At 43.9% G+C, this 214,515-nt stretch overlaps 2 protein-coding genes across 2 annotated transcripts; one reads left to right on the top strand and one right to left on the bottom strand.

Annotated features, from left to right (window-relative positions):
* Positions 1–18,775: 18,775 nt before the first annotated feature.
* On the top strand, positions 18,776–48,171 carry LOC127029288 (zinc finger protein 462-like; the record flags this gene model as incomplete). Its single annotated transcript, XM_050914855.1, has 6 exons — positions 18,776–19,037; positions 22,069–22,205; positions 29,719–29,942; positions 33,628–33,754; positions 46,854–46,968; positions 47,925–48,171. Coding segments are annotated over 6 exons (1,070 nt in total), but the record flags the coding sequence as incomplete, so codon positions are not given.
* Positions 48,172–83,342: 35,171 nt separating this feature from the next.
* On the bottom strand, positions 83,343–207,624 carry LOC127029287 (transmembrane protein 161B-like; the record flags this gene model as incomplete). The annotated part of the gene is made up of 14 exons (XM_050914854.1): positions 83,343–83,552; positions 94,430–94,444; positions 129,670–129,693; positions 160,549–160,670; positions 161,891–161,987; positions 164,210–164,384; positions 166,593–166,706; positions 169,497–169,637; positions 170,959–171,019; positions 171,609–171,760; positions 183,280–183,436; positions 186,364–186,461; positions 201,993–202,073; positions 207,521–207,624. Coding segments are annotated over 14 exons (1,551 nt in total), but the record flags the coding sequence as incomplete, so codon positions are not given.
* Positions 207,625–214,515: the final 6,891 nt, after the last annotated feature.

Raw genomic sequence — 214,515 nt, 5'->3', positions numbered from 1 at the left:
TGTCTAAATACTACTTAATATTTTTATTTAAAAAAAATAAGGCAGCAATTAAGAAAAATCCAAAGTTGCATGAAAAGCAAGAATATAGGTGGTGTTCTAGTACTTGAACTGCAGTCGAATCTCACCAGTTTATTCTTTACCAACTTATAGTGCCAATGGTTGGCCTTTGGAATAAGTCAAGCTGACCTTACTTTTCAGCAAAGATTTACAACATAGGAAATTTTCAGTGGCAGAGCTCCCATTAAAAGTCAGTGGGAAAGAGAGCATCTAATTCCATTTGCATTTCTGAAAAACACCCCTTTATCTTGTTAGCAGAGCAGTTTAGTGAAGCCACTAAAGATTAAGCGTAAAAAGTAGAGGGAATAGCTAGGCAACTTTCTATTTTATGCTTTTTATGGAAATGGTTGTGTACACAGATCCTGATGTTTGAAATATGGACAGATGGCTTATTTTCAAGTTTTGCCTTGTATTTAGGCTACAGAGTTTTATTGCTTGTGCAACAAAAGATGAGAATACAGGATTGAAACTTGACCAATAGAAACTGGTCATCCAGTTACATGCATGGCAGCAGACACTTAGCATGCAATGTTCTTACTTTAAATGGATGACAGTGAATAGAGATATTGCAAATGCCAGGAGAAGGGGAATATACTGCACTCCACATGGATCATCTGTGTTGTCAGGAAAAGCAGCAGTGGACAAAGCAGGCTGTATGAAAGAATGCCATACTGGCCTGGAGTTGCTGTTACAAAGGAAGCAAATGGCAGAACAGCTGTGACTTTGAAAAAGAGTACTATGCTCAGCATAAAACTAACTATATTTGGGGCAAATTAGCTGAAGAATTGTAGGAAAATGTATTGGGATTACGTGGCAAGGTTTTGCTAGAGGGGTGCTGCAGGGGTGGCTTCTGTGAGAAGAAACCAGCGGCTGACCCTGTGCCAGACAGAGCCAGTTCCAGCTGGCTCCAAAACGGACCCAAAGCTGAGCCCATCAGAGACGCTGGCAGTGCCTCTGTGATAACATATTTAAGAAAGGGTAAAAAACACTGCGTAGCAGCTGTGAGAGAGAGAAGTGTGAAAAATGTGAGAGAAACAACTCCGCAGACACCAAGGTCAGTGAAGAAGGAGGGGGAGGAGGTGCTCCAGGCGCCGGAGCAGAGAGATTCCCCTGCAGCCCGTGGTGAAGACCATGGTGAGGCAGGCTGTCCCCCTGCAGCCCATGGAGGTCCAAGGTGGAGCAGATATCCAACGTGCAGCCCATGGAGAGGACTACACCGCAGCAGGTGGATATGCCCTAAAGGAAGCCAACTGAAGTGCATCTACACCAACGCACGCAGCATGGGCAACAAACAGGAGAAGTTAGAAGCCATTGTGCAGCAGGAAAACTATGATATAGTCGCAATCACGGAAACATGGTGGGGTGACTTGCACTACTGGAGTGCTGCAATGGATGGCTATAAACTCTTCAGAAGGGATAGGCAAGGAAGGAGAGGTGGTGGGGTAGCCCTGTATGTTAGGGAGTGTTTTGACTGTCTAGAGCTTGATGATGGTGATGAAAGGGTCGAGCATCTATGTGTAATAATTAGGGGAAAGGCCAACAGGGCAGATATCATGGTGGGAGTCTGTTACAGACCACCCAACCAGGATGAAGAGACAGGTGAAATATTCTATAAGCAGCTGGGAGAAGTCTCAGGATCGCTAGCCCTTGTTCTCATGGGGGACTTCAACTTACCAGATGTCTGCTGGAAATACAATACAGCGGAGAGGAAACAGTCTAGGAGGTTCCTGGAGTGTGTGGAAGATAGATAACTTCCTGACACAGTTGGTGAGTGAGCCAACTAGGGAAGGCGCCCTGCTGGACCTGTTGTTTGTGAACAGAGAAGGACTTGCGGGTGATGTGATGGCTGGAGGCCGACTTGGGCACAGCGATCGTGAAATGATAGAGTGTTTGATTCTCGGAGAAGTAAGGAATGTGGTTAGCAGAACTGCTACCTTGGACTTCTGGAGGGCAGACTTTGGGCTGGTTGACAGAGTCCCTTGGGAGGCAGTCCTGAAGGGCAAAGGAGTCCAGGAAGGCTGGACATTCTTCAAGAAGGAAATCTTAAAATGTGCAGGAGCAGGCTGTGCCCATGTGAAGAAAGACGAGCCGGCAGGGAAGAAAACCAATCATTCAATCATTTATCAGCAGTCCTGGCTAACTGGGAAGGTCCCAGCTGACTGGAGGTTAGCAAATGTGACACCCATCTACAAGAAGGGCCGGAAGGAAGATCCGAGGGAACTAGAGGCCTGTCAGTGTGACCTCGGTGCCAGGGAAGGTTATGGAGCAGCTCATCTTGAGTGCCATCACATGTCACGTACAGGACAACCAGGTGATCAGGCCCACTCAGCATGGGTTTAGGAAAGGCAGGTCCTGCTTGACTAACCTGATCTCCTTCTCTGACAAGGTGACCTGCTTAGTGGATGAGGGAAAGGCTGTGGATGTTGTTTACCTGGACTTTAGTAAAGCCTTTGACAGCATTTCCCACAGCATTCTCCTGGAGAAAGTGGCTGCTCATGGCTTGGATGAGTGTACTCTTTGCTGGGTAAAAAACTGGCTGGATGGCCGGGCCCAAAGAGTGGTGGTGAATGGAGTTGAATCCAGTTGGCGGCCAGTCACAAGTGGTGTTCCCCAGGGCTCAGTATTGGGGCCAGTTCTGTTTAATATCTTTATCAATGATCTGGACAAGGGAATCGAGTGCACCCTCAGTAAGTTTGCAGATGACACCAAGTTGGGCTGGAGTGTTCATGGAATCATAGTATCATAGAATGGTTTCGGTTGGAAGGGATCTTAAAGATCATCTAGTTCCAAACCCCCTGCCATGGGCAGGGACACCTTTCACTAGATCAGGTTGCTCAAAGCCCCATCCAACCTGGCCTTGAACACTTCCAGGGAGGGGGCATCCACAACCTCTCTGGGCAACCTGTTCCAGTGCCTCACCACCCTCACAGTGAAGAACTTCTTCCTTACATCTCATCTAAATCTACCCTCTTTCAGTTTAAAACAGTTACCCCTTGTCCTATCACTACATGCCCTTGTAAAAAGTCCCTCTCCGGCTTTCTTGTAGGCCCCATTTAGGTACTGGAAGGCTGCTATAAGGTGTCCCCAGAGCCTTCTCTTCTCCAGGCTGAACAACCCCAACTCTCTCAGCCTGTCTTCATAGGAGAGGTGCTCCAGCCCTCTGATCATCTTTGTGGCCCTCCTCTGGACTCGCTCCAACAGGTCCATGTCCTTCTTATGTTTGGGGCCCCAGAGCTGAACGCAGTACTCCACGTGGGGTCTCATGAGAGTGGAATAGAGGGGGAGAATCCCCTCCCTCGACCTACTGGTCATGCTTCTTTTGATGCAGCCTAGGATATGGTTGGCTTTCTGGGCAGCAAGCACACATTGCTGGGTCATGTTGAGCTTCTCGTCAACCAACACCCCCAAGTCCTTCTCCTCAGGGCTGCTCTCAATCTACTCATCGCCCAGCCTGTATTTGTGCTTGGGATTGCCCCGACCCATGTGCAGGACCTTGCACTTGGCCTTGTTGAACTTCATGAGGTTCGCACAGGCCCACCTCTCAAGCCTGTCAAGGTCCCTCTGGATGGCATCCCTTCCCTCCAGCGTGTCAACCGCACCACACAGCTTGGTGTCATCAGCAAACTTGCTGAGGGCGCACTCAATCCCACTGTCCATGTCCCGACAAAGATGTTAAACAGCGCCGGTTCCAATACTGACCCCTGAGGAACGCCACTCGTCACTTGTCTCCACTTGGACATCGAGCCGTTGACCGCAACTCTTTGAGTGCAACCATCCAGCCAATTCCTTATCCACCGAGTGGTCCATCCATCAAATCCATGTCTCTCCAATGTAGAGACAAGGATGTCATGCGGGACAGTGTCAAATGCTTTGCACAAGTCCAGGTAGATGACATCCATTGCTCTTCCCTTATCCACCAATGCTGTAACCCTGTCGTAGAAGGCCACCAAATTTGTCAGGCACGATTTGCCCTTAGTGAAGCCATGTTGGTTGTCACCAATCACCTCCTTATTTTCCATGTGCCTTAGCAGAGTTTCCAGGAGGACCTGCTCCATGATCTTGCTGGGCACAGAGGTGAGACTGACTGGCCTGTAGTTCCCCGGGTCTTCCTTTTTTCCCTTTTTAAAAATGGGGGTTATGTTTCCCCTTTTCCAGTGAGCGGGAACTTCCCCGGACTGCCATGACTTCTCAAATATGATGGATAGTGGCTTAGCCACTTCATCCGCCAGTTCCCTCAGGACCCACGGATGCATCTCATCAGGTCCCATGGACTTGTGCACCTTCAGGTTCCTTAGATGGTCTTGAACCTGATCTTCTCCTACAGTGGGCGCTTCTTCATTCTCCCAGTCCCTGCCTTTGCCTTCTGCGACTTGGTCGGTGTGGCTGGAGCACTTGCCAGTGAAGACTGAGGCAAAAAAGTCATTGAGTACCTCAGCCTTCTCCATATCCTGGGTAACCAGGTCTCCCGTTTCCTTCCAGAGAGGGTCCACATTTTCCCTAGTCTTCCTTTTATCACCAACATACCTATAGAAGCTTTTCTTGCTGCCCTTGATGTCCCTGGCCAGATTTAATTCTTTCAGGGCTTTAGCTTTCCTAACCTGATCCCTGGCTGCTCGGACCATTTCTCTGTATTCCTCCCAGGCTACCTGTCCTTGCTTCCACCCTCTGTAGGCTTCCTTTTTGTGTTTGAGTTTGTCCAGGAGCTCCTTGTTCATCCATGCAGGTCTCCTGGCGTTTTTGGCTGTCTTCCTCTTTGTTGGGATGCATCACTCCTGAGCTTGGAGGAGGTGATCCTTGAATATTAACCAGCTTTCTTGGGCCCCTCTTCCCTCCAGGGCTTTATCCCATGGTACTCTACCAAGCAGATCCCTAAAGAGGCCAAAGTCTGCTCTCTTGAAGTCCAGGGTAGGATCTTGAACTCCACCATTTCATGGTCACTGCAGCCAAGGCTGCCCTTGAGCTTCACATTCCCCACCAGCCCCTCCTTGTTGGTGAGAACAAGGTCCAGCATAGCACCTCTCCTCGTTGGCTCCTCTATCACTTGGAGAAGGAAGTTATCATCAACGCATTCCAGGAACCTCCTGGATCACTTATGCCCTGCTGCGTTGTCCCTCCAACAGATATCGGGGTGGTTGAAGTCCCCCATGAGGACCGGGGCTTGTGAACGTGAGGCTGCTCCTATCTGTCTATAGAGGGCCTCATCCGCTCAGTCTTCCTGGTTGGGTGGCCTGTAGCAGACCCCCACTATAATGTCACCTGTCCCTGCCCTCCCTTTAATCCTGACCCATAAGCTCTCGGTCAGCTCCTCATCCATCCCCAGGCAGAGCTCCATGCACTCCAGCTGGTCATTGACATAGAGGGTGACACCCCCTCCTCATCTCCCCTGCCTGTCCTTCCTAAAGAGCCTGTATCCTTCCATTCCAACACTCCAGTCATAGGAGCCATCCCACCACGTCTCTGTGATGCCAATAAGATCATAGCCCTGCAGGCGTGCGCACGTCTCTAACTCCTCTTGTTTATTCCCCATGCTACATGCATTTGCATAGAGACATTTAAGTTGGACCCCCGATGAAGCTGACTTACTGGCTGGAGCGGCCGGAATTCCTTTGTGCTGCTCTTCAGGTGCTCTCCTTCTGACCTGTGATCCCTCTCCAGGCTCTGGGCATCTACTGCTGGCACTGGCATCAAACTGGTAGGAGTGGGATGGATTGAGGTTCCCCTCCTCTGGCAACTTTAGTTTAAAGCCCTCTTCACCAGCTTGGCAAGCCTATGACCGAAGATGCTCTTCCCCTTCTCTGACAGATGGACCCCATCAGCCCCCAGTAGACCAGGTTTCTCAAAGTGAGTCCCATGGTCTAAGTAGCCGAACCCCTGGCTGTGGCAGCAGTCCCGTAACCATTTGTTGATTTGCCAGATTCGACTGGCCCTTTCAAACCCCTTCCCTTTGACCGGGAGGACTGATGAAAAAACTGCCTGTGCTCCAGAGTCCCTTACCGCCACTCTCAGGGCTCTGTAATCCTTCTTGATATTCCTCAGACTGCTCCTGGCTGTATCACTGGTGCCCACATGAAACAACAGCAGCGGATTATAGTCAGTGGACTGTACAAGGCTTGGTAGTCTCTCGGTGAGAGATTGATACGAGTCCCTGGTAAGCAGCACACCTCTCTAGAGAGTGCGTCAGTGTTGATCTGCTTGAGGGTAGAAAGGCTTTACAGAGGGATCTGGACAGGCTGGCTCGATGGGCCGAGGCCAACTGTATGAGATTCAACAAGACTAGGTGCCGGGTCCTGCACTTGGGTCACAACAACCCCATGCAATGCTACAGGCTTGGGGAAGAGTGGCTGGAAAGCTGCCTGGCGGAAAAGGGCCTGGGGGTGTTGGTCGACAGCTGGCTGAATATGAGCCAGCAGTGTGCCCGTTCACTAAAATAGAATCATTTAGTTTGGAAAAGACCTTTAAGATCATCAAGTCCAACTGTTAACCTAACACTGCCAAGTCCACCACTAAACCATGTCCCTAAGTGCCACGTCTACGTGTCTTTTAAATACCTTCAGGGATAGTGACTCAACCACTTCCCTGGGCAGCCTGTTCCAATGCTTGATAACCCTTTCAGTGAAGAAATTTTTCCTAATATCCAGTCTAAACCTCCTCTGGCACAACTTGAGGTCGTTTCCTCTTGTCCTATCACTTGGTACTTGGGAGAAGAGACCAACACCCACCTCACTACAACCTCCTTTCAGGTAGTTGTAGAGAGCGATAAGGTCTCCCCTCAGCCTCCTTTTCTCCAGGCTAAACAACCCCAGTTCCCTCAGCCACTCCTCATAAGACTTGTTCTCTAGACCCTTCACCAGCTTCATTGCTCTTCTTTGGATGCCCTCCAGCACCTCAATGTCTTTCTTGTAGTGAGGGGCCCAAAACTGCACACAGTATTCGAGGTGCGGCCTCACCAGTGCTGAGTACAGGGGGACAATCACTTCCCTAGTCCTGCTGGCCACACTATTTCTGATACAAGCCAGGATGCTCTTGGCCTTCTTGGCCACCTGGGCACACTGCCGGCCTGTAGTTCCTCAGATCCTCCTTCCGAAAACTGAAAACACAATACAAACATAAGTTACACTTAGCAAAATATAGCAATTGCAGTACACAGTTCAATCACAATACCAATGTGATTCCCATTACCGGTCTCTATAATATGACCACCATCATGACAATGGGCATCCCCAGTCGCCAGGAAGGAATATGTGGGTTGAAGCCAGCTCAAGCCAGTTGCTCTCTTTGACATTCTTTTGCTAGTTGTTTAATTTTTATATTTTATGTTGGGATGAGCCACGTATTCAACTCCCCCCATGCCAGTCTGGCTAACTAAGGGAGACATTCACACCCCTTTAATGAACTGGGGCGAACCATTTACACCACCAGTTGATCCACTCAACTGACATAGCTGTTTATCTAAAACAAAGGCCACCCTCCTGTCCCCTTTATATTGAGATAAAGTCAACTTCTTTGCATTATTCTCTGAGCTTCATGGGCACATCACCCTTGCCCATCTCCTCTGAGCCTTCTTCCATTGTAGAGGTTTATTGGTCAGTCACACACACACTTCAAGCATATTCCAAGGTGATCCTCAAGGCCATTACCTCTGTAAACTGGAGTGTCCAGTCTCTTTGCAAGTTGCAACTTCTCCTGTGGAGGGGTTCCAGGAAGTGGCTTGTCATCTCCTATTTCCTGCTGTGATGTTACAGGATCTGTCAGTAAATGAACTCCATCATTTATTTTTTGCACTTAATTCATCATATGCTGGGGCATCAACTGTCCAAGGAGTTCAGTGTTCCTTCTACTGTTGGTTTGCTGGCCACTGACAAGCTGAACGAATCCTGGTCTGGAGCCTGAACCAGTATGTGCCTACTGAATAAGAGCCATTACCCATTTTTGCCGCATAACAGTGGTTGCTCTTCCCCCAGTGGGTTTTGAATCCTTGAACATAAAATTCAGGACCAGCAGTCTGGGGCATAACCACAGTGCCTGCTCTGTGCCTAATACTTCAGTGGCACTCAGAACACCTCCATATGCAACCAGGACTTCTTGTTCCGGAGGGATATAATTATTTTCTACCCCTTTGTAACTCTGGGTCCAGAATCCCAATGGCCACCCTCCCATCTCGAGGGACTCCTCATTGCCACAAGCTCCATATGATGCTGTTTTTTCCTGCACTGGTATATAACAAATGTTTTACATCACTACCTTCCCAGATAAGTCCTAATGCTGTCGCATGGGCTATTTCCTGGTTGATCTGCTGAAAAGCCTGCTGCTGTTCCTCTGCCTGTTCAAACTGACTCTTTCCAGGTTACCTGATATAAAGATTTGGTCAATTGGCTATAACCAGGGATGTGCATACATCAAAACTCAGGGTTTTTTGCATGATGGGGCAGTGTGTGCTAGGGCATAATACTGTTGAGGTACCCAGATAGTCCAATAGATTCAGTTGTCCTTATTTGCTGCCAGGCCAGTGGTGAGGCCCCTATAATGCAGTAAATTCAATTCAGCTACCCAAACAGTATGTGGCCTGGAAGTCAGAGCAGGAGGTTTAAGTGAGCTCTGACCTTTGCCTTGCACTTGCAATTCCTTGACTCACAGTGCTAGATATCTAATGTTTTTTTTTCATCCCACTCAGTCATATTCTCCCCCTTTTCCTTCAGGACCATTCATAAGTCCTAGTGTATAGGGCAGGAGCATGGAGAATTCCCATATCTTCCTGATGTTTTTTTCCGAGGTCAACCAGACCACTGGACTTTAGACATTACCAACAATGCTCTTCCTAGTACAGTACATATAGGTCACTCATTGATCAACAGGGCATCCCACCAAGCTGTCAGGTGATACCAGAAGGGCATTAATAACTCTGTCTAACCATCAGAGCTATTGGGCCATGGCATCAGTGGCCACAGCCTTATTGGGGTCCCTCCTCCCTTGCCTGTGAACACATTCCATCAACTCAAGCAACTGTAGTCAATTACCTCCTTCTTCCCAGTCCCTCCACGGGGATATCTTATTTTTGGGATCAGCAAGATCAGACCATTTCTTAACATATCCCTCCATCAGCTGATCCTCAAATCCACCCCCATTACATAGGGCAGTGTTTACAAGTGGCATAGGACCCAAACCCCCAAGAGCTTTGCTCTGCTGAGCCATCAGCTGTATCCCACCTCCTCTGGTTTCCCAGCACCTCCATAGCCACTGCAAGGCAGTTTCCTGAGGATATTGGCTGTAAGTTTCCCACACAACCTTAATCTTGCTCTGAGTAAGGACTTGTTGAGTGATCATGTTCTGGGGAACAATGCCCCTGTTTGCATAGGTCTACTTAATTACAGTAACTAGGGGCTGCCTGATAGGCTTCTATTATTAATTTGTCATTAGAGTCCCAAATATCATCATCCTAGGTTTCAGGATCCCAGTCCAGTCAATGGCAGTCACACCAGATATTTTGTGCTCACTGACTGTTCCTGTAGTGGCTCAGTGCATAGTCTTTAATCTGGCTAATTAGCACCACTAGCTACTAAAGTCTGATTAAGGCTCTCCCTTTTGCACTGAGCATTTATTACTGCTTCATTTAGCAAACTCTGGGAGAGAATGTCATCTTGATTTGCAGCCTCTGTTGCAAATATTTTTGGAGCTCTGCTTGAAGCCTACATATATGCCATACAACATATGCTGGCATACCTTCACAGAAAGCAGCACATCTCTCTCCTAGTGTTTTATATGTATCCTCTTCTCTCTGGAAGGCCCAGGCTAATTTTCTTGGAGTCTGGGAGGTGGTCCAGGTTCCAGGCAACTAGAACAAGGGCTTGAAGCAAGCACCATCCCATCTCCTCCCAATCATCTTCCCATCCCAGTACCATTTTCATGGGTCCCTTTGGACCCTTCTTTTCCCAACTATTCAGTGTTCACACTGGCCCCCATACACATAACGGGCCCACCACTCACACCACAGTACACCACAAATTCCCAATAGCAGAATCAAGGCTCCTTCTGGAGACTCAAAATCATTCCGATTATTCCAGATCCAGCCCATGACAGTTCCTGGTGTTGCCCACATTCTCTGCTAATTACTGTCGTGGGCAAAACAGTTTAAAGTTGGGGAATTTTGCTTGTATTAATTTATTGCCAACCAACACAAACCTCCCATCACTGATTTGGGCATTGAGAAAAAAAGATGACAATTAGACAAACACATAAACACCTATCCTCTCCCCTCCCCAGTCTCATTTTCCCTTATTTTCACAAGTTACACTCAGTCTGTCAAAATTCCTCTAATAAGGAAATGGGTGGTGTAGAAGGTTGAGGTGATATGTGTAACGGTTTCTGTCTTGTGTGCCTGCTCCAGCATGGGTTGCCCACAGGCTGCATTCCCTTCAGAGGTGTATGTATCACCCCCCCACACAAAGTGCCGCTCCAGCCACCACTGGCTGCCTGTGTATTTCTTAAATATGTTTGAGCAGGAGTGCCGTGTACTTCTTTTATTGGATAAAATTTTGGTGTGAAGTGTGGTTTTTTTCTTTCCCACAGTTGCTTTCATTTGCCTCATGGCAGGCTGGAAGCAGCTGTGAGTGACTCAGGGCATTAAGATTTGAATGGGTAGAACTCATTGTGAGCAAACCTGCTGTAGAAGTAATGAGAACAAAGAGGATAAATATATTGTGATCCAGTTTCTGCCCATGTGACTCAGATAGAAGAAACAAAAAAAACTTGAAACATTTTACCAGAAGCTTTCATGTCTCTGCTGTACACCTGATGATGAAAGCTGGAAAGCTGGAGACATTTTCCTCCCTATGTTTTGTTTTTGTTTGGTACTTTTTGTTGTTGATGTTGGTTTGTTTTTCATTTCTAAAGCATATATAACTATCTCTATGGCAGTGAGAAAAGAAAGCAACCATTTTACTCTCTTGAAGACAGATGAAGTCCACACACTGAGTGCTGTACAGGCCTGTCTGCCTTTTGTTTCTCTTTACTGATTGGTTAGAATGGATGGTATTAATTTCCAACAAGTATGTGTTTTAGAGAATTCATACATATAAGGGAATTATACTTTGGAAATGAAGCACCCATCAAAACAGGAGGTGTCTGGTACAATTTGTATTCTGACTTTTTTTTTTTAATCATCTTTTGTTTTGCTTCTCAAAAGCTTAAGAAAAGAGCCTTTTGTTATCTTTTCAGGAATATCACTGAAATTCATCTGTGCTTTATCTGCTTTCAATTGTACCATTCATGGGCAGTTGTGGATTATATAGGACAAAGTAGCTGAATTCCTAACTTCTACATTCAAATCAATGTATTGGGAAACTTCCAAGACTCCCCTACCTTTTTTTTAATAAAGTATTCTAGTTTTCAGTTTGTGTGCTGAAACATATCTAGTCTGTTTTTTTAAATATTGTTAAAATGGTGTTACAGCCTTCTGTTGGGTTGTATAAGGGGGAGGGAAATATTGTATCCATTTCATTTTTCTTTCTGTCTTTAATAGATTACTCTCATATATTTATCCCCCCCCAGATCAGATTTAAAAAGCCTAATCTCAACTGACCACCTTTTACATTTGTCCTGGTTTTGGCTAGGATAGAGTTAATTCTCTTCCTAGTAGCTGGTACACCACTGTGTTTTGGATTTAGTGTGAGAATACTGTTGATAACACTCTGATGTTTTAGTTGTTGCTAAGGAGCGCTTATCTTAAGCCAAGGACTTTTCAGTTTCCCATGCTCTGCCAGCAAGCAGGTGTACAAGAAGCTGGGAGGGAGCATGGCCAGGGCAGCTGACCTGAACTAGCCAAAGGGGTATTCCATACCATGGAATGTCATGCCCAGTATATAAAGAGGGGGGAGTTGGCCGGGAGGGGCAGATCGCTGCTCTGGCATCGGTCAGCGGGTGGTGAGCAATTGCATTGTGCATCACTTGTCTTTTCTTGGGTTTTATTTCTCTCTCTTTCTGTTCTATTCCTTTTCAATACTATTATTATTATATTTTATTATTGTTATTATTATATTTTATTTTATTTTAGTTATTAAACCGTTCTTACCTCAACCCACAAGTTTTACTTCTTTTTTTGATTCTCCTCCCCACCCACTGGGAGCAGGGTGGAGTGAGCGAGCAGCTGCGTGATGCTTAGCTGCTGACTGGGGTTAAACCATGACAGTTTGTTTTGGCACCCAACGTGAGGCCCAAAGGGTTGAGATAACAACAGATCTCACCACAGCGTGTTAAACTGAACTTGTTATAAGCATTCATTATATTAGTTTAATAGTTGCTGGTCACAATGTTGATCCATTGGCTCTTAGAGTTGTGGCATTCGTTCTTAGAGTTGTGTTATGTAACACCTTACTTGCTGTATATAGTGCCTGTGCTGCTGCTTGTCACCCATAAGGTGAGGTGGATTAAGGTTTTTGCTTTGCTGTACTACGTAACATTGGCTTATATACGATAAAATTATTGGTTGTGGGACTAATCCAGTATTTGTACTCAGCATTGCCGTCACCTCTGTACTTCAGGCGCCATCTATCGGAAACTATTAATAATTACACCCTTTACCTTTTCTCCTCGGAGAGCCAATCTATGGGGGAGACACCTTCCTTCACCTTCCCCTCCTCCTCCAGGCTAATTACAGTAGTGTTTGAGAATTTTGAGAATTTTGAATATCCTTGGAATGTTGAAACTAACATGGTCCTATTGCTAGGAACTAGCTTGTTCCTGAATGTGGTTCAGGTCTTGTTCAGGGTTAAACAACTACTTAAGAGGATCACCCAGAGATCTGCCCCAAGGCTGGAGAGTTATGAGTGGCAGGGTGTGTGGGGTAGCATGGGCAAATGCCTAGGATGGTGGGCACCTCCAGTGTTTTGGAACTTCACCCTTGAACAAGTGCAGAATCCTGAAAACTAGTAGAACATTTGGAAAAAGTATGCTGTCACCCCGACAGTTCCAGGGAGACACAATCACTGCAATGTGCTGGGGCCTGGCCCCTGCCTACCGAGCCCTGTTCAACACTATTCAGTACCCTCAAGGGGAAGCAAAGGTCTCTGGATCTGACAACAAAATGACAGGCACTGCAGCCACTCCAACTCCAGTGACAGGCACTACAGTTACTCCAACCCCCGTGACAGGCACTGCAGCTGAACCAGAGAACCAACCCATGCTGATATCAGTCGCTCATATACAGAAGAAGAAATACTCAAAAAAATCAGCTCGCTTAGCAAAGGATGAAGATGAACCAGGGTCATCACGAGAACAGGAGGAAGAGGCAGAACCAGAGATAATCACTCGATCCCTATCCCTGAGTGAGCTGCGGGATATGCGAAAAGACTTCAGCCGTTGTCCAGGCGAGCACATTATCACCTGGCTCCTCTGATGCTGGGATAACGGGCCGGTAGCTTGGAATTAGAGGGTAAGGAAGCCAAGCAGCTGGGATCCCTTTCTAGGGAAGGTGGCATTGACAAAGTGTCGTGGAGAGAGTTAACTCTGTCCCAGTCAAAACCAGGACACAAAGCGATTAGAAAAGGGACACAAGCCCTCAGCCTCTGGAGGTGACTTCTGTCTGGTGTGAGGGCAAGATATCCCTTCAAGGAAGATGTATGTCATCCAAGCAAGTGGACCACTATGGAGAGAGGTATCCAGTACCTGAGGGAATTAGCCGTGCAGGAGATGGTTTATTATGACCCAGACGATGCACAGTTACCCACAGATCCAGACGAAGTCCACTGCACACGAACCATGTGGCGGAAGTTTGTACAGAGCACGCCATTGTCGCATGCTAATGCATTGGCAGTAATGGACTGGAAAGACGAAGAGGGACCAACAGTGGATGAATTGGCTCGCTGACTCCAGCAATACAAAGAAAGTCTCTCTTCCTCCCTCATCTCAGCTGTGGAGAAACTGCCAGACCTACTAGATGAGAAACTGTCCTGAGAGTTCCAGCAATTCAAAGAGGATATGTCTTACTCCCCACCTGTACGGAACGGCATCTCAGCTATTATTAGGAGTAAGTGATCCCCTACTCCAGAGAGAGAATATAGAAAGTACACACCACGGGGTACCCTGTGGTTTTACCTGTGTGACCACAGAGAGGACATGGGAATTGGGCTGGAAAACCTACTTGGATCCTAGATGCACGAGTATGTGAATTGAAAGGAAAAACAACCACAAAAGGGGATTCTTCCAGGAAAGATGCCGCTTCTGTTTCCAGAGTAGAAGGGCTGATCTTACTTCTGATCCTCTTGAAGGGACTTCTAAGTCATTTTTACAAGAAGCGAGTAACAAATACTCAGACCAGGACTAGAGGGGCCCTGCCTCCAGGCAGGTGGAGGAAGGGGACAACCGGGTTTACTGGACTGTGTGGATCCGATGGCCTGGCACCTCAGACCCACAGGAGTACAAGGCTCTAGTAGACACTGGTGCACAGTGTACCCTAATGCCATCAAGTTATAAAGGGGCAGAACCCATCTGTATTTCTGGAGTGACAGGGGGATCCCAACAGCTAACTACTGGAAGCCGAAGTGAGTTTTACGGGGAATGAGTGGCAAAAGCACATCATTGTGACTGGCCCAGAGGCCCCATGCATCCTTGGCATAGACTATCTCAGGAGAGGGTATTTCAAGGACCCAAAGGGGTATCGGTGGGCTTTTGGTATAGCTGCCTTGGAGACAGAGGCAATTGAACAGCTGTCCACCTTGCCTGATCTCTCGGAGGACCCTTCGGTTGTGGGGTTGCTGAGGGTGGAAGAACAACAGGTGCCAATCACTACCACAACGGTGCACCGTTGGCAATATTGCACCAACTGAGACTCCCTGATTCCCATCCATAAGTTGATTCGTCGACTGGAGAGCCAAGGAGTGATCATCATCAGGACTTGGTCTCCCTTTAATAGCCCCATATGGCCAGTGCGAAAGTCTAATGGAGAGTGGAGACTAACAGTAGGCTATCGTGGCCTGAATGAAGTCACGCCGCCGCTGAGTGCGGCCGTGCCAGACATGCTAGAACTTCAATACGAACTGGAGTCAAAAGCAGCCAAGTGGTATGCCACAAGTGATATCGCTAATGCATTTTTCTCAATCCCTTTGGCAGCAGAGTGCCGGCCACACTTTGCTTTCACTTGGAGGGGTGTCCAGTACACCTGGAATCGACTGCCCCAGGGGTGGAAACACAGCCCCACCATTTGCCATGGACTGATCCAGACTGCACTGGAACAGGGTGAAGCTCCGGAACACCTGCAGTACATTGATGACATCATCGTATGGGGCAGCACAGCAGAAGAAGTTTTTGAGAAAGGGGAGAAAATAATCCAAATCCTTCTGAAAGCCGGTTTTGCCATAAAACAGAGTAAGGTGAAGGGACCTGCACAGGAGATCCAGTTTTTAGGAATAAAATGGCAAGATGGACATCGTCACATCCCAATGGATGTGATCAACAAAATAGCAGCTATGTCTCCACCGACTAGTAAACAGGAAACGCAAGCTTTCTTAGGCATTGTGGGTTTTTGGAGAATGCATATTCCAAATTATAGTCTGATTGTAAGCCCTCTCTATCAAGTGACTCGGAAGAAGAATGATTTCAAATGGGGCCCTGAGCAACAACAAGCCTTTGAACAGATTAAACGGGAGATAGTTCATGCAGTAGCCCTTGGGCCAGTCCGGGCAGGACCAGATGTTAAAAATGTGCTCTATACTGCAGCCGGGGAGAATGGCCCTACCTGGAGTCTCTTGCAGAAAGCACCAGGGGAGACCCGAGGCCGACCCTTAGGGTTTTGGAGTCGGGGATATCGAGGATCTGAGGCCTGCTATACTCCAACTGAAAAGGAGATATTAGCAGCACATGAAGGAGTTTGAGCTGCTTCAGAAGTGGTTGGTACTGAAACACAGCTCCTTCTGGCACCCTGACTGCCAGTGCTGGGCTGGATGTTCAAAGGGAAGGTCCCTTCTACACATCATGCAACTGATGCCACGTGGGTTGCACTGATCACACAATGGGCTCGATTCGGAAACCCCAGGCGCCCAGGAATCCTGGAAGTGATTACGAACTGGCCAGAAGGCAAAGATTTTGGAATATCGCCAGAGGAGGAGGTGACGCGTGCTGAAGAGGCCCCACTGTATAATGAACTGCCAGAAAATGAGAGGCAATATGCCCTGTTCACTGATGGGTCCTGTCGCATTGTGGGAAAGCATCGGAGGTGGAAGGCTGCTGTATGGAGTCCATTACAAGAAGTTGCAGAAACTGCAGAAGGAGAAGGTGAATCGAGTCAGTTTGCAGAGGTGAAAGCCATCCAGCTGGCTTTAGACATTGCTGATCGAGAAAAGTGGCCAGTGCTCTATCTCTATACTGACTCATGGATGGTGGCAAATGCTCTGTGGGGGTGGTTGCAGCAATGGAAGCAGAGTAATTGGCAACGCAGAGGTAAATCCATCTGGGCTGCCACACTGTGGCAAGATATTGCGTCCCGGCTAGATAATCTGGTTGTAAAAGAATGTCACATAGGTGCCCATGTACCCAAGAGTCAGGCCACTGAAGAACATCAAAACAACCAGCAGGTGGATCAGGCTGCTAGGATTGAAGTAGCTCAGGTGGATCTGGATTGGCAGCATAAGGGTGAATTATTCATGGCTCGGTGGGCCCATGACACCTCAGGCCATCAGGGAAGAGATGCAACATATAGATGGGCTCGTGATCCAGGGGTGGACCTGACCATGGACACTATCGCACAGGTTATCCATGAATGTGAAACATGCGCTGCAATTAAGCAAGCCAAGCAGTTAAAGCCTCTGTGGTATGGAGGACAATTGGTGAAATACAACTATGGGGAGGCCTGGCAGATGATTGACTATATCACACTCCCACAAACCCGTCAAGGTAAGCGCCATGTGCTTACAATGGTGGAAGCAACCACTGGCTGGCTGGAAACATATCCCATGCCTCATGCCGCTGCCCGGAACACTATCCTGGGCCTTGAGAAGCAAGTCTTGGCAAAGACATGGCAACCCAGGAAGAACTGTGTCAGACAACGGGACTCATTTCCAAAACAACGTCATAGACACTTGGGCCAAAGAGCATGGCATTCAGTGGGTATATCACATCCCCTGTCATGCCCCAGCCTCCAGGAAAATCGAGCGATACAATGGATTGTTAAAGACTACATTGAGAGCAATGGGGGGTGGGACTTTCAAACATTGGGATACACATTTAGCAAAAGCCACCTGGTTAGTCAATACTAGAGGATCTGTCAATCGGGCTGGCCCTGCCCAATCAGAACTTTTATGTACTGTAGAAGGGGATAAAGTCCCTGTAGTGCACATAAAAAATATGCTAGGGAAGACAGTCTGGGTTACTCCTGCCTCAGGCAAAGGCAAACCCATTCGTGGGATCGCTTTTGCTCAAGGACCTGGGTGCACTTGGTGGGTGATGCGGAAGGATGGGGAAGTCCGATGTGTGCCTCAAGGGGATTTGATTTTAGGTGAGAATAGGCAGTGAATTAAATTGTATGATATTAATTGCTATATAATCCTGCCACTGTATGTCATCATTATTGTGATTGTTATATACTATATTAATGGTATTACAATAAGAATCACTTAGATTATTGAAGAATGAACTTTGATAAAACCGACCAAAGCGCAGTATTGATGGAACCAGGACTGACTGCAGCATGCAACAATCCAACACTGCACACCATCCTCCTGCTGCGCCCAATGTCACCCGCCCACCACACCACAGCGAAGCCCGATCCTGTTCTGCCGACTGAGCAGACTTCGTACCATCCCTCCTGCCCAGACAAACTGTTATGACAGATGGAGCCCAAAGTCATGGACTGAATGAACTCAACAGACATTTTATAGGGATGGCCCATAGACTGCGGGAATGATATCTGTGTGTATATATTAAAAGACAGGAAAAGTGGTGGTGATTAATTGGAAATGTATCAGAAAGTGTGGGATCTGGGCATGACGTAAATGGTATAGAATAAGGGGTGGATACTGTCCTGGTTTCAGCTGGGATAGAGTTAATTATTTTCTTCCTAGTAGCTGGTACAGTGCTGTGTTTTGGATTTAGTGTGAGAATGATGTTGATAACACTCTGATGTTTTAGTTGTTGCTAAGTAGTGCTTATCCTAAGTTAAGGATTTATCAGTTTCCTATGCTCTGCCAGCAAGCAGGTGTGCAAGAAGCTGGGAGGGAGCATGGCCAGGGCAGCTGATCTGAACTAGCCAAAGGGATACCATAGAACGTCATGCCCAGTATATAAACGGGGGGGAGTTGGTCGGGGGAGGCAGATCACTGCTCGGGCATCGGTCAGCGGGTGGTGAGCAATTGCATTGTGCATCACTTGTCTTGGGTTTTATTTCTATCTCTTTCTGTTCTATTCCTTTTCATTACAATTATTATTATTATATTTTATTTTATTTTATTTTATTTTAGTTATTAAACCGTTCTTAGCTCAACCCACAAGTTTTACTCTTTTTTTTGATTCTCCTCCCCATCCTACTGGGAGCAGGGAGGAGTGAGGGAGCTGCTGCATGGTGCTTAGTTGCTGGCTGGGGTTAAACCACGACAACATTGTAGAATACAAATCAGGTTAGATGAAGAAATGTTAATCCACTTATGTCTTCAGAAGGCTGCTGGCTGGAGCAGGCCTGGAATCTTTAAATTTCATTGACCCACCTGGAATGACAACTTCTTTCTCTCTTTCTTTTTAGACTCTTCATACTCGGAACCTCCTGATGTTCAGCAACAGTTGAACCACTACCAGTCTGCAGCTCTGGCCAGGAACAATAACGTCAGCCGAATCCCACTTTCGGGGAGTGCTGCAGGAGTGGAAAAAACAGAAGCTATCCTTAGCTGTGAATTTTGTGAATTCTCCTCGGGTTACATACAGAGCATTCGACGTCATTACCGTGACAAGCATGGAGGGAAGAAACTCTTCAAGTGCAAAGATTGTGCCTTTTATACAGGCTTTAAGTAAGTATTGTGCAAAACAAATAAACTGAACTTCTAATGGGATTTTTTTAGCACTTCAAAAGACTTCTGAAATCTTTGTGAGAACTGGCTGTAGCTGAGACACATGACCAGTGGTGACCAGGGAGAGAAACTTAGGAAATGCCATACCAGATCACAGCAGCATCCATATAATTATTTTTCTTCATTCCTACAACAGCCTGTACCATCTGCTGAAGAGAAAATCATGAGAAACACTTGCAGTAGGCTGTACTCACTACAGTAAATAGTACAAGGAGTGGGGTTTTTTTCCTCCTCACAATTTGTAATTAGATGTTGGTCCTCACCATCAAGTATGAGGAGTTTCTCTCCAAAAATAAGGCATATTTTTGGAGCAATTAGCATGAAGCATGGGGCAGTCAAATGTTCTAGGTAGATTATAGAATTTCTATTCCCTCTATGAAGAAAGCTCTCATAATCCCTACCCCAACACACCCCACACCCCCCCGCAATTTATCTGGCTGAAATATAAAGCATACTCCGAAGTGCCTGATAGCATATAGAAACATTTCAGCAAATCCAATTAAACATTGCAAAATTTAAAGTTTCAGGTGTGTGTGTTTAGCCATGTTCCCTAAGGAAAAAAGGTTTATGCAGTCCAACTCCTGACTCCACACAGGGCAACCTAAAAGTTAAACCATATATCTAAGAGCGTTGTCCAAACGCTTCTTGAACACCAACAGGCTTGGGGCCGTGACCACGTCCCTGGGGAGCTTGTTCCAGTGCTTGACCACCCTCTCAGTGAAGAACTTTTTCCTAATATCCAATCTGAACTTCCCCTGACTCAGCTTTAAGCCATTCCCTCGTGTCCTATCACCGGACACCAGCGAGAAGAGATCAGCACCTCCCTCTCTGCTCCCCCTCATGAGGAAGTTGTAGACAGCAATGAGGTCACCCCTCAGTCTCCTCTTCTTTAAGCTGAACAAACCTAGTATCCTCAGCCTCTCCTCATAAGTCATGCCCTCTAGTCCTTTCACCATCTTTGTTGCCCTCCTTTGGACACATTCTAATATTTTTATATTATTCTTATATTGTGGACCCCAAAACTGCACACAGTACTCGAGGTGAGGCTGCACCAATGCTGAGTATAGTGGGACAATCACTTCTTTTGACTGGTTAGCTATACTGTGCTCAATGCACCCCAGGATACAGTTGGCCCTTTTGGCTGCCAGGGCATGTTGTTGACTCATATTGAGCTTACCATCAACCAAAACCCCCAGATCCCTTTCTGCAGGGCTGCACTCCAGCCTCTTGTCCCCCAATCTATACATACATGCAGGATTACACCGTCCCAGGTGCAGAATCCGGCATTTGTCCTTGTTAAATTTCATACGATTGGTGATTGCCCAGGGCTCTAATCTATCAAGATCTCTCTGTAAGGTCTCCCTACCCTCGAGGGAATCAACAGCTGCTCCTAATTTAGTATCATTGGCAAACTTAGTGTGCACTCAACTCCCGTGTCCAGGTCATTGATAAAAACACTGAGGAGAACTGGCCCTAAAATTGAGCCCTGGGGAACTCCACTAGTGACTGGCCACCAGCCAGATGTTACCCCATTTACTACAACTCTTTGAGCCTGACCCTTCAGCCAATTGTTCACCCATTGTATTGTGTACATGTCTAGCTGTATGCTGGACATTAGACATGAGAGACCTCATACAAGAGCAGCCTCAAGTTATACATCCATAAGGGATCAGGCTTTGTTGCTTCAGCTCCTTGCCAGTTACATGGCATAACTTGCTGTTTAATTCCAGATTACTATTACTATTGCTGCTCCAGATTATTATTTGTTTTAAGCATTTCCAACTCTTGACAGGTCCAATGTATCTTTTCACATTTTCCTATTGCCCTTTTCTCCTACCAGGATTAAACAAAATTGCCTTAAATCAAGCTGTAATTACATATGTTCATAGTTACATAGAGTTGTGTTCATTATTGTGATGTCTCAAACTTTCTGGGATTAAGTCTTTCCTCTTTAAATGTACAACATACACACGTGAGCTCTCTTTAAAAAAACAACTTCCAGTCACCATAGAGAATTAAACACACAAAAGCATCCACTGAAGTTGATAAAAACTCACCTATTGGCTTCAATGACCATTGGATCAGGCCCAAAGCCAGTTGTGTTAGCAAGTTGTTTTGTGTTCAAGCTAACAAACTTGGAGAACTTTCAAAGGGGCTTTAAATTCTGTAATTTAATGCAGCCAGCAGCTTCGCTCTTGCAAGCTTTAGCACTACCCCAGGAAAAAAAATGACCTAATTCCCCCAAGTTTACAAACATCTCTCATTTTAGTACTTACCTTGTGGCTTGATAGGTGCATAGTTAATTTCCTCTGCACGTATGTCTCTTGTATCTTTTAAGTATGCAGCTAATGGTATGAGATTTGTTGTGCAAAAGTACTGTTCATTTGTGGAGTATTCTCAGTCTTGCATTTTCAGATCCTCATAATTGAGGCTTTCAAACTTATCAACTTGGTGTCAAACTTACTGTAGGTGCAAGTCTATTTCATATGTCGAATCTGAACATTTCAGCTGTTGTGAGGCTAGTCCTACAAAGAGAGAGGTTGTTGAGGATTTTTTTTTTTTCGATCAGAAATAAGTTTTTTTTCACCCTTCAAAGTCTAGGACAGTTGAAAGGATTTTACTCAACTTGCTAAAATGTCTCTCTTTGCCAAAGGCAAGCAAATAATGAGCACAAAAGTTGGAAATACTTTTGCCATCTTAACTATAGCAATGTGAAAATAGAGCAATCACTGCAAAAGAATATCTTGTGCAGAATGTGTGTTCAGTTACTTAGGGATATGAGCCTTCAAATACCTATGCTCATGTGATATCCATGTGAGTAGTCCTGCTGAAATGCCATGTGGCTTTATGAAGAGAAGGCTGAGTGGTATCTGTACCATTTTATACAACACTTCTGTAACAGAGCTGTGACACTTCAGCGTTCCATACACACCTCTTCTGACTGCTTCCATGTCTCCCTCCCATTTCACAGATCTGCTTTTACTATGCACATGGAAGCTGGACATTCGGCAGTTCCTGAGGAAGGACCCAAAGACCTTCGTTGTCCTCTTTGCCTATATCACACCAAATACAAATGTAACATGATTGATCATATAGTTCTGCACAGAGGTAAAGATGTCCCTGTATATATCTATATCTGACAAAGAGAATGCTGAACAGAACACCACTCTTTCAGATTGATCCACTAAGTTTTTTCTCTGTATGTGAGCTCAGATATGTTGAATAGATCAGGCCTAAGTACATCTTACTTCTTTTCTGTGAAATATAAAGTTTACCAATGTAGAAGTGGGACAGATTTAAAATTCTTTTTAAGCTTTTCCTCTAGAGAGGTCAACAGTTGTCAAGTACCTATTTAGCAAGAATTTAATTTACTACTCTACCTAGGCCAAGGTTGTTTCCTATTTGTGTTTCTAAAGTGCTCGCTATCATAAACACTGTGGTAGGATGTATCAATTAACTCTAGAGGCTTAAAAATATCCCTTGACTGCTTGCTTGAAATTTCTCTCTTCATAACATCTTCCTCACCCATTCTTAGGAACAAGACAAAAATTAGAATGTTTATTTTTTTCTCCCCCCCCCCCCTTTTTTTTCTTTTAATTCAGCTAAAAGCAGGATTAGGGATTCTATTAACTACAGGCAAGCTCAGAAGAGACATCTTTTGTGGCACTCTGGGCTGAGATTCCTGCTGTTGTGGGTTAACCCCAGTGGGCAGCTAAGTCCCACACAGCCGCTTGCTCACTCCCCCTCCAGTGGGATTGGGGAGAGAATTGGAAGGGTAAAAGTGAGAAAACTCGTGGGTTGAGATACAGTTTAATAGGGAAAGCAAAAGCTGCACGTGCAAGCAAAGCAAAACAAGGAATTCATTCACTACTTCCCATCGGCAGGCTGATGTTTACAGCCATCTACAGGAAAGCAGGGCTTCATCTTGCATAATGGATACTTGGGAAGACAAATGCCATAACTCCGAATGTCCCCCCCTTCCTTCTTCTTCCCAAACCTTTTATTGCTGAGCGTGACATCATATGGTATGGAATATCCCTATGGTCAGTTGGGGTCAGCTGTTCTGGCTGTGTCCCCTCCCAGCTTCTTGTGCACCCCCAGCCTGCTCGCTGGCGAGAGGCAGTGTGAGGAGCAGAAAAGGCCTTGACTCTGTGTAAGCACTGCTCAGCAATGGCTAAAACATCCCTGTATTATCAACACTGTTTTCAGCACCAATCCAAAACATAGCTCCATACTAGTTACTATGAAGAAAATTAACTCCATCCCAGCCAGACCCAGTACACCTACACAGCTATCACACTTAATGCTTGTAGGTCTGTTGGCTGCCAAAATTCAAACCTGTGTGTTGGGATAGTACTCTGCCTGCTTGCAGGTTGGGCAGAGTTTTTGAGTATTGTATTGCTGGTGAGCAAACACGTTTCACATGCCATCTTTTCCTTGGAGGAGCTTCTGGTGTTGCAACCACTGTCATAATCCCTTGTAGCAAACCACTTTTCAGTGCTGCTTATTTAGAGTCCTTCCTGTACCAAAGCAGTGAAGTAGATGTATATCATTCAAATTTCTTTCTGCTGTAAAGGCTATTTTGAAGGAGCATTTGAGAAAAAGGCTAAGGACTGTTCAAGGACCCAAAAGGCATATAACAAAGCTGTCTTAGTAAGTGTAAGGGTTCAAGAGTTGCTTTTACTTAGGTGCAAGCTTGTCCTTGAAGGTATCATAGTGTTGTATTTTGTCCAGCTCTAGGACATGCTCCAGGATTACTCCTCTGGAGAAAAGGTGGGTTGGGGGGGAGGGGGGGGCAGGGAACACAAACCCTGGGGCTCTAAATACTGGCTTAGGCACATCTTGTGAGATAGTGTTCTCTGGTTTGTGGTTGTGCCCAAGATCAAGTGGAGAAGGTCTGACAGTTCAAATGCAAATAAACAGAGAGGAAGATCTTGCTGGGCCTAGTTAGGCAAACTTCCAGCAAAAGTAGACAATGCTAAGAATGTTGAGATGCAACAGTGGAGTAGCACTTCATGGGTTCAAGCAGTTGTGCTGGCTTTACAGAGCTGTTTCTGACCAAATGCTAGGAAGCAGGGGTGGTTACCCCCTGAATATGTGACACCGGATCTGTTCTTTTGTATAGCTGTAGCTTCAGTTGCACAAAGCACCCTTGAGTCCTTGTGCTGCTGAATCAAAACTGTAGTAGGAAGGGATGTGATTATACACTCACTGGAGTGTTGGGGGAGGTAAAACAGAATAAAGGCTTTAATGCAAATAAAAAATTAGCCTTTTAAAGAGTTTTATAGGCCCCTGAGGGAAGGGCAAGGATTTTTCTCAGGCATGCAGCACCCAGACTGTAAAGGAATTAAGGTCCTTTCTTAAAATTTTTCTTTCTGGTGTATATATCCAGATTAAAACCTATTGTCGTGTCTAATTGGGGCAGCTAAAGCAGAGGATTTTGATGGGGTTTAATGTGCACAGAAAGAAGGTGCTGCTGTGGAGACAGGACTGAGGGATGTTGCACAGTCTCAGATAGCCTTCCTTACTTGTAGCCATTTGGATTGATAAAACAAAGTCTCAAGCTGTGATCTAAGTACATTTGTTCTCCAGGTAGAGGAAGCAGTACATTGTATAAAGTCAGAAGATTGAAGGTTTTGATCCATTTTCTGTATTATCTTCTCTCCTATGCAAAAATACCTCCAGCAAAGCAAGAAAACAGTTATAGATCTCTAACTTACATTATAGCTTTCAAAATGGTGGCATCCCAAGTCCCTGATTTGGCAGCATGCAGTTGAAATGAAGACTATTTGCCTCTTAGTGAATAGCTACAGAAGTTGATTCTTACCGAGCTACAACATTATTAAGTGTTATGGCCAGCAGGATGTTGCCAGTTTGCCACAGAGCCTTCTGTCATGTGTCACCTACTCTGCTCAATCAGCTCCTCAGAGTGATTTAACTTTGATTCATAGAATCATAGAAAAGTCTACATTGGAAGGGACTTCTGGAGATCATCTGGTCCAACCATCTGTTGGAAGCATGACCTTAGATTAGGTTATCCAGGGCCCTGTCAAGCCAAGTCTTGAATATTTCTAGCAAGGGAGATTCCATTTCTTCTCTGGATAACCTATTCCAATGTTTAATTGTTTTCATAGTGAAGAATTTTCTTATATTCAGATGGAATTGCCCCTGAAGCAACTTGTGCCCATTGCCTCTTGTCCTGTCACCACACATCCTTATGAAGGGAGTACCTCCATCTTCCCTATAACTACCTTTTAAGGATTGGTTTGCCTTCATTGTTACCAGGGCACACTGCTGTCTCATATTCAGCTTGCTGCCCACCAGAATCCCCAAGTACTTTACAGCAGTTCCACCCCAACCAGTTAGACCCCAGCCTGTACTGCTGCTTGGGATTATTCTGTTCCAGGTGCAGGACTTGACATTTATCTTTGTTAAACCTCAATCAATTCTTGTTGGCCCAGTCTTCCAGCCAGTTGAGGTCTGTGTAAGGTTGCTCTTCCTTCTGGTGTATCTACCTCTCCCCCCCAGTTTGGTGTCATCTGCAAGCTTGGTGAGGGTGTATTCAATACTGTCATACAGATCATTTATAAAGATATTGAATAGTACCAGACCCAGAATCAACCTCTGAGGAACTCCACTCATGACTAGCTGCCAGTCTGACTTTTCTTACCTCAAAAGGTGGTAGTTAATGGCTCAGTTTAGCCATTTTTCTACACATCTTGTGGTCCATCTTTCCAGTCCAAATCTTGCCAGCTTGTCAACAAGGGTGTTGTTGGAGACCATGTCAAAGATCGTGCTAAAAATCAAGGTAGGTGATGTCCACAGTTCTCCTCTCATCCACTGAGCAAGTTATTTCGTCATAGAAGGCAGTCCGATTGGTCAAGCACAATTCATCCTTTGTGGGCTGAAGCAGGGAGTGAGTATGGAAATTACAAAGTCAGTAGCTACTTTACAGGTAAACAATGAGAAGAGATTTGACTCTTGAGTTCCTCTTGGCCTTCATAACAGGCAAATCTTGTGAGCTCTTGAAAGTTCCATAATGGAGACTGAACTCCTGCTCCATGCCCAGCAGAGCTGTTGGCCTTTCATTTAGTCCAGGCAGTGCAATTAGTTTTTATTATCCTTTCCAGCAAATTTTCCCATCATGAAATGCCTTGATATTTTTCCAGCATTGAACGCAACCCACCAAGATCAATAGTAGAGCTCCTTGTTTATAATCCTCAAGGCATTTGTTTTTTAGTAATTATTTTACTTTTTTTTTCTTCGTATAAATAATTGTTTTGACCTTCCATTTCATAGAACTGTCATCTGTTTCTCTGGAATAGTAAACTTTCATATATAAGGGCTTTAGAGTGTTAACGCTTTTTTTTTTCCATGTTGTGAGCAAAACATATGCCTGCTTTGACTTTACATACTATAAATATTTAGTGCATTAATTGCTTTTCTATTTAATCTCAGATCTGTATTACAAATAGCCCAAATGTTTCAGTCTAAAGCAGTGATTAAATTTCTTCAGAGATTATGGGGGGGGGGGGGGGGCAGAGGTCCCCTTAGTCCTTTTGCTAAACTGTTCCACAGCATGTCATCTTTTTACAGTGCATACATGGTAGCCTTTGTGGGCACTGCTGAACTTTAATAAAATTTGTGTACAGAAGCCAAAGCTAAGTTTCATGATTTCTGGATAGGACTCACCATTTGTTGCAATTTTGCCAGTTGCTCAGATACAATAAGTGTATAAATGAGTAGCCAAATATAGAGAAGGGGGGGGAAGGTGATGAGAGACGGCTATTAAAGTGGTCACGTTACCAAAGACTTAGACAATTTGATGAAGGGCCCCTTTGTGTAAACTTTGTACAGCTAGAGCAAGCAGGCTTGCATACCAGAGATGAGCAAGTCTGCGTACCAAGGACAAGTAGGCCTACATACCAAAGTTTAGCAAGTAACAATATGTGATAAAAGGGCAAGATGTTCCTCAGTATCGGTATTGTACCCCCTGGCTCTGCTGACTGAATTACAAAATGAGCCAAACCCGGAGAAGTCCTTTGTAACTAGGGGAAAGGTAAAAGCGGCAGGGGGAAGCACGACCACCGACTCAATTCAAGACCGAAGAAACTTGCCCCCCCACACCCGTAAGGAGCATGCATGCTAATGAGTGAAATGTTTATCACTAGCCAATAAGTATAAACTTATGCGTGTTTTTACTAATTGTTACAAATTAGATAACTGGATATAAACCCTGTAATTTTTGTATGCGGCATGCACGTTAGGTGGAGTGATCCCCCGTGCATCCAGTGCTGTAATAAAGAGAATGCCTGCTTCTTAATGCTACATTGGTGTTAAGAGGTTTATTCCCAATTTTGGTGACAGTCAGAGATTATTGGAGCATCACCTTGCTAAATATGATGTTTTAAATTCAAATCACTTTGCAATTTTTAAGTTATTTGTTAGGATAAAGCTCACTGACATGAATACATGCACTTTTAAGTTTTAAGTCATTACTGTCATGGAGCAGCAAGGGCCAGCTGCTCCCCAAGGTCCAGGGAGTAGAGGAGGATAACATGGACAGTAGGGGTGGAGCGTTGCTGGCCAGGGCCCAGCCCCACAATACCGGAGCAAGGCAAGCAGGGCAGACCCAGAGATGATGGCCAGGTTCTACCAAGAGTCCAGATCATCAGGCAAATTTGCAGTGATGATACAGATCCAAGATCAAGCCAGAAAGTGAAACCACAGGTGAGAACCAGATCCAGTGATTGCCAAGCAGGTCCATGGTGATAAGGCAAGTCCAAGATCAGGCTGGGAAGTCAGTCTATGTTGTGTTGTTGCCTGTGATTTGGCAGGTGTGGGGGGGGTGATTGTCAGTGAGATGATGGGTTTTACTGATATGAATTAGGATGGTGCATTGCTCCAAAGTGGTGGATAAAACCTTTTATACCATCCGCTACTTTAGTGTTTTTTAAAATATGTTTCATGTGCTAGAGAAAAATCTAATTTTCAAATGCTTTTCTCTTTTAAAAACTTTTTGTTGAAACTTTTTGCTTTTAAAAACAAGTTACCTTATTTCAGTGAATTCAATTGCACAGAGCTGTAAATACCTTTTAAAATATTCTTTTTATGCATTCAAAATCACAGCTTTAACTCCTGTTATCTCTTAGAGCATGTGCACCCCCGTCCCTTTTCCCACTTGACCCTGAATGGACACAACTTAGCATTTTTTTGCAACAACTTCTTTAGCTGGAGAGGAACCACAGGTTTTCAGGGTCTCACTCAGATATAGCTTTGGGGAAAACTTCCACTTTTTAAAGTGCACAAAGAGAAAGTTCTGAGGTAGGAAAACTTCCATGTTCAAAAAAAGGGGAGGATAGGGAGGAGAACAAACTGAGGAGGGTAGAATATTTAGATGGGCTGTGGAAAATTAGGCTCATGAGCAGTGGGGGTTATGCATTGGCCAAAGACAAATGGATGAATTCTGTAGCTCTTGCCTCCCTATAGAAATTATAAGAGATGTGTCAATGCACACAAGTCCCCTACCCTTCATGTTTACCCTCTAAGAATCAGGCCTGGGATTATTTTTGTTTGTTTGTTTGTTTGTTTGTTTGTTTTAAGATATCATTAATGATGACCTTCATGAGGAAGATCAAACTCTTCCTTTAATTTGCAGTCCATAAGGAATAATAGTACTACATTTCAGTGTTCTACTTCAAAAGGACAGTTGAGTAACAAAAGCTGTAGTGAAGATCTTCTGGTGACCCTCTGCTGAAAGGTCAAATTTGGGATTTCCCCTGCATGCACAGCTCAGAGAACCACAGTGGATGAATGTTGCACACATCAGGATTCTGGCTCTATAGAAAGACTGAAATTAATTGTGCTGCCCTATTAAAAGTTTGTGTTTTGCATGAGAGGAAGGAAGTAGAGAGTTTAATAACTCAGTGAGAGCATTTTCAATACATGCTTGTAGCATAATCAGAATTGTGGGAAGCATGAAATTAAGTATGTGTGGATTTTGAATCTTAACTATTAAAAAGCTGAGGGTGTATTGAAATTTTATGCCCCTGGCTGATCTCTGCACAACCACCTTCAGGAGAAGACACTGCTGCACACGACCTCTCACTCCCACAGTGAGTAGCATTAAATGTGATGGTGAGAATACCAGCTCTGATCATCAGAAGCTGGGAGGGTGATGTATTGGGAATCACCCTACATGCTCCCTGTTTATTACAGTTCTAGCACCTTTTACTGGCTTCTGTCATGTATTGAACCAGAATGGAACTTGGTCTGACTGATTTATGTCTGCTTTTATATTCCTAGGCTCTGCTACTCTGTCTCACAAATCTGCCCCAACATTCTTATCTGCCCCAAATCTCTTCTTCCCATCCTGTTCACCTAATGAGTGGTTACATTTGTAAGGACATCTGCATTTGTAGTCATGGAGGATTAACTCTGTCTGTATAGAAAGGGAATTTTCTTGTATTTCTTTGTTGGTCCAGTTTTAGCTCGGTAGGTGGATTGCATACACAAATAGCAGATCCTGTTTCTTGCGTGGGTGGTATGTTAAAAGCTGTTGACACATTGCCTGATGGGTTTTTTTTCTTAAAACTTAATAAACATTCCCCTCTCCCCACAGAAGAGCGGGTTGTTCCCATTGAAGTTTGCCGTTCCAAACTGTCAAAATACTTGCAGGGAGTTGTTTTCCGCTGTGATAAGTGTACCTTTACCTGCTCCAGTGATGAGAGTTTGCAGCAACACATAGAGAAGCACAATGAACTTAAACCTTACAAATGTCAACTCTGCTACTATGAGACCAAACACACAGAGGAGCTGGACACTCATCTTCGAGATGAGCACAAGGTAACATCCAAAGGGATTTAATTTGTAACAATATCTACTTCTTGCAAATGCTATATCTAGTTTATTTGCATGTCCACTCTGAATAGCCAACCCGCATTTTTTTTCCAAAATTTGGAGAAGGCTCCTGTGCTGGACTTCAATTTCTCTCAAGTTCTGTATTTTTTCAGAAATTCAAGATTGTGGGTTTCTAAAGCTGTTGAGATTGACCAGAATTCACTGACTATTGAATGTAGAGTATGATTATCTGGAAAAAGCATTTGTATGTATTGTGAGATTTTTTTTTTTTTTAAGTTATGAAACAACATTAAGGCTGTGTGATTCGGACACTAAGACACAGGAGCTTCCAAAGCGTAAGATTGCTCTGGCAACTTGGGCAAAGTGACATGCCATGCATATTTTAATAACACAAGTCAGTACATTCCAGTTTACATTTAACAAGGGAAAAATAGAAGCTTGTTATACTTACTGCTTAAGTTAAGGCTGCTTTGGTGTTTGTGTGGAACCTTCTGAGTGCAGACCTGATCCATACTTGGAGAAGTCACTAGAAAGCTTTCCACAGACTTCTGTCTGCTTTGGATTTCTGTAGTTCTCAGCTGTGTTGCTGTGAGAGTAGCAAAATTCTATAACTGAAGCATGTTTACAGAGTATTTTTTTTGTCATTTTGTGGGGAGGGAACTCATTGAATCCAACTATCAGGAGCTGAGCTGCCTGATTCTCACTAAAAACTTGTTCACACTTTGTTGACTGAACAACATTTCGCGCCCCCCCCCCCCAAAAATTTGACAAAATGAGTGTCAAAAGTACCAGCAAAACTGACTGCATTTTAAAAATGAACACTGTGAACATGTTGGCTTGGTATGCTCCTTTATTGCTCCTTATTGCTACTTGAGAATGTTTCCACAGTTTAACTGGGATCTGAGATGTTGCACATTTCCCAGTGACCACAGCAAGGGTCCTAGGAGATCCAAGAAGCACTATTCCCCACCCCTCTGACTGAGTGCATCAAGCTGGGAAGATTTTCCCTCTACTTGGGTCTCCCTTCTCTCCAATAAAAACCTGAAGTGGTTACTCCCAGTAGTAAGGGTTATTTTCCCCCTATCTTTCTTTAATCATTTCTAAACCTTATCTGGCTAATTTGTGCCCACTCTCTGGGCTTAAGTGCACGATTGGCTTACTGCATCTTAAAGAGTTTCTGTGCATGAGCTGAGTCACAGTAAGTACCATGCATGTGGCCTTTGCTTAAATCTAATAGGTAACTTGTTAAGTCAGAGCACCTCAACACAGCTGTCAGTTCTAGGAACATGATACTAACACACTGCTGTATTTAGGGTAGCTTGCTATTTGCTGATATGCCACCGTGTGGTGGGTTGATCTTGGCTGGCAGGGAGAGGCCCACCCAGTCACTCTCTCACTCCCCCTCCTCAAACAGGACAGGGGGAGTGTTGTGGGTTAACCCCAGTGGGCAGCTAAACCCCACACAGCCGCTCGCTCACTCCCCCTCCAGTGGGATGGGGGAGAGAATTGGAAGGGTAAAATTAAGAAAACTCGTGGGTTGAGATAAAGACAGTTTAATAGGGAAAGCAAAAGCCACACGCACAAGCAAAGCAAAATAAGGCATTCATTCACTACTTCCCATCGGCAGGCTGATGTTTACAGCCATCTCCAGGAAAGCAGGGCTTCATCTTGCATAATGGATACTTGGGAAGACAAACACCATCACTCCGAACGTCCCCCCCTTCCTTCTTCTTCCCCCCAGCTTTATATGCTGAGCATGACATCATATGGTATGGAATATCCCTATGGTCAGTTGGGGTCAGCTGTCCCGGCTGTGTCCCCTCCCAGCTTCTTGTGCACCCCCAGCCTGCTTGCTGGCGGGGCAGCATGAGAAGCAAAAAAGGCCTTGATGCTGTGTAAGCATTGCTCAGCAATAATTAAAACATCCCTGTATTATCAACACTGTTTTCAGCACCAATCCAAAACATAGCCCCATACTAGTTACTATGAAGAAAATTAACTCTATCCCAGCCAAAACCAGTACAGGGAGAAAATATGATGAAAAAGCTCATGGGTCAAGATAAAGACAGGGAGATCACTTACCAGTTACTGTCAGGGTCAAACCAGATTTGACTTGGGGAAAATTAAGTTAATTTATTGACAATTAAAATAGAGTTGGATGGTGAGAAACAAATACAAAAAAACCTTAAACACCTTCCCCTCCCACCCCAGCCTATTTTTCCCAAGCTCAACTTCACTCCTTCCTTCCCAACTCCTCTACCTTCTCCCCCCACCCCGAGTGGCACAGGGGATATGGGGAATGGGGGTTGCAGTCATTTCATAACAGTTCCTCTCTGCCGCTCCTTCCTCCTCACACTTTTCCTCAGCTCCAGTGTAGGGTCCCTCCCACAGGGCACACAGTCCTTCACAAACTACTCCAGCATGGGTCCTCTCCACAGGTTGCAGTTCCTGTCAGGAGAACCTGCTTCTGCGTGGGCTCTCCATGGGCCGCAGTTCCTTCAGGGAATATCCACCTGCTCCAGTGTGGTCCTCGCCATGGGCTGCAGGGGAATCTCTGCTCTGGTGCCTGGAGCACCTCCTCCTCCTCCTTCTTCTCTGGCCTTGGTCTCTGCAGGGTTGTTTCTCACACTTTTTTTTCCTCACTCCTCACACTGCCATGCAGTGTTTTACCCTTTCTTAAATATGTTATCATAGAGGCACCACTGGCTTTGCTGATTGGCTCAGCTTTAGCCAGCCATGGGTCCGTTGTGGAGCTGGCTAGAATTGGCTCTGTCTGGCACAGGGCAGCTCCTGATCTCTTCTCACAATATGTACTGTCTTAAGTTATATGCTTGTATTGGGTGGATGTGGCAAGGTTTTTGTAGTGGGGGGGGCTGCAAGGGTGGCCTCTGTGGAAGGAGTTCAGGGGCTGCCCTGTGCCGGACAGAGATGGTTCCAGCCAGCTCAGTAATGGACCCACTGCTGACCAAAGCTGAGCCCATGAGTGAAGCTGGTGGCACCTCTGTGAGAACATATTTAAAAGGGCAGAAAATGACGGAGCGAGTAGGTGGGAATGCAGAGAGAATGAGGAAACTGAGAGGAGGAGGGAATCAGGGGAAACAACAGAGTAGGAGGTGCTCCATGGTGGAGCAGATACTCTCAAAGGGACTCCAGTCCATGGAGAACCCACACCAGGGCAACTATTCCCCCATTCCATGCCCCCCACCCCCAAATGTCCATAAGAACAGTTGATGGCTTGGGCTCTGTCTGTCAAAGTGGTCACTCAGGTCCCATCTTTTCACACATGAAGCTGAATAAAGCATTCACAAAGGATTTTTCTGCAGTGATGGTGTGCAATAGTGATGCTTGATCCTATCAGTTTTACACTCCCATGAAAGGGGGGATACAACAGAGTGCTTAGCATTGCTTGGATTTTTTACTTTCAATACGTCAAAATGAGGGAAGCTTCTCAAATAATAGGATCATTTTGAGAAGCAAAATGGAGAAATTTAGTATAAAAAAGGAAAGAAGAATCATTAACAGTGAATGTAATTGTGCTTGAAGGGAAATGAGTATTAATTTGACTAGGTGCCTGATAAATTTCCCATTTCAGCCTATAGCTTTGTTGGTGGGTTGTTGTTTTCAATAGTTGATGATGGTGTTTATTGTTGACAAAACCATTTCTTTTAAGGTGAGTCGTAATTTTGAGCTGGTTGGACGGGTTAACTTGGATCAGCTGGAACAAATGAAGGGAAAAACAGAGAGCTCCAGCAGCGACGAGGAAGAAAAGGAGTTAAGTCACAAGACTGAAGAGAGAGGTCAGTATAGTTGCTTTTTCTTTTATGCTGGATACTGTAATGGACCCTGCCAGTTCCATCAAGCAAGATCAACTGTTGACTCAACAGCAGATTCCTTAAGTCGTGGAAGCTTGTCAGTATGGGCAAAATAGAGCTTTTGCCAAGACACTTCCTGGAGGAATTTTGTGTTTCTAATGCTTATGACAAGATTTCTGTTTAAGAAACCAAATCATGCTCCAAAAAAAAAAAATGTTATGAGAAAATACTGGTAATATCTTTGACTGTGCAGATAACTATGAGGGCTTAGGAAAATACATAAGTGGAATATTTTAGTGGGCTGTCAGATTATTCTGTGTTGGTAACCCATGTTCAGCTTTGCTGCTCCACATTATACCAGTGAGGGATATAGTTCAGTGGCCAAGCTTATTTTGGGGCTATTGTCTGCCCACTGTCTGCCCAGTGCTTATAAAGCATTCCTTCCCTCCTTTTTGTGAGAGTGACCCTTTTGCCATCACTTTGGTCGGCAACTCTGAAGACAGGGTAGTTCCATTCCTTACCTCTAAACCATCGTTCCAACTCTGTACTTTACATTTCTGCCTAAATTCACATCTATGAATAATCCCACTGAGTTCAGTAAGTCTTATTCATGTGTTTATTGTTCAGATGGTTAGCTGAGTAGGGATAAAGAAAGGTAGTTCTTGGTGAATTGGACTGTGAGGGGGGGTTGTGTGTTTTTGTGTTTGGGGTTATTTTGCATTTAATGTTAAAATCATTTTAGTGCAAATATCTGGTTGTCCTGGTTTTGGCTGGGATAGAGTTAATTTTCTTCTCAGTAGCTGGTACAGTGCTGTGTTTTGGATTTACTGTGAGAATAATGTTGATAACACACTGATGTTTTAGTTGTTGCTAAGTAGCACTTATCCTAAGTTAAGGACTTTCCAGTTTCCCATGCTCTGCCAGCAAGCAGGTGTACAAGAAGCTGGGAGGGAGCATAGCCAGGACAGCTGACCTGAACTAGCCAAAGGGATATTCCATACCATGGAACCTCATGCCCAGTATATAAACAGGGGGGAGTTGGCTGGGAGGGGCGGATTGCTGCTTGGGCATCGGTCAGCGGGTGGTGAGCAATTGCATTGTGCATCACTTGTCTTTTCTTGGGTTTTATTTCTCTCTTTCTTTTTGTTATCTCCCTTTTCATTACTATTATTATTATTATATTTCATTACTATTATTACTGTTAGTATTATATTTTAATTTAGTTATTAAACCATTCTTATCTCAACCCATGAGTTTTACCTTCTTTCACTATCCTCCTCCCAATCCCACTGGGAGCGGGGGGAGTGAGGAAGCAGCTGTGTGGTGCTTAGCTGCTGACTGGGGTTAAACCATGACAGTCTGTTTTGGCACCCAATGTGAGGCCCGAAGGGTTGAGATAACAACAGATCTCACCACAGCGTGTTAAACTGAACTTGTTATAAGCATTCATTATATTAGTTTAATAGTTGCTGGTCACAATGTTGATCCATTGGCTCTTAGAGTTGTGGCATTCGTTCTTAGAGTTGTGCTATGTATCACCTCACTTGCTGTATATAGTCCCTGTGCTGCTGCTTGTCACCCATAAGGTGAGGTGGATTAAGGTTTTTGCTTTGCTGTACTATATGTAACACTCGCTTATGTATGATGAAATTATTGGTTGTGGGACTAATCCAGTATTTGTACTCAGCATTGCCGTCACCTCTGTACTTCAGGCGCCATCTATCGGAAACTATTAATAATTACACCCTTTACCTTTTCTCCTCGGAGAGCCAATCTATGGGGGAGACACCTTCCTTCACCTTCCCCTCCTCCTCCAGGCTAATTACAGTAGTGTTTGAGAATTTTGAGAATTTTGCATATCCTTGGAATTTTGAAACTAACATGGTCCTATTGCTAGGAACTAGCTTGTTCCTGAATGTGGTTCAGGTCTTGTTCAGGGTTAAACAACTACTTAAGAGGATCACCCAGAGATATGCCCCAAGGCTGGAGAGTTATGAGTGGCAGGGTGTGTGGGGTAGCATGGGCAAATGCCTAGGATGGTGGGCACCTCCAGTGTTTTGGAACTTCACCCTTGAACAAGTGCAGAATCCTGAAAAACTAGTAGAACATTTGGGAAAAGTATGCTGTCACCCCGACAGTTCCAGGGAGACACAAATCACTGCAATGTGCTGGGGCCTGGCCCCTGCCTACCGAGCCCTGTTCAACACTATTCAGTACCCTCAAGGGGAAGCAAAGGTCTCTGGATCTGACAACAAAATGACAGGCACTGCTACTCCAACCCCGGCGACAGCCACTCCAGCCACTCCAGCCCCAACGACAGGCACTATGGTTACTCCAACCCCCATGACAGGCACTGCAGCCACTCCAACGCCCGTCACAGGTACCGCAGCCACTCCAGCCCCAACGACAGGCACTATGGTTACTCCAACCCCCATGACAGGCACTGCAGCCACTCCAACGCCCGTCACAGGTACCGCAGCCGCTCCAACTCCAGTGACAGGCACTACAGTTACTCCAACCCCCGTGACAGGCATTGCAGCTGAACCAGAGAACCAACCCATGCCAGTATGTCACCCTTGTACAGAAGAAGAAATATACAAAAAACCCAGCTCGCTTAGCAAAGGATGAAGGTGAACCAGGGTCATCACGAGAACAGGAGGAAGAGGCAGAACCAGAGATAATCATCCGATCCCTATCCTTGAGTGAGCTGCGGGATATGCGAAAAGACTTCAGCCATCGTCCAGGCGAGCACATTATCACCTGGCTCCTCTGATGCTGGGATAACGGAGCCAGTAGCTTGGAATTAGAGGGTAAGGAAGCCAAGCAGCTGGGATCCCTTTCTAGGGAAGGGGGCATTGATAAAGCGATTGGAAAAAAGACCCAAGCCCTCAGCCTCATGAGGCGAGTTCTGTCAGGCGTGAGGGCAAGGTATCCCTTCAAGGAAGATGTCATATGTCATCCAAGCAAGTGGACCAACATGGAGAGAGGTATCCAGTACCTTAGGGAATTAGCCGTGCAGGAGATGGTTTATTATGACCCAGACAATGTGCAGTTACCAACAGATCCAGACGAAGTCCACTGCACACGACCCATGTGGTGGAAGTTTACACAGAGTGCACCATCATCCTATGCCAACTCATTGACAGTAATGGACTGGAAAGACGAAGAGGGACCAACAGTGGATGAATTGGCTGGCTGACTCCAGCAATACAAAGAAAGTGTCTCTTCCTCCCTCACCTCAGCAGTGGAGAAACTGCCAGACCTACTAGCCGAGAAACTGTCCCGAGAGTTCCAGCAATTTGAGGATAAGTTCTGCCTCCCACCTGTATGGACCAATATCTCAGCTATTAGGAATAAGCTTCCCTCTGCTCAAGAGAGAGGAGATGATAGAAAGTACACATCACGGGGTACCCTGTGGACCTACCTGCGTGACCATGGAGAGGATATGATGAAGTGGGATGCAAAACCTACCTCGGTCCTAGATGCATGGGTACGTGAATTGCAAGGAAAAAAACAATCACAAATGAGGGTTCTTCCAGGAAAACTGCTGCTCCAATCGCCGGTGGGCTGTCTGAGCAGTGTGGCAGACAGAGTGGAAGGGCTGATCTTACTCCTGATCCTATGAGAAGGAATTCTAATCCGTTTTTACCAAAAGTGAGTGGAGAATCCTACGACCAGGACTAGAGGGGCCCTGCCTCCAGCCAGGCGGAGGAAAGGGACAACCAGGTTTATTGGACTGTGCGGATCCAATGGCCTGGCACATCGGACCCACAGGAGTATAAGGCTCTAGTGGACACCGGGGCACAGTGTACCTCAATGCCATCAAGTTATAATGGGGTAGAACCCATTTGTATTTCTAGTGTGACAGGGGGAATCCCAGCAGCTAACTGTATTGGAGGCTGAAATAAGCCTAACTGGGAATGAGTGGCAAAAGCACACCATTGTGACTGGCCCAGAGGCCCCATGCATCCTTGGCATAGACTATCTCAGGAGAGGGTATTTCAAGGACCCAAAGGGGTATCGGTGGGCCTTTGGTATAGCTGCCTTGGAGACAGAGGGAATTGTCCTCTGGACAAAACAGTTGTCCACCTTGCCCGGTCTCTCAGAGGACCCTTCGGTTGTGGGGTTGCTGAGGGTGGAAGAACAGGTGACAATCGCTACCACAGCAGTGCACCGGCGGCAATATCGCACCAACCGAGACTCCCTGATTCCCATCCATATCCTGATACGTCAACTGGAGAGCCAATGAGTGATGAGCAGGACTCTCTCGACCTTTAATAGCCCCATATGGCCAGTGCGAAAGTCTAATGGAGAGCGGAGACTAACAGTAGGCTATCGTAGCCTGAATGAAGTCACGCTGCCACTGAGTGCTGCTGTGCCAGACATGCTAGAACTTCAATATGAACTGGAGTCAAAGGCAGCCAAGTGGTACGCCACAAGTGATATCGCTAATGCATTTTTCTCAATCCCTTTGGCAGCCGAGTGCCGGCCACACTTTGCTTTCACTTGGAGGGGCGTCCAGTACACCTGGAATCGACTGCCCCAGGGGTGGAAACACAGCCCCACCATTTGCCATGGAGTGATCCAGAATGCACTGGAACAGGGTGAAGCTCCAGAACACCTGCAGTACATTGATGACATCATCGTATGGGGCAACACAGCAGAAGAAGTTTTTGAGAAAGGGAAGAAAATAATCCAAATCCTTCTGAAAGCCGGTTTTGCCATAAAACAGAGTAAGGTGAAGGGACCCGCACAGGAGATCCAGTTTTTAGGAATAAAATGGCAAGATGGACGTCATCACATCCCAATGGATGTGATCAACAAAATAGCAGCTATGTCTCCACTGACTAGTAAACAGGAAACGCAAGCTTTCTTAGGCATTGTGGGTTTTTGGAGAATGCATATTCCAAATTATAGTCTGATTGTAAACCCTCTCTATCAAGTGACCTGGAAGAAGAATGATTTTAAATGGGACCCTGAGCAACAACAGGCCTTGGGCCAGCCCAGGCAGGACCAGATGTTAAAAAGGTGCTCTATACTGCAGCCGGGGAGAATGGCCCTACCTGGAGTCTCTGGCAGAAAGCACCAGGGGAGACCCGAGGCCGACCCTTAGGGTTTTGGAGTCGGGGATATCGAGGATCTGAGGCCTGCTATACTCCAACTGAAAAGGAGATATTAGCAGCACATGAAGGAGTTTGAGCTGCCTCGGAAGTGGTTAGTACTGAAACACAGCTCCTATTAGCACCCTGACTGCCAGTGCTGGGCTGGATGTTCAAAGGGAAGGTCCCTTCTACACATCATGCAACTGATGCTACATGGAGTAAGTGGGTTGCACTGATCACACAATGAAGTCGAATAGGAAACCCCAGGTGCCCAGGAATCCTGGAAGTGATCACAGACTGGCCAGAAGGCAAAGATTTTGGAATATCGCCAGAGGAGGAGGTGACGCATGCTGAAGAGGCCCCACTGTATAATAAACTGCCAAAAAATGAGAAGCAATATGCCCTGTTCACTGATGGGTCCTGTCGCATTGTGGGAAAATATTGGAGGTGGAAGGCGGCTGTATGGAGTCCTATAGGACAAGTTGCAGAAACTGCAGAAGGAGAAGGTGAATTGAGTCAGTTTGCAGAGGTGAAAGCCATCCAGCTGGCTTTAGACATTGCTGAACGAAAAAAGTGGCCAATGCTTTATCTCTATACTGACTTGTGGATGGTGGCAAATACTCTGTGGGGGTGGTTGCAGCAATGGAAGCGGAGTAACTGGCAATGCAGAGGTAAACCCATCTGGGCTGCTGCATTGTGGCAAGATATTGCTGCCCGGCTAGAGAACTTGGTTGTGAAAGTACGTCACGTAGATGCCCACGTACCCAAGAGCCGGGCCACTGAAGAACATCAAAACAATCAACAGGTAGACAAGGCTGCTAGGGTTGAAGTAGCTCAGGTAGATCTGGATTGGCAACATAAGGGTGAATTATTTCTGGCTTGGTGGGCCCATGACACCTCAGGCCATCAAGGAAGAGATGCAACATATAGATGGGCTCGTGATGAACAGGTGGACCTGACCATGGACACTATTGCACAGCTTATCCATGAATGTGAAACATGTGCTGCAATCAAGCAAGACAAGCGGTTAAAGACATGGCAACCCAGGAAGAATTGAGTCAGACAATGGGACTCATTTCCGAAACAATCTCATAGACACCTGGGCCAAAGAGCATGCACCAGCCTCTGGGAAAATCGAGCGATACAATGGGTTGTTAAAGACTACATTGGGAGCAATGGGGGGTGGGACTTTCAAACATTGGGATACACATTTAGCAAAAGCCACCTGGTTAGTCAATACTAGAGGATCTGTCAATCGAGCTGGCCCTGCCCAATCAGAACTTTTATGTACTGTAGAAGGGGATAAAGTTCCTGTAGTGCACATAAAAAATATGCTAGGGAAGACAGTCTGGGTTACTCCTGCCTCAGGCAAAGGCAAACCCATTCGTGGGATCGCTTTTGCTCAAGGACCTGGGTGCACTTGGTGGGTGATGCGGAAGGATGGGGAAGTCCGATGTGTGCCTCAAGGGGATTTGATTTTAGGTGAGAATAGGCAGTGAATTAAATTGTATGATGTTGATTGCTAAATAACCCTGCCACTGTATGTCATCATTATTGTGATTGTTATATACTATATTAATGGTATTACAATAAGAATCACTTAGATTATTGAAGAATGAACTTTGATAAAACCGACCAAAGCGCAGTATTGATGGAACCAGGACTGACTGCAGCATGCAACAATCCAACACTGCACACCATCCTCCTGCTGCGCCCAATGTCACCCGCCCACCACACCACAGCGAAGCCCGATCCTGTTCTGCCGACTGAGCGGACTTCGTACCATCCCTCCTGCCCAGACAAACTGTTATGACAGATGGAGCCCAAAGTCATGGACTGAATGAACTCAACAGACATTTTATAGGGATGGCCCATAGACTGCGGGAATGATATCTGTGTGTATATATTAAAAGACAGGAAAAGTGGTGGTGATTAATTGGAAATGTATCAGAAAGTGTGGGATCTGGGCATGACGTAAATGGTATAGAATAAGGGGTGGATACTGTCCTGGTTTCAGCTGGGATAGAGTTAATTATTTTCTTCCTAGTAGCTGGTACAGTGCTGGGTTTTGGATTTAGGGTGAGAATGATGTTGATAACACTCTGAGGTTTTAGTTGTTGCTAAGTAGTGCTTATCTTAAGCCAAGGACTTTCCAGTTTCCTATGCTCTGCCAGCAAGCAGGTGTGCAAGAAGCTGGGAGGGAGCATGGCCAGGGCAGCTGACCCCAACTAGCCAAAAGGGTATTCCATACCATGGAACATCATGCCCAGTATATAAACAGGGGGGAGTTGGCCAGGAGGGGCGGATCGCTGCTCTGGCATCGGTCAGCAGGTGGTGAGCAATTGTATTGTGCATCACTGGGGTTTTTTTCTTTGTTTTCCCCTCTTTTTTTTTTTTTTGTTATATTCCTTTTCATTACTATTATTATTATTATATTTCATTATTATTATTGTTAGTATTATATTTTACTTTAGTTATTAAACCGTTAACCCACAAGTTCTACCTTCTTTCCCGATTCTCCTCCCCATCCCACTGGGCGTGGGGTGGAGTGAGGGAGCGGCTGCGTGGTGCTTAGTTGCTGACTGGGGTTAAACCACGACACTGGTCCTGACTGGAATACTCCATGTATTCTCAAAGTCTGCTCTATAGTGCATGACTTCATCAACTGAATGCAATATGTTTGCAATTCTTGTTCAACAGTAAAAGGAGCTTGATTTGAACTAATAACTGCAGTGAGCCTTTGTCATGCCTAATCAATCACCAGGTTCCAGGGGTCATCTAACCTCCTGATGCTGACTGCAGGGTGCCAAGTTTCTGTGTACTTATAACTAAAAGCATGCTGCCATGTTTACCTTTTTCCTTTTGAAATTTCAGTTTTCAATTTAAAGCTCATTTCAAGTTCATTCAAGAGTTGTTCACAAAAGAAACCATGTCTCCCCAGGTATTTTCAAACCTGTAAAAGTTAAGATTGCTAGATTCACAAGCAGTTTACAGAACATGAAGGGGCCATTAACGCAACATTTAATGGCCAGTGTGACTGGTGATATCTTTATTTAATGAGGAAGAAAGTGAGTTAGATAGGAAACAACTTTTATTGAAAAACATCCTCCATGAGATCTTTGTTAGCAGCCCTAAAAGAAATCAGGAGACGAGCAGGAGGGATGTTGGTTTCACACGTTCCAAAGTTTGACATTATTAACTCTGCACTCTCATGTGGAAGTTTGTTCAAGTGTGTGTTCAGTGGGGGATGTGACCCTAAGAGCTTCAGAGCTGAAAGAATGAGTCTAATTTGACTAAAGGACCAGCTTCCCCTAACTTGCAGCTGTAGCAGACATTAATGTTTTGTGTAGACCAGCAGCTAGAAAGGGATGAAGAGTCATGCTGTCTTTGTGAGGATTACATCAGCACTACACACAAGCACAGGTGCTGAAATGACCCTGGAAACAATGGTATCCAGACAGAGAAAAAGAAGGTACTATCAGCTGAGCCTCATAAATCCCTATAAACTCTACCATGGGAGAAAAAAAAAATAAAATTAAGATCATCATTTAAATTGGCTTCAGGATGCTGGAGATTCTTGACAATTAGTATGAAAATGTAAGAATACCACTTTCTAGGTTGGAGATTTAAATTTGCAGGGAGAAACAGACATAACTGTGCTTTGTGTGATCAGTAACTAAGCTAGGTATAATGTTTTAGCAATTTTGTTTATATTTTATTTTTTTACCTGCAGTCTCCTTTAATATCTGTGATTGGCTGAAAAATCTGTATTTGACTGTTCAAATGAGTGATCTAAAAATCATGCTTATTTCCCAAATTTTATTTCACTGCTGTTCTTTCCCAGCTTCCCTTTAGAAGTGACAGTTGTTAATTTTTCTCCTTTTCAGGTAATATCAGTTCTAATTTTTAATTTTTTTTTATTAGAGTGGATAAAAATATGGAAAGTCCTTATGCCATCTACCTTTATAAAAGTCCAAGTTCTATTGACTTTATCTTTTGTGAAATGGTATCTTGCACCTTATAGTGGTGGTCTTCAAGTGTCCAATTGACACAGGTGCTGAAGACATGGTGTCCTGGTTTCAGCTGGGACAGAGTTAACTCTCTTCTTAGTAGCTGGTACAGTGCTGTGTTTTGGATTTAGTGTGAGAATGATGTTGATAACACTCTGATGTTTTAGTTGTTGCTAAGGAGCGCTTATCTTAAGCCAAGGACTTTTCAGTTTCCCATGCTCTGCCAGCAAGCAGCTGTGCAAGAAGCTGGGAGGGAGCATAGCTGGGGCAGCTGACCCCAACTAGCCAAAGGGCTATTCCATGCCATGGAACCTCATGCCCAGTATATAAACAGGGGGGAGTTGGCCAGGAGGCACGGATCGTGGCTCGGGAACTAACTGAGCATCGGTCAGCGGGTGGTGAGCAATTGCATTGTGCATCAGTGGTTTTTTTTTTTTTTCCTTCCCCCATTCCTTTTTTTGTTATATTCCTTTTCATTACTATTATTATTATTGTATTTCATTATTACTATTGTTAGTATTATATTTTACTTTAGTTATTAAACTGTTCTTATCTCAACCCACGAGTTTTACTTTTTTTTTTCCCCTTTCCTCCTCCCCACCCCACTGGGAGGGGGAAGGGGGAAGCGGCTGCGTGGTGCTGAGTTGCTGACTGGGGTTAAACCATGACACATGGCTACATGGCTTGGGTGCAGTGTCACATGTTAACATCATGTTCTAGTTGATATTCAGAAACTGCTTCCAATTCAAAAAAAATTTTCACCCTATTAGGATAGGACTATACCTGTGCTCGTAAATATTGCCTGTAACAGTAGCTAATGTTGTCACAGCTTTCAAACTGCACCAAACTGTAATGTCTTATACCACTTGGATGCTTTTGCTGATTTTAGTCTTCATGGTGTTACCAGGAGGTGGGATTTGCCTAGAGTGTATCTTCAGTCTCTGAGTATCTGGGAGGAAATGCTGGCTCAACACTCTGAAGTCCATGACTTCAGCAGAGCCAGGATTTCTTCCTGTGAGTCAAGCTGTGGCCTAGATTGACAGCTTAAGACTAATGTCTGCTATACTGAGTCGTTGCAAAGAATGAGCTGTTGGGACATTGGACCAAAGAATCATTATTCCTTCTTGGAGAAGGAGGAGTTGGGCATGCCATCTTAGCAGAGCTCAACTGCTGTGTCAGTTGGGAAGGTGTTGTGGGTTAACCCCAGTGGGCATTTAAACCCCACACAGCCGCTTGCTTGTTCCCTCTGCAGTGGGATGGGGGAGAGAATCGGAAGGGTAAAAGTGAGAAAAATTGTGGGTTGAGATAAAGACAGTTTAATAGGGAAAGCAAAAGCCACACGCACAAGCAAAGCAAAATAAGGAATTCATTCACTAATTCCCATCAGCAGACAGATGTTCAGCCATCTCCAGGAAAGCAGGGCTCCATCACGCATAACGGTAACTTGGGAAGACAAAACACCATAACTCCAAACGTCCCCCCCTTCCTTCTTCTTCCCAAACCTTTTATTGCTGAGCATGATGTCATGTGGTGTGGGATATCACTATGGTCAGTTGGGGTCAGCTGTCCCAGCTGTGTCCCCTCCCAACTTCTTGTGCACCCCCAGCCTCCTCGCTGGCAGGGCAATGTGAGAAGCAGAGAAGGCCTTGACTCTGTGTAAGCACTGCTCAGCAATAACTAAAACATCCCTGTGTTATCATCAACACTGTTTTGGTCACAAATCCAAAACACAGCACCATATAGGCTACTATGAAGAAAACTTTATTCCAGCCAAAACCAGTACAGAAAGGAAAGGAATCGTTGGTTGCTGGTAAAGGACAAAAGAAAATATTTGGACCTGGAAGGAAGAAGATGAGCGTGGAAAAGGATTAAGTTATTCATCTGAGATACTCTAGGGAAAGAATAGCTGTTCTTGCCAGAAGTTGCATCCCAGAGGGACTGTCTGTCTCTACTGACCTTTATATCTTACTTTTAAAAGAAATCTGAATCTTTTTCTCTGTTTTTTTTTCTTCAGTAGATAAAAATAAGTGTGCATGTGTATTTGTGTGTGTAATGCGGGAAAATCAAATGCAAGTCAGGTGTCTATGCAATATGTTACCCCTATTTTGTAGACCCCAGGTAAGTGCATGGCCTGATTACTCTTTCTGGGAGGCAGTCTGAATTCACAGTCCAAGAAACCAAACTAATCAGGGACTCATGGGGAAGTAGGTGGGAACATATAATGTATTCAGAAGGGACAGCAGAATTATTAGGGTAGTGCTTGTTAATGGGAATTATAAGTATAAATTCTCCCTATTCATTTGAGCAAAATAGGCTCTATTATGTCTGCACAGTCCTAAAATAAATGTCCTATTGTCTACTGTACTCTGGATTTGTTCTTGTACAGAAGAGCAGCTGTCACCTTCAAAACTTCTACCCTCCGTAGGTGTTGGATTAGTCATGGTACAGGGGCAATGTGTTTCAGTGGTATTTATAAATTTGGACCATGTATATGGTATTAACTGTAGGAGTCAGATCCAGATGTGAATGGAGCCCATGGCACTGACTTTCTTTCTGTTGCTCATATCAGGAGGGGACCTTGCTTTGTTGTTGTTTAACCACATAGTAAATCACTGATGCTAAGAAATATGAAATAAGTTTTTTTCTTCTAGATGGAAGGGATTTAAAAAAAAAAGTGTAAAGAACCATTCCATCTAGAATTTTAATAAAGGGCAACCAGTGGGAAACATGTAGCAAAAATACCTTTCCAAAATTTAACATATAGAGAAGAAAAGTGAGCACATGGGCGGTTCTGAGTTTATAGGTTGATCTCTAATGGAGTAAATTTGAGAGTGAAGAAACCAAATGAGCAGATATAAGAACTGAAATGAAGCAAAATCCCTTTTCTTTCATTATGTAATTTGGGAGGAGTCAGAAAGACATTCTGTTGATTTCTTACTTAAGATAATTCCTGCTAAGAAATTAATGCTCTGAGTATATGCTGTCTCATTTCCAGTGAAAAGAATGAAGCGAGATGGTCCATGCAATTATTTTTAAAGGCTTATGTGGTGATCTTAATTTATTAGAAAATTTTTCATCTTTTGTTAAAGCTGGCTCTTTTCACATGGGGATTGGCTTTCAGAAATGCTGTCCCCTCAGCTGCCAGTGACTTTGGATGTAAAGCTAGGTGCTTGACACTTCTGCAAATGAGGCCCTAAATGTTTTGTATAAATTATTAGGTTCAGATGAAACACCTGTGCAGTTAAGATACCATCCTTTCAGTGATATTCTCTTATTCATGAGACTTCATGTTGAGGGAATGACAATTTCTTATGAGTATCAGATGCCAAGTATACCAAGTCTCCATTTCCTAAGATTTGCACCACTGATTTGAAAATTACATATTGACTCAAGTTTTCTCTTTTGGTTTTGCTTTCAAGCTATTTCCACACTAAACTCTCAGTGCTGGTTTTGACATAAAACCCCACAATCTCTTCACTTGTTCAAATACAGGGAGCAATAAAACATCTCTGCAAATAGATATAACAAACTTAAATGGAGGATGGGATTTTTCAGCTGCAATGTGTGTTGTGACTTTTCAGGATGGCTCTGTAGCTTCTTGAAATCCTGGTCACTTCAGAGAACCTCAGTTCACTTTTAGGTATTAATACAAAATCTTGGCTGTTCATGTAGGTGTCTAAGTGGGAAGCACTCCATTATTTTGAAAGTGTGTGTGTGTGTGTGTGTGTCCCATTTCCATATTGTAGTTAATTGACCTTTTCTCATAGTGGTGGTTATAGAATTTTCACACCTTGCATTTTTAGGATAGGGAGGACAATTTCAGAAATGCCTACTTTTTTAAAGGAAAATCTTTTGCTTCTTTGGGATATTTTTTCTTCCCTGAAGGGCAGCAGGGAAGATCAGAGTAGAATCATAAAGGTCCCTTCTTGCCCTGATGCTCATGAATGTGCAGATAATTTCATTCTCTCCCAGAGTCCATGATGTATCCTGACAGTGGAGCTCCAGAGAAGCGCTTTCCATGTGAGTTCTGTGGCCGATCATTTACAGAGGGCTCTGATTGGGAACGACATGTGCTGAGGCATGGCATGTAAGTTGGTTTGCAGACTCCTTTGCATAACAGCCAAATGTAACAGTTGATCTTTGTACATCTCCCCACCCATTCCTCCCTTCCCCCCAAAAAAACCTGTAATGAAAGCAAACACAGGGATATGACAGATTATTCTAACAAGAGAAGAATTCTGTCTAACAAACACATTGTTGGATGCAATTATCAGATGTATTTACTCAACTAGATGCTTCTGTCCATCCTGTTTGACCCAGGAACCCAGAAATCCAAGGTAACTGTTGTTTTTAAACCTGTACCTGAATATCTCCATATGTCCAAACATCCTTCCAGTTTCAGGTCTAGATCAGACCTCAAACTGAAAGAAACTTTTATCTACAGATGGCCAAGGGTTTCCAGAATACAGATCGTTCCAGAAATTCCCTCTGTTTGGGAGCTAAAATCTAGTGTTATCAAATCCAAATTGCAACTAAACTTGGAGTTCCAGTGCAAAGAATTATGTACAGAGAAGTGTTAAGGGCTTCAAGTGAAGGAAAATCTCAATAAGTGTGCTCTCTCCCCAAAAAGCACATGATGAAGTTAATAACAAATATCTTTTCCTTTCATGCTCATAAATATCAGTCCATGCTGTGAAATAATAGGCATCTCTGGAACATTAATTTTCCTTCTCTTGACAAAGTTCTGTTCAGTAGAACAGATGTCTTTGATGACTAGAGTTTCTTCAAAGAGGAGATCTCAGCCAGGATTACTGGCATGTGGAAGACATTTGAATGTAATATTGTAGCTAGGCTGTGGAGGGATAAAGGGTAAGAGAAAGTATTATTTATTGTCTGTTTAAATAAAAGTACTTGAAATGTTGCAAGTTTTAATAAGATTTATTGGTTTGTTAACTGTTTGGGAGAAGTACTCTCCTTATTTCCTTGTATCCAAAGCATGTTTGGATTGTAAAGGTTTCCATTTTCTGCTGCTTGGATTTTCAGGGCTCTGAATGAAAGTAAGCAAGGGACCAGAGAGGACAGAAAACTGAAGGAGAACACAGAAAAGACTGTTAATACACTGACAGTAGAAGAAAAGGAAAGCACTGAGAAAATGGTGCTGGACTTGTCCCACAACAGTGAAACTACAGTCAGTGTTGTAGCTGCTGACAAACCTCTCCAAGAGACCTCAGAGGCCAAAAATGAATAAAAATTTGATGTGATTTTAATGAACTTACTTGAACAGTGGTGAATGGGAAGGGATGGGCAGGTGGGGTGGGCAGAAGGAAGAAACAAAGCTGCTTTTAGGAATGAATGATCTATTTTCAAAGCACTGGTACCTATGTGAGTGTGTGTATATTAAAGTTAATTAAATGATGGAATAAGTGGTTCCATTATATCACTGCATCTTTTCTTCTGGATCTTGACAATGGGAAGTTACATTCATGTTGGACTAATGAAACAACTCCCTGTGTCTCTACATTACACAATGTGCTTTGCAGTGGAGACTTGTATTGTTTGCAAACAGAAGCATAATGAGCATGGTTGGGGGGTGATGTAACTTTTCAACACACAAATTTTGGTGCGTTTTTCTAATTTCAATACATTATGATTTTCCAGATTGAATGTAACTGCTTTAGAAAAGAAAACAAAAACAAGACAGAAACTGCTTTGCTTAAAACAGCCACCTGTTTCCTAATACCTCAAAATTAACAAAGGGACATCTCTGCATTTGTTAGTACTGCCTGTTGTCATTATGATTAAAGTAGAGAGACTGCTGGGCAAGGTGGTGAAAGGAGGAAGAAATAAAGTTTTAAAGAAAGGAAAACAAATTGTGCTTAAAATCCCACTGTGGATTTTATTTCTTAAAATACTGTGATTTTTTTTTTAATTATTTTAGTAAATAAAAAAAATTTAAAAAGAGAGAGACAGTCTTTAATTTCTAGATAATGGTTTGTGAATTGCCATCCTTTATTCCAGGTAAGCTGTTTGTTAGTATTCAACCATAATTTTAGTATTTGATAGATTTCATGTGACTGATTGTGTGGTTTTGTTTGCCATATGTTTATTTCCTATCAGCTTGAACTGTTGCAAAAATGACACAATGAACTTTCTCATGCAAAATGAGTGGTGGTGTTATTTTTTTCCAAAGGGGAAGGGGACAGGGAAAAGAATTCCTGTGAATATAAAACTTGTTATTTCTGTGTTTAGCATTTTAAAAATTTAAAATTTTTTTAACTAAAGAACCAAACTAACAGCACAGCTATGCAGCTTATGGGCCAAACACATCGGTCCTCATAATTATTCTGTCAATTTTCAAATGAGCATCTAGTCATCTCGCACCAGTACTTTCTGTCAAGATTGGTGTCATCATCTCTTCCCCCCTCCCCCCGCCCCAGTCTGTGGGGTGGGTGGGTGTGCTTTTTTTGTTTTGGTATAGTGGGAGAGAACGATGTCAGTTCTTGCATCTTTTTGCAAGCAGAAGTGAAATAGTTACATACTACATTGAGTCTGGAGAGCTGATGGGAGTTGCTAATTTTTCCCCCTACTCCTTAGCTTTTAGCATGAGGGGAGCAGTATAGAATGAATAAGAATCTACATACCTTGTGGCTGATCCTGCACTTTTTCTTTGGTGGAAATCCTACTCAACTCAACAGCAATTTTGCCTGAATAAGGAATACAGGATCTGGTACCCATGGTATGTTCTGATTTTGAACAAAGAATTTCTTTCCAAAAAGTAGGAAATACTTGACTAAAACCTAGTTTTAGAAATGCATGTGTCTTAGTCTTGGGGGGGGGTTTTGTTTGTTGGGGAGGGGATAAAGAAGCTCCTGAGGAAATGTTACCCTAGACAGCTTCAAATAAAATTGATGGCAAAAATTGCATTTGTTGAATTAGTGCTATTTGAGAAGCATGGTGTTTTGCTCTTAAAGATTCGTCAGTTGTGGGTTTGCAGGATTTTTTGGTTTTGTTTGAGGGGGTTTGCTTTTTTTGGAGGAGGGAGGGAGCATCATGTAGAAAACGCACTGGAGGGAAAAGTATAAATTTTGTGCCTGTATTTGTTTTTTCATTGGCCTCATTTCAAATGTCTTTAAAAAGTTTCATACCTGGATTGAGTGTTTGTAATAGTTACCAAAAATGAAAAAAAAATTAAACAATTGTGACATGCTTTTATCACTACTTTATTTTTCAAATAACATGTAAATATTGTAATCCATTGGATTTTGTTTTGCTAACCTGTTAATAAAAATATGGGACCATTATCCTTTTAACAAGCCTAGAAAGCCTTTTTTTTTTCCTTTTCCTAAAAATGTATACCTGATATATTGTGGACACACATTTTAGATGCATTGTTATGTTGACTGTAATGATATAGAATTGAAAATAACATTTTTTTCATTGTTTAATTTATAAAAAAGGAATTTTTCAGAGCTTGGTAGAAGGAAATAAATAACAAAATGCTAACCCATTGGCTTCAGCACTTGGTATTTGCTGACTTTTAAATTACTGATTTCTGATGGGGAACAGGAGGGGAATGCTGAAGTGTTGTGCTGAAAGGTTTGGTTTTTTTAAAAAAAAGGAAATTAATAAAAACTGTAAGGGTATGTGGAAGGAGAGAGCATCTGCTCCATTAGGAGTATCTGGTCAAGGACCTTTTCAATGCAAAAAGGAATAATAAGACAAAGAGAAAGCCATAAACAAGAACATACAGGGACACAAACCTGACTGACATGATAAGGAGGCAATGGCGAGAACGAAACATGGTCAGTCACACTAAGTGATAAGCCTAATTCCCTTAGCATCAACTCATAGGGCAAGTGCTCCACCTCCCTGACCAGCTTGGGCACATCCACTGAACTTGCTCCAATTTAGCAACATCTTCCTTGTATTGGGGGGGCCCAAAACTGGATGCAGTCTAACAAGTGCTGAGTAGAGGGGGATAATCACTTCCCTCAGTCTATTGGCTACACTCCTCTTGAGGATACTGTTAGCCTTCATCACTGCCAGGGCATGATGGCTCACATTTGTGTGCAGGCACTGGAAGTTGCTCCCCCATCACCCTGTTTTATCCTTCCTGAGGGCTCCCTTGCTCACATCACCCTGCCCCATATACTTTCCATCCCATCTTCCATTTCCTCACTTAAGTACAGGCTGTGATCTCCAACCCCCCTGACATACCTAATTTAAAGCCCTCCTCACTAGGTTAGCAAGCTTGTGTCTAAACCCAGTTACTGGAGGGAATCCATAGTGTGTGGGGGGGAGAGAGAGAGAGAGACAGCGAGTACCAACAACTGGAGTGAGGTGGCAGGCCTTGGGGGCTTATATGTCCAGATGCCAGCAACTTGGGAGACCAAGGGATCTAGGGGCCAGCTACTGGAGGGATTCATATTATATATGTGTATATATGTGTATATTTTACACTAATGGGCTTTCATCCTGATCAACTAGAGAGGGGAACAGGATCAGGCCGTTTGTGTTCTTTGTGTTTGTGTGGGTGCTGTGTTTTCTGTCTGTGTTGATCTGTTTGGCCGGCCGTGTACTTACATACACACACACACATATATATAGTGTGTATGTGTGCATGTGTGCCTATTGGGAATACAGGTTCAGCTTCACTACTGGCTAGACCTGGGAAGATGGAGCTGCAGCAGCCTTGCCTCTATCAGGCTACTGGTTTTGTCAATTCCTAACATAGACCCTGACCTGTGGACTGACTTCCTGGCCTGACCTCGGACCTGCCTTGTCACTATGGCTTTGCCTGGCCTTCACTGGACTGTGGCTGACCCTAGTCACTGTCACCAGACCTGCTCTGCTCTCCTTGTTTGGGTACTATGGGACTGGGCCCTGTCAGTGAGGTCACTGCCCCCCTGCATGCTTTGCTGTCACCCTCGGCTCCCTGCTCACCTGCTGCTGTGGAACAGCTGGCCCTTGCTGCTCCCAGATAACAAGATCCTGATTCTCTGAGCACAAGAAGGATGCTTCTGGATTTAGGCTTCTATTATTACCTTCTCTCTGAGCTACCTGGTCTTTCTGTTGTTTCTCTTGCAAACATAGAGACAAACACTTGTATCAGTCAGTGCCCCAGTGCTTGCTATGTCGGTCTATTCAAGCTCTGCAATAACTTGCAATAAATATCCATGCCTTGTGTTTGGATGGTCACATTATTTCAGGTACCTGTATACTATTATGGCTGTTAATCATTATTAGTGCTATCATAAATTCTAGAAGTTCTATCCAGAGACTAGAACCAGTGATAGATACAGAATATAAAGGTGGTTCTTGCTCCCTCAGAACCAACAACCTAAGGATACAAGAAATGAAATAAAAAAAAGAAAGTGATTTTTAGAATTATAAGCGCATATGGAAGGACAGTGTCTGTTCCTTTAAGGGTATTTGGTCAAGGGCCTTTTCAATGCAAAAAGGGATAATAAGAAAAGGAGGAAGCCATAAACAAGAACATCCAGGGACACAAACCTGGCTGACAAATGATAATTACTCCTCTACCTCGCCCTCCCTGCCCTGAGCGGGGCAGGGGGAGGGGGTGGTGAATGGGAGTTGTGGTCATTTCATAACATTGGGGGTGGTCTTTTTTGAAAGTAGCCATCTTTTGAAAGAGCAGAAGTTTCTTAGGAAGGGGCCAAGCGTCCCCTGTATCACACTGGGAAGCACAAAAGCCTCAGCAGTCCAGCTACTGTTGGATCTACTTCAAAAGCTTTTGGGGTAAGCTGATGTATTTATAACTTCCAGCTTGGAAGTTTGGTCTATATGATTTTGTATAGACTGTCCTCACACTTTTCCCCTGCTCCAGCATGGGTCCTGTCCATGGGCTGCAGTCCTTTAGGAAAAAGTCTTCTCCAGCATGGACTTTCCCCAGGCTGCAATCCTTCAAGAACTGCTCCAGCATGAGTCCTCCATGGGTGGCAGTTCCTGTCAGGAAAACCTGCTCCTGTGTGAGCTTGTCTCTATGGGCTGTAGTTCCTTCAGGGAATATCCACCTGGGAATAACCCAATGCACATTTCCATTAGTGAATTCTGAAGAAACTGCCAGACAGTTACTATGCAAAGATGCAGATGATGGCTGCAGGACACAGCAAGCTACAAGTGATAATGGCTACAGAATGGCCCTTATCTCTTCCTGTCCATTGTATCCTGCATGTTTTTCTTGCTTTAACCTAATGGCACTGCTCCCAGCATACATCAGGCCTTAGCATGAGCTGTGTGTTAGGCCAATACCTGAGCAGGAGTTGAGTGAACAGTCACACACACCAACTGCATTTACTCCACAAACTCACAGGGCTGCCTTAGGGTGCTTAACAGCATTAAATGCACCTCTTTTTGAACATGTTTTGGAGTGGGAGAATGTTGCCAGAACCCTACAGTTATCAAAGGTGCCGTATTTTCTAACTGTTATCAGGGGATCCAATTTTCACCTAAATGCCATGCAAAATGTACCCAGCTATGCCAACAGAAGACTATGCAAATACCCAAGTGCAAACATTCAGCTGAGGTTGTTCCCCATATAGAGCAGGTAAAGAAAGATGAACAAAAACTTTGGATCTTAAATTTAAGCAAGTGGATGCTTTTCTGAAGCATGTTCCTTATCAACATGATCATTCAAAAACCCTTCATTTCCCTGCTCCTTCTTAGTTTCTCTCCTATATAACAAGGAACTGCTCCCTATAAATATTGTTCATTATAATTCTCCCTCTTCCAGTCCTCTGGTCCTGTCACCAAATGAGACGGAAAGAACTTATCAACACCAATGAGATGCAGATAAGCAGGCGCTCCTTTAATTCAGTGCTGGGAACATGGGGGATAGCTCCGCCAAACCGTGTTCACCTTCACATCAAAATCCATCACCTTTTATACACAAGATGTTAACATATTTAATCATTCAATACATATTCATTGTTATTCTATTAAATGATTGGTTAAAATTCCCTCGCCTACTATGTAAATTACTACGCATGCCCACTACGATTTTTGAGACCTTTACTTCCTTAACTTTTGGGTCGGTGGGTTTCTTGAGTTGGTGGTCTATGAGTCGGTGGTCATGATCTCCCCCTGCCGGAATTACCTTTCCCTTAAGTTCACTTAAACTTGGCAACACTAAGCGGTCCTTCATGGATCGTTAACAAAGCAGACTATCATTCACTTTGGTTTCTACTCCGAGACAGCTTCACAATGCCATATGTTGGTAGGGTCACTGATGCTTCAAGTCTCGCATTGTTCCTACCTTAATAGCCCCATTGTTTCTAGTATTCCATTGTTTTAGGCACTTCACAACCCCTTCTCTGATACTTACAAATCAATGTTAAAACTTTTACATAAAAAAAAATGCATAATATGCTCACTATTAAATTTAACTTTTACTATGATTAGTTTTATTAGTTATATATCTTATCAATATTCTTACCCTAAAACAATCATTGGTCAATTTCATTTAACTCTACTGATTGGAATCCTTGATATTTAAATCAAGATGGGAAGGGTAAGGGGATTTCCAAGCAGCATAACTGGTCTCCATGACAATCTCCTTAGTTTCTTAAAATAAAACAAAAAGCCATTAATTTCTAGCGAAGTTTCTATAGTTAATTGTTTCAATCTTAACAAACCTATGCTTTATAACTCTTCTATATATGTAGAATCAAATTTTGATTATTTTATCATTATTTTATCAGATTAATTCGCAGCAGTCCTACGCCTGTCTTCAGGAAACTCTCTGAAGAGAGCCTTCTTGTCTTTTACTACTTTATTGCAAAGTCGGAGATACCATTTTTCCAAGCCTAGGGCTTTCATTAATTTCCTTAATTTTGATGCTGCTTTATTTGCTCAGATGCAGCAGTGAATCTTGTCTAAATATCACATTCTTCCACAATAGGAAACTCATTCTCTGGGATGTTACCATTAATTTCTTTAACCATGAGAGCAAAGAAATTATTTAAACCTTGAAGAATAGAAGCCTTTTCACTCCCATTCTTCACAAGGAGGATCAAAAAGACTGTTGGGCTTTGAAAACAAGACTGCACAGTGGCAATATAAGATTTTGAACCCTTGATGCTATCTGAATCACGAAGGAAGTAGCAAGGATATCTTGTTTAAAAATAGAAATCTGTGCTTTATCTACTTACTGATGAATTCCAAAGCTAAGAGATTTAACTTCTTGAGACCAGATTCTTGGTACCTCGCCAAAGTATTTGTGAGCAACTGAAATGGCAGGTCCAAAGAAAAGATATGCACATTCAGTACTCAGCATCTGAACTTGTTCCCACCCTATAAAACACAAATATTGAATGAAGCTGAGATAAAATGGGAGAGAAATAACACAGGTCTCCATTCAGTGCAAGAAAGACAGTGTAATATAACACAGCAAATGCAAACTAGATAAATAAATAATAATAAAAAACAAAAACAAAAGAAAGAAACCTCCCAGCTCACCTAGTATTCTCCTGGGAGTCATCCCATACATTCTAACACAATGCTGTTAATTAGGCAATCAGATTGAATAGTATGTAGGTTTAAACTGAGGTTGTGGGGAGAACAATAGATTTCAAGCTTGATGTGCTGGGAAGTAGGTCAGGTTGTACCTTGTTTTCATATATACACAGTGTGAATTTAGCAGTATCGTTGGTTCTGCTCTTCCAGGTGAGTGGGAAGGGGCAATTCCACCCATCCAGTGCTGTGCGTTCATGTAACAACAAATGTCCAGATCTGCCTGTCTATTAGGGGAAATTTTTTTTTTTTAAGCATTTCCTCTTATCTTGAACTTTCAGCGAAGCTTCAATTTTGTCCATATCACCCCAAGAGGATATTGGCATTTTCCAGACTCCTGCCTAGGAAATGAGAGCAAGCTCGACAAAGGTTTTGTACTAACCTGCTTGCCCACTGTGCTGGTTTTGGCTGGGATAGAGTTAATTTTCTTCATAGTAGCTAGTATGGGGCTATGTTTTGGATTTGTGCTGAAAACAGTGTTGATAACACAGGGATGTTTTTGTTATTGCTGAGCAGTGCTTACACAGAGTCAAGGCCTTTTCTGTTTCTCACACCACCCCACCAGCGAGTAGGCACAAGAAGCTGGGAGGGGACACAGCCAGAACAGCTGACCCCAACTGACCAAAGGGATATTCCATACCATAGGACATAGCGCTCAGCAATAAAACTGGGGAGGGGGAATTTTTCCAAAGTACCATTGCTTGGGGACTGGCTTGGCATTGGGCTTATGGTGGGAGGTGGTGAGTGATTGCCTTTGCAGCACTTGTGTTGTTTGGGTTTTTTTTTTCCCTTCACTTATTAGACTGCCTTTATCTCAGCCCATGAGTTTTCTCACTTTTTCCCTTTGAATTCTCTCCCTCATCTTGGTGGTGGAGGGACTGAGAGAGCGACTGGGTGAGGGCTTACCTGCTAGCCAGGGTTAACCCATCACACACCTTCAAATGTCTGAAAAGCAGTGCCATGTTAAGGGGTGGGCAAACCGCTGCTATATACAGCTCAATAACAGCCTGGGAGTGCCAAGATCATCCCTCCTGAAAAAATATTTTACCTGTAAGATCTCATCACTAAAACCAAGAATTCAGTAAAATTCAAAACGGAATTGGTAGCAATAATACTGTAACTTAAGAGCTATGTTAATATAATGTGTGAAAGAGATAGGACCACTTATGCTTCTGAGTTTAAGGCAATCTTCAAAAGGAATTAAGATGAGACTTTCATAAGGGACAGATAATTCCCTTCCTACTTACCACAGGGTTTCTTGTTTCTTCCTTTAAGAGTCAAGACACTTAACTAGACAGAGAACAGGTCTGATCTGATCAACTCCAAATCAAAATTTGTGACCTGGTCAGTCACACTAATTGATGAGGGTATGTGGAAATGTGGGAATGGTCATTTCAGTAAGATTATCTGATCAAGAACCTTGTCAAATGGAATACTAGGGAAAAGGAGGAAGCCATAAACAAAACATACAGACACAAATCTGACATGCAAACATAATGGAGACAAAGACAACAAAAAAACCTCTCCAGTCACACTAACTGATGGGCTCTCAAGAAACTACAGGCAAAACCAGACTTTGGAACTGATAAGGATGCAAACCTGAGGGTCCAGGATGTTGGGAGGTTGGTGGAACTGTGCCAGCTCATGAGGCAATGTGCAGGGGAAGGGAATTGGGGAGAAACAATGGAGGAATAGACAGAAAGGGCTATAAAAGGGGCCAGGCGCATGTAAAACGGGGCTGGTCAGTATGCTTGTCTGACCGAGCCCAGTGCCTGATCACTGCAGTCTGTCCTATCTTCTTATTAAATCTTTTCTTAACTATCTCTCTGCATAAGCTCACTCTCTATCCCTTGTGCATATCTGTGTGTGTACACTGCAAGAACTAGGTGCCAGCTACTGGTGAGACTGGTATTTGTACTCAGCATTGACATCATCTCCGTACTTTGGGAGCCATCTATCAGAAACTATTAATAATTACACCTTGTACCTTTTCTCATCGGAGAGCCAAGCCATGGGGGAGACACATTTCTTCAGCTTCCCCTTCTCCTCCAGGCAAATTACAGTAGCTCTTGAGAATTTTGAATATCCTTGGGATGTTCGAACCAGCATGTTCCTATTGTTATGTCTCCTGAATGTGTTCCAGGTCTTGTTTAAGGTTAAACAACTGTTTAAGAATACCACTCGGAGATCTGCCCCAAGGCTGGATAGTCATGGGTGGCATGGCATGTGGGAGAATATGGGCAGGTATCTAGAGAACTTCTCACCTCCAATGGTTTGGAACTTCACTCCCGAACAACTACAGGACCCTGATAAAGTGATAGACTATCTGAAAGGAAAATGCTGTGGCTATTCCAAAGAGGCACAACTTATCGCACTGTGCTGGGCCCTGGCCAGTATCTACCAAACACTGCTCGATATTATGCAGCATCCTCAGGGGGAAGGGAGGGAAAACAGACCAACAGATACTGCGGCTACTCCAACCCCTGCGACAGGCACAGTGGCTACTCCAACCCCCACGACAGGCACTGCAGCTGAACCAGAGAACCAACCTGTGCCGGTATCAGTCGCCCCTATACAGAAGAAGAAATACACAAAACAATCAGTTCGCTTAGTGAGGGATGAAGATGAACCAGGGTCATCACGAGAACAGGAGGAAGAGGCAGAACCAGAGGTAATCACCCGATCCCTATCCCTGAGTGAGCTGTGAGATATGCGAAAAGGCTTCAGCCGTCGTCCAGGCAAGCACATTATCACCTGGCTGCTCCGATGCTGGGACAATGGGGCCAGTAGCTTGGAATTAGAGGGTAGGGAAGCCAAGCAGCTGGGATCACTTGCTAGGGAAGGTGGCATTGACAAGGCAATTGGAAAAGGGACACAAGCCCTCAGCCTCTGGAGGCGACTCCTGTCAGGTGTGAAGGAAAGGTACCCCTTCAAGGAAGACATTATATGTCAACCAGGCAAGTGGACCACCATGGAGAGAGGTATCCAGTACCTGAGGGAATTAGCCGTGCTAGAGATGATTTATTATGACCCAGACAATGCACAATTACCCAGAGATCCAGACGAAGTCCACTGCACACGACCCATGTGGCAGAAGTTTGTACGGAGCGCACCATCATTGTATGCCAACCCATTGGCAGTACTAACCTGGAAAGAGAAGAGGCACCGAAGGTGGATGAAATGGCTCGCCAACTCCGGCAATATGAAGAAAATCTCTCTTCATCCCTACGAGCCTGTGTTTCGGTTGTGGAAAAACTGCCTGAAAAGTCTGAAAAGCTGATCGAACTGATCGAAAACTCCTACTCCCCACCTGTACAGAGCAATATCTCAGCTATTAGGAGTGAGCATTCCCCTGATCAAGAGAGAGAATACAGAAGGTACACACCACGGGGTACCCTGTGGTTTTACCTGCGTGACCACGGAGAGGACATGAGGAAGTGGGATGGAAAACCTATCTCGACCCTAGATGCATGGGTACGTGAATTGAAAGGAAAAACAACCACAAAAGGGGATTCTTCCAGGAAAAAATGCCAGTCGAGTTTCCAGCAGGCAATTTCCCAGATAGAGTAGAAGGGCTTCTGACCCTCTTGAAGGGACCTCTAAGTCATTTTTACAAGAAGCGAGTAACAAATACTCTGACCAGGATTAGAGGGGCTCCAGCCAGGTGGAGGAAAGGGACAACCAGGTTTACTGGACTGTGTGGATTTGATGGCCTGGCACATCAGATCCACAGGAGTATAAGGCTCTAGTGGACACCGGTGCACAGTGTACTCTAATGCCATCAAGTTATAATGGGGTACAACCCATTTGTATTTCTGGAGTGACAGGGGGATCCCAACAGCTCACTGTATTGGAGGCCAAAGTGAGCCTAACTGGGAATGAGTGGCAAAAGCACACCATTGTGACTGGCCCAGAAGCCCCATGCATCCTTGGCATAGACTATCTCAGAAAAGGGAATTTAAGGACCCAAAGGGGTATCGGTGGGCTTTTGGTACAGCTGCCTTGGAGACGGAGGAAGTTAAACAGCTGTCTACCTTGCCTGATCTCTCGGAGGACCCTTCGGTTGTGGGGTTGCTGAGGGTCGAAGAACAACAGGTGCCAATCGCGCACCGGCGGCAATATCGCACCAACCGCGACTCCCTGATTCCCATCCATACACTGATTCGTCGACTGGAGAGCCAAGGGGTGATCAGCAGGACTCTCTCGACCTTTAACAGCCCCATATGGCGAGTGCGAAAGTCTAATGGAGAGCGGAGACTAACAGTAGGCTATCGTGGCCTGGATGAAGTCACGCCGCCGCTGAGTGCTGCTGCGCCAGACATGCTGGAACTTCAATATGAACTGAAGTCAAAGGCAGCCAAGTGGTATGCCACAAGTGATATCGCTAATGCATTTTTTTCAATCCCTTTAGCAGCAGAGTGCCGGCCAGTTTGCTTTCACTTGGAGGGGTGTCCAGTACACCTGGAATCGACTGCCCCAGGGGTGGAAACACAGCCCCACCATTTGCCATGGAGTGATCCAGAATGCACTGGAACAGGGTGAAGCTCCGGAACACCTGCGATACAGGTCATCCCAATGGATGTGATCAACAAAATAGCAGCTATGTCTGCACCGACTAGTAAACAGGAAACGCAAGCTGTCTTAGGTGGTGTGGGTTTTTGGAGAATGCATATTCCAAATTATAGTCTGATTGTAAGCCCTCTCTATCAAGTGACCTGGAAGAAGAACGATTTCAAATGGGACCCTGAGCAACAACAGGCCTTGGGCCAGCCCGGGCAGGACCAGATGTTAAAAATGTGCTCTATACTGCAGCCGGGGAGAATGGCCCTACCTGGAGTCTCTGGCAGAAAGCACCAGGGGAGACTCGAGGTCGACCTCTAGGGTTTTGGAGTCGGGGATATCGAGGATCTGAGGCCTGCTATACTCCAACTGAAAAGGAGATAGTGGCAGCACATGAAGGAGTTTGAGCTGCCTCAGAAGTGGTTGGTACTGAAACACAGCTCCTATTAGCACCCTGACTGCCAGTGCTGGGCTGGATGTTCAAAGGGAAGGTCCCTTCTACACATCATGCAACTGATGCTACGTGGAGTAAGTGGGTTGCACTGATCACACAACGAACTCAAATAGGAAACCCCAGGCGCCCAGGAATCTTGGAAGTGATCACAGACTGGCCAGAAGGCAAAGATTTTGGAATATCGCCAGAGGAGGAGGTGACGCGTGCTGAAGAGGCCCCACTGTATAATAAACTGCCAGAAAATGAGAGGCAATATGCCCTGTTCACTGATGGGTCCTGTCGCATTGTGGGAAAATATTGGAGGTGGAAGGCGGCTGTATGGAGTCCTATAGGACAAGTTGCAGAAACTGCAGAAGGAGAAGGTGAATCGAGTCAGTTTGCAGAGGTGAAAGCCATCCAGCTGGCTTTAGACATTGCTGAACGAGAAAAATGGCCAATGCTTTATACTGACTTGTGGATGGTGGCAAATACTCTGTGGGGGTGGTTGCAGCAATGGAAGCAGAGTACCTGGCAACACAGAGGTAAATCCATCTGGGCTGCCACACTGTGGCAAGATATTGCGTCCCGGCTAGAGAACTTGGTTGTAAAAGTACGTCATGTAGGTGCCCACGTACCTAAGAGCCGGGCCACTGAAGAACATCAAAACAACCAGCAGGTGGATCAGGCTGCTAGGATTGAAGTGGCTCAGGTGGATCTGGACTGGCAACATAAGGGTGAATTATTTATAGCTCGGTGGGCCCATGACACCTGTCCTGGTTTCGGCTGGGACAGAGTTAACTCTCTTCTTAGTAGCTGGTACAGTGCTGTGTTTTGGATTTAGTGTGAGAATGATGTTGATAACACTCTGATGTTTTAGTTGTTGCTAAGGAGCGCTTATCTTAAGCCAAGGACTTTTCAGTTTCCCATGCTCTGCCAGCAAGCAGCTGTGCAAGAAGCTGGGAGGGAGCATGGCCAGGGCAGCTGACCTGAACTATCTAAAGGGGTATTCCATACCATGGAACCTCATGCCCAGTATATAAACTGGGGGGGAGTTGGTTGGGATGCGCAGATCGCGGCTCGGGAACTAACTGGACATCGGTCAGCGGGTGGTGAGCAATTGCATTGTGCATCAGTAGTTTTTTTCTTCCCCCCCCCTTCCTTTTTTTGTTATATTCCTTTTCATTACTATTATTATTATTATATTTCATTATTACTATTGTTAGTATTATATTTTACTTTAGTTATTAAACTGTTCTTATCTCAACCCATGAGTTTTACTTTTTTTTTTCCCCTTTCCTCCTCCCCACCCCACTGGGAGGGGGAAGGGGGAAGCGGCTGCGTGGTGCTGAGTTGCTGACTGGGGTTAAACCACGACAACACCTCAGGCCGTCAGGGAAGAGATGCAACATATAGATGGGCTCGTGATCAAGGGGTGGACCTGACCATGGACACTATCGCACAGGTCATCCATAAATGTGAAACATATGCTGCAATTAAGCAAGCCAAGCGGTTAAAGCCTCTTTGGTATGGAGGATGATGGCTGAAATATAAATATGGGGAGGCCTGGCAGATTGACTATATCACACTCCCTCAAACCCGCCAAGGCAAGCGCCATGTGCTTATAATGGTGGAAGCAACCACCGGCTGGCTGGAAACATATCCCGTGCCCCATGCCACTGCCCAGAACACTATCCTGGGCCTTGAGAAGCAAGTGTTATGGTGACATGGAACCCCAGAAAGGATTGAGTCAGACAACGGGACTCATTTCCGGAACAACCTCATAGACACCTGGGCCAAAGAGCACGGCATTCAGTGGGTACATCACATCCCCTGTCATGCCCCAGCCTCCGGGAAAATCGAGTGATACAATGGATTGTTAAAGACTACATTGAGAGCAATGGGGGGTGGGACCTTGAAACATTGGGATACACATTTAGCAAAGGCCACTTGGTTAGTCAACACTAGAGGATCTGTCAATCGGGCTGGCCCTGCCCAATCAGAACTTTTACGTACTGTAGAAGGGGATAAAGTTCCCATAGTGCACATAAAAAATATGCTAGGGAAGACAGTCTGGGTTACTCCTGCCTCAGGCAAAGGCAAACCCATTCGTGGGATTGCTTTTGCTCAAGGACCTGGATGCACTTGGTGGGTGATGCAGAAGGATGGGGAAGTCCGATGTGTGCCTCAAGGGGATTTGATTTTGAGTGAGAAGAGCCAATGAATTAAATTGTATGATGTTAATTGCTATATAACCCTGCCACTGTGTGTCATCACTACTATAGTTGTTATATGCTATATCAATGGTATTACAGGAAGAATCACCCAAATCACTGAAGGATGAACTTTGATAAAACCGAGCGAAGCGCAGTAGTGATGGAACCAGGACTGACGGCAGCATGCAACAATCCAACACCACACACCATCCTCCTGCTGCGTCCAATGTCACCCGCCCACTGCACCGCACCGAAGCCTGATCCTCCTTTGCCAACTGAGCAAACTTCGCACCATCCCTCCTGCTCAGAAAGACTGTTATGACAGATGGAGCCCAAAGTCATGGACTGAATGAACTCAACAGACATTTTAAAGGGACATTTTAATGGACGTTTTAAAGGCCTGTAGATTAAGGCAATGATATCTGTGTGTATACGTATCAAAGGAGAGGAAAAGTGGTGGTGATTAATTGAAAATGCATTGGAAAGTGTGGCACCTGGACATGACGTAGATGGTATAGAATAAGTACTGTACTGGTTTTGGTTGGGATAGAGTTAATTTTCTTCCTAGTAGCTGGTACAGTGCAGTGTTTTGAATTTAGTAGGAAAATAATGTTGATAACACACTGATGTTTTTAGTTGTTGCTAAGGAGTGTTTATACTAAGTCAAGGATTTTTCAGCTTCTCATGCCCAGCCAGCAAGAAGGCTGGAGGGGCACAAGAGGCTGGGAGAGGACACAGCCAAGACAGCTGACCCAAACTGGCCAAAGAGCTATTCCATACCATATGGCATCCTGCCCAGTATATAAACTGGGGGGAGTTGGCCGGGAGGGGCAGATCACTGCTCGGGAACTAACTGGGCATTGGTCGTCGAATGGTGAGCAATTGCATTGTGCATTACTTGTTTTGTATATTCTAATTCTTTCATTTAGTATTATTATTGTCATTTTAGTATTGTTATTGTTATCATCATCATTATTTTCCTTCCTTTCTCTCCTATTAAACTGTCTTTATCTCAACACACAAGGTTTTTTTTGGGGGTTCCCCCCCCCGATTCTCTCCCCCACCCCAATGGGTGAATGGAGTGAGCGAGCGGCTGCATGGTGCTTAGTTGCCAGCTACAGTTAAACCACGACACCTAGTAAAGAGGGTTTTAAATTAGGTATGTCAGGGTTTGGCATCACAACCTGTACTTAAGTGAGGAAATGGAAGATGGGATGGAAAGTATATGGGGCAGGGTGATGTGAGCAAGGGAGCCCTCAGGAAGGATAAAACAGGGTGATGGGGGAGCAACTTCCAGTGCCTGCACACAAATGTGAGTAGCCTAGGTAGCAAACAGGAGGAGAGAGTGGTTGCAGAACTATGACATCACTGGAGTTAGCAAGCCAGATTTTTGGAGGATGTCAGAGAACTTGTTAACATGCTGGATGGGCCAACTGCAGTGATGCTCTCCTGGGTCTGCTACCCATGAACAAGGAAGAACTGATTTGGGATGTGATAATCAATGGCAACCTTGGCTATAGCAACCACAAAACAGTGGAGTTGAAGATCCCAGGTAGAATGAACAAAGTGAGTAGCAGATTGTGTTGGGTTTGTGTAGCGGGGGAGGGGCTACAGTGGTGGCTCCTGTGAGAAGCTGCTAGAAGCTTCCCTGGCTCCAATTCGGACCCGCCTCTGGCCAAGGCCGAGCCAGTCAGCAACGGTGGTAGTGCCTCTGTGATAGCATGTTTAAAGACTGCTGAGGTAGAGACAGGAGGAAGAGCTACAGCTATAGTGAAAGTGAAGAGAGGAGTGGGATGTGAGAGAAACAACCATGCAGACAGTGAGGTCAGTGAAGGAGAGGGAGGAGATGCGCCGGAGCAGAGATTCCCCTGCAGCCCATGGTGAGAGGGCAGGCTGTCCCCCTGCAGCCCATGGAGGGTTAATGGTGGAGCAGAGATTCCCCTGCAGCCCATGGAGGACCCCATGCTGGAGCAGGTGGCTGGGCCCAGAGAAGGCCGTGACTCTGTGGTGGAGCCCACACTAGAGCAGTTCGTGGAGGACTGCAGTGCGTGGAAAGGACTTGTGTTGGAGAAACTCATGGAGGGCTAACCCCCATGAGAGGGACCCCACGCTGGAGCAGGGGAAGAGTGTGAGGAGCCCTCCCCCTGAGGAGGAAGGAGCAGCAGAGACAATGTGGGACAAACTGACCGCAACCCCCATTCCCCGTCCCCCTGCACCGCTGGGGGGAGGAGGTAGAGGAATCGGGAGGAAAGCTGAGCCCAGGAAGAAGGGAGGGGTGGGGGGAAGGTGTGTTTCTAAGATATGGTTCTATTTCCCATCATCCTACTCTGATTTGATTGGTAACAAATTAAGTTAATTTATTTTTCCTCAAATCGAGTCTGTTTTGCCTGTGACCATAATTGGTGAGTGATCCCTCCCTGTCCTTGTCTCGACTCATGAGCCTTTCATTGTATTTTTTCCTCCCCATCCCACTGGGGGGAGGAGTGAGCATGGCTGTGTGGTGCTTTGTTGCCATCTGGGCTTAAACCGTGACACAGAGTACAAACCCTGGACTTCAAGAGAGCATACTTCAGCTTATTCAAGAAGTTGGCAGGTGGGATTGTGTGGGACTCAGCTCTGAAGGGCAAAGGAGCTCAAGAAAGCTGGCAGGTCTTTAAGGATAACCTCCTCCAAAGTATAAGAATGGTCCATCCCAATACTCAGCAAAATGAGTAGATATATCAGGAGATGGGCTTGACTAAACAGGGGACACATGACTGAGCTCCAGTGCAAAAAGAATGTATACAGTAGGTGGAAGTGAGGACAAGCTACAAAGGAGGCTTATAGAAACATTGCCCAGGCATGAAGGGATGATGTTAGGAAATCCAAAGCCCAACTAGAGTTGAAGCTGGCAAGGGATATAAAGGGCAACGAGAAGAGCTTCTATGACTAGGTCAGCAATAAAAGAATAAACAAGGAAAATGTGGGCCCACTCCTGATTGGGGCAGGCAATTTAGTGACAGGAGGTGCAGATAATGCTGAAGTACTCAATGCCTTCTTTGCCTTGGTCTTCAGCCACAAGTTCTCCCAGGCCCCTGTGCTTAGACAGGGTTCAAGGAGGAAAGGAACTACCAGTAGTGGTGAAAGATCAATTCAGGGATCTCTTGAGAGAACACAATCCATACAAGTCCATGGGATGAGATGAGCTGCATCTCAGGGTGCTAAGAAAATTGGCTGATATTATTACAAGGCCACTCCCTATCATCTTTGAAAGGTTGTGGAGATCAGGGGAGGTCCCTGGTGACTGGAGAAAGGCAAATGTTGCACCCACCTTCATAAAGGGCAGGAAGGGGGATCTGGGGAACTATAGGCCAGACAGCCTCACTTTGGGCCCTGGGAAAATCATGGAGCAAGTCCTCTGGGAAGCTATTCCTGGGCACATGAAGGAGAAGGTGAATCAGAATAGTCATCCATACTTGACCAACCCAATGTCATTTTATTGTGGAAAGTATAGATCTGTGCATGAGGAGAGAGCAGTGGATGTTGTATACCTTGACTTTAGGAAGGCTTTTGATATTGTCTCCCATAGCATCCTTGTATCCATGTTGGGATGTTATGGTCTAGATGGGTGGACTACTAAATGGATAAAAAATTGAGTGGATGATCAGGCTCAAAGGGTATTGTTTAATGGGACATACTCTACCTGGAGGTCAGTTATAGGTGGAGTACTGCAGGGGTCTATCCTAGGACCTGGCCTGTGTAATGCCTCTATTGGTAATCTGGTGGAGGTGACAGAATGCACCTCATCAAATTTGTGGATGACACCAAACTTAGGGGTTGCAGTTGATATGCTCAAGGGTAGGGCTGCCATTCAGAGGGACCTAGACAGACTGGAGGAATGGGCTAACAGGAACCTCATGAAATTTAACAAGGACAACTGCCAAGTCCTGCACCTGGGAAGGAAGAACCCCTTGCAGTGATACAGGCTGGGGACTGAGTAACTGGCTGGGGAGGGAGCAGCTCTGCTGAAGAGGACCTGGAAGACAGTAAGCTAAACATGGGTCAGCAGTATGCCCTGGCAGTGATGAAGGCTAACAGTATCCTCATCTGTATCAAGAGGAGCATAGCCAGTAAACTGAGGGAGGTGATTATCCCCCTCTACTCAGCACTTGTTAGACTGCATCCAGTTTTGGGCCCCCCTAATACAAGGAAGATGTTGCTAAATTGGAGCAAGTTCAGTGGACGTGCCCAAGCTGGTCAGGGAGGTGGGGCACTTGCCCTATGAGTCGATGCTAAGGGAACTAATCTTATGTATTGGGTTTGCGTGGCAAGGTTTTGCTAGCGGGGGGGGCTTCTGTGAGAAGCTGCTAAAAGCTTCCCCTATGTCGGATAGAGCCAATGCCAGCTGGCTCCAAGATGGACCCACCGCTGGCCAAGGCCGAGCCCATCAGCGACAATGGTAGCGCCTCTGGGATAACAGATTTAAGAAGGGGGAAAAGTTACTGCGCAGCAGCAGTTGCAGATGGAGAGAGGAGTGAGAAGATGTGAGAGGAACAACTCTGCAGACACCAAGGCCAGAGAAGAAGGAGGGGGAGGAGGTGCTCCAGGCGCCAGAGCAGAGATTCCCCTGCAGCCTGTGGTGAAGACCATGGTGAGGCAGGCTGTCCCCCTGCAGCCCATGGAGGTTAAAGGTGGAACAGATATCCACCTGCAGCCTGTGGAGGACCCCACGCCTGAGCAGGTGGATGCCCAAAGGAGGCTGTGACCCTGTGGGAAGCCTGCACTGGAGCAGGCTCCTGGCAGGACCTGTGGCCCCGTGGAGAGAGGAGTCCATGCTGGAGCAGGTCTTCTGGCAGGACTTGTGACCCTGTGGAAGGGACACACACTGGAGCAGTCTGTCCCTGAAGGACTGCACCCCGTGGAAGGGACCCATGCTGGAGCAGTTTGTGAAGAACTGTAGCCCATGGGAAGGACTCCTGTTGGAGAAGTTAGTGAAGGACTGTCTCCCGTGGGAGGGACCCCATGCTGGAGCAGGGGAAGAGTGTGAGGAGTCCTCCCCCTGAGGAGGAAGGAGCGTCAGAAACAACGTGTGATGAACTGACTGCAACCCCCATTCCCCATCCCCCTGCACTGCTCGGGGGGAGGAGATATAGAGAATTCGGGAGTAAAGTTAAGCCTGGGAAGAAGGGAGGGGTGGGGGGAAGGTGTTTTTAAGATTTGGTTTTATTTCTCATTATCCTACTCTGATTTGACTAGTAATAAATTAAATTAATTTTTCCCCCCAAGTCGAGTCTGTTTTGCCCGTGACAGTAATTGCTGAGTGATCTCCCTGTCCTTATCTCGACTCATGAGCCTTTTGTTATATTTTCTCTTCCCTGTCTAGCTGAGGAGGGGAGTGATAGAGCAGCTTTGGTGGGCACCTGGCGTCCAGCCAGAGTCAACCCACCACAGCTTGTTCAGCCTGAAGAGGAGAAGGCTTCAGGGGGAACTAATAGCATCCCCCTAATACCTATGAGGAGGTTCTCAAGAAGATGGAACCATGGTCTTCACAGCAGTGCACAGCAGGAGGATGAGAGCATGAGTTGAAATGGGGGAAGGGGGTCTGACAATATAAGGAAAATTTTTCACCATGAGGACAATCAAGCAGTGGAACAGGGGCACAGAGAGGTTGTGCAGTCTCTGTCCTTGGATATTGTCATGGTTTAACCCCAGCCAGCAACTAAGCACCACACAGCCGTTCACTCACTCCCCCCCACCCAGTGGGATGGGGGAGAGAATTGGAAAAAAAAAAAGTAAAATTCATGGGTTGAGTTAAAGACAGTTTAATAGGACAGAAAAGGAAGGGATAATAATAATAATAATAATAGAAGAATTAGAATATACAAAACAAGTGATGCACAATGCAATTGCTCACCAGTCACTGATCGATGCCCAGTCAGTTCCCGAGCAGCAGGCCCCGGCCAGCTTTCCCCCTAGTTTATATGCTGAGCATGACATCATATGGTCTGGAATATCCCTTTGGCCAGTTTGGGTCAGCTGTCCTGGCTGTGTCTCCTCCCAGCTTCTTGTGCACCCCCAGCCTACTCGCTGGCAGGGCAGCATGAGAAGCTGAAAAGTCCTTGACTTAGTATAAACACTGCTTAGCAACAACTAAAACATCAGTGTGTTATCAACATTATTTTCCTACTAAATCCAAAACACTGCACTATACCAGCTACTAGGAAGAAAATTAACTCTATCCCAGCCAAAACCAGGAGAGATGTTTTAAAGACGAGACTGGATAAAGTCCCTGAGCAACCTGTTCTGACCTCAGCTGCCCCTGCTTTGAGCAGGAGGTTGGACTAGAATCCTCCTGAGGTGTCTTCCAACCTGAATGATTCTGTGACAACAGCAAAAATGGAGAAGACATGAAGTGGCTCCTTAGCTTCAGACAAGGTATGTGTTTGCTTGCGTATCTTTGTACCTATGTGCATGCTCCTCTTATACCCTTCTTTCCATACTGTCATCCATCTTCTTCCTTTGCTGCTTGTGCACGCATCCTTCCTTCTTATTCCCTTTCCCCTTTTCTCTAGTCCCTGAACAGCGTCTATTGCCTGCTGTTCCTTTCCCCTCATCTTCATATGCGGAACCTGTGCGCGCGTCCTTTCTCCCTCTTCCCCTCCTCCCTCCTTTCCGGGGCAGTGAATGCGACTCTGGGCCCAGGAGTGAGCGGCAGCGGAGGTGGCGACAATGGGTGCTTCTCTATCTTTATTCTTTTTCTTTCTCTCACTCCTGGGACGTGCGGAAGCAGTGAGCGCGAAGGGTGCTTCGCTACCGCCATGCAGATCACGCTGAAAACGCTGCAGCAACAGACTTTCAAGATCGACATAGATCCTGAAGAGACGGTGTGGGCCCGGGGGGGAGCTCTCTTGAGCTATGTTCTTTTAACTTGCACCGGTTCACTCCTGCTGCAGGTGCTGCGCCTTCCTTTCTTGGAAAAGGCATATGGGGGGGCAGGTGGGCGAACACCCTACCCCTTTCTTCTTAGGGATTGGCGGGCAGGGGCAAGAAGTGAAGCGGGGGGGGCAGTGTGTGTGTCCAGTTCTCCATAACCCCTCTCAGTACTGCCCTTTCTCATTTGGTTGGAGTATGCCTGTGTGGCAGGTAGAGGAGGATAGCATGAATTGTACCTTTTTCTTTGGAGGAAGTTGGCAAAGACAACTGTACGGCATTATAATCTTTTTTTCTCAGTAGCATGTCTGTGTGCATATGGGTGGGTAATGGGCATAAATTATAACCTCTGCTGGTTTGTATAAGGAGTACTGGTAGTGGGTCATGGCCTTTTGGAAAGCAGGTATAGGGGAGGGAAGGAAGCAGGGGAAGTTGTAGGGTTCTTTCTGCAGAAGTACGCATTGAAGAGGAGCTGGTGGTTGTTCGCTCTTAGATGTGCTTGTGCTTTCCTACTGGGTGAGGTTAGTGTGTACAGGGAGCAGGATGCCTGTGTCTGAGGAAGAAGGATGACTGTAGGAAGGCTTTCTTGTTTAGCCTACAATGCAGACTATAATGATTACGCTGTCCCTGTGGGGTGAGCAGGTGCATTTGAGATTCTGCTAGGCACTTTTGGGGTGTGTACTGGTGGCTCCTGCTCCTGCAGGCGTTTGGATATGTGTTATGATTTGTAATAGAATCAGTTTCTCTCCTTGGTAAGTTACTGTGACTATGCAATTCTGTAAGGAGAAGGGGTGTCCTGGTTTCAGCTCGAATAGAGTTAATTTTCTTCCTAGTAGCTGGTATAGTGTTATGTTTTGGATTTAGGATGAGAATAATGTTGATAACACACTGATGTTTTAGTTGTTGCTGAGCAGTGTTTACACTAAGTCAAGGACTTTTCAGCTTCTCATGCTGCCCTGCCAGCGAGTAGGCTGGGGGTGCACAAGAAGCTGGGAGGAGACACAGCCAGGACAGCTGACCCAAACTGGCCAAAGGGATATTCCAGACCATATGATGTCATGTTCAGCATATAAACTAGGGGGAAAGCTGGCCGGGGGGGCCTCTGCTCGGGAACAGGCTGGGCATCGATCGGTGGTGAGCAATTGTTTTTCATTTGCATCACTTGTTTTTCTTGGATTTTATTTCTCTCTTTTTGTTATTTTCCTTTTCATTACAATTTATTGTTATTATTTTTTTTTATTTTATTTTATTTTATTTTATTTTATTTTATTTTATTTCAATTATTAAAATGTTCTCATCTCAACCCACGGGTTTTCTTACTTTTACCCTTCCGATTCTCTCCCCCATCCCACTGGGGGGGGAGTGAGTGAGCGGCTGTGTGGTGCTTAGTTACCAGCTGGGGTTCCCTGTTGTGCTGTTTATCACCTCTGGGGGCTGGATTAAGGTTATCATTTTGATATATTGTGTAACACTGGCTTATGATATGATAAAATTCCTGGTCGTGAGACTAATCTGGTATTTGTACTCAGCATTGCTGTCATCTCCGTACTTCGGGAACCATCTCTCGGAAACTATTATTAATTACACCCTTTACCTTTTCTCCTGGGAGAGCCAATCTATGCGGGAGACAAGGGGGGACACTTTCCCCTGCTCCTTCACCTTCCTTTTCTCCTCCAGGCTAGTTACAATAGCTGTTGAGAATTTTGAATATTCTTGGAATGTTCAAACCAGCATGTTCCTATTGCTATGTCTCCTGAATGTGTTTCAGGTCTTGTTTAAGGTTAAACAACTATTTAAGAATATCACCCAGAGATCTGCCCCAAGGCTGGAGAGTTATGAGTGGCAGGGTGTGTGGGATAGTACGGGCAAGTACCTAGGACAGTGGGCACCTCCAGTGTTTTGGAACTTCACCCTTGAACAAGTGCAGAATCCTGAAAAACTAGTAGAACATTTGGAAAAAGTATGCTGTCACCCCGACAGTTCCAGGGAGACACAAATCACTGCAATGTGCTGGGGCCTGGCCCATGCCTACCAAGCCCTGTTCAACACTATTCAGTACCCTCACGGAGAAGAGAAAGTCTCTGGATCTGACAACAAAATGACAGGCACTGCGGCTACTCCAACCCCAGCGACAGGCACTGTGGCTACTCCAACCCCCGCGACAGGCATTGCAGCTGAACCAGAGAACCAACCCAATCTGGTATCAGTTGCCCCTATACACAAAAAGAAATATTGGATGTGAAAGTCAGCTCGTTTAGTAAGGGGAGAAACTCCTACTAAGAAGGGGAAGGAGGAAGAAGTGGATGAGGCAGGCTACTCCAAGGCAGGGACATCACGAGAAGAGGAGGAGGAAGAGGCAGAACTCATAAACCAGGGGGTAACCACCCGATCCCTATCCCTGAGTGAGCTGTGAGATATGCAAAAAGACTTCAGCCGTCATCCAGGTGAGCACATTGTCACACGGTTGCTCTGATGCTGGGACAATGGGGCAAGTAGCTTGGAATTAGAGGGTAGGGAAGCCAAGCAGCTGGGATCCCTTTCTAGGGAAGGGGGCATTGACAAGGCGATTGGAAAAGGGGCACAAGCCCTCAGCCTCTGGAGGCGACTCCTGTCAAGCGTGAAGGAAAGGTACCCCTTCAAGGAAGATGTTATATGTCAACCAGGCAAGTGGACCACCATGGAGAGAGGTATCCAGTACCTGAGGGAATTAGCCGTGCTGGAGGTGATTTATGATGACCTGGACAACGAACAATTATCCAAATATCCAGATGAAGTCCAATGTACACGAACCACGTGGCGGAAGTTTGTACAGAGCACACCATCATCGTATGCCAACTCATTGGCAGTAATGACCTGGAAAGACAGAGAGGGACAAACAGTAGATGAATTGGCTCGCCAACTCCGGCAATACAAAGAAAGTCTGTCTTCCTCCCTACGGGCCTGCGTCTTGGCTGTGGAGAAACTGTCCCGGGAGTTCCAGCAATTCAAAGAGGATATGCCCTACTCCCCACCTGTATGGAACAGCATCTCAGCTATTAGGAGTAAGTGTTCCTCTGCTCAAGAGAGAGGATATAGTGGGTACACACCACGGGCCACACTATGGTTTTACCTGCGTGACCACGGAGAGGCACGGGTACACGAGTTGCAAGGAAAAACAATCACAAAACGAGGTTCTTCCAGGAAAATTGCTGCTCCAGTTTCCAGTGGGCAGTTTCCCAGACAGAGTAGAAGGGCTGATCTTACTTCTGATATTAATAAAGGAACTTCTGATTCGTATTTACAAGAAGTGAGTAACGAATACTATGACCAGGATTAGAGGGGCCCTGCCTCCAGGCAGGTGGAGAAAGGGGACAACTGGGTTTATTGGACTGTGTGGATCCGATGGCCTGGCACCTCAGACCCACAGGAGTATAAGGCTCTGGTGGACATCGGTGCACAGTGTACTCTAATGCCATCAAGCTGTAAAGGGGTAGAACCCATCTGTATTTCTGGGGTGACAGGGGGATCCCAACAGCTAACTGTATTGGAGGCTGAAATAAGCCTAACTGGGAATGAGTGGCAGAAACACCCCATTGTGACTGGCCCAGAGGCCCCATGCATCCTTGGCATAGATTAACTCAAGAGAGGGTATTTCAAGGACCCAAAGGGGTATCGGTGGGCCTTTGGTATAGCTGCCTTGGAGACAGAGGGAATTGAACAGTTGTCCACCTTGCCCGGTCTCTCGGAGGACCCTTCGGTTGTGGGGTTGCTGAGGGTCGAAGAACAATGGGTGCCAATCACTACCACAATGGTGCACCGGCGGCAATATTGCACCAACCGAGACTCCCTGATTCCCATCCATACGCTGATTCGTTGACTGGAGAGCCAAGGGGTGATCAGCAGGACTCTCTCGACCTTTAACAGCCCCATATGGCGAGTGTGAAAGTCTAATGGAGAGCGGAGACTAACAGTAGGCTATCGTGGCCTGGATGAAGTCACGCCGCCACTGAGTGCGGCCGTGCCAGACATGCTAGAACTTCAATATGAACTGGAGTCAAAGGCAGCCAAGTGGTATGCCACAAGTGATATCGCTAATGCATTTTTCTCAATCCCTTTGGCAGCAGAGTGCCGGCCACAGTTTGCTTTCGCTTGGAGGGGCGTCCAGTACACCTGGAATCGACTGCCCCAGGGGTGGAAACACAGCCCCACCATTTGCCATGGAGTGATCCAGAATGCACTGGAACAGGGTGAAGCTCCGGAACACCTGCGATACATTGATGACATCATCGTATGGGGCAACACAACAGATGAAGTTTTTGAGAAAGGGGAGAAAATAGTCCAAATCCTTCTGGAAGCCAGTTTTTAGGAATAAAATGGCAAGATGGACGTCGTCAAATCCCAATGGATGTGATCAACAAAATAGCAGCTATGTCTCCACCAACTAGTAAACAGGAAACGCAAGCTGTCTTAGGTGGTGTGGGTTTTTGGAGAATGCATATTCCAAATTATAGTCTGATTGTAAGCCCTCTCTATCAAGTGACCTGGAAGAAGAACGATTTCAAATGGGACCCTGAGCAACAACAGGCCTTGGGCCAGCCCGGGCAGGACCAGATGTTAAAAATGTGCTCTATACTGCAGCCGGGGAGAATGGCCCTACCTGGAGTCTCTGGCAGAAAGCACCAGGGGAGACTCGAGGTCGACCTCTAGGGTTTTGGAGTCGGGGATATCGAGGATCTGAGGCCCGCTATACTCCAACTGAAAAGGAGATAGTGGCAGCACATGAAGGAGTTTGAGCTGCCTCAGAAGTGGTTGGTACTGAAACACAGCTCCTATTAGCACCCTGACTGCCAGTGCTGGGCTGGATGTTCAAAGGGAAGGTCCCTTCTACACATCATGCAACTGATGCTACATGGAGTAAGTGGGTTGCACTGATCACACAACGAACTCAAATAGGAAACCCCAGGCGCCCAGGAATCTTGGAAGTGATCACGGACTGGCCAGAAGGCAAAGATTTTGGAATATCGCCAGAGGAGGAGGTGACGCGTGCTGAAGAGGCCCCACTGTATAATAAACTGCCAGAAAGTGAGAGGCAATATGCCCTGTTCACTGATGGGTCCTGTCGCATTGTGGGAAAATATTGGAGGTGGAAGGCTGCTGTATGGAGTCCATTACAAGAAGTTGCAGAAACTGCAGAAGGAGAAGGTGAATCGAGTCAGTTTGCAGAGGTGAAAGCCATCCAGCTGGCTTTAGACATTGCTGAACAAGAAAAATGGCCAATGCTTTATCTCTATGCTGACTCGTGGATGGTGGCAAATACTCTGTGGGGGTGGTTGCAGCAATGGAAGCAGAGTAACTGGCAACGCAGAGGTAAACCCATCTGGGCTGCTGCATTGTGGCAAGATATTGCATCCCGGCTAGAGAACTTGGTTGTGAAAGTACGTCATGTAGGTGCCCACGTACCTAAGAGCCGGGCCACTGAAGAACATCAAAACAATCAGCAGGTGGATCAGGCTGCTAAGATTGAAGTGGCTCAGGTAGATCTGGATTGGCAGCATAAGGGTGAATTATTTATAGCTCGGTGGGCCCATGACACCTCAGGCCATCAAGGAAGAGATGCAACATATAGATGAGCTCATGATCAAGGGGTGGACCTGACCATGGACACTATTGCACAGGTTATCCATGAATGTGAAGCATGTGCTGCAATTAAGCAATCCAAGCTGTTAAAGCCTCTGTGGTATGGAGGACGATGGCTGAAATATAAATATGGGGAGGCCTGGCAGATTTTTTTAGTTGTGATAGGCCTGGGAAACTTGTTGCTCTAAAATGGGCTTCTGTTTCTAGCATTTTCTGTTCTTATTCTTACTGTAATTTTAATTTAAACAGACTTGATGTTGTAGTGCAAAGTAATATCTTGCTGATCCAGCAGTTCAGACTCATTGCTCAAAACTCTTATTGGTGGTAAGGAAAATATTGAAGTATGTTGCTTCATATTTAAATGTACCTTCCACTGAGAAGATAATTAAGTAGCCATAATTCTTGTTGTGGCTTTTACACAAGTAACTGATCTCTTCTTTTTTATCAAGTGGCTGGACTTTTTAATTCAGAACCTGCACTTAATGTTAGCGTGACTTCAGTTGTTGTTTACTTTTGTTTTAAAGTATTGGTTTGCTGAGCATTTACACTCAATACTAGACTTGAAGCATGACCTGTTCTGTTTGTGAAAGTGCTAGATGAAGATTGTAGAATACCTGAACTGTTATAAAATGTGGTTTAAGAGAATACTAGCTAAAGGCCCCATTATTTGAGAATCAAGCCTCATTAACTATGGAATGGAGAAAATATGTCAGATGTGTCCTGGTTTACTTTCTTTACAACTGAAGAAAGACAAATGGTGTTGCAAAAGAGGACGGGGACGAGGAACTAGTTCCTTAAATCATACCCCGTTAGGCCCTGATCGGTGTGCCTATTGCAAAAAGGAAGGGCATTGGAAAAACAAATGTCCACAAAGGAAACAAACCAGTAACCCTAGGAAAGGGGGGTCAGAGCCAGACACCAACCTGATTATGCTAGAAACCTCTGATACTGAATGAAGGGGACTGGGGCAGAATATTAAAATTTCCCCAGCTGGTCCCCTGGTTCCAGTAAAGCTGGGGAATGAGATTATAAATTTTTTTGTAGATAGTGGGGCCACTCACTCAGTAGTTACTAGTTGCAAGGGACCATTGGGTAAAACACAGGTATCAGTTGTTGCAGCCACGGGAAAGCAAACTTTGAGGCCATTTTTAAAACCTATGGAATGTAGAATCGGAAATACTAAATTAACTAACTCATGAATTCTTATATATGCCAGAATGTCCCCTCCCGTTGTTGGGACGTGACTTGTTATGCAAACTTAGAGACCAACTGACTTTCTCTGATAAGTCTATCCAGTTGCATGTACCTGAAGAGACAGCATGGAAGGCCCTTCTGTGTTTGTTCTCTGACGAATCAATACAACTACGAGAACCGGAGGAAATTGGGAAAACTAAAAGACATCAATACGTACTATCTAAGGCAGATGGACGAGTTGAAAACAAGGTGGCTATTCCTGAAGAAATTTTAGATGCAGTAATACCAACAGTATGGGATTCGAATAAACCTGGACGAGTGAAAAATGTTACCCTGGTAAGGGTTGAACTAAACCCAGGAGTCCAGCTGGTAAGGAAAAAATTTGAAATTAGAAGCCAAAAAGGGCCTAGAACCATTAATTAATTCTTTTGTACAGTATGGACTGCTAAGAGAATGCCAATCAGAGTATAATACTCCAGTTTTACCAGTTAGAAAACCTCGAACTCAGGAGTATCAGTTGGTGCAGGATTTAAGAGAGGTTAATAAAATTATGGCTGACGTGCATCCAGTAGTACCTAACCCATATACTTTATTATCTACGATACCTGAGACTTGTATATATTTTACAGTATTGGATTTAAAAGATGCTTTCTTCTGCATCCCTGTGGAAAGAGAAAGTCAGAAGATATTTGCTTTCGAGTGGGAAAACCCTACTACCGGGAGGAAAACACAACTTTGCTGGACAGTGTTACCACAAGATTCAAGAATAGTCCAACCTTATTTGGTAATGTACTTGCTAAAGAGTTGGAAAAATGGCAAGGTAAGAACCCTTCCATTACTTTGCTTCAATATGTAGATGGCATTTTACTTGGGGCAGAGACTGAAGAAGGATGCAAGTCCTCAACTATAGATTTACTGAATTTTTTAGGATTATCTGGATACCGGCTATCAAAGAAGAAAGCACAATTAGTGCAAACTGCAGTAACGTGCCTGGGATTTGAGATATCTCAAGGGACTAGAAAACTGGGGATGGAAAGAAAAGAAGCTATTTGTCAGATAGCTCCACCGAAATCCAAAAGAGAACTACGAGGGTTCTTAGGAATGGCTGGCTCGTGTAGACTTTGGATACCAAATTTCAGTTTACTCACTAAACCATTATATGCGGCCATTAAAGGACCTGGGGAAATCCTGGAATGGACTCCAGAATGCCACACAGGATTTGATGCTATAAAGGAGGAATTGATGAGAGCTCCAGCTTTAGGTTTGCCCAATCTGAGCAAACCCTTTGCTTTGTACGTGCATGAGAGAAAACAAGTGGCACTAGGAGTTCTGACCCAAACTTTGGGAAACTGGAAAAGACCAGTGGCATATTTTTCTAAACAGCTAGATGAAGTAAGCAAAGGACGGCCTGTGTGCCTGAGGGCAGTAGCAGCAGTAGTGTTGCTAGTGAAAGAAGCCCGAAAGCTGACTTTAGGGCAGCCAGTCACAGTATTGGTACAGTGATAGCAGTACTTGCTGTGCTTGAACAAAAGGGACATCATTGGATCTCTCCTAGCAGATTAGCCCAGTATCAGGCGACATTAATTGAACAAGATGATGTTACCCTCAAAGTGACCACAACTTTAAACCTGGCTACCCTATTACCAGCAAATGAAAAAGGAATACTAGAACATGATTGTTTATATGTTATAGAACAAGTGTATTCCAGCCGACCCGATCTGAAAGATGAACCTTTAACTAACCCCGAACTCGAACTTTACACAGATGGGAGCAGTTTTATGATAAATGGGGAGCGAAGGGATACGCAGTGGTAACTCCATGGGACGAAATCGAGGCCCAAACGTTGCCACCCAATGCTTCCGCCCAAAAGGCTGAAATTGTAGCACTGACCCATGCCTTACAGCTGTCAGAAGGGAAAAGAGTAAATATATATACGGACTGTATATGTATTGGCTTTGCATGGCAAGGTTTTGGTAGCGGGGGGGGGCTACAGGGGTGGCTTCTGTGAGAAGCTGCTAGAAGCTTCCCCTATGACCAATAAAGTTAATGCCAGCGGGTTCCAAGATGGACCCGCCGCTGGCCAAGGCCGAGCCAATCAGCAACAGTGGTAGGGCCTCTGGGATAACATATTTAAGAAAGGGAAAAGAAGTTATAGGGGAGTTGCAGTTGCAGCCAGAGAGAGAGTGGAGTGAGAAGATGTGAGAGAAACAACTCCGCAGACACCAAGGTCAGGGAAGAAGGAGGGGGAGGAGGTGCTCCAGGCGCCGGAGCAGAGAGAGATTCCCCTGCAGCCTGTGGGGAAGACCATGGTGAGGCAGGCGGACAGCAGCCCATGGAGGTCCACGGTGGAGCAGATATCCACCTGCAGCCCGTGGAGGACCCCACGCCTGAGCAGGTGGATGCCCGAAGGACACTGTGACCCCATGGGAAGCCCGTGCTGGATCAGGCTCCTGGCAGGACCTGCGGACCCATGGCCCCGTGGAGAGAGGAGCCCACGCTGAAGCAGGTTTGCTGGCAGGACTTGTGACCCCGCGGGGGACCCACGCTGGAGCCATCTGTTCCTGAAGGACTGCACCCCGTGGAAGGGACCCATGCTGGAGCAGTTTGTGAAGAACTGTAGCCTGTGGGAAGGACCCGACTCTGGAGCAGGGGAAGAGTGTGAGGAGTCCTCCCCCTGAGGAGGAAGGAGCGGCAGAAACAATGTGTGATGAACTGACCCAAACCCCCATTCCCCGTCCCCCTGCGCTGCTCGGGGGGAGGGGAGGAGGTAGAGAAAATCAGGAGTAAAGTTAAGCCTGGGAAGAAGGGAGGGGTGGGGGGAAGGTGTTTTAAGATTTGGTTTTATTTCTCATTATCCTGCTCCATTTTTGACCAGTAATAAATTAAACTAATTTTTCCCCAAGTCGAGTCTGTTTTGCCCGTGAAGGTAATTGGTGAAGTGATCTCCCTGTCCTTATCTTGACCCATGAGCCTTTCGTTTTATTTTCTCTCCCCTGTCCAGTTGAGGAGGGGGAGTGATAGAGCGGCTTTGGTGGGCACCTAGCATTCAGCCAGGGTCAACCCACCACAACTCTAAATATGCATTCGGAGTAGTTCATGCTCATGGAGCCATGTGGCGGGTTGACCACATCTATTTACAATAGATTGTAAATTGAAAAGTACATTTGTAGGAAACTATACTCGGTGTAACTGTACTATCGATGTATTAGCCCCTGTTGTAAAAGAAGTTTCCTCTTGGCCAGTCCCAGAAGGTCAAGGATGGTTCTGGATTTGCAGAAAGAGAGCAAAAAAAGGTTGTCCCCAAAAGATGGTTGGGGATTTGTACCCTGGGAGCAGTGGTCCCAAATATAACAGTGGTTGATCAAATTGATTCAGGCTGGGTGCGAACTTATTTACGAAGACATAAGCGAGGCCATAATCCTTTAATAGACAGACCAATGGCATTTCATTCATTTGCCAGATGGTTTTTACCTTGGTTAGGAGTTAGCGAATTAGAAAAAGCAATAGTAAATATTTCAGCAGTCATTGAAAAAAATAGGGAATGAAACAATGGATGCAATATCTGCTTTACAGGAAGAAGTTAACCAGTTAGCAGAAATTACTTTACAGGATAGGATGGCATTAGATATGCTGTTAACTTCCAAAGGAGGGGTGTGTACAGTCCTAAACACCAGTTGTTGTGTTTATGTTGATCAAAATAAAATAATTACAACTGATTTAAAAGAAATTTGGAAACAAACGAGAATATTACATGATATTCAAAAGGATAACACCTCCCTGGGGTTCGAAGAAACCTGGAGATGGCTAACTTCCCGGTTTCCAGACTTAAGTCTGTGGGTTAAAAAATTGATTATCACAGTAATCATAGGATTGCTAACTTTCGTTTGTATTTATGTAGTTGCCCAATGTATTGGGAAATGTTGTTTTTTACTGGGAAGGCAAATATATGAAAGGATTGTGTGAGACTGATAGAGGAAAAACATAAAAGGTCTCTCTATAAGTCTCAAAGGGGGGAAAATGTAATGCGTAAGTTGTCACACGTAAAGTAATCTTATCTTGTATGTATATAGAGGATTACAAAAGGAGGGCTGATCACTTCAGGATGTTCCAGAGGCCAGTATATCTGGTGCATCTTGAAGGAAGATGCAAACAGACAGTAGTTAATCAAATTTACTTAGATAACTTTGAAACAGACTCAGCAGTATTGTGGAGTTAAGTTACCCTTTAACGAACTGTCTCATTAGAATGCTTAGAATCACACCCACAAACCTAGAAGCCCCTTACTCACAGAAGCCCCTTCCTCTCTGAGCATGCATGGTAGAAAAAGGAAACTCTGTACCTTTAAATGAAACTGAAGACTACTGGGACCAATAAGAATCTTGAAAGATTACATGTAAACAGTATTGTCCTGATAACGAATGGTCAAACAGTATAAAAATGTCCACCGTGTGTTAACCGGGTGTGCTAGCTTTGTGGAATTGCCACCTAGCACCCATCTTTGCGCAAACATGAAATAAATATCTCGGCTCTGTGTGTGAGATTGGATTATTGCACACCAGGTAGAAGAACCCCGATTTTGGGACAACACTACTAGGAAGAAACCAGGAAAAATTAGAAATAGAGTTTAAGGAGAAGACAGGACAGACTGTGCCAGACAAGTTTACTGACTAGCCAACTATTTACATGAGACTGGCCCTTTTTATCCCCTTACCCCTCTATTTTCTGCAAACTTGTGGGGTTCCTCCCCTAAACATCCCATAACAAGATCTGTGCAATCCCAAAATACTCTTCACCTGCATCCCATGTGTCCCATACCCCTAGGCAGCAACCCCCTTGTCAGTCAGAAAGGTGGTCTGATGTTGACTCATCTTGATGGGTTTCACCCCTGGACAAGGGCTGATGGCTCTGCTGGGACAGCCCTGGGAGGAGCCTCCGAGACCTTAATCTGTGTTCCCTGCCTGCCATTGTGCCTCTTTCTTTGCTATTATGTGGAGGTGGGCCTTTGATGGGATGATGGCCCCTGTGATGGGCCTGGGAGTAGCCTGGCAGGGTATTATTTGGGTTCTCCCTCCAGCCATTGTCTCTCTGAGCTCCTTTGTGGGTGTGCAGATGAGTTTTTACCACATAATTTTAACAGTTGCCAGTTTGAACAGATTAGTTGAGCATAATGCTTTCAGACTTGGCCAGGATAAATTAAAGCATTTATTTATGTGGTTTCTCTTGTTTAGAGACCGCTGTCATAGACAGTCAATAAAACATTTTTGATCTCATACCCTTATCAGTAAAAAATTTTTGAGCATGCACCCTATATGTCTATTTATTTATATATATATACATGTACCAGTGTACTAGTATATTATGTACGTTATAAAACTTAGCAAAAAATAGAAATAAAAAAAGATGAGGTAAAGATGAAATAATCAAGTTTTAATTTTTTTATATTATGTTTATAATAATGTTTTTTAGTGAGAGCAGTGTGATTGAATATGCTTAATTTTTTTTTTTTTTAAATCTTGGTTTAACACTTTGTGATATAGTGATTCGCAGGTCTGGTTCTGTCACCGAAATTCGGGAATCAAACTCTTTAACACAGACTGTCTTAAAGAGCAGGCATTACTTTATTTGGCGCCGGGTGCATGGGGGGTCGTTCCGCCTAACATGCACACCCGCTATTGTATCAGCCACCCCTTATATGGTTCTTCAACATACATATGTATTACATTTCCCGGAATGATCATACATATTCACTACATTTCTCAGGACTAATTATAATATCTGCATAGTCTTTACGCATGGGTCCTGGGTCTCTTAGGGGCATCCACAGAGGTCTTGGGGGGTCTCTAGTGGTCCCTGGTGGTTTCTCAAGTGATGAACTCTTGAGTTTTTCTCCTTATATGGCTATGAGTTGGCTCATCGTGCAGTTTGTTTTGTAATTCAGTCAGCAGAGCAGGGGGTACAAGACTGATATTGAGGAACATCTTGCCCTTTTAGCATGTATCGTTTCGGTATGCAGACTTGCTAATCTTTGGTATGTAGGCCTGCTTGTCCTTGGTAAGCAGTTTGTCACAGCTTCTGCCTTTCTTTGTCTGTTCTCACCAGTTTCTGATATTCTTCAAGGATGCAGGTGTAGAAATGGCGTGACTCCTGCATACTTGGTTAATCTATATCTAAAATTCTTTTGCAACTATTTACAACCCATTTACAACAATTTCCCCCCTTTGAGACTTTCAAGATTCTCTTGGAAGTCTCACCCTTCTGATTTCATTCGTAATAATACATTTTCTGTCTAGGATCACACAAACTTGCTAAATATCGGGTGATTGAAGGAACACACTGTATCATAGCATAACATACACAGTAGAGAAAACATCATTGTCTTTTTGTTAATCTTATTTGTAGATCTCCTGTCGACTCCACTGAGGCTCCTCCAGCGTTGGGGCTGGTTTTGTCCAGGTAAAATGTATCCACGAATCTATTTTGTCCACCTTAACTGCTGTATGCATAGTTAGAAGAACTTGGAAGGGTCCTTTCCACCTTTCTTTAAGAGGTTTGCTGCTCCAAGTCCGGATGTATATCCAGTCTCCTGGATGGTAGGGGTGTACCTGGACATCTAAAGTTGCTGGAGAAGTCAAAACAATAAATCTATGCAAAGTGGAGAGCAATTTCCCTAAAGATATTACATATTCTTTTAAATTATGATTCCCCATTACGTGGCTTTCCCCAGGGATGATAGCAGCTTGATAGGGCTTTCCATAAAGAATCTCATATGGGCTTACCCATTCTTTTGAGTTTGGTTGTATTCTAATTCTCAATAACGCTAGGGGAAGGGCTTGTGGCCACTTCAGTGAGGTTTCTTAACAAATTTTACTCATTTGCCTCTTTAGACTTTGATTCATCCTTTTGACTTTTCCACTAGATTCTGGCCTTCATAGAGTATGTAGGTCCAATTTAATCCCCAATGCTTTAGATAGATTTTGTACGGTCTCTGCTATGAAATGGGGTCCTCTATCTGATGACATTCCTAGTGAGAACCCCAAATCTGTGTATAATTTCCTTCAGCAATACTTTAACAACTTCTCTAGCTTTGTTAGTGCAACAGGGAAAGGCCTCCGGCCATCCAGAAAATGTATCAACCAGAATCAATAAGTATCGATATCCTTCTTGTTGAGGCAACTTGGAAAAATCTACTTGCCAGTAGTCCCCGGGACAATTTCCCTATTTTATAGTCCCTAAAGGGGGTTTCTTATAGGAATGTGGATTATTCTGTAAGCAGACCTCGCACTTACTAACTACACTTTTGACAATTCCTGTCATTCTCACACTAAGTCCTTGATTCTTTAAATCATTTACAATAGCATCTATACCCCAGTGTGTTGCTTTGTTCTTATCTTCTACTAATTGCCTCATTACATTCTGAGGTACTATTACCTGCTTATTTGCTGTAACCCACCACCCTTCTGGGTTTAGATGAGCTTTCAACATTTTGGCCAATTTGTTATCTTGACTGTGATACTCTGGAGCCTTTGTTGGAAGGTTCACATATTTTGGCGGTACAACAATTAGGATGCTTTCCTCTGCTACCTCCTTTGCTGTTTTATCTGCTAATCGGTTCCCTACATTAACTGATGTTTGTCCAAATTGATGAGCTTTGCAATGCATTATAGCCACCTCTGCTGGTAGCCGAACACTTTCTAATAGTTGTTTGATGACATTCCCATACTTGATAGGGGATCCTTGTGCAGACAGTAGTCCTCTTTCTTTCCATATGGCTCCGTGAGCATGCACAACCCCAAATGCATATTTGGAATCTGTCCATAGGTTGACTCTTTTTTCTTTGGATAATTCTAAGGCTCATTGAAGTGCAATTAACTCTGCCTTCTGGGCTGATGTGTTCACAGGTAATGGGCGGGCCTCTATGATTTTAGTCTGGGTTACAACTGCATAGCCAGTCCTTTGTTTTCCCTCCCGTACAGAGCTGCTTCCATCTGTGAACAACTCCCATTCAGGGTTTTCTATTGGAATGTCTTTCAAGTCTTTCCTACTCAAATAAAGTTGTTCGATAGTCTGAAGGCAATCATGCTGCAACTCCTCCTCTCCTTTTACAGAAGGTTCAAGGAACATGGCGGGATTAAGGGCAGTCATTGTTTTCAATTCCACATCCTCTTGTTCCAAGAGTACCTCCTGGTATTTTAACATTCTGCTTGGAGACAGCCAATGGCCTCCTTTCTGCTCCAAAATCGGTATGACCATATGGGGCACGTAAACCATCACTTTCTGTCCCATGGTCAATTTTCGGGCTTCTTGAATTAACAAGACTTTGGCAGCGACTGCTCAGAGACACGCTGGCCATCCCCTGCTTACATTGTCCAATTGTTTGGAAAAATATCCCACAGCTCTCTTCCAAGAGCCTAGTTTTTGAGTTAGTACTCCTAACGCCAGGTGAAGGCTTTCATGTACAAAAAGTTCAAAAAGTTTGGTCAGATCTGGTAAACCCAGGGCAGGGGCTGTCATTAAAGCCTGCTTAAGAGTCCAGAAGGCTGCCCTGCATTCAGGAGTCCAATGCAACACTTCTTTGGATTCCTTCAGAGTTTCATACAAAGGCTTTACAAGCAATCCATAGTTGGGGATCCACAACCGGCACCATCCAGCCATTCCCAGGAATGCACGCAGCTCTTGGACAGACCGTGGCTCAGGCGTCTGGCAGATATTGCTTCTTTCCTTTCAGTTCCCAGGCTCTGCTGTCCCTGAGATATGGTGAATCCTAAGTATAAGACTTGAGTTTTCGCTATTTGTGCTTTCTTTTTAGACACTCGGTAGGCGGCCTGCCCTAGGAAGTTGAGCAAACTGATAGTTGAACAAATACATTCTTCCTGAGTAGATGCAGTGACTAAAATATCGTCTACATATTGGAGGAGGGTCAGACCTTCATTTTCTTTTTTCCACACCTCTAGTTCTTTTGCCAATTGATTTCCGAACAAGGTAGGGCTATTTTTGAATCCTTGGGGCAGCACAGTCCACATAAGCTGTGTCTTTCACCCAGTGCTCAGACTTTCCCATTCGAATGCAAACAATGCTTGACTGTCTCTAGGGGTATGCAAAAGAAAGCATCCTTTAGATCTAAAACTGTGAACCACTTGTCATCCTCCTTGACTGTAGTCAATAAGGTATATGGATTGGCTACGACAGTATGTATGTCCTGCACTATCTGATTAATAGCCCTGAGGTCTTGTACCAGTCTATACTCGTCTGAATGGGGTTTCTTCACCGGCAGAATGGGAGTGTTATATATTGATTGACATTCTACTAACAGTCTGTATTTCATAAAGTTATTAACTTTTCTAATCCTTTCCTTACCTCCAATTTCAAAGGATATTGTTTTTGTCTTACCAGTCGGGCGTTAGGCTTTAACTGTATCTTTACGGGTTCTGCTGCTCGTGACCTTCCTGGGACTTCTGAGGCCCAAACCAGCAGAGTGACTGCATTCTCTACCTTCTCTGGAATTTCTTCCTCTGTCCTTGACAGCTGTAACATAAAAACCTGGGCTTCCAAGGCTTTATCTTCTGGGATATGCACTTGTACTTGCCCATTTTTGAAAGTTATTTGTGCATTTAACTTACTTAGAATATCTCTCCCTAATAATGGCATTGGGCATTCAGGCATATACAAAAATTGATGCGTCAACCACCGTTTCCCTATTTTAAATTTGTTGTGGTTTAACCCCAGCCGGCAGCTAAGCACCACGCAGCCGCTCGCTCACTGCCCCCCCACCCCTGGGATGGGGGAGAGAATCAGGGAAAAAAAACCTCGTGAGTTGAGATAAAGACAGTTTAATAGGACAGAAAGGAATGAAAAACAATGATAATGATAATAATAATATGACAATAGCAATACTAAAAGAATTAAACTATACAAAGCAAGTGGTGCACAAGGCAATTGCTCACCACTCGTTGACCGATGCCCAGTTAGTTCCCGAGCCGCGATCCCTCCTCCCAGTTAACTCCCCCCAGTTTATATACTGGGCATGATGTCATATGGTATGGAATAGCTCTTTGGCCAGTTTGGGTCAGCTGTCCTGATGGTGTCCCCTCCCAGCTTCTTGTGCCCCTCCAGCCTTCTTGCTGGCTGGGCACGAGAAGCTGAAAAATCCTTGACTTAGGATAAACACTACTTAGCAACAACTAAAACCATCAGTGTGTTATCAACATTATTTTCCTACTAAATCCAAAACACAGCACTATACCAGCTACTAGGAAGAAAATTAACTCTGTCCTAGCCGAAACCAGGACAAAATTTCAAAGGTTGAAAGAATGGTCGGCTTTCCCCTTTCCCAGTGGCACCAACTACGTCTACAGTATCCTAGGTAAAACTCCCTTTACAAGTATTTAGAACAGAATACATTGCTCCAGTGTCTATCAAGAAAACCACCTTTTCATTCCCCAGCATTAGGGTAACCAGGGGCTCAGCTGGGGGTGACTCCCCTGGTCCCCTTCATGCCTCATCTAGAGTTAGCAATCTCATAGCTTGATCAGGGGTAGTTCCGTTAGTCCTTCTTTCCCATGGACAATCTCGCTTCCAGTGTCCTTTTTCCCTACAAATAGCACATTGATCCCTGTCCAGAGGTCGGCGTTGGAATCCGTTCCTTCCAACACCTCCTCTGCCTCAGTCTCCATGCCTCGCTCCCCATAATCCTTGTCCAGTCAATGCAGCAATTAATTTCCTTTCCCGACTCCTTTCAACAACCTCTTGGTTATTATACACTTTCCAGGCTGTTTCCAACAACTTATTAAGGTTCCTAGAATCTTCCCCTTCCAATCTCTGGAGTTTCTTTCAAATATCTGGTGCAGACTGTCCTACAAATAAAGTTACCAGCTGCAAAGCATCTCCCTCCTTCTCAGGGTCCAAATTTGTATATCTCCTCGCCACAGACATTAATCGCTCATGGGATTCAGAGGGAGATTCTTCCTTTCCTTGTATCACCTGATACAGTTTAGACAAATTGATAGCTTTGGGAATAGCATGCCTCATACCAGTCACCAATCTCTGATATCTGGTAAGCAATTCTCGTTGAGCTGGGTTATTAGGATCCCATCAGGGATCCACAGGAGGAAAGTGATCATTCACAGTTCCTGGCTGGGTGCTTTGAGTATGAATCCTTTCAGCCTCCTCTTTTGCCTTAGCCAAAACCATAGTTCTCTCATCCAAAGTTAACAAAGTATCCAATACTACCTGTATATCATTCCAATCTGGATCTTGGGTCCTAACTATAGTTTCAAATATTTTTGCTACCTTCTCCGGGTCCTCCTATATGTCCCCGCCAATTCCTTCCAGGATCTCAAATCAGTTACTGAAAATGGAACCTTAACAGTAACCGGCCCATCATTTCCAACCGCTTGCCGGAGAGAGGCTTGGAGTGCCTCCCCCCTTTCCGCATCACGATGCTCCATTCCACTCCTAGTTCTCCCAGCAATGGGGCTAAAATCTCCTTCATCTGTGCTCAACTCACCTTCCCGCCTTCCCCCCCCCCCACCTCTCTTGCCTTCCTGACTCCCGACCCCTCTGCCCTGGGGCCACTAGTAACTCTATGTCCTCTTCCTCCGACTTTCCGTACTTAACACAACGCTTTCCAATACTACATGCAGAACAACATCTCCTTAGTTTCTTCCCCTGGTCCTTCTCTAAGGCCAGAACCATAGGATCATTTGGTACTAAACAACAATCTTTCAGCCATTCTGGACGATTTCGCAATGCAAAGAACAAATCAACATAAGGCACTTCATTCTACTTCACAGTGGCAAAACAACATTAATTGTAATATAGTATTATACTTCAAAGTCCCATTCTTTGGCCATTTTTCTTGGTCATCCAAAATATACAGTGGCCACCAATGATTACAATATTCAACCAATTGCTTCCTTGTAAGGGGGTGACTCCCAACATCCTTCCAATGCTTTAATAAACATCCCAGAGGTGACTTTTTCAAGATTCCCCCTTCTGAAGATTGCCCAGAACCCATGATACAACAATTACGGGTAACAATTACTGACAGTTAGCAACACAATTATTGACAGTTAACAACACAATTACTGACAGTTAGCAACATCAGAGACGTACACACACACTCACACCACGTCTACACTCACACACCTTTCTGTGGCTGGCACTCCAGGAGTCCCTGTGTTATTGTGCAAACAAGCCTTTCACACACCTCCCCTCAGCTGGCACTCGGGCATCCCCGTAATATCGTGCAAACAAGCCTTCCCTTTAACCGATTTCCCTTTATTATCCCCTATCCGGCGGGAATTTTCTTCCCCGACTTATGGACAGGTTCCCTTATAAGTAATGCCTTTACCTTCCCAGGGGTCTTGCTCAGAGCTCTTCGGTCCGGGGATCGGAGGTTCTCCCCAAGAATCCCTCGGTGCCGGCTGGAGGTCCTGCGATCCCGCAGATCTGTTGAGGTTCAGAAGCAGTGTCCCATCTGGGTCGCCAAATTCTTTTGCAAAGACAACCCATTGAATTTACAACCCATTTACAACAGTTCTACATTCAGTTTATTTTGATACTTGGTTTTAATGTCTGTCATATCTTTGTGAGGTATCTTTTTTAGCTCTGTAGATCCAAATGGAAGTGCATCATTGGCTGTGCTTACTAAATCATGATACTCATTTTTCAATCCCACCCACCAAATATGCAAAGGTTTTTTGAAATTTGGCTAGTAAAATTCCATCTTCCCTGATGTCAATCAGTTGGTCTTGCAAACTAATCGGAAGGAGTTGGATTTTTATATTTTTAACAAATGGATTCAAAAGTTGCTGAAACTCTCCATTTGGAAGATTTTTAAAAAGGTTAGAAAATTCCATTTCCAAATTTTTTAAGTGTACAGATATGATAGTTTTTATAGGTGACATGCATTGTTTTTGGCATCAAAATCACATAAGAATGGAAACATTTCTAAACAGCCTTTTCAAAATGCTCTCTGCATAGCACAAGTTTCTTTCAAAAAGCAGTTACTTTCTCACTCATTGTGATTGTGGGTTTTTTTTTTCTTTTCAAAAATATCTGCTAGGTAGCATATTACTGACAGCCACCTGTCATCACAGAAAAGGTCAGCAAATTTGGAACACGTGTCTGACAACTCTTTTAAGCACTTTGCCAGGAGATAACCAGTGAACTTCTGTGTGGTACAAAAGATTTTCATGGTCACTCCCCATCTCATTACAAAGTATTGTAAAGATTCTGCTATTTAAAGGTCTTGTTTTTATAAAAACAACCACATCGATGACATCCTGTAGCACTTTGTGCACTTCTGGCTCCAATTTCTTTGCTGCAATAGCTTGCCTATGAATGATGCAGTGAATGAATTCCACATGTGGTGCTATTTCTGTAACCATGCCCCAGAATCCTTTTTTTATTCCAGTCAAAGCAGCTGCTCCATCAGTGGTTACACTTGCAGAATTTTTCCATAAAACATTGTTTTTATTAAAGAAGTAATTTACTGTTGAGAATATATCTTCTCTGGTACATCTTTCCTTTAGTGGCTCACAAAAAAAGTAGTAGTTTGTGTATTTTATTATTGAAACAGAATCTAGCAAATACCATAAGCTGAGACATGTTAGAAACATCTGTCCTTTTATCCAACTGTATAGCCAACCTCCCACAATGCATAATTTGTTCTAATACTTGTTTCTCCAAATCTTCAGTTAGTTAAAACTAGATAATATAATCCATAAATCCGCTTAACTGGGCATACATAATCTGTAATACATTGCAGCATGCTGAAAACAAAGATGAGTGAGGGCACCACTGTCAACCCCTCTACATTGTGGAACACCCACTCTTCCCTCAGGATACCTTGCTTACTGTATGTGACACGTGACTATCTGACATACAGATGGAGTGAGGGCACCAGTGCCAATCTGTATATTAGTAAAGCTTAATTTGTTTTTTTTTAAATAAAAATTAAATATAAATAGAATTTCTAATATTTTCTTCCCGCACCCCAATGTATCATCTTGCACACCCCCTGAGGTGCACACACCCCACTTTGGAGACCATTGATCTATGAAACAGCATGTGGATTAGACTGTGTGTTAGAAAAAAAAAATACACTCTGAAACTGATGCAGACTTATTTAGCTACATCTCTTGACTGAGGTGACAGTGTTGACATTGTTTCTCATTGTGGGCTTCTAAGCCTAGTGCTGCTGGGAATGCCTTTTTGGAACTGCAATTAGCATTATATAGGCATGAAATATGCTTTTAAAAAGTTGTAATCTCAGCAAATATTCTGAACTTCCTTATCAAGTTTACCACTTGAAAATAAGTATGTTATTTCATTTTCATTTTCACTGTGCTGTTAACCTAAACATTTTGATTGTCCAGAGAGGTGCAAGGAATATGCAGGGTGTCCATAGTCCTCTGACAATTTCTAGTTAATGTAATATGGGTTCTCATATTTCACTGTTCTGCCACAGTGTTTAAACACCTAGGAAATGCTTGCTTAGTTAAGACAGTTGTCAACAGGAAACTTGGTTATGGAAATTTGAAACTAACTTCTAGATTACCTAGTGCATCCTTGTTTTATTGTTAAATGTGTACTGGGACTTTTTGAATGTATATATAATATCTTTCTGGTGTTGGAGAATACTGCATTTTAGGTTGAGAAATTTAATTTAGGTACTAACCTAAGCTGAACTAAATGGCCGGAGAGCAGATTCCAGCCAAAAGGAATTGTGCAAATGGAGCAGGGTCGTGTCCTGGTTTCAGCTGGGATAGAGTTAATTTTCTTCCTAGTAGCTGGTAATACTGTTTACATGTAATCTTTCAAGATTCTTATTGGTCCCAGTAGTCTTCAGTTTCATTTAAAGGTACAGAGTTTCCTTTTTCTACCATGCATGCTCAGAGAGGAAGGGGCTTCTGTGAGTAAGGGGCTTCTAGGTTTGTGGGTGTGATTCTAAGCATTCTAATGAGACAGTTCGTTAAAGGGTAACTTAACTCCACAATACTGCTGAGTCTGTTTCAAAGTTATCTAAGTAAATTTGATTAACTACTGTCTGTTTGCATCTTCCTTCAAGATGCACCAGATATACTGGCCTCTGGAACATCCTGAAGTGATCAGCCCTCCTTTTGTAATCCTCTATATACATACAAGATAAGATTACTTTACGTGTGACAACTTACGCATTACAGTAGCTAGTATAGTGCTGTGTTTTGGATTTAGTAGGAAAATAATGTTGATAACACACTGATGTTTTCAGTTGTTGCTAAGTAGTGTTTATCCTAAGTCAAGGATTTCTCAGCTTCTCCTGCCCAGCCAGCAAGAAGGCTGGAGGGGCACAAGAAGCTGGGAGGGGACACAGCCAGGACAGCTGACCCAAACTAGCCAAAGGAATATTCCATACCATATGACATCCTGCCCAGTATATAAACTGGGGGAGCTGGCTGGGAGGGGCAGATCGCTGCTCGGGAACTAACTGGGCATCGGTCAACGAGTGGTGAGCAATTGCCTTGTGCACCACTTGCTTTGTATAGTCTAATTCTTTTAGTATTATTATTGTAATTTTATTATTATTATCATCATCATTATTTTTCTTCCTTTCTGTCCTATTAAACTGTCTTTATCTCAACCCATGAATTTTACTTTTTCCCATTCTCTCCCCCATCCCACTGGGTGGGGGGAGTGAGCAAGCAGCTGCGTGGTGCTTAGTTGCCGGCTAGGGTTAAATCATGACAGGTCCAAAGAGGCTGTAATAAGGAAAAAATAAGGAGTGGCACATGTTTGGGTTTTGTAGCAAAAAAAGGAAAGAAATGATACAGCTTTTAGGGATATTTTTGAGAAGAAACTGCTATAGCAGAGAGCATGTATTTCTTGATGTGTAGGGGATGTAAGCACCATTTCAATGGGGAGATAAAGGTGCATAGAATCCAATTAAAATCCAATAAACTAGAGAGGTGCTTCTTAGGGATGGAGTTATTAACATGTATGGGGGAGGAATATCCTAAAGTAATAAGTTACTTAACAAAAGAATCTCTGAAAAAATTAGTGATAAACTTGTAAGTTGAAGAAGGTTAAACTGAAGCTATCGTTTGGGTGGCTGGAGCATTATTTATGAACCCATGTGAAAGTTTTATTAGTTTCACCAGTTTGTATCTCTTTGGTACTTTGAGCTTTGCTAAAGCACCTAATTAAAAAAAAATATTTAAAGGCCATGCAATTTTAAGACATACTTTGCATCCTTTCTCATTTTATTTGGGGCAAGGAAAGAGATTTATGGAAACAAATGATGATTTGTAGTAAGATCTGCCTAGTGATACCTAGGGAAATATAAACTGTAGGCTTCTGTTTCAAACATACCTACTGACCTAGCAGCACTGAAGCATAAAGGTTAACATGATTCTACATATAGCCTCAGGGTTTATGTAGCCTAGAAGAAAGTGAAAATCCTTTTTCATAACTGTCAAACTCAGTCTCTAAAAAGATATAAACAAAAAAATGTTTTAGGATTTGTGCTGATTTCTTATGTCTGTCAGAAGAGTTGACTTTTGAAACAGTTCTGTGATAGCCAGAGTATCACTTTGTTCAGAAATGGACAGATTTGACCTTATGAAGCTTCTAACTTCTGAGGAACTATTAATTTATTCTTTTCTTTTTCTTAAATACCTTTGTGGCCACCTCCTTCAGTATTAATTTCAGTAGCAGCAGTCTCTAATAAGAGAATTACTTTCTGTATTTCCCTGAGAACTAATATTCTCAGTGGTTAATTGGAGGAATAGTTTGTTATTAAATTATCTTTTTTCCAAGCAACTGTGCTTTCCTTCTGGAGATAATATCTCTTCCCCCACCCCGCTTCAGTCTTGACCAGTCTTCTGGCTCAAATTGGAGTTTTCAGGTTTTCTTACTACTTGGCTGCAGATCTAGACTTTCTCATCTTAAAGAATGTTTCCCTTACATTAAGTTCCAGCGAGTATGCTCATATTAGTTGCCAAAGAACCTTGAAGAGGATGATGTTTATTCTGTTTTATGGAATATAAAACTTACTGAAGGAAAAATTAAGAAAGCCTAAAATGTGCATGTGTCGTGGTTTAACCCCAGCCGGCAGCTAAGCACCACACAGCCGCTCGCTCACTGCCCCCCACCCCTGGGATGGGGGAGAGAATCAGGAAAAAAAAAAACTCGTGAGTTGAGATAAAGACAGTTTAATAGGACAGAAAGGAATGAAAAACAATGATAATGATAATAATAATAATATGACAATAGTAATACTAAAAGAATTAAACTATACAAAGCAAGTGGTGCACAATGCAATTGCTCACCACTCGTTGACCGATGCCCAGTTAGTTCCCGAGACGCGATCCCCCTCCCAGTTAACTCCCCCCAGTTTATATACTGGGCATGATGTCATATGGTATGGAATAGCTCTTTGGCCAGTTTGGGTCAGCTGTCCTGATGGTGTCTCCTCCCAGCTTCTTGTGCCCCTCCAGCCTTCTTGCTGGCTGGGCACGAGAAGCTGAAAAATCCTTGACTTAGTATAAACACTACTTAGCAACAACTAAAAACATCAGTGTGTTATCAACATTCTTCTCCTACTAAATCCAAAACACAGCACTATACCAGCTACTAGGAAGAAAATTAACTCTGTCCTAGCCGAAACCAGGACAGCATGCAACTAATTTTATTAATACTAGAATGTTTTTGTTTAACATTTTTTTCAAATACAGTAGTTCTGTGACCAATAAAGAAGTTATGAACTTCTGTTGTTGTTCTTACCCAACTTAGCTGTTATAAAGAACAGTTTACATTTGATGTGCTTTGATAATCTGCCAATATTATATGTAATATTTTTCTACAATCCAACCTTTCCTTGTGCACAGTTCAGGAGATGGGACAATAAACCATTGTGGTGGGTTGACCTTGGCTAGCCGCCAGGTGCACACCAAGCTGCTCTATCACTCCCCCTCCTCAACTGGACAGGGGAGAGAAAATATGACAAAAGGCTTGTGGGTCAAGATAAGGACAGGGAGATATACCTGCTCCAGCGTGGCCTTACCCACAGCCACAGTCCCTTCAGAAGTAAACCTGCTCCAACATGGCCTTACCCATGGCTGCAGTCCCTCCAGGGGTGTACCTGCTCTGTCGTGGGCTTATCCATGGCCACATGCTTTGAGGTGCTCCAGCATGACCTTATGCAGAGCCACTGATGCTTCAAGGTGTACCTGCTGCAGCATGGACTTATCCACAGCCACAAATGCTTCGAGGTGTACCTTCTCCAGCATGGACTTATCCTTGGGCCACAATCCCTTCAGAGGTATACCTGCTGCGGCACAGACATAACCACGGCCACAGATGCTTCAAGATGTACCTGCTCTGGTGTGGACTTATTCACGGCCACAGATGCTTCAGGGTGTCCTGCTCCCACATGGACTCATCCACAGGTCACAGTCCCTTCGACTCGAGTTCACACTGGAGTTCCAGCCTGTCCAGTACAGCAGCACAGAAACAGCAGCGATGCCCTGGCCATCTGCCAGCCCAAGCGCATGGCCATTGCTGTTATCAAAATGTTCCCAGGCACAGCAGAGTAAGACGATAAGCAGTACAGCAGTACAGCAAGCAGCGAAAGCAAAAAGCAGCCACTAACGAACACTAGGCTCTAATATACAGTAAGGCAAGCAAGTTCCATGGCAAGCACAGAAGCCTGCTGACTAATAGCTAAACAGCTGTAACAGCTATAAATTCAATCTAGCACATTCCAATCAAACCTGTCATTATCTCGAACCCTTCGAGCCCCACGTTGGGTGCCAAAAAGGACTGTTGTGGTTTAACCCCAGCCAGCAACTAAGCACCACACAGCCACTTGCTCACTCCCCCCACCCAGTGGGATGGGGGAGAGAATCAGAAGAGTAAAAGTGAGAAAACTCGTGGGTTGAGATAAAGACAGTTTAATAGGGAAAGCAAAAGCCGCGTGTGCAAGCGAAGTAAAACAAGGAATTCATTCACCACTTCCCATCGGCAGGCAGGTGTTCAGCCATCTCCAGGAAAGCAGGGCTCCATGATGTGTAACAGTTACTTCGGAAGACAAACGCCATCACTGTGAACGTCCCCCCCTTCCTTCTTCTTCCCCCAGCTTTATATGCTGAGCATGGCGTCCTATGGTCTGGAATATCCCTTTGGGCAGTTTGGGTCAGCTGTCCCGGCTGTGTCCCCTCCCAGCTCCTTGCCCACCCCCAGCCTACTCGCTGGTGGGGTGGGGTGAGAAGCAGAAAAGGCCTTGACTCTGTGTAAGCACTGCTCAGCAATAACTAAAACATCAGTGTGTTATCATCAACACTGTTTCCAGCACAAATCCAAAACATAGCCCCATACTAGCTACTGTGAAGAAAATTAACTCTACCCCAGCCAAACCCAGCACACTTTGCCACATAAACCCAATACAACCATGAAGATAAATATATGGGCTGTGTGTGATAACAGATTGTTCTGTACATAATTGTGCCTTATTTAAAGCTTAATTTACAGTTATAATCAGTATCCAAAGAAATCTGTCCTTTGTACAGATAATAGAACATACTAGAAGATGCTACCTTTGGAATTGGGGAAGGGGAAAGTAAATAGTATTTAAGGATTACTGTGACCTAAACCAGAGTACATTACCTTGTACAACCTCATTTCTGCCCTCCTGCATACAAGCACATAATTTACTAGCAAGTGTTTTGCATGCAATTTCACTATATTTCTAAAGTATCTCAAATATTTTTAAATTAATACTTATACAGCTACATAAACTTATGGGACTACAAGAAGCACCTGCCAATGTCTTTTCCCATCAAGGAAGATTTTTTCTTTGGTCACTATTGCTCACAGGATAGTTGCTTATTTTTAGTGGGCGCAGTCAAAGAAAGTATGTTCTGCTTTACAGGATCACAGAATCGTTGAGGTTGGAAGGGACCTGTGAAGATTGTCTAGTCCACACCATACCCCCCCCACAAAGGCAAGGTCATCTAGAGCAGGATGCCCAGGACTGTGTCCAGTTGGGTTTCGACCATCTCCAAGGATGGAGACTCCACAACCTCTCTGGGCAACCTGTTCCAGTGCTTGGTGACCCTCACAGTAAAAAAGTTTTTTCTTATGTTTAAATGGAATTTCCTTATTTCAATTTGTGCCCACTGCCTCTTGTCCTGTCACTGGACACCACTGAAAAGAGCCTGGCTCCATCTTCTTCAGACCCTCCCTTCAGATATTTATATACATTGATGAGATCCCCCCCCCGAGCCTTCTCTTCTTCAGGCTCAACAGTCCCAGCTCTCTCAGCCTTTCCTCATAGAAGAGATGCTCCAGTGCCTTCATCATCTTTGTGGCCCTGCAGTGGACTCTCTCCAGTACGTTCATGTCTCTCTTGTACTGCAGAGCCCAGAACTGGTCTCACCAATGCTGAGTAGAAGGGAAGTATTGCCTCCCTCATTCTGCTGCCTAACACAGCCCAGGATGCTGTTGGCTGCCTTTGTAGCCAGGGTGTGTTGCTAGCTCATGTACAACTTGGTGTCTGTCAGGACCCCCGGGTCCTTCTCTGCAAAACTGCTTTACAGTCAGTCAGCCCCCAGCATGTACTGGTGCATGGGGTTGTTTCTCCCCAGGTGCAGGACTTTGCACTTCCCTTTGTTGAACTTCATGAGTTTCCTGTCAGTCCATTTCTCCAACCTGTCAAGGTCTCTCTGGATGGCAGCACACCTGTCTGGTATATCAACACTCCTCCCAATTTTGGATCATCAGCAAACTTGCTGAGTGTGCATTCTGTCCCATTGTCCAGGTCATTAATGAAGAGGTTAAACGGGATCAGACTCAGTATTGACCCTTGGGATATACAACTAGTGACTGGCCTCCATCTGGATGTTGTGCCACTGATCACAACCCTTTGAGGTCAGCAGTTCAGCCAGTTTCTAATTCACCTCACTGTCCAGTGCTCTACTCCATACTTCATCAGTTTGTCTATGAAGATGTTGTGGGAGACAGTGTTGAAAGTCTTGCTGAAGTCAAGATGAACATTATCCACTGTTCTCCCCTCATCCACCAAGCCAGTCATCTCATTGTAGCAGGCTGTTGTATTGGGTTTATGTGGCAATGTTTTGGTAGCGGGGGATGGGGGCTGCAGGGGTGGCCTCTGTGAGAAGAGGCCAGGGGCTGCCATGTGCCAGAAATAGCCAGTTGCAGCCAGCTCAGTAATAGCTCCACCACTGGCCAAAGCTGAGCCAATCAGTGAAGCTGGTGGCACTTCTATGAAAACATTTTAGAAAGGGTAAAATGCTGCACAGATGGGGGGGGGGAAGTGTGAGAAACAATCCTGCAAACACCAAGGTCGGAGAAGAAGGAAGGGGAGGATGTGCTTCAGGTGCTGGAGCAGATATTCCCCTGCAGCCCGTGGAAGTTTTGGAAGAGACCATAGTGGACCAGGAATTCCCTGCAGCCTGTGGAGAGGACCACGGAGGAGCAGGTGGATATTTCCTGAAGGAACTGCAGCCCGGGGAGAAGACCCATGCTGAAGCAGGGGAAAAGTGTGAGGAGGAAAGAGCGTCAGAGAAGAACTGTTATGAACTGACCACAACCCCCCTATACCCCCTGTGCCACTTGCGGGGGTGGGGGGTAGAAGAGTCAGGAATGAAGGAGTGAAATTGAGCCTGGGAAAAAAAAGGGTGTGGTGGGGAGAAGGTGTTTTAGTTTTTGTCTTTGTTTCTCACCATCCAAATTATTTTAACTGACAATAAAATTAATTTTCTGTGAGTCAAGTCTGTTTTGCCTGTGACAGTAATTGGTAAGTGAACTCCCTGTCCTTATCTCGACCTATGAGATTTTCCATCTTATTTTCTCCCCCTGTCCTGTTGAGGAGGGGGAGTGACAGAGCGGCTGGGTGGGGGTCTGGCAGGCAGCCAAGGTCAACCCACCACAGCTATCACGATGGTTAAGCATGATTTCTGCTTCATAAATCCCTGCTGACTACTCCAAATTGTCTTCTTATCCTCTATTCATTTAGAAATGGTTTCCAGGATGATTTGCTCCATCACCTTCCTAGGGATTGAGGTAATGCTGATCAGCCTTTAGTTCCCTAGATCCTCCTTCTTGAAGATAGGAGTGACACTTTCTTCCAGTCCTCAGGAACGTTTCCCAGTCTCCATGATTGATTAAAGATTATTGAGAGTGGCCTCGCAATGACATCAGTCAGCTCCCTCAGCACTGGTGGGTTCATCTCTTCATGTCCCATGGACTTGTGTATGTCCAGTTTGTTTAAATATTCCCTAATCCAATCCTCCTCCACCAAGGGTAAGTTTTCCTTGCTCCAGACTTCTCCTCTGGTCTCAGGGGCCTGGGATTCCTCAGGGCAAATCTTCCCAGTAAAGACCAAGGCAAGAAGTCACTGACTACTCTTGACCTTTTCCATGTCCTTTGTCACCAGGTCCCCTGCCCCGTTCAGCAGCAGGCCCACATTTTCCCTAGTCTTCCTTTTGCTCCTGATGTGCTTTTGTCATGGTTTAGGTCAGGACAGACTAAATGCATGCATTAATTACTGCACAATAATTGGATCTGTGTGAAGGAGTTTGGATATTTATTGCCTCTGTGTAGAAGTGATTAATAATGCAAAGAACACTTCAGAGCTACAGAAAAGTGATTATCTCTACTTCCCCTTTCCTTGCTGACTGGAGCAGCAGTTGTCAGTAGCCAGGAGAAGGGTGCTGAGTGCGCTGGTTCTGGTTGAATGAGCTTGGTTCCAGGTATCCCTGGAGGTCCTCTGTGGTCAGACATCTCCAAAGGTAAAGTTGTGCTGCTTCCCTTCAGGCTGAGGTGGATGAGTTTTATGAGGTGGACAGCATCTTCCAGATTGTCTGATTTTTATTGGTTGGTGGGCCACTCCGAGCTGTCACTCATTGATTGGTATAGCAAGTTGTTGGGGAAATGTATAAGTTTAATTTTCCTATTTCTGCCAATTATGCATTTTTTTCATAACACCTGTCTAATTGTGCTTTATCTAACAAAAGTTACATCTCTAACAACTAAAAAGCAATATACCAAAGGTCAAACTGTAGGCCTCTGACATTGACCTAATTACTTGAGTGATATCAGCTCAGTAGGAAAAGACAACTTGTAGAAGCAAATCTTGTTGCCCTTCACGTCCCTCACCAGATTAAAATCCATATGGGTTTTAGCTTTTATAACCGCATCCATGCACACTTGGACAGTGTCTCTATGTTCCTCCTGGGTCACCTATCCATACTTCCACTTTTTTTACGCTTCTTTTTTATGCCTAAATTTAGTCAGGAGCTCCTCGTTCATTCATTTAGGCCTCCTGCCGCCTTTGCTTGATTTCCTGCTCGTTGGTATGAACCAATCTTGACCTTGGAGGAGGTGATCCTTGAAAATGATCCAGCTCTCCTGGACCTCTTTTCTCTCCAGGGCTGTATCCCATGGGATTCTTCCAAGCAGATTCCTGAAGAGGTCAAAGTCTGTTCTCCTGAAGTCCAGGGTTGTGATCCTGCTTTTTGCCTTGCTCCCTCCTCTGGGTGGAGGGTGAAATACAGCAAGTCTCTTCAACTAGAGCCTATAAGGATCAGCCAAGAAGCCTTCCAGGCTCTCCTGTTTTTTTGTTTGTCACTGCAGGGAACAACAAATGAACATGGAGAAGAGGAGACTGTTGGCTGCTATAGACACATTGGGTAGGAGTGTGGTATAAAATGTTAAGATTGACTCATTACAGTTCTCCCTGTCTCTGTGATTCCATCTGTGTTTCAGTCTGAGGCATAACTCGATAAGGGAATTGGAGCTGAAATACACATTTGTGTGTGGTGGTGTGGTGCCTCCCCCCCCCAATCTCAACTTCTGCTAGTGGGCATCTAAAGTATCCTTGTTTTACCCCTCAAACTTCTATGCTGATGCTCAATATTAGAACTATTTAGAAAAAGTATCATCTTGTTGATTCTGTTCATATTTTAAACTACTATATTGCTTTTACTCTGTCTTTGAAGCAGTTCTTCTTTGGGGAGTATCCTTGAAGTGAAAAGTCTCCTTAAAAATATTGAAAGATTTTAGCTAGGCTAGAAAAATTTATTGTGCAAGAGTCATTGCTTACTGAATGCAAACTTTCTCCTTTAATGCTCCATTAGAAACTAAAAGGGCTCATCTTAAGAACAATCCAAAGCCAATCTATCTGTCTGCTGTTCTTGAAATATGCAGGCAGTTTAGTGTTTTCTACTGCTCAGAGCTCTACTTTCATTATAGAAATCTATTTATCTGTTCAGGTTACTACAGAACTTCATACATGCAGCCCATTCAGACACCATTTAGTTTCAGAAAGCTACTCCTAATGTCTTCATGTTTGTTTAAGCAAACAATGTTGAGATAAATTTCTGAAGTGTGGGATAGAACTGACCATCTTTGATGTCAAAAACCTGTTGTCTTGGTCTCTGGCTAATGCATAATGATAATTATTGCATTGATAAACTTAGCCTAAATAGGTGAACCCAGTTTTGGAGAGGAAACCAGAAAGGTCAGGTTGATTGCTTAGGAAGTAAATATAAGAGGCAAATTTAGGCTTGTACCTCACAAATTCTATAGTTATCTACTAGGTTGTGCTACCTCCATCTTTGTATATAGACTTAGGTAGAACCAAATGTGTTTCCTTAGCGATGAAGATACTATAAAGCACTTATATGAAATAAAGTGGGTGTTATTGCACTGGGTCTGGTTGGGATGGAGTCAACTTCCTTCATAGCAGCCCATATAGTGCTGTGTTTTAGATTTGTGACTAAAACAGTGTTGATAACACACCAATGTTTTAGCTATTGCTTAACAGTGCTTGCACAGCGTCAAAGCTGCCTTTGTTTCTCACTCTGCCATGTCCCGTCCCCCCCGCCCCCCAGCAAGTAGGCTGGGGGTGGGCAAGAGGCTGGGAGGGGACACAGCTGGGACAGCTGATCCAAATTGACTAAAGAGATATTCCATACAATATAACATCATGCTCAGCAATAAAACTGGGGGATGGGGAGAGTTTTTCCAAGGTAGCCATTGCTCAGAGACTTGGCTGGGCATGGGTCTGCTGGTGGGAGGTGGTAAGTGATTGCCTTTGCATCACTTTTTTTTTTTCCCCCCTTATTAAACTTATTAAACTACCTTTATCTTGACCCATGAGTTTTTGTTGCTTTTGCCCTTCCAGTTCTCTTCCCCCATCCCGCTGCAGGGGAGTGAGTGAGCAGCTGGATGGGGACTTAGCTGCCAGCCGGGGTCAACACACCACAGTTATACTCTGGACACTTCAGTACTTTGCAAAATATACATCATTGGAATATTACTAAACATGGAGGTTGATTAAGGATAGTAAACCTGTTGTACTGGTCAGTTTGTTACTTCTGGCTGGTTTATTGCCAGCTAACTGCACTGTCCTGGGCTAATTTTGAACACTATCTGTATGGCAATAAATATCATGTAAATGTTTCCCAACTTTGTGTCAATGTTAATATGGAGCTTTGGAATATCTTACAGCAAGAACTTGATTTTGAGTACTGTATTGGGTCTAGCTGAGATGGAGTTAATTTTCCCCACAGCAGCCCTCGTAGTGCTGTGCTCTGTATTGGTAGCTAGAAAGGTGTTGATAACACACCAGTGTTTTGGCTACTGCTGAGCAGTGCTCCCACAGCATCAAGGCTGTCTCTCCAACATTGCCCCCCCCACCAGTAGGCTGGGGGTGGGCAAGATCTTGGGAGGGGACATAGCCAGGACAGCTGACCCAAACTGACCAAAGGGATATTCCATACCATATGACGTCTGCTCAGTATAAAAGCTAGGGGGAGGAGGAGGAAGTGGGGGGGCATTCGTTTTTTTATGTTTGTCTTCCGGAGCAACCACTACGCGTACCCTGCTTCCCGGGAAGTGGCCGAACATTGCCTGCTGATGGGAAGTAGAGAATAAAATCTTTTGGTTTCCTTTGCTTTCGTGCGTGACCTTTGCTTCTGCTTTATTAAACTGCCCTTATCTCGACCTACGAGCCTTTTGTTTTATTTTCTCCCCCTGTCCAGTTGTGGAGGGGGAGTGATAGAGCGGCTTTGGTGGGCACCTGGCATCCGGCCAGGGTCAACCCACTACAGTACTAAAGCAATAGATATGTGATGAAATAAAACAATACAAAATGTATAGTTTTGCACCTGCATGTCTAATTGTGAGGCCATCTGTTGAAACTAGTGTCAAGTGAAAAACATAGATGCACTAGTTAATTGCATTCACCAAAATGTGAAGCTGTGCAGTAGCTGGACAATTTTGGGATGTACTAGAGCAGGGATTTCCAGTGGGGCAAAAGAATAGTGATGCTACTGTCCTGCATGCATGCTAACTACCCATCTTCAAGATAAATGATTCTCCACTGGAACAGGTACAGACAGGACCATTAAGATATAGAGGCTGAAAAGTGAAGTAAAGGGGTCTGGCTAGCTTAGCCTAGCAAAACAGGCTGAGAGGGGTATGATGGTGCTAACATAGCCAGTTAACAAGTTACTGTAAATTAGCTGAGCCATTTTAAGCTTGGTGCCTCAGTCTTGTGCCAGAGCCTTCAGTTTGATTTAGAAATATGTAACCCCATTGCCAGCTGTGCAAATTTGAGGACTGAATTTGTTTAAATGTAGTGTATAGTCTGTTCTTAAACTGGTTGATGTGTATTGTATTTTCTGAAAATGCAAAAGATCAGTATCAGAAACTATATTGTTCTTGTCTCTAATAATATAAGTAGGAATTTTTTAGGGTCTGCCTCATGTATCTAATCCTTTAGATGGGGGAAGGGGATACCAACAAGATTGCAGTAGGTAAGCCAAGGGTTGGCATGGCATCGCCTGAGGGTGGCAATGCTAGTGGGAACATTTACACTGCTCCTGGGAGCACGGAAGGCTCAGGAGCATATCTGAAATGCTTGTATACCAACGCACGCAGTATGAGAAACAAATAGGATGAACTAGAAGTGTTGATCAGTTCCCAGAGCTACAATATCATTCGTATTAGTGAGACTTGGTGGAATGAGTCCCACGATTGGAGTGCTGGGATGGAGGGCTACAGGCTGTTCAGGAGGGATAGGCAGGGCAGGCAAGGTGGAGGTGTCGCACTATATGTAAGGGAGAGGTTTGACTGTACAGACCTTACAGTTAGGGATGATGTGGTTGAGAGCCTCTGGGTGAGGATTAGGGGGATGGAAAACAAAGGAGATGTCGTAGTGGGTGTCTACTATCAATTGCCCAGCCAGGATGACAGCACTGATGAGTTATTCTATAGGCAATTAGGAGAAATCTCTGGATCAGTAGCCCTGGTCCTTATGGGAGATTTCAACTTCCCAGACATCAACCGGGAATATCATACTGCTGTGATGAGCAGGTCTTGGAAATTCCTGAAGTTTGTAGAAGATGATAACTTCTTGTCACAAGTACTCTGTGAGCCAACTAGGAAAGGTGCCCTCCTAGACTTGCTATTTGTGAATAGAGAAGGACTCATGGGGGATGTGATGGTAGGTGGCTGTCTTGGCCACAGTGATCATGAAATGGTTGAGTTTAAAACTTTCAGGGTAATGAGAAAAAAGGTCAGCAGAGTTGCTACCCTGGACTTCAGGAGAGCAAACTTTAAGCTATTCAGGGAGCTATTTAGCAGAGTACTCTGGGAATCTGCTTTTGAGGGCTTAGGAGTCCACGAGTGCTGGTCAGTTTTGAAGAACCACCTTTTAGAAGCACAGGAGCAGGCAATTCCACTGTGTCACAAGTCAAGCAAGTGGGGCAGAAGACCATCTTGGCTGAACAGGGAACTCCTCGTGGAGCTCAAGAGGAAAAAGAAACTGTATGATCTCTGGAAGCGAGGTCAGGCTTCGCAGGAAGATTACAGAGTTGCAGTTCGCATATGCAGGGAGAAGACACGAAAGGCCAAAGCTCAACTAGAGTTGAAACTGGCCAGTGTTGTTTCAGATAACAAGAAGGGCTTTTTTAAGTATGTTAATAGCAAGAGGAGGTCTAAAGAAAACATTGGACTGATACTTGTTGAAGATGGTCACCTGACTAATAGGGATGAAGAAAAATTGGAGGTGTTCAATGTGTTTTTTGCCTCAGTCTTTAATATCAATGATAGACCTTGGGCTGCCTGGTCCCCTGAGTCGGAGGACCATGAGTGTGGGAACAGTGACTTTCCATTTGTGGACACTGAAATTGTAAGGGACCAGCTGTATCAGCTGAATGTTCACAAGTCCATGGGGCCTGATGAGATTCATCCCAGAGTACTGAAGGAGCTAGCGGATGTTATGGCAGGACCCCTCTCGATCATCTACCAAAGGTCTTGGGAGTCTGGGGAGGTCCCTGCTGACTGGAAGCTAGCCAATGTTAATCCAATCTACAAGAAGGGCGTGAGGGAAGACCCAGGGAACTACAGACCTGTTAGTCTAACCTCAGTTCCTGGAAAAATTATGGAGAAGCTTATACTGGGTACTATTGAAAGGCATTTAAAGAACAATGCAATCATCAGGCACAGTCAGCATGGGTTCACAAAGGGAAAGTCCTGTTTAACTAATTTGATCTCCTTCTATGATAAGGTCACCCGCCTAGTGGATGAAGGGAAGGCGGTGGATGTAGTTTTTCTGGATTTTAGTAAGGCTTTTGATACTGTCCCTCACAGCATCCTTCTGGACAGGTTGTCCAACTGTGGGATGAGCGAGTTCACAATGCGCTGGGTGAAGAACTGGCTGAAGGGCAGAGCTCAAAGGGTTGTAGTGAATGGGGCTACATCTGGCTGGCGACCAGTCACCAGTGGTGTTCCTCAGGGTTCAATTCTAGGGCCAGTCCTGTTCAATATATTTATCAGTGATCTGGATGCAGGAGTTGAATGCACCATTAGCAAGTTTGCTGATGATACCAAACTGGGAGGTGCTGTTGACTCTCCTGAGGGACAAGAGGCCTTGCAGAGGGATCTAGATCAATTGGAGCATTGGGCTATGATTAATGGGATGAAATTTAACAAGTCGAAATGCCAGATTCTGCACCTAGGACGGAGTAATGCCGGGCACAAGTATAAATTGGGAGAGGAGTGGCTGGAGAGCAGCCCTGCAGAAAGGGATCTGGGGGTGCTGGTCGACAGCAGGCTCAACAGGAGTCAGCAGCGTGCCCTGCCAGCCAAGAGGGCAAACCACATCCTGGGGTGCATCAAACACAGTATAACCAGCCAGTCAAAAGAGGGGATGATCCTGCTGTATTCAGTGTTGGTGCGGCCTCACCTCGAGTACTGTGTGCAATTCTGGGCTCTACAATTTAAGAAGGATGTGAAGGTCCTTGAATGTGTCCAGAGGAGGGCAACAAAGCTGGTGAAAGGGCTGGAAGGCATGTCCTATGAGGAGCGGCTGAGGACTTTGGGCTTGTCTAGTTTGGAGAAAAGGAGGCTGAGGGGCAACCTCATGGCTCTCTACAGCTTCCTGAGGAGGGGAAGTGGAGAGGGAGGTGCTGATCTCTTCTCCCTGGGATCCAGTGACAGGACAAGTGGGAATGGTTCAAAGCTGCGCCAGAGGAGGTTCAGACTGGACATTAGGAAGCATTTCTTTACCGAGAGGGTGGTCAAACCCTGGAACAGGCTTCCTAGAGAGGTGGTCGATGCCCCAATCCTGTCAGTGTTTAAGAGGCATTTGGACAATGCCCTTAATACTATGCTTTAACTTTTGGTCATCCCTGAAGTGGTCAGGCAGTTGGACTAGATGATCATTGTAGGTCCCTTCCAACTGAACTATTCTATTCTGTTCTATTCTGTTCTATTCTATTGTATTCTATTCTATTCTATTCTATTCTATTCTATTCTATTCTTTTTGATGAGTTGACCTTGGCTGGCCACCTGGTGCCCACCCAGCTGCTATCTTACTCTCCCTTTCTCCAACTTCTAAGAAAAAAGGATTAGCTCCTGATTTGAATGTTTTATCATAGGCACTAAAGTTCAATATTCTGTATCCATGTGTGGCTAGTAGTTTAATCACCTAAACCCGATGTAAGCTTACAGAGAAGGCTTGATTCTGTAGGCCTTCCTTCGCTAGGTAGTGGCAACCTGGTGCAACAAGCACTCCATTTCATGTCATTGTTGCAAAAACGGAACACTTTGCTGCTCTTTCATGAATGTCACAGATCTACTTTTGTTAAAATTTCGAAATTCTGTGCAAAGGATTATCCTGGGAGAGACTGATGAAGTAACTTAAAAGTATTTCATTTAAAACTTGAGAGAAATGGGGGAGGAAGACAGAGGGCAGTAGACTAAATTGGAGAGAAAGAGCAAAGACACTGAAAAACAAGGTAAAAGAGGTCAGCTGAAGAACAAAGTGAAATCAGGAAACATGACTTATTTTGCAAATGAATGACAGCTTTTACTTGGATTGAAGTGCTGGACTTCATAGTATGCAGTGAACATTTACCATTTAGCATCTGGAAGTATTATTGCAGTACACTTACTATTTGAGCAGCCCTAATAGTGAGCTGCTGCTTTTAAAATTAACTAAAAAGACATTACTATGGCTGCATGTGACATAAGTAGTTGTCAGTCCCATTAGGCTGTCAAGATAAAAATATTTTTATATGCTTGGTTTAATAGCTATGTGCTTTTCAAACAAAATAGGTAGGTTTCACAAAGTAAGCTCATGAATTTTCAAGCCTTGTCTGAAAAAAATCTCTAGAAGATGGAGATAGTTTGGATGCACGAGTGACTTCTGGGTTGGTTGCTCATATTTCAAATATATTGGGAGTGTCTGTGAATTGTCAAGGAGTAAGAAGAATATATGACGTTTTGTCATGGATTTTGTCACAGTTTTTCTTAAAATGTGATTTCAAATACATCAATATAAAAACACTTCTACAGTGATATCCTTTGTCTGCTCAGAATATTGTTATCATAGAATCATAGAATCATAGAATGGTTTGGGTTGGAAGGGACCTTAAAGATCATCTAGTTCCAACCCCCCTGCCATGGGCAGGGACATCTTTCACTAGATCAGGTTGCTCAAAGCCCCATCCAACCTGACCTTGAACACTTCCAGGGAGGGGACATCCACAACCTCTCTGGGCAACCTGTTCCAGTGTCTCACCACCCTCATTGTAAAAAATTTCTTCCTTATGTCCAATCTAAATCTACCCTCTTTCAGTTTAAAACCCTTGCCCCTTGCTCTGTCACTACAGGCCTTGGTAAAAAGTCTCTCTCCATCTTTCTTATAAGCCCCCTTTAAGTATTGAAAGGCCGCAATAAGGTCTCCCCGGAGCCTTCTCTTCTCCAGGCTGAACAACCCCAACTCTCTCAGCCTTTCTTCATAGGAGAGGTGTTCCATCTCTCTGATCATTTTCATGGCCCTCCTCTGGACCCCCTCTAACAGGTCTTTCTCATGCCAGGGGTCCCAGAGCTGGATGCAGGACTCTGGGTGGGGTCTCACAAGAGCAGAGTGGAGGGGGAGAATCACCTCCCTCGACCTGCTGGCCACACTTCTTTTTATGCAGCCCAGGATACAATTGGCTTTCTGGGCTACGCGCTCACATTGCCGGCTTGTGTCCAATTTTTCATCCACCAGTATCCCCAAGTCCTTCTCTGCAGGGTTGCTCTCAAAATCCATTCATGCCCCATTCTGTACTGGAGTTGGAAGCCATTGTACAGCTGGAAAACTATGATATAGTTGCCATCACAGAAACATGGTGGGATGACACACTACTGGAGTGCTGCAATGGATGGCTATAAACTCTTCCGAAGGGATAGGCAAGGAAGGAAAGGCAGTGGGGTAGCCCTGTATGTTAGGGAGTGTTTTGACTGTCTAGAGCTTAATGATGGTGATGATAGGGTTGAGTGTTTATGGGTAAGAATCAGGGGAAAGGCCAGCAAGGCAGATATCATGGTGGGAGTCTGTTATAGACCATCCAACCAGGATGAAGAGGCAGATGAAATATTCTATAAGCAGCTGGGAGAAGTCTCACGATTGCTAGCCCTTGTTCTCATGGGGGACTTCAACTTACCAGATGTCTGCTGGAAATACAATACAGTGGAGAGGAAACAGTCTAGGAGGTTCCTGGAGTGTGTGGAAGAGAACTTCCTGACACAGTTGGTGGGTGAGCTAACTAGGGAAAGCACAATTTGCCCTTGGTGAATCCATGTTGGCTGTCTCTACCTCCCAGTCTTCCATATGCCTTGACATGTCTTCCAGGAGGATATGTTCCATGATCTTACCAGGCACGGAGGTGAGGCTGACTGGTCAGTAGTTCCCAAGGTCGTCCTTATTACCCTTTCTAAAAATGGGTGTGTTGTTTCCCTTTTTCTAGTCACTGGTGACTTCACCTGACTGCCATGACTTTTCAAATATGATGGAGAGTGGCTTGGCAACTACCTCAGCCAGTTCCCTCAGGACGCTGGGATGCATCTCATCAGGTCCCATGGGCTTGTGTGTGTTCAGGTTCCTCAAGTGGTCTTGAACTTGATCTTCTCCTACAACGGGAGGGACTTTGTTCCCCTAGTCCCTCCCTGCCTTGAGTTTCAGGGGCTTGAGAGATGTGGGAAGAGAGATTACCAGTGAAAACTGATGCAAAAAAGTTGTTGAGTACCTCAGCCTTCTCCATGTTAGTTGTTACCAGATCCCCTGTCTCATTTATTGGTGGGTGGGGTACATTTCTTTACTCTTCCTTTTCTGGCCAATGTACATGTAGAAACCCTTATTATTATTCTTTGCATCCCTTGCATAATTCAGCCCCAGCTGTGCCTTAGCTTTCCTGATCCCATCTTTACGCATCTAGGCAGCATTCCTATATTCTTTCCAGAATAAATGTCTCTGGTTCTACTGCCTGTGCGTTTCCTTCTTGCACTTTAGTTTGACCAGGAGGTCCTTACTGAGCCATGATGATCTCCTGCGTTCCTTGCCTGATTTCTTGCACATGGGAATCGAGAGTTCTTGTGCTCTAAGAAAAATGTCCTTAAAGAGTTGCCAGCTCTCTTCTGCTCCTTTATCCCTGAGGGCAGTTTCCCATCCACTAATTTCTTAAACAACTGAAAGTTTGCTAAGGTTTTAAGCTCGGTTTCCCTTCCCTTGAGTCATCCCCTGCCACAATATATACTCTTTCCTGTGCTCAGAACTACTTATGTGTCTGAAGCTTTTTTGTGAATGCTTCTTAAAATCATCTTTGTTACATCTGTCTCGTTTTTGGAAATTTGCCATTCTCAGCCACTTTGTCTTCCTTTTAGACAAAAAGGAGGAAATACTCTTTTTCTAATTCAAGCAAATGCATTGTACCAAAATGATTCACCTCAAATAATCAGTTGTGTGTAGCTAAAATTCAACTATTAGAATAGAATAGAATAGAATAGACTATTTCAGTTGGAAGGGACCTACAATGATCATCTAGTCCAACTGCCTGACCACTTCAGGACTGACCAAAAGTTAAAGCATATTATTAAGGGCATTGTCCAAATGCCTCTTAAACACTGACAGGATTGGGGCATCGACCACCTCTTTAGGAAGCCTGTTCCAGTGTTTGACCACCCTCTCGGTAAAGAAAAAATTATACTTGTACCCGGCATTACTCTGTCCCAGGTGCAGAATCGGGCATTTGGACTTGTTAAATTTCATCCCATTAATCATAGCCCAATGCTCCAATCTATCTAGATCCCTCTGCAAGGCCTCTCATCCCTCGAGAGAGTCAACAGCACCTCCCAGTTTAGTATCATCAGCAAACTTGCTAATGGTGCATTCAACTCCTGCATCCAGATCACTGATAAATATATTGAACAGGACTGGCCCTAGAATTGAACCCTGAGGAACACCACTGGTGACTGGTCGCCAGCCAGATGTAGCCCCATTCACTACAACCCTTTGAGCTCTGCCCTTCAGCCAGTTCTTCACCCAGCGCATTGTGAACTCGCTCATCCCACAGTTGGACAACCTGTCCAGAAGGATGCTGTGAGGGACAGTATCAAATTTTATCAAAAGAAGCACAAATATTGTGCTTGTTCAGGCAGAGATGTGACAGCCTTGTCAGCCCCTAATGCATGTAGTAGAGGCCCACAACTACAACTTTCAAATAGTCAATTCTATACCCTGAATCAGAAGTTATATGCATTCTGAAAAGCATAGTTTCTATGTAATAGGTTTAATATTGTATTCAAGCAGATTTCATGTTTCTAATATATGTGAAGATGAAATTAAAATTATATGCTTCTATTAGTAAATCTAGACTTGTTTCTGTCAACTTGATAGGTAATCCCTGATTCTGCTGGATTTTGATGGTCACTATATAATTCAAGTATGTTTGACACTACTTACAAAATAATGCAAAGAGTACATGAATAAAACTGTGGGTTAAGGTGTTTTGTTTTTTTTCCCCTTAAATTCTTAGTATCTCGTCTTCCAGAAAATAGCATTCAGAATGAAATGAGACTTCTCCCTTTTTTCAGGTTTTTCAGGTTCAGGAAAAAACCTCCCATTTTAAAAAAAAATTTATACTTGTCAAATGTCTTTTTGACAGCTATTTCAGTTTCCTCTGCTTTTATAAAACACAAGATGGTATTCACATTTAGAGCATTATATTCTATAAATATTTAGACCTTTATGTTTTACTTCATATTTGAATAGTTCTGAATGCTTAGGTGTCTAATTAAATACCTGAGTGGCACTATAAAATGCCTATTTAAACATAAGACATTGAAGATGTAGGTTTTATGCCTTCATGATGTTTCTAGAATTTGCTAGATGTTGAGGCCACTGTTTTAAGCATATATGGTCTTTACAGTCAATGCATTGACTTCAAAGTATTGGTTTAGGAACTTTGTGCTCTGTCTGAATTGTCTTGTTGTCCTGCAGCTAAAATAAGCAGCTGCGCCAACACAATCGCTGACAACAACTGAGCAATCAAATGCTATCACCACTGTCAGCTCTACAAAGGCAGCTGCAGCTCCCACACCAGTCCTTTCTCCAATCCCTGCTGCTGCCCCTGTGCCAGCTCCTGTCTCTACCACTCCAACACCAGTTGCAGTTGCATGTGCACCTGCACCTGTAAGTGTCCCTAAAGAGAAACCACCTGAAACACCAACTGTTCTTAGTCCATCATCAACTGGCAGGTATGAATGAGCATCAGAGAATGGTTTCTGTGTTTATTTCCTCTTGTTTCTAGTCTTGGTTTTAAAATAAGCTTTCAATTGCAATATTAGTCCAGTATTTTTTTTCCATTTTACCTTCCCCCCCACAATGTAATCAATGTAATGCCTGTCTATAAGTTATTGCAGGTAATAAGCTCTTCCCCCCTGTCTTCCCCTGGGAACTATGGTCTTGTGATTAAACTTACAGAGCTGGGAGTCAAGTGATACAGGATCTATTCTACTCTGGAGTTATTGTGACTCCCTTTTTTTCTTTTAAACTGAGGCTATTTTGCTATGTCTGCATGATAAACTGATGTTTATGAAGCCATTCAAGACTTTTTTAAAAAAAAAAACCTAATTCTGTTTTGAATCACACTGGTCAGATTTTACATACATGACATAGTAAGCTCTTATTCCAATAAGAATCCCTTAACTTTTGAAAAGAGAGTGCTTGTGATTTCAGCTCTCAGCATTCAAGAAAATCAAGTGCAAGTTTGCAGTTGCATCTCTGGTTAATACTCTGTTCATATAAAGTTGCTTACATATTGTATGGGATTAAAAATGCAAAATAGTTGGCTATAAATTCATGGCCCTTGGAATGCTGCATAACTTAAGTTCTTAATTCTTCAAATACAGGCTTATAATTATTTGTGTGCTATTTATGTGAATGCTGTTGCACAAGATATTGATTTTTGAAGAGGTAGTATTTAAATACCATCCAATATTGGTTTATTTTGGGATGAGGAAACAAAGCTTGGAACTGGCCAACTTGTTGAAAATGTCGGCACTAATTTCTTGCAATAAACACACTTAATTATAGATGTAACCTTGCTTTTCTAGAAAATTAACATCTATTTCAAACTAGTAAAGTACAGAATACAAATAAAGCTTATCAACAAAATAATTTGCAGTGTTTTTTTAAACTTAGTATTTTGTGCTGCTCAGTTTGTTCAGTAGGTTTAAAGAACACATGAAATCTTAGATTTTTAAATAGTGTTTTCTGTTTCTTGTATGCATGGCTTGTAAAGTTGTAAACTTGCAGTAAAAGGAGTCTTGATGTAAATATTAATTCTAGTAGGAACCAAAGGAGTGAACTGAAAAATACCATGTGATACCTTCTTTGAGTGTAGCAGATGCTGTTTGTTTCTGATTTGCTTGATCAGTTAAATAACTACTGTTTGAAGACTGGATAGAGTTTTCTGGCCTTGACCGTGAAAGCTGATGTCTTATTTCTTCTTTTCAAGCCTTTGGTTTTTTTTGTAGTTCTAGTAAATCTTGACAGTGATTAAATATTAGTATTCTTGCTAGAGCTATTTTTTTCTTGCATTAAAATTGCATGCATGTAAAGGTATTGCTGGGTTTTTAATAGCTTCTTTTGAAAGTTGATCCAGAGAAATTAGGGCCTTTCACTTGTAATTTGAAAGGGAATATTTCTAAGTTTTAATTTATCTTACTAGGAAAGTAAGATATTGAGATTTTAAAAAGTGCTTGGCGCTGGCCTACTTTGGTTCTCGTTGAGGTCAGTCTGAGTTACATCACTGACTTTGGGGAAGCAGTTAGGGACAGAATTCTGCTTCTGGAAATCCATCTTGTTCTTCCATCCTTAAACATTCAAGCAAGCAGATAAAACCAAAAATTTTCAACCTTAAGCATTAAAAACTAGTATTATATATATGTGTATTGGGCATAAACAGCAGGGTTTAAGTGGGGGGGGCTGCAGTGGTGACTGTTGTGGGAGGAGTCCATGAACTGCCCTGTGCCAGTCACAGCCGGTTCCGGCCAGCTCTGAAACAGATGTAAACAATCAATTGTGTTCCAAAACTTCAGCCAGAAGAGCACACATGGCACCTCTGCTCAAAGATATTTAAGAACAGTAGCTGCTAGGTTCAGGAGACATGCAGAGGAGATGCTTTTAGAGACATGCTTCTGGGGACACAGTCTTGGAAGAAGGCACTCCATGCCAAAGGAGGTACCATGAGGTTATCCAGGACTGTGTCCAGTTGGGTTTTGACCATCTCCAAGGATGGAGACTCCACAGCCTCTCTGGGCAACCTGTTCCAGCGCTCAGTCACCCTCACAGTAAAAAAAAAGTGTAAAAGTGTTTTCTTATGTTTAAATGAAATTTCCTGTATTTCACTTTGTGCCCGTTGCTTTTTGTCCTGTCACTGGGCACCACTGAGAACAGTCTGGCTCCATACCCCACCCCCCAATCAGGTATTTATACACATTGATAATATCCCCCAAGCCGCCTCTTCTTGAGATTAAACAATCCCAGCTACCTCAGCCTCTCTTCATATAAGAGATGCTTCAATTCATTAACCATTTTTGTGGTCCTTTGCTGGAATCACTCCAGTATCCCCATGTCTTTTTGTACTGGGGAGCCCGGAACTGGACACAGTACTCCAGATATGGTCTCACCATTGCTGAGAAGAGGGGAAGGATCACCTCCCTTCCGCCTGCTGGCAACACCCTTCCTAATTGTTGTGGTTTAATCCCAGTAGACAGCTAAACCCCAAACAGCTGCTCGCTCACTCCCCCTGCAGTGGGATGGGGGAAACAATCGGAAGAGTAAAAGTGAGAAAACTCCTGGGTTGAGATAAAGACAATTTAATAAGTAAGAAAAAAACCCAAACCACACACACACACAAAAAACCCCAAAGAAAAACAAAACCAAGAAAAAGAAGCAATGCAAAAAAATGAACAATTGCTCACCACTAGCCAACTGATGCCCAGCTAGTCCCTGAGCAATGGCAGCCCTGGCAAACTTCTCATCCATTTTTTTAAATTGCTGAGCACAACATCATATGGTATGGACTATCCCTTTGGTTAGTTGGGGTCAGCTGTCCCAGCTGTGTCCCCTCCCAACTTCTTGTGCACCCCCAGCCTCCTTGCTGGCAGGGCAGTGTGAGGAGCAGAAAAGGCCTTGACTCTGTGGAAGCACTGCTCAGCAATAACTAAAACACCCCTGTGTTATCAACACTGTTTCCAGCACAAATCCAAAACATAGCCCCATACTAGCTACTATGAAGAAAATTAACTCTACCCCAGCCAAAACCAGCACATTCTCCACCCCTTATTCCATACCATTTACGTCATGCTCAGGTCCCACACTATCCAATACATCCTCATTAACCACCCCCCCCCCTTCCCATCCTTTGATATAATACACAGATATCATTCCCTTAGTCTATGGACCACCCCTGTGAAATGCCTGTAAAATGTCCATAAATGTCCACAAAATGTCCATTGAGTTCATTTAGTCCATGACTTTGGGCTCCATCTGTTATGGTGTTCACTCAGGACAGGAGAGGTGGTGTGTTGCGTGGAGTTATTGGGCACCAAAGCCAGCTCAGATTGAGTCACTGCTACACTTTGCACTGCTTCTTGTAAGGCTTGTCCTCCATTGGTTAAGGTGGTTCCTGCTATAGTAATTCCTATAACATGCAACTCAAATCATGGGTTACAACAATTTAAAGGTATATCCATTACAATCTCCACCCCTGTCCCTTTGGACCAGGTTATAGGGTTTAACATTGCAATGAACTCCTTCCCTTGCCCCTAGTCTGGCTAGCAACAAGGGGTTCCTGCTATAGTAATTCCCATAACATGCAACTCAAATCATGGATTATTTTCACCCAGGATTAAATCACCTTGAGGTACACATTGGACTCCCCCAACCTTCTGCATTACCCACCAAGTGCACCCAGGTCCTTGAGCAAAAAAAATCCCACGAATAGGTTTGCCCTTTCCTGAGGAAGGAATAACCCAGACTGCTTTTCCCAGCCAGTTCCTTGTATGTACTACGGGGACCTTATCTCCTTCCACAGTGCGCAGGGGTTTTGATTGGGCAGGGCCAGCCTGATTGGCAGATCCTCTGGTGTTAACTAGCCAAGTGGCTTCTGCTAAATGTGTATCCCAATGCTTGAATGTCCCAGCACCCATTGCTCTCAGTGTAGTTTTTAACAGTCCGTTGTATCGTTCAATTTTCCCGGAGGCTGGTGCATGATAGGGGATGTGATATACCCACTCAGTGCCGTGCTCCTTGGCCCAGGTGTTTATGAGGCTGTTCCGGAAATGAGTCCCGTTGTCTGATTCAATTCTTTCTGGGGTACCGTGTTGCCATAAAACTTGCTTTTCAAGGCCCAAGATAGTATTCCAGGCAGTGGCATGGGGCACAGGGTATGTTTCCAACCATCCAGTAGTCGCTTCCACCATGGTAAGCACATGCTGCTTGCCATGGCAGGTTCGTGGTAGTGTGATATAATCAATCTGCCAGGCCTCCCCATATATCTATTTCAGCCATCGTCCTCTATACCAAAAAGGCTTTAGCTGCTTGACTTGTTTGGTTATGGTGCACATTTGACATTCATGGATAACTTGTGCAATGGCATCAATGGTCAAGTCCACCCCTCGATCACAAGCCCATTTGTATGTTGCATTCCTTCCTAGATGTCCTGATGTGTCATGGGCCCACTGAGCTATAAATAGCTCACCCTTATGTTCCTAGTCCAGATCTACCTGAGCCACTTCAATTCTAGCAGCCTGATCCACCTGCTCATTGTTTCAATATTCTTCAGTGGCACGACTCTTCGGTATGTGAGCATCTACATGACGTACTTTTACAACCAGTTTCTCTACCCGAGCAGCAATATCTTGCCACAACGCGGCAGCCCAGATGGGTTTACCCCTGTGCTGCCAGTTGGTCTGCTTCCATTGCTGTAGCCACCCCCACAGGGCATTTGCCACCATCCATGAGTCAGTATAGAGATAGAGCATTGGCCATTTTTCTCGTTCAGCGATGTCTAAAGCCACCTGGATGGCTTTCACCTCTGCAAACTGACTCGATTCACCTTCTCCTTCTGCAGTTTCTGCAACTTGTTGCATAGGACTCCATACAGCAGCTTTCCACCTCCGATGTTTTCCCACAATACGACAGGGCCCATCTGTAAACAGGGCATATTGCTTCTCATTTTCTGGTAATTTATTATAAAGTGGGGCCTCTTCAGCACGTGTCACCTCCTCTGGCGATAGTCCAAAGTTTCAGCCGTCTGGCAAGTTCATGATCACTTCCAGGATTCCTGGGCAGTTGGGGTTTCCCATTCGAGCCCATCGTGTTATCAGTGTAACCCACTTACTCCATGTAGCATCAGTTGCATGATGCGTAGAGGGGACCCTCCCTTTGAACATCCAGCCGAGCACCGGCAATTGATGTGCCAAAAGGAGCTACTTCTGAAGTGGCTCAAATTCCTTCATATGCTGCTAATATTTCTTCATCAGTTGGAGTGTAACGGGTTTCATATCCTCTATATCCCTGGCTCCAAAACCCTAGAGGTCGACCTCGAATCTCTCCCCAGGTGCTTTCTGCCGGAGGCTCCAGGTGGAGCCGTTATCCCTGGCTGAGGTGTAAAGCACATTTTTAACATCTGGTCCTGTCCGGACTGGCCCAAGTGCTAATGCACAAACTATCTCCCGTTTAATCTGTTCAAAGGCTTGCTGCTGCTCAGGGTCACATTCAAATTCATTTTTCTTCTGGGTCACTCGATAGAGAGGGCTTACGATCAAACTTTAACCTGGAATATGCATTCTCCAAAAACCCACAACACCTAAGAAAGCTTGTGTTTCTTTTTTTGTTAGTTGGTGGAGACATAGCTGCTATTTTGTTGATCACATCCATTGGGATATGACGACGTCCATCTTGCCATTTTATTCCTAAAAACTGGATCTCCTGTGCAGATCCTTTGACCATGCTTCTTTTTATGGCAAAACCAACTTTCAGAAGAATCTGGTTTATTCTTTTCCCTTTCTCAAACACTTCCTCTGCTGTGTTGCCCCACACAATGATGTCATCGATGTATTGCAGGTGTTCGGGAGCTTCACCCTGTTCCAGTGCAGTCTGGATTAGTCCATGGCAAATGGTGGGGCTGTGTTTCCACCCCTGGGGCAGTCAATTCCAGGTGCACTGGACACCCCTCCAAGTGAAAGCAAACTGTGGCCGGCACTCTGCTGCCAAAGGGATGGAGAAAAATGCATTAGCGATATCAGTTGTGGTATACCACTTTGGTGACTTGGACTCCAGTTTGTATTGGAGTTCTAGCATGTCCGGTACGGCAGCATTCAATGGTGGTGTGACTTCGTTCAGGCCACAGGAGTCCACTGTTAGTCTTCACCCTCCATCTGACTTTTGCACTGGCCATATAGAATCATAGAATCATAGAATCATTTAGGTTGGGAAAGACTTTTACGATCGAGTCCAACCGTTAACCTAACACTGCCAAGTCCACCACTAAACCATGTCCCTAAGCGCCACATCTGCATGTCTTTTAAACATCTCCAGGGATGGTGACTCAACCACTTCCCCGGGCAGCCTGTTCCAATGCTTGACAACTCTTTCAGTGAAGAAATTTTTCCTAATATCCAATCTAAACCTCCCCTGGAACAACTTGAGGTCGTTTCCTCTCGTCCTATCACTTCTTACTTGGGAGAAGAGACCAACACCCACCTCACTACAACCTCCTTTGAGGTAGTTGTGGAGAGCAATAAGGTCTCCCCTCAGCCTCCTTTTCTCCAGACTAAACAACCCCAGTTCCCTCAGCCGCTCCTCATAAGACTTGTGCTCTAGACCCTTCACCAGCTTCGTTGCTCTTCTTTGGACGCGCTCCAGCACCTCAATGTCTTTCTTGTAGTGAGGGGCCCAAAACTGCACACAGTATTCGAGGTGCGGCCTCACCAGTGCCGAGTACAGGGGGACGATCACTTCCCTAGTCCTGCTGGCCACACTATTTCTGACACAAGCCAGGATGCTCTTGGCCTTCTTGGCCACCTGGGCACACTGCCAACTCATATTCAGCTGGCTGTCTACCAACACCCCCAGGTCCTTTTCTGCCAGGCAGCTTTCCAGCCGCTCTTCCCCAAGCCTGTAGCGTTGCACGGGGTTGTTGTGACCCAAGTGCAGGACCCGGCACTTAGCCTTGTTGAACCTCATACAATTGGCCTCGGCCCATCGATCCAACCTGTCCAGATCCCTCTGAAGAGCCTTTCTTGCTTCAAGCAGATCAACGCTCCCGCCCAACTTGGTGTCATCTGCAAACTTACTGAGGGTGCACTCGATCCCCTCGTCCAGATCATTGATAAAGATATTAAACAGAACTGGCCCCAATACTGAGCCCTGGGGAACACCACTTGTGACTGGCCGCCAACTGGATTCAACTCCATTCACCACCACTCTTTGGGCCCGGCCATCCAGCCAGTTTTTTACCCAGCAAAGAGTACACCCATCCAAGCCATGAGCAGCCACTTTCTCCAGGAGAATGCTGTGGGAAATGCTGTCAAAGGCTTTACTAAAGTCCAGGTAGACAACATCCACAGCCTTTCCCTTGTCCACTAAGCAGGTCACCTTGTCAGAGAAGGAGATCAGGTTAGTCAAGCAGGACCTGCCTTTCCTAAACCCATGCTGAGTGGGCCTGATCACCTGGTTGTCCTGTACGTGACATGTGATGGCACTCAAGATGATCTGCTCCATAACCTTCCCCGGCACCGAGGTCAGACTGACAGGCCTCTAGTTCCCTCGGATCTTCCTTCCAGCCCTTCTTGTAGATGGGCGTCACATTGGCTAACCTCCAGTCAACTGGGACCTCCCCGGTTAGCCAGGACTGCTGATCAATGATTGAAAGTGGCTTGGTGAGCGCTTCCACCAGCTCCCTCAGTACCCTTGGGTGGATCCCATCCAGCCCTATAGACTTGTGTGTGTCTAAGTGGTGTAGCAGGTCGCTAACCATTTCCCCTTGGATTATGGGGGCTTCATTCTGCTCCCCGTCCCTGTCTTCCAGCTCAGGGGGCTGGGTACCTGGAGAACAACTGGTCTTACTATTAAAGACTGAGGCAAAGAAGGCATTAAGTACCTCAGCCTTTTCCTCATCCTTTGTCACTGTGTTTCCCTCCGCATCCAATAAAGGATGGAGATTCTCCTTAGCCCTCCTTTTGTTGCTAATGTATTTATAGAAACATTTTTTATTGTCTTTTATGGCAGTAGCCAGATTTAGTTCTAGTTGGGCTTTGGCCCTTCTAATTTTCTCCCTGCATAACCTCATGACATCCTTGTAGTCCTCCTGAGTTGCCTGCCCCTTCTTCCAAAGGTCATAAACTCTCTTTTTTTTCCTGAGTTCCAGCCAAAGTTCACTGTTCAGCCAGGCCGGTCTTCTTTCCTGCTGGCTCATCTTTCGGCACGTGGGGACAGCCTGCTCCTGCACATTTTAAGATTTCCTTCTTGAAGAATGCCCAGCCTTCCTGGACTCCTTTGCCCTTCAGGACTGCCTCCCAAGGGACTCCGTCAATCAGGCCCCTTAAACAGGCCAAAGTCTGCCCTCCAGAAGTCCAAGGTAGCAGTTCTGCTAACTCACCTCCTTAGTTCTCCGAGAATCAAACACTCTATCATTTCATGATCGCTGTGCCCAAGACGGCCTCCAACCATCACATCACCCGCAAGTCCTTCTCTGTTCACAAACAACAGGTCTAGTGGTGTGCCTTCCCTAGTTGGCTCACTCAACTGTGTCAGGAAGTTATCTTCCACACCCTCCAGGAACCTCCTAGACTGTTTCCTCTCCGCTGTATTGTATTTCCAGCAGACATCTGGTAAGTTGAAGTCCCCCATGAGAACAAGGGCTAGCGATCCTGAGACTTCTCCCAGCTGCTTATAGAATATTTCATCTGCCTCTTCATCCTGGTTGGATGGTCTATAACAGACTCCCACCATGATATCTGCCTTGCTGGTCTTTCCCCTGATTCTTACTGTCGTGGTTTAACCCCAGCCAGCAACCGCTCGCTCACTCCCCTCACCCAGTGGGATGGGGGAGAGAATCAGGAAAAAAACCTCGTGAGTTGAGATAAAGACAGTTTAATAGGACAGAAAGGAAGGAAAAACAATGATAATGATGATAATAATAATATGACAATAGTAATACTAAAAGAATTAAACTATACAAAGCAAGTGATGCCCAAGGCAATTGCTCACCACTCGTTGACCGATGCCCAGTTAGTTCCCGAGACGCGATCCACCCCTCCCAGCCAACTCCCCCCAGTTTATATACTGGGCATGATGTCATACGGTATGGAATAGCTCTTTGGCCAGTTTGGGTCAGCTGTCCTGATGGTGTCTCCTCCCAGCTTCTTGTGCCCCTCCAGCCTTCTTGCTGGCTGGCCATGAGAAGCTGAAAAATCCTTGACTTAGTATGAACACTGCTTAGCAACAACTAAAAACATCAGTGTGTTATCAACATTATTTTCCTACTAAATCCAAAACACAGCACTATACCAGCTACTAGGAAGAAAATTAACTCTGTCCTAGCTAAAACCAGGACACTTACCCATAAACACTCAACCCTATCATCACCATCATTAAGCTCTAGACAGTCAAAACACTCCCTAACATACAGGGCTACCCCACCACCTTTCCTTCCTTGCCTATCCCTTCGGAAGAGTTTATAGCCATCCATTGCAGCACTCCAGTAGTGTGAGTCATCCCACCATGTTTCTGTGATGGCAACTATATCATAGTTTTCCAGCTGCACAATGGCTTCCAACTCCTCCTGTTTGTTGCCTATGCTGTGTGCATTGGTGTAGATGCACTTCAGTTGGGCTATTGATCCTGCCACCTTTTTGGGGGGAGAAGCCCTAATTCCTACATGACCATTCTCAGGCGCTTCCATGGTTTCTAACACATCAATAATCCTTGTGTCTTTGCTGCCGTGTGGATCTCCATCCCCTACCTCCACTGAGACGGCAGACCAAAGGACTTCGCTACCACACCATCCCTCAAACATTGGCATGCGGCCCCCAGGCTTATCTCTAGTGAGCCTCGTTTTATCCCTTTCCCCCTTCAAATTTAGTTTAAAGCTCTTTCAATGAGCCCTGCCAATTCCTGCGCAAAGATCCTTTTCCCCCTTTGAGAAAGGCGTACCCCATCTGTCACCAGCAGGCCTGGTGTCGTGTAAAGTGACCCATGATCAAAAACCCCAAAATTCTGCTGGTGACACCAGTCACAGAGCCAGGTATTGATCAGCTGGATCTTCCTGTCTCTTCCCTCATCATTCCCTGCAACTGGAAGGATAGAAGAAAACACTACTTGTGCTCCTGATCCCTTAACCAGTCATCCCAAGGCCCTGAAGTCTCTCTTGATTGCCCTTGGACTTCTTATTGCAACTTCATTGCTGCCTACCTGAAAAATCAATAATGGATAATAATCTGAGGGCCGTACCAGGGTAGGAAGCTTTCTCTTCACATCTTTAACCCGGGCCCCAGGAAGGCAGCAGACTTCCCTAAGAAGTGGGTCCAGTCTGCATATTGGGCCTTCTGTTCCCTTCAGAAGGGAGTCTCCTATGACAATGACCTGTCTTTTATTCTTTATGGAAGCGGTTTTGATGCAGGGCGTAGGCCGACTTAACCTTGGTGACACCTCCAACCTAGATGAACCATCATCCTCGTTATTGTTTGATTCCACTTGCAGAGCCTCGTACCTATTATGCAAGGGCACCTGGGAAGGTGGGGTAGTCATAGAGGAGACAGGCCTATTGCACCTGGCAGGAACTTGTCGCCATTGCCCCTGTCATGGTTTCGACTGGGATAGAGTTAACTTTCTTTTTAGTAGCTGGTACAGTGCTGGGTTTTGGATTTAGTGTGAGAATAATGTTGATAACCCACTGATGTTTTTAGTTGTTGCTAAGTAGTGCTTATCTTAAGTCAAGGATTTTTTTCAGTTTTCCATGCTCTGCCAGCAAGCAGGTGTGCAAGAAGCTGAGAGGGAGCATGGCCAGGGCAGCTGACCCCAACTAGCCAAAGGGGTATTCCATACCATGGAATGTCATGCCCAGTATATAAACAGGGGGGAGTTGGCCGGGAGGGGCGGATATTGCAGCTCTGGCATCGGTCAGCAGGTGGTGAGTAATTGCATTGTGCATCAATGTTTTTTTTTTTTTCCTTTTTTTTCCCTCTTCTTTTTTGTTATATTCCTTTTCATTACTATTATTATTATATTTGATTATTAGTAGTAGTAGTAGTATATTTTACTTTAGTTATTAAACTGTTCTTATCTCAACCCACGAGTTTTACCTTCTTTCCTGATCCTCCTCCCCATCCCACTGGGAGCAGGGACGGGGCAGAGGAGTGAGGGAGCGGCTGCATAGTGCTTAGCTGCTGGCTGGGGTTAAACCATGACAGTCCTTTTTGGCGCCCAATGTGGGGCACGAAGGGTTGAGATAACAACAGATCTGACCAGTGCGTGTTAAAACAAATTTGTTATAAGCATTCATTATATTAGTTTAGTAGTCACTGGTCACAATGTTGATTTATTGGCTCTTAGAGTTGTGGCGCTCGTTCTTAGAGTTTTGTTATGTATCACCTTACTTGCTGTATATAGTCCCTGTGCTGCTGCTTATCACCCATAAGGTGAGGTGGATTAAGGTTTTCGCTTTGCTTTACTACGTAACACTGGTTTATGGTACGATAAAATTATCGGTTGTGGGGCTAATCCGGTATTTGTACTCAGCATTGCCATTATCTCCGTACTTCGGGAGCTATCTAGTGGAAACTATTTATAATTACACCCTTTACCTTTTCTCCTCGGAGAGCCAATCTATGGGGGAGACACTTTCCTTCACCTTCCTCTCCTCCTCCAGGCTAATTACAGTAGTGTTTGAGAATTTTGAGAATTTTGAATATCCTTGGAATGTTGAAACTAACATGGTCCTATTGCTAGGAACTAGCTTGTTCCTGAATGTGGTTCAGATCTTGTTCACGGTTAAACAACTACTTAAGAGGATCACCCAGAAATCTGCCCCAAGGCTGGAGAGTTATGAGTGGCAGGGTGTGTGGGATAGCATGGGCAAATGCCTAGGATGGTGGGCACCTCCAGTGTTTTGGAACTTCACCCTTGAACAAGTGCAGAATCCTGAAAAACTAGTAGAACATTTGGGAAAAGTATGCTGTCACCCCGACAGTTCCAGGGAGACACAAATCATTGCAATGTGCTGGGGCCTGGCCCCTGCCTACCGAGCCCTGTTCAACACTATTCAGTACCCTCAAGGGGAAGCAAAGGTCTCTGGATCTGACAACAAAATGACAGGCACTGCAGCCATTCCAACCCCAGCGACAGCTACTGCAACCACTCTTAGGAGAGGGTATTTCAAGGACCCAAAGGGGTATCGGTGGGCCTTTGGTATAGCTGCCTTGGAGACAGAGGCAATTGAACAGCTGCCCACCTTGCCCGGTCTCTCGGAGGACCCTTCGGTTGTGGGGTTGCTGAGGGTCGAAGAACAATGGGTGCCAATCGCTACCACAGCGGTACACCGGTGGCAATATCGCACCAGCCGAGACTCCCTGATTCCCATCCATATGCTGATTCGTCGACTGGAGAGCCAAGGGGTGATCAGCAGGACTCGCTCACCCTTTAACAGCCCCATATGGCCAGTGCAAAAGTCTAATGTAGAGCGGAGACTAACAGTAGACTATCGTGGCCTGAATGAAGTCATGCCGCCGCTGAGCGCTGACATGTCAGACATGCTAGAACTTCAATATGAACTGGAGTCAAAGGCAGCCAAGTGGTATGCCACAAGTGATATCGCTAATGCATTTTTCTCAATCCCTTTGGCAGCAGAGTGCCGGCCACACTTTGCTTTCACTTGGAGGGGTGTCCAGTACACCTGGAATCGACTGCCCCAGGGGTGGAAACACAGCCCCACCATTTGCCATGGACTAATCCAGACTGCACTGGAACAGGGTGAAGCTCCGGAACACCTGCAGTACATTGATGACATCATCGTATGGGGCAACACAGCAGAAGAAGTTTTTGAGAAAGGGAAGAAAATAATCCAAATCCTCCTGAAAGCTAGTTTTGCCATAAAACAAAGTAAGATGAAGGGACCTGCACAGGAGATTCAGTTTTTAGGAATAAAATGGCTAGAGGATCTGTCAATTGAGCTGGCCCCGCCCAGTCAGAACTTTTATGTACTGTAGAAGGGGATAAATTCCCTGTGGTGCACATAAAAAATATGCTAGGGAAGACAGTCTGGGTTACTCCTGCCTCAGGCAAAGGCAAGCCCATTCGTGGGATTGCTTTTCTCCAGGACCTGGGTGCACTTGGTGGGTGATGCAGAAGGATGGGGACGTCCAATGTGTGCCTCAAGGGGATTTGATTTTAGGTGAGAATAGCCAATAGATTAAATTGTATGATGTTGATTGCTAAATAACCCTGCCACTGTATGTCATCATTATTATAATTGTTATATGCTATATTAATGGTAGTACAGTAAGAATTACTTAAATTAATGAAGAATGAACTTTGATAAAACCAAGTGAAGTGCAGTAGTGATGGAACCAGGACTGACTGCAGCATACAACAATCCAACACTACACACCATCCTCCTGCTGCACTCAATGTCACCTGCCTGCCACACCACACCGAAGCCCAATTCTGTTCTGCTGACTGAGCGGACTTCGCACCATCCCTCCTGCCCAGACAGACTGTTATGACAGATGGAGCCCAAAGTCATGGACTGAATGAACTCAACAGACATTTGATAGAGATGGCCCATAGACCGTGGGAATGATATCTCTGTGTATATATTAGAAGACAGGAAAAGTGGTGGTGATTAATTGGAAATGTATCAGAAAGTGTGGGATCTGGGCATAACGTAAATGGTATAGAATAAGGGGTGGATATTGTCCTGGTTTCGGCTGGGACAGAGTTAACTTTCTTTTTAGTAGCTGGTACAGTGCTGTGTTTTGGATTTAGTGTGAGAATAGTGTTGATAACACTCTGATGTTTTAGTTGTTGCTAAGGAGCGCTTATCTTAAGCCAAGGACTTTTCAGTTCCCCATGCTCTGCCAGCAAGCAGGTGTGCAAGAAGCTGGGAGGGAGCATGGCCAGGGCAGCTGACCTGAACTAGCCAAAGGGCTATTCCATGCCATGGAACCTCATGCCCAGTATATAAACTGGGGGGAGTTGGCCGGGAGGGGCGGATCGCGGCTCTGGCATTGGTCAGCAGGTGGTGAGTAATTGCATTGTGCTTCATTGGGTTTTTTTCCTTTCCCCCCCTCCTTTTTTTTTGTTATATTCCTTTTCATTACTACTATTATTATTATTATATTTCATCATTATTATTGTTAGTATTGTATTTTACTTTAATTATTAAACTGTTCTTATCTCAACCCTCGAGTTCTGCCTTCTTTCCCGATTCTCCTCCCCATCCCACTGGGAGCGGGGGCGGGGGGGACGGGGAGTGAGGGAGTGGCTGCCTGGTGCTTGGCTGCTGACTGGGGTTAAACCACCACACTCCCCAAGTGCAGAACTTGGCACTTCCCCTTATTGAACTGCATGAGGTTGCTGTCAGCCCATTTCTCCAGCCTGTTGAGGTCCCTCTGGATGGCAGCACAACCCTGTGGCCTATCAGCCACTGCTCCCAGTTTTGTGTCATCAGCAAACTTGCTGAGGGTACACTCTGCCCCATCATCCACATCATTAATGAAGATGTTGAACAGGATTGGACCCAGTATTGACCCCTGGGGTACACTGCTAGTTACTGGCCTCCAACTAGACTTTGTGCCACTGATCACCACCTTCTGCGCCTGGCCATTCAGCCAGTTTTCAATCCCCCTCACTGTCTGCTCATTCAGCGCATACATCGTACATTTTCTGTGTCCCCTGTCACCAGGTCCCCTGCCCCATTCAGTAGCAGGCCCACATTTTCCTTTGTCTTCCTTTTGCTGGGGATGTATCTGTAGAAGCTTTTCTTGTTGCCCTTCACATGCTTTGCCAGAATCTTTGGCTTCCTTAGCCCCATCCCTGCATGCTTAGACAGTGTCTCTATATTCCTTGTGGGTGATCTGACTCTGCTTTCGCCTCCTGTGTGCCTCCTTTTTGTGTTTGAGTTTAGTCAGGAGCTCCTTGTTCATCCATGCAGGCCTCCTGCCACTTTTGCTTTACTTCCTGCTCATTGGAATGGACTATTCTTGGCCTTTAAGAAGGGGTTCCTTGAAAATCAGTCATTTCTCTAGGATCTCTCTTCTCTCCAGGTCTGTATCCCATGGGATTCTTCCAAGCAGATCCCTGAAGAGGCTGAAGTCTGCTCTCCTGGAGTACAGGGTTGTCGTCCTGCTTAATGCCTTGCTCCCTCCTCTCAGTATCCTGAACTCCACCATCTCATGGTGGATGCAGCCATGGCTACCCCCAGCCTTCATATTCTCAACCAGTTCTTCCTTGTTTGTAAGTATTAGGTTGAGCAGAGCATCTCCCCTTGTCAGCTCATCAATCACCCGTATCAGGAAGTTGTTATCAGTGCACTCCAGAAGCCTCCTGGAGTGCCTGTGCCCTTTTCTGTTGTCCCTCCAGCAGATATTGAGGTGGTTAAAATTCCTCATGAGGACTGGGGCCTGTGCACATGAGGTGGCCTCTAGTTGTCTGAAGAAGACCTCATCTACTTCTTCCTGATCAGGCCGTCTGTAGCAGACACTCACCATAACATCATCCATGTTGATCTGCCTGGTAATCCTGACCCATAAGCTCTCGACTGGCTCATCATCCTTCCCCAGGGCAGAGCTCCATGCATTCCAGCTGCTCTCTCACTTAAAGGGCAACTCCCCCCTTCTTGCTTTCCTAAAGAGCCTCTATCCATCAATTGCAGCACTCCAGTCATGTGAGTTATACCACAGTGTCTCTGTGATCCCAATGAGATCATAGCCCTGCAACTGCACAGACTTCTAACTCCTCCTGTTTGTTCCCCATGCTGTGTGCATTAGTGTACAGGTGCTTGAGAGGGGCATCCAGTCATGCCAATTTCCTAGTAAAACTGGGAGAGCTTTCCCCATAATAATGTCCTTACAGCACTTTCTCATTTGTGTGCATACATTTGGGGCAGGCTTCCTTCTGTCCTATTTTTTTGTTTTCAAAGTCTGTCTTGTCGACAATCCCCATTGCTTGCCAGCCTGGTCCACCACTTCCATCACTTGGCATCTCATCATTGTCCTCCCCCATCCTTCCTAGTTTAAAGCTCTCCTCACCAGATTGGCCAGCCTGTTGGCACACATGCTTTTGCACAGCTTGGTCAGGTGGATCCTATCTCTCCCTAGCAGTCCTCAGTCCTGAAAGAGGGTCCAGTGGTGGTAAAAGGTAGATCCCAGTTGTTGACACCAGATTCACAAAGCGGTGTTGATCTGCAGGATCTGTCCAGTCCTCCTCAAGCCTTTCCCCCTCACTGGCAGGACTGAGGGGAAAACCACCTGGGCTCCCGTGCTGTGCTGGTTTTGGCTGGGATAGAGTTCGTTTTCTTCGTAGTAGCTAGTATGGAGCTATGTTTTGGACTTGTGCTGGAAACAGTGTTGATAACACAGGGGTGTTTTAGTTATTGCTGAGCAGTGCTTCCACAGAGTCAAGGCCTTTTCTGCTTCTCACCCCACCCCACCAGCGAGGAGGCTGGGGGTGCACAAGAAGTTGGGAGGGGACACAGCCGGGACAGCTGACCCCAGCTGCCCAAAGGGATATTCCAGACCATATGATGTCATGCTCAGCATATAAAGCTGGGGGAAGAAGAAGGAAGGGGGGGATGTTCAGAGTTATGGTGTTTGTCTTCCCAAGTAACTGTTACACATCATGGAGCCCTGCTTTCCTGGAGATGGCTGAACACCTGCCTGCCCATGGGAAGTGGTGAATGAATTCCTTGTTTTGCTTTGCTTGTGTGCACGGCTTTTGCTTTCCCTATTAAACTGTCTTTATCTCAACCCACGAGTTTTCTCACTTTTACTCTTCTGATTCTCTCCCCCATCCCACTGGGTGGGGGGAGTGAGTGAGTGGCTGTGTGGTGCTTAGTTGCTGGCTGGGGTTAAACCATGACATGTGCCCTTGACCTTCATCTGTAGAGCCATGTAGTCACTTTTGATAACGCCAGGGTAACCTGGAGCATATCTTTGGTGCCCTGTGGTGGGTTGACCTTAGCCAGCAGCCAGCCCCGCACCCAGCCACTTCTCACTCCCCCTCCTCAACAGGACAGGGGGAGAAAATAAGATGGAAAAACTCGTGGGTCAAGATAAAGACAGGGAGATCACTTACCAACTACTGTCAGGGGCAAAACAGACTCAAGTTTGGGAAAATTAACTTAATTTATTGCCAATCAAAATAGATTTGGATAGTGATAAAAAAAGACAAAAAGATTAAACCAACACATTCTGCACAATCCCCTTTGTTTCCCAGGCTCAACTTCACTCCTTCATTCCCAACTCCTCTACCTCCCCTGCCCCCACCCACCCCAAGCGGTGCAGGGGGGGATGGGGGATTGTGGTCAGTTCATAATAGTTTTTCTCTGCTGCTCCTTTCTCCTCACACTTTTCTCCTGCTCCAGCATAGGTCCTCTCCACAGGCTGCAGTTCCTGTCAGGAAAATCTGCTCCAGTGTGGGTTCTCCATGGGCTGCAATTCCTTCAGGAAATATCAAACTGCTCCAGCATGGTTTCCTCTATGGGCTGCAGTGTGAATATGTGCTCCATTGGCTATATCATCTCCTCCCCCTCCTTCTTCTCTGACCTTGGTGTTCCCACTTCTGTTTATCAATCACTGTTTTTTCCACTCCTCTGCCTGTCTGGCATTTTTGCTCTTTCTTAAGTATGTTTTCACAGAGGTGCCACCAATTTTTCTGATTGACTCAGCTTTGGCCTGCAGTGGGGCCATCGTTGAGCCAGCTGGAACCAGCTGTGTCCAGCACAGGGCACCTCTTCTCAGAGGCACCCCCTGCAGCCCCTCCTCCCCCTTGCCGCAAGCACCCAATACATGCCCATATGCAAGAGCAGCGGGGAATAATAGTCCAAGGGCTGGACAGGCCTTGAAAGCTTCTCTAGCATCCCATATTCAAGTCCCTGGCAAGCAGCAAACCTTCCTAGACAGCAGGTCAGCAGATGGGGCCTCTGTCCCCCACACAAAGAGTCTCCCACTACTATCACTTGCCACTTCCCCCTGGTGCTGTTGCATGGTTCAGGTGCAGCCAGCTCTGATGCTTTATTGGACAGAGCTCCCAGCCCCTCATCTACTGGTCAACCAGAACACTGAACCTCTTCTATAGTTGCAGATCTGCTGGTGGAGCAGGAGTTGTCCTCCTGGTGCCAGAAGTCACAAGCTTCCAGCCTTTGCCATCTTGGGAGTCTCCATTTCCCAACTTGATAAGCACAGACTCTGGCTGCCCCTCCTTCAGTACAGTTGGGAGTTTGGGCTCTTGTCTCTGTAGGATCTCTGAGAAGATTCTGTTAATCTTTTTCTCATTATCTCTGATGCTATGCAGTTGTCTGATCTCCTACTACAGTTCCTTTACTTAGCAACACAGATCCTCCACCAGTGCACATCTCCTGCAGTCAAGGACATTATCTCTCCCTGCTCCAGCCTCAGCAAGAGGCCTCCCCAGCACTCCCTGCAGCCTAAGACTTGCAGGGCTACATTCTCCATCAGGAACTCTGTTTGAGTTGAGGCCTCTGATGTGCTGGGGTGGTTGCTCCAGGTGGTGTTGGGGACCATGCCCTATGGCATATCACCAACATTGCTAATCATGTGTAAACTGCCCTTGGCCATTCCTGGCCTCCTGTGCATCGTGGTGCACAAACTGCTGTGTCTGTTAACTGTGCTCTAGGGCCAGCAGTTATCTAGACCTCTCCCTAGTACCTGCTGAAAAGGTGTTTGACTCCCTAATTAGGGGTCAGCTGGAACCAAGGCTTCAAGCACCCTTTGATCAAGGACAGCTGACAGAGCTCCTTAGAAACTTTTAGAGCTTGCTAGAAGTCACAATGTCCTGGGGCTATTCTCACCCAGTAGTAGATACTCTGAAGTTCTTTCAAGAGTTCTTAAACCATTCCAAAAGATCACGAAGATCTCAAAGCAGAGCTCAGAAACTACTGCCTCTGTTGGTTGCATTCTCATATTAAGTCATAGATAGATCTTTTACAAAAGGGATATTGATTTTACAGAAACAAAAGGGACTACCTACAGAGTTATAGCTGCTGCTTCTGTTTAGCAAAACAGTTTTCTGAAGTTTTGTAATTAACATTGCACTTTTTTTTCTCTTGCAGTACAACAGGTAATATTTCTCGATCAAATCTTTTTGAGGATGCTACAAGTGCACTTGGTAAGTGTCTTTTTTAAAAAAAATGTAGTCACCACTTCAGTGCAGTGGAAACAAGCAAAGGATTAGCATATGTTGACATTCTCATTTCTAAAGTTATAATACAGATTTTAAAAAAATCTGAATTTCTGTCCATCAGTCATTCTGCTGTATATGGGATTGCTTAAGAAACCCTAGACTCCAATTACTGAAATGATCTGGGGGTGTTTTGAGAGGGTGGCAAACTGCCACAGAAATTTTGGGATATGGGGGTGTTATCATAGAATCATAGAATGGTTTGGGTTGGAAGGGATCTTTAAAGGTCATCTAGTTCCAACCCCCTGCCATGGGCAGGGACACCTTCCACTAGATCAGGTTGCTCAAAGCCCCAGCCAACCTGGCCTTGAACACTTCCAGGGAGGGGGCATCCACAATTTCTCTGGGCAACCTGTTCCAGTGTCCCACCACCCTCACAGTGAAGAACTTCTTCCTTACATCTCATCTAAATCTACCCTCTTTCAGTTTAAAACAGTTACCCCTTGTCCTATCACTACATGCCCTTGTAAAAAGTCCCTCTCCGGCTTTCTTGTAGGCCCCATTTAGGTACTGGAAGGCTGCTATAAGGTCTCCCTAGAGCCTTCTCTTCTCCAGGCTGAACAACCCCAACTCTCTCAGCCTGTCTTCATAGGAGAGGTGCTCCAGCCCTCTGATCATCTTTGTGGCCCTCCTCTGGACTCGCTCCAACAGGTCCATGTCCTTCTTATGTTTGGGGCCCCAGAGCTGAACGCAGTACTCCACGTGGGGTCTCATGAGAGTGGAATAGAGGGGGAGAATCCCCTCCCTCGACCTGCTGGTCATGCTTCTTTTGATGCAGCCTAGGATATGGTTGGCTTTCTGGGCAGCAAGCACACATTGCTGGGTCATGTTGAGCTTCTCGTCAACCAACACCCCCAAGTCTTTCTCCTCAGGGCTGCTCTCAATCTACTCATCACCCAGCCTGTATTTGTGCTTGGGATTGCCCCGACCCATGTGCAGGACCTTGCACTTGGCCTTGTTGAACTTCATGAGGTTCGCACAGGCCCACCTCTCAAGCCTGTCAAGGTCCCTCTGGATGGCATCCCTTCCCTCCAGCGTGTCGACCGCACCACACAGCTTGGTGTCATCAGCAAACTTGCTGAGGGCGCACTCAATCCCACTGTCCATGTCCCCGACAAAGATGTTAAACAGCGCCGGTTCCAATACTGACCCCTGAGGAACGCCACTCGTCACTTGTCTCCACTTGGACATCAAGCCGTTGACCGCAACTCTTTGAGTGCAACCATCCAGCCAATTCCTTATCCACCGAGTGGTCCATCCATCAAATCCATGTCTCTCCAATGTAGAGACAAGGATGTCATGCGGGACAGTGTCAAATGCTTTGCACAAGTCCAGGTAGATGACATCCATTGCTCTTCCCTTATCCACCAATGCTGTAACCCCATTGTAGAAGGCCACCAAATTTGTCAGGCACGATTTGCCCTTAGTGAAGCCATGTTGGCTGTCACCAATCACCTCCTTATTTTCCATGTGCCTTAGCATAGTTTCCAGGAGGACCTGCTCCATGATCTTGCTGGGCACAGAGGTGAGACTGACTGGCCTGTAGTTCCCCGGGTCTTCCTTTTTTCCCTTTTTAAAAATGGGGGTTATGTTTCCCCTTTTCCAGTGAGCGGGAACTTCCCCGGACTGCCACGACTTCTCAAATATGATGGATAGTGGCTTAGCCACTTCATCCGCCAGTTCCCTCAGGACCCACGGATGCATCTCATCAGGTCCCATGGACTTGTGCACCTTCAGATTCCTTAGATGGTCTCGAACCTGTTCAAGAGGAAAGCATTAAGATTTAACAAACCTTTGTTGTCTGGTCTGGATGAAGATTGCTCTGACAAATGTCTCTGAATAAGTGAAGTCAATCAGCAGTTATATAAGATTAACCAGAACCTATATATTGTACTTATTCCCCCCAAAATACAATTTGATGAGAAAAAGTGTTTATATAGCTATTCTGTAAGCTGGTAGTAAGACAGAGCTACCACAAGATTACATCACTAGCAACACTTTTTTTTTTTTTTTTTAAACTTGGATGGAAGGAAGTTTAGCAGGTGGATCAAGCCAGATAATAATGCTAACAGGGAGAGTGACAGGGAAAACTTGCACTTGTATCTCTGGCCTAAATATAGGCTTAAAGTTTTAGGTGTCTTATATCCTGGTATGCTTCTAAACTCTGAGATAAGTCTTGCCTGGAGCATTATACAGTTTTTCCTTTTTAGATGTAATCTTGATGTGGTAGCTTTGTATTTGTCTTTTCTGTTAGGTTACAGTAATATATGTATCATGTATAGCACATACTATAGCAGCAATTCTAATCTGTATTAACTGCCAGTAAATTCTATGCTGAATTTATCAAATGTCTTCATTGTTTAGTTATGTTAAAACTATCTGGTTCCCTTTTCTCCCCTCTTCCACCAGTGATTAAGTAGTTCCCTGAGGTGGGTTGACCCTGGCCAGCAGCTAAGCTATACACCCACACAGTCACTTGCTCGCTTCCCCCATAGCAGGATGGGGGGAGAGAATAGGAAGAGCAAAAGACAGAAAACTCATGGGTTGAAATAAAGACAGTTTAATAAGCAAAGGAGGGAGGGGAAAAAAACCAACCCACAAATGATGCAAAGAAAATCATTCTCTACCTCTCACAAGGAGACCAATGCCCAGCCAGTTTATGAGCAATGGCTACCTTGGAAGACAAATGCCTCCCCCTCCCCTTTTTTTATTCCATGACATTATATGGTATGGAATATCCCCTTGGTCAGTTGGGGTCAGCTGTCCCAGCTGTGTCCCCTCCCAGCCTCTTGTCAACTCTAGCCTACTTGCTGGGGGGGGGGGGGGGCAGGGCACAGAGTGAGATACAGAGAAGTTTGCACAAGGAAAACTAAACAAAATTAAGTTTTTACATAATTTTAATGTATTTTTTAAATTATCCAAATCCTGAAAACATAGAGGCTTTTTCATACTTTCAACCCTGTTATGGAAGAAACATGCTGAATGATGGGCATCATGCCCTATCTAGAGGAAGAAGATTCAAAGAGCCATTTTCTTATGTCTCTTATCTTCCAGCCAGCTAACTTATGAATTCTTCAATCAATCAGCCATATGGTGTCCATAACCTCACCATAAGCTCTCTGTACTATGCTTCTGTTGGCTTAATATAACTTCATTTGCATTTACCTCACTGTCATGGTTTAACCCCAGCCAGCAACTAAGCACCATGCAGCCGCTCACTCACTCCCCTCACCCAGTGGGATGGGGGAGAGAATCAGAAAAAAACCACTCGTGGGTTGAGATAAAGACAGTTTAATAGGACAGAAAGGAAGGAAAAATAATGATAATGATAATAGTAATAATATGACAATACTAATACTAAAAGAATTAGACTATACAAAGCAAGTGATGCACAAGGCAATTGCTCACCACTTGCCGACCGATGCCCAGTTAGTTCCCGAGCTGCGATCCGCCCCTCCCAGCCAACTCCCCCCAGTTTATATACTGGGCATGATGTCATACGGTATGGAATATTCCTTTGGCTAGTTTGGGTCAGCTGTCCTGGCTGTGTCCCCTTCCCAGCTTCTTGTGCCCCTCCAGCCTTCTTGCTGGCTGGCCATGAGAAGCTGAAAAATCCTTGACTTAGTATGAACACTGCTTAGCAACAACTAAAAACATCAGTGTGTTATCAACATTATTTTCCTACAAAATCCAAAACACTGCACTGTACCAGCTACTAGGAAGAAAATTAACTCTATTCCAGCCGAAACCAGGACAGTATCCACCCCTTATTCTATACCATCTACATCATGTCCAGGTCCCACACTTTCCAATGCATTTTCAATTAATCACCACCACTTTTCCTGCCTTTGGATACATATACACACAGATATCATTCCCTTAATCTATTGGCCTTTAAAATGTCCATTAAAATGTCCCTTTAAAATGTTCGTCGAGTTCTTTCAGTCCATGATTTTGGGCTCCATCTGTCATAACAGTCTGTCTGGGCAGGAGGGATGGTGCAAAGTTCGCTCAGTCAGCAGAGCAGGATCGGGCTTTGGTGTGGTGCAGCGGGCGGATGACATTGGGGCGCAGCAGCAGGATGGTGTGTAGCGTTCCAAAATCTTTGCCTTCTGGCCAGTCTGTGATCACTTCCAAAATTCCTGGGCACCTGGGGTTTCCTATTCGACTTCATTGTGTGATCAGTGCAACCCACTTACTCCATGTAGCATCAGTTGCATGATGTGTAGAAGGGACCCTCCCTTTAAACATCCAGCCCAGCACTGGCAGTTGGGGTGCTAATAGGAGCTGTGTTTCAGTACCAACCACTTCTGAGGCAGGTCAAACTCCTTCATATGCTGCTAATATCTCCTTTTCAGTTGGAGTATAGCAGGCCTCAGATCCCCGATATCCCCGACTCCAAAACCCTAGGGGTCGGCCTCGGGTCTCCCCAGGTGCTTTCTGCCAGAGACTCCAGGTAGGGCCATTCTCCCGGCTGCAGTGTAGAGCACATTTTTAACATCTGGTCCTGCCCGGACCAGCCCAAGGGCTACTGCATGAACTGTCACCCGTTTAATCTGTTCAAAGGCTTGTTGTTGCTCAGGGCCCCATTTAAAATCGTTCTTCTTCCGGGTCACTTGATAGAGAGGGCTTACAATCAGACTCTAATTTGGAATGTGCGTTCTCCAAAAACCCACAACCCCTAAGAAAGCTTGCGTTTCCTGTTTACTAGTCGGTGGAGACATAACTGCTATTTTGTTGATCACATCCATTGGGATGTGACGACATCCATCTTGCCATTTTATTCCTAAAAACTGGATCTCCTGTGCGGGTCCCTTCACCTTACTTTGTTTTATAGCAAAACTGGCTTTCAGAAGGATTTGGATTATTTTCTCCCCTTTCTCAAAAACAACTTCTGCTGTGTTGCCCCATACAATGATGTCATCAACGTGTTGCAGGTGTTCTGGAGCTTCACCCTGTTCCAGTGCATTCTGGATCAGTCCATAGCAAATGGTGGGGCTGTGTTTCCACCCCTGGGGCAGTCGATTCCAGGTGTACTGGACGCCCCTCCAAGCGAAAGCAAACTGTGGCCGGCACTCTGCTGCCAAAGGGATTGAGAAAAATGCATTAGTGATATCACTTGTGGCGTACCACTTGGCTGCCTTTGACTCCAGTTCATATTGAAGTTCTAGCATGTCTGGCACAGCAGCACTCAGTGGGGGCATGACTTCATTCAGGCCTCGATAGCCTACTGTTAGTCTCCGCTCTCCATTAGACTTTTGCACTGGCCATATGGGGCTGTTAAAGGGTGAGCGAGTCCTGCTGATCACTCCTTGGCTCTCCAGTCGACGAATCAGCATATGGATGGGAATCAGGGAGTCTTGCTTGGTGCGATATTGCCGCCAGTGCACCCTTGTGGTAGTGATTGGCACCTGTTGCTCTTCGAACCCTCAGCAACCCCACAACCAAGGGTCCTCCGAGAGACCAGGTAAGGTGGACAGCTGTTTCAATTCCTCTGTCTCCAAGGCAGCTGTACCAAAGGCCCACCGATACCCCTTTGGGTCCTTGAAATACCCTCTCCTGAGATAGTCTATGCCAAGGATGCATGGGGCCTCTGGGCCAGTCACAATGGGGTGTTTCTGCCACTCATTCCCAGTTAGGCTCACTTTCAGCCTCCAATACAGTGAGCTGTTGGGATCCCCTGTCACCCCAGAGATACAGATGGGTTCTGCCCCTTTATAGCTTGATGGCATTAGGGTACACTGTGCCCCGGTGTCCACTAGAGCCTTATACTCCTGTGGGTCTGATGTGCCAGGCCATCGGAATCCACACAGTCCAGTAAACCCGGTTGTCCCTTTCCTCCACCTGGCTGGAGGCAGGGCCCCTCTAATCCTGGTCAGAGTATTTGTTACTCACTTCTTGTAAAAAATGACTTAGAGGTCCCTTCAAGAGGGTCAGAAGCCCTTCTACTCTTCTGGAAATTGCTCTGGAAACTGGAGTGGCATCTTTCCTGGAAGAATCCCTTTTCTGGTTGTTTTTCCTTTCAATTCACGTACCCGTGCATCTAGGACCGAGGTAGGTTTTCTATCCCACTTCCTCATGTCCTCTCCGTGGTCACGCAGGTAAAACCACAGGGTACCCGTGGTGTATACCTTCTGTATTCTCTCTCTTGAGCAGAGGAATGCTCACTCCTAATAGCTGAGATATTGGTCTGTACAGGTGGGGAGTAGGACTTTTTGATCAGTTCCATCAGTTTTTTGGACATTTTTTCCACAGCCGAGACACAGACTGATAGGGAGGAAGAGAGATTTTCTTCATATTGCCGGAGTTGGCGAGCCATTTCATCCACTGTCGGTGCCTCTTCGTCTTTCCAAGTTAGTACTGCCAATGGGTTGGCATACGATGATGGTGCGCTCCGTACAAACTTCCGCCACATGGGTCGTGTGCAGTGAACTTGTCTGGATCTCTGGGTAATTGTGAACTGTCCGGGTCATAATAAATCATCTCTAGCACGGCTAATTCCTCAGGTACTGGATACCTCTTTCCATGGTGGTCCACTTGCCTGGTTGACATATAACATCTTCCTTGAAGGGATACCTTTCCTTCACACTTGACAGGAGTCGCCTCCAGAGGCTGAGGGCTTGTGTCCCTTTTCCAATCGCCTTGTCAATGCCCCCTTCCCTAGCAAGGATCCCAGCTGCTTGGCTTCCCTACCCTCTAATTCCAGGCTACTAGCCCCATTGTCCCAGCATCGGAGCAGCCAGGCGATAATGTGCTCACCTGGATGATGGCTGAAAGTCTTTTCTCATATCCCGCAGCTCACTCAGGGATAGAGATCGGGTGATTACCTCTGGTTCTGCCTCTTCCTCCTGTTCTCGTGATGGCCCTGGTTCATCTTCATCCTTCGTTAAACGAACTGATTTTTTTGTGTATTTCTTCTTCTGTATAGGGGCGACTGATACTGGCACAGGTTGGTTCTCTGGTTCAGCCGCAGCGCCTGTCGCAGGGGTTGGAGTAGCCACAGCGCCTGTCGCAGAGGTTGGAGTAGCCGCAGCGCCTGTTGCGGAGGTTAGAGTAGCCACCGTGTCTGTTGCAGAGGTCGGAGTAGCCACCGTGTCTGTTGTGGGGGTTGGAGTAGCCGCTTGCCTGTCGCTGGGGTTGCAGTAGCCGCTGTGCATCTGTTGCAGGGGTTGCAGTACCCGCAGTATCTGTCGGTCTGTTTTCCCTCCCTTCCCCCTGAGGGTGCTGCACAGTATCGAGCAGTGTTTGGTAGATACTGGCCAGGGCCCAGCACAGTGCGATAAGTTGTGCCTCTTTGGAATCGCCACAGCATTTTCCTTTCAGATAGTCTATCACTTCATCAGGGTCCTGTAGTTGTTCGGGAGTGAAGTTCCAAACCATTGGAGGTGAGAAGTTCTCTAGATACCTGCCCATGTTCTCCCACATGCCATGCCACCCATGGCTATTCAGCCTCGGGGCAGATTCCGAAGGTATTCTTAAACAGTTGTTTAACCTTAAACAAGACCTGGAACACATTCAGGAGACATAACAATAGGAACATGCTGGTTTGAACATCCCAAGGATATTCAAAATTCTCAAGAGCTACTGTAATTTGCCTGGAGGAGAAGGGGAAGCTGAAGAAAGGTGTCTCCCCCGTGGCTTGGCTCTCCGAGGAGAAAAGGTACAAGGTGTAATTATTAATAGTTTCTGATAGATGGCTCCCGAAGTACGGAGGTGACGGCAATGCTGAGTACGAATACCAGATTAGTTTCACGACCAGCAATGCTATCGTATCGTAAGCCAGTGTTACAAAGTAGAACACCATGATAACTCTGGCCCAGTTCCCACGGGTGATAAACAGCACAGCAGGGAGCATATACTGCAAGTAAGGTATCACATAACGCACCTTTAAGAACAAGCGCACCAACTTTGAGAGCGAATACATCAACATTGTGACCAGCAACTATTGAACTAATATAGTGAATGTTTATAACAAATTTGTTCTAACACATTCCAGTCAGATTTGTCGTTATCTCAACCCGTCGAGCCCCACGTTGGGCGCCAAAAAGGACTGTCGTGGTTTAACCCCAGCCGGCAGCTAAGCACCACGCAGCCGCTCGCTCACTGCCCCCCACCCCTGGGATGGGGGAGAGGATCAGGAAAAAAAAAAACCTCGTGAGTTGAGATAAAGACAGTTTAATAGGACAGAAAGGAAGGAAAAACAATGATAATGATAATAAAGATATGACAACAGTAATACTAAAAGAATTAAACTATACAAAGCAAGTGGTGCACAAGGCAATTGCTCACCACTCGTTGACCGATGCCCAGTTAGTTCCCGAGCCGCAATCCCCCCTCCCAGCCAGCTCCCCCCAGTTTATATACTGGGCATGATGTCATATGGTATGGAATAGCTCTTTGGCCAGTTTGGGTCAGCTGTCCCAGCTGTGTCCCCTCCCAGCTTCTTGTGCCCCTCCAGCCTTCTTGCTGGCTGGGCAGGAGAAGCTGGAAAATCCTTGACTTAGGATAAACACTACTTAGCAACAACTAAAAACCATCAGTGTGTTATCAACATTATTCTCCTACTAAACCCAAAACACAGCACTGTACCAGCTACTAGGAAGAAAATTAACTCTGTCCTAGCTGAAACCAGGACACTCTGAAAGGAAGCTTCACTGTTCAGACAGGAAGGAAGCTATAGGGTGTGTTATGAAAATTCCCTTTCCTAACTACTATATCAATCAGTCTTTATAGTATGAAAGTGTATTAACTTTGTTAATATATATATTAGTTCACATTATACACTGTGATGTAATGAGGTAGTGGAATTTTACTGGAGACTTTGGTATTGTTCATGCTTAAGTAAAACGAACTAAAGGACAGCCCGGCCCTGGAAATAAGGACTTTGCTTCTTGGAAGCTTAGAGCTGTCCATGAAGGATAAAGGATACCCCTGGACAACCAAGATAACGCCAGCATCCTAGCCCCTCTGACACGTCTTTGAAACCCTCCCAGCGTCGTCTGGCATCATAGATAAGTAACTATAGCAAGACTGACTCCAGGGACGTCCGGATCAATAGACAAGCAGCAAGAATGCTGCAGAAATATAGTTGCTTTGCAAAGTTTTCCTATGATTAGTAATCGGTAGTGTGGGTGTTAGTGATTAGTCAAATCGTGTTGTACCTGAATGTTTGAAGGGTATAAGAACCCCGTGTAAAACCACATCCAGGGTGCCCCAATTTGGCTGGGACACTTCATGCGCATGAATAAATATTTACCCTTATAATTCTATACTTTGCGTCCTAGCCTCTCTCCTCGGTTGGCACGGGCCAGTTACGAATTTTTGTGACAAGTGTTCCAATTGGTTTCCCCAGCCTTAACAGTTTATTGATATGACTACAGGTACAGTGCAGAACATATCCACCCTGCCATAGAAATACACTGAAGAAAATCAAAGCTAATCTGAGACTTTTCAGTTGAGGTCTAGGCCAGTAGACTAAAAGACAGCAGTGTTAAAGTCTTTGGATTGAAAGTAAGTAAATGAGTAAGACATACTTGGGAGCGTTAATTTATTATCATTCACTGGAAATAACAAGCAATAATCAATCTCAGAAGATAACCAAAGTTGTTAGGAAAAAATAAATATCAAATTTTCAAAATAGCATTGGGTCCTTTTGTCACAATAGGGTGCTTAGCAAGTATGTCACCTGAGCTGGACTAACCTAGATCCTTGAAAGATCTACTAGTCATCAAGCAAAGACAAATTTAAGACAGTTTTCTAATCTAAAAGGAAACATGTAAAAATACCATACTTATTTCAATTCATATCCTGCTTATGAAAATAAGCCCCAAAAAATGTATCACTGTATTAGTAATCCTAGAAAACTAATACAATTTAAAAAGTAATAACCCAGCATGCTCTCTTTGGGCAAAACAACAAGTTAAGTACATTGTGATGCAGAGGCAGGGTTCAAAGCTGTGTTCCAGGTTTTAACCACTCCTGCACAGCATGACAGCAATATACAGAAGCTTCATAAAGAATCACAGAAAGATCCATTTACTCCTGTCATACTAGGTGGCTATTTGCTTATACAAAGGGAAAGAATAAGGCAAGCAAAGGTTGATCCTCGCACTGCTAAACCCTTCCTGGCTTCCAGCATTAAGCAACTTGGGGATAACCTGAGCCAGGGATTGCAACCTCTGAAATCATCATTTTTAATAAGTGACATGAATTTGTTGAATACCTTTCTGAACCAGTCTGAAATCTGTTGACCTTCAAAGTATCTTGTAGCAGCGAGTTCCACAATTTGTGTCCCAAATTAAAAAGTGCTTAAACCTAATTTAATTCAGCATCTCCTTGTATAACATGGCAGTAAGTTTATTACTCCCTGTCCACCTTCTTGCAAAGTGGATACATGCCTCTAGCAAAACTGTCCCTCAATCAGTTCCTAGACTAGTAAATCTTAGCCTACTCCTCCTTATGTGGAAGTCTTACTTCTAGTCATCGTTGTTGGCCTTTTCTAGGTCTACTAAATAGTCTTTGAAATACGGTACAAACAAAAGTACGTCTTATAATACAGAATATGAAGTTAGATTATGTTTTCCAATTGGGATCACGCTTTTCCCGGTGATCGCGCGAAGGCCAGCTTTCTTTTGTCCCGTTCGGGTTTTTTAACCCCCTGCTCAGTCCGCGCCAGAGGGGGCAGTGTGGCAGAGTACACCGCGGATTTCCTGCGCGTGTCGTCGGAGCTGAATTGGGGGGGGATGACCTTTTGTTACCCCTCTATATTCATGGCCTGGCCGACGACGTTCGTACAGAGGTAGCCCGAAGGCTGGCGTCGGAGGATTTTGCAGGTTGCCACTAAACGTGCTTCTGAAGCGGAGCAGCTTTTGCGCTTGCCTGGTTCTGCTCCGGTTTCGGACCCCCGCTCCCTCCCGGCGCCCCCCCTGCTTGGCGGGGGGGGCAGGCGCCATGCTGGCGGTGCCGGGGGTGGGGCCCGTGTGGCCGGGACGGAGCTCGGACCGCGGTGGCTCCTCCCCGAGTCCGCCCTGCCCGCCTCCGCCCTGCTGCTCGCGGCGGGGTGGAACCTATTGCAAATCGGGGCAGGGTTTGCCCAGTCTCCCTCTCCCCCTGCTGAGGACTCTGCCGAGGAGACGGTTGATTTGGCTACCTTTGGGAACAGTTGGGATTTTCCACCGTTTTCTGAATTGTCCCTTTCAGCGCCCGGTATCGTGGGGTCGAGAAACAGCTTCGGCCAGCGCGGGAAGGGAGGTCGCCGCCGGCGTAGATGGGGTGAGCCCAGGTGCCCCGCTCCTCACGGTGTCGGTCTCGCTTCCGCTCCCGGACGGCAGAGCGGTCGCTGCTGAGGCCCTGGTGGACAAGAGCCAGGCTCTTGTAGGAACATGATTTCTGCAGAGTCTAAAAAAAGCTCGTGCGCCAATAGAGCGCCGATCTGTCCCTTGCCCTATTTTTGCTACTGACGGGAAACCCGCCGGCGGTGGTCCCACTGAGTGGCAGACCCTGCTCCTGCAGCTCTCCGTCGCCCCAGGATGTTGGGAGTTTATTTCTTTTTCTGTCCCCTCTATGCCCTTTTATCCAATCATCCTGGGCACGCCTTGGTTAGTCCGGCACGATCCGGTGGTCGGTTGGGCACAGAGACGAATTTACCTTCCTGTGGGTGAAGTGCGGGGGGTGCTGCTGCCTCCCCCTCCCGCTGCAGCCGGCGGGGTACAGCGCGCTCTCCCGGCGCCGGTTGCTGGCCAGGGTTCCGAGCAAGGCCCTAGTGCCCGCCGGGTATCCCGTGCCGGCAGCGCCAACTCCCCCGAGCCACCTGCTGGCCTGTTGGGGGCGCTGCCGCCAGAATTTAGGGACTTTTTGGATGTTTTTGAGCAAAAGCGAGCAGAGACCTTAACACCCCCCCCCCCCATCGGGTGTATGATTGTTCCATCGAGCTGTTCCCAGACGCTCCTCTCCCTTCGGGCCATATCTGTGCTCTGTCACAGCCAGAGATGGCGGCCTTGAAGGCTTATACCGAGGACGGTTTAGCCTGGGGTTTCATTCAATACTCCACTTCCCTCCCTTGGTGCCACTATAATTTTTGTAAAGAAGGATGGAAGCTTGAGGCCATGTGTGGAGTATCAGGGATTGAATGATATTGCTATCAAGAACCCAGTACCCCCTGCCCCTCATTCCTGAGTTGTTGGAGCATTTACAGGGGGCATGCTGGTTTACTAAAGTGGCTTATAATCTTTTTTGTGTTCATCAGGGCAACGAGTGAAAAACGGCCTTTGTTTGCACGTATGGCCATTTTGAATATCGTCTGATACCTTTTGGCCTGTGTAATGCCCCTGCTACCTTTCAGGGCTTTGTCAACAACGTTTTCTGTGACTTGTTGGACAATTATGTCATTGCACATCTTCATGACATTTTAGTTTACTCGAGGATGTGGGAGGAACATGTTGTTCACGTTCGAGAGGTTCTCTCCCACCTTTGGTGTCACTGCCTTTATGCAGAGCTGGAGAAGCATGCCTTCCTCCAACAGCGTATAGACTTCCTGGGTTACTCAATTGCCCCCGAGGGCGTGAGCATGGACATGAAAAAGACTGATGCCTTTCTTTGTTGGCAGTCTCCCTTGATGGTGTGTGGTGTGCAGTGCTTTTTGGGCTCTGCTAATTTTTATCGGCGTTTTACTTGGAATTTTGCTCAAAAGGTTGCTCCGCTCACAGCACTGACTCATAAGGGTGTCCCTTTTCAGTGGACACACAAGGTTCAGGGGGCCTTTGATGACTTGAAGCAGGCGTTTACGACGGTCCCAGTTTTGGCCCACCTGGATACCAGTCATCCTTTTGTGTTGGAGGCAGATGCTTCTGCCCATGCCATCAGGGCAGTACTTTCTCAGCGTGGTTCACTGGATGGACAGCTTCATCCTTGTGCCTATTTCTCCTGCCAGTTGACTGCCGCAGAGAGGAATTACGATGCCTGGGATGAAGAGTTGTTGGCCATCGGGGAGGCGTGTGCTGAGTGGAGGCACCTTCTTGTGGGTCCTGCTGAGCCCCCTTTGGTTCTGACTGACCATCGAAATCCGGAATATTTTAGGAATCTGAAGTGCCTCTCTCCCAGTTGGCTTGTTGGGCAACTTTTTGCTCTCAGTTTCCATTTACTGTCACCTACAGGCTGGGTAAACAGAATGGCGGGGCAGATGCCCTGTCACATCAGGAAGCCTCAGCGGGAGATGCTGAGGCAGATCTGCTCCCCTGTCATTTTTCTCTCTCTGCAAAATTTTTTTACGGCTGTGCCAGTCAATACCTTGGTTCTGTGCATCGGGTGATGGCTGGTGATCCTTTGGCCACGCGGTTTTGGACAGGGGATACTTCACAGAATCTGCAGGAGAAGGATGGTTGTCTGTATCGCGATGAGTGGCTGCATATCCCTGCCGACCCGCTGCGCACACAAGGTCCTTCAGCGCTGTCATGACGCACTGACAGCGGGGCACGGTGGTTATCAGAAGACTGCATCAAGTCACACAGAGCTACTGGTGGCCTATGGTGCATGCTGATGTTGCAAGCTACGTTCAGGCTTGCGATGTCCATGCCAGGGCCAAGAGACTGATGTAGAGGCTACGGGGACTATTACAACCCTTACAAACTCCTGAGCGGCCATGGCAAATTATTTCAATGGATTTTATTGCGGACTTGCCTGTGTCTCAGGGGCATACAGTGAGTGGTGCTTGTGGTGGTGGACTTGTTTACGAAGATGGCTATTTTTGTTCCACTAAAGAGGCTGTCCACGGCCCCTCAGACTGCACACTTGGTTTTGCAGCTATTGCTTCACTGCCATGGTCTGCCGGATAGCGTGGTGACGGATGAAGGGGCCCAGTTTACTGCCCAATTCTTGAGGCAGCTTATGGGCCTGCTGGAGGTCCAACTCCGTCTTTCCACCCTTTATCACCCACAGTCTAATGGTCAGATGGAGCAGGTAAACCAGATCCTGGAGCAGTATCTCCACTGTTATATTAATTAACATCAAGATGACTGGGTGTCTCTGTTACCGTTGGCAGAATTTGCACGTAACAGCAGTGTCCACTCTTCCACGCAGCAGACCCCTTTTTATGCACAGTACGGTTTTCATCCCTGTGACCACCCAGCTACTCCAGTGGCTGTCCAGGGGTTTTCTCCCGAGGACTCCCTTGAGCAGTTGCAGTATATGCATTTGTTTCTTCAAGAGCAGCTGGAAAAAGCAAAGGCTGCTTGCAAAGACTATGCAGATAGTCATCGGTGACCAGCGCTGGACTTTGTGGTTGGGGACTATGTTTGGTTGTCCGGTGAACATGTTTGTTCTGTGCATCCTTCTTCTAAGTTGGACCACCATTACCTGGGCCTGTATAAAATCCGGTTGCGTTTCATCTGCACCTTCTATGCGTTCTCAATATTCACCCATTGTTCACGTCTCTCTGTTAAAACCTGTTCACCCAGATCCCTTCCAGTGGCAATCTCTACCTCCATCTCCAGTTATGGTCCAGGGCCAGAGAGAATATCATGTCTGGGCTATTTTGGATTCCAGGATATCCTGGGGTACCCTGCAGTATTTGATTGATTGGGTGGGTCATGGCCCAGAGGTTCCTGGGCGCCCGTTATCCTGCTAAGTTTAGTCCACTGGAGGATGTGGGGGCACACCCTGGGTGAAGGGGGGAGATAGTGTCAGGGTTACATAGGTATCCATTCAAATGAGATGATCTTCTGTAAATATTAAGTCTTCAGCTGCCATTGTTGTGTTATCAGGAGAGCTAATAAAACTGGCTAGCAGGCAGAGCTCAGCCTCTCCGAGCTACTGCCTGCAAGAGCCTTCGAATCTTATGTCTCTGTCTCTTGTCTTGGGCCTGCCCTGACAAGCAGCTTCTTCAGAGAACAGAGAGGTATATCCACTGACTGAAAATTAAGGTTATTATACATCCTATTGTTACAATAGCAAAGTAAAGAAAGCAGCATTTAAGTCTCCACATTACCATCCTGATTCCCTCTGAAGTTTCATATCCATCTGTCAATAAAATTTACCTTATTAGAAACTACATACACGTATTAAAACTGTATTTTCTTGGTTAGATATGAATGTACTATGATAAATACATCAATCATAATAATTAAATTACACGAACAGAATTTGACTGTGTAGACATGAAAACGTAGCACCACATTTGAAACATTACATGCAAAAGTTTAACAAGTGAAAAAGGACTTAATGCAAATAGGTGAACTGTGATACAATTTTCTACCAAGCTTCACAGTAAATTTTTCCAAGATTACAACATTTAAGCTCATATGTAAGTACACATTAACATGCCATACTTCCACACAGCAGAGAGCATATGATTGCCCCGGTGAAAGTGAGAATATGCATGCTTTGGATGGCAGAAGATTGCCAAGGTTGAGGAAAGGCATTCGGTGCAAAGTGCAATTATTATTTGGCAATGCAATTGTGTTTTCCTGTTTAAGGCTCATATTGGTGAAACGTAGCTTAAAGTTATAGTTATGTAATGGAAGTTATTTTAAATATGAATAAATATCACTGATTAAATGCACAGTTATAAATTGTAATACTATTAACTATTTTGCTTCAATTTGTTACAGAAAACTTGGATAAAATGATTTTCTGAATATTAAAGAATATTGTGACAAACATGTAATATCGAAGCATTGTATATTAAAGAAAAGGCTTAATTTTTTAGCCCAACATTTGGCAAATAAGGTTGCTACCCATGTAGCTTAAGAAACTGAAAAAAAAATGCTTTGATTTTACGATGAACAGGTTATATGTGCAGTTTATGAATTAACACAAAAGTTAGATATTAAGAATTTTAAGAGAGCAGTTTATATTGGAATAATAATAAAAAAAAAAGACCAAAGGAAACCACCTATGTCACCAAAAAGCAAGTCAGTGGGTATTTGTTTTAAACATAGCCAATTCAGAAATCTTGCATAAACATAGCAAGCTCCACCACCTCAAGATCAGTCTTGGTTCTTGCCCCAATTACACTTCTGGTGAGGCTGTTCCAGAGCTTCATGACTGAAGATCAGAAATCTATTTCCAGCTTAAGTTGATAGACAGCTATCCTATCCTTCTCGGACTCTTTTTGCTAGGTTAAACAAGGCAAGCTCTTTTAGCCTCCTCTTGTAAGATAGGCTTTCTGTTTCCTGGATCATCCTAGCAGTCCTTCTCTTCACCTGTTTGAGTGAATTCATTTTTCTTGAACATGAGTGATCAGAACTGTACACAGTAATCCAGATAAAGTTCTACATCAGTGGCCTTGTGCAACTGGATTAACATTTCCCTCTCTCTTTACTGGAAATACCTCACCTAATATATCCTAGGAGCACATTTACCTTTTTCACAGCTGCATAAGAGTGGCGGCTCACAGTAATCCTGTGTTCAACTAATATACTCAAATCTTTCTCATCTTGCTTCAAGATGAAGAGCTTCAATCATATATAAGATTTCCTGTCACATGAGGAAGCCTCAGTGGGAGATGCTGAAGATGAGAAGACACCAGAAGCTGCCCCCATGTCAGACAGAGCCAGTTCCAGCCAGCTCCAAAATGGACCCACCACTGGCCAAGGCCAAGCCAAGCAGCAACGCTGGTAGCATCTCTGTGATAACGTATTTAAGAAAGGGTAAAAAACGCTGCGCAGCAGCTGTGAGAGAAAAGTGAGAAAAAATATGAGAGAAACAATCCTGCAGACACCAAGGTCAGTGAAGAAAGAGGGGGAAGAGGTGCTCCAGGCGCCGGAGCAGAGATTCCCCTGCAGCCCATGGTGAAGACCGTGGTGAAGACCATGGTGAAGCAGGTTGTCCCCCTGCAGCCCATGGAGGTCCACGCTGGAGCACATATCCACATTGTAGCCCGTGGAGGACCCCACACCAGAGCAGGTGGATGTGCCCTGAAGGAAGCTGCAGCCCATGGAGAGCCCACACTAAAGCAGATTTTCCTGAAGGTCTGTAGCCCGTGGGAGGGACACTACATTGGAGCATCGGTCAGATGGTGGTGAGCAATTGGGTTTTTTTGCATGACTTGTTTTCATTGGTTTTGTTTTTCTTTGGTTTTTTTCTTTTTTTATTATTTTATTATATTCTTTTTCTATTTTCTTATTATTCTGTCTTTATCTCAACCCATGAGTTTTCTCACTTTTACCTTTCTGATTCTCTCCCCCATCCCACTGTGAGGGGAGTGAGCAAGCATCTGCACAGGGCTTAGCTGCTGGCTGGAGTTAAACCACAACAAGGTATCTCAAGAGTTTAAACAGTACTGTGAAAGGAAACTACATGTGTTCCAGGAATTATGAAAACTGAAATAATTCTAATATGAATACAATGGATCTCATTCCAAGACCCCCATCTCTGTCCATGACATAGGAGAGGAATCTGATATATTCTGGATTGCCCCTCATCCTCGGGGCAATACTCAGTGCTTAACTGAAGCAATGGTGTCTTAAAATCACAATAGGGAAAAAAAAGTGGAGAACCCAAATCATAAGGTGGAATGGGCCCAACACTGTTATGCCTAAATCCACTTTTGCCCAAGTTTAAAAGTCAACAGTAGAGGAAAAAAGACGACCAGGGCCTCCATACAGATTTAAGAGTTTACCTTGAGGTGGACAGATTTGAAAACCTTGGCCTATAAATCTCCCTCTTCATGTTTCTAACTCCACACTGGTCTAATATTTACCCACTAAACAAACTATTTACATTGCTAATTCAGATACATTGCAATTTTGTTTGTTTAGCAGCGGAAACTTAATTTTAAAACCTTTTTAATTGAATGACCTGCTAAAAGTATATTAAAGTGATTTCATTATTTTAAAATTTCCTAAGGAAAGGTCATTTACATAGTGATCATTTTTCATGTGCAACAGCACTAGCCATTTTTCAGCATTCAGCTTCTACTGTTCCCTTCTTCCCTTGCACTCTTCCACATTTAATTTTACACTAGGTAGCAGACAGACTTAAGAGACACTGTAACCATGAAATCTAGTCAAGTCATTTTAAATGGAGTTTAAAAGTCTCAGATTTTATACTTGAGAATTCCATGGCTTTACCTTTTTTTCTCTTGCCCTCACTGTGAAACCTCATAAGCTCCTCAAAACTGATTATAGCACAGAAAGGGGGGTGGGGAAGGGAGCAAGGTAAACCTGCAATAAACTGCTAATATACAGACAAACAACTTCTCTTTAATCATTCAATGACAGTAATGGAGCTTTCTGTGTCAACATCCAGGAAAAACCTTCTTAGGCAGAAAGAAAACAAGCAATGAATACCTGGAAGTTCAGATGTATTATTCATGAGCAGTCTCATGCCACTGTAAGTCTTGGGTGTGTCCTGTGATGACAGCATGGCAAAAAGGCACAGCGGCTCTAGACTGCCAAGCACCCTCTGAGCTAGGCTTGCTTAACTTTTGAGGAGGTCTATTAAAAGCCTTGTGGAGGGGCAGGGAGGCAAGGAAGCACATTGGCCTAGAGTCAAGTGTCCAGGTAAGATTTGCTCTTATACTAAGTACTTAAAAATCCTTTGTTTTCTGTCAGAATGTGGATAGCTAGACTATTAGGGCTAAATCCTGTCATGGAAAAACTGGAATACAATTTAGATCAGGTCAGAACAGAAGCAGTTTATTTACTATAGCTATAGGAGAGAACACTGAACAGCAGAGTAATGGACCCTGCTGATGTGAACTCTGTCCCTGTAAAGTGAATACAAGGTGTATATACACTTAGAGACACTATGCATAAGACAGATAACAGGATGTGAATTATACATATCTGTTACATACACAAGGCCACAGAACTGCTCAAGGCCAGTCTGGAGTCTGCTTTCTTCAGCGCAGGGACTAATTTGTCATGAAGGTTACACAGTGATTGTTGTTTCAGGAGACAGGGTGAGAGTTCAGCCAAGAGGCCCACTTAGGCCTTAGCATTTCTACTTCCACAATCCCATACTGAATACTTGTGTTCTAGCCTAGTTTTGCCTGAAGCCCCATTTGCCTACATGCTCCTTTACTTCCTGCTGTAAAGGTTTATTTAACTACAGTGTTATATAGCAAATTCATTCCCTTGTCAGTAAACATGGAGATGAAATGGTGATGGATGAATTTATTTATTTATTTATTTCACACACCCAATCAGGAAACTCCTTTGAGACAAGAAGCCATTTATATACATAGAATTAAATCAGAATATAAATACTTGTAATTTTTGTATTATTTTTCCAGAAGCCACTTTCATAATCACAAGCTCATGAACCAAGCTGCATGCTTAGCTATGATGTGATACTGACTGTGGGGATTGCCTCCTAACATGAAGTGTTGTCATGGTTTAACCCCGGCCGGCAACTAAGCACCACACAGTTGCTCGCTCGCTCCCCCCCCGCAGTGGGATGAGGGGAGAATCGGAAGGGTAAAAGTGAGAAAAACTCGTGGGTTGAGATAAAGACAGTTTAATAATTAAAAAGGAATAATAATTTTTAAAAAACTGTAAGAAAAAGAGAGAAAAAAATAACAAAGAGAGAGGAAAATAAAACCCAAGAAAGACAAGTGATGCAAATGAAAACAATTGCTCACCACCAACCGACCGATGCCCAGCCAGTCCCGGAGCAGCGGCCCCCCCGCCAACCTTCCCCCTAGTTTTATTGCTGAGCATGACGTCCTGTGGGATGGAATATCCCTTTGGGCAGTTGGGGTCAGCTGTCCCAGCTGTGTCCCCTCCCAACTTCTTGGGCACCCCCAGCCTCCTCGCTGGTGGGGTGGGGTGAGGAGCAGAAAAGGCCTTGACTCTGTGTAAGCACTGCTCAGCAGTAACCAAAACATCCCTGTGTTATCAACACTGTTTCCAGCACAAATCCAAAACACAGCCCCATACCAGCTACTATGAAGAAAATTAACTCTATCCCAGCCAAAACCAGTACAGGTGTATTGACCATTACTCACACCACAGAATTCTTTGTTGCAAAAAACAAGACACTATGGTTATGGCTGAAGGAAGTGCGTAAGGACCTGTCTTTGTTCGGGGAGCTACTTCAGCACGTGGCTACATTTAAGCCCACCTTCCTTATCCTCTTCACTTCATCGGTAACTTACCCTTTCCTCAATGAATTTGTATGCTTCAGGCTTTGATTTTATTATATTTCACAGCAACCAGCAAAACATGTTTGCTTGATTCTGCTTCTAAAACCCAGTATTTTCACACTGATGTTGTCATCTGGCATTTTTATTTGAATATAGAATGATGAAATCATTAGTAAATAAATATGTTCAGCATCTACCAGTTGCACTTTCATCTACAACAGAACATGCTTTGAAACACATAAGCACTGGCAGACAAAATTTCTTTCAGTGTTTTGACAATTTTATTTTTTATTAAGTATATGAAACATTTGTATGTGAAATGTTTACCATAGTAATTTTCTCAGATATAATAGTCCTCTCACAGCAAAGGGCTTGCAAAAAAATAACCTTTTACACTTTTATGCAGTTGAATCACAAGAAATAGTAGAAGAAAAAGCAGGATTTAGAAACTAAATAGAAATTGAAGAAAGATATTTTATGTAAGCAGTACATGACCTGACCACTTCAAAACTTATTTCTCAGTATTTTGGAGGGATTTAAACATAATCTAGTTTGAATGTTAAACAGCAGAAATACTAGTAAATCCACTTTTCAGTATGGAGGACCAAACCATAATGGAGGAATACAAGAGTGAGTGTTTAGTGCACAACCCTTCTCTGTCATATCCTGCACCTGATAAGCTCTCCACCAACTTTCAGGGCACTTCTTTCTGTCCTGCTGAAGAGCTGCTGATCTACTTAACATAGGACAGCATCAGAAGCATTAACAGCTAACTTTGGGCATATTTACTCCTATTTAATGCCTTCCACAGAAGGCTATTTCCTTCTTTGCTACAGCTCTGCACAGAGAGAAAAATATCTATCTTTAACTTTTTGTGTTGTTGAAAAGATAAGAGAACACAGATCAAAAGCATCATATTATTCAAAATCTTGTCAAAATAAAGACCATTCCACTGAAAGTAACTATTGATTATGTAATATCTTTTTTTTTTTTTTGAGTCTAGAATAGGCTTTGTTTTGCATAGCTGCAAACATCAGGAACTTGTGGAACTGACAGAGATTGCAGGCTTTTATGAATGGCAACAAAGCTTGACTTCACACACTTTCACCAAAGGATAAATTTATGCTGCAGGGTGACTTAAGCATGTTTCAACTCCTGCAATAGCTCTCATTCTCTAAAATGTACAAGAAAACCGATTTCTCTAGTGAGAGTAGAGAGATGATAAATTATGCTACCTTGTAAGAAATAAAAAGGAATTAGAGTAAGAAACAAAGATAAAATTCTTTAATAATCAAACTCAGAATAAAAACAGCCAAAAATCCAGCACATAACTAAGAGGAAGCATAAAAAGGCTACAACAGGCAGATAGGAACAAAACCAAGAAAGCTAAAAATGTCTAATGGACAAAGGAAATAAAGAAATATGAATAGCAGTCTATTGCTTAAAAGGGAAATTAAACAAATAACAAGCTGCTGGAATGCTCCTTATCTTTTTTGTTTCTTTTTTTTCTCACAATGACAGGCCAGAATATAGAAAGAAAAGACTAAAGAATATTAAGAGAAGTTACGTGCATTTAATCAGGAGGGCTTGATGAAATTCACTTGAGTACTTACATTGGCTGATAGTGTCACCACACAATTATTGGTCAGCTCCAAGAACCTCATGGAGAAAAGGAAGTTTCATGGGGCTGAAGATGGGGAAATATAGAATCATAGAATGGTTTGGATTGGAAGGGACCTTTAAAGATCATCTAGTTCCAACCCCCCCTGCCATGGGCAGGCACACCTTTCACTAGATCAGGTTACTCAAAGCCCCAGCCAACCTGGCCTTGAACACTTCCAGGGAGGGGGCATCCACAACTTCTCTGGGCAACCTGTGCCAGTGTCTCACCACCCTCATCATAAAAAAAAATTATTCCTAATGTCCAATCTTTATCTATTCTCTTTCAGTTTAAAACCATTGCCCCTTGTCCTGTCACTACAGGCCTTGGTAAAAAGTCTCTCTCCATCTTTCTTATAAGCCCCCTTTAGGTATTGAAAGGCCGCAATAAGGTCTCCCCGGAGCCTTCTCTTCTCCAGGCTGAACAACCCCAACTCTCTCAGCCTGTCCTCATAGGAGAGCTGTTCCAGCCCTCTGATCATTTTTGTGGCCCTCCTCTGGGCCCACTCTAACAGGTCCATGTCTTGTACTGGGGACCCCAGAGCTGGATGCAGTACTCCACGTGGGGTCTCATGAGAGCAGAGTAGAGGGGGAGAATCACCTCCCTCGACCTGCTGGCCACGCTTCTTTTGATGCAGCCCAGGATACGGTTGGCTTTCTGGGCTGCAAGCACACATTGCCGGGTCATGTCTGATTTTTCATCCACCAGTACCCCCAAGTCCTTCTCTGCAGGGCTGCTCTCAATCCCTTCATCCCCCAGCCTGTATTGATACTGGGGATTGCCCTGACCCAAGTGCAGGTCCTTGCACTTGGCCTTCTTGAACTTCATGAGGTTCACATGGGCCACTCCTCAAGCCTGTCCAGGTCCCTCTGGAGGGCATCCCTTCCCTCCAGTGAATCAACTGCACCACTCAGCTTGGTGTCGTCCACAAACTTGCTGAGGGTGCACTCAGTCCCACTGTCTCTGTCATTGATGAAGATATTAAATAGCATTGGTCCCAGTACGGACCCTTGAGGGACACCACTCGTTACTGGTTTCCACTTGGACATTGAGCCATTGACTGTAATGCGGCCATCCAGCCAATTCCTTATCCATCTAACAGTCCATCCGTCAAACCCATATCTCTCCAATTTAGTGGCAAGAATGTTGTGGGGGACCATATCAAAGGCCTTACAGAAGTCTAGAGAGATGACAACTGTAGCTCTTCCCTTGTCCACTGATGCAGTCACTCCATCGTAGAAGGCTACCAGATTAGTCAGGCAGGATTTGCCCTTGGTGAAGCCATGTTGGCTGTCTCTAATAACCTCCCTGCCTTCCATATGCCTTGACATAGCTTCCTGGAGGATCTGTTCCATGATTTTAGAGGGCACGGAGGTGAGGCTGACTGGTCAGTAGTTCCCAGGGTCCTCCTTTCTACCCTTTTTAAAAATGGGTGTGCTATTCCCATTTCTCATGTCACTGGGGGCTTTGCCTGACTGCCATGACTTTTGAAATATGATGGAGAGTGGCTTGGCAACTACATCAGCCAATTCCCTCAGGACCCTGGGATGCATCTTGTTGGGTCCCATGGACTTGTGTATGTTCAGGTTCCTCAGGTGGTCTTGAACCTGATCTTCTCCTAAAATAGGAGGGACTTCATTCTCCCAGTCCTGGCCTTGAGGTTCAGGGGCTTGAGAGATGTGGGAAGAGAGATTACCATTGAAAACTGAGGCAAAAAAATAGTTGAGTACCTCAGCCTTCTCCATGTCAGTTGTCACCAGCTCTCCTGTATTATTTACCAGGGGGAGTGCATTTTCTTTAATCTTCCTTTTCTGGCCAACATACCTGTAGAAGCCCTTCTTATTATTCTTTGCATCCCTTGCCAAATTGAGCTCCAACTGTGCCTTAGCTTTCCTGATCCCACCTTTAGAAAATTTGGAATAACCTGGGATATTAAGTCACTCAACCTAACTTCAATACCCAGACAATATCTGACAGTGTGCCCCATGAGCCGACAATGTGCCCTTGTGGCAAAGGCAGCTAACGGTTTCCTGGGCTGCATTAGGAGGAGTGTTGCCAGCATGTGGAGGGAGGTGATCCTTCCCCTCTAGTCAGCACTGGTGAGGCTACACCTGGAGTCCTGTGTCCAGTTCTGGGCTCCTCGGTACGAGAGAGTTATGGACATACTGGAGAGAGTCCAACTGATAAGTTAAAATCATAAAATCATAACATTAAAAAAAAAGTTCATGATATTTCAAAGACTTACACTTCTAACTTTTTAAGAGTAAAGTTCTGACTATACTGTTGATATGGAGTTAGATTCAGCATCTTTTCAAAGTTCAAAAATTTTGATCTTTAGAATAAAACTAAATTAAACAGTGGTTTAGTTATTTGTTATCTGTTTCCTTCACTTTTATCATCCTGCTTACTTTTTCTAGCTTTTCTTTGCAGTCAAACATTTTAATACTATCACATGTGGGAGGGCTTAAGAAACAATTTAAACACAATTAGTGATCAACTCAGAAGTTGGCAACACTGAACATGTTCTTAGAGAATGGAGTTATTGGACTTGGTAGTTGAAGTTACTCTATCCACACACAAGCAAAATACAAAACAGCTGTCAGTTTTACTCATCTTTGAAAACCAGGTGTCAATCATTAATATTACTGTCAGGGATAAAAGTTTAAGTGGCTTAAGGAGGTAATAAGCAAAATACACATAGCAGGAGATTTAAATTCCCTGGTGGAATGCAAAAAGCTGGTTGGGTTCTTCCTCAGGGCCAAAATCCAAAAGAATAGAATATAATAGAATAGTGACCAATAAGTTTATGTACATTTTCACTGATCATCCTTTTACTGAGACCAGTAATTTGCTTACCAATAGCAGCTTATAAAAAGAATGTCTGAAAACAACCCAGTGAAGAATTCACCACTTCAGGTTGTAATTTAATTAGTTACTCACTCTGTTAAAACAGTGTATTTTCTACTACTGTAATTTATCTAGTGTTGGGTTCTAGTCACTGGTTTCTGTTCTGTCTTCCTCTAAGATTAGAGTCCTTCCCTATGCAGTTTTTATTCCACATTAAGGTATTTTAACTTCTGAATCTTCTCTTGACACTCTGCAGAGTTCTTTTTATGTTTCCCTCTAGAAGTCATTTTTCTAGTGCTTAAATCCTCCACAGCTTTTCATATGAAAAACAAATCCAACAAAACCCCACAAACATTCCCCCCTGCAGCTTTATAGTGTTTGGTCTCACTTATCCCAGGTTACACAGAACAAACCTCAACTTATCACTTTTGTTCCTGAGTCTGTGAATCACATTCACTCCCCCACCTCCCAGATTGTTTTCAGTCTAGTATCAGGAATGAAGATTAGATATGCCATCAATTTCAGTACATGCATTGCCAAAGCCACAAAGCATGGCAGATCTCTCTAAAGTAAAAGTTGCTCAAATGTCACTCTGAAGTATAGACTGACAACATCAACTTGCTTAACAAGATCTAGCATTTAGCTACAATACTTGTTGCCTATATGCTCTTTAGAGTAAATATCAGTAAGGTCAAAATATTGCTCTTAATTTATCATTTGGGATTTAAGATTTAGGCTGTAGATGCTGAAAATAAGAGTGTTACTCATTATGGTAAACATTCACCTTTAATATTTGATTTAGGATACAAGCAACCTGCTGTTGCCTTCTGCTATCAAGATTTTACTCAGCCATAATAGAAAGATTTCCCCAACAGAACACACAATTTTTGGGGCCTCATTTTCATTGAACATTTTCTATTTTCACTGTGTGCTTAATTCTTCAATCTTAGGCAAAACATTCTAGTAACTTTGTAGGGACAAAATTAACTGTGGGTTAAATTTAGATTTTTTCTGGATAACAAATAAATGCACAAATTGCATCATATGCCAAAACATGAAGGATAGCATTTCAAAACTGTTCAAAAAATTATCAGGAAAAACAAGTTAATGTTCAAACAGAAAACAGGGGCCTTGGAGAATAAATAGTTATAAGGCCTATCTTGTAGAGCCTTCCAACATTTCTATGAGACTTAAATAATAGGTTTCAGGATTCGATACTTTTATATTTTCTATGCATTAAATCCAAGACCTCTATTACCAGTTAGCTGTAGTTACTGTGACAAAGTGCAAAACTTTAAATTATTCCTTTGAGGTTAGTTGGAATTTCTGTACTAAGTAACCATATTACATATACACTGAAGTTATGCTAGCTAATTGCAATATTGATGTATTTTGATGGCATTTTTGTTCATAGGTGAGTTTGACTTTATAATCCGGGGAAACATGCATCTCTGCTCACACGTCTTTCAGTATTTGTGACTAAAAGAAGCTGAAGAACAACTGCCATAGAAATAAATTTTCTAAAGCATGGCCTTCTGTACAAGGATGGTCTCTTGCACTGATACTACCCATTTTTCTTTATATTTTACTTGTTGATTCTTATGCAAGAGAAGTCAGAAGAAAGAAAAAAACTGCAGCTGAAATTACCAGAGTCCTTTCAACACCTGGGAAATCCTAAAGCTTGGTAAGGTATCAAAAGAGGCCAAGTGCTGCCTGAGAATATTGCCTGCAAAGTAGATGAATAGGCTTGTTACAATCCCTTCTCCTTTTCCTAATCAACTTCTCTAAGCTCAGAAATAGCCAAAGTGTTATATTTGGACTTCCCTGAATCATGCTGGAATACTTGGATTTATCACTATCCTAATATTTTGTCTAAAGAGACTTCTATAATAAAAGTGCAGTGCTTAAACAACCAATAACAAGTTTGTTCATATTTCAGCTGGAATTCAAAGTTATTTAAACTATTTAAAGGAACTAATCCTTCACAGACAAATGAATTTAAACCAAAACAATGAAAAAAAACAAAAAAAAAAAACCCAAGCCTGAACTAATTTAGCTGGGTCAATTCTAAACACATTAGTTCTTAACTTAGGGAAAAAGCTGTGGATAGGAAAAAACATCAGGATAACAAGTCTCATTAATAGAGTGAGAAAAGGAGGGTGAAATGGAGGAAGACAGAAAGACAGACAGACAGAAATGTTGATTCTTTGTCAAAGGCATCTTCTAAAAATTTTCAGAAATTAAGTAAGTAGTGAGGAAAAAGCAAGACAAACATTTAAGAATTCTGAATAAAAACTAGTAACCTCTCAGTCAGGTTTTACCTGCTTTTCTATTTCTGTGAGCTACTTTTTTTTCCTAGTGCTGATAAAGCTCTCCAAGAAAAAAAAAAAGCATTTGCCAGCTGCTGCTTTAAAGGAACAAGTGGGCAGATACTTCTTTGAAGCTTACATAATATATGTGGAAGTCAGGACTATGAAGCCTGCTATTTTTCTTTACAAGTCACTTTTGAGTATATCAGGTAGTTGTAAAAAGCTTTGCTCACCACTATAGCAATATGCTCCCTCTAGTTCCTGTGTCACCACACATTTCAAAGACATTTACTGCCATATTTTATTTTTTAAATAAGCCTCCTGGACTCATGTAAGGATTAAATGAATCCAAAGAAAGATCATTTCCCACTCAGATCAAACTGCTGACCAGAATGTCAACCGTTCAGTTCTGTGGAACAATGAAGTAGCAATAGCCAGAAGCGTTGATCTTAATGTCTTAATGCCTTAATGTGTGACCAATGAAGAATAAGACAGCGTACATACTTATCAAAAGCTCTGTGAAGCTCAACCACACACACAATCAATTACCTTTGCTGAGTTAAATTTTATATAACTATAGCTCACTTTCAGTTATGAACTTTCAAAATAAACATCTATGGCAACAGAAACTCTGTCACTTAGCATTATTTTGAAGCTTTCTCCAGTATCTAAAGTTCATTTCTATCCTTCAGATTGCAATAATAGGTTACGTCTAATCTATCTAATGAGCTTCTTGGGCTAAGTTCACAAGAAACTGCACTATGTTTTATTATTTTCCTGTATGAAACATTAACCATGGATATCTAACTATAACTTAACTGTAACTTAAAAGCTGGCCTTATTAATTCCATTACTAATCACATATCTCAGACTAACAGAAAGTGGGTCCAGTATTGCTGGACCTGTCATATTTTGACATTCTATTGGTCTGAATGACATTTCCTAGGAATGTTTCAAGATCTGAATCTATGAAGTCAAATATTCTTTAGGCCAGTTCACACAGTTGAGCGTTTGTCACCATTAGTTACAAAAAGGTGGTGTGAAAAAACAAAGCTTACAGTACCAGTAGCACTGAAATACTATACTGCAATGAAACTGCTAGAATCATGCAAGGTGTTCTCAGATATCCCAAATGCATACAAAAGGTACAAGCTGGTGTACATACATCTTTTCCTTGTATCAGTAAGTGCAACTTAATAAGCTAATAAATAACTTCAAAAACGTTCAATGTAGCAAGACAGTTTATCACCAGCTTAAATCTTTAATTTTCTGCATTCACTGACAGTTTGCTTTCCCATATGGTAGTTTGCAATGGATTAAATATTTGTTAAGCTTTTCCATTTATAAATGCTTATTATATGGCAAAGCTTTACAGAAATTCAAGAGTAAAAAACCAGTAACATAAAAATAGCTAATATTAGTTAAACACTGAGAACTCTCTTTACAGTGTAATATTAACTTTTAAAAAAAACTACTGCATATAAATTCCCATTCCTGTTTTCTGATTACATGAATCATGAAAAATTGTCATTCTAGTTTGCTTAACAATGTTTTTATACTTAGGATCTATCCTTCCAACTAAACAAAACTTGTAAAGTTAATGCTTTGCTCCTCCTTACTATATCTGCTTTATTATACAGAAAATCTATTTCTGAAGTCAAAAGTTATTAGTTATTAATATATGGCCAAGTTAACACAGATTAGACTGGCAAAAGATGATGATCTGACAGAGCAGAAACATCAAGATTAACAGTTTTTTTAATATAGGTAAGTACCTTTATAGAGGCACCAAAACCAAATAGCCCTTTCAAGTGAACTGTCAAAAAAAATTAATTTTCATTTCAAAAGGGATCTTGAAATTACTAGATACACATATATCCCTGTCCCACTGCCTTGTAACATACATTCAGCAATTTAAAATAAAGATTCGATATTTAATAGATTTCATATATATTATATATTTAATATATAATATATATTTATATGTACATTACACAGATACATCAATCAGCAGGATTAAATTGTTTTGTTTTGAAATGATTGATTGGTGTCACTAATCTACTTCAATTATTTTGTGAATTCAATGGAATTTATCCATTACCTGAAAAGAAGAAATTTAAAAGACCCAAATGTCCCACATGGCCATTACTTCAAAATGACTGCAGAGACTGAAATAATATTTATAACACCCTTCTCACTGCACAAGCATTCATGCATATATTTAGGCAGCAATATCTGCCAGATTCACACATCTATTCCTGTGTTAAATTTAAATTTTATACAACTTTCTTTACTGTAATATACAGTATTGCTTTTGCCCTGTTGGATTATTTCATTTTTCATGGAGAAAAGTGATCAATAGCTATCCAACAATTTTTTTAAATCCCCCTACTGTTTCATTGTATGGCTGTTTCAAGATTTTACTTACTAGGCAGCCACCATTAGCATATCCGGTACCCTACTAACATAGTTCAGTCACTGACTCTTGATTCTTAAAATACAAAATTTTGAGGGTGGCTTGCTGTTTATGGAAACAAATATACTCTGAGGTGTTATCTTTTCAACGTGTCCACCGATACCCGCCACACAATAATGTCAGTCAATCCCAGTACCATAATTCAATTAGTTACCTACCATTTCAGTAACAAAAAGTAACAAATCCAGTTGCGATTTTAAACATTATAAGAATATTCACCCTGAGAACACAGAATAAGTGTTTAAGAATAAATGCTGATATGTTTTTTCTTCATATATAGTTTTTTCTTCATCTCCTCTTGGGTACTTGGGTTTGTATCTAGAATTTGACCTCATACTTGCTTTGTCAGTTGATCGGTTTATGCCACAGTCAGGTACTGGTGATAGAAAAGCCCAAAGAGGCTTGTGGAAAAGAGGCAAGCAGCAATCCACCAGGTGAGGAAAGACAAGAGTCCTCGGAATAGGAGAGGAGTGAAAATATTCTTTAGGCTTCCCAAAGCCATTGTTATTTGCACTACAGTTACTTTCATCTTTCCATCAACAGATGGAGACTCAGAATAAACTGAACTGGGAAGTGGATTGTTTTCTACTGCAGTGTCAGAATTAGATTCTGGGTAGATGCCCCAAGAATAATTACCTGTTAAAAAACAGAGTAACACATAAGATATTTGTAGAATTAGATTTTAAGTTCTGTTATTTCTAGCAACTCTATAGATCATCTTATATATATTTGTCAAACAAAAAAAATTTGCAAAATTTTACTTATAAATTAGTAAATGCTAACTGTGTCCATCCACATGGCTTCCTGACAATACTAGTAAGCTATCAGGGTAGGATTCACCTTACCTTTTGACATCCTAACTTTTACATGTGAATCACTTGCCTTGTGACCCTGTCAGTGCTGGGTGTGATTCATCTCACCAGATGTAGATGTCTATTTCAGGATGTAATGAATCACAGACTAATAATGCCTATTTCTTTCTGTTCACATTTGGCAAAATGAATGCTGCCACTGCATGGTAGGCTGTGAAAGACATCCCTCAAAAGAAAGAAAAAAACCAGTGACATCAGATCTCCCAATAATGAAATAAACCCCACATCTTACAATTTCTGTTCAAAAAGTCCACTGAAGTTTGAAATATTGAAAAAAAATTAAGAGATATTCATAAAGTTAAATCAACAATGCTTTATACAGCTCATTGTTGAAAGATGTCAAAAGCAGCAAGAGAAGAGCACAGCTTAAAAGCTGTTTATCAGCTCTTTGCCAGCAGGTCAAGGGAGGTGAGCCTTCCTCTGTACTCAGCATTGGTGAGGCCACACCTGGAGTCCTGTGTCCAGTTCTGGGTTCCCCAGTACGTGGACATACTGGAGAGAGTCCAGCGCAGGGCCAAAAAGATGATGTAGGGACTGGAGCATCTTTCATATGAGGAGAGGTTGAGAGAGCTGGGACTGTTCAGCCTGGAGAAGAGAAGGCTCAGGGGGGATCTTATTACTCCATATAAATACCTGATGGGAGGGAATGAAGAAGAGGGAGCCAGGCTCTTCTCAGTACTGCCCACTGACAGGACAAGAGGCAATGGGCACAAATTAAAACACAGGAAATTCCATCTGAACACAAGAAAACACTTTTTTACTGTGAGGGTGGTCAAACACTGGAACAGGTTGCCCAGAGAGGTTGTAAATTCTCCCTCCTTGGAGATACTCAAAACCCGACTGGACACAGTCCTGGGCAACCTGCTGTAGCTGACTCTGCTTGAGCAGGAGGGTTGGACTAGATTCTAATTTTCTTTAGTAGACTGAAAATATAAATGCCCTATATAGAACAGAACACAGTTTTGTTCATCAAATTTTGCCTACCTAGTGTTTTCAAAAGCAGAGTTGCGTGAAGGACCATTACCAATGGTGCAACATACTGCAGTGCAATTACACAAAGATAATAGAATACCCGAGCCACCTGGGAAAATAGAAAAGAGTAATTCATGAGTTCTGGGTGATCAAAGCAAACCTTTATGTATATGCTTAGGAAAAACAAGCAATTAATAAAAAACCTCAGTTCTTATGCAAAAAAGCTATTTTAAAAGTTTTATAGTGTGTTTTGGTATGTGAAATATTGTCTTCAAAAGACCTAATGAAGAAGCGATCCCTATAATGAATTCTAGTTTCAGGACACTTACAATCCTGAGAGGAATTGCTGAAAGAAAATAGTTATAAGTAGCGGTTCTGTTAACACAAACAAGATTAATTTTGCTTATGCAAACTGAATGCTATAATTCAAATATTCATATGTGAAAACACTAGAATTTTGTAAGCCATCTCAAAGCTAAATATATGATTATCCCAAGTGATTTACAAACTAAATCCCATTTCGAAAATTAAGTACTGTGACTGTAGAAACAGTCCAAAGCCTGATCAAAAGTAAATGAAACTTTGGTTAATATTGCAGTCCCTTTTCAAAGTGAGATATTTGTAAGATCTCCAAATGGAAAACACTAGTACTTTAAAAAAAATGACAAGAGGAATTTTCATTAGCAGTTCATCAATAACAAAGCATTTAAATGATCTTTATTTCAGGTACACATTATGGTTCATTGAAAACCACTCAGATTTATCCCTCCCCCTGCTCCCAATCTGTTCCAGCTTTCTCAAGATTGTTACATTACATATTTTACATAAACTGTTGACCTAAAAGGCTAGAACAAATGAAGAAGGAAAAAAAGTCATAAAATCAATAGCAAGCAAGCAGTAAAATAAAGTTAACTGGATTTTAGAAAAGAACAGAATACAGGGTGGCAAAAAAAGATGAAGGCAGCCCTGACATTTTTGGAAATAGCTTTAAAACCTCAAAGGGCTTTGAGATGATCAAGTATCAAAAAACTAACATGAGAAAAAAAGCAGTAAAACATTGACAGAAGAAAAAGCATGAGACAAAATATTTTAAGATAATTGATGGCATATGATGAAAAGAGCAAATAAAAAAAAGTAATGATCATTGTAGGAAGACAGATAGGAAAGACTTTACTGGCAAAAGCACCAGAAGAAAAGAAAGCAGGCATGGCTAGTAAAACCAAATAGGACTATATTTAGTGGCCCTGAGCTTCTTAAAGAGAAGATATTTGAACTATTGGATAAACGGATTTAGGAAACACCACATACAGAAGGCATTATTATTTTATCAATAAGATGAAAGCTCACAAAACTAAAATTATGCATTCACAACAACTAGAACAGTTCTGTCATAAACAATTGTTGCTAGCTGTATTTCCTAACCTCTTTTCTGAAGTCCAATGCCAGTCACTTGGTTTGTAACTACGTATTTGAAATAACAAAGACAAGATTATAGTAGTGATGATCTAAAAACAGAGAGGAAGCTATGTCCTATGGCATACTTCAATATTCCTTCTGGAATACACCCTGACTCAGCAAGATTATCAGGCAGCACTATCATGCAACACTAGAAATAAGTTCATTTTGCAGGAAACACACAACACCACTCTATATCAAGCTTACAAATTTCTATCTATTTCCTCTGTTTGTTGACTTTTTTTTATTACTTTTCTTAAAAAAAAACCCTCAAGGAAATCTTTCCCTTTTATCACTTGCCACAGTAACAAGATGGGCAGATGGTTTTATATCTAGGCTATGGCATTTGAGAGTGGTCTTACAGAACTAAACATGTCTTATTTTATCCCAAAATATAATCATCCTATCTTAAATTTTGCCCCAATTTAAAAATTACAGTTGGGATTAGGTAACAATATTTTGCCCTTCTATCTAAATCTGACTTTTTTTTCCATGCTGTAGCTAAGAAATCACCACTTACCCTATACACTCCCCAGGTTCAATTCATGCTGAACAGAAACACTCATCAAGATAAACATAAGGCTTGCCAAGATATTTGTAAAGAATACTTCAAGATGGAATCTCTTAGAACAACAGAGGAACAACTTAAGGCAAAGCATCTGAATAATATGGATGATGCATCTTTGCATATTTTGGGTTGCAGAATTTTGCTGTAATGGTGCTATTTTTATAAAGGATATAGTTTAGGAAGCTTCATTCAAATTTCAGTTCTGGTGCCAAGGAAGACAACAAACCAGATGTTTATGTTTTTCTATGGAAAAAATTTGCACAGACAGAGCACCCAAATATATGTAACCTTAGTGCCATTATACTTACCATTTTTTGTAAATCAATTGTACTTATTCTGCCGGCTTCCTTTTTCATCTGATCCATGCATTTCTGGGCTAAATTCAGATAGGCCTGTAAGTGACTGCGCATCATAGCCAACCGTAAAGCACACAACAGGATTATAATCCACAACCGCATGGTGTCAAATGTATCTTCTGACATTCTGTGGATAAAAAGGGTAATGTTGTTTTCCAAAGGTCACCTACTGCTACAGAGTTATTTGTATCATCTGTAAAGAAATCTTTAAGCATATTGTTAAAAATAGTTACACACAATCCACAGTTATGGAGTTCATGTGCAAGTAATATTCACTTCTCCCCCCATTCTCTTTACTGCTTGTATTGCGTTTGCATGGCAAGGTTTTGGTAGTGGGGGGACTACAAGGGTGGCTTCTGTGAGAAGATGCCAGAAGCTGCCCCCATGGCCGATAGAGCCAGTGCCAGCTGGCTCCAAGACGGACCTGCTGCTGGCCAAGGCCGAGCCAATCAGCAATCAGCAACACTGGTAGCGCCTCTGTGACAACATATTTAAGAAGGGGAAAGAACTGCTGCGCAACAGCAGCCAGAGAGAGAGGAGTGAGATGTGAGAGAAACAGCTCTGCAGACACCAAGGTCAGTGGTGGGGGAGGAGGGGCTCCAGGTGCCAGAGCAGAGATTCCCCTGCAGTCTATGGTGAAGACCATGGTGACGCAGGTTGTCTCCCTGCAGCCCATGGAGGTCCACGGTGGAGCAGATATCCACCTGCAGCCCATGGAGGACCCCATGCCGGAGCAGGTGGATGTGCCCTGAAGGAAGCTGTGACTCCATGGAGAGCCCGTGCTGGAGCAGGCTCCTGGCAGGACCTGTGGCCCCATGGAGAGGAGCCCACGTTGGAGCAGGTTTTCTGGCAGGACCTGTGGCCCCATGGTGGACCCATGCTGGAGCAGTTCATGAAGAACTGCAGCCTGTGGGAAGGACTCACGATGGAGAAGGTCATGGAGGACTGTCTCCTGTGGGTGGGACCCCATGCTGGAGCAGGGGAAGAGCATGAGGAGGAAGAAGTGGCAGAGAGAAAGCATTATGAACTGACCGCAACCCTCATTCCCTGTCCCCTGCACTGCTCTGGGGAGGAGGTAGAGAATTTGGGAGTGAAGTTGAGCCTGGGAAGAAGGGAGGGGTGGGGGGAAGGTGTTTTAAGATTTGTTCTTATTTCTCATTATCCTCCTCTGATTTTGATTGGCAATAAATTAAATTAATTTCCCCAAGTCGAGTCTGTTTTGCCCATGACAGTAATTGCTGAGTGATCTCCCTGTCCTTATCTTGACCCACAAGCCTTTCATCATATTTTTCTCCCCCTGTCTAGTTGAGGAGGGAGAGTGATAGAGCAGCTTGGTGGGCACCTGGTAACTAGCCAAGGTCAACCCACCACACTGCTACTTCTTGGTAGCCCTATTACAGCATTAGATCCAAATTAGTACCCATTTATCTGCAAACAAGAACAACTCTTAAATGCTTGAATTCTGAGTAATGAAGACAGGACACTAAAAAGCAGGCTCTTTCAGATAATTCCAAGTTTTGAGATATATAGTTCTAGATAACATCTTCAACTGCCTTAGATACATTGCTATAGCACAACTCTCATTAAGATTAACTGAAGAGTAAAATGGAAACACAAAAATTATATATTTGCAATGTTTTACACAATAGCTCAGTGATCACAGTTATCTTAGAAGCATCTTTTAGATCTAGAAAGCAATAAAAGTGACAGCAAATCATATCAGTTTCAACTCTGAATACTATTTTGAATTATCTGTTAATAAAGTGACAATGACAATCACCTATGCTACTTATACAATATTGATTTCAGATACAATTCTTCCTGAAAATTCTTTCCCTTTTTATGCTTTTAAATATTTTAGCTATCAAATTTCATATGCACTTCATCTACACATAGATTTTAAGACAAGTCTCATAGTACTAAGAACCTTAGGTCAGTTCTTATACCAATGTATCTCAATTGTCTTCAGTGAAATCACTTCTCTTACACCAATAAGTAAGATGTAAGGTATTAGAAGCTGGCAATGATGTGGTATTCTGTCCCTAGGAAGAACAATGCAGAACTCTGACACAGAGATGCCAGAAGATAGCAGCTCTTTGGGAACCACTTCCTTACCATTCTTCATCAGATTCAACACTGTGACTAATTCTCATTCTTCCTAAACAACAGAAGCCCTTTACAGCTCAGTTGGAACTTCTGCGATACCTTTCATGATAGATGCTAGTCACAACCACAATTTTAAGTTTTCCATGTTGCTATGACTTTTACAGGGCACTACTTAGACTTAAGGTTTTATCCTCAATACCCCAGAAAGAATTTTTAAAGGGAATCTTACAAAGGTACGCTCTCTTTGCCCAAAGGTGGGTTCATAATGTAGTCCTTAGTGATTGGTTTTACCCACAGTAGAACCATAAGTAAAGGAGCCAAGAAGTTTATATGTAGCAATGTTCTGGAAGAGGGAAAAAAAGGGAGTGGGTTATTAAATACAGTTACCATACTATTGAACCAGTAGAGATTACAGAAGAGTAATACAAATTTTAAAATAGGGGAGGAAAGGTAAATAAGAGAATTACTTCCCTTTTTTTATAAGTATGACTTAAGTCTCAACAAAACAGTAATATTACATACTGTGAAATCACACTGGTTGTGGTTTAAAAAAAGTGCTCTTTGGAATAAATCAAGTTTTTTAGATATTCGAACAAACTAACCAAAGGAACTACACACATTATACCACACTATAGTAAAAGACAGTTGTTGAAAATTTCCATACAATGGCATAATACCAAACTGCAGTAGCCATTACTGTTTTAATCTAGAGGGTGAGTATCTTAGATGGATAATTATGGAAAATATGCTGCTATATTAGTGAATATTTTTTTTTGCTTTATTAAAAATGTACTCAGATTAATTTCTATTATCTATACAGACCAGGAGAAACACTTTTCACAGGTCAGATCATCCAGTTTAATGAAGATTTTTACTTAGGAACCTTGAGGAGCAGTCCAAAGCATTTCAGTAACTTGTGAAATGAGCTTCTACTTATTTAAGACAGCCTATTGGATTAGTGGACTGGAATGTGCCAGAGTGGCAAGAACCACTTTGTGTTTATTTGAGTAGAGGTAGAAAGGCTAAAAGACTCTTAAAGCAGGCTCTGGAAATGGAGTGAATGTGTAGGAAAATGGTATGAATTGATTAAGAGAACTCCAAAATATATACGGGGAAGGATGCTGCTAAAGGAAAACCAAACAGGCGATTGAAATTAAAATTGACACCAGATTATTTTAATTCTATTTTATCCAAAAACTTATTCCCTATTTATATATGCAAGATTCACGTTAATAATTTTGACCACATTACTGAAGTGGCAATTCATCATTTGCTTAATCTCCATTTTTTTTTTTTAAGTCACTGCTCCCTATAAGTCTCCCATTCTGTAATTATGGCTTGTGTCTTTTTTCTTTTACAAATGTATGACCTTATATTTACCTTATATGGAAAGGCATTGTTTTCTCCGCACCCAAATTAAACAGCTTTGTATCAATGACATGTCATCCTCATTTACTACTCCCCTTTAGTCACTGTCAAACAACTGCAAACAGTCAGTAATGATCTACTTATTGACAAAAACACACCACTAAGGGCAAATACCGATCTTTTCAGAGCCCATTAGAAATAATCTCTCGGCAATTATTCTTTGTTTATAATTGCATTACCTAACTACATTGATATCTGACCAAGTTTTAATCCATTTAATGTTATTTTTATATTGTTCCAGTTTAATAGTCAAAGTATTGGTAGACCTTTAAAAAGAATTTGCTTGATGCTGCACAATGTTATCTTTAATAATCAGTTCTAATATCCCCTAAACATCAAGTTAGACAAGATTTATTTTTTTCATAATCCCATACTAGTGGTTATTAATTACCCTCTTAGTTCTTGATTAATGAAGTCCTGTTTCAGAGATTTTATATTTCTGCCTAAGATCTCATATCCACAGATCAAGATAGATGTTGGAAAATTAGAGGATAGTTACAGAAAAGGCACAAGAAATTTTAAAATATTGAAAACCATAAAAATTAAAAACTCAGGAATTTAAGAGGTGACTTGATCACAGTCTACACATAGACTGAAACTTAATAGCAGATACAACAAAAGTCAATAGCTTGCAGCTGTAATTGGATGCATTCAACTACAATGAGAGTGCAAGTCTAATACAAAGTAATTAGTTAACAATTTACCAAGAGTAAAGGATCAACTTTTAAACATAGTTTAATTTTTTAAACGGGGCATTTTTTGGAAAAAAATACACTTCAGTTTGAGCATAAATAATTTACATATCAGAAAATTTAATGGTTCTCTTATGAAAGTGGCCAGACTAAATGATCACAATGGCCTATACTGCAGAATTTGTCATTAACATGCATTAAATATTCAGAGGTTATGATCTATGAAAGACATTTGGAGTTGTTCCCTCAACCAGAGAATGATGAAGAGAAATAGTTAAATATAAGAGAACATTTTAATTCCAAACTCAAGAACAGCTGAAAATGAAAATGTTCCTTTAAGCTGGTACTAACCTCTGAGCCTTATTATATATTCTGGGTCATCATAATGTAAGAAATACTGAAATACTGAAAAGGACAATTTTAATTTACTTTTCATTTTAAAGCCATAAAAGCTTTAATAATTGAATGCACTTCCTATATGTTACTCTAAATTCAATATTTATTAACAGAAGTTTTCACTGAGTTTTAGATTCCCTTTTAATGTGTTCCAAATTGACTGCCTTTCTGAAGCTATTTCTTCACTTTCTGTTTTTTCTTTGTATCTTAACCTAATCTTATTAACAAAGGCCCATCTAGAAAAAAAAGAAAAAAAAAAAGTCTGTGGCTGCACCTCTTCTTCCAGACAGTTATTTGATTTTCCAAAAAGATATGGGGGAAAGGAAACAGGAAGTAGAAACATTCATGGTGGATCTCTCATACGAGGAAAGAAAAGGAATGCTTCTTTAACTCAACTCATATTCCACTTTCGAGGCAAAGAATGTAATAGATCGGCAGAGGGCAGGTTGAGCACAAAGAGGCAGGTCACAAGTCTGCTGGAGATATGAAAAGCAGGCAGCAACAGAAGTCTTAGTCACTACCTTCTTATTGGAATAGTTTGCTTTGTTTATTTTCAGACAATAAACTGAGATTTAAGACTGAGTAGCATATACCTATGTGTATATATTTTCTCTTACTGTGTTATTTTTTCTGTTGCTAAATTCAGAGCATCCAGATGCATTTGAGCCAGTCGCAAGCCAGGGAATGTCAAAAAAGCACCAATAAGTGAACACAGAACAGCCAGGAACAATTTGAAGGGTAGTTTAGACACAGGACCCCTAAAAGAAAAGAAAGGAAATAAGTATTGGGGGGGGGGGAATCAGAAACTACTTTCAAATCAACAGTATCTAACATTTAATCAAATTAAAATAAAAACCAAGCAAGTCACCTATTTATTTACTAAAAAGAATAAAAAGCTCTTCAATATAAGAAAACCAAAACCTAAGCAACTTCCTACAAGATGTTAAATTTGTTAGCAGAGCAAAAAAAAAACCAAAAAAGAATAATTTTATATTGTGATTAACAAGTTATGCAATAAAAATAGCTAGTGGAATGAATTCGATGATTATACTTTTAACAGAAGAACAGATACATCGCAAGTTTAACTGGTCAAAGGCAAATTTTTATTTTTATTTTTAAGTTATGCTATTCAAACTACCAAGAGACACCATCATCAACTCAATCACTGCTGTAAACAGCCAAAGCACTGTGAATGTTTAAAAGGAAATGGACACAAACAGAAAAATTAATACAGAAATTAGTAAATTCAGAATAGTTTATGAAAAACAGAGTGAAGAAAGGTTAAGAAACACATGGGATTCAGTTGAAGGGTTTCTTTCTCATTAAATATCCATATCTATAAATGACACATTATTCTAAGTACATATTTGAAACTTCTGTTCCTCACAAATAAAAAAAAAAATCTATAATTCTTATATAATACTTGAAATTCAAATTTGTATTCCCACAGTGATGACATACCCCATACAAGCATTTCAGATCGTGTGTTTAAGGCAAGGATTGTAACAGAATTCCATTTACAATATACAGAGGCTATGACAGTGATTGTATATATAAGTAACATCATAAGCTATGGAACATTCCTTTGTCAGTCTATACAAAACTTGGATGTACTGTAGCAAGCAGATGTATTTGCCTAAGAGGAAAATACTATTATAGCCTGAAAACATGACTGGAAGCCAAAATTTACTCCTAATTCCAACTTTATTGCAGGCTCCATCTGTAGCTTTTGCACTCTCATCCTCCTGCATACCACAGGAACTGCAAAAAATACTTATCTCCTGTTTTAAGCAATCTTTTCAAAGCTGAAGGGACTGTTTAAGAATTACCATGAGAAAGACTTTTATAGTTTTTAACTGTATTTTATGGACTGGAATAAAAAGGGAATACACAAATGCAACTTAAGTTACTTTGTAAATATTGATAGATTATTTTCATTAATCCACCTCTTCACATTAATACAGAGATTATAAGTGCGTATAAGAGCAAAGCATGCAAGACAAATGCTTGCTAAGAAAATCCAAGTGGTTCAGTTATAAATGCAACATAATGAAGACCAATGTATTTCCAGAAACTTACTGGGATTCCAAACCCTGCTTTTCAAGAAACTGCATAGCACTTTCTGAAAAATTCGAGAATCCTGCAGAGACATAAATTATATGTATTTTATCACAGTAAAAATATAAAATCTCTTTTTTTGAAATAAAATGCTAGGTAACAGGACATATTTTAAACAAATTTTGTCTAGCATTATCATCATTATTATTAACAAATTATGTCTAGCATAGCTCTTTCATGTGCTAATTAGTATGCCACAATGCAATAAAACTCAGTTATTAACACAAACAGTCTTTGAAAACATCTCTGATATTTGTACATTTCATGAACATGAATAAAACATTCATTTTTAAGAAGGTAAGTAACTTTTTTTCAGTAGAGGAGCTTCACTGTACTATGCAAGGCAAAATGGGTTAAAAATGAAACTAGAAAGTAAATATAATTAACAAAGCAAACAACCCAGGTAAAGACTACACTATTTAAAACAAAGCAAGGAAAATATACAGGATATCCTTCAGAATCGACATTCCAAAGCAAGATTTCCTAAAAGTGTATTACATATAGAGTTCATTTAAATACAGATATTCTCAAAACCACCTAAAGTGCTTAAAATTCATTTTTCAAGTAATGTAATCACTAGAGCTGTTGCAAACCCTGAAGAAAGGAGTTACCTGATTCGAGTCCAAACTCTAGATAGCTTTCTGTCACAATCAGGATTGCCATTGCTTTCACAAAGAAGAAGCAGCCAAAGGTGACACAGACTGATCTTTCACCTCCATCCTCTACTATGAAATAATGGGTGGTCAATGAAAACAGTATCTTACTATACAAGAAAAATGTCAAGGAAAATCAAGTTTGTAAAATAACTATATTTATGAATTATAAAGCTGTATTTTGGTCATCTACACTAAGACTGTTCTAAGATGCACAAATGCTTTAAAAAGTAATATGTATTTGGCCAATTTGAGGTTAATTATGCTTTACAGTATTGTGGGAGTTTAATAAGCACAAGCACACAATCACATAATGGGTAGCTAGGAATACACTATTCTGAAATATAATTTTGTTTTCATTTAGGCTTACTGATAGCCAAATGCAATGGTATTCACTATCAACCTGAGAATAATTAAACCAAAGTTTAAATGCAGATTTTACATACTTGTAAGAATTTACAGAAGTTATATCAAACCAAAAATAAGACAATTGTATCTTCAATGTAAAATATCAAGCTAGGTGAAAAATATTCCATCAAACTACACAACAGTGAATGCAGGGAAGTGAATAAATAAATTTTTAACCACAGTGGAGTTATACATGTTCTGTCAGAATGCACAAACTCAAGTGGGTGTATTCAAGATTCTTCACTACAAAAATCCAGAGTTCAAAGGCAAAAATATAGCACCATTCAAGTCACTGCATGTTTGTTGCTGAAATAATCTCGGTTAAAATACTTCCTCAGTCTTGACTTAACTATATGTGAATGCATGTTTGTACACATGCATACATCCATACACACAAATATGTATATATAGTACATATATATGTATACTGTGCATATAACATACACAGCTTTTTGTTCCTTTGGGGAGAAAAAGATAGAAAAGGTAGAAAAGGTAGAAAAGGTAGAAAAGGTAGAAAAGGTAGAAAAGGTGTTCCTCCTCACATAAATCTCTCTTTTTTTCTGAAGTAAAACATAGACACTGATTTTTTTCTTCCCTCCTTGATTAAAGGCAAGACATTTTAGAAGACATGAGGTGAGAACAGAGAGATTTATTGCCCTTTAGTTTAGAAACAAACAAAAAACCCCACACAATAGGCATTTAATGCAAAAGCTGTTCTCTCAAATGTCTGCTGAGCTTTCCCAAGTAGTCTTACAAAAGCTTCCAGGTAGTTTTACAAAATCTGTATCCTTTCAATTAGATTTCCTTTTCTTAGTTTTCAGGACATCATGATTAGTGGAAGCAGCAAAAACTTAACTCTTTGCATAAGAGCAGAGAAGTTGTAAGAATTTTTATATATATAAATAAATGTCAGAAAAGACAAAATAGATTTTTTGCTTTAAAAACACCAAAAGATTCTCTCTGTCACTTAGAAATATTCAAACATCAGATAAAGTAACTGTGCTGGTTTTGTTGAGGGAGGGCAGGAAACACAGGGTATACATACAAACAGCAGGGAATGGGATGCCCCAAGAAGCACTTCTATCAATAATGGGATAAAATTTCTTAAATATGAAAACTTTTCCTCACAGGAAGCATAGACCTGCCTTATAAGAAATAGCGACCAGTGGCATGGGATTGTTGCTTAGATTATTATGTGACTATTTACTAAGCAAAATATGTATGAAAAGATGAAACTTGTGTTTCTCTACTTTCGTGTGTATGTGTTCAAGATTTCTCAATGATCAAAGGTAATCAACTAACAGCACATTTAGTATTATCTAGGAAAGAAAAATCTATCCCATTCTCATTTTGATAAAAAAGAGAGACTATATAGTCTGGTATTATATCTTAAGTCCTTTCTTCAATGCCATAAATATGAACATCTAAGAGGTTACCTGCTCTGTTATCAAGCTGTTTTGAAAATGTTTATTGAATATTCTCCTTTTTAGTGCATTTCTAAACATAATTAGTTCCAAAATTATACAGTAGATTAAGATAATTTTTTTATAATACACTGTCAATTCTTACTACTATGAGCTGCAGCCCATTATAATTGATTTTTTTTTTCAAATGGCAGGCGATATCAAGTCTATATTTAAATAAAGTACTTGGAGATAATTCCAGACATTACCTACTTTAAATAACAAAAAAGGAAGACACAAAAAATATTTTAAGTGTAAATTGTACCCATTTTTTCCACTACAGAATAACATAATAATTTATATTTGTACTTTTTAAAATATTGGAAGTATTTTAAGATGTAGATTATGTGAAAATCTATTTTAGGGTATCTATTTGATAAAAACATTTGAACTGCCATCAGTTAATCTCTCAAGAAACCATGTGATTATGCAATATTGCACTTCATTAAGCAGCACACAATTAACATATGCATTGCTGTATTTCATCTATATGCAGAGAAGTACTCATATACGCACATTAGGGTGGCCTAACCACAGCATCTAACTTGACTCTTAAGTTTACAGTAATCAACTTAAACTCCCTTTATAGTTAACAGAAAGAACAGGTATCCCTAAAGGAAGACTTATCTCATCCTAAAAATAGGCACATAATAGGTCATACAGACTGTGTTCTGGAAAGGTCTGTTTCTCTATATTGACCATTAAAAGAACATCAGGATGATTTTTAAACACTTAGAAGTTAGGCAAGATGACTCTCACCCTTATAAACATTTTAGTTTCTAGTAAAATACATAGAACTTTTGGATTCACAATTGAAAACCAAATAAACTCCTCTATATTATATCTAATTGTATGTAGATAGAAAAAAAAATAGTTTAAGGCTTCCAGAGATTATTTCAAGATCTGATGACTGACTTTCCCTAGATCAACCTTCAGTCAAGGAAAGTCTGTTGCTTTCCTTTGCTATCCCATTGATATAACTACATATGAAGACATTTTTCAAAAGCAGCCAGTAAAGTTTCCTAATTTATTAATGAAATCAGGTTACTTAATCAGCTTTTCAGATGACAGACAGCTTTCCAACTGAGAAATACCTTACTTTTCCTATACCACATTAATTTTCCTAAATACCTTGCCTTTGCAACAGAAAGGATTGTGTACAGCACTGTTTAAAGGTTTACAACAGATAAAAAATTAAAATAAGCTGACGTATTTGTGTGTTGTACAAAGATAATGATTTAAAATGTCATTCAGTTGTTCTCAATGATGAATTTTAAATAGCTGCATAAGCTGAGTAGTTTAAATTAGACACATGCTATTGTTAAGATAGATCATCTCTCAATGTTGTCCATCTTCACTCTATCCGCATATTCCCCCCCTGCCAATGAAGTGCTTTGTTATTTTACAAACTCATCCCTTTGCAAGTATACCAGCTGCAACTGCTACATTTAAAATTGCAATCAACCATTTAATTCACTAATTTTGAATATTTTTTCTGACAGAAGCCACCTTTCCAAATTTCAAAGTAATGGAAATCAGCAATCTGTGACTAGTGACTATCTGCAACAAACTGTACAGCAAGAATAAAAAAAAAAATAGTAACCAGAACATGTGACCTACAACACAATGCATTTTCAAAAATATTAAAGTTACTTTTGCAAGAAGTATTGCAAAACCTATTTTTAAGCCTAAATTCATGTTTAGCAGGTTGCGACCGATAATTTGTCTTTAGAAAAAAAAAAAACCAAACACAAAAAACCTCAACATTTTTGTTTTGCAAAATCTTTTGTTACTCCTCTTCATGTACTGGAAACTGTTCAGTGTGTGCAGGCTATCACCATGAAAAGCCATCAATCAACTAACCCAGTATCCCATAGCCTTTCAAAAATATTAAATACAGGGCAGGTGGTACAGCAGGTCTTCTAACTGCTGCCTCTAAGAAACATATTGTCATTGAATCTTCCTGAAAGTATAAAGCAATTAAAAACTTTATTGTTCTGTTCTGCTAAAACAATAAGAGAGTTCTCTATACTGAAACTATTTATCTGCATTGCCAACTGTGAGGTAACCAAAAATAGTCTATACTGCAGTCAAAAGGAAAGAGGGAGACACATGCAGACATTCCTCCTCTAGCTTTACACTGGCTAGGTTAGGTTGATCAGTCAGTACCAATGCAGATACAGAAGCTTGGAGTTTAGCATGGGCTGCCACTTGAACATTTACCCAATCTGACAGATGAATTCTGCATCTTTCACTGAGGTATCTGCTAATGCAGCTGCACAAATATTTCTGCACATTAAATATATTTAAAGCTAGCTTAGTTGTGCCTAGCAGAATTGCCATCAATGTAATGCCATCAATGTAATACTCTAACCATGGAACTCAAGTACTAAACTAATGTATTACTCCTTTTACATTAAAATTCTGTTAAAACACAAATGTATGGACTAGTTTCCTGTTTGGAATTTTTTTCTGAGTATCTACACTACCAACATAAAAAAGCTACTAGTGGGTTACTGCACTGAAACAAAACATCTACCCCTAGAAGACATGGTCGAAAAAAATTCCAATCAATCATCACTTCTATAAGCTTCTTTTGGCTGCTTTGCCAGCCAAGTCTCTAGTACAATCCAATACCTCTTAAATATACAGCCATGAAACAGGGAAAAGCATCTGTCACCAAAACACAAAACTGTTCTAGAATTAATTCTTGACATATCACATTGGTTTCTTTAAATTTAAAATATGAGGGTGTACTGGTTTTGATTGGGACAGAGTTAATTTTCTTCATAGTAGCTAGTATGGGGCTATGTTTTGGATTTGTGCTGGAAACAGTGTTGATAACACAGGGATGTTTTCATTATTGCTGAACAGTGCTCACACAGAGTCAAGGCCTTCCTTATTTTGCTTTGCTTGCGTGTGCGGCTTTTGCTTTCCCTATTAAACTGTCTTCATCTCAACCCATGAGTTTTCTCACCTTTACCTTTCCAATTCTCCCCCCCATCCCACTGTGAGGTGAGTGAGCGAGTGGCTGTGTAGTGCTTAGTTGCCGGCTGGGGTTAAACTATGACAGGGGGGCAACCAAATATTTCAACAATTTATGATGAATCATTTCTGGTCTTGACATACTGAATTAGTAAATAGTTGTATGTTTTTAAGTATTTTCAGTATCCCAGAGGCCCAATGTTGAAACACAAGAATGAACCAGATTTCTTCTGAAACCTCTTTTCACTTGCCTAGGTTACAGTGATCACAAGAATTGTTTCATTAATACTTCCGTATACCACTCCTTGCACCAACACCCCCCCAAAAAAGCTGTAATGCCCAGAATAAGTTATGTTAACATATTTATAGAGATGTTAACTCTCTAATACAAAGTTCAGTTTAGACCGTGCTCCCTGGTACTGCAGTCTTCTGCATTGTCACTAACCCCTCAAACTGGACAAGACTAAACTACTTCATCCCATCTGCCCAGGAACCACATAAACATTTAAGCAAGCCCTATTCAATATTAGGAAGCAGTGATTTCACAAGGATTTCTACAAAACCACCTACTCTGTGGAGAAACCTCCAATAAAAACAAGGTCTCTTTCATGCCACAGAAAAAACAGCAAATAAAAGTTGTACAAAGTGGCAGAAAACCAGTTCCACCATTTATTTTCTTTGTATAACTATTAAATATATTCAACTATCTATTAATGGATAAGTAATTATATTTTCCATTGTATTCTCTCTTTCAAACTACACAAAAACATAGACATTTTTTGAAGTGATTCATTAAAAACCCTAGAATTTAGACTCTGCTGTTTGACAATGCATTCAAAACAAAAAGTAACACTTTTTATACAGGTTTCCAATTTCCCAGAATTTATTTGTGAAGGCTTAGTCCTGCATACAAGGTCATTCTTCTCCAGGCTTTCCCAAATTTGTATATGTTTTTAGAAGTGCCACATGAATTTTAAACTTTGAGTTCTCTATTCTTCCTCTTACCCTGTCGTGGTTTAACCCCAGTCAGCAACTCAGCACCACGCAGCCGCTTCCCCCTCCCCCTCCCAGTGGGGTGAGGAGGAGGAAAGCAAAGGAAAAAAAAAGTAAAACTCGTGGGTTGAGATAAGAACAGTTTAATAACTAAAGTAAAATATAATACTAACAATAGTAATAATGAAATATAATAATAATAGTAATGAAAAGGAATGCAACAAAAGAAGGGGGAGGGGAAGAAAAAAACCAGTGATGCACAATGCAATTGCTCACCACCCGCTGACCGATGCTCAGTTAGTTCCCGAACCGCGATCCGCGCCTCCCGGCCAGCTCCCCCCTGTTTATATACTGGGCATGACGTTCCATGGTATGGAATACCTCTTTGGCTAGTTGGGGTCAGCTGCCCCGGCTCTGCTCCCTCCCAGCTCCTTGCCCACCTGCTTGCTGGCAGAGCATGAAAAACTGAAAAGTCCTTGGCTTAAGATAAGCGCTACTTAGCAACAGCTAAAACATCAGAGTGTTATCAACATCATTCTCACACTAAATCCAAAACACAGCACTGTACCAGCTACTAAAAAGAAAGTTAACTCTGTCCCAGCCGAAACCAGGACATACCCCAACAAACTACCAGAATTTCTTAAGAATTTTCCCTCTAAAGTATATTGTCTGCTACCAAAAACTCAAAAGAATATCGGTCCCTTAGCCAATACAAAAATCACACATGCTCAGGTAAAGAAATGCTAAAGCATGCAGTTAACTGTTCACAGTTTATTAAATAAAACTTAGCTTTTGGCATATGATCTTTTGATTTTAATACTATTCTATGTGATCTTACAGCTCAGAAATGTCTTGCCAATATACACAGTAAATTTAGTTTTGACCTAGCACAACTTGTCCTCTTACAGTGAAAAATTATTTGCTTCTGACAATGGACAAAAATCACCTGTCCATCTCCACAGAAGACCTTACATTTAAAATCCCATATATAATTATGGGATTTGATTATCTACATGAAGATATTTAAGGTGTGAAGCATGCTTCCTGCCAATGTCTCAAAGTAATTATCTTGTGGTTTCCTGTATGTCTCATAAGTTCTAATGTATAGAAACTGCAATATTTCCTCTCTGCCATACTTCCCTTTCAGTCATTTAAGAAAGCTAGTAAGAAAATATAGGCCAATGTGCTTCTAACATGCAGGATACTAGCTCTGTTTCCATCTTATCCAGTTGCAAATGGGCAATTGGATCTCAAATGTTTGAGCCAGATTAGGACAAGGCTGAAAATACTGACTTAGGCTCAATTCGTATAAAAAAGGCAGGTCAGAAAGAAAGAATCAGGAAAAGACCCTAATTAATATCTATTTGCATTTTCACAGTACTGAGACAGAAAAAGCTTGCACAGCCATGCATCTCGATTCTTTTAGATTTCTGTGTTTGGTTTTGCCTCTGAATTGATGACTAAATTAAAGTAGTGATTAGGAGTGCATTTAAATACCACTGTAAGAATGGAATGTTGCAGTCTATTTTCCTACATAATCCATGCCAATATATAATTCACAACTTTGTCACCTAGAGCTGCAATTACTGTAGTATTATTTAAGTTGGTTACACCCAAGATTTATTTGAAAGATGAAGCAAATACAGGGTATTGTCATCAGTGAATTTAAGAGTGTATTATAGTTATACTATCTGAAAATTGTTTTTCCATTAATTATATTAACCTTCCTCTCATTCTCAAAATGGGAGTTGAAGGTGTTGGCTTGCATCTCTGATTTCTTAAGTAGCAGTTGCTTCTCTCTCTCTCCTTCCCTCTGCCACAATTAAACTAGAAATCCTGACTTCATCCAACCAAATAAAAAAAAAGGCTGCTTAGTAACATAGCTATAATATCATTAAAGGTGTGCAAGAGTCAGACACTAATTTTCCTGTCACCACCTGGTAAGTTAGAAAACCACCTTTTGGATTGTGGATCTGTCTGCTGACAGATAAGAATCAATGGAGAAATAATTGGTCTGGAGGCAAGCTACTGCCAGTCGGTTATTTCACAATGCAAGTCAACTCCTCCATCTAAGTTCTTACTCATTAAAAGGAAAATTCTGGATATCATTTATACTTCAGTCTACGTGGAAAAGGTATTACTGTCCTTATTGTAAAGGCAGCACACACTTCAATAATTATCAAGTACAGACAAGCTTTAAGCATATCCAGAACTGTCAGTAAAAACTAACCAGAGTTCAAGGGGCTTACGTGACATCACTAGCTAGTGCTAACACCAAAAAAGATCACAGTAAGAATCTCTATGGAAGAAGAGGCATTTCCACAGAGGAATCAATTTTGAATATTCAAGTGCTATATTAAGTCTAAATTAGCACTTTATCTGGTTATTAGCTGTTCAGGGAGCAGAGCAGTTGCACAAATTCATTTTCTAACTCACATCTCCATAACCTACTTTCTTCCAGGCCCTTATTACATTGCTTCATCACCTCTCACATCTTTAAAAGGCAACTTTCCTCCCCAAAGAGTAAGTCTGGATTGGTCTCTGAAAACCAGCTAATTACTACACAAGCATCAGTGTCTGATACTGCTTTCTCCAGTACATCACAGCTGCTTCTTTTTGTGATTTGATATTGCTTGTTTCCTAAATACTCTGCTTTTGTTTCCTTCAGTTTCAGAGGGGAGTTCAGCTTTTCACAGAACTTTGAAAACATAGTACCACCTCAGCTCCTACAACTGTCTACACGTTTTATTTTCACATAAACTTCATTATAAGTATCTTGAAGTTCCAAAAATATGAATTCATGCATGCATCTTTGCAATAAATGATTGTGTACAGTATTGTACTATTCAGCTACGGAAGCATCAGGCTAAATATATCAAAACGAAAAAGTGTGCAGTAAATTGCACACTTCTCCCAACATTTAAATACTTTCTGGCACAAAAATCTCTTCCTGATTGCCTAGATGGGCAAAACCAAATTAGTTTAAAACCATTACAGATGAGCACTAACTTTTTGTTCACATACATAAGATGTTTTCCATAAATAGTCTGGTATTAATATTTAAAAGCCATTGATATCAGCATATCCAAAGAGCATGTATAGCGTATACATTACCTGACAATGGCACTAGCATACACAATCCTTTTTCCAAATATTAAATCATAGAATCATAGAATCATAGAATGGTTGAGGTTGGAAGGGACCTCTGGAGGTCTTCTGATCCAACACCCCTGCTCAAACAGGGCTACCTAGAGCCAGTTGCCCAGCACCATGTCCAGACAGCTTTTGAATATCTCCAGGGAGGGAGAGTCCACAACCTCCTTGGGCAACCTGTGCCAGTGCTCAGTCACCCTCACAGTAAAAAATTATTTCCTGATGTTCTGTGTGTCCTGATCTCTAGGGAACAGCTTCATGCAGCGCTAATCAATTATTAAATGTGCTTACTCTTGGTTTTTACAAGTGAGTTTAAAACCAGTATTTCACAGTAGTTTTGGAACTATATTTTGCATCAAACAACACAATAAACTTGTCACCAAATTGCAAAAACTTCAAAGTTTCTTCCCTTGTTAAAATTAATCAAAATCCATTCCTTTGGATTCAGCAGGGACTAAGTAAACATTCATGCCCAGATTCTCTGTTTACCTTACAAAGCTTCCATGTACATAGTGTGAAAATCTACATACATATATACATATATCAATTATATACAGGAGAAAAGGAAGCATGTCAGAACGTCTTGCCATTGCTAATTCACTTCAAGTACAAGGAAAAAGTAAGATGTCAGGGTTACACGGCTATCCAAACAAAGGAGACAATGTTTTGTAAATATTATGTCTACGGCTGCCCTTGGTGTGTTATCAGGAGAGATAATAAAACTGGCTAGCAGGCAGAGCTCAGCCTCTCTGACTATTGTCTGCTAGAACCTTTGAATCCTATGTTTTTGTCTCTGGTCTTGGGCCTGTCCTGACAACTGGCTTGGAGAGATCTTCCCCACTGGGAATACTGGGTGAAGATGTCTGGTCCCCAAGCCCCTGCAGGTGCATCTGCAGAGGATGCTGTGGAAGCTCTGCAGTGGTGTATGGAGCAGATACAACAGCTTGAGTCACAGTATTCACGGGAACTGGGATCGTTACTGGGTGAGATATGGGAGAAGACTCAAGCCTTGATAGAGCAGCTCTGTCGTTGTGTAGAGGCTCTAGAAAGGACAAGCTCTGCTTCACCTCCCTCAGTCACCCTCACAGTAAAACAGTGTTTCCCGATGTTCAGACAGAACCTCCTGTGTTTCACTTTGTGCCCATTGCTTCTTGTCCTGTCACTGGGCACCACTGAAAAGAGCCTGGCTCCGTCTTCTTTGCACCCTCCCTTCAGGTATTTGTATACATTGATGAGATCCCCCCCGAGCCTTCTCTTCTCTTGGCTAAACAGTCCCAGCTCTCTCAGCGTTTCCTCATAGGAGAGATGCTCCAGACCCTACATCATCTTTGTGGCCTTTCTCTGGACTCTCTCCAGTATGTCCAGACCTCTCTTGTACTGGGGAGCCCAGAACTGGACACAGGACTCCAGGAGGATACCATTCGCATTCTTTGCAGCAAGGGCACATTGCTGGCTCATGTTCAACTTGGTGTCCACCAGGACCCCCAGGTCCTTTTCTGCCAAGCTGCTTTCCAGCTGGGTGGCCCCCAGCATGTGTACTGGTGCATGGGGTTATCCCTCCTCAGGTGCAGGACTTGGCACTTCCCCTTGTTGAACTGCATGAGGTTCCTGTCAGCCCAATTCTCCAGCTTGTCAAGGTCCCTCTAGATGGCAGCATGACCCCCGGTGTATCAGCCACTTCTCCCAGTTTGGTGTCATCAGCAAACTGGCTGGGGGTACACTCTGCCCCATCATCCAGATCATTAATGAAGATGATGAACAGGACTGGATCCAGTATTGACTCCTGGGGTACACTGCTAGTCACTGGCTTCCAACTAGACTTTGTGCTGCTACTGATCACCACCCTCTGGGCCTGGCCATTCAGCCAGTTTTCAGTCCACCTCACTGTCTGCTCATCCAGCCCATACATCAACAGCTTCTCTATGAGGATCTTATGGGAGACAGGGTCAAAGGCCTTCCTGAAGTCCAGGTAGACAATATCCACTGCTCTCCCCTCATCTAGCAAGCCAGGTATTTCATCATAGAAGGTTATCAGGTTGGTCAAGCATGACTTCCCCTTGGTGAAGCCATGCTGACTACTCAGGATGACTTTCTTGTCCTTCATGTGCCTGGAAATGGTTTCCAGGATTAGCTGCTCCATCACCTTCCCAGAGATCGAGGTGAGGCTGACCGGCCTGTAGTTCCCTGGGTCCTCCTTCTTGCCCTTCTCAAAGATAGGAGTGACATTTGCTTTCTTCCAGTCTTCGGCCACTTCTCCCAACCGCCATGATCGATCAAAGATAATCAAGAGTGGCCTAGCAATGACATCTGCCAGCTCCCTCAGCAGTCGTGGGTGCATCCCATCAGGGCCCATGGACTTATGTATGTCCAGTTTGCTTAAGTATTCCCTGACCTGATCCTCTTCCACCAAGGGTACATCTTCCTTGCTCCAGACTTTCCTTCTGGTCTCTTGGGCCTGGGATTCCCGAAGACCGGTCTTCCTAGTAAAGACTAAGGCAAAGGCGGTGATAAATATATATCTATTTATTCTGCAAATCAACAATACACAGATTTCTATGAATTGAAGAATGGAATGATGTAAGCTATTTGGAACAGATAGAATTATTTAAAAAAACAATAAAGGATACACTGCAAAGGCCAAGACAAGCAGACACCACACTACACTGATATTCATTTCTTGTGAGGGCTTCATGATACTGCAATAGGCTTCAGTCACCACATACACAACTGTAGCTGCAACAGTGAAATCCACCAGCCACTGATATTCAGGAAAATAATGCAATGCTGAAAAATACAAGTTTGCAAATCTTAAAAGTACAATGATATTTTTAAGGCAATTACCGACATATACAAAAAGGGATGACAATTAAAAATTATTTTCAAATAATTGAGGTCTAGATCCAATCTAGATCCAGATTATCCAAGTTAAGAGCCACTTATTTTTTCACTCAGCAACCTCTCCTTTTAACCTGAACTTCACTCTTCACCTCTGTTGCTTGATACTGGATTACCACTCAGTAATTTATAAGGTTACAAGATTTTACTATTTTATCATCTCATCTTTTATGCATTAACCTGCTAACTTTAAAAACCATGGCTAATTTAGATCTCAAAATCAAGATAAAAAATGGTTATCCACTGAAGTCTAGCTACAATTCTAGGTAAGGGTTTTGATTCTCTGTTTAAGATTAAAAGCTCATTGATAATCATTTAATGCACTATATATAATTGCTTCCTCTTTTTCTTTAAAAAACCCAAACTTAAAACATTGATGGCTTGTTCTTCAAGATTTTGATAACAACTCTTGTATAGCAATAACTCATTGTGTAAACATCATCCTAAACACTCTGGGGAACATACTGTGTTCCATGCAGGTTGGGTGATTTAAAAAGAGAGAGCTTTTCTTTCTCCCATAGATGCTAGGAACTGCAAAGAACAATTCTTGACAATGAAGTGCAGTCTGCCCCTCTGTATTGCGTTTGCATGGCAAGGTTTTGGTAGCGGGGGGACTACAAGGGTGGCTTCTGTGAGAAGATGCCAGAAGCTGCCCCCATGTCCGATAGAGCCGATGCCAGCCGGCTCCAAGATGGTCCTGCTGCTGGCCAAGGCCGAGCCAATCAGCGACGGTGGTAGCGCCTCTGGGATAACAGATTTAAGAAGGGAGGAAAAAACCCCGGCAACTTCAGCTGGAGAGAGGAGTGAGAATATGTCAGATATAAACAACTCTGCAGACACCAAGGTCAGTGAAGGAGGGGGAGGAGGTGCTCCAGGTGCCGGAGCAGAGATTCCCCTGCAGCCTGTGGGGAAGATCGTGGTGAAGCAGGTTGTTCCCCTGCAGCCCATGGAGGTCCATGGTGGAGCAGATATCCACCTGCAGCCCATGGAGGACCCCACACCAGAGCAGGTGGATGCGCCCAAAGGAGGCTGTGACCCCATGGAGAGCCCGCGCTGGAGCAGGCTCCTGGCAGGACCTGTGGACCCATGGAGAGAGAAGCCCATGCTGGAGGTTTGCTGGCAGGACTTGTGACCTCATGGGGGACCCACGCTGGAGCAGTCCATTCCTGAAGGACTGCACCCCGTGGAAAGGACACGTGGAAAGGACCCATGCTGGAGCAGTTTGTGAAGAACTGCAGCCCGTGGGAAGGACTCACGCTGGAGAAGCTCATGGAGGACTGTCTCCCATGGGAGGGACCCCACGCTGGAGCAGGGGAAGAGCGTGAGGAGGAAGGAGCGGCAGAGACAAGGTGTGATGAACTGACCGCAACCCCCATTCCCCATCCCCCTGCGCCGCTCAGAGGGGGAGGAGGTAGAGAAATCGGGAGTGAAGTTGAGCCCGGGAAGAAGGGAGGGGTGGGGGGAAGGTGTTTTAAAATTTGGTTTTATTTCTCATTATCCTGCTCTGATTTGATTGGTAATAAATTAAATTCATTTCCCCGAGTCGAGTCTGTTTTGCCCATGACGGTAATTGCTGAGTGATCTCCCTGTCCTTATCTCGACCCACGAGCCTTTCATTATATTTTCTCTCCCCTGTCCAGCTGAGGAGGGGAGTGATAGAGCGGCTTGGTGGGCGCCTGGTGGCTAGCCAAGGTCAACCCACCACACCCTCTCAAACACCTTCCTACGTCAACGAGGTTAAAAAGTCACAGAATATTACTGAGCATTTGTCTTTTGACTACAAGGTATCTGATGTCAAAAACATGAAATTGGTTGAACTCAGGTATTTCAATGAAAGTCTGATATTTATTTTGAAATAACTATTTGGTTAGATGTAACATATATTTGCATATATAACTTTTTAAGATACTTAAACCCTACACTGTATCAGTATCTATAAACTGATGCTTGTTTTAGTCTCGGGGAGACCCATTAATGCTATTACTTGAAGCAAATAACACTAATTGAAAATTGTGAATGCTTTGCTTACATGCCAGTTTTAAAAAGCTGTGCATTTCTGTTACAGGTCTTTTCAGCACTGTCCTGGATAATTTAAGCTGCAACATCTCCTGCTCAGCACTATGCTTGCTTTCTTTCTTTCTATATTTATGCATACAATGCATGCATATAAAAATGTGGCTAGGAGGAAAATATGTATCACGTATACATATCCATATATGACTTCTATGTAACAGAAAAATTGGTTATGTTTAAGGAGTCAAAAATTACCATTTATAAAAAAGCCTATTAACTTTCAAAACAAATGCTGTGTATTTCTGCAGTGTTACTTTTGGTTTCTAAATATTTTACTTCAAAATTTCAGATGTGTGGGTGAAAGAACTAGGTTTCAGTGCTACAGTACATTTCCTATTTTAGAAGAGCAGAAAGTGTGTTTCAACATCTGCCAGTTATCATTTTCTTGTACAAAGCTATTTTTATGTCTGTTTCAAATACACTGAGTGATGTGATCCTTTTGGTGTTGTCTCATATTGCTAGGGATGCCTAATGCAGCAATAGATGTGCTTTATGCTGAATTTCACCTACTCATCCTTTTTTCTAATATTGCTATTAAGATGTCACCCATGGAACAACAAAAGAGATTTAGCCCTAATTTTTGCTTTCTCACTTTCTTTCTTTATAACCAGTTGTACTGTTATTCTTTCATTATCTATTGAAAAAAGATATTCCAGTATTTATTGCAAATAAACACTCAATAGAAAACAACATCAGGATATATTTGATATAATATGTTGTTGTTTGCATCCACTTATTCTTACCTATAGTGTCCCTTTCAGTCACAGACTTTGTTTCCAGATGAAGATCAATGTCTTTTGGAATGGTTAGGGGCTTGTTTTCAACATGACCATTATATTTTCTGTAAAAAAAAAAGTAAATAAATAAAATACACACAAATACAACAAAACTAACTTGTTCATTATATAATAGCATTTCAGATTTAAGTAGTATGCAGACCATTTTTTCCCCCACGTACAAACATTTTCATCTAGCTAGGTAAAAGCATTAATTCAAGTTCAAATAAGCAGATATCTTGAGAAACAACCAGGTATGTCAATAATTATTAGCTTTACCTTGCAACCCTCTGAAATACTACTGTGGTTACACATATAGGTCTAAATGTCATCTATATGTTATGTCCTGAGTATGTATTAGGACAGGATCTGGTGGGCACCATCTACTCCAACACACCGGTTTCCTCTGTGTTGTGATTTAACCCCAGCCGGCAGCTAAGCACCACGCAGCCGCTCGCTCACTGCCCCCCCACCCCTGGGATGGGGGAGAGAATCAGGGAAAAAAAAACCTCGTGGGTTGAGATAAAGACAGTTTAATAGGACAGAAAGGAAGGAAAAACAATGATAATGATAATAATAATATGACAATAGCAATACTAAAAGAATTAAACTATACAAAGCAAGTGGTGCACAAGGCAATTGCTCACCACTCGTTGACCGATGCCCAGTTAGTTCCCGAGCCGCGATCCCCCTTCCCACTTAACTCCCCCCAGTTTATATACTGGGCATGATGCCATATGGTATGGAATAGCTCTTTGGCCAGTTTGGGTCAGCTGTCCTGGCGGTGTCCCCTCCCAGCTTCTTGTGCCCCTCCAGCCTTCTTGCTGGCTGGGCAGGAGAAGCTGAAAAATCCTGGACTTAGGATAAACACTACTTAGCAACAACTGAAAACATCAGCGTGTTATCAACATTCTTTTCCTACTAAATCCAAAACACAGCACTGTACCAGCTACTAGGAAGAAAATTAACTCTGTCCTAGCCGAAACCAGGACAGTATCCACCCCTTATTCTATACCATCTACATCATGTCCAGGTCCCACACTTTCCAATGCATTTTCAATTAATCACCACCACTTTTGCTGCCTTTTAATACATATACACACAGATATCATTCCCTTAATGTATAAGCCTTTACAATGTCCATTTAAAATGTTCGTTGAGTTCATTCAGTCCATGACTTTGGACTCCATCTGTCATAACAGTCTGTCTGGGCAGGAGGGATGGTGCGAAGTCCGCTCAGTCGGCAGAGCAGGATCCGGCTTTGGTGCAGTGCAGCGGGCGGATGACATTGGGCGCAGCAGGGGGATGGTGTGTGGTGTTGGATTGTTGCATGCTGCAGTCAGTCCTGGTTCCATCACTACTGCACTTCGCTTGGTTTTATCAAAGTTCATTCTTTATTAATTTAGATAATTCTTACTGTAATACCGTTGATATAGCATATAACAACTATAGCAGTGATGACATACAGTGGCAGGCTTATATAGCAATTAACATCATACAATTTAATTCACTGGCTATTCTCACCTAAAATCAAATCCCCTTGAGGCACACATCAGACTTCCCCGTCCTTCCGCATCACCCACCAAGTGCACCCAGGCCCTTGAGCAAAAGCAATCCCACGAATGGGTTTGCCTTTGCCTGAGGCAGGAGTAACCCAGACTGTCTTCCCTAGCATATTTTTTATGTGCGCCACAGGGACTTTATCCCCTTCTACAGTACGTAAAAGTTCTGATTGGGCAGGGCCAGCCCGATTGGCAGATCCTCTAGTGTTGACTAACCAGGTGGCCTTTGCTAGATGTGTGTCCCAATGGTTGAAGGTCCCACCACCCATTGCTCCCAATGTAGTCTTTAACAACCCATGGTATCGCTCGATTTTCCCGGAGGCTGGTGCATGGCAGGGGATGTGATACACCCACTCAGTGCCGTGCTCTTTGGCCCAGGTGTCTATGAGATTGTTCCAGAAATGAGTCCCCTTGTCTGACTCAATCCTTTCTGGGGTGCCATGTCGCCATGAGACTTGCTTCTCAAGGCCCAGGATAGTGTTCCGGGCGGTGGCATGGGGCACGGGATATGTTCCCAGCCAGCCGGTGGTTGCTTCCACCATTGTAAGCACATGGCGCTTGCCTTGGCGGGTTTGTGGGAGTGTGATATAGTCAATCTGCCAGGCCTCCCCATATTTCTATTTCAGCCATCGTCCCCCATACCAAAGAGGCTTTAACCGCTTGGCTTGCTTAATTGCAGCGCATGTTTCACATTCATGGATGACCTGTGCGATAGTGTCCATGGTCAGGTCCACCCCTCGATCACGAGCCCATCTATATGTTGCATCTCTTCCCTGATGGCCTGAGGTGTCGTGGGCCCACCGAGCCATGAATAATTCACCCTTATGCTGCCAATCCAGATCCACCTGAGCTACTTCAATCCTAGCAGCCTTGTCTACCTGTTCATTGTTTTGATGTTCTTCAGTGGCCCGGCTCTTGGGTACGTGGGCATCTACATGACGTACTTCCACAACCAGGGTCTCTAGCCGGGCAGCAATATCTTGCCACAATGGGGCAGCCCAGATGGGTTTACCCCTGCGTTGCCAGTTACTCTGCTTCCATTGCTGCAACCACCCCCACAGGGCATTTGCCACCATCCATGAGTCAGTATAGAGATAAAGTATTGGCCATTTTTCTCGTTCAGCAATGTCTAAAGCCAGCTGGATGGCTTTCACCTCTGCAAACTGACTCGATTCACCTTCTCCTTCTGCAGTTTCTGCAACTTGTCGTATAGGACTCCATACAGCCGCCTTCCACCTCCGATGCTTTCCCACAATGCGACAGGACCCATCAGTGAACAGGGCATATTGCCTCTCATTTTCTGGCAGTTCATTATACAGTGGGGCCTCTTCAGCACGCGTTACCTCCTCCTCTGGCGATATTCCAACATCTTTGCCTTCTGGCCAGTCCGTGATCACTTCCAGGATTCCTGGGCAACTGGGGTTTCCTATTCGACTTCGTTGTGTGATCAGTGCAACCCACTTACTCCATGTAGCATCAGTTGCATGATGTGTAGAAGGGACCTTCCCTTTGAACACCCAGCCCAGCACCGGCAGTCGGGGTGCTAAGAGGAGCTGTGTTTCAGTACCAACCACTTCTGAGGCAGCTCGAACTCCTTCATATGCTGCTAATATCTCCTTTTCAGTTGGAGTATAGCGGGCCTCGGATCCTCGATATCCCCGACTCCAAAACCCTAGGGGTCGACCTCGGGTCTCCCCTGGGGCTTTCTGCCAGAGACTCCAGGTAGGGCCATTCTCCCCGGCTGCGGTGTAGAGCACATTTTTAACATCTGGTCCTGCCCGGACTGGCCCAAGGGCTACTGCATGAACTGTCTCCCGTTTAATCTGTTCAAAGGCTTGTTGTTGCTCAGGGCCCCATTTAAAATCGTTCTTCTTCCGGGTCACTTGATAGAGAGGGCTTACAATCATACTATAATTTGGAATATGCATTCTCCAAAAACCCACAACCCCTAAGAAAGCTTGCGTTTCCTGTTTACTAGTCGGTGGAGACATAGCTGCTATTTTGTTGATCACATCCATTGGGATGTGACGATGTCCATCTTGCCATTTTATTCCTAAAAACTGAATCTCCTGTGCGGGTCCCTTCACCTTACTTTGTTTTATGGCAAAACCAGCTTTCAGAAGGATTTGGATTATTTTCTCCCCTTTCTCAAAACCTTCTTCTGCTGTGTTGCCCCATACGATGATGTCATCAATGTCCTGCAGGTGTTCTGGAGCTTCACCCTGTTCCAGTGCATTCTGGATCAGTCCATGGCAAATGGTGGGGCTGTGTTTCCACCCCTGGGGCAGTCGATTCCAGGTGTACTGGACGCCCCTCCAAGCGAAAGCAAACTGTGGCCGGCACTCTGCTGCCAAAGGGATTGAGAAAAATGCATTAGCAATATCACTTGTGGCGTACCACTTGGCTGCCTTTGACTCCAGTTCATATTGAAGTTCTAGCATGTCTGGCACAGCAGCACTCAGCGGTGGTGTGACTTCATTCAGGCCACGATAGCCTACTGTTAGTCTCCGCTCTCCATTAGACTTTCGCACTGGCCATATGGGGCTGTTAAAGGGTGAGCGAGTCCTGCTGATCACCCCTTGGCTCTCCAGTCGATGAATCAGCGTATGGATGGGAATCAGGGAGTCTCGGCTGGTGCGATATTGCCGCCGGTGCACCGTTGTGGTAGCGATCGGCACCTGTTCTTCAACCCTCAGCAACCCCACAACCGAAGGGTCCTCCGAGAGACCAGGTAAGGTGGACAACTGTTCAATTCCCTCTGTCTCCAAGGCAGCTATACCAAAAGCCCACCGATACCCCTTTGGGTCCTTGAAATACCCTCTCCTGAGATAGTCTATGCCAAGGATGCATGGGGCCTCTGGGCCAGTCACAATGGGGTGTTTCTGCCACTCATTCCCAGTTAGGCTCACTTCAGCCTCCAATACAGTGAGCTGTTGGGATCCCCCTGTCACCCCAGAGATACAGATGGGTTCTGCCCCTTTATAGCTTGATGGCATTAGGGTACACTGTGCCCCGGTGTCCACTAGAGCCTTGTACTCCTGTGGGTCTGATGTGCCAGGCCATCGGATCCACACAGTCCAGTAAACCCGGTTGTCCCTTTCCTCCACCTGGCTGGAGGCAGGGCCCCTCTAATCCTGGTCAGAGTATTTGTTACTCACTTCTTGTAAAAATGACTTAGAGGTCCCTTCAAGAGGGTCAGAAGCCCTTCTACTTTGTCTGGAAACCGGAGCGGCATCTTTCCTGGAAGAATCCCCTTTTCTGGTTGTTTTTCCTTTCAATTCACGTACCCGTGCATCTAGGACCGAGGTAGGTTTTCTATCCCACTTCCTCATGTCCTCTCCGTGGTCACGCAGGTAAAACCACAGGGTACCCCGTGGTGTGTACCTTCTATATTCTCTCTCTTGAGCAGAGGAATGCTCACTCCTAATAGCTGAGATATTGGTCTGTACAGGTGGGGAGTAGGACTTTTTGATCAGTTCCATCAGTTTTTCGGACTTTTCGGACAGTTTTTCCACAGCCGAGACACAGGCTCGTAGGGAGGAAGAGAGATTTTCTTCATATGGCCGGAGTTGGCGAGCCATTTCATCCACTGTCGGTGCCTCTTTGTCTTTCCAAGTTAGTACTGCCAATGGGTTGGCATACGATGATGGTGCGCTCCGTACAAACTTCCGCCACATGGGTCGTGTGCAGTGAACTTCGTCTGGATCTCTGGGTAATTGTGAACTGTCCGGGTCATAATAAATCATCTCTAGCACGGCTAATTCCCTCAGGTACTGGATACCTCTTTCCATGGTGGTCCACTTGCCTGGCTGACATATAACATCTTCCTTGAAGGGGTACCTTTCCTTCACACTTGACAGGAGTCGCCTCCAGAGGCTGAGGGCTTGTGTCCCTTTTCCAATCGCCTTGTCAATGCCCCCTTCCCTAGCAAGGGATCCCAGCTGCTTGGCTTCCCTACCCTCTAATTCCAGGCTACTAGCCCCATTGTCCCAGCATCGGAGCAGCCAGGCGATAATGTGCTCACCTGGATGATGGCTGAAGTCTTTTCTCATATCCCGCAGCTCACTCAGGGATAGAGATCGGGTGATTACCTCTGGTTCTGCCTCTTCCTCCTGTTCTCGTGATGGCCCTGGTTCATCTTCATCCTTCGTTAAACGAACTGATTTTTTTGTATATTTCTTCTTCTGTATAGGGGCGACTGATACTGGCACAGGTTGGTTCTCTGGTTCAGCCGCAGCGCCTGTCGCAGGGGTTGGAGTAGCCACAGCGCCTGTCGCAGAGGTTGGAGTAGCCGCAGCGCCTGTTGCGGAGGTTAGAGTAGCCACCGTGTCTGTTGCAGAGGTCGGAGTAGCCACCGTGTCTGTTGTGGGGGTTGGAGTAGCCGCCTTGCCTGTCGCTGGGGTTGCAGTAGCCGCTGCATCTGTTGCAGGGGTTGCAGTAGCCGCAGTATCTGTCGGTCTGTTTTCCCTCCCTTCCCCCTGAGGGTGCTGCACAGTATCGAGCAGTGTTTGGTAGATACTGGCCAGGGCCCAGCACAGTGCGATAAGTTGTGCCTCTTTGGAATCGCCACAGCATTTTCCTTTCAGATAGTCTATCACTTCATCAGGGTCCTGTAGTTGTTCGGGAGTGAAGTTCCAAACCATTGGAGGTGAGAAGTTCTCTAGGTACCTGCCCATGTTCTCCCACATGCCATGCCACCCATGGCTATTCAGCCTCGGGGCAGATTTCCGAAAGGTATTCTTAAACAGTTGTTTAACCTTAAACAAGACCTGGAACACATTCAGGAGACATAACAATAGGAACATGCTGGTTTGAACATCCCAAGGATATTCAAAATTCTCAAGAGCTACTGTAATTTGCCTGGAGGAGAAGGGGAAGCTGAAGAAAGGTGTCTCCCCCGTGGCTTGGCTCTCCGAGGAGAAAAGGTACAAGGTGTAATTATTAATAGTTTCTGATAGATGGCTCCCGAAGTACGGAGGTGACGGCAATGCTGAGTACGAATACCAGATTAGTTTCACGACCAGCAATGCTATCGTATCGTAAGCCAGTGTTACAAAGTAGAACACCATGATAACTCTGGCCCAGTTCCCACGGGTGATAAACAGCACAGCAGGGAGCATATACTGCAAGTAAGGTATCACATAACGCACCTTTAAGAACAAGCGCACCAACTTTGAGAGCGAATACATCAACATTGTGACCAGCAACTATTGAACTAATATAGTGAATGTTTATAACAAATTTGTTCTAACACATTCCAGTCAGATTTGTCGTTATCTCAACCCGTCGAGCCCCACGTTGGGCGCCAAAAAGGACTGTCGTGGTTTAACCCCAGCCGGCAGCTAAGCACCACGCAGCCGCTCGCTCACTGCCCCCCACCCCTGGGATGGGGGAGAGGATCAGGAAAAAAAAAACCTCGTGAGTTGAGATAAAGACAGTTTAATAGGACAGAAAGGAAGGAAAAACAATGATAATGATAATAAAGATATGACAACAGTAATACTAAAAGAATTAAACTATACAAAGCAAGTGGTGCACAAGGCAATTGCTCACCACTCGTTGACCGATGCCCAGTTAGTTCCCGAGCCGCAATCCCCCCTCCCAGCCAGCTCCCCCCAGTTTATATACTGGGCATGATGTCATATGGTATGGAATAGCTCTTTGGCCAGTTTGGGTCAGCTGTCCCAGCTGTGTCCCCTCCCAGCTTCTTGTGCCCCTCCAGCCTTCTTGCTGGCTGGGCAGGAGAAGCTGGAAAATCCTTGACTTAGGATAAACACTACTTAGCAACAACTAAAACCATCAGTGTGTTATCAACATTATTCTCCTACTAAACCCAAAACACAGCACTGTACCAGCTACTAGGAAGAAAATTAACTCTGTCCTAGCTGAAACCAGGACACTCTGAAAGGAAGCTTCACTGTTCAGACAGGAAGGAAGCTATAGGGTGTGTTATGAAAATTCCCTTTCCTAACTACTATATCAATCAGTCTTTATAGTATGAAAGTGTATTAACTTTGTTAATATATATATTAGTTCACATTATACACTGTGATGTAATGAGGTAGTGGAATTTTACTGGAGACTTTGGTATTGTTCATGCTTAAGTAAAACGAACTAAAGGACAGCCCGGCCCTGGAAATAAGGACTTTGCTTCTTGGAAGCTTAGAGCTGTCCATGAAGGATAAAGGATACCCCTGGACAACCAAGATAACGCCAGCATCCTAGCCCCTCTGACACGTCTTTGAAACCCTCCCAGCGTCGTCTGGCATCATAGATAAGTAACTATAGCAAGACTGACTCCAGGGACGTCCGGATCAATAGACAAGCAGCAAGAATGCTGCAGAAATATAGTTGCTTTGCAAAGTTTTCCTATGATTAGTAATCGGTAGTGTGGGTGTTAGTGATTAGTCAAATCGTGTTGTACCTGAATGTTTGAAGGGTATAAGAACCCCGTGTAAAACCACATCCAGGGTGCCCCAATTTGGCTGGGACACTTCATGCGCATGAATAAATATTTACCCTTATAATTCTATACTTTGCGTCCTAGCCTCTCTCCTCGGTTGGCACGGGCCAGTTACGAATTTTTGTGACAAGTGTTCCAATTGGTTTCCCCAGCCTTAACAGTTTATTGATATGACTACAGGTACAGTGCAGAACATATCCACCCTGCCATAGAAATACACTGAAGAAAATCAAAGCTAATCTGAGACTTTTCAGTTGAGGTCTAGGCCAGTAGACTAAAAGACAGCAGTGTTAAAGTCTTTGGATTGAAAGTAAGTAAATGAGTAAGACATACTTGGGAGCGTTAATTTATTATCATTCACTGGAAATAACAAGCAATAATCAATCTCAGAAGATAACCAAAGTTGTTAGGAAAAAATAAATATCAAATTTTCAAAATAGCATTGGGTCCTTTTGTCACAATAGGGTGCTTAGCAAGTATGTCACCTGAGCTGGACTAACCTAGATCCTTGAAAGATCTACTAGTCATCAAGCAAAGACAAATTTAAGACAGTTTTCTAATCTAAAAGGAAACATGTAAAAATACCATACTTATTTCAATTCATATCCTGCTTATGAAAATAAGCCCCAAAAAATGTATCACTGTATTAGTAATCCTAGAAAACTAATACAATTTAAAAAGTAATAACCCAGCATGCTCTCTTTGGGCAAAACAACAAAGTTAAGTACATTGTGATGCAGAGGCAGGGTTCAAAGCTGTGTTCCAGGTTTTAACCACTCCTGCACAGCATGACAGCAATATACAGAAGCTTCATAAAGAATCACAGAAAGATCCATTTACTCCTGTCATACTAGGTGGCTATTTGCTTATACAAAGGGAAAGAATAAGGCAAGCAAAGGTTGATCCTCGCACTGCTAAACCCTTCCTGGCTTCCAGCATTAAGCAACTTGGGGATAACCTGAGCCAGGGATTGCAACCTCTGAAATCATCATTTTTAATAAGTGACATGAATTTGTTGAATACCTTTCTGAACCAGTCTGAAATCTGTTGACCTTCAAAGTATCTTGTAGCAGCGAGTTCCACAATTTGTGTCCCAAATTAAAAAGTGCTTAAACCTAATTTAATTCAGCATCTCCTTGTATAACATGGCAGTAAGTTTATTACTCCCTGTCCACCTTCTTGCAAAGTGGATACATGCCTCTAGCAAAACTGTCCCTCAATCAGTTCCTAGACTAGTAAATCTTAGCCTACTCCTCCTTATGTGGAAGTCTTACTTCTAGTCATCGTTGTTGGCCTTTTCTAGGTCTACTAAATAGTCTTTGAAATACGGTACAAACAAAAGTACGTCTTATAATACAGAATATGAAGTTAGATTATGTTTTCCAATTGGGATCACGCTTTTCCCGGTGATCGCGCGAAGGCCAGCTTTCTTTTGTCCCGTTCGGGTTTTTTAACCCCCTGCTCAGTCCGCGCCAGAGGGGGCAGTGTGGCAGAGTACACCGCGGATTTCCTGCGCGTGTCGTCGGAGCTGAATTGGGGGGGGATGACCTTTTGTTACCCCTCTATATTCATGGCCTGGCCGACGACGTTCGTACAGAGGTAGCCCGAAGGCTGGCGTCGGAGGATTTTGCAGGTTGCCACTAAACGTGCTTCTGAAGCGGAGCAGCTTTTGCGCTTGCCTGGTTCTGCTCCGGTTTCGGACCCCCGCTCCCTCCCGGCGCCCCCCCTGCTTGGCGGGGGGGCAGGCGCCATGCTGGCGGTGCCGGGGGTGGGGCCCGTGTGGCCGGGACGGGAGCTCGGACCGCGGTGGCTCCTCCCCGAGTCCGCCCTGCCCGCCTCCGCCCTGCTGCTCGCGGCGGGGTGGAACCTATTGCAAATCGGGGCAGGGTTTGCCCAGTCTCCCTCTCCCCCTGCTGAGGACTCTGCCGAGGAGACGGTTGATTTGGCTACCTTTGGGAACAGTTGGGATTTTCCACCGTTTTCTGAATTGTCCCTTTCAGCGCCCGGTATCGTGGGGTCGAGAAACAGCTTCGGCCAGCGCGGGAAGGGAGGTCGCCGCCGGCGTAGATGGGGTGAGCCCAGGTGCCCCGCTCCTCACGGTGTCGGTCTCGCTTCCGCTCCCGGACGGCAGAGCGGTCGCTGCTGAGGCCCTGGTGGACAAGAGCCAGGCTCTTGTAGGAACATGATTTCTGCAGAGTCTAAAAAAAGCTCGTGCGCCAATAGAGCGCCGATCTGTCCCTTGCCCTATTTTTGCTACTGACGGGAAACCCGCCGGCGGTGGTCCCACTGAGTGGCAGACCCTGCTCCTGCAGCTCTCCGTCGCCCCAGGATGTTGGGAGTTTATTTCTTTTTCTGTCCCCTCTATGCCCTTTTATCCAATCATCCTGGGCACGCCTTGGTTAGTCCGGCACGATCCGGTGGTCGGTTGGGCACAGAGACGAATTTACCTTCCTGTGGGTGAAGTGCGGGGGGTGCTGCTGCCTCCCCCCTCCCGCTGCAGCCGGCGGGGTACAGCGCGCTCTCCCGGCGCCGGTTGCTGGCCAGGGTTCCGAGCAAGGCCCTAGTGCCCGCCGGGTATCCCGTGCCGGCAGCGCCAACTCCCCCGAGCCACCTGCTGGCCTGTTGGGGGCGCTGCCGCCAGAATTTAGGGACTTTTTGGATGTTTTTGAGCAAAAGCGAGCAGAGACCTTAACACCCCCCCCCCCCCATCGGGTGTATGATTGTTCCATCGAGCTGTTCCCAGACGCTCCTCTCCCTTCGGGCCATATCTGTGCTCTGTCACAGCCAGAGATGGCGGCCTTGAAGGCTTATACCGAGGACGGTTTAGCCTGGGGTTTCATTCAATACTCCACTTCCCTCCCTTGGTGCCACTATAATTTTTGTAAAGAAGGATGGAAGCTTGAGGCCATGTGTGGAGTATCAGGGATTGAATGATATTGCTATCAAGAACCCAGTACCCCCTGCCCCTCATTCCTGAGTTGTTGGAGCATTTACAGGGGGCATGCTGGTTTACTAAAGTGGCTTATAATCTTTTTTGTGTTCATCAGGGCAACGAGTGAAAAACGGCCTTTGTTTGCACGTATGGCCATTTTGAATATCGTCTGATACCTTTTGGCCTGTGTAATGCCCCTGCTACCTTTCAGGGCTTTGTCAACAACGTTTTCTGTGACTTGTTGGACAATTATGTCATTGCACATCTTCATGACATTTTAGTTTACTCGAGGATGTGGGAGGAACATGTTGTTCACGTTCGAGAGGTTCTCTCCCACCTTTGGTGTCACTGCCTTTATGCAGAGCTGGAGAAGCATGCCTTCCTCCAACAGCGTATAGACTTCCTGGGTTACTCAATTGCCCCCGAGGGCGTGAGCATGGACATGAAAAAGACTGATGCCTTTCTTTGTTGGCAGTCTCCCTTGATGGTGTGTGGTGTGCAGTGCTTTTTGGGCTCTGCTAATTTTTATCGGCGTTTTACTTGGAATTTTGCTCAAAAGGTTGCTCCGCTCACAGCACTGACTCATAAGGGTGTCCCTTTTCAGTGGACACACAAGGTTCAGGGGGCCTTTGATGACTTGAAGCAGGCGTTTACGACGGTCCCAGTTTTGGCCCACCTGGATACCAGTCATCCTTTTGTGTTGGAGGCAGATGCTTCTGCCCATGCCATCAGGGCAGTACTTTCTCAGCGTGGTTCACTGGATGGACAGCTTCATCCTTGTGCCTATTTCTCCTGCCAGTTGACTGCCGCAGAGAGGAATTACGATGCCTGGGATGAAGAGTTGTTGGCCATCGGGGAGGCGTGTGCTGAGTGGAGGCACCTTCTTGTGGGTCCTGCTGAGCCCCCTTTGGTTCTGACTGACCATCGAAATCCGGAATATTTTAGGAATCTGAAGTGCCTCTCTCCCAGTTGGCTTGTTGGGCAACTTTTTGCTCTCAGTTTCCATTTACTGTCACCTACAGGCTGGGTAAACAGAATGGCGGGGCAGATGCCCTGTCACATCAGGAAGCCTCAGCGGGAGATGCTGAGGCAGATCTGCTCCCCTGTCATTTTTCTCTCTCTGCAAAATTTTTTTACGGCTGTGCCAGTCAATACCTTGGTTCTGTGCATCGGGTGATGGCTGGTGATCCTTTGGCCACGCGGTTTTGGACAGGGGATACTTCACAGAATCTGCAGGAGAAGGATGGTTGTCTGTATCGCGATGAGTGGCTGCATATCCCTGCCGACCCGCTGCGCACACAAGGTCCTTCAGCGCTGTCATGACGCACTGACAGCGGGGCACGGTGGTTATCAGAAGACTGCATCAAGTCACACAGAGCTACTGGTGGCCTATGGTGCATGCTGATGTTGCAAGCTACGTTCAGGCTTGCGATGTCCATGCCAGGGCCAAGAGACTGATGTAGAGGCTACGGGGACTATTACAACCCTTACAAACTCCTGAGCGGCCATGGCAAATTATTTCAATGGATTTTATTGCGGACTTGCCTGTGTCTCAGGGGCATACAGTGAGTGGTGCTTGTGGTGGTGGACTTGTTTACGAAGATGGCTATTTTTGTTCCACTAAAGAGGCTGTCCACGGCCCCTCAGACTGCACACTTGGTTTTGCAGCTATTGCTTCACTGCCATGGTCTGCCGGATAGCGTGGTGACGGATGAAGGGGCCCAGTTTACTGCCCAATTCTTGAGGCAGCTTATGGGCCTGCTGGAGGTCCAACTCCGTCTTTCCACCCTTTATCACCCACAGTCTAATGGTCAGATGGAGCAGGTAAACCAGATCCTGGAGCAGTATCTCCACTGTTATATTAATTAACATCAAGATGACTGGGTGTCTCTGTTACCGTTGGCAGAATTTGCACGTAACAGCAGTGTCCACTCTTCCACGCAGCAGACCCCTTTTTATGCACAGTACGGTTTTCATCCCTGTGACCACCCAGCTACTCCAGTGGCTGTCCAGGGGTTTTCTCCCGAGGACTCCCTTGAGCAGTTGCAGTATATGCATTTGTTTCTTCAAGAGCAGCTGGAAAAAGCAAAGGCTGCTTGCAAAGACTATGCAGATAGTCATCGGTGACCAGCGCTGGACTTTGTGGTTGGGGACTATGTTTGGTTGTCCGGTGAACATGTTTGTTCTGTGCATCCTTCTTCTAAGTTGGACCACCATTACCTGGGCCTGTATAAAATCCGGTTGCGTTTCATCTGCACCTTCTATGCGTTCTCAATATTCACCCATTGTTCACGTCTCTCTGTTAAAACCTGTTCACCCAGATCCCTTCCAGTGGCAATCTCTACCTCCATCTCCAGTTATGGTCCAGGGCCAGAGAGAATATCATGTCTGGGCTATTTTGGATTCCAGGATATCCTGGGGTACCCTGCAGTATTTGATTGATTGGGTGGGTCATGGCCCAGAGGTTCCTGGGCGCCCGTTATCCTGCTAAGTTTAGTCCACTGGAGGATGTGGGGGCACACCCTGGGTGAAGGGGGAGATAGTGTCAGGGTTACATAGGTATCCATTCAAATGAGATGATCTTCTGTAAATATTAAGTCTTCAGCTGCCATTGTTGTGTTATCAGGAGAGCTAATAAAACTGGCTAGCAGGCAGAGCTCAGCCTCTCCGAGCTACTGCCTGCAAGAGCCTTCGAATCTTATGTCTCTGTCTCTTGTCTTGGGCCTGCCCTGACAAGCAGCTTCTTCAGAGAACAGAGAGGTATATCCACTGACTGAAAATTAAGGTTATTATACATCCTATTGTTACAATAGCAAAGTAAAGAAAGCAGCATTTAAGTCTCCACATTACCATCCTGATTCCCTCTGAAGTTTCATATCCATCTGTCAATAAAATTTACCTTATTAGAAACTACATACACGTATTAAAACTGTATTTTCTTGGTTAGATATGAATGTACTATGATAAATACATCAATCATAATAATTAAATTACACGAACAGAATTTGACTGTGTAGACATGAAAACGTAGCACCACATTTGAAACATTACATGCAAAAGTTTAACAAGTGAAAAAGGACTTAATGCAAATAGGTGAACTGTGATACAATTTTCTACCAAGCTTCACAGTAAATTTTTCCAAGATTACAACATTTAAGCTCATATGTAAGTACACATTAACATGCCATACTTCCACACAGCAGAGAGCATATGATTGCCCCGGTGAAAGTGAGAATATGCATGCTTTGGATGGCAGAAGATTGCCAAGGTTGAGGAAAGGCATTCGGTGCAAAGTGCAATTATTATTTGGCAATGCAATTGTGTTTTCCTGTTTAAGGCTCATATTGGTGAAACGTAGCTTAAAGTTATAGTTATGTAATGGAAGTTATTTTAAATATGAATAAATATCACTGATTAAATGCACAGTTATAAATTGTAATACTATTAACTATTTTGCTTCAATTTGTTACAGAAAACTTGGATAAAATGATTTTCTGAATATTAAAGAATATTGTGACAAACATGTAATATCGAAGCATTGTATATTAAAGAAAAGGCTTAATTTTTTAGCCCAACATTTGGCAAATAAGGTTGCTACCCATGTAGCTTAAGAAACTGAAAAAAAAATGCTTTGATTTTACGATGAACAGGTTATATGTGCAGTTTATGAATTAACACAAAAGTTAGATATTAAGAATTTTAAGAGAGCAGTTTATATTGGAATAATAATAAAAAAAAAAGACCAAAGGAAACCACCTATGTCACCAAAAAGCAAGTCAGTGGGTATTTGTTTTAAACATAGCCAATTCAGAAATCTTGCATAAACATAGCAAGCTCCACCACCTCAAGATCAGTCTTGGTTCTTGCCCCAATTACACTTCTGGTGAGGCTGTTCCAGAGCTTCATGACTGAAGATCAGAAATCTATTTCCAGCTTAAGTTGATAGACAGCTATCCTATCCTTCTCGGACTCTTTTTGCTAGGTTAAACAAGGCAAGCTCTTTTAGCCTCCTCTTGTAAGATAGGCTTTCTGTTTCCTGGATCATCCTAGCAGTCCTTCTCTTCACCTGTTTGAGTGAATTCATTTTTCTTGAACATGAGTGATCAGAACTGTACACAGTAATCCAGATAAAGTTCTACATCAGTGGCCTTGTGCAACTGGATTAACATTTCCCTCTCTCTTTACTGGAAATACCTCACCTAATATATCCTAGGAGCACATTTACCTTTTTCACAGCTGCATAAGAGTGGCGGCTCACAGTAATCCTGTGTTCAACTAATATACTCAAATCTTTCTCATCTTGCTTCAAGATGAAGAGCTTCAATCATATATAAGATTTCCTATTCTCAGTCTTCATCTAAATGAATAGATTCATTAAGAAAATTCTTGCCATCAAATTAGCAATGTCACAGAGCACTTTTGGAGACTGGGAATTACCCAGTTCTGTACAGTTTGGGCATGTTAAGCTCTCTGTTAAACCGAAAGAACACAGTTCAGTACAGAGCTGTAGTAATCAAAGCAAGCAGGGCAATCATATGCAAGAAGTTTTAGACTCACACAAAACCAAAAGTTTGCCAGTAAAGTTGTCATATGGATTAAAAAAACCCCAAAACACCAAAAACTTAAAACAAGTTTTTACCTATCTTTTTTGCTCTTGCCTCTTTGTTTCCCTGCAAGAAGCCTTAGATCTTCTTCAGTAGGATGCTGATACCATTGTAAACTAAAGAAAAAAAAAAACCTCAAGTAAAACAATGTCAGTATGAGCAATTCAGAGTGCTTTTTAAAATGAAAACTATATATCAACACACATACATACACACATTAAACCATGTCATTTGCAGCACCTAACCAAAATACGTTTGTGTTAAAGTACCAACACTGTCTCAATTGATCAATTACAGCTAAACTTCAATTCTCTTCAGCATAAAAGACACTTGCTCATAATTAGAAAGGTTTGCAACTATCAACACACCATTCAAGTGAAAGCACCTGTGCTTCTTAAAACACCAAATTTTCAAGTTGTCATCAACCACAGCAGAAAAGGCTGTACCTATATTGGGAAAATGTCACTATATCATTACAATTACCTATGAGAATCATGTTCTAAATGATTTTATTAAGGATAACTACTCTTCTGAAAAAAGAGTAATTTTTAAAAATCTGCAACAGCTATTATGGAATAACCATAACCAGTCTTTTTTTTCTTACACAGACCAGATCTTAACATCTACATTCCTGTCCTAAAAAACACCACAGTGATATCTTCAACTCTTACCAGAAAGAAGAAAACAATGAACAGCACAGCTTACAAAAGCATAGATATTTGTAAATTAAAGGTATTTAATTGTAGCATAGAAAAATATTTGTACATTGGGTTTACATGGGGAGGTTTTGGTAGCGGGGGAGGCAGGTCTGCAGGTGTGGCCTCTGTGAGAAGACACCAGAAGCTGCCCCCATGTCAGACAGAGCCAGTTCCAGCCAGCTCCAAAATGGACCCACCACTGGCCAAGGCCAAGCCAAGCAGCAACGCTGGTAGCATCTCTGTGATAATGTATTTAAGAAAGGGTAAAAAATGCTGCACAGCAGCTGTGAGAGAAAAGTGTGGGGGGGGAAATATGAGAGAAGCAACCCTGCAGACACCAAGGTCAGTGAAGAAGGAAGGGGAGGAGGTGCTCCAGGCACCGGAGCAGAGATTCCCTTGCAGCCTGTGGGGAAGACCGTGGTGAAGCAGGTTGTTCCCCTGCAGCCCATGGAGGTGAATGGTGGAGCAGATATCCACCCTGCAGCCTGTGGAGGACCCCACACCAGAGCAGGTGGATGTGCCCTGAAGGAAGCTGCAGACAGTGGAGAGCCCACACTAAAGCAGATTTTCCTGAAGGTCTGTAGCCTGTGGCAGGGACTGGAGAAGGGGAAAAGTGTGAGGAGGAAGGAGCGGCAGAGACGAACTGTTATGATCTGACCACAACCCCCATTCACCATCCCCCTGTGTCACTCAGGGTGGGGGAAGGAGGTAGAAGACTCATAGAATGGCTTGGGTTGTAAGGGACCTTTAAAGATCATCTAGTCCAACACCCCTGCCATGGGCAGGGACATCTTCCACTAGATCAGGTTGCTCAAAGCCCCATCCAACCTGGCCTTGAACACTTCCAATGATGGGGCAGCCACAACTTCTCTGGACAACCTGTTTCAGTGTCTCACCACCCTCATCATAAAAAAAAAAGTTATTCCTAATGTCCAATCTAGATCTATTCTCTTTCAGTTTAAAACCATTGCCCTTGTCCTGTCACTATAGGCCTTGGTAAAAAGTCTCTCTCCATCTTTCTTATAAGCCCCCTTTAAGTATTGAAATGCTCTCAATAAGTTCATCCCCCAGCCTGTATTGATACTGGGGATTGCCCTGACCCAGGTGCAGGTCCTTGCACTTGGCCTTCTTGAACTTCTGAGGTTCACATGGGCCCACTCCTCAAGCCTGTCAAGGTCCCTCTGGATGGCATCTCTTTCCTCCAGCAAATCATCTGCACCACTCAGCTTGGTGTCTTTGACACTAAACTAAACTTTAGTGGGAGATGGGAAGGTTGAAAGGAAGAACAATGGTGGGACAAAAACGCAATGCATGCTTTAGGAGAAACTCCCAATTTTGGAAGTTCGATTGCTGGTATAATGAAATGTTTAACAGGCACTTGCACAGAGCTCATTGATATCATCTTAAAATAATTTAAAAATTAGTATAATGGATAAGTAAGAGTTCAAGCTGGCAATGCTATAAAGAACACAATGTGTTTAATAGGGGTTTCCACATAGTCTGTATCAGTAGGTGTTATTGTGCTAAATATTTGACTGATGCTGGAATTTGTTCAACAGAAAAGAAGTTTAGTACAAGCTAATAATATACTACAGAAATTCAAAACATTGAATATTACAAGTTTCCCCTGAAGGAATTCACTGCCAGTTCAAACACTAAAAAAAAAAAAACCAACCAACCCAACACCCCCCCACACCAAAAAAAACCCCATCCCAAACAAACCCAGACTTGACATGAAGGAGGGAGGGGGAGCCTGAATTTTTTTTTGTTTTTCTTGAGGGATCTGTAAGAGTGAAAATTATTTCATTCATTCATTTTCATCATATGAGGTCCCAGATGAAACATTTGTTGTTTTTGCAAAAGAACTTTGATACAAGACAGAGACATTGTAAGACTGAGAAGTAAAAAAGTCAGAGCAGCTACCTTTTCATCCAAAAAGACAAACTACAAAGATACTTTTTTATTTCTTAACTTTTATATGATCTAGAGAAAGTGTGGTAAAGCACAGAAATAGTCTTCTGCTTTGTCATTCATCATCTCCCAGATTTGAACATGACATACTGAGTGTACCACAAGTAACTGATGATCCCTTTCAATCATTCAAATCACTTGTGTTGGAAGCTAATTTTTTTTTTTTTTACAATCTTTCCTACAGATAGACATATAGTACCTAATACAGCAGCAGAGAAAAATTCTTGTTCTGTGTAGCATACTAGCACAAATCAACGATGCTTAAACCACAACTACGATATAATTACACTATAGAACTACACTGCAAGTGATTCATAGTGATAACTAACAGTATGAGTCTAATTAATAAACCCTACATACCTTATGTTTGAAATCTCAAAACCAAGAGATTTAAACAAACATTTTAATAAAGGTAGAATTAAAAATTTGGAGTTCATATCTGCTCCAGCTTATGTATGGTTAAAGCTGAGGTCCCAGAACTATAGCTTTGACATATCTGAATTAGTTTGAATAGCAACAGCAGCGCAGATATTCCCTAGTTAAATCAAATGAAGGTCATTAATGAATGACCAACTGTATTGGGTTTGCATGGCAAGGTTTTGGTAGCGGGGGGGGCTATAGGGGTGGCTTCTGTGAGAAGCTGCTAGAAGCTTCCCCTATGTCCGATAAAGTTAATGCTAGCGGGTTCCAGGACGGACCCGCCGCTGGCCAAGGCCGAGCCAATCAGTAACAGTGGTAGCGCCTCTGTGATAACATATTTAAGAAAAGCAAAAAAAGTTACAGGGGAGTTGCAGTTGCAGCGAGAGAGAGTGGAGTGAGAAGATGTGAGAGAAACAACTCCGCAGACACCAAGGTCAGGGGAGAAGGGGGAGGAGGAGGTGCTCCAGGCGCTGGAGCAGAGAGAGAGATTCCCCTGCAGCCCGTGGTGAAGACCACGGTGAGGCAGGCTGTCCCCCTGCAGCCCATGGAGGTCCACGGTGGAGCAGATATCCACCTGCAGCCCGTGGAGGACCCCACGCCGGAGCAGGTGGATGCCTGAAGGACGCTGTGACCCTGTGGGAAGCCCGCGCTGGAGCAGGTTGGCTGGCAGGACTTGTGACCCCGCGGGGGACCCATGCTGGAGCAGTTTGTTCCTGAAGGACTGCACCCCGTGGACGGGACTCATGCTGGAGCAGTTCGTGAAGAACTGTAGCCCGTGGGAAGGACTCACGTTGGAGAAGTTCGTGAAGGACTGTCTCCCGTGGAAGGGACCCCACGCTGGAGCAGGGGAAGAGTGTGAGGAGTCCTCCCCCTGAGGAGGAAGGAGCAGCAGAAACAACGTGTGATGAACTGACCCAAACCCCCATTCCCCGTCCCCCTGCGCCGCTCGGGGGGGGGGGGAGGTAGTAGAGAAAATAAGGAGTAAAGTTAAGCCCAGGAAGAAGGGAGGGGTGGGGGAAGGTGTTTTAAGATTTGGTTTTATTTCTCATTATCCTGCTCTAATTTGACTAGCAATAAATTAAACTAATTTTTCCCTAAGTCGAGTCTGTTTTGCCCGTGAAGGTAATTGCTGAGTGATCTCCCTGTCCTTATCTCGACCCACAAGCCTTTCGTTTTATTTTCTCCCCCTGTCCAGTTGTGGAGGGGGAGTGATAGAGCGGCTTTGGTGGGCACCTGGCATCCGGCCAGGGTCAACCCACCACACCAACAAAACATCAGTTTTCTTCTCTCTTCCTAAAATGGCCCAAAAAATAGGACAGAAGTAGCTGAGAACCTTAAAAGCAACATTTTGGTAGAAATTGATTTGTTAGTTAAAAATGCAAAGGCCTATGCAAATATCTGAGCTGCCAATTAATTGAGTTCAGTTAATATGATTATTGAAATTCTGTTCAAGCTCTGAAAACAGCACAGATTTACTGTTGAAAAAATTTATATTTCTTTTCAAATTTAAGTAAATAGCTTTTCAATGATACCTGTTCATTCTGTAAATGAATAATTACCTTACATCTATCCATTCTAACAATTCCATTTTAGGACTTTGAATGTACACATACAGGCATCTTGAAATGAACTGGTCACTTAAAGTTCCTGGCTTTTCTGTTTTTGAATGGTGATGTGTTTATCCGCCCTCCACAAATGGAAGGGCTATCTCATGTAGATATTTCAGACAACCTCACTTAGAAAAGCCTCTCAACCTTTTGCAAAAAAAGTAAAGATTTGATATTCTGAAAATTTCAGAATTATAAAAGACAGCATACTACTTTCTAATCACACAGAGTGTTTTTCTTCCTGGAAGAAAAGACAGAGTGTCTATGGTTTTGTTTTGTTTTTAATATTTAAGATACTGATTTATATTTAAAACAGCTGGTGGTTTTAGTTATTATGGATAGTCACACATGGAATGCTCCCCTTGCAGCTCATGTATTTGATCTATTGTTATGAAGTAGCATATTGACATTTATACTAATTCTGTTCTATGAAGTATTAAAAAAGAATTTTTAGTAAGTACCTAAGCACTCTTTATATGCAAGGCTAATCAGCAGACAGATTATTAAAAATACTGAGGCAGTACAGAGAAAAAAATCCTTCTGTTATTGCAGTGTCTTGTATTCAATTTAGCTTTTTAATATTAAAATATGTGGCTTATACCTTTAAAGAGATAAGAGCTGGACAGCAGCTAACTGATACGATTAAAGCAATAAACTTAAGTTTGTTCTTTTACAGCAACACTGTCTTACACTTTGAGCCTGTAAGTCTGGTGTCACAATACTATAGTTTTACTAAAATTCAAGAATAGCAGATTAATTATTTAAAAAAAAATTTTAATTTAAATTAGTTCGCTTTACTGTTTCTACTCTAATGTGTAATTGTGTTACCATATTCAAACACAGTGCAGCAACTTTTTCTTATCTTACCTGCCACTACAGAGAAGCCAACGAGCAAAAGAGTAGTGAGGTATGATCTTCTGTATGACACTAGCCATTACCATGGTAACCACCAGCTGTACACCTATCACACCCTGCAGAGGAATAAGTTAATAACAAGTCAGTGTGTTTAAAGAAAAAAAAAGCCACTAAAGTACTATTTTTTTTTTTTAAACATTTTAAAAACACCTTCATATAGTAGGGATAACATTCTTTTTAAACTGCAGGGGAAGAAAAACAATACTGCATCAGTTTTCAAGAAATCCCCTGGAACTTGCTATAGTAATCCAAAAAGAAAAGGCATTGCCAAACCACAAGGACAGTAACGTATGTACTATCTGATGGCTCAAATACAAGAGCTTCTCCGTTTAACGGATGTTAAGCCACATGATGGCGTGACATTTCACAAGACACTATACCTTAAAATTACATCATTGATTACAATCTTGCTTTTGGTGGTCTCTTCAATTCTGACATGACTTAACAGCTGACACTGCACAAACCTACTAGGAATTAAGAATAATTTATAAAATTTGCATTTATGACTTGAAATTCCAGCTTTCTATTTACATGCAACATTTTCATGCTTAAAACATCACAAGAAAAAACACCACAAAAAACCAAATGTAGACATACAAGTGAAATTTACCAAAATATGCAAGTTAAAAAGCACCAAAGATCAAACAAATAAATAACTTCTCTTTTTTAAACTGATCTGTTTTTCAAAATACTCTCTCATGAAAAGGAGCATATGCACATTTTCAATCAGCACACAAAACACCACATTTAAGTAGTGGCATAAGAATGTTTATATGCATATTTTTTCCTAAACATCAATCTTTGGATATTGCTAGTTACTAATGATATCTTAAAGATAAAATATATCCCTTTGTATTTCTAAAGTTCAGAATTATACTTCTGTATTGGGTCTGGCTGGGATGGAGTTAACTTTCCCCATAGCAGCCCTCATAGTGTGTCGTGGTTTAACCCCAGCCAGCAACTCAGCACCACGCAGCCGCTTCCCCTTCCCCCTCCCAGTGGGGTGAGGAGGAGGAAAGAGGGGAAAAAAAAAAGTAAAACTCGTGGGTTGAGATAAGAATGTTTTAATAACTAAAGTAAAATATAATACTAACAATAGTAATAATGAAATATAATAATAATAATAATTGTAATGAAAAGGAATATAACAAAAAAAAGGAGGGGGGGGGGGGGGGGGGGGGGGGGGGGGGGAGGAAAAAACCAATGATGCACCATGCAATTGCTCACCACCCGCTGACCGATGCCAGAGCCACAATCCGCCCCTCCCGGCCAACTCCCCCCAGTTTATATACTGGGCATGACATTCCGTGGTATGGAATAGCCCTTTGGCTAGTTGGGGTCAGCTGCCCTGGCCATGCTCCCTCCCAGCTTCTTGCACACCTGCTTGCTGGCAGAGCATGGGAAACTGGAAAGTCCTTGGCTTAAGATAAGCGTTCCTTAGCAACAACTAAACCATCAGCGTGTTATCAACATCATTCTCACACTAAATCCAAAACACAGCACTGTACCAGCTACTAAGAAGAGAGTTAACTCTGTCCCAGCCGAAACCAGGACATAGTGCTATACTCTGTATTTGTAGCTAGAACAGTGTTAATAACACACCAATGTTTTGGCATCAAGGCTGTCTCTCCAACTCCCCCACCCCCCAAAGGCCAGCAGGCTGGGGGTGGGCAAGAGGTTGGGAGGGGACATAGCCAGGACAACTAACCAAAAAGAGATATTCCATACCATATGATGTCGTGCCCAGCAATAAAAGCTACGAGAAAGGGGGGGGGGGGGGGCCATTCGTTATTAAGGCGTTTGTCTTCTGGAGCAATCGCTATCTGTACTGAGGCCCTACTTCCCAGGAAGTGGCTGGACATCGCCTGCTGATGGGAAGTAGAGAATAAATCTTTTTGCTTTGCCATGCTTCCGCGCACAGCCTTTGCTTTTCTTTATTAAACTGCCTTTATCTCAACCCATGAGTTTTTCATCTTATTTTCTCCCCCTGTCCTGCTGAGGAGGGGGAGTGATAGAGTGGCTTGGTCAACCCACCACAATCCCCTACAAAAGGAAAGGAAGAAGGTGGAACAAGAGACCACCCTGGCTTAACAATGAGCAGTTGGGTGTGCTTAAAAGAAGCCTACTGGCTATGGAAAGGCGGCCAAATAGCCATAGAGGACTACAAGAACCTTGCTAGGGCATGCAGTCAGGAAGGCTATGGCTCAGCTAGAACTGAAATTGGCCAGGGATGTCAAGAACAACAAGAAAGAGTTCTTCAGATATGTGAGCAGTAAGCAGAAGCACAGGGAAGACATAGGCCCATTGCTAAACAGGGCAGGGAAACTAGTCACTAATAATGCTGACAAGGCAGAGGTTCTCAATACCTTCTTTGCCTCTGTCTTGACTGGCATAGCTGGACCCCAGATCACAGGATCAAGTAGCTATGACAACACACGTGTCAACCCACCAGTAATGGAGGAAGGGCTGGTCTGCAGCCTCTTGTAAGGGCTCAACCTACATAAATCTATGGGCCCAGACAGAATTCACACCAGGGTGTTAGAGAAGTGGCTGACATCGTTGCAAGGCCACTGTCCATAATCTTTGAAAAGTAATGGAGATCAGGGGAATGTCCCTAATGACTGGAAGAGGGCAAATGTCATACCCATCTACAAGGGCCCAAAAGAGGATCCAGGAAACTACAGGCCCATTAGTCTTACTTCAATCCCTGAGAAAGTAATTGAACAAGTCTTCCTAGAAACTATCACAAACCAAATGAAGCAGGTGATTGGGAAAAGCCAGCATGGATTTACCAAAAGCAAATCATGCCAAACTAACCTGATCATGTTCTACAACAAAATAACATCTTCTGTTGACGTGGGGAGAGCAGTGGAAGTTGTTTACCTGGACTGCAGCAAAGCGTTCGATGCTTCCCATAGCCTTCTCCTGGACAAACTGGCAAGATACAGGCTGGATGGGTGGTCTGCGAGATGGGTTGGAAATTGGCTAACAGGCTGCACTCAGAGGGTGGTGATCAATGGTTTTTACTCAGGCTGGCAGCCTGTCACAAGTGGGGTCCCCCAAGGATCAATACTGGGCCCCATGCTGTTCAACACCTTCATAAATGATCTGGACAATGGGATTGAAAGCACCCTCACCAAGTTTGCTGATGACACCAAACTGGGTGGTGAGGTGGACACCTCAGAAGGGAGAGCCATCTTACAGAGACACCTGGACAGGCTGGAAGAGTGGGCAAGTGTGCTGGTTTTGGCTGGGATAGAGTTAATTCTCTTCACAGTAGCTGGTATGGGGCCATGTTTTGGACTTGTGCTGAAAACAGTGTTGATAACACAGGGATGTTTTAGTTACTGCTGAGCAGTGCTTACACAGAGTCAAGGCCTTTTCTGCTCCTCACCCCACCCCACCAGCAAGGAGGCTGGGGGTGCCCAAGAAGTTGGGAGGGGACACAGCTGGGACAGCTGACCCCAACTGACCAAAGGGATATGCCAGACCATATGACATCATGCTCAGCACATAAAGCTGGGGGAAGAAGAAGGAAGGGGGGACGTTCGGAGTTACAGCATTTGTCTTCCTGAGTAACCGTTATGCGTGATGGAGCCCTGCTTTCCTGGAGATGGCTGAACACCTGCCTGCCCATGGGAAGCAGTGAATGAATTCCTTGTTTTGCTTTGCTTGCGCGTGTAGCTTTTGCTTTCCCTATTAAACTGTCTTTATCTCAACCCACGAGTTTTCTCACTTGTACCCTTCAGATTCTCTCCCCCATCCCACTGTGAGGGGAGTGAGTGAGCAGCTGTGTGGGGCTTGGTTGCCAGCTGGGGTTAAACCACAACAGTCCTTTTGGGCGCCCAACATGGGGCTCCAAGGGTTCGAGATAACAACAGGTTTGATTGGAATGTGCTAGATCAAATTTATAGCTGTTATTGCTGTTTAGCTATTAATTGGCAGGCTCCTGTGCTTGCCATGGGGCTTGCTTGCCTTACTGTATATTAGAGCCTAGTGCTCGTTAGTGGCTGCTTTTTGCTTTCGCTGTACTGCTTATCAACTTACTTTGCTGTGCCTGGGAACATTTTGATAACGGCAATGGCCATGTGCCTGGGCTGGCAGATGGCCCTGGCATCACTGCTGTTTCTGTGCTGCTGTACTGGACAGGCTGGAACTCCAGTGTGAACTCGAGTTGAAGGGACTGTGACCTGTGGATGAGTCCACATGGGAGCAGGACACCCCGAAGTGTCTGTGGCCGTGGATAAGTTCACACCAGAGCAGGTACATCTCGAAGCATCTGTGGCTGTCGTTATGTCTGTGCCACAGCAGGTATACCTCTGAAGGGATTGTGGGCCAAGGAAAAGTCCATGCTGGAGAAGGTACATCTTGAAGCACCTGTGGCTGTGGATAAGTCCATGCTGCAGCAGGTACACCTTGAAGCATCAGTGGCTGTGTGTGAGGTCATGCTGGAGCACCTCAAAGCGTGTGGCCATGGATAAGCCCACGACAGAGCAGGTACACCCCTGGAGGGACTGCAGCCATGGGTAAGGCCGTGTTGGAGCAGGTTTACTTGTGAAGGGACTGTGGCTGTGGGTAAGACCACACTGGAGCAGGTATATCTCTGAAGGCATTGTGGCCCATTGAGAAGGCCACGCTGGAACAGGTGCACCTCAAAGCAACTGTGGCTGTGGATAAGTCTATGCCGCAGCAACTACTGAACTAATATAATGAATGTTTATAACAAATTTGTTCTTCCAGTCAGATTTTTCGTTATCTCAAGCCATCGTACCCCACGTTGGGCGCCAAAAAGGACTGTCGTGGTTTAACCCCAGCCAGCAACTAAGCACCATGCAGCCGCTCGCTCGCTCGCTCCTCCCACCCAGTGGGATGGGGGAGAGAATCCGAAAAAAAACCAAAAAACCAAACCTCGTGGGCTGAGATAAAGACAGTTTAATAGGACAGAAAGGAAGGAAAAACAATGATAATATGACAATAATAATACTAAAAGAATTAGACTACACAAAGCAAGTGATGCACAAGGCAATTGCTCACCACTTGCCGACCGATGCCCAGTTAGTTCCCGAGCAGCGATCCGCCCCTCCCGGCCAACTCCCCCCAGTTTATATACTGGGCATGATGTCATACGGTATGGAACAGCCCTTTGGCCAGTTTGGGTCAGCTGTCCCGGCTGTGTCCCCTCCCAGCTTCTTGTGCCCCTCCAGCCTTCTTGCTGGCTGGGCAGGAGAAGCTGAAAAATCCTTGACTTAGGATAAACACTACTTAGCAACAACTGAAAACATCAGTGTGTTATCAACATTATTTTCCTACTAAATCCAAAACACAGCACTATACCAGCTACTAGGAAGAAAATTAACTCTGTCCTAGCCGAAACCAGGACACCTGGGATTTGAGTTGCATGTTATGGGAATTACTGTAGCAGGAACCCCTTGTTTCTAGCCAGGCTAGGAGCAAGGGGAAGAGTTCATTGCAATGTTAAACCCTATAACCTGGCCCAAAGGGACCAGGGGTGGAGATTGTAATGGAAATACCTTTAAATTGTTGTAACCCATGATTTGAGTTGCATGTTATAGGAATTACTATAGCAGGAACCACCTGAACCAATGGAGGACGAGCCTCACAAGAAGCAGCGCAAGCACAGCAGTGACCTGACTTGAGCTGGCTTTGGTGCCCAGTAGCTTCATGCAACACAGCACCTCTCCTGTCCTGAGTGACCACCATAAGAGATGGAGCCCAAAGTCATGGACTAAATGAACTCAATGGACATTTACAGACATTTTACAGGGGGGGTGTCCATAGACTAAGGGAATGATATCTGTGTATTGTATCAAAGGATGGGAAGGGGGGGGGGGGGGGATGGTGGTTAATGAGGTTGTATTGGATAGTGTGGGACCTGAGCATGACATAAATGGTATGGAATAAGGGGTGGAGAATGTGCTGGTTTTGGCTGGGACAGAGTTCATTTTCTTCATAGTAGCTGGTATGGGGCTGTGTTTTGGATTTGTGCTGAAAACAGTGATGATAACACAGGGATGTTTTAGTTACTGCTGAGCAGTGCTTACACAGAGTCAAGGCCTTTTCTGCTCCTCACCCCACCCCACCAGCAAGGAGGCTGGGGGTGCCCAAGAAGTTGGGAGGGGACACAGCTGGGACAGCTGACCCCAACTGCCCAAAGGGATATGCCAGACCATATGACATCATGCTCAGCATATAAAGCTGGGGGAAGAAGAAGGAAGGGGGGGATGTTCAGAGTTATGGCGTTTGTCTTCCCAAGTAACCGTTATGCGTGATGGAGCCCTGCTTTCCTGGAGATGGCTGAACACCTGCCTGCCCATGGGAAGCAGTGAATGAATTCCTCATTTTGCTTTGCTTGTGCACACGGCTTTTGCTTTCCCTATTAAACTGTCTTTATCTCAACCCACGAGTTTTCTCACTTTTACCCTTCCGATTCTCTCCCCCATCCCACCAGGGGGGAGTGAGTGAGCGGCTGTGTGGGGCTTAGTTGCCAGCTGGGGTTAAACCACAACAGCAAGCAAGAACAGTATGAAGTTTAACAAAGACAAGTGCAAGGTCCTGCACCTGGGACGACATAACCAAAGAGCCCAGTACAGGCTAGGATCTGTGTGGCTGGGGAGTAGCCTTGCTGAAAGGGACCTGGGGGTCCTGGTGGACAAGCAGCTGAACATGAGTCAGCAGTGCACCGCTGCAGCAGTGGGGGCAAATTGGATCCTGGGCTGCATCCACAGGGGCATTACTAGCAGAGATAGAGACATGATCATCCCACTCTACTCAGCGCTTGTCAGGCCGCACCTGGAGTACGGTGTCCAGTTCTGGTCCCCACAATTCAAGAAAGATGTGGACAGGCTGGAGAGGGTCCAAAGGAGGGCCACAAAGATGATCAAAGGGCTAGAGAATCTGCCCTATGAGGAAAGACTGAAGGAGTGAGT

This window comes from Gymnogyps californianus, unplaced genomic scaffold (genome assembly GCF_018139145.2).
Source record: "Gymnogyps californianus isolate 813 unplaced genomic scaffold, ASM1813914v2 HiC_scaffold_94, whole genome shotgun sequence".
NCBI classification, from domain to species: Eukaryota; Metazoa; Chordata; class Aves; order Accipitriformes; family Cathartidae; genus Gymnogyps; species Gymnogyps californianus.
The sequence above is the reverse complement of the archived record's forward strand: the minus strand, read 5'-3'. Positions and strand labels throughout refer to the sequence as shown.